Source organism: Xenopus laevis, chromosome 7L (assembly GCF_017654675.1).
Source record: "Xenopus laevis strain J_2021 chromosome 7L, Xenopus_laevis_v10.1, whole genome shotgun sequence".
Taxonomy (NCBI): Eukaryota; Metazoa; Chordata; class Amphibia; order Anura; family Pipidae; genus Xenopus; species Xenopus laevis.
The window spans coordinates 22,432,547-22,720,904 of NC_054383.1; the positions used below are offsets into that span (position 1 = coordinate 22,432,547).

Consider the following 288,358-nt stretch of genomic DNA (forward strand, 5'->3'; position numbering starts at 1 on the left):
CAACTTGCCTCAAGGGTTTCCTCACTGATTTCTTGGAAGGTGAGAGGGATATCTGGTGCATTTTAATCCATTGCATTGCCGTGACAGACTCTAACACGATTTATTTTGTGAATTTAATATTGTCCTACTATTAAGATTGATTTAAACTATAGGAGGCAAATTTACTAAAGGGTGAAGTGACTAACGCTGGCGACGATTTGCCAAAGTTACCGTTTTTAGGCACTTCACCGATTTACTAGCAATTTTTTGGGGGTAAACGGGTTCCCCCCTACATTTTCTTACATATGGAACATAAACTATACAGTGGGCTCATGTGTAGGGCAATATAACAACTCTTAGGGGCCGATTCACTAACTTCGAGTGAAGGATTCGAAGTAAAAAAACTTCGAATTTCGAAGTGTTTTTTGGGTTACTTCGACCATCGAATGGGCTACTACGACCTTCGGCTACGACTACGACTTTGAATCGAAGGAATCGAACTAAAAATCGTTCGACTATTCGACCATTCGATAGTCCTTCGACTATCGAATGGTCGAATAGTCGAACGATTTTTAGTTCGATTCCTTCGATTCAAAGTCGTAGTCGTAGCCGAAGGTCGTAGTAGCCCATTCGATGGTCGAAGTAACCCAAAAAACACTTCGAAATTCGAAGTTTTTTTACTTCGAATCCTTCACTCGAAGTTAGTGAAAAATCTTCGACCCCCCTAGTTCGCCATCTAAAAGCTACCAATTCCTTCGATCGTTGGATTTAAATCCTTCGAATCGTTCCTAATTCCTAGTCGAATATCGAGGGTTAATTAACCCATGATATTCGACCCTTTGTGAATCGGCCCCTTATTGTCTGGACTTGCTTAATGCAATGTATTTGCTGTCCATTGAACTTTAAATTTCCCGCCGTATGCAAATTAGCTTGATCGAAGACCTCTAACAAAGTTGCGCTAGGATTTGCTCGCATTGCCGAAGTAACACTAGTGAAAATTCGCCAGCGTTCGGCACCCTGGACAAAAATTCGCATTTTTATTAGCGCTGTCTGAGCAAATTTTCGCCTGGTGAAGTGTTGTGATGGCTGCGAATTTTCGCCGCTTAGTAAATCTACCCTTATGTATCCAGGCTTCACTGGGACACAAAAGCACTACATACATATTAATTTATATCATGGCAACAGGCTTGGTTTATGCTTTGTATGTTTACTGACAGTCTGGTAAATCAGTGACAATTTTCCTGAGCTCAGGAACCAAGACACTGATATTTTTTTTTTTACAGTCATTTATTTTTTATTTAGCATCTATACTAAACACCTGTCGCGGGGATGTCACTCAGCGAGTTGCTCTCCAGGCCAATCATTTCTAACAAGCTAAAATCAATGTACGGCAGCATTTCATTAGAGCTTTCACGGATGCCCAGAAGGATGGAAGATGCAACAGACCACAGTGGAAGAATGATGAGAGCGTAACAGGAGAGGGTGGGCTTATTTTTAGAAGTCAAATCATCCTTTCAAGCCAAAGCTCATTGTACGGCGGCTTTAGTACACAGAGAAATGATTACTGTATGCCTTGCTTGTAGGAAAGCCTTGATGAATGGCACTGCAGGGGGACAATGCACTCAACATGCCAGCCGAATAGAGGGAAATAGAGGGGGATTATCAAATGATATAGAAATAGAATCAGGATATTATAAAAAGTCAAGAATTGCATGAACTGTTCCGAAGGATTATGATAAACCTATGCTGCAACTTTAGCCCTACTATGCATAGTACGGAATTCTATCTGTATATTAAAGAAACAGTAACGCCAAAAAATGAAAGTGTTTTAAAGTAATGAAAATATCATGTAGTGTTGCCCTGCACTGGTAAAACTGATGTGTTTGCTTCAGAAACACTACTATACATAAACAAGCTGCTGTGTAGCAATGGCGGAAATTGAAAAAAAAAGTTAAATAGTGGATAACAGATAACATTATGTTCTACAGAGCTTATCTGCTGTGTGGGCACAAGTGTTAGTGGGCCCTTGTGGTTCTATGTAGAAGATTTAAGAGACTAGTACAACACCATGTATGTTGCAGGTGGGGAGATTACCCCTTTTATTTATAGTGACCACCTGTGCATCAACGTTTCAGGGGATTAACCCTCCCTTCGTCAGGAGGTTAATCCCCCCGAAACGTTGATGCACAGGTGGTCACTTTAAATAAAAAGGGTAATCTCCCCACCTGCAACATACATGGTGTTGTACTAGTCTCTTAAATCTTCTACATTGTACTGACGAGTGCCGACCGTCTAGAGAGATCTGCACCAGCAGGGCAGGAAGCATCGTGGAAAGGGTGAGAGGTGCGGTTCATCTACACACAGAACCCTTGTGGTTCTAACCATTTCATGATCATTCTCTATTTCCTTATGGTAATAAAAATGCTTACAAATGGAAGAATATAGTAAGTAGATATATAAGACTAGAAGAATAATGAGGTTGAGTGAGGAGAGGAGGAATAATAGTTTAAAAAGTGGTCCCACGGTCTAAGGTTTTCTGGTGGACCCCTGGCATCCCAGTCCGACATTGAGCTGAGGCCCCAGTCTGACACAAAAAGGATGTAGGGTAATGGGGATGATTAACAATTCTAAGTTCTTTTTTTAAACCTTGAATGAGTTGTTCCAGTAATGGAAAGAAGTTGGTAAATATAAGGGATCTGTTTTCTTTTATTGAGTTTGTAACTATCACCACTACTGCAATATACAGATCCTTCATAAATCAGTATCATATACATCCTTTATAGAATACATGGACATAGATTAAGGCAAATGTAACTACAGGTCTTGAAAAAGGTGTTATCCTCTCAGTATGTATAGATTGAGAATAAAGTGTGCTCTGTTCATCTGTTTTTCCACAAGCACTAATGGAACAATAGAATAAATTGGGTATTTGCTGCAGTTTCATACCTTCAGGGGGCCAGCACCCCCCAGCAAAGAATCTTCAGGGGGCCCTTTGTATACCTGTAGACCCTGACCCCATCCAACCCACACACCAAACCCTCCTGGCACCTGCAACAACCTGCCTGCCACAAATAAGAGCATGCAAAATGTTTCACATTTAAAGTGGCTGGGAAACTACTATAGAACCGACCCTGTGACTGTGTAGGCCGCAAAGGCCCAGGCCTAGGGCCTGATTCACGTTAAAATTAACTTTTAGTAAGTTATAGTTAATGACTAATTCTAAGAAACTATTTAATTGGCCATTTTTTCTTTTATTTATAGTTTCTGAATTATTTGCCTTGTTCTTTTGACTCTTTCCATTTTCAAATGGGGGTCACTGACCCCATCTAAACAAACAAATGCTCTGTAAGGCTACACATACAGTATATAGTTATTGCTACTTTTTATTACTCACCTTGCTATTCAGACCTCTCCTGTTCATATTCCAGTCTCTTTTTCATATCAGTGTATAGTTGCTAGGGGAATTTAGACCATAGCAACCGGATTGCTGAAACTGCAAAGAGAGCTGCTGACAAAACTTAAACAATATACTAATAACTTGAAAAATATATCAAAATAATAATATAAACTATATACAAGTAGATAACATATATACACAAATAATAAAAAAATGAAAACCAATTGCAAATTGTCTCAGAATATCACTTTCTGCATCATACTAAAAGATAATTTAAAGTTATTTTGAGATGGGGTTTAGTTGAGGCACAAATAAATAGGAGGGGTGTACGGATTACCTTCAGTATATAGGTGCATTCTTCTGAATAACGTGCGGGGGTAAAGTCTCTTTTAACAACAAATATTCATAGGGATAATCAGTCAAATTGACAACAATGACATACAGTAGCTGGAAATCTACATCTGACGGGGGAGAGGGGGTGGGGAGTCATAGAAATGTTTTGCAAAAATGTTATTTTTATTTCAAATGAAAATCATTTCGCATGAATTTCTTAAACTGTACAGCAGAGCGGATGTGGCTGAACTAGATGTGAAGAATTGGTAGAAGGTGACCCCTGTAGGTTACTTCATTATTTGCAGTTCAGCTTCTGAAAAAAAGGAGGATGTTCGGCAAATAACGCACAATCTTATGGATACGTTTCTCATACTGTTATAAAATGAATATCCCTGGCATTCGCTTGTCCACGATTTGACAGTTGTATTTGACATGTTGATTTAGTGCAGGCAGGCGTCAGTACAGTGTGCCTCCCAAACATGTTCATTATGAGAAGTGTCAGATTTTGTTGAATCATATTTTCTTGATGGGCTCATAAATAATTTTAGCCCATACGTGCTGCATTCAGTGTGAACACATTTTTAATTCTGATCACGGGTATCATTAAACTCTGAAGGAGTTTCAGTAGGGTAGTTGTCTTAAAGAGGCACCGAAATATGTTTTATCTTATTTGAAATTGTAGGAAAAATGGAACAATATTTATAATTCATTATAAGGCACTTTTTTTAAGGTGTGATGATTCATACGTTCTTATACCCCTGCCTTCTCATGCTAGCCACTGCCTATTATACAGTACATCTACTGTGTCAGCACAGGGTCCAGAATGGTATCGGTGCTGTGGGAATGTTTTTGAAACTATATGTGCCTTTCTTGGCCTTCCACTATCAATACTTGTGACATGACACAACAGATGTATTCCTTGTTCTGTCTAAAAATTCTACAACCCTACTTACAGAATGGTCTTTAACCTTGAGCTTCTTCTACAAAGTAGCAGTTGCTGGCAAATATCTTATCCACTCTCTCATCATATCACGTCTAGACTACTGTAACTCTCTTTTAATTGGCCTCCCCCTCCAGAGACTGTAACCTCTCCAGTCCATAATGAACACTGCCGCGAGGCTCATACACCTCAGCAACCGCTCCTCCTCTGCCTCGCCATTCTGCCGATCCCTACACTGGCTTCTGCTACCTTTCAGAATAAAATTCAAATTAATGACCTTGACATTAAAAGCACTTAATAACTCTGCCCCACCCTACATCTCTGAACTCATCTCTATATACTCACCAAAACGCTTGCTATGCTCCTCTACTGACCTGCTACTCAACTCTTCTCTCATTACCTCCTCACTCACTCGTATTCAGGGCTTTGCAAGCTGCACCCTCCTCTGGAACTCTCTCCCATGGTCTCTCTGACTCCAACCTTTCTGCTTTCAAAAGATCTCTGAAAATGCACTTATTTAGGGAAGCCTACCCTCACTCTACCCAATGCAATACCATATACAGTACTACATCTCTCACTCATTTAATTCTGATCTTGCCCACTCCCACACCTTGTGTCTTATTCCCTTCCCTTTAGATTGTAAGCTCTTTTGCACAGGGCCTTCCTCACCTTTTGTACCGTATTGGTTGTGATGTATGTAACTCCATAAGTTCTATGTATGTAATTAATGTGATTTAGCTGTATAAACACATTTACTTTACAGTGCTGTGAAATATGCTGACGCCATATAAATAAATGTTAATAATAATAATACCAGTTCTGTACTAGTGTCCTGTTCTATAACCTTTGTTCTTGATAACAAAAATATTATAACAACTTAAATATGACTGAAATGTAAAACCCTGATATCTACAGTTTATTCTAGTCATTGGGTGGCACCCGGGGTCAGGGAATTCCCTTTAGTGAAGGTTCTTGATGTAGGCATCGCTCAGTATCAATCAAGTGAGTAGTTGGCCCAAGTTGGCCTGATGAACAGGGAGAACTTATGATTATGATACCAAGATAACAATACATGTTTTTAGTTAATTTCCCTCTTGATGATTCAACCATTGTCCAGGCCTGCCCTAGCTAGTATCACTATACTAGATAAGAATATCTAGTATAACAAACACATTTTCTCCATAAATTTCACTCATATTCACCTTCAAGGAAGTGGTAGTTACTGTAGCTCTTTGACGAATTGAGAGAACGTATAATGATTATGAAAGCAAGGGCATGAGACTCAGGTAGTGTACATCTGTGACAAGTGTAAAGTATACCTTGTAAAAGGGATGGAACATTTAAACTATGAGGGTAGACTGTCATGGTTTGGGTTGTTTTATCTGGAGAAAAGGAGCTTTCAAGGGAACATGATTACTCTTTATAAGTACATTACAAGATAGATAGTGGGGAATATTTTTTCAAATAGAAAAGATTAATGCACCAGAGGTCACCCCTTTAGACTTGGGGGCCGATTCACTAAGGGTAATTAACCCTCGATATTCGACTAGGAATTAAAATCCTTCGATTTCGAATATCGAAGTCGAAGGATTTAGCGCAGATAGGATAATTCCTTCGATCGAATGATAAAATCCTTCAAATCGAACGATTCGAAGGATTTTAATCCAACGATCTAAGGAATATCCTTCGATCAAAAAAAGTTAGCCAAGCCTATGGGGACTTTCCCCATAGGCTAACATTGACTTCGGTAGCTTTTAGATGGCGAACTAGGGGGTCGAAGTTTTTTTTAAAGAGACAGTACTTCGACTATCGAATGGTCGAATAATCGACCGATTTTTACTTCGAATCCTTCAATTCGAAGTCGTAGTCGAAGGTCGAAGTAGCCCATTCGATGGTCGAAGTAGCCCAAAAAAAACTTCGAAATTCGAAGTTATTTACCTTCGAATCCTTCACTCGAAGTTAGTGAATCGGTCCCTTAATTTGCGTAGGTGGTTCTTCTTTGTTGTGATGGCAGATTATTATATTAATGTTTTTAAGAGAAGCTTAGATGATTTATTGGACAAGCATATTCAGCGCTGTAGTGATCTTAAAATCTTTAATTAGTTAGTATATGTAACAGTATATATAGTTAATATATGTGAGTGTAGAGCTAGGTCTATATAAGTATGTGTATATATGTTCACTGGGGTAATGAGGGGTTGAACTTGATGGACTTTGGTCTTTTTTAAACCCAAATTAACCGTGTAACTACTGTGTATGGTGAGCATTATTACAACATGCATTTTTTAATTTTATGTCAAACCTTAAAATCATAAAATTAAGTAATGAACAGGTCAAGAGTAGTGATTAGCTAATTAGCTAATCTGTCCTGTCTTGCTTGCCGAAAAATTCGCAAAACTCCAAAAAAATTTGCATTGAAGTCAATGGGTGTAAAAACAACCTTCTCAGCGACAATTTGGTCTTAGTTAATTTTTGTCTCTGCTACTTTTTTGTACAAATTCATTAGAGTCAATGGGAGTCAAAACCTTTTTTACACTCGACTATTTTTAGATGCGCGACTTTGTTGCAGCAATTTTTTCCGCTGCAAATTTTTGCTGCAGTTTAGCGAAAAAATTTGCAGGTGGCGAATCCATACCTGCCGAATAAATTTGCTCATCACTAGTCAAGCGCAATATTCTAAAAACACTGATTGTCTGAAGCATGGGATGATATATGATGCAGATGAATGGATGTTTGCAAGAGAGGGGCATTACGGACTCTAGAGGGGATTGTTTATCAAAGTCCGAATTTATCTCAATATTTTCTGCTACAAACTCTGATCAAATCCGCTCAGGTTTTTTACGCTTATTTATTATGACATTTTCTGGCTAATTTGCTTTGCAGGAAAAAATCTGATTTTCAAGATTTTTTCATCCAATTTTCAAGATTTTTCCAGATTTTTCATCAGGTTTTCACAATTTTTTCTGGATATATCACGGAAAATTTTTTTTTTCGATATTGCACGAAACCCAGCGCACATCAAAAAATCATTGGGACTTCTCCAATTGACTTATATGCAACCTCGACAGGTCTGAGATGCCGGATTTTCCCATTCGGACTTTTCCATCCTGGGATTTTAATAAATTCCAAAAAATTTTTTTTTTTCCCGTGATTTTTGCATTCGGAGTTTAGTAAATAACCCCCCTAGATATGTTGTAGGGATGCACCGAATCCAGGATTCAGTTCGGGATTCGGCCAGGATTTGGCCTTTTTCAACAGGATTCGGATTCGGCCGAATCCTTCTGCCTGGCCGAACCGAATCCTAATTTGCATATGCAAATGAGGGGTGGGGAGAGATATCGCATAACTTTTCATCACAAAATAAGGAAGTAAAACATTTTTCCCCTTCCCACCCCTAATTTGCATGTGCAAATTAGGGTTCGGATTCGGTTCAGTATTCGGCCAAATCTTTCACAAAGGATTCGGGGGTTCGGCCGAATCCAAAATAGTGGATTCGGTGCATCCCTAATATTTTGTCTTAACAAATAGACCAAGCTAAATTGGGAGTGCCTGCTAAGTAATGAGACCCCAAGTGCAGTCCAGTTCAGAGTAGTAGACCAAGGTAGATGTGATGTCCAGGTGCTCAGGACCATCAGCACAGGTAGAAGAAAAGTTAATGTCCTAATAGGAAAACGTGCGTTTTAAAAGAATGTCACTTTTATTTTGACTGTTCAATGTTTTCTTGTTCATGGCTCTTACAATACATTACTCAAGGGACACAAAAATCCAATATAATACTGTAGGCAATGGAGAATATTCTTGTTCATGGCAACACGTCAGACACTGTACATAATCACAAATAGTCTTCCGTATCCTTCAAAAATACAAATAATACACCCAATAAATAACATTTATGATCATAAAGGATAGCGGGAAAGATAATCTGGAATAGTTGTCTATGTGGTGTGGGTTTTGCACGTGAAAACAGTAAAATACACACAGCAATCTTTTCAGAACTGAATCCCGGGGTCTTTTTATTTGTTTGCCATTCCTGCTTTCATCTGCGGGTTCATTTTGGTGGTTTTGTCCACCGGACACTGCAGTTATTGTACCATTCATGTCTGCGTCATCTTCATCAACCAGTTTCTGGGGAAAGGGGGAAGGAGTAATGAAGATATCTGTCAATCTGTCCATGAATGCATTATTCTGTATAAACAGTTTGTTAAAGAGAAAGTTTATTACTACGTTTTAACGTAATTTTAATACCACGGTTATTGTAACCTGCCTAGATGTTGGCTCTTTCCACATGAAGCTGAAATGCTGGAGGACACAACAGATTTTTGTTATTCTTATGCTTTTATTGCAAGTTTTTCTTTTAAGGCCCTCTGTTATTCATCTTCTATTTTGATTTAATAACTTCTCCCAAGTTGCTATGCTAATTAATCTCCAGCAAACCAGAAACAGAACCAGCACATGGTCTCAATTCAACGAGGTGAATTATACCCCTGTGGTCTATCATATCAAAAAGTTTATCCACTTTTTAACGCAACAAACGACAGGAGAGAATACAGTGTTGAATTGCATCCATGTGCTGGTTCTGTTTCTGCTTAGCTACATTAAGGGTGGGATCCGTCGGAATGGGTTGCCTGGGGACGGCATCCCTGTTCCATCCCAAATAGTTCAATTTCAAGCCTGAAAGCTGCAGAACAGAAAAAGTAAATAATTCTGAAACTGCAAAAAAAAGTCTGACAATTCTGCTGGCTTAACCACATTTAAAGGGGCAGTATACCCCTCTCCGATATTGCTTTGGCGAATAGGGCTTTTGCTGAACATACTTTTTAACCTATTCTTACTCTATTTCTTGCTCTAAACAGTGTATATTTGAAAATGAAACTACAGCCACATTCTACTTCCTGATCCCAAAGAGCAAAGTCATTCAAACCAGCAGTCCACTGAGAAGCCTCTGTATAAATAAACCCCTCCCATCCCCCAGTTATAGTCTGTTATCTTTTTAGATAAAGAGTAGCTCATGATACAAAGGGTTTTCAGTGGGCTGCTGGTTTTTTGACTTTGCTCTTTGGGATCAGGAAGTAGAATGTGGCTATAGTTTTATTTTCAATTGTGCTCTGTTAAGATCAAGAAATAACAAAAAATATCTATATTTTCATAAAAAGAATAAGCCAAAAATATGTTAAGCACAAGCCCAATTCACTGGACCACTGTTAGAAAAAGAGGGTGCCTTTAATATCCATTTTAAGGAGAACTGCCCCGTAAAAAAGTGTTTACAATCAGATATTAACAACTTGCATTTAGGTCCATGGTATACCTGCTTTTCTGATTCCTACATTTCTCTGAGCAAGAACCACTTAAGCAAAATGTCTATGAAGATTCTCATTTTTCCAGGTCAAGATATACAGTATCTAGTAGAACAAAGTCAAAGGCAACTGGACTTAGTTGAAAGGAAGAAGCCACTCAGATAAGTGGTGAAATGGTTTCAAGAAAATCTCTAAGGGGGTTATTTATTAAAATCCGAATGTTAAAATCTCTAAAAATTTCAGGTTTTTTTCACTAAAAAACTTGAATTTTTAGAGGGGAAAAAAACTCAAATTTTTTGAGATTTATTATACCCTGATGCTGCAAAAAGCCAGAATATGAAAATCTGCCATCTCAGACCTGTCGAGGTCTCGTTTAAGTCAGTTATACACCTATCTCCATTTGAAGTTTTCGTGGTCTGTGCTGAGTTTAGCCCAAACATCCGACTTTTTCTTGGTTTTTAGGCAAAAACTTAAAAAATTTGAGCAATTCAGGAAAGAAGCCTGAAAAATGTGAGCAATTTGAGAAAAAGTCGAAAAAATTTGAGCATTTTGGTTTTGGCTTGATTTTATTGCGTTTTTATGTGATCCAATGAAATAGAGTTTTTATTAACAAATAAGCTAAAATCGGGGATGGGAGTTTGGTCGTGGTTTTTTTAATAAAATATGAGATAAATTTGGATTTTAGTAAATAGCAATTCAGGAAAGAAGCCTGAAAAATTTGAGCAATCTGCGAAAAAGTCAAAAAATTTGAACAATTCGGTTTTTATCGAGTTTTTATGTGATCCGATTAAATAGAGTTTTTATTAATAAATAAGCTAAAATCGGGTTTGGTCACGTTTTTTTTAATAAAATATGAGATAAATTCGGATTTTAGTAAATAGTTAATATTTGTATTAACTGCACAGAAAATTTTGGCTACTGCTGTCTTTAAACAATTAGCCCCCCCTTTTTATAATTCCATTATTATTTTCTTGCCAAATTTGTCGTTCAGATATATATATATTTGAAAAACGCAGTTTTTCTCTAAAACCACAAATACCATGTAATTATTTAAAAGATCCAAATATATAAACAAACAAACAAACAAAAAAAAGGCTTAACAACTCGAATAAAAATTAGAAACCTCAAAATCCATAATTATTTGAGGTTTTCAGGCAATTATAAAAAAATCGAATTGTCCAAATTGATTAAAAATGAACAAATGGACAAATAGGATAAGGGTAGCTCCCATTGACTTGTACAGCTTTTACACGGCAACGTTTTGTAGTAGAGTTTTTACACTTCCTAAATCTTGAATTTTTGGAGTTTTATAGAAAAAAATCCACAAATTTTTGAGAAAAAAATTGAATTCATGAAAAAAATAGAAATTCGAATGTTAGTAAATAGAAATTGCATAAAGTGCAATTTCAGACACAATTTGCCATTTTTTGCTTACAAAAGAATCAATAATAGGGAAGCAATAGGTCACATTTCAAATGGAAATCATTTATTCTGCGCCAACGGTATTACCATGAGAAGTGGAGCTCAACTGTTATACGAGCCCCTGTATGGAAGTTTAAATGCAATTGGTACCCCAGTACATTCGTTCTAAATTCTATGTTTTATTCTATATTGCCATTTCATCTCCAACTGATCTCTATATGAAATATTGTTATAGGTCCGTGTGAAATTTGGAAAATGATATCAGTAACATTAGAAAGGTAAATTTTAAACTCCGGAGCATTGTTCTAACAGATGTGGTAGTAAAACAGCTTTATGCCTAGATTGTATAGAAAATGGCAACGATCATTGTAAATTGTATTGCTGAAGAAATAAAACCTGAAAAAAGAGGAAAAATAAAAAAAAAACTAAAAAGCCCTCATAATTACATTTTCACAGAAGTGTGTTTACTTTGCAACGATCATAAAAGCGTTTGTAAACATTAAAAATCTCGTTACATGTCTCGTTTTGTTTGTGTGTGCTCTTCCATATCGAAACCTTTCCTGGTGTTGTGCAGCAGTCTCACGTCCTTCCAGAATTATCAAATGTTTGAACTTTAGCATGAATGAGACGATGCTGCATTTGTATGCAGAGATATGTGAAGGCTTTCTTCCAAGGTCTTTCTAAAGTTTTAGTTTCCCTTTCCAACTTTTTATATCCTATAATATGTCTATGCAATACATTACACTGTATATAATTCTGCACTTGTTATTTTTCCATTTTATTGCTAGTATGGAATCCGTTATCCGGAAATCCATTATTCAGAAAGCTCCGAATTACGGAAAGGCTGTCTCCCATAGACTTCATTTTATCCAAATAATCCAAATATTTTAAAAATGATTTCCTATTTCTCTGTAAAAATAAAAACAGTACCTTGTATTTAATCAAAACTAAGATATAATTAATCCTTATTGGAGGCAAAACCAGCCTATTGGGTTTATTTAATGTTTACATGATTTGCTAATAGACTTCAGGTATAAAGATCCAAATTACGCAAAGATCCGTTTTGTCCCGAGCATTCTGGATAACAAGTTCTATACCTGTATGACTCCTCTCTTTAGTAGATTGGGCAGTAATATTGTTCTGGTTGAGTAACAAGTTCTTAGTACTTATGTAATTCATAATTTTCGTTTTTAGGAATGTGCATACAGGTATAGGATCTATTATTCAGAAACCTGTTATCCAGAAAACTCCAAATTACAGGATGGCTCTCTTCCATTGAATTATATGCAACCTCGACAGGTCTGAGATGCCAGATTTTCAGATTCGGACTTTTCCATCCTCGGGGCTTAATAAATTCCCGAAAAATTCCAGATTTTTTTAAAAGTCCGGTTTTATATTAAAAAAAAAAAGAATTTTTCGGGATTTTTGCATTCGGAGTTTAGTAAATACCCCCCTTAGGGGGTTATTTATCAAAGTCTAAATTTATCTCAATAGTTTCTGAAAAAAACTCCGACCAAATCCGCATGGGTTTTTTTGGGCTTATTTATTAATACACTTTCCTTTGTTTGCGGGGAAAAAAAAAAAACTAAAAAAAAAAACGTGAAAAAATCAGATTTTCACTATTTTTTCACATTTTTCACTCGAAAATTCAGAATTTTGCCCAAGGGTTAATTAACCCTCGATATTCGACTGTCGAATGTAAATCCTTCGACTTTGAATATTGAAGTCGAAGGATTTACCGCAAATAGTTCGATCGAACGAAAAATCGCTCGATCAAACGATTAAATCCTTCGATTCGAAGGATTTTAATCCATCGATCAAATGACTTTTCCTCGATCAGAAAATTGTTAAAAAGCCTTCCCCATAGGCTAACATTGGCCTCGGTTGGTTTTAGGTGGCGAACTAGGGGGTCAAAGTATTTTTTAAAGAGACAGTACTTCGACTATCGAATGGTCGAATAGTCGAATGATTTTTAGTTCGAATAGTTCTATTCCTTCACTCAAGCTAAGTAAATGGGCCCCTTGGTGTCAGTATCACTTTAAATCAGTGGTTCACAAACTGTAGGGTCAGATCTTCTGGGGTGCCTGAAGCGGTAGAAGTGGGGGCTCAGTCTGAATGCCAGCCAGGGTGAGATTTGGAAAGAATGCTTATTTACTTGCTTAGATGGACCAGAAAGCCCAGGTGAAAAACATAGCTGTACTAGATATTGTTGGGACTATGACTGAATGACTGATGCAACAATATATGTAATGCCATTCTGAGTTAAGGGCAACTCTGGCTAAAGGTTGGACCTCCTAGGGGGAGCTGAAAAAGTCCAACAACCTCTGTTTTAAATGATGGATACAATTCTACATGGCTATGGAATAATCAAAATGTATAATTACCTTTACAGTTGAATTCTTCTGGTGAGGTTGATGAAGAGAACAAAAATGAGCAATAGCATATTCTAACAAAGCCCCGAATATAAAGCTGAAGCAGATTCCAAGGTAGACATCAATTGCCTTTATGAAGCAGTTTGCATTTGGCAGAGATGTTCTGGCTCCCATCATAAGTGTTGTCATGGTTAGGACTGTAGTTACACCTATATGGAACAGAGGGGAAGAGGATACAATATGCATATTATATTACACAGTATTTAATCTAAAAGCACAAATTGCTTTTGAGAGTATCTGACAACTGAGCATTCCCATGTCGAACGTAACAGATATTAAGGGCATTTTTTAAAAAGGTCTAATGTTAGAGTTTTTTATACCTAGAATGAACTCACAACTCGAACGGTTTCTTATTTAAGAAAAAACACGAGTGGAAAAAAACTCGATTCAACGAGTTGCATAACCCAAAAACTCAAATAAATTGAGTTTTTAGCAAAAATTAAACTGGAATCACTCAAATTGATTGAGTTTTCAGGCAAAACCCTTCCGAAAAAAACTTGAACATCATGAAGGCTATCAACATCTTCAAATGATTCAAGAGCCAGTGACTCCTACTCAACTTCTAATAGGTTTAGATGGTGTATTTCTGAATTTAAGCTATTTCCAGGGTTGGTATATAATAAATCTCAAAAAATTTGAGTTTTTTTTTTTAAACTCGAAAAATATGAGTTTTTTTTAAATGTAAGTTTTGACAAAAATAATAATCATGAAAACTCAAATTTTCATGGAAAACACAATTCAAACTTTAATAAACAAGTTCCTTAAAAATTAATATGGCTAAAAATTCCATAATTTATATAATGAGTTTATTGTACCAGCCTAAAGTTTCAGCTTGTCAATAGCAGCAATGATTTAGGACTTCAAACTTGTCACAGGGGGGTCACCATCTTGGAAAGTGTCTGTGACACTCACACATGCTCAGTGGGCTCTGAGCAGCTGTTGAGAAGCTAAGCTTAGGGGTCGTCGCTAATTATCCAGCAGAAAATGAGGTTTGTCTGTAATATAAGCTGATGCTACAGGGCTGATTATTAAATTCTGATGCTAATTGCACTGGTATCTGTGCTGCCATGTAGTAATTATCTGTATTAACTACGAATCAGCCTTATATTGTGACATTTCTATTCTATGTGTACTGTATATTGTGAGTGGGTCCCTAAGCTCAGTAAGTGACAGCAGCACAGATCATGTGCAGTGAATCAGCAGAAAAGAAGATGAGGAGCTAATGGGGCATCTTTGGAGACACAGATCTTTACTGCTAAAGGGCTGTGGTTGCCTTTGACTGGTACATAAGCCCAAAACATAATGTACAACATTTCTAGCTTCTTTAGTTAAGCTTTAGATCTCCTTTAATATGTATAATAGGGGTACATCCCTAGTGTATAATAGGGTATTTATTCCACCCTTTCAGTGGGATCAGTCAGGCTAAATGCCAGAGAGTTTGAGTATAATTTTAATGCTTTACCTAATTGTTGGGGAATAATTATGATTTAAGTATACAGTACTTAGCACACATTTAACTAAAGGAAAATGCGATAAACGCACCGAGGCAAACTCTAGATAACTCACTTGCTGCTACTTAGCTATCGTTACAGAGCGTTAAACCTACAAAAAAAATTGGCTTCATCTGTAGATTTCTATTGTTACTGGACTACAGCTCCCATCATATTTGAGCCCTTAACAATATGTTAGGATTGGAAGTTGTATTTCAGCATCAATTCAAGTACCCATGGCAAACTCACAAAGATTCAGGTAGAAAAGCTCTGATCTACCAACCATTGGTTCCCTGTATGGATAGTTGGGTAGGTATTATGCCAAGGGTAATAAAATGAACAAACCACGGTTGATTCACTCCATTTAGTGATGTCCCTTCATATACAGTATATACCTATATGCCTTTAGGTATAGCACAGTGAGGGTGGTTTGGCTCCATTAAATTGGCATGGTTTGGCACTTGAAGAAGTGGAACAGGTCTGCAGGTTCAGGCTGGGTTGAGGATAAACATATTCTTTTCAGTGCAGATCTACCAAAACAGACATTTGCAGGACTCTCCACCCAAGTGTTGCTAACGTACAGCTCCCATTAAATTCCAACATATTTTTAATTCTTAAAGCATGCTGGGAGCTGTAGTACAGCAGCACCAGTGCGTATTCTTAAATTCCTGATCCACACATTACTGGTGGTTATAATTACTGTAACCTGAAGACTGACACGCCTTGCTGGTTATCCAGCCCCACATTAGTGCATTGCTCATCAAATCTCTCTCCTAAATAACCAATAATTCCCAAAAATAAAAAGCAAAGTACAAATGGTTCTTACCTATGCATATCCTAGCTGGCACAGACGACTGACTTATCCAAAAGGACACCCAGGAGAGTACAACCAGCAGGATGGATGGCACGTATGTCTCAAGTATGAAATACAAAATGTTTCTTTTCAGGTCAAAATGGAACACCAGCTTTGGATAACGACCTGCGGATAAAATGTTTTATGGTTATTTAAACTGAGAAAAATATATATATTTAACTGAAGAGACCTGCCCCCTTACGTAATAAAAGGCACAAGGTGCAGTAACCCATAAGTTGTTTGATTTAAAAGCAGGTAACTAGTAAATGCTTCCTACTGATTGGAGGAAAAGACTTATAGCAAACTCCACCCTTTTTGGTGAAACGGATCAGATTCGTAAATCACTATTTATGATCACAAGAAAAGTGCGGATGCACCACTATTCATTAAAGGTTCTTTTACCAAACACACTCCTTGCACACTTCGTAAAAGTTGTGCTGAGTGCCATTGTGTCCATCCAGTCGTTTCTGATGAATCGTGTGCCTAATGAAAAAGCTTCCAGCCACCAACACCCTGGGCATGGTGATAGTTTCAGGGTTCCCACAATGGGCTGTGCCAATAGACATACAAGAGGGATATACCTAAGGAATTCGATGCTAATAATATAAATATTCTCAATGCTGAGAATTCTGAACACAACTTTCATCTGATTTTAGTGATTCGGAAAAAAAGCCAGAAAAATTTGAACAATTCAGGTTTTTGCTTGATTTCATCAAGTTTTCTCGTGATTCAATTAAATTGTGTTTTTTTATTTAAAAAAAAGCTAAAATTGGGCATGGGAGTTTGGTCGTGGTTTTTTTGCCTGCGTAATAAAAGATTTTCCAAGTCCAAGGATTTTAGGGTACTCTGCTTACACTTGACTCTGCACTGTAAGCCCAATGTATTAGATAATGATTAGATTAATAATTAATAATTAGATTATGAATAACCTAGTGCTGCTATGGATATATATAACTGAGAAATACTTATGCATCTGTAATTAAGTTTGAAATGTCTCTTTTGGAGAGTTAAGGGGCACAAAAGGGTCTGATTTTAGGGCAGGAAATTCATGCTGGACTGCAGTTTAAATTCATAATAGAATAGAAGTCCAGAAATCATAATAGAAGGCAAGAAATATTTATTTAGTTATGTTTAACCATGTTTCATATATCCCCTTAAATACTCTGAGTTTATAGAGTAGAACCTGATCTATAGCGCAGTATATGAAAATGGGCATTAGCTTTGCATGGCTACACTAAGATACATACAATTTGGCATGCACCGAATCCAGGATTTGGCCATGGTTCAGCCTTTTTCAGCAGGGTTCGAATTCGGCCAGATTAAAGTGCCTGGCAGAACCGAATCTGAATCCAAAAAATCACGTGACTTTTCATCACACAAACAAGGAAACCAAAAGTTTTTTAACTGTGACTACAGCACGTGGTTCTCTTTCACCCTCCTTTCCCTAATTTACATATGCAAATTAGGCCACACAAAGGATTCAGAGTTCACCCAAATCCTAAAATAGTGGATTTGGTGCAGGGTCGGACTGGACCGGGAAAAAAACGGTGGACGCTGGTCCTCATGGGCCCAGACCTCCTGTCCTAATCATCTGGCCCTACAAAAAAAACAATTTGCGTAGCTGCGGCTCCATTCACGCAGGGGCCCTGGGGTTTGTAACTCGGTGGGCGTTGAACATGGAGTCACAGTAGGGGGGCAGGGTGGTCCGGAGGGGACAGCCCTGGGCCCCCCAGTCTGACCCTGATTAGGTGCATCCCTACATACAATACATGGCCTCCAAATGATCACGCTGCGTATTTGTTCCTCGGTGATAGGAGGTCCTGCTTAAGGTCGGTAAAGTTTTGCTGTGTGTTCCGTCTATTTACTTCGTAACAACAACGTTTTGTGGATTTTCCATTTCACTTTGGGCTTTTGAATATCCTTGTGAGTCAGAATAAAGTTAAAAGGATTGTTTCCTTTGACTGAGCTTGATGCTGTCTGGCTTGCTGAGGGCAATACAGGAGAAGCAGATGCTGGTTATATAATGAGCACTCAGCTTCACTGTTAGGAGCACTAGGTCTTCTCTTACGTTACATCTCATTTATTTTATTTTACTTGAACTGACAGTGCCTGGCTTAAAGCACCAGTTCTTTTCTTTTTTTCTTTTTTTGGGTAACTCATTGCTGCTATATGTGAAAAATTTTTCGGATGGCCTTCAGCCCAAAAGTTCACAACAGACAAATAAATAATATGCTATAAGTGTCAACAGGTTGTCTTTCATTTTGGATAGTTCTCTATAATACACAAAAACCTTTGGTAACCTATATAATATGGGCACATTACATGGTCAGAAGTATCAAGACACTGTTTAAAACTGTATGTCCTCATTAGAAACATTCACTGGCGTGTGAAGCAAAGGTCACCACCAATGGACTCAATGGACTAGTAAAAATGCATGGCGTGCTAAAATGTATTTCTGATGGAAACATCTGTATTTTGGCAGGGGCCAGGAAAAACTTCCTGAATATATTATGCTGCCGGCAAAATGTGGTGGAGAAAGAATAATGGTCTGAGACTATTTTCCATGGTTTGGGTTGGGAACATTGGTTCTAATGAAAGGTAATCTTAAAGAGGTCGTTCACCTTTAAATTAAATTTTAGTATGATGTACAGAGTGATATTCTGAGACAATTTGCAATTGGGTTTCATTATTAGTGGCTTTTGAGTGCTTTTTATCCAGCAGCCCTTCAGTTTGCAGTTTCAGCTATCTGGTTGCTAGGGTCCATATAATCCTAGCAGTCATGCATTAATTTAAATGAGAGTTTGGAATATGAAAAGCAGAGGACCTGAATAGAAAGATTAGTAGTAAAAAGTAGCAGGAACAATACATTTGTTGCCATTCAAGCATTTGCTGTTTAAATGGGGTCAATGACCCCTATTTGTAAGTTGGAGAGAGTCAGAAGAAGACAGAAATTAAATAGAAAACTTTAAAAAAAATTAAGACCAATTGAAAAGTTGCTTAGAATTGGCCATTCTATAACATACTAAGGGGGTTATTTACTAACTCATTTTTTTCTGGTTGGGCTTTTTAGGGCAAAAACTCGGGGGGAAAAAATAGAATTTTTCAAGATTTATTTTACCCCGTTGCTGCAAAGAGCCGAATCCGAAAACCCAACATTTCAAACCTGTCGATGTCATGTATAAGTCAATGGTAGATGTCCCCATCCCAATTTGAAGATATTGTGGTCTACGTTGGGTTTAGCTTGGTAATCCAAAAAAGTTTTGGTTTCCCAGGGAGAACCCGAAAAAAAATCGAGCAATTCGGTAGTGAAGCCTGAAAAATTCGCTTGATTTCATCAATTTTTTTTCTGACCTGACTTTTTAGAGTTATTTTATTGATAAATAATGTAAAATCATGGATGGGAGTTTGGTTTAATAAAAAAATTTGATAAATTCTAATTTTATTAAATAACCCCCTAAAAGTTAACTTGAAGGTGAACCACCCCTTTAAGACTAACACCATTCTTGGTAATTCAGTCTTTCCTACTTTTCTCCAGTTTAGGGCAGGCATTTTCCTGTTGTAGCCCCATACACAAAGTGGTTCTAGAGAATGGGTTTGCTGAGATGATTGTGGACTGGACTGCACAGAGGCCTGATCTCAACCCAACTGAAGACCTGTTGAATGCTGAGCAAGGCCTTATCCAACATCACCAATGTGTTATGTAGTGTACCACGGGTGCTTATAGTAATGAACACAATAACCCTTTTAGGGAACACACCACTTTTACAGGGAATGTGAAACTTGTAGCTGAACACTTAGAAGAGAATAAACTGGGGGGCAGATCTTGCAGATAAAAACAGTAGCAGCTTTATTCACAGTCACTAGCACAGACTCTCAGTCTTGGAAGTTCACACAATCTACTATAGTAATATCATGAAATATAGTACAAGGATTCCAAGACCATAAGCCCTCTCCTGCTGCCTATCTTCCTGATACTCTTACTTCATATCAGGTGGCTCTACAGCTCCCTGGTTTCTGGCACTGGACAAAGATTGCATCTAGGGGGTAACTGTTTTGCAGCAACAGGATCCTCCAAATCCAAGCTACCTATAAATAGTTTCTTGAATGGCAAAGTATTGCTGGGGTGCTGACCTCTTCCTTTCTCCTTATCAGAACCTTAGCTGCTCACTAGCTGGCCTAGTCATATCTCTCAGCACTAATCTGGCCTACCACTAGCTAACATAACAATTGTCTAGCCTTGTTAACTCTGAGATAACAGACCTCAATGGCATGATCCATGCTTATCTTTTTATGTTAGCCAAAGAAGAGGTTTTCCACTGCTCTCCCCCTTATATAGAGACTACCTTGGAAAATCCCTTTCTGAGTGCCACAGAGGAAAACCTTCTCTAGAACCTCCTCAAAGCATTCCCTGCTCATCTAGTGAATGGAATAACCATAACTAATCTACAAAAAACATACTTATCACCTTAGATCCACCCCTTACAAATGTTCTTTTGGCTGAATAGAATCCCACCAACAATGTTCCAAAATCTAGTGGAAAGCTTTCCCAGAAGATTAAAGGCAGGTTTGAGAATGTGATTCTGGACAGTCAGATGGCAGGATGCTTTTGGCCATATAGTGCGTCACTATAAATGGTGCTTAGTGATTTCACTTATGAGCTGCAGCCTAGTGCCTTTATATAGTCATGGACCTACTTAGGAGCATCTAATATAATTTATATTTTACAATTGTTGGACATTATCCCTATATAAATGTATCTGTGAACTTTGGTTTTGACTGGCAAAGGTTAATTAGCCTCTTCACTGCTAGAAATAAAAGTAGACACACAAGTTACACAATGCTCAATGATATAAATGGCAGTATTAGCATGATTAATTGTGTGTTTGCCTACCTGTTTCATACACAGCTTCGGACACAGATGTGTAATGATCTTCCACCGTATATTGGGCCAGACGCAGAGTATTCAGCCCTCGAACAGAATCATTTCCTCTTGTCCAGTAAAACATAACGTCATTAATGTTGTAACCCCCTATGGAAAGGTGAAAAATGGATAAGCATTTATGAATTTACTTTTAAGGCCCTTACCAGGCTCCAGTGTCTGGGTCTGCTCCCTCTATGTTTTATACCGCTGATGTCATGGCTGAGCAACAGTGTTTAAATGGGTGGTTCAACTGTACTTTAACATATACAGTAGTATGCTATAGAATGGCCAATTCTAAGCGACATTTCAACTGATCTTCTTTCCAGCTTTCAAATGGGGGTCACTGACCCCTCTAAAAAACAAATGCCTTGTAAGGCTACAAATGTATTTTTATTGCTATGTATTATTACTTATCTTTCTATTTAGACAATATCCTATTGAAATCCCTGTCTTTTATTCATATTAATACATGGTTTCTAAAGTAATTTGGACCATAACAACCAGATTGCTGAAATTGCAAACTGGAGAGCTGCTGAATAAAAATAATTCAAAAACCACAAATAATATAAAAAAAATGAAAACCTATTGCAAACTGTCTCAGAATATCACTCTCTGCATCATACTAAAAGTTTATTTAAAGATGAAAAACCACTTTCACTTAAAGGACAAGGAAAGTCTAAAATAGAATAAGGCTAGAAATGCTTTATTTTGTATACTAAACATAAGCATGAACTTACTGCACCACAAAACCTAATCAAACAAATGATTTATGCTTTCAAAGTTGGCTACAGGGGGTCACCATCTTGTAACTTTGTTAAACATCTTTGCAAGACTAAGACTGTGCACATGCTCAGTGTGGTCTGGGCTGCTTAGGGATCGTCATAAACAAAGCTGCTTGAGTTCTGCATGGCTGGGAAGTAAGGCGGGGCTCCCCCTGCTGTTCATAAGTATGATTGTTTCCCTGCTCAGCAGTTAGGGACCATCTGACAATTCCTATCCACAGCAGTAAATGAAGGGAGAATTTCACTGCATACAGTCAGGTTTCTTATAAAAATGGTACACATTTTTTTATTAAAGTATATTGGAGATAGGTTTCTTTTTCATTAAAGAAAGTAAAAATGGGATTTTATTTTTTTGCCTTTCCTTGTCCTTTAAAGGAGAACTAAACCCCCATGGTGATAAGTCCCCACTCCGCTGGCCCCCCTCCATGCCTCCCCTCTGCACAGTCTTACCCATGAATTCTGTCCCCTCTAGAAATAGTGACCGCACATGCAGAGTGATTGCAGCGTAGCTCACGGGTGCCATCTTCTTCTCTAGTCTCTCCTTTAAAAGCATTGGGTTGTTTTGGAACCCACAGAGTTTTTTGAAGTAGCTATAAATATGGGGCTGTATTTGACACCCTCTATACCCTGTATTAAAGCTACCACAGTGATGGTTCTCAGTCGTAGATTTAACCATATATAAAAGGTGGGCAGCCATGCAGAAGCTTTTCACTCTATACAACTCAATAATAAATAATCCTTGCTTTTTTTTATGTTTACATTTTTTTATGAATTGTTCTGATAGGTCCGATCTGATATCCCAATAATAAATGCATAGGTATAAATGTACAGTATGTTTTGGAACAGTGACACGATAAAACCTTTTCTTACAGCTTTCCAGTTGCAAAGTACAGGTTTGTTTGTCCATCGGATATTTCGTTAGGTCCATGCTGCACGCAACTGTTGTGGTTATCCTGTAACAAATACATGGTCTTTAATTAGCACAAGAATAGTCATGTGGCACGTACAGAGCCATAATCATTTCCATACAGATGGATCAGGCAAGATTTGTGAATCTGGTGCAGAGGGAGCATGCAGTGCAACATCCATTTCAATAAGAAGATGCTTTGAAGAGTGAGATCCATCGATTCTGTTTGCTCCATCAATAGATACTATATATAAATTCTAGACAAAGATTACATTTACATCCTTGACCAATGCAAGCAAACTTTGAGTAATGAACAGAAAATACCCATAATGTCTTAAAGTAATGGATCTATAGCATAATTTAGCCTCTTTCTTTTTTTTTTGGTTGTTGTCCCATGCACCTAAATAGCAGCATTAAATTAATACACAGCTTGAATGGCCAACAAATAAACATTGTATATATGTTGTACCTTAACGCATAAAGAACTGTTCCATTTGGATAAATTCTAATGAGACGATTTTCAACGGTGATGTCATGCAGGAAGGACTTTTTCGAGTCTACTATGAATGTGTCCGGCACCCAAAGTAATTCCACCAGCCGACCGTCTAAACTGAGGCTCTTGTTTCCTTCAAAGCAAAGTCTTTCATCTGTCCAGCGCTGCCTTAGAAATATAGTCGCTGTGTAATCCTAGAAATCAGAGTGTAATAGAGAAAACCCCATTTTCTTTCTAAATCTAAATTTTTCTGATGAGAAAAGTAATGGGCCAATTTGTCCAGTTTCGCCCAGAAATTCGCTTATTTCCCGTGAAATTCGGTAAACGGCAAAAAAATTCAGTGAATTTTGCCACCCGCGTCAATTTAAAAGCCCACAACAATTTTGACACCCAAGACAATTTGACGTGCCAGTTTTGTCCAAATGTATTAAAGTAAATGGGCAATTTTGATGTGCGACAGTTTTTATGCGCGCATCTATTCTGACGCGTGTCCAAATTTTTTTTGCAGTTTTGCAAATTTATTTGCCGCAAATTCGCTGCAAATTCGCATCTGCCAAATTTATTCACCCGTCACTACTTACCATGTTTATTTCTGATATTGTGTCAATGCTGGCAATGTCCAAGCTCATTCCAACTGTAACAGGTCCGTCTAAAAAGATAAATTGCAATATTCATAGTCATCACCTAAATGATTTATCAACATATGTATATCTCTAATTATATAGACCTGGACAGCAGATAAAGATAAATCCAGGGGATCTCCACCAATGAGGCGAGTTGAGGCACCCGCCTCAGGCGGTAGCACCCCCCCTGGTTACCAGGGGCGATAAAAATGGCTCTCCTGGTTACTAAGAGCCGAATTTTTTCAACCTGGAAATTTGACTCTTCTAGTGGAGCACTAGCTAGGCAGGTAGCGACGTGGACTGCCCCAACCCCCTCAGGCCCTGAAAATGTGAGTGCCGTAGGGAGGGGTGGGGGGTGGCAAAAGAAAGGCCGCCTCAGGCGCCAAAATGCCCAGGATCACCCCTGGATAAGTCTTAGTAGTTATAGGGTTTCAAACCTGACCCTCTGTAACTGTTGGGGACTGTGACTCCTGGCAGGCAGGCCATCAAATGCCTAGAGTAATTCTTTGCAACTTTGAAATCCTGCTCTAAAGGTTGCCTTGTTAGTAGCTATACCAACCTCTGGGGTACTCTGCCTTTTACCATAATATACAGTGGAGTGAGATTTTTTAGGGGGAGGTAGGCTTCCCTGTTGACTCAGCAGTGTAACATAAGGGGAAACACCATATAACACCAGGGGGCAGATTCACTAAAGAGCGAAGTGCCCATTGCTGCAGAAATCTCATCCTAAGGGACATTGTTTCTACTTGATCCCAACTAAGATATAATTAATCCTTATTGGAGGCAAAACAATCCTGTTGGGTTTATTTAGGGGCATATTTATCAAGGGTCGGATTTCGAATTGAAAAAACGTCGAAATTCAAATTCAAAAAGATCAACCGAAATTAAGTCGACGTTTTTTTGGACGAATAGGTCCGTTTTCGATCGAATAGGTCTGTATTTAGTCGAATTCTAATTGTACGAATCAAAAGAAATAGCGCATTTGATCGAATTCGATTCAAAGGTTTTCCCAAAAAAAACTTTTTACTCCAAATAGGTTCTAGGAGGTCCCCATAAGGCTAAAACAGCAATTCGGCGAGTTTTAGCTGGTGAATGGTCCAAGTCAATTTTAAATTTTTTTCAAATTCAAATCGAATTTGGACTATTCCCTAGTCGAAGTACACAATACTTAAAGGAAAACTATACCCCCAAAATTAATACTTACGCAACAGATAGTTTATATCAAATTGAATGACATATAAAAGAATCTTACCAAACTGAAATATATATTTACATAAATATTGCCCTTTTACATCTCTTGCCTTGAGCCACCATTTCGTGACTCTATCTGTGCTGCCTCAGAGATCACCTGACCAGAAATACTACAACTCTAACTGTAACAGGAAGAAGTGAGGAAGCAAAAGGCAGAACTCTGTCTGTTAATTGGCTCATGTGACCTAACATGTGGTTTGTATGTGTACTCAGTGAATCTTACGATCTCAGGGGGCGGCCCTTATTTTTTAAAATGGCAATTTTCTATTTATGATTACCCAATGGCACATACTACTAAAAAAGTATATTATTATGATAATGGTTCATTTACATGAAGCAGGGTTTTACACATGAGCTGTTTTACTCAGTATCTTTTAATAGAGACCTACATTGTTTGGGGGGTATAGTTTTCCTTTAAGGTATGAGGATCTAAATCAGGGGTCCCCAACCTTTTTTTACCCGTGAGCCACATTCAAATGTAAAAAGAGATGGAGAGCAACACAAGCATAAAATAGTCCCTTGGGGTGCCAAATAAGGGCTGTGATTGGCCATTTGGTTGCCCCTATGTGGACTGGAAGCCTACAAGAGGCTCTGCTTGGTACTATACTTAATTTTTATGCAATTAAAACTTGCTTCCAAGCCTGGAATTCAAAAATAAGCATCTGCTCTGAGGACACAGAGAGCAACATTCAAGGGGTTGGAGAGCAATATGTTGCTCGCGAGCTACTGGTTGGGGATCACTGATCTAAATTATGACCTGTTATCATGAAAACCCAGGTCCCTAGCATTCTGGATAACAGGTCCCATACCTGTATAAAGCTAAATATAACACATGAATAAGTAAGGTTTATGTAACACGTTCATGGAAACAATATTGCTAAGCTATATCACAACTGCAGTTGAAAATAAACACATTATACAGGCCATTTAAGGCACAAGTTGGTCTCCCCTGTGTGTGCCCCTGTTGGCTTTATGCTGACAAACAATGGAGGTAAAGATCCGTACTTGTCGTTATTGTTACTTTTCAAAAAAAAAACCAAGTCTAATAAAATCCTATTGAATGCTGTACTGTGTAAAGTACATCTGTCGAGCCAGTGGTTGTTCCACTCCACAAGGAATATTACACGGTCAGCAATACACATCATTGTTCATCATTGTTCATCATTATGAAGGAGGAATGACATGAGAATGTGCCGTACTCCCTGATAATGGGACATGCCATTCCCTGGCTCATTTACTTCACTTGCCATAAGTATCCCCTGAGAAATCAGTTATACAATGCTTTTTAGTACACTACTGGCGTTGAGCTAGCAAGGGCACTAGTGTATGTGGCTGATATTATCCTCAGTCATGGTGTATTTGATGTAAAGAGTATGTCACTCCGATGGCGATCAATGTTATTTCTACATTGCTGTGATTTTTCCGTTTCATGATCTTTTATGAGCTTCCAGTGCCGCTCGAATATATAATATAAATAGAGCTGCAGTACATAGAGAGCTGCAATGTCCCCACTACATTATGTTTCTCTAATACAATTTCATTGTTTGATTCATTTTTTAACTGAGTGATGGAACTAAAAGCTACCGGGCCCTATAGAAAATCTGCTTAGGCCATTCCATTAAATTGAATAATTCTGTGTCCCAAACATATACAGGTATAGGATCTATTATCCAAAAAGCTCAGCATTATGAAAAGGTTCCCTTTTTCTCTGTTATAAAAAAAACAGTTTACTTGCTCCTAAGTTAATATAATTAGGTTTAATTAATGTTTAAATTAGGAACGCACTGAATCCACTATTTTGGATTCGGCCGAAACTCCTAATCCTTCACGAAAGATGCGGCCGAATACCAAACCGAATCTGAATCCTAATTTGCATATTCAAATTAGATGTGGGAAGGGGAAAAATGTTTTACTTCCTTGTTTTGTGACAAAAAGTCACGCAATTTCCCTCCCCACCCCTAATTTGTATATGCAAATTAGGATTTGGTTCAGCCACGCCGAAGGATTCGGTCGAATCCTGCTGAAAAAAGCCGAATCCCGAACCAAATCCTGGATTTGGTACATCCTTAGTTTAAATATTTTTACTAGACTTAAAGGGGAACTCCACACAAACATAACTTAAGCTTTTTGAAAAGTAAACATCATTTCAAGCAGACTTTTCATGATTTGTAATGGTTTGGAACATTTCCCTAAGACTAGCCCCCTGCTCTCCTGTGATCTCTCTGACTACTTTGCTGAGCTGACTGACTACTGTTACTTTGTATCAACAGCCAGCTGTCCTTACCCTGCATCCTCTTAACCCCACAATTCCCTGCACATGTGATTTCAATACGGAAAGGAACATCACAGTGCAATGCATTGTGGGTTATGTAGTTCCTGCATGCTGTCTGTAAGCTGTGGAGAAGTTGTCACAATTTGTCACAATCAGTGTTTAGTCCCTCCTTCCCTGCCAGGATTTCAAATGAAAGAGAAGAACCATTAACCAGCTGGATTTCAGCATAGAAAATGGCATTTATTTATACTTTTTGAAGAAACATCTAACCATCTGTGATGGTATATTCAGAGTTTCTGTCAAATTTTGATTTGGAAGCCAGAGTTCCCCTTTAAAGGTTGAATATCCAAATTAAGGAAAGATCCCTTATCTGGAAGACTCCAGGTCCCGAGCAGCCCTGTATGTTTGCACCCCTTAGTGCTCTAGCCATTTACTAGGACCAGGGTCATCTAATGTCCACACTCAACAGTAGTCCCTCCTCTTTAGTCTAACTATGTTGTAATGGATGGCTCACATGGCCCATGGGGAGCCTGCTGCAACATGGAGTAACACCTTACACAGATACAGAATATGGAAGCCCCTCTCCTAGAAAGTCACAATGGGATGTAATTAGTGATGGGCGAATTTGCGCCGTTTTGCTTCGCCGAAAAATTCGAAATTTCGCGCGAAATTCTCAAAATGGCGAAAAATCCGCGAAAACGCGCCGGCGCCTCGTTTTGACGCTGCCGCCGAGGGAATTTTCCGACGCTGGCGCCCGTTTTTGACGTCGGCGTCCGTTTTTTCGAAAAAAAAATTGTGCGTTTCGCGAATTTATTCGCTGGCGGCGAATCTCGCAAATTCGCTGTGAATTCGCGCCTGGCAAATAAATTCGCCCATCACTAGATGTAATCAAGTTCATACTGGGCTGCCAGAGTATCAGAGGATCTCCTGGTGGAATCCAGCCTTAGTCAGCCGACATCAAGCATGAAAAAATCCCTATGGCTGTGATTGGCAGCCCATATGCTGACTGGCAGCCTAGAGGAGGCTCTCTTTGGCAGTTCACCTGGTTTATATGCAATCAAAACTTGCCTCCAAGCCTGGAATTCCAAAATAAGCACCTGCTTTGAGGCCACTGGGAGCAACATCCAAGGGGTTGGTGAACAACATGTTGCTGGAAGCCACTGGTTGGGGATAAATGGACTAATTGTTGTGAGTGGGGCCTTGTCAGATGTCAGGTTCCCAGGTGGGTCCTAGTTGGCCCAGTCTAACATTGCATGGAATACATACATTGTATAGAACAACAATAAATATTTCATGTGGGAGAACAGTATTAGCGGCCCCCTATAATAAGACGGCGCCAATTGTGTACTTATGCTACCCCATTCAGTGAGCATTTTCATAGCACACATCAGCACCTGGACTTTCTTTTGCAGGAGAAAAGTAAATAAGATGCAGTAATTACCAGCAAGCTTTTCAGGGGAACAAAACAAAGGGCACAACAAATATCCAATCTTCTAAATAATCCATAAATAAACTGCATATGATAAGCCCATGCTGCCCAAGTTTCTGCACCTGCAGATGTTCTTGGAAAGCCTATAGCAGCAGTAAACTCTATTGGTCTTTGGTGTCCATTCCTAAGCTCTTTACTTGCCAACTGTGTCAAGAGTATTTATTGTTTGTTCCTTGCAGCAATTACACAGCTGTGCCTGCTAGCTGTCTTCTCGTTTATGACTTTATTTTTTTCCATTTTCTGAATAAACACTGTGAGAGCAAAGCCAAGAAATGATTAGGAATTGCCTTGGCCCAGTTTCTGTCCAAGGTTTGTTCATTGAAACCCACTCTTCCCATATTAACAAACACACTTTTCAGAGCCAGTGTTGGACTGGCCCACCAAGATACCAGGAAAAATCCCGGTCAATGGGCCCTTTTGCAGACCTAGCCATTTGGCCATGTATAACTATCCCATGGCCATTCCCAATTTTTATATGAGAACAATAGAGAAATAGACAACAAGAAAGATGGAAGTATGTAAAAGGAAGAGGCTATGAGGAGAATAAACAAGGTGGGTGAAGAAAGAAATACATTTAGTCTGGAGAGTTGGCTGGTTGGCCCCCAGCACCCTACTCCATCATTGCTCAGAGCCTTACAGTTAGTGATGAGTGAATCTGAAAAATATGCAAAACTGCAAAAATTTGCGGAACACATTGAAGCCAACAATCGACAATTTTTTTTACAACCTTTTTTTCTCACTCCAAATTAAATTTAATGGATTTATTCTTGAGCTGACTTTTTTGTCTTGGCGGCTTTTATGTCACAGCAACATTTTTATCCAAATGCATTAAAGTCAATGGGCATTCTTTTCTTCTTGTGGCGATTGTTTGTCTCAGCGAATTTGTAGTCGTGGCAACATTTTTCGCTGTGAAACTTCCCCACAGATTCACAGAAGGCAAAATGCAGAATTTCGCTGCAAATCCATGTCTGGCGAAAAAATTTGGTAATCGCTACTTCAGGTCTATAAACATATGCTCTAATTTAATCCCCCAACCTTTTATACCCATGAGAAGCATTCAATGTAAATAGAGTTGGGGAGCAACACAAACATGCAAAACATCCTGGTGTGATTGGCCATTTGTCCTGATGTGGTCTGACAGCTTTTAGGAGGTTTTGTTTGGCAGTACACCTGGCACCTGGTTTTTATACAACCAAAACTTGCCTGCAAACCATAAATTCAAAAATAAGCACCTGCTTTGAGGCAACTGGGAGCAACATCCAAGCGATTGGTGAGTAACATGTTACTTGCGATCCACTGGTTGGTGATCACCAGGGCAGCCATCAGGGGGGGACAGGGGGGAGAGTTGTAGGGGGCCCGAGGGTAAGGGGGGCCCGGCCATCCCACACTTACTTGATTAGTCGGGCCCAATTTTCTTATAATGTGGGGGGGGGCCTAGCCACCAATTTTGGCCACCAATTTTTTTTTCTCATGTGGGGTCCTAGACACCAATATTTTTTAATGGGGGGGTTCTTGCCACAAATGTTTTTTATGGGGGGCCCTGACCACCAATATCTTTTTCTTTTTTATAAAAATGTGGGAACCCTAGCCACCAATATTTTTTTGGGATTTTATAACTGTGTGGTGGGGGGCGGACCTGTGGGGCGGGGAGGGCAGACCTGTAGGTGGGGCTTGCAGTGGGCACAGCTCAGGGGGCCCAGGAAATGTTGTCGTATGGGGCCCTGTGATTTCTGATGGCGGTCCTGGTGATCACTGCTCTAACTGGTGAATCAGGAGCTTGCCTGAGCCAAATGAGCATTGTTTTGTTGGATCAGCTGCATGGCCTAAATACTGTATAGAGGCACACTCGATGACCAAAACTATTCGGATAGTCCATCAAATATCCCATGTCTTCAGTAGGAACACTGACTGTCCCTGGAAGCAACACCAGCTCAAGAATTATTCATCAGAAGCATTATTATTATTATTATTACTACCAGAATTGCTGCATATGTCCTTTCTATCAGGACTGGAGAATCCTTCTGTGTATGGACCATCTGATTTAGAAAGTGCAGTAGGAAAAACTTCTGGAGGGTTTACATCCCCTTTATTCAATCCCCTCTGCCTATTTATGAGACAAGACTGAATGCCCCCATTAGCTGTCAATTTCTGAAAGTTATTTGGACCATTGCTCGTCGCTGAAACTGTAACTTTTCTAAATGATTTTTCGCAGCATGCCGACAAGCGCAGATCATTTATTTTCATTGCTTCTGTAATGAGGGCTTAAAACCATTAGGGCTGTAGAACTGTGTTTACTTTCATAAGGGAAAAAATAAATAATGTGCACATATTGTACAAATATGTAGTTATTTATGAAGAAAGAGCCACTCCATAAACCACTTCATGCTGTAAAACATTCTAAACTGTGTATTTTCTCAATGATGCTATTTTATGAAACCCTTTCCCGCAAATAACCCTTAAGAGCGTTGATTAGAAAGCAGTGCTGTTCCTTTACTGATGGCACATTCCATCTGGCTATGTACACACGGCTGTGCCCAAGCTCACATAATCAGTAACATCAGTGCTGCCTTGAATGTGAATTTAGAGTTTGAATTTAAAGAAAAGGGACCAATGGCAATTATGTTCAACTTGCAATTAATATGGAAACTACAAAAGATATGTATTACTGTTGTGCTGATCTGGTAGAGAGAACGGACAATGAGTCCTGCCTAGGTCAGTGCTCCCAACCCGTGGCTCGTGAACATGTTGCTCAACCAACCCCTTGGATGTTGCTCTCAGTGACCTCAAAGCAGGTGCTTATTTTTGAATTCCAGGCATGGAGGCAAGTTTTAGTTGCATACAACCCAGGTTTGAACACAAATAAAGCCTACTGAAGACTGCCAGTCCATATAGGTGCCTACCAAATAGCCAATCACTTAGCACCCCAGGAACTATTTGCATGCTTGTGTTGCTCCTCAACTCTCTTTATATGTGAATATGGCTCATGGGTAAAAAAGATTGAAACCCTTGGCCTAGGGCATTGCTGGTTATAAATCCAGTGCTGCCAATAATCAAAGGCCACGAGGCTTGCAAAAAATTGTAGATGCAGACTGGTCAACCATTATGCATAACTTGGGGGCCGATTCACTAACTTCGAGTGAAGGATTCGACCATCGAATGGGCTACTACGACCTTCGACTACGACTTCGACTTCGAATCGAAGGATTCGAACTAAAAATCGTTCGACTATTCGACCATTCGATAGTCGAAGTACTGTCTCTTTAAGAAAAAACTTCGACCCCCTAGTTCGCCATCTAAAAGCTACCGAACTCAATGTTAGCCTATGGGGAAGGTCCCCATAGGCTTGCCTACGTTTTTTTGATCGAAGGATATTCCTTCGATTGTTGGATTTAAATCCTTCGAATCGTTCGATTCAAAGGATTTTATTGTTCGATCGAAGGAATAATCCTTCGATCGTTCGATCGCACTATTTGCGCTAAAATCCTTCGACTTCGATATTCGAAGTCGAAGGATTTTAATTCCCAGTCGAATATCGAGGGTTAATTAACCCTCGATATTCGACCCTTTGTGAATAGGCCCCTTAATGTTGCTTGAGTAAAACTGGACCAATTTAAAGAAAGGTTGGTTATCACTATTGACCACACGAGAAGTCACACCTAAACATGACTCTGAATCTCCCAAACTCCACCCATTTCCCAGCAAGTACCTCCCATACGCAGGACATATAAATAGAAGTAATATTAATTTGGCAATATTATTATTATTTACATCAGTGATTTCCAACTTGCAAACTACAATTTGTGGGTTAAAGAAGTACTTTACCTTGTAATGAATTTAGTACTATTTAGTTACTATGATGTAGACTGAGGTATTATAAGGCAACTGGTCTTCATGTTTTATTCTTTTATTATGGAATTTTAACAGCTGCCGATGGAGCACTGGCTAAACCAAATGATTCCACCAAATATGTCACTTTTGGTGGGAGTTTTGAGGATAATGTGGCTGAAATATCTTCATATGCCACTTTTCTTATGTCTACCAAGAACCATTATATAGGGCTCACTTATAATGGGGTGATGGACTCAAGGTGCAATAAACCCCCAGAAAGAAGCACCATGTGGATGTTGACTCTTTTTTTTTGGAATTTTTGTCAGACAGGAAGTTTTGAACCAGACGGCCCATGTAAAAATGTGGCGTAGAACTGCACTAGCGCCAAGTAGAAACATATATAGTATATTATGCCAACAACATGATTAGCTTGTAGGCCTGGCATTTGTTAAACAAACCCTTTTGTCTTGCTTATGAAGTGTCCTACACAATTATTTACACCCTTGTACACAACTATTACCCATCAAGTTTTATCTCTTCAAAGAACTGTGATGCATGATTGTATTTGCTGTGCAATGCTACTGTTGCTTTCACAAATAGCAACTATTATTTATTAATAGCTTGTTATCTAAAGCTTTACAGGACCCACAATTTATAAGAGGCTGCCGTGCTTTTCAGGAATATATTATTGAATTAGCAGCTTTACTCATCTGAACGCTAAAACAGAATTTTGGATGAAAAACAGTGGAAAAATGACAACCTACTGAAAATTAATTTTTTGCTCACTTATAAGTGTGGCGTTTCCGTGCTGTTTTTAATGCACATATTTATTAATAATTCATTAGGATATATATTGCGCTGACTGATGAATTCTGAGCACATAACCAGAGGGAAATGTAAATAAGCAGATATATAAAATAAATATCTGTCTGATGTTGTTGAGCGCAATCTCTGCACAGCTCTCTAGGGGGCGTTATCTGGAGAAGCTGTATAATACCTCCTGCTGATTATTCAAAACTGTTCATTTGTTTTAAGGTTAAAGGTGTTTTTATTTGGACACCCTTCCACAGACATACACATTTGCTAATTTGTATGCTTTGGAGGGTGTTTGCTGTGTTTTTTATAATGGCAAGTGTACAGATTCAGCAACAGTTATTCCAGGAGGGACGCAGGTTATGTTGAACTCCTCAAACAAATCTAACCTCCCCGTATATGATTCTGGGTGCATTTTTTAGCCAAGTCACTATTTTTCCCGAACCACACTTGGGGGGTTATTTATCAAGGTCCGAACTTATCTCAATATTGTCTGCTACAAACTCCTATCTAAGCCGCTCGGGTTTTTAACGCTTATTTATTATTACATTTTCCCGAAAATTTGCTTTGCGGTAAAAACTCAGATTTTCATGATTTTTTCGGAGGTTTCACCCGATTTTCACGATTTTTTACCAAAACCTCCGATTTTTGCTCGAAACCTCTGAACCTCTCAATTACAGCCAGACTCTCTATCTCTCTCTGTCCCCAGTATATCCTTTTTTCTCTGACTATGAAGACCTTAAAGAGTGCCAGCTGTAGTCATGATTCAAGAATTCTTTTGCATGTGTAATTAAGTTTGAAATACCTAGCAAGCACAAAAGAGTCGGTTTTAGGGAAGATATTTATTCCCTTTAAATGAGCAATGTAACAAATACACAGATTTTCTGCAAAAGTGCATTGGGCATTTCAGCAATAAAAAAAGACTTTATAAAATATACTGCGTGCTACTTACTGTCAAAAAAGGGACGTAGGTATTTGTTGTATCCTTTCATGAGCTTTTGAATTGTTGGAGGCAGAATTTCACCTTCCTTTTCTTCTGCATTAACAGCTGAACATGTCATAATACTGGTGGAAATTAGGAAACAAATTTTATTTTCTGCAATCTCAATGGAAAAATAATTAATGTGCCAATTCATGTATGCACATCTAAAGCGAAACACAGCCATGTGCTCGCTTTCTTAAAGGGAATGTAAACACAATGGATTGCATTTTTACAGATCATACTATAATCTTATATATAGGTCATTAACATCAGGGTTGTATTCTTCACATTACATCTGCTGCTTCTGATTTTGATTACAGTAAATACCAAGATGTCAAAACTGCACAGCAATCTCTGAATATAAGAGCAAAATGACTAATTGCTGGTTTGTATTCAGCATTTTCATTGGTTAAGTATCTTGCTTCTGTAACAGAGCTGGGTGTGCAGTGGGAATGTTTTCTAGAGGGTTTAATATTAGTTGCCATGATGTGTTTTATATATATTTCAAAGTGATACTGACACTAAAAAAACTACTCATCAAAATATTTATGTACATTTAGCAACCTACAGTATTTATAAAGCCTCAATTTTTTTCTAGCAGAGGTTTTGACAGAGAAAACTTGAATTTATTTATTTATTTTGAGTTTAACAAAGGTTTCAATTCTTGAACACTCAAAGTTGTTATACTGTAACATGTTCGTTTTACAGATTTATTATTCCCCAAAGCTGCTAAAAATCCAAATCCAAAAATACTCCAGCTAAACCAATCGAGGTCATGTAGAAGTCAATGGCAGAGGTTGACCTAACTCCCCATCCGTGAATTTAACTCATTTATCAAAAAATCAGCTCAAAAACGTTGGTGGGGGAAAATTTTCAAAATTGTGCTCAATTCGAATTGTTTGAATTCTTTGAGTTTGATTTTTTTCAAGTTGTCGTAGGAAAACTCTGACTTTCAGATTATCGTGGGAAAACCAGCGCAGATCACCATTAGTGATAGGTGAATCTGACCCATTTTCCTTCGCTGAAAATTTGCGAAACGACAAAAACTAGCTGAAATGCATTGAAGTCAAATGACAGATGACAAATTGTTCTTGACGCTTGACAATTTTTTTCACCCATTGGGGTCTATGGGCATCATTTTTGCGGCGAAACTTGGAGAACATTTTATAAATAGACCCTTAAGTGTAAAAAACACGAAAAACTCTAATACAAAACTACTCCAAGTAAAAGCAATTGAGGTCCCAGAGAAGTCAATAGGAGCTGCGCTGATCCAATTGGAACTTTATTTAGCCATTCAGACTTTTAGAGGTTTTCGAAGGGGGGGATTTTGTAATTATCCTAAAAAATTTTTAGAGGTTCAGCACATTTATCCATTCGTAAATTTTATATTCAGATCTTTTAATAATTTTCATGGCATTCCTGATTTTGGGGAAATAGAATTTAATCGTGGTTTCAGAAAGCTTTAATTCCATTAAAATTCGACCTTTAATAAATGGGCCCCCCATTTTCGCAATGTTTAACCTGCCAAATAATCATTTCAAAAGCCTTCTGCCAAAATTTCTGCCATTTTAACTATTAATCATTGTGTACATCTACAAATTGAAATTGCACTCCAACCAGATCAAAACGGGTCAATTTACATTATAATGCTGCTTTAGGCTGTGCAATACCATTTTATAATAGATTTGCAGATACCGGTGTCTTTAGATGAGAATGTATTACCTGCAGATGATTAATAGGTACGCAGTGTTCTCTCTGTATGGAAAATACATGGCTGGATCTGGGAATAGAAGCTGCAATGGCAAAATTTCCTGAAATGACAAATGAGACTGTTTAGTATCATGACACCAATGCGCTAATATCTAGTTTAGACAATAAAATATATGTTTTTAAAAGAATAATTTACCAATCTATAAAAGGACAAGGCCGTGAGGCCTAGCAGATTTGTACAGGCAATGGAATCTCAAAGAGACTTTTAACATCCTTGTACTTGACAACGAGGAATAGATTTTTTTTTAAAATTGCAAGTTTAAATAGGTCATGAGACACAAGTGACATTTTCATGGCCCTTGCGTATTATAATATATGACTATATACGAAAAGGGTCACTTTTATATCATTTTAAGGGGCAGATTTATCAAGGGACGAATTTCAAAGTAATGGGAGTTTTTTTGAACTCACATAACTTTGAAATTTGAATTAAAAAAGACCAACCGAAATGTATTAAAAAAATTCTATGTTTTTTTCTGTGGGTGAATAGGCCATACTCGTTCGAATAGTTTGAATCGAAGTAACATCGTATTTGATCGAATTCGAATCTAAGTTTGGACTGAGCTACTTATAAAGTGGATAGAAACATATGGAGGCTATTTAAGGTAGCATTAAACCATAAATATGAATATAGCTAGAAACACCATATTATACAGTATATATACTGAACTTATTGAACCAAACCTAAAGGTTCAGCAGCATCTCTATACTAATAATGATCCAGGCACAGTAGTTATCACAGCAGTTTCCCATCTTGGATTATGTTAGGAGTGTCAGTGGCACTGCACATGCTCAGTGGGCTTTGAGCAGTAGTTAAGATGCTAAGCTTAGGGGTCGTCACATATCATTAAGCAGAAAATGAGGTTTTCTTGATATATGAGCTGATGAGTCTGCTTCCTCTATAATTACTCCAGTGCATAGTGTACAATATTTCTGCTCTACTTTTTAAATTGAGCTTTAGTTCTCCTTTAATATGTTCATGGCAGGGTGCAGTATGAAAAAACCAGGCACATCGGCTATGTCTTTTGCAATTTACACCCGGCCCTGCTCACAAAGGGGTCTATTTATTCTATTTTTCCACTAAAAATAAAAAAAAACCTAGAATTTGTCGAGATTTACTATGCCCTAAAGTAGCAAAAAATCCAAATCATAAAATACACCAGCTAAAACCTGTTGAATTCATGTAAAAGTCAATGGCAGAGGTCCCTAAGTATTTGATGATGTTTTTTGCCTTCACAATTTTGGGGTGTTTTAGCTCAAATACTTGATAATTTGAGGTATGCTAAGTTTCTAAGCCTATCAACTTGAGGTATTTCAGCCTATAAAATTCGAGATATTCATAAAGCCTCAAATTTTTCTATTTTTTTTTTTTTTCTTTTTGATTTTTTTGAGTTTAATCATTAGTAAATTAACCAAATTCGTGGATGGGAGTTAGGTTGAGTTTGTTTCTTATAAGAGAAGAGAATAGTTTTAGTAAATAACCCTCAAAGACTTATCGCAGGCAGGGCGTGTTGAGCAACTCGCTTCAGGCAGCAGCGCCAGGGAGGCGGCAAGAAGCCGCTCCTGTGCCTTTAAGAGCCGAATTTCCGGTTTTTAAACTGGAAATTCGGCTTTACTAGTGCGAGAGAGCGCTATTGCGAAACGGAGCAGATCGCAGGTCTCTGATACAGAACAGAACCTGTATTTGCCCCATGAATACAATGCTACCAGCATTGGACAGGGTTTTTGACAAAATATTTGTAAAAGGGATAAACATTAGTATCTATTAACCTGCTGTTCCCCTACATGTACTGCATGCTCAGCAGTATTTATCCGATGCATTGTGACTTCACTTACATGAGATGTAGTAGATATAAACCTTACATAACAGTGTTGCATGAAGGCACTGTATACTTGTCAATTAACTCTTATTAAAGCTTAATTACAGATGCAAGAGGATTCCCCATGGGAACTCTGCTTACCAATTCTACAGCAGTCATCAACTATCAGAAGGGTGGAATAATGGTTTCTGGGTGTTTCCTGCTGGAAAAAAATGTATTCAGAGCAGACATAAACCTTCCACGGCAGTGGTGTTCTACCCATTCAATTTTGTTGGTCTACAGCTCACAACAGTTACATGCAAAGGATGTGGATACGTCAAGATAAAGTGTTCCAAGCAAGTAATTATAACAGTAAAAAAGGACATAAGGACATAGAGAGCCTGATGTGTTTCATGCATAATGGGGCACTTACTATGAGTAAGCACAGAGCACAAAACGCGTCAGGCTCTCTATGTCCCAATAAAAAAGTATTTTTTAATTTTTAGAATTACTTGTTTGGAACACTTTTTCTTGTTTTATCCACATCCTTTGCATGTAACTGTAGCTTGCCCTTCAACTGGGGCTACTTATATTGGACCCCAAGTTTTTTTACTAATAAATCACGATCTGTTTTTTTTAAAAAACCCTTTTTGGAAAATTTGAACACCTTTACAAGCTCACAACTCACAACAGTCTATAGTATATTAGTAATATGTTTATGGGTTCAGCAACCGTTGAGATACTGTAGGTTCTTACAGCAAAATAAACATTTTTTTTTGCTTTGGAGAGCTCAGGACCTAAAAGAATTAGGTTTAGGGAAATTCTATATCCCTTTTAATAACCACCGAGTAAAAGCACTAAGAAGGGAAAATGTGAGCCTACTGGAATAAAACACTGAATATAGTTCTTGCTCATATTAAGTTGAAAAAAAAATAACAATGCGCCTTCCTTTGGAATAATTATCGTATTTCCAAATAAGAGCATTCTGCCTCGGGCATTACTCCATGCCTGGTTGAGCTGGCATTTAACCAACATACAGTATCATTTGGATCTAAATAAGCAAAACTGTTCAAATGTACTTAATTTCACACTTGACTGGCTTTGGAGGCTGATTTGAAATAACTTTATGCTCTCAATAAGGAAGGAATCAGATTTTTATAACATAAATGGTTTATGAACTTAAAACAGTCAGTTAACCAGAACATAAACCTTCCATAACGACATTGCTCCACCCAGTTGCTGTTGAGCTCACAGCATTCCCCAACATATTATCCATGCATGATGGGAGATGTCGTCCAGCAAATATAGAGATGGATTTTTAAAGCAACACTGTACAATAAGACTTTCTCCAAGGCCTTCAGAGCCATAAGTCCAATTAAGGCTCCAATCAAAAACCTTCCAACTCTATTTACACTTTCCAATCCTGTTTTCACAATAAATAATTGAAAACTTTTTCCTAGTTCTGAACACATACATGTAGTGATGGGCGAATATAATTCACCAGGCACTAATTTTTTGGCGAATTTCAGCGTTAAATTGACAAAACTGCAGCGAAAGTTCACCAGCAAAAAATCCGCCGCCGCAAAAAATTTTTGGCACATAAAAATTGTTGTGCGTCAAAATTATTCGAATTTATACATGCGTATAAAAATTGTCGCAGGCGACTAAATTGACGTGAATCAAAATAATTTTGACTCCCGTTGACTGTGCGTTTCGCCAATCACTACATACGTGTCACCATATCTGCCATTTCATATTTTTATTTTCTCCATGGATTTGCCTTATAGATATACTTAGAGCTCAAAGTTCAGCTATTAGCTTATTGGCTCGTATTCCTCCAGGCTGAATCAGCAATTTATCTGGTAGGCCTGCTTAACCGATACCTTTCCAACAATTGCCAGACAGCAAACAGGCAGGTTTGAAAATCCCTTCAGACCAGAGAGCATCAGCACATTGATGTGGTTCTTGTCCAGGGGGTCTCTGGAAGTCCCAATGAATGACCCAATTATTAGCCCTAGAAAAACAAGTGAATCTGGCTGTGTATGGTCAACTTAAAACAACTTAACCCAAAAGTGCCTGAAAAACAATGACTGTGTTTAGTTTTAAAACTGTGTTGTTTACTTAACAACAGATCCCACTGTCCTGTGGTAAACAAACTCATACATTAACTTAATTTTCAGCTTATTTGTGCACACAATGAGTAAAATGTTTTTGCTCCACCTAGAAACAGCTGAAAGAATATTAGTACAGGTATGATTGAGACCCATTATCCCGAAGCCTGTTATCCAGAAAGTTCCAAATTACACAAAGGCCATCTCCATAGGCTCCATTTTATCCATATGATCCAATTTTTTTCAATTATTTCCTTTTTCTCTGTAATAATAAAACCTTGTACTTGATCCCAACTAAGATATAATTAATCCTTATTGGAAGCAAAACCAGCCTATTGGGTTTATTTAACGTTTACATGATTTTCTAGACGACTTAAGATATAAAGATCCAAATTACAGACCCAAGGTCCAGAGAATTTTGGACAGCAAGTCCCATACCTGTACACTGAACCCAGAAACAAGGGCAAGAACACTAATGGGTGCAAAATTATTCCCTTTAGTGTTCATTCAAAGTTGTATTAAGGATGTGACTGCACTCTGCACCTCAACCTACCCATTAAGCCTCTTCATACAAAGTTGGCAGCTTATCTGCCCATGTATGGGCATACTCCAACTTCCTCCCTGACAGATATCTGTCCAAAAATTTGGCAGATATCTATCATGCAGGCTTAAAAATCCCATTGGGACAAGGACCATCTCACAATGCCAGCATTGGCGTTTGTTATTGTTTTAGGGCAGAGACACAATGCGATTCGGGGAAATTAGTCACCCGGCGACAAATCTCCTCTTCTTCAGGGCAACTTATCTCCCCGAACTGCCTTCCCGCTGGTTAGAATAAAAATCGCCGACAGGATGGCATTCGGAGCTAGTGATGGGCGAATTTGCGCAGTTTCGTGGGAAAATTCACGAATTTCCCGTGAAATGCGCAAAACTTTTTACGCCGGCGCCCGTTTTTTGATGCCTGCAAATTTTTTCAGGCAAATTTTCGCGGGCGTTTCGCAAATTCGCACCTGGCGAATAAATTCGCCCATCACTATTCAGAGCGCTTGGTTTTCCAAAGTCGTCCGAAGTTGCCTATGAAGCTAGAGGAAACTAGGAAACTTCGGGCGACTTTGGAAAACCAAGCAATCCGAGTGTCATCCACCCGGCGATTTTCATTCTAGCCAGCAGGAAGGCAAGGAGGCAGTTCGGGGAGATTAGTCGACCCCCGAAGAAGAGGAGATTTGTTGCCGGGCAACTAATCTCCTCGGATTGCAGCGTGTGTCTCTGCCCTTATTGTTGGTCCAAGGGCCAGTCCATTATGACCAACACAATGGTGGCTATATCAGCAAAGATCCTCTCGTTTAGTGACCTAGTCAAATAAGTGGATAACCAAGTGTCTTTAAGGTGAGATCACACAAGGTGTTTTTTGCATTTTTAAAAATGTGTGGTTGAGCATAAATACGCCAATGAAAGCATACGTGCATGATAATATGCATTTTTCAGCCTGTACTATTCTTTTCCCGACATACATTTCTATTTTTTCTCTTTCCGCCCCAATATTCTGTTTGGAAGAATTTTTAGTGAACTTTTGTGAAAAAAAGCAATTTACCTGCAAAATGTAGCCGGACTGACCGGCAACACGCAACATACTTACATCACCAGAATACAACACCGCAACTATGTATATATGCGCACTCCATCTCACGAGAGTTTGCCAGCCATATTGAAATATTCAATATGGCTGGCAAACTCTCGTGAGATGGAGTGCGCATATATACACAGTGTATTTCAGCGTTGCGTATTTCCAAACCTACTGATTTCATATACTTCAATGCTGAAAAACTTAACTACATGGCAAGCGCCCCGTGCGTATTCCATTATTTTCAGTAAGGTTTCGTTTTGTGCGTATATACGATTGAATACGCAGTTTTAAATGTAAAAACGTCCTGTGTGACCTCACCCTTATTAGCAGGAATTCTCCTGTCAATGAGAGAACAGCTTCATACAGTGTTCATCAAAGACTTATCTCAGACACATGCATCTTCTTAAATTTGTAATGCTGAGCAACAGAAGATTGATGTTCAACATCTGTTTTTAGAGGTAATTTACTTATGCAAAATTAATGCAATGGAGAGTGCATAATAACACATGATCTTTTCACAATTAGTATTTTACTTGTTCTGTTTACCTCTACCTTAACTACTAACACTAGCTATCAAAGCAAACTCCATGATGGTACCCACCAGGCCACCAACGACCAATCACATGTGGCAAATACAACTGTATCAAAGAAAAAAAAAACCATAGCAATACAAATAAAAATAGAGGAAAAGTATGAAAAATTTGCAAAAACCTTTGTCATAAGTGGTATCTAGTATCCTAGGATCTATTATCTAGAATACTTGGGACCTGGGGTTTTCTGAATAAAGGATATATCCATAATTTGGATCACTATACCTTGTTTACTAAAAATAATGTAAACCCAACAGGATTGTTTTGCCACCAATATGGATTCATGCAGCTTAGTTACTATCAAGTACAAGCAACTCTTTTAATATTACAGAGAACATGGAAATATTTTTAACAAAATTAGAATTACATGCTTAAAATGGGCTCTAGGGAGACGGTCTTCCCATAATACAGCGTTAACTGGATAACATGTTTATGGATAAAGTATCCCATACCTATACCAATATCTTTGACACTACATACCATTATTTATTATAATATAATACAGTAGAACCCCAATTTTACGTTTTGCAGGGGACCAGAATAAAATGGTGTAAAATCCAGGGAAATGTAAAATCAGGGAAATGTATTATGAATAATATATAGGTGGGATCACAAGACAACAATGTAAAATGAGGAGAAACTTAAAATCAGGGGATGTAAAATTGAGGTTCCACTGTAAATATAATATATGACCCGAACTATACTGTATTAGAAATCAGTTTTAAAAGGAACACTCCCAAAACAGGGCGACAAAGCATACGTTTGCAGTAATATGTGAATCTGTCCCCCAAAACACACCGAACATTCAAATCAGTGTAAGGAAGTATTACTTTTTTAATGTCTGCCTTTTTTTGTACAGCACAGTGCACATATATGTGGCTAGAATGTATGTAGTAGCATTTTTATACACAAAAAAATTAATTATGGGAATTTCCTTTCCTGCCACGAATTAGACAAACTTTCTTTGTAGATTGATTCGGTGCTGATCAGTTTCAAACAACCAACTCTGTCTTGTTGAATGTATTTACTTGGCAGTGTATCAGAAGTGCTGAAACCTACCCTTTCCCTTGAGCATCCTTAAATGACCCATTCCCTTTTACTAAATAAACACATGTTATATATATTTGTGGTGTTTGAAATTGAAGTATCGCAAAGATTATTCTATCAAATACAACAGAAAAATGGTCACTTACCTACAAAGGACGGAGCTTGTACATACTGTACCTATGAAGGCTATGAACGTGTAATCCTTAATGTAAAATCTGCTCGGGGAGAGGAGTGATGGTTTGGAGAGTTTGCAGTCGCTTTCACTATGTTTCTGCTTTGTTAGATCAGTATTGCAGCCAGTGGCTGGGGTTTTACAGCTGCAGGAGATAAAGGAGGGGAGGCTGATGGCATGAGAGATGATATTGTAAGAGATGGGACTGCATATTGTAGGAGGGTGGGAAGTAATAAGATGGTGTGTACCAGAGGTGACTAAACTGACGCCCTTATATCCCGTATAGTGGGTTTATTGGATAGAGGAACTATACGGCCAAGGAATGGATATCGCTCTATACTTGCAGGAGCAAGTGTTAACTGAAAGTTTGTTGCCCTGCACTGTAATCATTCAAGCTCTCTTATGTTATGAGGAAGATCCAACTGATCATTTGCACAGAGCAAGAGATGCAATAGCGCTGAACCAGCGATGGGATGACATTCCCATTCCCACTAAAGTGTTATTTGCACTAAAACAAAGGCAAATGCACTGAACCTTGCAATGAAACTGCTGGCAGGACATACAGTTTGCATACTGTACCTCCCGACAGTTGAAATATGGAAAGAGGGACAAAAGCATCTACCCGGCATAACGCGGTGAAAATTGTTTTTGACCATTCTCATTTTAGCGTCACACCTCCCTAGATACCATGTCCATTTTACAAAATTGGGCAGGCTAAGGAAAGTTTGAACAGATTTCTGGGAGTTTTAGGGCCGTTTTTTTTATATGTTATTACAGTTTTGCTAATGAAGGTAAAATTTCCCTTTAAGCTGAAATCTCAGCACTCCCAAGAGACTTGTTTAGCTTAAATAGTTACATTTGTATCTATGTGCAGGTGTTGAGTATTCTGGGTTCTCTGCCAAAAGCCTTTTATTTAAATTAAGTTTTAGAAACGTTGTATTTTTTTATAGCATCAGTGCAGGCGATCAAAGAGAGACTGTGGGCTGAGCTGTCAAAATCGGGACTGTCCCGCAGAAAACAGGACAGTTGGGAGTTATCAGAAGAAACTCTAACAGCTGCTTTCTATATTTTTATTTCTTTCATAATCTTAATTAAAGCCTTTAAAATATTCCAGGTTTATGCCATATGCCCCAGACGAAATTCCAAATACAAACTATTCATAGAGGGGCAGATTTTTTAAAGTCTGAGTTGTGTTTTCCACTAAAAATTCGAGTTTTTGAGACTTTTTTGGTCAAAAATTAATTTTTCCGGTTAAACAATGTAAACAATTCAAATTTTTTTCCGCCGAGAAACTCGATTAACTTGAGTGCTTGGGTTGTTAACCCTGAACTCGCTGATTTGAGTTTTTTCCCTTAATTAGAAACCAGTTCATCCGAGTTAATTTGAGGTATAAAAAACTCTAAAATTCGACCTTTAATAATTAACTGCCTAAGAACAAGCGTTTGTTGCAGTTTCTGTGCATGATCCTAAATTGCTCAAGTATTACTGTAAATTTCTTGATTCAATAGATGCGCTAGACCTTCTGTAATTATATTAGTACATCAAACCCCATATTTAAGGCCTATTTACTAACAGAGATACTACAGAGTAGCAAACTGCATTCAAATTATTTACACAAAATGTTTTCTGAACTGTGTTTCAACCTTTCACCAATCCAGAAGCATTTGATCTTGATTAATTGTTATTTCAATAGCTAAAAATATTATCATGAAGTTATTTTGCCCCTTGTGTCCATCATTCCTTTATCCCTGAGGTTATCCTACTGTCCCTGATTATGGACCTGACTGGTCTGAAATAGGGATGCACCTAATCCACTATTTTGGATTCAGCCAAACCCAGGAATCCTTTGTGAAAGATTTGGCTGAATACCAAACCCAATCCAAACCTTAATTGGCATATGCAAATCAGAGAGGGGGTGGCTAAATACATTTTTAATTCTTTATTTCGTGATGAAAAATCACATGTTTTTATGGATTCGAATTTGGTTCGTCAGGCATAAATAAATATTCAGCCGAATCTGAATCCTGCCAAAAAAGGCCAAATACCAAACTGAATCCTGGACTCGTTGCATCCCTAGTCTGAAATGTAATAGGTGTTTTTTTACTTCTTTCAATAAAAGCTATGCATTATGGAAAAGCAATATGAGGCGTTATGTAGTACATTCTCCTCTCTTTCCCACTAATTTATCATTCCAAATGGCACAGAGCAGAAGAGGTATCCAGTAAAATCTGAAACTATATTGTGAATTTCTGCACCCACCGTTTTTGACCACCATTTTTGGATATGTTTGGATATGTTACATGAAAATTCTGATATTCTAAAAACTCGAGCAAACAGTGTAAATGTTTTTCCCTCATTTCCCCAGAACTGAAAACATTTTAATTATCTGTTTTATTTATCAAAGACTTACTTCTACTACTTCTATTCATTTATTCTTGGGAGAACAATTTACTAAATCTTAAAATTGAGGGGGAAAACACAATTGCATGGGGGAGGAATATTTATCAGAAATTGATTTTTTTTTGGGGGGTTATTTTTCTACCGGAAAATGAATGTGTGTATATATATTAAAAAACTTGAATCAAATTTCAAATTGATCACAAATTAGAAAATGGCTTGAATTTTGCTAATACAAATCCCACTGACTTCTACATGAACTTGCCAGTTTTTAGATGTGAATTTTTATATTTGAATTTCCAAGTTTTTTTGTAGTTATAAAATGTTGATAAATGACCCATAAAGTGTTCTTCAGCCTAAAGCAAATTAAAAATAATGCAATTCTGTGTTTTTATTCTTTTCTCCAGATTTATTAGTTGACCAGTGTAAAAATTTGTGAATTTTATTTTTCAAATGGGATATTGATTGATCACATTCCATATCTTCAGGAAAGTCTTGCAATTTTGTTTAGATATTTCTGCTCAAGAATTAATTCTAAGAAAGATGGATAAAAACAGTGGTACATTGATGACACCTTAAACGTTTTTCAACTGGTGATAGAATTAAAGGACCTTTTTGACCCAGACCTTTTATAAATCCTCCTGAGACTGATATTTTACATACCTTAATGTATAGGTTAAACATACTTCAAGAAACAAGAGAACATTGACGTCAATGAGAAGGAGGACCTCCAGTGGTAGAAACATGATCCATACTGCATTGTACAACCCATCATTAAAAAGGTGAAGCAAACATTTTCTGAATTTAGTGAACAATAAAACTTTATCATTAAGCACATACAGTATTCTGTAATTTCACTAGCTTTCAAATCCGAATATATAACAAAGGGTAAGCTTTCTATGATTAGTTCCCTGCTGAGATTAACTAATGAATCAGTATTATTGTCACTAATCTGTGCTCAAACATTAGAATAAATTATACACTCAGGTTCAACTGAGGTCTAAACTGCTACAAAGGGAAAAAACATGGATGGCAATTTCAAACAGTTAGACAGATTGCGTAGATTTATGGGCCTCTTTAGATTTTGCAAAATCTTTGTTCATTACTTGAGAAAATGTACTAATTAATAAAGTACAAGGATTATAAATCAACATCACTGTAACAGTTTACTTTTGAATTAAAAAACTAATGAATGTAGGCATATCGTTGAAGCACAGATCTCATACCTCACCTATATGTTATTTATACTAGAGGCCAGACACACTGAAGTCTATTTCTCAAATATAAAGGTGACCTAAGCTCTAATACTATTCAACATTTAGGGTGTTATTTATGAAAGAGTTTTTAATATCTCAAATGAACTCACAACTCAAATGGTTTCTTATATAAGAAAAGATTGATGAAAAAAATTTGAATCAGCCAGTTAAGGGTTAACAACCTGAAATCTCGAATTAATTGAGTTTGTGGCGAAAAAACTTAAATCACTCGAATCAATCTATTTTTTGGGCAAAACCCTGAAAAAAAACTTGATACCCTTTTGTGGGTGGTGGGCTGCTCCAGGTTGAGCTCTTCATTCTGCTCTCCGCCCACCACCTTAAGCTCCCCATAGACGCGGCAATTCTTCTTGCCGAACGACCGATTTTAGCGAAGTCCGGCCAATCCTTCGAAATTATCGTGCGGTTTGTGGGATTTGAACGCTCGTACATCTTGCGGTTTTTCGGTAGACATCTGTCAGGATATTGATCGGCCGGGTTAAAAAATCTTTGCCGGTCCCGGTGCAATCTATCTATGTTTGCAGGGCCAAGCAGGCAGCTCCCCTTTGTTTTCCTGGCAAATTGGTCTTTTTAGTTGATGGTCAATTCGTACGATCGTACGATCGTTTTGAGAAAATCGTGGTCTCACGATGAGGATCGGATCTTTTAAAAATCTCAACATCTATGGCCAGCTTAACACTGACGGCTTCCGACTTCCGGCTTCCACTTCTATAGCTGCGCACCTGCTCGACCCGCCTCTTTTGTGACATCATCGACGGGACGGGTCAGCACCAGTCTATAAAAGTGGAAGTCGGGCTTGGATGTGTAGGGAGGGCAGGTTAGGGTCGGGGGAGGGTCGGGTTTTGCCCAACCCGCACATCACTACGCCGAATTACAGTAATGCTGTCTCCCATAGACTCCATTTTATCCAAATAATCCAAATTTTTAATAATTGTTTCCTTTTTGTCTGTAATAATAAAACAGTAGCTTGTACATGATCCAAACTAAGATATAATTAATCCTCGTTGGAAACAAAACCAGCCTTTTGGGTTTATTTAGGGGCAAATTTACTTATGGTGAAGATGCAATTTATTTTTCATACTGGGAAAAAAACGTGTTTCAGATTCCAACTGCTCCCTATAAAATGTAGAACAAATGTACTAACGCTAATGCATGTGGCTGAAAATGTTTTGAGCGCTTGAAAGGAAATGCTTTGAAATGCTGCTTTATTGTTTGAGATTAATAAGATTTTAAGATGGGGAAATCTCTTTAGAGTGTACTTATCAGGTTCGCTAAATATCCATGGTTACATGTTAAGATACGTTCCAGCCTTTGAAAAATGTCTTTAATTATCTTGAATGTGATTATTTTACATTTTTCCAGCAGAGAAAAAAAACAAAATTCTCCATAATTGTTTTCATGTTTTTTTTATTTTTTTTCTCTGGTGATTCCTTTTCATTTTTATTAATCTCGTAGACTGTTGTTGTACAATGTGTAACTCTTACTTTGAAATTTAAACGATAAATGAGTACGGTGTTGAAACAATGATTTTTCTAAAGATCATATAACAACATGAATTGCATTTGTCAACCAGCAGGGCCTTAGGGCAACTGAACCTATATGACACAATTGTGCCGCTCTCCCACCAGCGTCCCTGTAGTAGAGTTGCCACCTCCAGATTTGAAAAATGAGAAAAGCACAATTATGTAACCAAAACAGATGTTCAGTCCTCCATCTTCCCACAAGAACAATGAAGATTTAAATGAATTTTTGTTTATTGATATGATAGTACAAGTATGAGATCCATTATGAGTAAACCAGTGCAACAAATTACTGGAAGGCAGCCATAGGCTCCATTTTAAAGGAGAAGGAAAGCTACCAAGGAAGTTTATGCCAATATTCTGTAGAATGATTTACCATACCTGAGTTAACAGTTCTCCACTGCCATGTAAAGCTTTCTTAAAGTCTATATAAATATAAATAGTTTTCTAATTACAGTTCAGACCAAAGTTCTTTAATGTGTTTACTGTTTGTTAAGGCATCTGACTTTGTTAAAAAGATACAGCCTGAGTTAATCTATCTGCCTTGTTCCTTCTCTTTAATTTCTTTACACATTTTGGTGCTGCAGGTAAGAAAGTGTAATAATTATATTCTCTCTCTTGCTATCCCTCCTAGTTGGTGCCAAGCTGCTCTTGCTACTTAACCTGCCTATCTTACTCGCCTATAGAGTGTAACGGGCCCGAAGGCACAGTAATAGTGTAGACCAAAGAGGAGACCAGACCAGGTTCGAGGTACAAGAGGGTTTATCCAAAGAATCGTCAAAATACAGGCAAATAGGTCAGACCAGGCAGAAGACAAGCAGAATCGAAGAACAGGCAGGAATCGGTACACAAGAATCAAATATAGATAATAACACCCAGGAACTCAGTAACAGGAACCTATAGTTGGGCAAGGACTGGAAGGGGAAGTAGGTTTAAATAGTCTCTGGGTTGGCGCCAAATTTTGACGCGCTTGCGTCAGACGCAGACGCCAGCGTCCTCACGCTGACGTCTCGACGCCGGCGCCCGATTCTGACGCCGGCGTCCGTTCCGTCGCCGACGACCAATCCTGGAGTGGGAAGAAGGTGAGGTCATAGACCTGTGCCCAGCAGGAGCCATGTGGAGAGGCAGGTGGTCTCCATCTTGGACGCCATCTTGGACGCCATGTTGAAGACCTGAGGTAGATTCCATTACAGTACCCCCCTCCTTAGGGGGGCCTCAGGACCAACGAGTCTAGGGGAGAGAGGAAATAGTTTATGGAATCTACGAACCAAGATGGGCGCATGGACATCTGAGCTCCTGACCCAGGAGCACTCCTCGGGACCGAACCCCTTCCACTCGATGAGATATTGAAGAGTGCCCCTGGAAAGACGAGAGTCCAAGATCCTCTTCACCTCGAATTCCTGGTGATCGTCAACCAGGACTGGAGCTGGGGAAGAAGAAGAAGAAGAAAAGGACACAGCAGGCTTAAGGAGAGAGACATGGAAGGCATTCGGGATCCGCATCTCTGGAGGGAGTTGAAGACGAACCGCCACCGGATTGATGATTTCAATGACAGGAAAGGGACCGATGAATCTGGGACCAAGCTTTGGGGTAGGAATCTTCAGGCGGATGTTACGGGTGGAAAGCCAAACTTTGTCACCAGGAGCATAGGGTGGAGCGGAAACCCTCTTCTTGTCGGCAAACCTCTTCTGGACCAGGGAGCTCTTCTGCAGATTAGAGGCAACAGCAGCCCAAATAGCCATCATGTGGGCAGCCTGATCGTTGGCGGCAGGAACATTGGTGAGGAGAAGATCCGGAGGGAACGCCAAAGGATTCTGACCGTAGACACAGAAGAAAGGGGACTGATGCGAGGAAGAATGCAAAGCATTGTTATGGGCGAACTCAGCCCAGGGAAGGAGATCCGACCAGTCGTCTTGGCACAGGGAAACATGGCAGCGAAGAAACTGTTCCAAAGCCTGGTTTACTCTCTCAGCAGCTCCATTAGACTGTGGGTGATAGGCAGAAGAAAATTGCAAAGAAATGTTGAGAGCTTTGCACAAGGATCTCCAGAATCTAGACACGAATTGTGAGCCACGGTCAGAGACGATCTCGGCAGGAAACCCATGGAGACGAAAAATATGTTGGATGAAAAGCTTGGAAAGTTCAGGAGCAGAGGGAAGTTTGCGGAGGGGAATGAAATGGGCCATTTTGCTGAACCTGTCAACGACAACCCAGATGACAGTGTGACCGGAGGAGACAGGCAGATCCACAATAAAATCCATGGCAAGATGAGTCCAAGGACGAGATGGAATGGGTAATGGAAGAAGGAGTCCTTTGGGAGGAGAATGTCCAGACTTGGAAATGGCACAGATGGTACAAGAAGAAACAAAGTCTTTAACATCCTTTTTCATGGATGGCCACCACACCAGGCGAGAAAGGAGTTCGGTAGTCTTCTCCACTCCGGGATGGCCGGCCTGTTTGGAACTGTGAGCCTGGGATAGGACAGACTGGCGACAATCAGGAGGGACAAAGGCAACCCCTAGAGGAATATTGTCAGGAGCAGAAGCTTGAGCGGAAAGGATTTGCGAAGCCAAGGAGGGAAATAGGGCAGCGACGATCTTGGAGGAAGGCACAATGGGTTCAGGATCTTCGGAGCAGGGAACTTCAGGAACAAAACTTCTTGACAAAGCATCAGCCTTTCTATTTCTAGAGCCAGGACGAAAGGTGATGACGAAGTTAAAACGGGAGAAGAACAGTGACCATCTGGCTTGTCGAGGATTCAAACGTTTGAGGGACTGGATAAATTCAAGGTTCTTATGGTCTGTAAAGATGGTCACGGGAATGGAGGATCCCTCCAGTAAATGTCTCCACTCCTCCAGGGCGAGTTTCACTGCCAATAACTCACGATTCCCCACATCGTAGTTCTGCTCGGAGGAGGAAAATTTCTTAGAAAAGAATGCACAGGGATGTAACTTCCCATCCAAGGATGATCTCTGTGACAAGACAGCTCCAACTCCCACATCTGAGGCGTCGACTTCGAGGAAGAAGGGAAGAAGAAGTTCGGGGTGTCTGAGAATAGGTGCAGAAGAAAAGGCAGTTTTCAAGGCTTCAAAGGCTTCCAAGGCTAGAGGAGGCCAGTGCTGTGGTTTACCCCCTTTGCGGATAAGGGCCAGGATAGGAGAGATCTTGGAAGAAAAACCTTTAATAAATTGTCTGTAATAGTTGGCAAAGCCAATAAATCTTTGGATAGCCTTGACACTTGTGGGGAGGGGCCAATCAAGAATTGCTGAACCTTGGCTGGATCCATCTTGAAACCCTGCTGGGAGATGATGTACCCAAGAAAAGGGATGGAAGACACTTCAAACGAACACTTTTCCAATTTAGCAAAGAGATTATTCTTTCTTAGGCGAAGAAGAACTTCCTTCACTTGGGAGCGATGCTCGTGGAGATTTTTGGAAAAGACAAGAATGTCATCCAGATAGACGACAACACTTTGCCCCAACAGGTCTCTGAATATATCATTTACGAACTCTTGGAAGACCGCGGGGGCATTACATAGTCCAAACGGCATGACTAGATATTCATAATGCCCGTCTCGGGTATTGAAGGCGGTCTTCCATTCGTCCCCTTCACGAACTCTAATGAGGTTATAGGCACCCCGAAGATCCAGCTTAGTGAAGATCTTGGCCCCTCTTAACTGATCGAAGAGTTCGGAGATTAGGGGGAGAGGGTAACGGTTTTTAATGGTGATTTTGTTTAACCCCCTATAGTCGATGCATGGTCGCAGACCTCCGTCCTTCTTTTCGACAAAGAAAAATCCAGCACCAGCAGGGGAGGAAGAAGGGCGGATGAAGCCTCTTTGGAGATTCTCCTGAATGTAGGTCTTCATGGCAGCCGTCTCAGAGGGGAAAGAGGATAGGTGCGACCCCGGGGAGGCATGGAACCAGGAAGAAGTTCAACCGGACAGTCATAGGGTCGATGAGGAGGAAGGGTCTCTGCAGAGCCCTTATTGAAGACATCAGCAAAATCTTGATAGACGGATGGAAGGGACAACTTGGAAGAAACAGAAGAAACCTTGATAAGGGGTACAGCAGGCAAACAGTTCCGTTGGCAATAGGGGCTCCAGCGGGAGACTTGATAGGAGGACCAGTCAATGACTGGATTATGGGTGCACAACCAGGGAAGTCCCAAAACGAGTGGAGTTGAAGGGCAATCGATGAGTAGGAAGGCCAATCTCTCCAGATGCATGGTGCCCACTCTAAGAGAAAGTTCAGCGGTGGTTTGAGAAATAATGGCCGAAGACAGAGGGCGGTCATCAATAGCCAACACCCGCAGAGGAGAGGCCAAGGGTTGTAGGGGAACCGCATGACGAGCAGCAAAAACTCTGTCCATGAAATTTCCGGCAGCACCAGAGTCCAGGAAAGCTTGCACTGGGATCTTCTGGGAACCGAATTGGATCTGTGCTGGAAGAAGGAAGCGTTGAGTAGAGGGTTGGGGAGAATGACAAACACCACCCAGATAGGTCTCCCCAAACCTACCTAGGTGCTGGCGTTTCCCGGCTTCACAGGACACTCATGGGCGAAGTGCGATTTGCCCCCACAATACAGGCATAGGCCGGCAGCCCTTCTCCGTAGCTTCTCCTGTTCGGAAAGACGAGCCTGTCCGATCTGCATGGGTTCCTCAGTAGATGGAGCAGAGGAAGCAGAAACCGCAGGAGTAGGAGAGGGAAAAGCAGAAGCCGGATTGAAGAGTAGGGGTCTCTGGAAGCGAGGAGCCAGGGTGGATTGGAACCGGGGATACTTCTTCGAACGCTCTCTGTCGAGCTCGAGTTGAAATTCCCTCTGCCGGGTGTCAACCTTTATAGCCAGCGCCACCAGATCCTCCCACCGAGAAGGCATTTCCCGTGAGACCAAGTCGTTTTTAATCCGCATGGCTAGGCCGTTGTAGAAGGCGGCATGGTACCCATCATTGTTCCAGGTGGTCTCTGCAACTAGGGTGCGGAACTCAATAGCGTACTCTGGAACAGAGCGAGTGCCTTGCTGGATCTGGAACAGACGAGCAGAGGATGCCATAGCTCGACCAGGGGCATCAAAGACGACCCGAAGTTCACGGATGAAGGCACTGGCGTTGTCAATCAAAGGGTCCCCCTTCTCCCACAGAGGTGATGCCCACTCCAAAGCCTTCCCCTGCAGGCGAGTAATCATGTACCCCACTTTAGCTCGTTCGGATACAAACTGACCTGGCAGCAGGGCGAACTGGATCTCGCACTGGTTGATGAAACCTCTGCATGCATCAGGATCGCCGCTGTAGAGGGGAGGCGCAGGAATGCGAGGTTCCGAAGGCTGAAGTGGGCTTGCAGAAATGGCCACAGGGACCGGGGCCACAGGTGACAATGCCGACAGTTTGTCCAGAATAGCTTCAAGAGCCTGACCGAAGTGTGACTGCTGGGCTTCGTATGACTGCATGCGGGAAGCCAGACCGCGGATAGCGCCACCGACATCAGGTGGAGCTGGAGTCTCCTCCGAAGGGTCCATGGCCCAACTATACTGTAATGGGCCCGAAGGCACAGTAATAGTGTAGACCAAAGAGGAGACCAGACCAGGTTCGAGGTACAAGAGGGTTTATCCAAAGAATCGTCAAAATACAGGCAAATAGGTCAGACCAGGCAAAAGACAAGCAGAATCGAAGAACAGGCAGGAATCGGTACACAAGAATCAAATATAGATAATAACACCCAGGAACTCAGTAACAGGAACCTATAGTTGGGCAAGGACTGGAAGGGGAAGTAGGTTTAAATAGTCTCTGGGTTGGCGCCAAATTTTGACGCGCTTGCGTCAGACGCAGACGCCAGCGTCCTCACGCTGACGTCTCGACGCCGGCGCCCGATTCTGACGCCGGCGTCCGTTCCGTCGCCGACGACCAATCCTGGAGTGGGAAGAAGGTGAGGTCATAGACCTGTGCCCAGCAGGAGCCATGTGGAGAGGCAGGTGGTCGCCATCTTGGACGCCATCTTGGACGCCATGTTGAAGACCTGAGGTAGATTCCATTACAGAGAGTACCATAAAAGTTAGTATCCTATCTCTAGCTGGCCTCTTTCACAGGGTCTCTGCTCACCGCCTTCACACTTTTGAGGTAGTGATAGGAGAGAATGGCTTTACTGGGCCTTGCTGTACCCATGCTCCCTGGAAACATCCAGTTGGGTCAGCAACCAGAAGACAAAGAGGAAGATCCACCCCTTCTCACTCACTATACCAAAGTGTGACAGGAAGTGGTCACAGCACCTCTTGGCCAATAACTGGGATATGCAAAATACAACTAGCTACATGGGCATCTGCCCAGCAACTAGGGAGATCAGGAAGTGTACACATTAACCATATGGGTCCCTACAGACACTTAAAGCCAAGTTCCATATCAAAGTATAGAAACATTTTTTTTTATTTAAACCAATTGGAGTTAGACTTCTTAGATCTTCTCATTGCTGCTGTGATACATTTCAAATTTTTTTCTTCTTTGGCTCATGTCCATTTTCTTTATCTTCTTCTTCTTCTTCAGGAAGTGGTCTTTTAAGACACTTCTCTTTAATTTCCCCTTTGGGACTTTTTGGCTCTGAATTCTTCTCTCTCTTTTTTAAGTGGTTTCTTAGATCTACAATAATAAAAGACTTGAAATGTCATCTCATTCCGAACTTCAAAATGTCATAGCACTACAATTTGTATATGATTTGTTGGTAACATATATAGCAGCTGTCACAACAGGCCGAATATGTTTAGATGCATTTTATACTGTAGATGGCAATACATAGTTTGTTAATCAATCAGAAGTACTTTGAAAACTTACCTTATGTATGACAGCTCTGTCTGGTTTAAATCTCTTATTGTCATCTGGCTGGTTGTCCAAAATATCGGATAGTGGCCTATTACAGCCTTTTCTTGTAATTTCTACTTTTGGAAATTATGAGAAATTGGATCTTCTGTGGGTACAATATATGTTTCCATGGCTTCCAAAATATCAGGCAGTGGCATTTCAAGGTTTCTCTCTCTACTTTCCTCTTTTGGAATCTTCTTTTGGGGAACTGGGCTTTCTTCAGGTACAGAAGTTTCTCCGGTGTCCAAAATATCTGACAGTGGTCTTTTAAGGCCTTTTTGTCCGCTTTCCTCTTTTGAAAAGATCGTCATAATATTCTTCATTTTGACATCTATTTTCTTCAGAATGTTCTATTACAGAAAGAATGTATTAGTTACATGTATACAAACTTAGTAGTTAAGATTAAAAAAAAGGGAAATGTATATAAAGTCCATCATTTATATATAATAACATTCATAACTGCCTGAATGTTGCTCAAACATTCCAAGTACCTGTACCTACAATATATGATTTATTTGAACTAATCACCTGATAAAATTTTTAATAAAACTATAAATCCACAGGATTGCTTTTAACATGGAAGTTATTGCAAAGCCACATTGCTTGCCAGTGCTTGGCTGTTCAGAATCAGCTGTAGATGAAAAGTCACGTTGCTTGCTAGTGATTGGCTGTTCAGAATCAGCTGTAGATGAAAAGCCATGTTGCTTGCTAGTGATTGGCTGTTCAGAATCAGCTGTAGACGTTTTTAAAGGAGAAGGAAAGCTATGGAGGCATTTTATTGCCAATGGATTAGCTGCAATAGTGCAAGCTAGAATGCTATATTTATTCTGTAGAATGTTTTACCTAGAGTAAAAAGCTCTAGAAACTCTCTGTTTGTTTAGGATAGGAGCTGCAGTATTAACATGGTGTGACATCACTTCCTGTCTGAGTCTCTCCCTGCTCTGGGCTCAGATTACAGTAGAGAAGGGAGGGGAGGGGGAACAGGAGCAAACTGAGAAATGCTCTTGCCATGGGCAATGAGGTTTAAGCTGAAGGCAGGAAGTCTGATACAGAAGCCCATGTGTACACAATAGAAGGAAAGAAATGCAGTGTTTCTTTTGACAGGAGACTCAGAGCAGCACTACTTTGGGGGTTTACTGGTATATTTAGATGGACCTTTCTGATAAGGCTTACTTAGTTTTAACCTTTCCTTCTCCTTTAAAGAAGACGATACTCTGCATGTCTGGTCATCCGGGGTTCTTTAAAACAAGAAAGAATGATAAAATCAATGGTTCAGTCCATATTTTGCCAAATTCACAACTTTCTTTATTTAACAAATGTTAATGTCACCCAATGAGAAGATGCAGATGAGGGTTGACACAAAAGTTACCTTTTTTAGAGAAAACACAGGGTAAAGAGCACATACCTGATATAGAACAGCAGGTAGGCCTCCTGCTTCAACACTATTTTGATGTCTACATAAGTCACAGAATTGTCGTTCATTTTGTACCAGTTTCCATTGGGGCCCTGCAACAGATCAAGGCAAATTATTTACACCGGACACAAAAAATACAGTTGTCAATTACAGAAAGGTTGGTTTTTAGCAATATTTACACATGGCATAAATATCGGTTAGTGGGAAGGAAAGGGAAATGGGAATGTAGTGACAATATTATGTGGCTATATTCTATTCTACCCAGTTATTTGGAGACTAATCTGATGAGATGGAGCTATACGCTAGGTTTTTCTAATACAGTGCAAATACAAATCAGATATCTTAGAATAATTCTAACAGGGATCATATGTAAAAATATTTTTATGCAAAATACATCCCTTATTTGTTGCCCAGACAAGATCACTAGTGATGGGCGAATTTATTCGCCAGGCGCGAATTCGCGGCGAATTTGCGCGATTCGCGTCCAGCGAATAAATTCGCGAAACGCCCGCGAAAATTCGCCGAAAAAATCCGGCGTCAAAAACGGGCGCTGGCGTCAAAAAACGGGCGCCGGCGTCGAAAAAACGGGCGCCGGCGTCAAAAACGAGACGCCGGCGCCGTTTCGCGAATTTTTCGCCGTTTCGCGAATTTCGCGCGAAATTCGCGAATTTTTCGGCGAAGCGAAACGGCGCAAATTCGCCCATCACTAAAGATCACTATGAATCTGGTTTCTTACCTTCACATAACAGAAATAATGTCCACTATTGCAGGTTGTTCCAGCGTGGACAAGAACGGCATACAAATTGTAAAGAATTGGTGTTCCATTTGGCTCTGAGGTGTAACACCGGAGATCAAGACATTCCGGATACGCTACACTCTGTGCATAATGAATTGGGAATAAAAGAGAATTATTCATATGTTGCTTAACTGTTGATGAAATCAGTCTACGTACCAGTTATTAAAATCTAGCTCATGCCCATATGAACTAAATCCAACCTATATAAGCAAAACATATCAAAGGGCTCAAATGTTCTCCTTCTAAACTATATTCAGTGAAGATAAAAATAAAACATACTGAAAATGACAAAGAATTTGAATTGAAACCCACAATTACTACAATGGAGAATTCGCTCACACAACCCCTTTCTATTACCCGCATGGATTTTGGGGGTAAAAACAGTCATATAATGAACCTAACAAATAGTACAGGTATGGGATCCATTATCTGGAAACCCATTATCCAGAAAGCTCTGAATTACAGGAAGGCCATCTCCCATAGACTCAATTGTATCCATATAATGCAAATTTTTAAAAATGATTTCCTTTTTCTCTGTAATAACAAAACAGTACCTTGTACTTGATCCCAACTAAGATATAATTAATCCTTATTGGAAGCAAAACCAGCCTATTGAGTTTATTTAATGTTTACATGATTTTCTAGTAGACTTAAGGAATGAAGAAAAAATTATCCAAATTACGGAAAAATCAGTTATCTGGAAAAACCAAGGTCCCGAGCATGGGCATCTTCTTGTTTTCCCTGTATGAAGTGACTAGCAATATCTAATAAGACATGAAAAAGAGTCAGATTTGGTGTTTTGTAATAGATATGTTTGTATTTGATAATATATATTTATTTATTAAAATATATTTTATAGTAATAACGTGTTTTAGATGGAGCCCTTTTTATAGCATTCTTTATGAATAAAATGTTTGTTGCCAAGGGGCCGATTTATTGTCCCCAGTTAAAACCTGTCAAAGTCATGTATAAGCGAAGGTTTTAGAGGGTTTCGGGTATTTTTGACGCTGTCCTTTGTGCCTTTGTGCACAAAAAAGTAGTCATCTTTGAGACTTTTCCCATTCGTGCTTTTTCTGTTCGGATTTTTTTAATAAATTTCATGGATTTCTTGGTTTTAGAGAAAGCGAGTTTAGTTGTGGTTTAAAAAACCGAAACTAAATTTCAGCCTTCAATAATTAGGGCTCCACGTGTATATGGTTGTTCCTATGGGGCAAATCGATAAAAATGTGAGCTTAGAGCTTAATAAATAAAAACTAACCTACATTCTAGTCATTCCTATGGGATTTTTAGCATTGTATTTATCAATGGGTGAAAGTTAGAACTCACCATTTGGTAAATATGGTTATAAAAATAGGAATTAATAGAAATTGGGCGAGTTTTTATTTTTTTAGCTCTAAACTCATATATTGATAAATCTGCTCCTAAACCTGTTGACACGGATGTATACTCACTGTGCAGTTTGCAGTAGATATCATCTGGCACAACAAACCCTTCTTTAGGTTTATCCATAACCTTAGTGATATGGTTCTGCATTAAACACATCATTCAGAGGAAGGCAAAAAAAAAATTAAATAAACATTTGCCTCAGAGGGGGGAAGAGATTCTCTCCTGACAGGAATGCTAATAATGTTAATGTATCTCCTGCTCCTGACAATGACCCAATAACTGCCCAGTCACTATCTGGTATTTTGCTAAGGCATTTATCTGCTGTTTGGGTCTTCTAATCACTACACATCACCTCATAAACATACATTATCTTTTACTATAGTATAAATATATGAGCGCCTTCTCTCAGAGTTGTAGCCTAACACACACACTGATAACAGCCTTGTTCTGTGTTTATGTGTCCCACCGTCACCGTGTAACACCAGGGGGCATATTTATCAAAGGTCGAAGGTCGAAGTTAAAAAAAACTTCGAACTTCGAATTCAAAAAGACCAACCGAATGGAGGTTGAAGTTTTTTTATAGGGGTCGAAGTGGGTCGAATTCGGCCTACTTAGATCGTACTTCAATCGTACTTCGATTAGAAGTTTTTTTAACTTTGACCTTCGAACCTCCAAACTCCCCCATTTACCTCCATACAGGTTCTAGGAGGTCCCGCATAGGCTAAAACAGCACTTCGGCAGCTTTAAGGTAGCGAATGGTCGAAGTCAAAGTTTTAAAGAGACAGTACTTCTAAAAAATTTGACCTTCGAATTTTCAAGTTTTTTCAAATTCGAATCGAAGCTGGACTATTCCCTAGTCGAAGTACACAAAAAATAGCTTGAAATTCAAAGTTTTTCAATTCGAAACTTCACCTCGACCTTTGATAAATCTGCCCCCAGATGTAGACTTGTGTGTATTTGAACTTTAGCACCAATTTCAGTCACCCGAGCAGTCTAATATAAACATTAGAGCTGTCATGTGACATGTGCAAGTGTAACGGCTCTGCTTCCCTTTCTCTGCAGGGTGATTGCGGCTTCTGTATAACTGCACTGTGTCAGGCTTCCGAAATGGCCAGATCAGAGAATTGTTTGGCAAAAGGTAAGGAGCCGTCTCACACTAGCGCAGAACCCCTCTCAGCTGCATGAAGCGCATTCTTGGCACATAACTTTGATCGCTATGGTGGCGTCTCTTTAGCAGTGTCGGACTGGGATGCCAGGGGCGCAGCAGAAAACCTTAGACCATGGGCCCAATTTCCAAACTATTATTTTTCCTCTCCTCACTCAACGTCTTTATTCTCCTAGTCTACTTTCTCTGCTGAGCCATTTGGAGATGTTAATAGCGTTTCTGACATTTACGTTTTTTCGGTGAAAAACTCAATTCGTACGAATTAGAAATGGATAAAACTTTTCCAAAGATCATTACAGCAGTTATACAGTTAAAATTCCGGGGGAAAATGATGGCCATTAAAAATGCAGGCTGCAAATTTTAATTTTAGATTTCAATTAAGCACATAAATGAATAATATTTCTAAATGTTTAACACAGAATTGTTAGTGTCGTAAATAAAACATGTCAGAAGGTAAAATGTTTTATAGAACCTTTAGTTTTGGGTCCTGTGTAGGTTGGAGCTGATAATACTTTGATACAGACTAGCACTGAATATTTTTACAGATTTCTTTCTTTGTATCCCTTACCAATAGGCGGATTTATTATTATTAGCAGGTATTTATAAAATGCCAACATACTGTATTACACATATTTTACTACAAATGGGTGTTTGCATTAAATATAGAGATAACTTTAAAACAATACAAGACATACTGTAAATGGGGGAATGTAATAAAAGATGCAAAAATGCAAAACAATTTGCACAAATAAGAATTAAAATTCGCATTTCGCAATGTAATACTCTTCCTAAAACTGTTATTACATTGCGAAATTTCATTGCGTATGCCCACTTTTAAGAAGTGCTTAAAGGTGTGGTAATCTTTTGGGGCAAACATAACAACTTTTTCAGTAAGAAGTTTTATTACATTTACTGCAAACTGGCAGAAACTAGAACTGGTCGCTAAATAGTTTCAGCTATATTAAATTCGCGCAAATGAAAATTTGTTCGCTAAGAGGCATAACTTTTCGAATTGCAAATAATTTTTCCGTTATCGACTTTTATTACATTGCCCCAAAAGAGGGGTACATGAGGCATTCTCTGAGGAAGTGCAGTGACACAAAACGCGTCAGACCTCGGACGCAGTCTTTTTAATGTTGTATTAAGATGTACCAATAAAGTAAACCTTTTTACTTACAATCTGGAATTAAGCAATTCTTCTGGTATAACCTATGAGTGCACCGCTACAAACGTTCGGTGAGGCATTCTCTCCACCTGTGTATTTTAGCCAGTGGAGAATCACCCAAAAGCGCTCATGCCACCTTTGTTTCTGGCAGACCTACTGCTCTGTCTTTGCAAAGGGAAGAAACTCTGAGTGATTTTAAAAAACCCAGAACTGTGCCTTAATTATAATTGTACAGGTATGGGACCTGTTATCCAGAATGCTCAGGACCTGGGGTTTTCCAGATAACATGTTTTTGCGTAATTTGGATTCTCATTAGAAAATCATGTGAATATGAAATAAACCGGCTGGTTTTGCTTCCAATAAGGATGTATCATTATATTAGTACAAACTACCATTTCATTATTACAGAGAAAAAGGAAATCATTTTCAAAGATTTCGATTTTTTGATAAAATGGAGTCTATGGCCTTTCTGTCATTCGGAGCTGGATAACAGGTTCCCGGATAACAGCTTCCCATACCTGTAGGAATCATAATGGAGGGCAAGACATCTCATGAACAGCAGCCTTCCATAAGTGGAAGGATGTTTTTACCCCTTGCCATGAAGCAGACCCTGCGGCTGCAGGGGGCCCAAGAGGTAAAGGGGACTCATGAGGCCCTAATTCCTATGCAATTAGAATAAAACAGGTTTACTTCTAGACATTTGGGTGCCGGAAACTTATTTGCTGTGGGGCCCAGTAATATCTAGTTAAGCCACTGCTTAGACTTCAACACTACTTATATGTAGCGTTGAACAAAGAATTATTTAGGCACTCTGGCTCATACAGAGGGTCACATAATTCATGCGTTTGAGATTCATTTCTACTGCGTATTTTTTTAACGCTACAAAAACATAGAGCATCATGCAATACAAAGTCAACTGAGCAGTCCTTAAGCATCTATTCAAGCGTTTGCCGTCCACTGCATTTTTCTAAAAGAACCACGCACAGCGTCCTAATGTTTGACCTATATTCTAATAAATATCGGGGCTGGGAAATATTGTGTAATGCATAAAAACACATCAAACATTGTGGCCTTATTTGTGTTGAGACGGACTTTTATGTGGATTTGCTATGATATATCTCTAAGGCTCTCCAAGCTATTTTTGTTGAAAAATGATGCCTTATTCAGAATCCCAGTCGTTTTATATATATATATATATATATATATATATATATATATATATATATATATATACAGTATATATATATATATATATATATATGAAAATATATGAATAATCTTATATAACATTTTCTGTATTGAAATATGAACATGTCCTCTGTGCTTTTAAACATTGAAGAGAACATCAGTCCTTCCCTGCCCATTTTTTTTCAATCATTTCTACCTTAAGTCCTTTCCAATATAAAGTGAATAAAGAAAAATGAAAAAAGTGTTAAAAGGTATCTTACAAATGTTTAATTACACGGCTCATTATATCACATTATGGATCTACGCTTAACTGGGTAAGTAGATGGATTTTTTTTTATTTTTTATTCCAAGTACTATTTTGACAAATGTGAAATTGCTGCAGTTACTGCCTAGGTGCTGCTCAAATTAGTACTGCAGAAGTGCACAGTTAAACATCATGCCCTTTTCCAATATTAACAATGCACCCTGTACAGGAAGACTTTATAAATTATTAGTGACAAGGAACCAAATGAATTTTACATACACACAGTAATATGGTGGATGACATTTGTCATACTTGGCAATTGAAGAGGAGGATATAAAAACAGATAGATCTGTAATATGGTGCATTGTCTAACTTTCTAGAAAGGGACCTCCTGTTAAAATTATAATTATTCAGCTATATGACCTGTAATCCAGAATGCTCCAGATAAGGGATCTTTCTGTAATTTAGACCTCCATACCCTTACAGGTCTACTTAAAAATAATTTAAATATTAAATAAACCTAATAGGATTGTTTTGTGTCCAGTAAGGATGAATTGCATCTTAGTTGGAATTAAGTACACGGTACTGTTTTATTATCACAGAGAAAAAGGTAATCATTTTTAAAAATGTGAATTATTTGATTAACATGGTATCTATGCAAGACAGCCTTGCAGAGCTTTCTGAATAACAGATTTCCAGATAATGGATCTCATACCTGTATGAATATGAAATCTCTCATCCAAAAATCCAATATCCAGAAAGCTGCAAATTATGAAAAAGAACCCCCCATTAGAGTCCATTTTAAGTATATAATTCACATGGTTTAATATTATTTACTTTTTTACTCCCATAATAAGGCAGGACCTTGTGCTAAATTGCATCCATATTGGTGGGTTTATTTAATGTTTTAAATATTAGTAGACTTAAGGTATGGTGATTCAAATTATAGGTCCCAAACATTCTGAATAATAGATCCCAGACCTTGACTTGAGTAGAAGGTTCCATTATCCTGGACCCAAATATACGCAGACAACCACATGGACCACTTTGATTAATAAACACTGTAAAATGCAATGTATTGTGCAATACATAACACAGATTATCCTAAACCAAACAAAACTAAAAAAAATAACTGCCAAATAGCTTTGTGAACACAGGCATAACCATTAGCCGCTGAAGGCTGTATCTGCCATCTTAGACCTGCCAAGGTTGTGTATAAGTCAATGGCAGAGGTCCCTATCCTATTTGGAAGTGCCTGTGGTAAGTGTTGGAATAACAGTAGCCCAACATCTGATCATTTCAGGCTTTTCGGGCAAAAATTCTCCCTCCTCCTCGTTTCTGCTCTCATGGCAGGAAGAGAAGGGCAATGATAAGACCTGAGGAGGGTGAACCATACAGCAGCACCAGCAACCATTCAGGCCCCCTGTTCCCCAGTCTCCCCCGATTAAGAGGTAGTTACACCAAGGACAGTGTTGCCTTACACCCCAACACTCTTCATCCAGCACATGTTTTCCATTTGGCAGTTTGTGCAAGGAGCAATAAAACCCCAATTTTACACTATTTTGATCCAATCTCATGATAAAATCATGCTGTACTGTATCTTATTATGGAGGAAGACTATGCATGCCAAGAGAAACAAACTATCCAAGAATACACAGGGTGTAAGGGTGTAGGGATTTTATCTTACATTCTATTTATGAATAAATAGGGGGTTATTTATTAAGGTCTGAATGCCAAAAACTCAAAAAAATATTGTGTTTTTTTATCATAAAATCCAAAATTTTAGAGGAAAAAAAAAAACCTCAAATATTTCAGGATTTATTATACACTGAGGATGGAAAAAGTCAGAATCTGAAAATCCAGCATCTCAGATCTGCCGAGGTTGTAAATAAGTCATTGGGAGAAGTCCCGAAGAAATCCTGATCTGCACTGGGTTTTGTGCGAAAAAACTAAGATTTGGTTGTTTTTGGTCAAAAAATTTGAAAAATTCCTACGATCCGATTTTTTTCACGTTTGTTTCCCGCACAGAAAAAGTTTCAGAAAAATGTATTAATAAATAAGGGGGGAAAACCCATGCGGATTTGGACGAGGGAGTTTTCAGATTAATAACCCCCATAGAATTATTTTTCACTTATAAGTTCTAGCGTTACAGTACACATAATCTTCCAATTTTACAGAGAGCAGTTGACCTTAAGGAACACTAAAATCAACTGGAATTGAAATAAAACTTATAAAAGATCTTATGTTAAAAACAAATGACAGATGGTGGACTTGATATTAAGGAAGATGGCAGATCACAATACTGTAAAGTAAATATTGTAAGTATACGGAAACACCCACAGGCTGATATTCTTTCTGCACTAATCCTGCAAGCTATGGCATGCAATAAATAACGAGGATGCAAACACAACCTGAAAGCCATATAAATATAGAGGCTTTAGCAATAAAACCAATTGTTTGTGATATATATACAATGTGACCTCACTATGTTTATTTCCCAGGAAGGCACAACAGTCTTGGTATCAACGGTGGAGATAGTTGGGTAAAATAAACCCTTAATGCATGAACTGTGTACCTGTCTGAAGTAGCTGAGCTGCGGCTCTGAGCCAAAGCACAAAATCAGATCTTTATCCATTAGTGTGAGTTGTGCTATTGAGGTTGATGTTACATTTTAGAATTATACATATTCCATCTTGGATACAGGTACTGTAGTTAGATGTCTTCCATGAGACTTAATAGTAGGAACAGTATTATCCACTGAAATGATTTTCAACACTATATCAGGGGTTTTGTATTATTTTGTACTATAGCAACCAATTAGACATTTGTTTTCATTATCACTGCTGATATGTTTCAATAGTAGTGTGCAGGGTGGAGGGAGCAGATCAAGTTTAGACTCACTGCATTGAGTTCCCTTGAAGTTGAGGTCCCAGTGGGACCCTGATGCCCCAGTCCATCCCTGGCTTCTTCAGTCTATGTTCCGATGAGCACACTGCAGTCAAGTGCATTTTGCACCCTGTTTTGCACTTTGCACTGTACCCCGCACTTTATAAATGAGGATAAAAACTGGACATCAAACACTTGATTTCAAGTTGGCCGTGGATTAAATGCCAGATTGTAATTGCATTGCTAATCTTGTACACAGGAATGTAACCAAAAGCAAAAACTAGCATGGTGAACTTTAAATTACTACAAATGTTTCCTTTCATCTGGAATCTGCTGAGGGTCCTCCACCCCCGGCAATTAAAGCACTGTTAGTGATCTCACAAGTACACCATACTACTCACAATAACCTGCTGTACATGGTGCTTTAACTTTCCATTGTCCTCTAGAATAATCATTGTCAGTATGGCAGACTGGCCGAGTTATAGTCTAAAAGGTCAACCCATCCCTATAGTAGCACCTACCCTGGAGAGGTTATTATGACAATTCATGGCAATTTGTCAATGTGACTTTTCTGCAAAAATGTCAACAAAGTTCAGAGACAGAAGTAGGGAGGATCGGCACATACCTAGGGTGCAGTTGCTTACAGCCTATATGCTTTATAATTCAATTAACCTGATTTTTTAAGCAGTGCTTAAAACATTTCCGATTAATATTAAAAGTTCACTTTATTGTGTGTCCAAGTAAACCACAGCCGAGCAATGCCCAAAGGTCTCTGTTACAGATGGTTTTAGATGAAGAAAACCATAACACATAACCATTTTATGTGCCGCCTGCACAATTTCATTAACTGCAGCTCAGATTGTGCCTTAGCCGGCTGACTTTTCCTCAAATAGATTTGCACAAATTTTTAATGAAAACAAATTAATATTTTAAAGTGTAAAGTTAAAAGGTTTTTTATCTTCCCCAGCTATGAGGTGTGGTTATAGCATAACATTAAAATATGCAAAACTTCAAAAAGCTCTTAAATGGCATACTTGTGTGAAATGTGTAACAGAGGACATGCACAACACTTCAACATCAGCCCAGGCTTTTGTGAAGGACGAGTATTGTTACTGTAGCATTCTTTTTATCTCAGTGTGACAGTTTAGGGTATCTGTGTAACAGCATTATACATTTTTAAACCAAAATTCTGAATATTATTTTCTAATTTTCATACAGCAGAAGCTAATGCTTGCTCTACCTGCCAACACAACATAGGGATCGGGCACACTCATTCTGAGAGGCCCATTTATTAAAGGTCGAATTTTAGCGGTATTAGAGTTTTTGAAACCACAATTAATCTCTGTTTCTCTAAAACCATGATGCCATGAAAATTATTTAAATATCCAAAAATAAAAAAAGACAAATGGAAAAACTGCTGAACAACCACCAAAAAAATACATATACAGGTATGAGACCTGTTATTCAGAATGCCCAGGACCTGGGATTTTCCAGATCATGGATTTTTCAGTAATTTGGATCTTCATACCTTAAGTCTACTGGAAAATCATGTAAACATTAAATAAACCAAATAGGCTGGCTTGGCTTCCAATAAAGATTTATTATATCTTAGATTGGATCAAGTACAAAGTATTGTTTTATTATTACAAAGAAAAAGATAATCAATTTTTAAAAAAATTTAGTATTTGTATAAAATGGAGTCTAAGGAAGACAGCCTTTCCGTAATTCAGAGTTTTCTAAATAACAGGTTTCCAGATAACAGATCCCTTACCTGTATCTCTAAGACCTCTAAAAATTCAAGTTTTTCTCAACAATTACAAGAAAAACCAGTTCGAAAACCTCTAAAAGTCTGAATGGCTCCAAAAAAGTCCAATAGGATCAGAGCAGCTCCCATTGACTTCTCTGGGACCTAGACTGCTTTTGCTTGGAGAAGTTTTGTATGAGTTTTTTTTGGTTTTAATGTTTTTAAAGAAATAACAAAAACACACATTTTTTGAGAAAAAGTATGTTTTGTGAAAAAATTGAAATTTGAATGTTTGTAAATAGGCCCTTTAGAATGTGAGGTTCATAATGCACAAAACTAACGGGACTGGAGAGACTGGACAAGATGGTTCTTCACAGTGAGGCCATAGAAGTTGTGGAATGCCCTGCTGGGTGATGTGATGGCAGGTTTTATTAATGCCTTCAAGAGCTAAACTGCACCGGAGATTTTGTAGGATTGTGTTGAATCGACAAAAACTATCGTACAAGTTACCGTATATACTCGTGTATAAGCCGACCCGCGTATAAGCCGAGGTACCTAATTTTAACTAGAAAAATTGGGTAAACTTATTGACTCGCGTATAAGCCTAGGCTGAGAAATGATGGACTGGGAGACTTGGCACTCTATTAATAAATACCCCCAGAGCTCACAAAAAGGGTGAGGGGAGAGGGGAAGGGTGGGAGAGAGGGAGGAGGAGGAGGATGAAAGGAAAGCAATGGCAGGACAAAGAACTGAGAGGAAATAGAAGAGGGAGAGAAGAGCAGGAGAACATAATAAAATAAAAGCAATACGGAAAAATAGAACAAAGAAAGTTCTAGTCACTTGTATAATATTGGCTCCATTTTATTGCTGTACTAATTAATAATAATAATAATAAAGGGACTGAAGAAAATAACTTTGAACATGGGACACAACAACTCCACACAAGTCAGGGATATTAATATAAGTGGATTTATATAGAATAACTGTCTTTTTCTTAAGGTGTAACTCCATCTCCCGGTATCTCTACCACATAATGCGGCTGTAAGTGCATTGTGGGAGTTGTAGTGTAGTTTCAAAATCACTTAAGACAAATTTTATACCATTCAGTGACTTTAAAAAACCACCATTGGACTGCCAGGAACTCGTTTTTATTGTGCGGTAAAAACTTTGTGGGGGTTTGTTCATGTATAGTTATGTATAGTTATATTAAATAGCAACTACACACCTTGCTCTTTTTTTCAAACGGCAGCAGTAAGCAACTCTCTCGCTAGCTCCAAACAAAAGCACCAAGTGAAAATCTGAAGCAAATCACAGAAACCAGGTCGCCATAGCAACCGAACGCTCCAATGACGCACAGGCCCCAGACTCCTCACCCAGCGGGCTGGGAGCGCAAACTTCCTGCTGTGCGAATTTGTGGGCGTGCATCGCAGCGTGTACTTCCTACCGTAGATCACTTTATAGAACAGCAGTGTTCGTCATGGATGGTCACGGACGTCAGCTGCCTGCACCACTACATGTAGCGCACTTGTAGCCTCCCTCCACCGCCGCCGACGGGATACGGGACAATTCCGGGACAGCCAGACAAAAACAGGTCTGCCTGTTTTGCAGCCTTCTGCGTATGACCCGCGTATAAGCCGAGGTAGAGTTTTTCAGCACATTTTGGGTGCTGAAAAACTCGGCTTATACGCGAGTATATACGGTAGATGTAGTCGCATGGGTCAAACTATAATGGGACTGCTTTAAAAATTTGATGTGTAAACTACAGGGAAAATTTTCCATCTGACACAACACGACTGTTGGAGGCGAACGCAGTATGCCATGTCTTTATTTGACAACTTTTTTTCCCATTGAAATACATTGAATGTCGGATGTAGATGCATGAACAAACTACACCATTCAACTTTATCTTATTCAACTCTACATTCTAGCTATAGGGGGATCAGATTTCATAGCATCCTACAAATCTCGTGCTATTGCGTTGGTGTTGGATTGCAAGATCAGATATGACCAAAATCTCTCGTTTTACCCTTAAGGTGGCCATTGGTCTGTCGGCAGCTGTTATCGGCCCGTGTAGAGCCATCTTTAAAGTGGCTTGGATGATTTCTTGGAAACGGGATAAAATCCATGGTCTGTATTTTATATTTTCACAGCCTTTATTGTTTGAGACATAACCGTCAGTGCAGAAAGGGACAAACAGATGCTCCTTTCAAAAGCAGTTACATATCTGCTGTAAAAGGTCAATATGAAAAGCAGATGTTAAGAGAACAGAAATTTTCAATGCTTAAATAAAAAAAAACATACAGACAAGTGTACAGGAGATATAGTTATGGGGTTAAAGTATGTTATAATAAGCAAAATGGCATTTGGGACGATTGAGACAGCGATGCCATCTGCATAATTTCTAGCTCTGTGGACAGTCAGCAAAACACTCAAAATTGCCCTGACACTGTACCCACAGCAATCTAAAATACACTGGCAGGGTCCTAACAATTAGTGGTTATTTATTAAAGTCCAATTGCAAAAAACTAAAAAAAAACAGGTTTTTTTTACTATAAAATTCTAATTTTTAGTGAAAAAAACCTCACATTTTTCAAAATTTATTATACCCCGAGGATACCACGATATCACGAAAAATTCAGACTTTTCATGCGTCATATTTGAAAAAATTCAGATTTTTTGTGCAATCTCACAATTGTTATTTGTGCGACAATCCAAAAAAGTTGAGGGGTTTTAGCTTGAGTATTTGCGGATTCAAGCTATTTTCAGCTTAAAGGAAAACTATACCCCCCAAACAATGTAGGTCTCTATTAAAAGATACTGAGTAAAACAGCTCATGTGTAAAACCCTGCTTCATGTAAATGAACCATTATCATAATAATATACTTTTCTAGTAGTATGTGCCATTGGGTAATCATAAATAGAAAATTGCCATTTTACCCAATGGCACATACTACTAGAAAAGTATATTATTATGATAATAGTTCATTTACATGAAGCAGGGTTTTACACATGAGCTGTTTGGGTATATGGGTAAATCATGGATTCTAGTTTGGTCAGACTTTTTTTTATTTAAAACATGAGAAAAATTAGGATTTTGATACTTACCCCCCTAATTATGCGGTTACAGAGAACCTGAGGGTTAGCTATATTCTTTCTCAGGCAAAGCAATCCTATTGGGGTTAATAAGGGGGTTAATTAAAATAAAAGGTGAATTTTAGAGCTTTATGAGTTTTTTTTATACCTCAAATGAACTTACAACTTGAATTTTTTCTGATTTAAGAAAAAACTCGAATGGAAAAGAACTCGAATCATTGAATTTGAGTCAAACAACCCGAAAACTTGAATTGATCAAGTTTTCCACAGAAAAAAACTCAAATCCCTCAAATTGATCGAGCTTTCGAGTGAAACCCACCGAAAAAAACTCGAACATCATGAAGGCTTTTAACATCTTGACATGGTTCAAGGGACCTCTGCCATATACTTCTACATGACTTGGTTTTAGCTTAAGTATTTGCGGATTCAGGCTATTTTCAGCTTCGGGGTATAATAAATCTTGAAAAAATTTAGTTTTCTTATAACTGGAAAAGATTTCAGTTTTTTCTTTTTAACTCAGAAAAATTCAACTTTTTTATTTTTTAACCTGAAAATTTGAGTTTTGACTAAATAAAACCAACAAACCTTTCGGGATAAATACAACTCGACCTTTAATAAATCTGCCCCTAAATGTTTAAAGGATTTTCTAGCAGACTTATGGGATGGAGTTTCAAATTACAGAGAGACCCCTTATCCAGAAAACCCCAGGTCCCGAACATTCTGGATAAAAGGTCCCATACCTGTATTTACTTGAAAAATCAAGAATAAGAGACAAATTGCATTAAGGTACTCAGCTCTGTTTTATCACTTTTATTTTCTGATGATTTTGCCACCTCTTAGCTTGAAATAATTGGCTCTGGGGCTGACAGATGTTGCACAATATGGCACACAGTTTATACCAAAAATAACAGTGCGAGCCTGAACTGTCAGGAATGTTAAACAGTGAAATGAAATGTGGGTTTGCTCTCACGGAGACTTTAATAGAACAGTTTCTAGCAATGCATGAAGGATTTGTACACATCACTGTCACAAACAAAGAAACTTTTGGTTGCAACTTGTTGCAAGTTTTCATTTTCAAAATGATTTGCTTCAGATAACAAAAGTTATTGTTTTTAACTGGCTTTATTAAATATAAACAGATTTGTACTTTAAAGACTGTAAAAAAAATCCAAAAATCCTTCCAAATACTTTTTTCCAGTCCACTTGTTGTCAGGTAGTAACCAGAAATAACACCATCTTATATTTATTATTTTTTTAATGTAAGTTTAAAATTGATTTTTCCATCCTCTAGTTTTTGCTCTGTTCAGCTCCCTAAATAAGGCTGTCAAGTGTCAACTCTATGTTGCAATTTCCTACATTGCTTGATATATTTATATATTTCTCCTTCAGCCTCAGATAAATGGGGATGTTGTGTTGGGTGCAAGTAGTCAGGTCAGATTTCAGGCCCCAGTCATTACAACCCTGTCTCCTTTACTACCTCGTCCTTCTGATTATGTCACTTCAGGTTTGCATTAATATCACTTCCTGTTTTGCAGTGACATCACTTACGGGTTCATGGTGGCTAGCAGGTAGTGGTTTGGGTTGTAGATAAGGCAGTTGCGTGTTTGATTAAATAGCAGGTCCAAATGGGTAATAGTCCAGGTTGGATAAGGGGTTTCAGACTGTTGATTAAATAGATGTGACTCAGTCCCAACACAAATTCAACTAAGGGCCCCAGACCGAGTCGGCAGCTTATTGGCCCGTGTGTGGGGCCCTCCGACGGGCTTCCCCAGTCGATATCTGGCTGAAAGTCGGGGAGATGTCGATCGGGAAGGGTAAAAAATCCCGTTGGATGGCAGCTGCATCTGTTTGTTGATGCAGTCCCTCGATCCGACCACCCGTATGGCCTCCATTCTGATCCGATTGTTGGGCCCTAGGGCTATGGTTGCCACCTTTCAATAAAATTTGCACCGGCCGGTGCTGGGGGCGGTAAAATCAGGCAGGATGTGACGTCAAAGGGGGTGGGGAGTGACTGCAAAGGGGGCGGAGTCGTGGCGTGCAATTGGACGTGGCATCAAAGGGGGCAGGGCAAGACATCAAATTGGCGTCAAAGGGGGCGGCGTGCAATTGGCCAGGTGCAGAAAAAAAGGTAGATTTTGTGCAGATTGGGGCAGGCCAAGGGCTTTAGTTAGGGATATTACAAATTTACCGGCAGCTACATTGCAGTAAATTTGTAATACCAGCCCCGGCCTTGGCGGTTGTTTTACCGCCATTCATTTCTATGGAATGCCTAAACCAGAGAGTGCACTTGCAATGGGGGCAGTTGAAGTAATGTGTAGCCTGCCAAGCTGGAACTTGCCTGCCAACAAAAAGCCCAAAATCGCCTCAGATGCCATTTTCCAAAGGCTTCATTGTGCACAACTGACTGGAGGGGCCTTGTTTCGAGTCTTCGACGTGTGATAAGTGGTTGAAAACAGACATGATGCGATAAATCTTCTAGTACACAGAAATTATTTTTACACGTAAGTCAAAGTAATATTCTTTTTATTTTGGTCCGTTTAGAAGCAGCAGCCAGGCAATAACCACCCGGCCGTCTCTTACTATTTCACTATTAACTACATCAGCCGTATTACTATCCCTTTAAATGAGACGCGAGTGGGACTGGGAACACCCGCTCATTCATAAACTACAATTCCCAGCATGCCCCTAACACCGTTTCATAACCTTCTAGGACGATAAGGATCACCGGGGGCCGGGGCCCATCAATTATATGCACTTTAGAAGATGAAAGAGTTAAAACTAGGGAGGTGTCAGTGCTGCCGAATCTCTCAGTGAAGCGCTGAAGAGAAACAGTAGAATTCGAGAACGCGTTTCATTCTCTTGTTTTTTTTTGTCCCGCGCGGCACCCGTCTGTGCGTCTCGTTGCTAGGCAACCGTGTTCGTGGTTTACTGCTGGGACGAGTTGAATGGGGTGTGAGTACGACTTTTTGCTTCGTGTATTTTAATTTCATTTCGTATTCTCTTCTTTGTTTTAAAACAGTTACAGTGCTGACACATTGGAAATGATTTATTTTGTGCTGCAACAGACTCCATCTGCCAATTTGTTCTGATATTCTCACTCATTATAGTAATATTGATGATAATAATAATAAACCTTTCCTGAAATGTCTTCAGAGCTGGTTTTAGTGTAGGAGCCAGGTATAGAGAGCATTTCCCTGGGTCCCCAGCACCACAGGGTCCCCTTGAAAGAAAATGTGTATTTGTGTAACATTTGTTAGTTATTTGTCTTATAATACACAAAAGCCATGAATATCTTGTAAATTATATACTGTACTTATAAACGGTAAGTTCTGATGTCATCAGTTATAAACAGTGAGTTCTGATGTCATCGGTTATAAACGGTGCATTCTGATGTCATCAGTTATAAACTGTGAGTTCTGATGTCATTTCTGTCACATGACTCACTAAAACATGTGTATTATAATAAATAAAGTACCCCCAGTTGCAAAATATGAGGATATTAGAAGTCACCTCGGAGTTCCATAACCTGTATAAAAACGGTCATGAAACTCCTCGGTAACTTTTTACCTTATATTTTACAAGAGGGGGTACTTTATTCACTATATATTCAGCAAAGGTATTCAACCTCAAGCTGCAACTATCAGCACTCCATGTGGGTTTCTGGGAGTTCTAGTTTCACAACAACTGAACTCAGAGCTGAATCAAATATCTGAGCTTTCTAACTTTCTTTAAATATTTGGGACTGCCCAACTACCTATTAGCAGAGCCTGCAAAGGACCCATATCACCCCAGCACCCACCCTGCTGCCTGCTATCATTCTGTCAAATCCATTGGCTCATGGGCATGGGTGGGAGAGTTCCCGGAAGGGGATGGGGAGGGTGCACAGGAAACTAAAAACAAAATCAGCCCAAAACTAGCCAAGAGGCACTTCAAAAGTAGCCCAAAAATAGCACAATGCATGGAGTAAAAAAAATAATTGAATATATGTCAAAATATGGCCTTTTTTAAAATGTTTACGGTTTCCCATATTTTCCCATGAAGCAAAATGGCACATTTTCGCCCACTAGGGGTGTAACTACAGAAGGGGGCCCAGGAGGTATATGGAGCCCATAATAAATAAATATATGTAAAACAGGTTAACCTCTAGACATTTTAGTGGCCAGCAGATTGTTGCCCCCCAAATTGTCTGAAATTCAGGGAAAGTCGATGGAAAATGCGAGAATGCTCAAAGGGGTGGTTCACCTTTAAAGTAACTTTTATTCTGTTATAGAATGACAAATTCTAAGCAACTTTTCAATTGGTTTTCATTATTTATTTTTTATAGTTATTTGTCTTTTTCTTCTGATTCTTTGCAGCTTTCAAATGGGTGTCGCTGACTCCCTTCTAAAAAAACACATGCTCTGTAAGGCTACAAATGTATTGTTATTACTATTTTTTATTACTGATTCTTCTATTCTCTCCTATACATATTCCAGTCTCTTATTCAAATTAATGCATGGCTGCTAGGGTAATTTTGGCCCTCATTACCAGATTGCTTAAATGCAAATTGAAGAGCTACTGAATAAAAAGCTAAATAACTCAAAAACCTTTAATAATAAAAAATTAAAACCAATTGCAAATTATCTCAGAATATCACTCTCTACATCATACTAAAAGATATCTCAAAGGTGTACAACCCCTTTAAGAGGGACTGGATACTGAGGTACAGAGCCCAAATCTGGTAAATTCCAACTTCTACACAACGTAGTCCCATAGCATGCTGGGTATTGTAGCCTTACATTAAACTTGGCAGTTGGCAAATTGTTGAACAAAAACTACGTTACCCAACATGCACTGGAAAAGCAGGCTTGGCACATTTTGGGAAGAAAAAACCTTTGGCTGGTTTCCAAAAGAACAAACTAGGCCCAAAAAGTAGCCCAAATACGTACCTTGGCTAGTTTGTACTTTCAAAACCTGCCTGGGCTTTAAATTAGTAGCCCAATTTGGCTGGAAAACTGCCAACCTGACAACCCTGCCAAGAAAGCAATGTTGTGCCACAGCCTGGAATCCTTAAAGGGGTGGTTCACCTTTAAATTAACTTTTAGTATGTTATAGAATGGCCAGTCCTAAGCAACTTTTCATTTGGTCTTCATTGTTTATTTTTTATAGTTCTTAAATGATTTGCCTTTTGACTTCCAAGAGGGGGTCACTGACCCCATCTAAAATCAAATGCTCTGTAAGGCTATACATGTATTGCTACTTTTTATTACTCTTTCTATTCAGGCCTCTCCTATTCATATTCCAATCTCTTATTTAAATCAGTGCACGGTTGCTAGGGGGATTTGGACCCTAGCAACCAGATTGCTGAAATTGCAAACTGGAGAGCTGCTGAATTAAAAGCTAAATAACTCAATAACCAAAAATAATAAAAAATGAAAACCAATTGCAAATTATCTCAAAATATCACTCTCTACATCATACTAAAAATTAACTCAAAGACGAACAACCCTTTCAAGCTCTAACTACAGCCTTGCTGTGCTGAAATCCCTGTGGTCTATATTTGATGTATTTACAAGAATCCTGGAAATCTGCAAGAAAAGCAACAAATACTGTGAAAAGTTTCTTAAGGGAGAAGGAAAAGTTAAATCACTTAATGGAACGAATCCTTAATGGAAGTAAAACCAGCCTATTGGGTTTATTTAATGTTCACATGATTTTCTAGTAGATGTAACGTACGATTATCCAAATTACGGAAAGATCCGTTATCCTAAGCATTCTGGATAACAGGTTCCATTGGTTGGTATACTGCTTAGACACCTTGGTGTAAAAGCCAAATCAGTGTTGCAAGAATGTTGTACCTCTGGGCCCAATGAAAACTCTACATTGTATCAGGAAAGAATTACCAATTTGCAGACAAATCCAATAGAAACTGTTTCCTTTTCAATTTTTTCAGTACATTAAAGCTTCAAGTACAAAAGCCATTATGGATTTCATTATAAGAGAGCACCTCTCTGCAGCAGAGAATCAGCAAGGTACTGTCATTAACTGTCTGTACTGTTTATGTGCTGTTGAATTAAATTAGGTAGGCTTGCAGTTGCATAGTCTGATCTAAACGTACATCAGTACATTGCTTAGAGCAAAATCGTGATTACATTAAAACAAAACAAAAGAAAGCATTCCTAAAACAGAAATGAATGAGTTGGTTGTCTTGGTTCTCAACTCAATGACATTTTATGAAGCCCTCTTACAGGAGCATTTGAAACTGGTTTAATCAATATACACGTTTGTTAAAGACGCATCACTTCCAGTTGAAGTGCACAACAATACCACAGGTTGCAGCCTGGCCAGTATTTTGCCAGCCTGGCCTGTCAAATTGATGTTTCTTGTTATTAATTGGGAAGAAAGCTTAAAAGAAAATGTAGCATCCCTAGCTCCTTTACTGACAACATTAAAGGGATTCTGTCATGGTTTTTTGGTTTTACTTTTTATTTCTAAATTACATTGTTTACATTGCAAACAATTCACTCGATTTTTTAAAATGTTATTCTTTAACCAACAAATGTATTTTTTTAGTTGTAATATTGGTGTGGAGGCAGCCATCTCAGTGCATTGTGCCTGATCCTAAACTTTGAGAAGGAGCCAATAGAAGACGGCTATTGTTTCTCCCTTCCCATTGAATTATACCTCAACATGGGTCGTGGCAGACATGAGAATAGCACCCAAGCAGTAAAAAAACAAGGGTTTTCCTGCTTTAGGGCAAGGACACACACGGGCAGATTCAGGGAGATTAGTCGCCCCGGTGACTAATCGCCTCTTCTTCGGGGCGACAATCTCCCTGAACTGCCTTCCCCTACCTTCTCGCCAGCTATAATGAAAAATCATTAAGTGAGGCAACTTCGGAAAATGAAGCGCCGCAAGTGCCATCCCGTTGGTGATTTTTCATTATAGCCAGCTGGAAGGTAGGGGAAGGCAGATTGGGGAGATTCACAAAAAGGATTCCTGATTCCCCAGCCTCTCCAGTCAAATAGCGTGGTGTCCGGAAAAGAGGTCGGCACCTCTCCAATATACATAGAGACGAAAAATTCACCAGACACTCAACAGCAAGTGAAGCGGGGTGGACCCCTGCGTGTTTATTCAAGTCTTGTGATGTAACGTTTCGGTGGCGGGCCTGACGAAACGGCTGACGAAGGGGCCCGCTCCCGAAACGTTACATCACAAGACTTGAATAAACACGCAGGGGTCCGCCCCCCTTCACGTGCTGTTGAGTGTCTGGTGAATTTTTCGTCTCTATGTAGATTGGGGAGATTGTCACCCTGAAGAAGGGGCGATTAGTTGCCGGGAGGACTGATCTCCCCAAATCTGCCCATGTGCCGTTACCTTAAGGGTAGGGGCACATGGGGAGATTAGTCGCTAGTGATTTTTAAAAGCAAGTTCTGGTGGCAAGTCGTTCATTTTGTCTTTGCATGCAGCTACATGCAAATCACCAGCTATTATGCACACATTGATTTGAGATTGCCTGTAGCTCCAAAACGCACAGAGACCCTTTTTGAAGTGATTTGTCAGAAATAGCACGTATATAGAGAAGTACTGAAATCTCCTACAAGCACACACACACACAGAGATTAGTAACCGCAATAGTATGTAAATTCTTGCTCTTGCGAAATGATGTGGAGGGACAACACGCCAAGGGAATGAACGCGAAGCACTATGGGATATAAATCGCTTTGAATCAAAAGTTGCATGAAATCTTTCCTGCACAAAAACGATCACCTTATCGCGGTGACTTCCTTTTTAAAAATCGTGGGCGACTAATCTCCCCGTGTGCCCCAACCCTTAGCAATGCAAACAAATCTTTCAGCAGAGGTGTCAGGTAGATGCAATGTGATTAACTGCCCATTGTTCTGTTGATAGGCTGCTGATGGGCTGCTGGGGAGGGAGGTAATATCACTCCAACTTACAGTACAGCAGTAAAGAGTGACTGAAGTTTATCAGAGCATAAGTCAAATGACATAAGGGCTCCTGGGAAACTGACAATATGTCTAGCCCATGTCAAATTTCAAAATTAAATATAGAAAAAATCAGTTTGCCCCTTTAAAAAAAGGATTTCAGTGCAGAATTCTGCTGGGGCAGCACTATTAACTGGTGCGTTTTGAAAAAAAACATGTTTTCTCACGACAGTATCCCTTTAAACATCCTACTGTATAAACAGCAGCAGTAATTGAGCTGTACAGGTGTGAAGGCTCAGCAATAGGAACATCAATGGCATTTTCTTTTACAATGCCCTGTTTAAAGTGCTAGAGGGCCGTATATTTACAAAGCCGAAGAAATTAAATCTGTTAGAAGAAAGGATAGACATAGAAAAACCTGGGTCTCAGGGTGGCCACTAAATTACACTGCTTGTATGTGTAATAATCAGAATAAGTGGTGGGGAGTGGGAGTGGGCTTGTGGCAGTGTCAGACTGAAAGGAGGTGAACAGGTACTGGGTGGTGGTTGTGATTTAAAACATGCAGAGGATAAAATAGTCTTCAGTGCATTAAACTATTGCAGCCAATAAGCCATTTACTTTCATTAGCCTTATACTGTATATATATATATATATATATATATATATATATATATATATATATATATATATATATACTTTAGACTGATATAGTGCTTTTGTTTGCATGGCATTTATCTTTAACATGAAATGTTAGCAAATAACAGGTGTTTTATTTCACTGTTAGTTTGCTATGCACCTTTTAGCTTAATTGATATTTACTTTATCAGGTTTCTAGGTTACATCCAGTATGTATAAGCCATAGTAGGGGAGGGGCATAGCTCTCCAGATGTTAAACTTCTGCACCTGTCAGACATGCTGAAAGTTGCAGTTCAACAGCTGGGGGGGCTGCAGTTTTTCCCACTGTTGGAGTAAACAATGATGCCGCTTACTGATCCTTTCTCTCTATTTTTGTCATTTTTAAGATGCCGAAGCTTTACTCAAAGCTTACAGATTAATTAAATCTGCCAGTGCAGGCAAGGCAACAGATGTACCAGAAAACTTCAGCCCTGATTTATATGTTCTGTGTGCGGAACAAGCCCTCCAAGTATGTCTGTTTTTCACAAATTCACTTTACAACAGTTTACCTTGTCAGTGTTTCTTAGGTGTTTCATAGGCTTCTTTTTGTTTCTTAGGTATAAGTTTGTAAGAGCTGGACATCACAATTCAAGTGCTTTAATACCCACATAATTATAATTTTTTTTACAAAATGCGTCTTTATTGTGACATAGATACAAGCCATTCAATGCGATAGAAACTTCATGCACCCTATCTGAATAGATTGTTAATAATTCCTTGTCCAATTTGTTCTTGGTCATGTTTTACCCTTGCTACAGGACAGGCCATATTTATCTGAAAATAAGCAAACTGGATATTATTAAATATCTGCCTGTGCCTATGCATAGAATCCTAATTGTCACTGGAGCCCAAGTAAATATTCTACACAAGACTGACCCTTAGAATAACAGGTTGAGGTTCATTAAACCTTTTATATAGCTTAAAGGGATTCTGTCATGATTTTTATGATGTAGTTTTTATTTCTAAATGATACTGTTTACACTGCAAATAATTTATTCTACAGTATAAAATTTCATTCCTGAACCAGCAAGTGTATCTTTTTTTAGTTGTAATATTAGTGTGTAGGCAGCCATCTCAGGTCAATTTGCCTGGTCATGTGCTTTCAGAAAGAGCCAGCACTTTAGGATGGAACTGCTTTCTCCTACTCAATGTAACTGAAGGTGACGCAGCAGGACCTGGATTTGAGTGCTGTTCTTAGATCTACCAGGCAGCCGTTATCTTGTGTTAGGGAGCTGCTACCTGGTTACCTTCCCATTGTTCTGTTGTTAGGCTGATGGGGGGAGGGGGTTGATATCACACCAACTTGCAGTACAGCAGTAAAGAGTGTCTGAAATTTATTAGTGCACAAGTCACATGACTGGGGGCAGCTGCGAAACTGACAATATGTCTAGCCCCATGTCAGATTTCAAAATTAAATATAAAAAAATCTTTTTGCTCTTTTGAGAAATGGATTTCAGTGCAGAATTCAAATGGAGCAGCACTATTAACTGATGCATTTTGAAAATGTTTCCCATCATAGTATTCCTTTAAGTAACTGCTGTCTTTTTTTTTTTTATAGCTTGGAAATCTAGCCGAAAGTAAAGACTGTCTGCAACTTTATTTCAAGAGTAATCCACCTCAAAACCAGTTTTTTGGAAGATCTTACTTGTGTAAAGCCCAGTTACACACCCCTCAGTCTGCAAAGGATGTGGTATGGACCTGTATTACAGCAGTCTATTAAAGATGCCTGTGTGTTTGCTCTCCATCTAAAACTGTTTCAGTAGCGTTTGTTGTAGTAAGTAGTGATTTGCAGGCCGGCCCGATACCGGCGGGTGCGGGCCGACCTCGCACCCCCATTTCCGGGTCACGGGCGGGTGCGGGTTGAGCTCTTCTGACTGCTCTCCCTGACCTTCCAAATGACAGCTTCCGACTTCCAGGTTGAACTTTTATAGACTCTCGCTCCACCCCTTTTGTGACATCATTGGGGGTGGGGCGTGCAGGTCTATAAAAGGAACCCGGAAGTCGGGCTCGGGCGGTTGCGGGTTGGGAAAAGCCTGACCCGCACATCACTAGTAGTTAGTATAAACACTTACAAACAATTGTTAAATTATGGATAATAAAACGAAGCATATTCTATTTTTAAACCTTTGCAAGATTTGTCATTAGGCAGTTCTTTGTTAATAGGGACATTGTTTCATATGTTCCGCTTGCCTGTATATGCAGTGGTGCTTAACAAACAGTTTTGCTCTCTCTCAGCAGACCTAGTGGTTCAACAATATAGTGGGCTTTGTGAGGTTAATAAACCAGTTTCATTTAATAAGTGCCGAACAGTTCTTGTTGGAACCTAAATAGGCTGGATGTGGAAGCTAGAAAGTTGTAGTTATACCACCGAATTTCTATGCAGCTGAAATTAAGATTGCTTCAGGAGAAATGTAATTGTCAGTTGGAGCATGCATATTATATAGAATTACATCACTGTAAATTAAAGCTTTCTTTCAAGTTTCTTGCCATGCATTTTATTGAAGGTGCCAACAGGGAAAAACATTGATCACATTTCCATTTTTATTATAACAAATCTGAGTTATAAACTTAGGTTATTACCACTGGGTTGAAGAGAACTCCGGTGTGCTTTAGAGTAAGGTATAACCAGCATTTGTAGCACTTTGGGAACTCACAGGCAAGCAAATAAAGCACAAATGAATAACTTATCTTTAAAGGAGAAAGAACTGTCTTTTTACTTAGGGGTGCCAAAAGTTAGACAACCCCAAGTGATCAAATGTACTTACCTGAAACCTGGGCCGTTGCTCCTATCAGCAGAAAACTGCACCAGTTCGGGATTCTTCCATCGAGCACCACAGAGTGATCATTAGACGGCTTCTTCTATCTTCACCGTCCCAGGGTTTCAGGTAAGAACATGCGATCACTTGGGCCTAACTTTTGGCACCCCAAGTAAAAAGTCCTTTCCTTCCCCTTTAATACGTCAGATATAGTGATATTGTTCCTGTTGTTAATATAGCACAACAAAGAATGGGAACATACAGCAGGTACTAATTGCACCAGTGCAGTAGCCAATAGCAACCACTCAGAAATTAGCTCTGAACAGTCTACTACAAATTAGAAAAACTGCTATAGGCAACTATGCTGCTTTTCAGAACTTTACATTCCACTTGATTCATACTTTATAGAAGGATATAAACCGTAGGCCCAAATTTGGACCTGTTTACTCTTTTACTATATTCTTAGTAACAATGAAGCTTTAGTGGCTTTTGTTAGTCCTTTTCTCTTTGTACCTTTGTGACCATTGAATCATTTTTATTTTTGTTATCTTTTCAAGGCAACCGTTTTTCCCAGGTTTGCACACATTAAATTGGTGATCAGAATTTATAATTCTCTTGTTCTGTTGCACATTCAAAAATGTTCATTTTCTTCTAGGATCAACTGGAAAAATCTGTGGTTTATTACCTAAAAGCTATTGATTTCGGGAAACAGCAAAAAAGGTTTGTGCCCTTGGCAAGAATTAACCTGCTGGTGAATAAACCTGCTGGAGCCCTGTCTCAGATGTTCCCAAATTGTGGAGCTACCCCTGGTGGTTCCCAAAGTTGTGGCATAAAGGCTAGTTTGAATGACATATGAAGGGAACCATTTTTTGCTGTTGCTTCTGGTGGGGCTCAGACCCAATAATTTGAGAAATCTCAAACTGTGCAGCTTGACAGTGCTGGGCTGTTTAGTCTAGACAATGTTTTGTGGCAGTGGCTCAGCTGAAACAAAATAAGAAGTACTATCATCTGGCCTAAGTTTATAGGATTAATTTCCATATGGCCTTAAACGGAAAGGGTACAGCTATTTAAAGGAAAACTATACCCCAAACAATGTAGGTCTTTATAAAAATATATTGCATAAAACAGTTCATATGTAAAACCCTGCTTCATGTAAATTAACCATTTTCATAATAATATACTTTTCTAGTAGTATGTGCCACTGGGTAATCATTAGGGATGCACCGAATCCAGGATTCGGTTTGGGATTCGGCCTTTTTACAGCAGGTTTCGGATTCGGCCGAATCCTTCTGCCCGGCCAAAGCGAATCCGAATCCTAATTTACATATGCACATTAGTTGAAGTAAAGGGAAATCACGTGCCTTTTTGTCACAAAACAAGGGAGTAAAAAATTTTTCCTCTTCCCACTCCTAATTTGCATGTGCAAATTAAGATTTGGATTTCGTTCTGTATTTGGCTGAATCTTTCGCGAAGGATTTGGGGGTTCGGCCGAATCCAAAGTAGTGTATACGGTGCATCCCTATTAATCATAAATAGAAAATTTTTAAAAAATGAGGGCCGCCCCCTGGGATTGTACGAATCACTGTGCACACAAGCAAACCAAACAAACTATACTTGTTAGGTCACATGAGCAAATTAACAGACAGAGTTGTGTCTTTTGCTTCAACACTTCTTCCTGTTACAGTTAGAGTTGTAGTATTTCTGGTCAGGTGATCTCTGAGGCAGCACACAGACCATCACAAAATGGTAGTTCAAGGCAAGAGATGTAAAAGGGCAATATTTACTTAAATATATAGATCAGTTTGGTAAGATTCTTTAATATGCCACTTAATTTGATATAAACTATCTGTTGCTTAAGTGTTCATTTTGGGGGTATAGTTTTCCTTTAAGTATTCATTTTGGGGGTATAGTTTTGCTTTAAAATTATAGCAATGATGTTAGAAAAGGGTGATTATATTATTATGTCCTGCTAAGTACTAGTTTCACTTTTGTAACCTTTTTTATCATTTAAAAATTGTTCCTCTAAAATATCATAGATAATTTATCCTATTGTTTCCTCTGGCCCTATTCCTGCATAAACACTGCTATTCAGCAATTTAAGCCAATGTAAGCTCAAAGGAGTGGTTTACCCTTAAATTTACTTTTAGTATGTTATAGAATGGCCGATTCTATGTAAATTTTCAATTGGTCTTCATTAATATAATTTTAAAGTTTTTTTTATAGTTTTTTAATTTATTTGCCCTTTTCTTCTGATTCTTTCCAGCTTTCTAATGACCCCATCTAAAAAAACAAATGCTCTGTAAATCTACTGCCATTGCTACTTTTATTACTCATTTTTATATTCAAGACCTCTCCTATTCATATTCCAGTCTCTTATTCAAATCAGTGCATGGTTGCTAGGGTAATTGACACCCTAGCAACTGGATTGCTGAAATAGCAAACTGGAGAGCTGCTAAATAAAAAGTTAAATAACTCAATAACTACAAATTATAAAAAAAATAAAACCAATTGCAAATTGCCTCAGAATATCAATCTGTACATCATAATAAAAGTTAATTTAATGGAGAACAACCCCTTTAATAATATAGGATTAAATATATAATTTTTTTTCTTTTTAGATACTATTTTCTGGTCTTCAATGCATCTGTTATCTACTGGCAAATGGTTCAACCTTTTTTAAAGCCTGGGAGTCGCCATCTTCTTATTTCTAGTCTCTCCAGTGTTGTGAAGGCTTTGACTGAAATTGATGAAACAGATCATGCCTGGCGAGCACAACTTATGATGTAAGGTTAACAACATGGTTATTATTATGCATGAATAATTTTAGCTTTGAAATCCTCCACTGGATTACAGCTTCATTATGATGATTTTAGTTTTGAATGCTGAATCACAGCAATTAATTAATACAGAAGAACTTAAAATATCTACAAGAAAATAACATAGCATTCAGACTCTACCAAGAAGGTTCAATATGTATAAATAGAAAATAAGTTGGGTGAATCGGTATCACTATTCTATTAAGTATATCGTAGTAAAAAGCAACTCAAGGGAAATACAAACATGTAAATGCTATTACAAATAAGTTCATAAGGGAAAACTATATACAGGTGTGGGATCTGTTATGCGGAAACCCATTATCTAGAAAGCTCTGAATTACGGAAAGGCTGTCTCCCATAGATAATAATCCAAATTTTATCTGTAATAATAAAACAGTGCCTTGTACTTGATCCACACCAAGATATAATTAATCCTTATTGGAAGCAAAACCAGCCTATTGGGTTTATTTAGGGGCAGATTTGAAAACTTGAATTAAAAAAAATTCAACCTCCTAGAACCTATTTGGAGTCAAATGGTGAAATCAAAGGTTTTATTTGGGAAAAACGTCAAATCGTACGATTCGAATGCGCCATTACTTTGATTCGTACGATTGGAATTCCATCTAAACCGGACCTATTCGGCCAAAAAATATACTTCGATTTAATTTCGGTTGGTCTTTTTGAATTAGAATTTTGAAGTTTTTCAGATTCGAAATTCGACCCTTGATAAATTTGCCCCTTAATGTATAAATGATTTTGTAGTAGACTTAAGGTATGAAGATCCAAATTATGGAAAGCATTCTGGATAACAGGTCCCATACCTGTACTTGAAAACAGTAAATCCCCTTGTTAGCACATGTATCGGATATCAATAGACTTTTTTTGTCAACAGCTTCAATGTTGAAGCAGGTGGCTTTTCACAAGGTTAATTAAACTTCCCACCATAGCATGAGAGGTGACATGCTATAGGATCTACCTTCTTGTCAATGATGGTGATGCTGATAAACAGCTTAGAATGGAAATTACATGGGGAGAGTAGTATTGTAGTAGTAACTTCTGCTGGTGAGCATTATGCACATCTAACTTCATTTATGCTCATAGCATTCTGGGAACAGCACTTTATGACAGAGCTGCAGATTAGTTGTAGCTCCATTAGTTGATGCATATACAGTATCAATAATAACATTACATATAATACATAAAATTGAGTTTCTATTTCTTTTGTTGTTTTTTTTTTTTTTCAGGGAACTCCTAGAGTGTTTGTTGGATGCACAAAAAATGAAAGAGGCTGCCGACTTTGCTTCAGGGGCAGCAGAGTATATTAAAAAAAATGTTCCAGGCAAATATCCAAATCTCTTTGCTAAAATGGTGAGTACAGAAATTTTTGCCAAAAAATAAATAAATAAAGCCTCTATCTCATTCTACTTAACTCTGCTCTTGTTTGTATTTATATAGATGGAGGCAGAGTTAGCATATAAAGACAGAAAAGAGAATTTATAATTCTGCTAATTTTGGGGATTCGGAGCAAAAAACACTGAAAACTCTGAATTTTTTTTCGTTTTTTTGTGGAAAACGCAGAACAATTCTGAATTTTCGGGGAAAGCTCCAAAGTTTTCTGAGTTTTGCCCGACCCTATTTTTTTGGGGTTTTTTCTTATAAATAAGGTCCATTCTGGAATTCGGAGTTGCTCGGAGTTGGATATTAGAAATACTGAGATAAATTCGGACCTTGATAAATAACCCCCTTATTATGCCCCAAAGCTGCTAAAAGTCTAAAACAACTCAAATTCATGTAGAATTCAATGGCAGAGGTCCCTTTAACCATTTGAAGATGGTTTTTGCCTTCACGATTTTTGGGTGTTTTATGCTGGTTTTTGCTTGAAAACTCAATGCATTTACATAGTAACATAGTAAGTTAGGTTGCAAAAAAGACACACGTCCATCAAATTCAACCTTTTAACTCTTTTTTTAACCTGCCTAACTGCTAGTTTGAGGTATTCAAGATTTTTTAGCCTATGAACTCGAGGTATTCAAGTTTTTTCCCGATTGCATTCAAGTTTTTTACATTCAGATTTTTTCATAAACATTGAAGTTTGTTTAAATTGCGAGTTTATTCGAGGTAGAGAAAAATTTGTTATTTACTAAACTCTGAATGCAAAAATCACGAAAAAATTTGTGATTTTTTTAAAAAATAAAATCGGACTTTTTTCGGAATTTATTAAACCCCAAGGATGGAAAAGTCTGAATCTGAAAATCTGGTTGTATATATAAGTCGGTCAAGGTTGTATATATATAAATCAATGGGATAAGTCACAATGATTTTTTGATGTGCACTTGGTTTCATGCAATACCCTGAAGTTTTCAGAGTTTTCGGGTGAAAATCCCAAAAAAAAAACCCGTGAAAATCAGATAGAAAAATCTTAAAAAATCGTCAAAATCTGTTTTTTTTTCCGCAAAGCAAATTTTCGGGAAAATGTAATAATAAATAAGCATAAAAAACCCAAGCGTTTTGTAGCAGAAAATAATAAGAGATACATTCGGACTTTGATAAATAACCCCTAAATGTTTTTGTGAAAAGAAACTCAAATATTTGGAGATTTATAAAGCCCTGAAACTGCTAACAGTCAGAATCCAAAAATATTCCAGCTAATGGCAGAGGTCCCTTTAACCATTTGATGATGGTTTTTGCCTTCATGATTTTTGGGTGTTTTACGCTGGTTCTTTGATCTACAACTTGATCAATTCAAGGTATTGGTTTTTCATTCAATTGAGTTTTTTACATTCAGATTTTTTCATAAATAAGCAAACATTTAAATTTATTTAAATTGTGAGTTTATTCGAGGTAGAAAAAACTCACAAACCTCACTAACTTGACCTTCAATAAATAACCCCCTTAATTTGCATTTGTTTTTGTTATCCTTATTTTACAATCCATTATTTTCCATTTAAGGTACAACACAAATTAATTGATTCTGCTAAAGCAGCAAAGGAAACAAAGAGCTGTGTGACTTTGTCAGTCATCCTTAAAATTCAGAAGTTGAAGTCATTGTAAGTAGAATCATTCTTATGATGTATTTTCTGTAGAGTACATCATTTATGACAACTTGCTTATCATGTATAGTATTTACCTATAATTTGTAATTTGTAAGAACAAAACGTATTATCAGTTCACAATACACCCTCTAAATCTTTACATGGGTGTGAGCTGTCATAATACTTGTTTTGGAATGCTCAACATTGTTGATGGGGCTTGTATCAAAAAATATATATATTTTTTCTCTTTGTGATTTCACAATATATAGTAGCGCTTTCTTACATGACAAAAAAAAGGGATTAACTGAGTCGAAGATATTTTTACAGGAATATTACTTGCAGCACCATATTTACAGCCAGTCACGCAAGACCAGTTTTATTCCATAAAAGCATGAAAAAGCAGCATTGCCAAAGATGCTCAGATGAGAAATTAAAGGGGAACTATCGCGAAATTAAAAATTGGTAAAAACAATCATTACATGAAGTTATTCAAATGTCTAAATATAATGTATTAAAAAATGTTTACAGTTTTTAAAATATTGCAGTCTTTCTAGTGAATCCATGCCAGCTGCTTCTCTCCTACCTGCCTCTGGCTAGCTCTGGCGTCGGAGTCGAGTTTTTCTGCATAACAACTCTGTTCTCTATCTCATTGGCAGTCAGAGCTGTCAATCAGAAACTGTATAAAGCTAGGAAAGAAAGGTAGACTGTAACACGGTCCTTCTCTCCCGTGAGATTCATCCCCCTCCATCCCCCTGCAGTCAGCCAACATCGTAGTTTTTACAAGTTTTACTCAGTAACATGAAGACTTTTGCTCTCCGTCTGAAACTCCCCCTCCCTCCCAGAAACGAGGCAGTAGGAAATAAAGGTGGACTTGCTAAACGTGTGTAAATCCCAGCCGCACATTAGTCTGTATGCCAGCACTGAGACGCACAAATGTTACATAAGCACAAAATGAAACCGGAGCAGCAGCACATTCACTACTCGCGTCTCAGTGCTGGCATACAGACTAATGTGCGGCTGGGATTTACACACGTTTAGCAAGTCCACCTTTATTTCCTACTGCCTCGTTTCTGGGAGGGAGGGGGAGTTTCAGACGGAGAGAAAAAGTCTTCATGTTACTGAGTAAAACTTGTAAAAACTACGATGTTGGCTGACTGCAGGGGGGGGGTGGAGGGGGATGAGGATGAGTCAGGGGAGAGAAGGCTGCTGCAGGGGGGCTGGCTGAAGGTGGGTGAGGTTGGCTACAGGTGGGTGAGACTGGTTGCAGGGTGAGACTGGTTGCAGGGGGCGGCTGCAGGAGGTGGCTGGCTGCAGGGGGGCTGGCTACAGAGGGGGACTGACTACAGTAGGGGTGATGGCTACAGAAGGGGGGGACTGCTCCCAGCTTGTTCCCCTGCCGCTAGGAAATAAGCAAAGTGGGGTATTGAGAGGCCCCTGGGACGCAATCGCTCAGGGGCTCCAAGGTAGCAGCAGGCACGTGATTTCTACGTGTCCTGCTGCTGCCTGTGCTACCTATACCTGCAGCACCACCCAGTCCCTGGATCTTCACTGAAGACTACTACTACTCTTCGTGGGACCCCCTCCTGCAACCCCAATAGATTGTCATGTGTTTTCCAGGTTAGTGTTACACATACACACACACACAAACACACACTTATTACACACACATACATTTTTGGGGATCGGGGGGGTTACATACTCACACACTTGTACCCGCACACACACGAACATAACACGTAATTTTGAGAATTGTACACACGCATACGCACACTATTTTGTTGTTTTTTTTTCTTATTGTATAATTTTTTTTTGCCTGAAAAAAATGTTTTATTGCCCTTGTGAATAGCGTACAGTACTGCACAATACCTTTTGTATGTTATTTTGCTGATTATTTCGCAATTTTAGTGAGTTTGTGCATATTTAGCAATTTTTTAGCATGTTAAGCTGTTTTATTGCATTTTCAGCTCTGCATAGGTGTTGTTCGCTTGTTTCTTTCCGTAAAACATATTTGCCCATGCTAAAATAGTCAAAGTGATTATGACTGCTGATTACACTAGGCGGGAAAAAAAAAGCATTGATTTTTGTGGTTTTATTGGATTTTATTGATTTCGTGATTTTATCGCATTTACCACTGTTCTTTGTTACTTAATTTTGCTCATGTAAATTTTGTCTGCTATATATCCATTTGGGGGTCTCTGTGCGCCACATGGTTTGGTAAATCTATGCATATTGGGCATCAATGTGTTCCATAGACCCCATGCGTTCATATTTTGGATGCTTTAGGACTGAACTACATGGTGCAACTTCTTCAGATCCGACACGCTGAGAGGAAGCGCATACGACAAGATGGATGCACCGAATATAATGTACAGTAAGTAATAGAAATATCGCACCTACAAACTGCATGCATTCAATTACTGTCGAATGAAGACGCAACGTGCGGCATTTGCATCCAACAGTCATGTCAGATGCATGCAGTTTGTAGGTGCAATATTTTTATTACTTACATTATATTCGGCGCACCGGTCTTGTTGCATGCGCTTCCTCTTAGAGTGTCGGATCTGAAGAAGTTGCACCATGTAGTTGAGCCCCTATGCTGATATGTTACGAAATGTGGGGTAAATAATGGGGTAAAATGCAAGCTTTGTGATGATTTAAAGAAATTTAATAAAGGGCATTATGTTTAGCATAATTTTGCAGTTTGGTAGTTTGTAGTGGCAATAAATATTTACCCGTTTTAGATTAGTTGGAATATTTACTTTCAGAAAAAATATGGTTTTCTAGGGTAATGCACGTGCCGGGTGCTTATAGTGTAACAGTCAGTGTCATGTGAAAATTTATATGTACTATTTGAATTTGGGGGTCTCTGTATGCCACATGGTTTGGTAAATCTATGCATTAAGGCATCAAACTATTCAGTAGACCCTATGGGGCAAATTCACTAAGATTCGTAGTTGCGCCAGGCGTAACTTCGCCACACTTCGCCAGGCGTAGTTTCGCCAGCGCTTCGCAAATTCACTAAAATCCGAAGTTGCGCTCAGGGGTAGCATAAGGTTGCGAAGTTGCGCTAGCGTTGATTCGCTAAGTAAAGCGAAGTTACACTAGCGAAGTCTAATTTGCATACGGCGCGAAATTCAAATTTCAATGGAGGAATACGTATCAGCACTACAAATGGCTAGAAAACCTTCAAATCATCAAATAAAATTTTTATTTTGCCCTACACATGTGCCCACTGTCTAGGTAAGTTGCCATGAGTCAGGAAATGTAGGGGGGAAGGAGGGGAGCCCCAAAATTTTTTCGATCTTTTTCAGCCTATCACCTTTTTTTTTTTACTTTTTCTGAAACAATCCCTATCTACTCTATTGCGCTTCGCCAGGTCTGAGGTGGCGAAGGAAGTCTAGCGTAAAAGGTGGCGTTCAGTACACTGCGCGCGTTAGTGAATTTGCGTAGTTACGTCGCTAGCGAAACTTCGCCAGGCGTAAGGGTGCGAAGTAACACTAGCGAAACTACGCCAGCGTTCGTTAGTGAATTTGCGCAGTAACGAAAATGACAAACGCTAGCGAAGTAACGCTAGCGTTCGGCGCTTCGGCGCTTAGTGAATTTTATGTGTTCATATTTAGGATGCTTTATGCTGGTAAGTTACAAATGTGGGGTGTATATAATGAGGTAAAATGCAAACTTTGTGATGATTTTCAGAAATTATATAAAAAAACTAAGTTTAGGGTAGTGTTGCTGCTTTGCCATACAAAGATATATTTACCCATTTTAGATTTGGCAGAATGTGTGTTTTCTAAAAATATGATGTTTTCTTTTGATGACTTACTTATTTGCCACTTTTGGCCAAACATTAATCAGGCAGTGTATTCAAATTTGTTACCACTACGCTAATTCACTAAAATTTGAAGTTGCATCCTGGGCGCCAAACGCTGGCGACTTTTCGCTATCGATACTTTTTCAGTGCGACCATTTCATAGCGAATATTTGTTAGCGTTCGGTTGTGCCTAGTGAAGATTCACTAGTAATCTTAAGTTTAGGTCAGTTTCAATATGGGAGGCGCTTAAAAGTTGCATACATGTCTTTTTTTAGAGATGTTGGTATAAATGCTTGAAGTTGCAACTTTTTATTATGGCATGGGTGAGTGTGAGAGAGATAGGAGTGGCTGGGGTGAGTGTAAGTGAGATATTAGTGGCTGGGGTGAGTGTGCGAGAGATAGGAGTGGCTGGGGTGAGTGTGAGAGAGATAGGAGTGGCTGGGGTGAGTGTGAGTGAGATATTAGTGGCTGGGGTGAGTGTGCGAGAGATAGGAGTGGCTGGGGTGAGTGTGAGTGAGATATTAGTGGCTGGGGTGAGTGTGCGAGAGATAGGAGTGGCAGGGTGAGTGTGAGAGATAGGAGTGGCAGGGGTGAGTGTGAGAGTAGAAGGTAAGCATGACAGGGGTGAGTGTGAGAGATAGGAGTAACCATCCCGGCTCCAGCAGGAGGAGTACATTCAGAAAGCTTTAGTGACAGTAAGAGGCACGGGCCTCATGCAAAGGGGAGATCCCTAGGAGCCCATAGGCTGGCATAGTAAGGCGGGAAAACCAAGCTTCCAGAAACTGAGCGCAGAGCCTTAGGCAGCATTGAAGGAACACAGGCAGTACTAATGGGTTGTCTCCTCTTCCCACAAGTAGCACTCTAGACTCTTGCTAGGGTTGCACATCTCCAGGGCAGTGAGTCCATTCAGGAAGGCCCTCCTAGTCCAGCAGCACCTGTTCCCTGATTGCTTCTTGGGCCAATTTGTACAGAGCGTATCTGCTACTAAACCTGAACCTTATAGCCCTAATTCAACCTGAATGGCTGCTCCATGGCTCTGTTTCTGAAGCAAACACCCCAGGGCAACAGTACATTTATTAACATGTCATATTTTGATATTACTGTTCCTCTAAAACACATTGACAACACAAAAAAAAATGGGAACACACAAAGACACAGATTTATACACAAAAAATTACTGGGAGACTAAAACATACACAAACGCACTGTCACACAAATACATTTATAGACAGGGTGATTTCAAACAAAGGTGCTAATTTGTACCAGTTCAATTACCCATATTTTGCACCTTTTAGTAAGTAGCCTGTTCAAAGTGAATTGCTGGCTGGTTGTTATTGACCTACAGAGACATATGAAACATGTGAGGTGCAATGTGCAAAAAGTAGGTGCATAATACCCTTTTTTTTTTTTATATCTGTACAATATTTACCAAGCTCTGTCCTTCCTTTGATCTGGGAGAATGCAAAAATCTCATTCTGCCAATAATATCAGCATTTTCACACTATAAAAGTATAACAGCCTTGCTATTCTCAGAATGAGATTCCAGAGAATGCAGTTGGTGTGTGGATGCTTTGAATTCAGCATGAAGAGGGTGGGACTTCGCTAGTTGCTACGTGACATCACAGTGGGGGTATAGCCACTCCCATTCAGCAATTGCTTGAACTGGCTCTCAGAGAAAGCATTCTAACTCACTGTAATATTATTGAATGCCTTTCAAAAAGTAAGCATTTCTGTTAAATGAATATATTTAAGAATATTATTATTTTCATCCTATCCATCCGCTGGGAAAATTAGATTTTCACGATAGTTCCCCTTTAAGATTTGAAATGAAATATCTTTTGAATGATGCTTCTTCCAGAATTAGCCCTTATTTTAATGAGCTAGACGAGTTGATGCAACCCCCTTTAGTAGGTGATTCTGTTTTGATGATATAGTATTTATGGGGTATGAGTCAGTTGCAGAAAATAATATGGTAGCTATTATTAGAGCCAGCTTGAATGTGGCATCTTGCTTTGAACAGTGCAACACAACACACCTTTTTCGTTTTTAATGAATAGTGTCCCACAACAGCATATTGCTCTGTATAAAATGCAGTATCATAACAAAAAAAACCTGCTTTATATGTCTGCATAGTAACTGTCAAAGAAGTTAAAAAAAAGTACACCATCAATTTTACCTGTTCATTTCTATTTGGTACACGTATAATACAATATTTCATAGTGCAGCCCCAAAGGCATAGCAAGGATCTACAAGATGCTCACAGAGGAGGATACTGGTACTAAACCAAAGCATTTTGATGGGAGCAAGACCTCCACACGAAATACTGTCTACAAATGGCAAATACTGTCTACAAATTCTCAAAATGCACACAACACATTAATAATGCAAGGAAATTGTTCCATAGATGGTATAAGACACCAACCACCCTCAACCAATACTATCCAAATGTTCCCAAAACATGTTGCAAGGGAGAAGGCAACCTGTTACACATATGGTGGTATTGCCCCAAAATCAAAGAACTATGGCTAGCCACAGAACAAATTCTGGAACAAGCAACAAGCCCTAGGCAACCCACGCCCCCCCCCCCACGTGCGCATGCGCAGAAGGAGGAAGCGTGAATGCGCATGCACAAAAGAGCAGCAAGCCCGCACCATTGTGCATTCGTAAAACATCGCAAGAGACGTTAAATCAAGAGTGCACACTTGCATGAACTGTTGCTGCAACTTTTGCGATGACATCACACATTGTGTGCAAACGCGCGGCATGGTCACGTGCTGACGTCATTGCGCACACTACCAGGATAATGTTTTCGTACTGGTCAGTTCCCTCTACTGACAGTTATATAGATGTTAGGGGCCCTGGCTTGCCGCCCTAGGCCCAGGCCTTGGGGGCCTTTCCCTAAATCTGGGCCTGCCTAAGAACAAATGGCACTTGGATCCAATCAACAAACTCAATAACAATGCAACTGTGGAAGCAGTGGAAAAAAGAATATCACTTACCTGGAAGGAAATGAGACGCATTCTTCCAGACCCATAGGAAGAAGATGAATATCACAGACCCCAAAGCTGTATAGAAAGAAGAAAGGAACTTTAAATACCTGAATTCAACTCTATAATGGCCTCTACAATCTCCTAACTCTCACCAACCAACACAAAGGTCCCAACCTTTCCCTCCCCCCACCCCTCTCCTCCCCTCTCACTTTTCCTCTCCACTGTATACTTCTATTCTATCATTCTGTTTTAGGACATTAGATCAGTAATACGTTTATCTTAATAATTTTAAAAATATAATTTCATACTAGAACTCAACTGATGTCCACTCTGATGTTGTTTATGAAAATGTTAACGAAAAATTTCATTTGCTTTTAAAATCAAATAGGCAAACAGAGAGTACAACAACAAAGGACATTTTTACAAACCTTCATGAAATTTATAATCTTCTAACATCGTCTGAAGAAAATATATCCATTTCTGAGAAGTAAGTATTACAATGTTTCTTTTTTCTGGCTGTGCATGTTTTACAGATAACTTGTAGATTTGTTTTAAAAAATTGTATGTTCACAGTAATTACTATACTCATATTATGCAAAATTTTAGAAGTAAAAGACATGACCCTAGAGTCCTGCGCTGGTCCATTTTTTGGAACCCTTACCCGACCCGTACCAGCAACCTGCAATCTGCAACCCAGACCCACAACCCACATTCTTACCCGCTGAGAGATGACCCGCAAGTACCTTATCCGCGACACGGACCTGCAACTCGCTGACCATCAAGAATCAGGAAGTGCTGTCATTGTAAACTGGAAGTGACATCATTGGAAGTAGGCGTGATCGGGAAAAAAGGAGTAAAACAGGAAGTGCAGTCATTGTAAACCAGAAGTGACATCATAGGAAGTAGGCATGATCAGAAAAAAGGAGTAAAAATTGCTACTGAGAAGACCCACGGCCCAACCCGCAGAACCGCCGACCCGCGTCTATACCCGCACCCGGAACTTCTACCCGCAACCTGCAGGGTACCGCAGGTTTTTGCGGGTAACCCGTGGGTACCCGATCTGCTGCAGGACTCTACATGACCCCTAAAATGCAGAAAATAGGCAGATCCCCTTTTGAGCTGTGGCCACCAATTCGCCCATAGCATAAAAAGACATAGGACTGCCATTGACAGTCTCCATCTGAGCTGTCTTTGTTTTCAAGTATAAATAGCTAGAAGGATGAGTGCACTGGGAAATCTGGACTCTTTCTGCCAGTCAAGTGTGAGGAAACCAGTGTAAAAATTATTTATATTTTTTTTGTGTCATTGAAAATGGTTAATATTAGATATTTAAAATAAAGCAATGGGCACAATACATTTCAGCTTATTTACTGCATTGAATGTATTGTCTACTCAGTCCTTTTAGTTCTATGAAATTGAATTAAGATGTATTTCAATAAATAGAGAAAGAGAGTTACTGCAGGAAACCCCATATTTTCTACAGAGCTGAAGAGGAGTAAAGGTATTTTGTTAAGGAACAATAACGAAAGGCAGAAGGGGATGCAGGTATTGGCACCGGCCTAGCCACACGCCAGCAATGAATCCAACAATGAAAGTAGCCGATACCTTTTATGCATCAAACGGGGTGATCCCAAACTTTATTCCATGGTGCTCTCCACACTGTTTACAAGATCAAACGTTTCGGTACCGCATGGCCCTTCATCAGTGAAGTTCATTGTTGGATTATGTTAAGGAGCTACATTCTTGAGCATGTGTGCTTTAAAGTGGATGAACAAACAGGTTTCATAGTGCCACTTGAAAAGGCAGCTATGCTTCAAATACATACATACAAGGGCTCATTTACAAATGGTGAGGGGAATGTGTTAGAGCACTAGAGTCAGCAATATTCTAGCCCAGGGGCTCCTGCGTGCGCTCTTCTAGGGAAGAACTCATGCTGCCGTGCTCCTCTTCCTAGTCTTTGGGTCCGAACTTCCAGGTTGTGACGTCACTTCCGGAAGTGATGTCACATATCAACCGATCGTTACAGGGATGCGGCTTCAGATTCTTCAGTTGCTACTTGCGCTTCTTTGAACAGGCATGGAAAGGAGTCCAGACTGTGCAGCACATTGGGATCCTGGGGCTACTGAGAGTGCTGCTAACTCTGTTCAAACTATGCACAATGTAATGAAGCCCCACCTCCCCAAACAGGGCTGAGGAGGGAGGACCAAGTCACGAGGGGGGAGATTACAACAGCAAGTGTGGACAGCACAGAGGTGTGACTGCAGCCTCTTTGGATCAGTGAGTAGGAGCGTGTGTTCTGCTGAAGATGTCCTAAAATGCATTTCTCACCCTAGGCTTATACTCAAGTCAGTAAGCTTTCCCAGTTTTTGGAGGTAAAATTATGTACCTCAGCTTATACTCGGGTCAACTTATACTTGAGTATATACGGTATTTATCAAAGGTTGAATGTTAGAGTTTTTTATATCTCAAATGAACTCACAACTCAAATAGTTTCTGGAATGAAAAAAACTTGATTCTGCAAGTTAGAATTGATCGAATTTTTGGTGAAAAAAAACCTCTAATCACTCGAATTAATTGAGTTTTCTGGCAAAACCTTCAGAAAAAAACTCAAACATCATGCAGACTATTAACATTTTTAAATGGTTCAAGGGATCTCTGCCATTGACTCCTACATGATCTTGACAGGTTTTAGATGGTGTATTTACCAAGCTATTTCTAGGGTCAGGGTATGTCTTGCTACAAGTTCCCTTGGCAGACTTATCACAAACTAAATGTCTAACTGAGCACTTCCCCCAGTAGACTTATCAAATATAGGGGTGGAAATAAAACACACACACATTGATCATCATTAGAGAAGAATAATATATTGTAAGAAAAGTAATACAATACCGATTGAAGACAACGCAACGTCTAGCCGAGCTTCCCTTCCACTTCGGAGAGGAACATCAGCTGGGGGACCCCGGGCCCAAATCAAATACAGCGACTCCCAGAGCACATCAATCGGCCAATGGTCCTTACAAGACCAATTATTCTACACAACACGTCTGCTTGTAGATGAAGTCCCGAAGCCCCCCCAGCTGAGCTCCTTTTTATATTGGTACAATAACAACGTAATAGATCATTACACATAGACATATAAAATAATAATAATGGCTACATGCCCAGGACATGGCCATGAGAATGACCATGAAAATGGAAATAACCATGTGAATGAAAATAATTGCTGTATATAATTGCTGTGTATTTTGATTATAACTATGTGAATAAGATATGAGCTTCCTCCTTAATAAACATACCTATATGTTTATGAGTCTATTACCTTAACTCCTACTATTCCCTGTTCTCCTGCTAATATCAGTACATCCGTTTTACAACTAAGGAGCCATATTGAATGCACTTGATCACACTCACATTCATACATGGCCTGCCATGTCACATTTGTATCACAGGGTATAATAAATCTTGAAAAATTCAAGGTTTTTTTTTTAAAAAAACTTTAAAATTCCGCCTAAATGTGCATTTCATAATATTTCCATCATTGATAATGATTCATAGAGCATTTTGCTATAAGATATTTTTGATTGTATTTTGTTAATGTATTTTGTATTCTCTGCATTGCACTGTAGTTTTTATGCCATAGATCTATGTGACATTCTTTTTTCTTGTGTGTTTTTACAGAACCTCTCTTTTAATTGAATTGGCCCATCTGACACTGGAGTTAAAAAGCGCTCAACTTGCTGCCTCTTGCATAAAGAATTTAAAGAAATCAAGCATTGCCGTATGACTCCATACTATGTTTTTTATTACATTTTGCTTTAAATATTATATCATTGTTGAATCTGGACAAAAGAATCATTATAGGGCTCATTTTTGAATGCAATTGCATGTGGAAAGTACAAAAGGGCATGCAAAATTGTGTGAATTCAAAAACAATATTACAAAGATCAAACAAACCGTTGTTACTCCGCTTATTCACTAAAGTGCAAATTTTACCTCCTTCGCCAACTTAGACCTGGCAAACTAGTAAAATGAAGCTACATCTTCCTCAATCTTATGTTAGTGGCATCTTATCCTGTATGCCGGAAAGTCATAAAAGTTGTAAAAAATGCTGGCATCTTTTAATTCTTTAAATCGGGATTGCCTTCAAAAGTTCTAACTATTAAAGATTTTTGTGTTAAACAATTTGAGGGGCATGCTACATTTGTTTCAGGGTGGACTCATGTCTAGGACATTAGAGGATCTCTTTAGTCTTTATTTTGCTTCCTTGGACATTTATAATAAGAGGCCACTTCAAGCATCTCTAATAAAGAAGTTCATACGACCTATACTTTATGTACCCACCCTATTTAAAATGACCTTAGCGTAAGAGTACTAATATAGTTTTGCTCAGCATTGAATTGAACGCTAGCGAAAGATCACTAAGAAATGCTTGCACTGACGAATTAACACTATCGTTTGTAGGCTGAGACCCAACTTCACATTTTAGTGAATTAGCGCGGTTGTAACGAGTGTGGCGGAGTGTTCGCTGGCAAAAGTTCTAGATTTCGTGAATTTGCCCCATTGTGTCTATGCATGCTCCCTATTCTATTTCTTGCCTTAAGGTTTCTTCCACTTCTCCTGAAAATGAAACAAAGTGCAAAGTACATGGCACGCATTTGTAAAAACAAGCACTGCATGCAAAGTACAAAAAAGTGGCCGCAACCAAGCATTTTGTTTTGCACTGTGTTTGGGTGTTTGCAAATAGCTGCAGGCCTCTGTGCTCCATTTTGAAGCGCAAAGACAAGCAGTTCCCTTCACTAGTACAGAATTGGCTGTGTTAGCCAGCAATGTATTAGGAAAGGGGCAGAAGTGTCCCCCTCCTGCTGCCCAACAGCCTTGTACATTGCATGTCCTGACGCTACATTTGTCACTTGTGCGCTTGTGGGCCCCTTAGTGCTCTTGCACATGCACCCCCCGGGTCATGAATGACTCCAATATATATACATTAAAGCAGAGTATCCCTTTACAGGAGAATTTAACCCATAGTTTAAAAAACCCCTATCCTGGGTAGACATCCCTCCCTCCTCCCCCCAGCCTACCTGCCCCACCCCCAGGCAAATGCCCCTAATTTTTTATTCACCCCTCCGTGCAGATTTTGGCCTCTGAGTTCACAGCAGCCATCCTCTTTCTTCTGTCTTTTTCGGAAGTTCCGGCACATGCGCAGATGCAGTAAATTTACGTCCTGAACCACTGCGCATGCGCTGAAAGTCACGAAAGTTTTTTTTGACTTTTGGCACATAAGCAGTTGTTCGGGACCGGAAATTTACTCCAACTGCGCATGCGCCGAAAATGCAGTCAATACACTAAGATTACCGGAGAAGAAGATGGCTCCTGTGAATTCCGAGGCCAGAATCTGCACGGAGGGGTGAGTAAAAAATTAGGGGCATTTGCCCAGGGGGCTGGTAGGCTGGGGGGAGGAGGGAGGATGGTCTACCCAGGGTAGGGGGAGAGGGTTTTTTAAACTACGGGTTGAATTCTCCTTTAAGTGCAGAAACAAGATATGACTTCAAATGAACAAAATAAGACATTCATTCAGAAATCAGTGAACCCCAGCAATTTTTTTTTTCATTTTGCTTCTTAAGTAAGATTGCTTTGTGATAGTGATGTGCGGGTTGAGTTTTTCGAATCAGCCCAACCCGTGTGTCTCGTGGGTATTGGACCAGCCTAAACATCACTATTCTGTGATAATCAAACGTCAGCGTCCTTCCCTTCTCCCTATCCAGCACTCATTGTACTTACACAAATTAATGTTAAAATGCAGCTCTTAATATTCACCATTCATCTGCTCTTCCTAATCCCATGGGACTCAAAAAGGAAAAAGAAGGTTATCATGTAGGTTGTTTTATTGATATGATGATGAACTGAGAGTCGATTTTAGGTTTCCATCAAGTACAATGTACTGTTTTATTATTACCAAGAAAAAGGAAATAAGTTTAAAAAAATATGAATTATTTTAAAAGTGAGTTTATGAGACACGGCTTTCCGTAATCGTCTCATGTAAACCTTCTAAGGGATCTCATACCTATATATATTTATATTTATATATATATATATATATATATATATATATATATATATATATATATATATATATATATGTAGAAAGAAGATCAGCACTCTCTGTAGTTTAGGTGAAAATTGTGTTGATTTATTAATCAAAAATCACATCTTATCCAGATAAGATGTGATTTTTGATTAATAAATCAACACAATTTTCACCTAAACTACAGAGAGTGCTGATCTTCTTTCTACATATGCATTATACTTGGACCGTGCACCTCTGGCTTCGATTTTTGGTTTGAGTGCAGGCACTGTGGGACTCTCTCTCTCTCTCTCTCTATATATATATATATATATATATATATATATATATATATATATATATATATATATATATATATATATATATATATTTAAATACACGTACAGCAATAGACTTACTCGATCAAGAGGATAGTATTTAAATAGCCTATTTTGCATATATGCCATTTTATATATTTCCCAATATTTTTTTGTGAGTCACAACAGCTTTATTTTTCTACATTTCCATTTTATATGCTGGTTATTAATGGTCCTTCTTTGGGTTACTATTTCTACACAGCAGCATGCCTTGTGTAAAAGATGCTAAAATCACATCTTCTATGAGTGCACTATATCATCTCTATCCAATATAGCTGACAATTATGTAAATACCGTCATTATACATGACATATAATGAATACAAATTGCATCATATTACAGATTGTTTTCTCCTGATATTAAAAGGCATTTGATTATAGAGAGTTGACTACATTAACCCAAGCAAATTTGTGGCTCATTATGTTCATGCATTTCTTTGTTTGTTGCTGAGTGGTGCACGTATTATTCAAATATTCAGCTTTTCTCCTTCTGTCTTCCAGGAACCAGGGACACAAATTGTCCTTGAATGTCTTCAGTGTGAACTTGAAGCTCTAAATCTTGGCACTAAGATTGCTTTATACAAAAAAGGTGTTGTTGAGGTATTGAAAAACCTTCATTATGATCAATGTTTTTTGCCTACCATCCAAACAATGTTTGTACTGACTCTTTCAGTATCTTCAGGCTGGTCCAGTGTTGCATTGCCTTTTTCTTAAAGGAAAACTATACCCCCAAAATGAACACTTAAGCAACAGATAGTTCATATCAAATTAAGTGGCATATTAAAGAATCTTACCAAACTGGAATATATATTTAAGTAAATATTGCCCTTTTACATCTCTTGCCTTGAACCACCATTTTGTGATGGTCTCTGTGCTGCCTCAGAGATCACCTGACCAGAAATACTACAACTCTAACTGTAACAGGAAGAAGTGTGGAAGCAAAAGACAGAACTCTGTCTGTTAATTGGCTCATGTGACCTAACATGTATGGTTTGTTGGTATGGTTGTGAGTACAGTGAATCCTACGATCCCAGGGGGCGGCCCTTATTTTTTAAAATGGCAATTTTCTATTTATGATTACCCAATGGCACATACTACTAGAAAAGTGTATTATTATGAAAATGGCTTATTTACATGAAGCAGGATTTTACATATGCGCTGTTTTATGCAACATCTTTTTATAGAGACCTACATTGTTTGGGGGTATAGTTTTCCTTTAAATATTTCTTTAGATTCTACCAAATCACAAAATTTAGAAATGTCAAATCGGTTATATTAAAAATAAATTGCAAAGATGGAATGCTTGGTATGCCAAACTACCTTCACATACAAGCATTGTATAATCCCACTGTGATAATTCCACTTTTACAGATGTTCCATTGTGACTTCAGTGGATGGTAGCATTGCATCACGCAACAGCGCTATTGTATGGTACAGATTAGCAGCAGTGTGTATTGTACAAACTAAACAATAGGATTTACATGGGGGTAGGAAAGATATAATATTTTTTGATTGAAAATCATCAGTTTATATTTGCCTATTTTAGAAAGTACACCTAATTTTCATTAAAAAAACAGTAATAAATCTTTATCTTGTAATAAATGAATCTAAATGTTAAGTTTAAGATTAAGAGTAGTATCAAGCATTGTTTGGAAATAGGTATATATATTTGGACATGGTATATTAAGCTGTGAATTTTCTCTTTCTCTTTTTGTTTTTAAAAAAAACAAAAAATTTAAAAAAAATAAAAAAAATAAAAAAAAAACAGTAATACCAAAAAATTACAATATAGTGTAGTGTTGCCCTGCTCTGGTATAATTGGTAAGTTTGCTTTAGATACACAACTTTAGTTTAAATAGACAAGCTGCTCAAGCACATGATACACAGTAGATAGATAAGTTCTGAAGAATTCCATTGTATACTACAGAATTTATTTGTTATCTGTTGAGTAGCCTGTGCCTTTTTTCCTTTTCCATCTTGTACAGTAACATAACTAGAGGGGGGCGGGCCGTGGCGCAGGACACGCAGCGGGGCCGCCCCACCCCCTCCGTACACCCGGAGCTGCCGGGGGGCCCTGAGGGGGTGCGGGCCTTGGCCCAATCGCACCCCCTGCTCCCCCGGTAGTTACGCCACTGAGCTTGTATGACTGCCCCCATGACTACACAGCAGCTTGTTTATATAAACTATAGTAGTGTTTCTGAAGCAAACACACAGCTTTTACCAGTGCAACACTATTTTAAGACACTTTATTTTTTTGGTGTTACTGTTCCTTTAATGTGCATCAGTTATGCAAGAAGCAGTAATACATTAGGGGCAGATTTATTAAGTTTTGAATGGTAAATTCTAATTTTCACATTTTTTTGTGTCAAAACTCACAAATTAGAATTTAAAAGCTCCAACTCGAATGTAAATTTGAATGTGAGATTTATCACATCTTGCCCATTGAAACAGTTCTAATTCGAATATCCACCACCTAAAACCTGCCAAATTTATTTACAAGTCAATGGCTGAGGTCCTTTGACCCATTTGAAGATGTTAATTGAGTTTTTTTTCGGAGGATATTTCGAGTCAAGATTTGTTTGTATTCGATTCAAATACATCAAATTTTTTCATAAATAATAATAAAAAATCATAAATAACCTCCCATTCCAGTAATGAGGACATTCGAATTTATTAGAGCAAAAAAAAATTCACATCAACTTGAAATTTGACATTTGATAAATCTGCCCCTAGGTGAATCATTGATTCAGTTGCAAATATATACTGGGAGTTTAACATATGAAACAATAGTACAAGTAAATACCTCAAAAAGCCATTTCATAGTACCAGGTATATCCTATGACGTTTCCTCAATATATCCCTCTAGTCATAGTCAAATATTTTCCTCGCTCTCCCTATATCAAAATCCAAACACACACAGACATTGATGGGAAATTTTGGACCGCAAAGTACAGAGAGGTTTTCCATTTCCATATTTCCAATAGATGATTTAATAATGGTTTAATGTCCACCCCCCAGAAACAGTTCAGAAATTATATAACAATAACCGTAAATGAGTTGCAGATGCTCTAAATATGGATAGTGATCCAACTTCAAATACATTTTCAAACATTTATGTTTCTTTTATTTTGTCTACCTTCTGTACAAGTTCTACGGCAGACAGGAGAGCTATGAAACAAGGGCTTTTTCTTTTAGCAGCTTTAGCAGAGTGGTGCCATATGTTTCAAATAAGCATAATGAATATTGTATAAGATAAAATTATTGAGCAATGAGGATGGGGAAGCACTGTACAAATTAGTTGATGCTCTGCTAAGTTTACAAGCTCTTAAACTCAGTATATAATGGTGGATGAAGATTAGATTCATATTCTTTTTTTCCTTGCACACATTTAATATTTTTCCAGACTCAGCTAAAACTTATAAGAAGGCTTGAGACCTCCTTACTGGATGCCAATCGTTTAGCAGATCCCAGCACAATTCAGACTGTTTGCTCCACTCTGTGGAACCTCTGCTTGCCGTTACTGCAGCACAATTTGCGCAAGCATGTACGGAAACCCTTAGTATCTATTGCGGAATCACTTGAAGAAATTGATAGGCAAGTACATACTTTTTATTCTATAACAAACACCCCTTCAAGGCAACACTTCTCAGTAAAATAAGGGGAAATATGTGTCAGAAGCCATTTATTCAAAGGTATTGTTTTTCAAGCATGACATCATCAAAAATTATCGAAACATTATAGGGGGTTATTTATCAAGGTCCGAATTTTCGAACCTCGAATAATTGGTAGTTTTCGGAGTAAAAAAAAAATGATGCATTTTTCGAGATTTATTAAAGTCCGATGGTCTAAAAACTCCAAATCCGAAACACTGGCATCTAAAAGCTCTCGTGGTCCTGTATAAGTCAATGGGGAAGGTCCCAGTGTCTGTGCTGATGTCCGTACCGATATCCGGTGATTTTGGGGTTTCGGTGCAAAAAACTCTGAATAAATCTTAGTTTTTGCTGAAAACTCCGAACAATTCAGAGTTTTCGGGGAAAGCTCTGAAGTTTTTTTCGGGCTTTTTTCTTTATAAATAAGGTCCATTCAGGAATTCGGATCTGACTTTTCCCTTTAACTACTGCCTTTTTATTAATTTTTAGGATTGCATAGTGGCTTGATTCATGCAAGTCACCAAAAAAAATCAAGGCTGTTTTTTTCTCAGTCATGTTATACATGATTGTGGTCTTTCCAGTGAAATGTAAGAAAAAAAAAATCTTGTTGCCTAAAACCTGCTGAGAAGCAAGTTTTAGAAATCACGCAATCAAACAAAATAGAAGCAAACAATTTAGATTGCAATCCTGAAAATAATAATCTTGTGTCTATATATACTCTCTTGCTATTATTGAACATAGATCATGTGAGGAGTGTGCTGGTGAATACCCATGTGCCACCCTTATGTGGAGCATGTTTGCTCAGAATTGAAGTGGTTGCAATTAAAAAGACATTTTAGGAAACAGTGGTGCATTGTGGGCAAAATACATTTATGACAGACTGGGGATAGAAGTGTGAAGCACTAACGAACCTGCAGAACATAGGCAGGATTGTATTAGCGGGAGCAGCTGCATGTCTTTGCTTTCAAAATGAAAAAAATCAGATTTTGATGATTTTTTCATCCAAATTTGATGATTTTTTCGGAATTTTCACCCGAAAACTCTGAAAACTTCTGGGTATTGCACGAAACCCAGCGCACATCAAAAAAACATTGGGGCGTCTCCCATTGACTTATATGCAACCTCGACAGGTCTGAGATGCCGGATTTTCCGATTCTGACAGTTCCATCCTCAGGGTTTAATAAATTCTGAAAAATTTGTTATTTTTTAAAAGTCTGATTTTATAAAAAAAAATCACGATTTTTTTGTGATTTTTGCATTCGGAGTTTAGTAAATAACCATTTAGTAAATTATCACCATTTTTTGTACTTCATATTAAAGTGCTGCATTAAATTTGTATAGTTTGCTAACTGTTCTACGCTGTCAAATTCACCTGGAAGTTGCTCAAATAGAAGAAGATGAAGATCACATTGAAAGTGCCATAAAGCATATTCAAAAGGCTTTGATTTTTGATGATGGTGCCCAGTATCAAAAGTATCTGAATTCTTATCTTCATCGGCTTCAGCTGAGAGCTATGCTGTATAGCACGCCTGAGGGTTTGGAAGATCGAGCAGCTATGATAATTGAGCAGGTAACATTACCTTCCCATTGGGTCATTGCTGAGATTATTTATCAATGTCCGAATTTATCTCAATATTTTCTGCTACAAAATCCGCTCAGATTTTTTACACTTGTTTATTATTACATAATTATAATTTGCTTTGCGGGGGAAAAAAACTGATTTTCATGATTTTTTCTGATTTTTCATCTGTTTTTCACAATTTTTTACCTGAAAACTCAGATTCAGGGTATTGCACGAAACCCAGCGCTCATCAAAAAATCATTGGAACTTCTCCCATTGACTTATCTGCAACCCCGACAGGTCTGAGATGCCGGATTTTCAAATTCGGACTTTTCATCCTCGGGGTTTAATAAATTTGTTATTCGTGATTTTTTAAAAGTCAGATTTTATTTAAAAAAATCACAAATTTTTGGTGATTTTTGCATTCAGAGTTTAGTAAATGTGGGTCTTTGTAACAGGGATAATAGGGGCACATAGTATGAAATCAGCAGTTTTATAAGTAGGTTTCAAGTATGAAGTATGTAATAACTAACTTTCCCAACAAACACTCCATATAGTTAATAATGTTTTATCCTCTTTTTTTGAATATTCACTAAATAATTGTATTTGAAAAATAGTGATATATAAAGCTACAATTTGAATTTCAAGAGATTTTAATTGCCTTTGTCAATCCTTCTTCGAAGGCAAAACAAGCCAGCCCAGTGGATTCTGTCAGGAAGAAACGGTCTTTGCTAGTGAATGCTGGCCTGTGTTTAGCTCCAGATGTTTTGCAGATGGTCCTTGATAGTGAAAATGAAGCAAAAGGTAATTTTTTTTCTTCTGATCATTTCGTTTATGGTAAGTGCAATAATCTGACATTTATTGGCCTATTTATTGAATCTCAAATTTTTATGGTTGAATTTTTAAAGGTAAAAAAAAAGCCAGAATTTTTAGAGATTTATTATACTCCAAAGCTGCTAAAAATCCAAATCTGAAAATACTCCAGCTAAAATTTGTCGAGGTCATGTAGAAGTCAATGGGGCAAATTTACTAAAGGGCGAAGTCATTAACGCAAGCGGAAATTCACCAGCGTGACATCATTTCGGTACTTCGCCAAAAGAAAAAATACTTTATTGCAGGTGAAGAAAAACTGACGTTTCGGTGTATCAGACGAAACGTCAGTTTTTCTTCACCTGCAATAAAGTATTTTTTGTCCACTAAAAGTCCTGCGAGTGCGGCTACCTTCTTAGATGATTCATACGATTTGTGGAATTGCACCCAGGCAGAAAAGACAACTTTTTTTGTGAGTGCCGTATATATATATATATATATATATATATATATATATATATATATATATATATATATATATATATATATATATATATATATAAATAAATAAATAAATGTAAAAGGGCTGCGGCACACACCTACTGGAGCAGAGACCCAGGTGCTAGCCAGAAATTTTTTTTTGTATATGTATGTAGAAAGCTGACGCACACTGGGATTTCTCAAAAATAAATCATATTTTATTGGATCGACGTTTCGGTCCTCACATGGACCTTTATCTTGATAAAGGTCCATGTGAGGACCGAAACGTCGATCCAATAAAATATGATTTATTTTTGAGAAATCCCAGTGTGCGTCAGCTTTCTACATATATATATATATATATATATATATATATATATATATATATATATATATATATATATATATATATATATATATATATATATATATATATATATATATATATATATATATATATATATATATATATATATATAAAGTCCCACAGTGCCTGCACTCAATCCGATGAATGAAGCCAGAGGTGCACGATCCAAAATAGAATAATATATGAACAGAAGATCAGCACTCTCTGTAATTTGGTGAAACTGTGTTGGTTTATTTCACAAAATATCACATTGTGAAATAAACCAACACAGTTTCACCAAATTACAGAGAGTGCTGATCTTATGTTTATATATATATATATATATATATATATATATATATATATATATATATATCTATATATATATATAGCTGGCTTAAAGGGGTGGTTCACCTTTGAAGTAACTTTTATTATGTTATAGGACGATTCTAAGCAACTTAATATTATTATTATTATTGCTACTTTTTATTACTGATCCTTCTATTCAGACTCTCTCCTATTCATATTCCAGTCTCTTATTCAAATCAATGCATGGTTGCTAGGGTAATTTGGTCCTTAGCAAACAGATTGCCGGCATTGCAAACTGGAGAGCTGCTGAATAAAAAGCGAAATAACTCAAAAACCTACAATAATAAATAATGACAACAAATTACAAATTATCTCGGTATATCTACATCATACTAAAAGTTATCTCAAAGGTGAACAACCCATTTAAGCTAGTTGTATAGAGTAACATGATAAATACACATGAAACCTCCAGTTTGAGTGGAGACAAGTGCAATAAACAACTTTCCCAGTTATAAGAAGAACAGGACCGTACATGTCTTTTTTTTTTAATTGATTTTAGTCTCTCTTTTCCCAGGAAGTGGTATATTGTTTTAATGGTAAATTAATTAAAAGGTTTGGTCTATGCTGATAATGTGGTCCCTCAATATACCTTGCTTTATTTAAAAATGATGCATATGTACATGTACCGGTATGGGACCTGTCATCCAAAATATTCAGGACCTGAGGTTTTCTGTAATCTCCATACTTTATATCTACTAAAAAAACATTAAACATTAAATAAACTCAATGGGATTGTTTTGCGTCCACTAATGATTAATTGCATTATTTTTATATATATATTATATATTCATTTAAATAATTTTAAAAAATGTTAATTATCTCATTACAATGGAGTCTATGGGACAGGGATCCCCAACCTTTTGAACCTGTGTGCAACATTCAGAAGTAAAAGGAGTTGGGGAGCAAAATTAGCATTAAAAATGTTCTTGGGATGCCAAATAAGTGCTGTGATTGCCCATATGGTAGCCCCTATGTGGACTGTCAACCTAGATTGACGCTCTGTTTTGCAGTACACCTGGTTTTTATACAACCAAAACTTGCCTCCAAGCCTGGAATTCAAAAATAAGCTCCTGCTCTGAGGCCACTGGGAGCAACATCCAAGGGGTTGAGGAGCAACATGTTGCTCACGAGCTACTGGTTGGGGATCACTGCTATAGCAGATGGTCTTCTTGTTATTCAGATCTTTCTGGATAACATGTTTCCATATAACGGATCATATACCTGTTTTTGGAACATTACCATCTGCTTGTAAAACAATAATTTTGGTGTCTTAGAAATATATGCTTGAATAACATATGGTGATAAAGTTGTTAATGGTAGCCACTCTATTCTATAGTTGTCTGTCCATTCCATTACTGTTAGTCTGTGCAATGCTGGAAAATGAAACAAAAATTCTGATTTATTTTTGTATTTTTTTTCAATCTGAGTTAGCTGGAGGGTCGGTCCACGGCTCATTAACTAACATTTGAAGGAGAGACATCCACAAAAGTAAATTCCATGCGAAATTTCTCACATAATTTTATTCAGCCCGTTTTGCCTTAGGATTTTGCTGCTTACTGTATATTGTATGAGTTCAGCAAGTTCACATCCCAGAGATGATACCTGTGCCTGGAGCCTGAATGATGTTATTTTCTTTGAGTTGAAATGCTTCTTTTCTGTCTAGAAATCTGTTTCCAGGTGTGTGTAACGTCCCCCGATCAAGCACCTTTCATCTATCTTCTGTGAATAGATTTTCAAATATTTTTATTTGAGTAACAAAGTTAAACAAAGACATAAAGGATATCATGTAAAAACTAACATTAATAGAATTATTTGGTCTATAAAGGGGTGGTTCACCTTAAAGTTAACTTTTAGTATGTTACTTAATTTTCTTCATTTTTGACTTATTTGCCTTCATCTTCTAACTCTTTCCAGCTTTTAAATGGGGGTCATTGACCCCATCTGTAAGGCTACAAATGCATTGTTATTGACACTTTTTTTATCTTTTTATTCAGGCCCTCTCCTATTCGTATTCCAGTCTCTTATTCAAATCAATGCATGGTTGCCAGGGGAATTTGGACCCCAGCAACTGGATTGCTGAAATTGCAAACTGGAGAGCTGCTGAATATAAAGCTAAATAACTCAAAAACCATGGTCTCAGAAGATCACTTTCTGCACCATACTAAAAGTTAATTTAAAGGTGAACAACCCCTTTAATCGAAATGGCCATTTTTACAGCAGAATTATTAAAGGAATAGTTCAGTGTGAAAATAAAAACTGGGTAAATAGATAGGCTGTGAAAAATAAAAAAAAATTCTAATATAGTTAGTTAGCCAAAAATGTAAATCCTCACATAACACACTGCATTTTTCTTTCGGTGGCTTCTAGCCTTCAGTTGTCTTCATAGCATATACTGTATACAAATGAATGTTATACTTGGTCATGAACAGGTAGATGGACATGGAAAGCTCCCCAAACCACCCCTACTTAAAGGGGTTGTTCACCTTTAAATTAACTTTCATTATGATGTAGAGAGTGATATTCTGAGCCAATTTGCAATAGGTTTTTATTTTTATTTGTGGTTTTAGCTTTTTATTTAGCAGTTTTATTCAGTTTGCAGTTTCAGCAATCTAGTTGCTAGGGTCCAAATTCTACTAGCAACCATGCATTGGTTTGAATAAGAGGCTGGAATATGAATAGGAGAGGCCTAATTGCAAAGACGAGAAATAAGAACAATAACAATACATTTGTAGCCTAAAGCTGGCCATAGATGCAAAGAAACCTCAATTCGTGTGATTTTCGGTCCGTGTGTGGAGAGTCCCGACATTTTTCGTCCCACGGAGATCGGTCAGGTTTAAAGATTTCTGTTGGCTGACGATTATATCTCTGCATGTATTGTCGATCGGACAATTTTCTGTCACCAGCTTTTGTCGGACATAACTTTCGTACGATTGCTGTCAGGGGATGATCTGTTCTTTTACTACTTTATTTGATCTGAATAGTTAGTGGCAGGTCTGGGGATGGGGAAGTCCGATCGTTCGAGGATTCGAATGAGGATTTGTTTTTTTAGATGGGGTCAGTGACCCCCATTATTATAGCAAATAATGCAAAAAAATATAAAAAAAAATTAAGGCTAATTGAAAAGTTGCTTAGAATTAACCATTCTATAGCATAATAAAAGTTAACTGAAAGGTGAACCTCCCATTGAACAACATTTATGTTGTCTTGATAAGGATCCTGTCTTTTCCTCTTCTCCACATTCTCTTTTACAACAAACCCTGCACAACCTCACTTTGCTTCATGCCTCATTGATCACATATGCCACTGGTTTTATGAGCTGTCTATTGGCATGGGCCTAAAAATGAATGCCAACTTGCACCTAACATTATTAGATTGTGAGTTTTTATAGGAAAGATGTTCTTGTTCTTTGTGTCACACACACTCCTCTTCTTCTCAGCTCATTTACTGACCCCTCAGACTTGCCAGATGACCTGAAGTATGGTTGTATCAGCACTGCTGCCCAATTGAATCCATTTATTACAAAAGATGCTGAATCACTGAACCATACAGTTTATATTTCACCGAGCTCCATCTCAGTAGTTATTTCTGAAAAGAAGATTAAAAGAAGCTTTTAGGTTACATTATAAAGAGAAAAACATGAAAGATTTGTGCAGGAGAACAGGCAAAATATCCTAAAAAAACTTTATGGGATCCGTTATCCAGAAACCCATTATCCAGAAAGCTCCAAATTAAGGAAAGGGCATTTCCCATAGACTCCATTTAATATAAATAATCCAAATTTTTAAAAACATTTCCTTTTTCTCTGTAATATTAAAAGAGTAGCATGCACTTGATCCCAACTAAGATATAATTAATCCTTATTGGAAGGAAAACCAGCCTATCGGGTTTATTTAATGTTTATATGATTTTCTAGTAGAGTTAAGGTATGAAGATCCAAATTATGGAAAGATCCATTATCCGGAAAACCTCAGGTCCTGAGCATTCTTGATAACAGGTCCCCTTTGTGTATATTTTCAATTTAATTAAAGGGCATGTAAAGTCTAAAACAGAATAAGGCTAGAAATGCTGTATTTTGTATACTAAATATAAACATGAACTTACTGCACCATAAGCCTAATCAAACAAATAATTTATGCTTTCAAAGTTGGCTACAGAGGGTCACCATCTTGTAACTTTGCTAAACATCTTTGCAAGACTAAGACTGTGCACATGCTCAGTGTGGTCTGGGCTGCTTAGGGATCGTCATAAACAAAGCTGCTTGAGTTCTGCATGGCTGGGAAGTAAGGCGGGGGCTCCCCCTGCTGTACATAAGTATGATTGTTTCCCTGCTCAGCAGTTAGGGACCATCTGACAATTCCTATCCACAGCAGTAAATGAAGGGAGAATTTCACTGCATACAGTCAGGTTTCTTATAAAAACTGTACACATTTTTTAATTAAAGTATATTGGAGATAGGTTTCTTTTTCATTAAAGAAAGTAAAAATGGGATTTTATTTTTTTGCTTTTACATGCCCTTTAAAGAACAAAAGTTTAATGCCATTGAAAATGGCATAAATTAAGGGTTAGCTTTTAAGGGACTAACAACTTATCACTGCGCTAATTATGGCCCTGGGTTGTACACAGTTTGCAGTTTGTAAACACATGTATCAAGCTAATTATAACAGAGGTGAATTTCCGGGTATTAGTCTCCGCAGGTAAAGGCAACAAAGGACAAATCTCTTACTTGTGCACAAAGGCTCAGCACCATGCAAAATGCGTGCAGAAGACTGAAGGTCACTTAAAGCGAATTGAAGATAAAAATGCTACTGAAAGGTGGGTGCACTGGGGAGTAAGGATAAGCAGATTTGTTTGAAGAGTTTTGCAACGGAAATGACACCCATAGACTCCAATGGGAGAAAAAAATGTTGCTCGTCAAAAAAATATTTTCGCCCATAGACTTAAATGCATTTTGTATAATTATTTATTAAATAAAATCATATTTACTATTGCAACAATTTATACAATGTGCCTGTTTACAGGTTCAGATAAAATACATATTTTAATTAAAGTATTTTAAAGACCCCTTTTTATGCAAGTTAGTAGAAAGGGAAGAAGACTCAAAAAATCCCCAGATTTTGGCACTGTAAAATATTTTATTATTTTACTTTATCATTAGCTTATTATCTGCTGTGAAATGTGTATTAGCATTTAAAACCTAATGCCCCTTATAATTTCCTTAGCCAGTCCTGAACTTGCTATTATATAAATAGTAGTGCCTTGGATCTGGCTTCTTTTTGATAGGCACATATAAATTTAATGTACAGCTTTCAGGGGAGGGCCATAAAAAGATTTAAATACTGGAATACTGATTCGATCCACAGAGCAGCCTTTCTTTATAATGATTAAGGCATTTACTGCTAGTTATTTTCTGTTATATACTCAATGATTTTCATACACTTACATTTTCTTTGGGCTACCTAGGATCAGACTATGGGCAGATTTAGCCAAAGTTGCCCGGAAGCAAGAGGTCTGGGATGTATGCAGGGCAGCATGCAGGTTCTGCCTACTGTACGACGATGGCCGCTGGAGTATCCAAAAAAAAGACACTCGTAAGTAAAACAAATGAGAAAAATTTTACCAACTGAGCCATTCAGCTGATCATTCCAAAGCTGGAAAACTATAGGGTTCATTTACAAGTAGAGTTGCAGATGCACACATTTTTGCTACCACTGCCTGCTTTTTGTAAGCACAAGGCATCTATTTATTCAGGGGACCCTGGAGCTACCGCCACCTTGAAGGTGGCTGTAGATCCAGGGTCCAACGGAATCCTGAATTAATAGGTGTAATGTACTTGCATTTAATCAACCATACACAAATGTCATTTTGAAGCCAACAGACAACACCCTGACACTGAAAATGTTCTGTGCAATTGTGTATGATTTGCATTGAAGCACATGTGCAATAGACCACATTTTAACACATCTGCCGCTACTGCATCACAAATTTGTGGCATCAATTGCATTGGAATGACGTTGGGAAAGTGCTGCATTGTGGGTAAAAAAAACATGGCTACTTGCACCTGAAAACTGAACTTTGCACATTGCACTTGCACTTTCTGCCCTTATGTGTGGCTTTTCATCAGAGAAAAATATAATTTTAGGGTTTTTTTCACTAGAAGTAACTTCTAGTATGATGTAGAGAGTTGTATTCTTAGACAATTTGCAATTGAGTTTAATGTTTTATTATTTGTAGTTTTTGAGTTATTTAGCAGCTCTCCAGTTTGCAATTTCAGGTTGGCTGTAGGGCTCAAATTACCCTAGTAACCATGCAGTGATTGCAGTGATGCAGAAGAGACTTGAATATAAATAGGAGAGGGTCTGGATAGAAGGATGAGTAAGAAAAAGTAGCAATAACAATACATTTGTAGTCTTACATAACATTTGTTTTTTTAGATTTGAAAGCTGGAACAAGTCAGAGGAAGAAGCCAAACAATTAAAAAACTATATTAAAAAATTAAGACCAATTGAAAAATTGCTTAGAATTGTCAATTCGCCTTCAAGTTAACTTGAAGGTGAACCACCCCTTTAATTACTGCTTAGTAATAAAAGCATGACCCTTGGAATACATGTACTGTAAATACCTAAAGCTGAACCAAGATGGTCCTGTGAAATGAAACTAAACTTTGTCTTTTTTGTTAGTGCGGAAAACTGCATCTGCAACCAATAGCATGGAGGAAGGAAAAGGTTTGGGGTCAGAAGTGGAACCATCCAAAACAAAGACTGAATTCACCAATGAAAGAGTCTTATTAAGAACTTTGGCAGAAATAAGGTTTATTAATGCTGAGGTTAGTACTGCTGCTGTATCATGGAAGCTGATGGTTTTCTGTCCAAATGTAATTAAAGAGTCTAAATTATTTTAGTTGCCTGCATATACGTATGTGTATAGATAGATAGATAGATAGATAGATGTAGATAAAGGTAGAGACCATAAGAATTTGTACAATTTTTGTTAAGGTGTTTTATGTTCCACATAAGCAGGCAACATGTGCAGTTCGAGGTGCCAAATATTTTTTGGATTTCCTTTGTTTGTGAGCACACATTTCATTAAAAATCACACTAGCACAGAGATTAAAAGGCTGAAGGAAAGTTTGGCACCTGTCAGCTTTTAGAAAAAATCAATATGAAGTGCAGAGGAAAGACACAGAGTCCCTGTAAGTTAGTGTTGCAGATCTGCGAGCGGAGGGACTTGCTTTGCAGGGAATTGCTGCCAACCCAAGCCAGCGGACAGAAGGAAAATCAAGTTAAAATAATTCTAGTAGAAAAGTGAAATAAAGGCAGTTTATTGGCAAAAATATTGCCTTTACCATAACAATTACAATAAAAAACAGTCTCTTTTGCCATTTGAAATATTTTTGCAGTTAATAATTGATATTTTAAAAGATTGACAGGGGGATTATTAGAAATTAGTTATTTAAATTAATAACTTGGATAGCCAGATAATCCAGGTTCCTCATTTCTTCACTGATAAGTGATAACATTTGACACAGTAAAGCAGAATTATGGTATATATATATATATATATATATATATATATATATATATATATATATATATATATATATATATATATATATATATATATATATATATATATATATATATATATATAGGAACAGAAGGTAGCCAGCACATCACGTAACAAAGTAGACGGTGCCTGGGTGCTAACAGCAGGATATGTGATAGGTAGTCCGAAGATAGGCGAGCACACACAGGTCTTAAGAATCAAAAAATTGTGCTTTTATTGTGAAAAAAATTCCTAACGTTTCGGCTAGCAATCTAGCCTTTCTCAAAGTACAGGGAAAGTGAAGCAACCAAACATTTAAACACTCAAATGGCGGGAAGGGTAGGGGGGAGTGACGTCATGATACGTCAGCGTGGGAAAAAGGATCATATAACAACAAAAAAATTAGTGTACATATTGAAAACCGAAAAACTAAAGGAATTAAGAAACACATCCAACAAACTAAGGCAGGGGGTGTGACAAAGAAATATTAATATCAATATTGTGCAAATACAGAGAACGATCTGACAGATAAAAGCATATGTACAATCTGAGCAGTAAGAGTTAATATATTTTAACTTGCTACGATGCAGTAACGAAATAGAAATAAAGTATAGTATCCGATTGCATTGTTACAATTTAATTACTTATGTTCTTTGATGTCTGTAACATAGATTTATAACTTAATAGCGCAGTGTCTGTAACGGGAGAAGGTCCCGGTTTTAAACTATGTAGAGATAAGGCTCAAAGAATGCTGGGAGCTTAATTACCTGTCGGTAATGTTGGGCGCTACAGGGCTGAAACTCTCCGGTCATCGGTGCAGGAGCTGCATTACTAATGTGTGCGAAGCGCACATCGGTGCTACAGGGCTGAAACTCTCCGGTCATCGGTGCAGGAGCTGCATTACTAATGTGTGCGAAGCGCACATCGGTGCGTCTGCTACGCACATCGGTACGTCTGCTGGGCTGTCAGGATGGAGCGGGTGCGTGCCTATGCGTTGTTGATGGACTCGGTGCGCATAGTAACCAATTTGCATATTGTGAAAACAGGCCGGGAGGGATAGTGCGTGTCATAGAACGGTCTGTGAAAAAGGATCAGAGTAGGAAACTGCAGGTGTAAAGAAAGAGTTAAAGCAGGAGGGGAAAGAAATAAGTGTAAGCAAAAGTTGAGGGTACAAGTTAAAGAATGAATAAAAATGGAAATAAAAAGGAGTAAAATGGTGTTGGGACAACAATATTATGAACCCAGGTGCAATTGCCCTCCGTGGGTCTGAGTCAGAAGTTCGGAGAGTGGCATGGCAAGTCCAGCTGTAGTGTGGCAGATGACTGATTATCCGTTATATTTCAGATTAATATGGCAAGTGTCATTCAGTTAATAAGCGACTGTTACGGGGTACACTAGGGTTGAGGGTACGGTAAGCCACCAGTCAATGCTGGGGCGATGCTACACGTGCCCACCCAGAGTGTGTGTAGCCCGGGAGAAATGTAACTTGTAATTATGGTAGTACTCAGGCTCTTTGGTGGGGTACACTGGGTAGTGGGTACGGTAAGCCACCAGATATAAGCAGGGGCAAGTGTACACGTGCCCTCCCAAAAGTAAGTGTACACACCTGTGTAGTCGGAGGCTGGGAAGACACCTCGTATCAAGGGGCCCACGAATGTTGAACCCCATGGTTATGGGGTAACAACACCATGTGAAAGGAGCACCAGGAGAAAACGCTAAAAGAAAAGATGACAGAATCAGAGAGACAAAGCAAAGATAAAAAGTAGAGACCGTTATTTAACACTGGCAAGAGTGTGGCCCTATTTAGCCCTATTTGGAGCTCTGATGTAGCTGCTCAAAAGGAAATTAAACAGGAATAAGAGTACGTGAGGATACTATCAATTAATAGAATGGAGCGTATGAGATAAGTTCATTAAGACCTCTAGGGTTGATGGTGTCAAGTCTATGTATCCACTTAAGTTCCAGCTGAAGTAGTAAGCGTTCACGATCACCACCCCGACTGGGTACAGGGACAAAGTCAATGATCATGCTCCGTAGTGATGCCAAGGTGTGTCTGGAGTCCACAAAATGCTGGGAAACTGGAGTCTCGCCTGAACCCTTATGTAGTGCTGCTCGGATGGCCGATCGATGGTTCGCCATTCTATCCCGGAATGTAGTTATGGTGTTAGGGTGTTATAAGTGTGCCGATTGCACCACCTGCAGACAGCTATTGACTGGTTCTTCCTTCACACACCCACATTCTGGCAAGAAAATTTCGATACAACACAGGGTGACCTGCACTTCAAAATTTATTATATACATCATCAAATGCCCCTGTGGCCTCCTCTATGTGGGTAAAACCATAACTACATTCCGGGATAGAATGGCGAACCATCGATCGGCCATCCGAGCAGCACTACATAAGGGTTCAGGCGAGACTCCAGTTTCCCAGCATTTTGTGGACTCCAGACACACCTTGGCATCACTACGGAGCATGATCATTGACTTTGTCCCTGTACCCAGTCGGGGTGGTGATCGTGAACGCTTACTACTTCAGCTGGAACTTAAGTGGATACATAGACTTGACACCATCAACCCTAGGGGTCTTAATGAACTTATCTCATACGCTCCATTCTATTAATTGATAGTATCCTCACGTACTCTTATTCCTGTTTAATTTCCTTTTGAGCAGCTACATCAGAGCTCCAAATAGGGCTAAATAGGGCCACACTCTTGCCAGTGTTAAATAACGGTCTCTACTTTTTATCTTTGCTTTGTCTCTCTGATTCTGTCATCTTTTCTTTTAGCGTTTTCTCCTGGTGCTCCTTTCACATGGTGTTGTTACCCCATAACCATGGGGTTCAACATTCGTGGGCCCCTTGATACGAGGTGTCTTCCCAGCCTCCGACTACACAGGTGTGTACACTTACTTTTGGGAGGGCACGTGTACACTTGCCCCTGCTTATATCTGGTGGCTTACCGTACCCACTACCCAGTGTACCCCACCAAAGAGCCTGAGTACTACCATAATTACAAGTTACATTTCTCCCGGGCTACACACACTCTGGGTGGGCACGTGTAGCATCGCCCCAGCATTGACTGGTGGCTTACCGTACCCTCAACCCTAGTGTACCCCGTAACAGTCGCTTATTAACTGAATGACACTTGCCATATTAATCTGAAATATAACGGATAATCAGTCATCTGCCACACTACAGCTGGACTTGCCATGCCACTCTCCGAACTTCTGACTCAGACCCACGGAGGGCAATTGCACCTGGGTTCATAATATTGTTGTCCCAACACCATTTTACTCCTCTTTATTTCCATTTTTATTCATTCTTTAACTTGTACCCTCAACTTTTGCTTACACTTATTTCTTTCCCCTCCTGCTTTAACTCTTTCTTTACACCTGCAGTTTCCTACTCTGATCCTTTTTCACAGACCGTTCTATGACACGCACTATCCCTCCCGGCCTGTTTTCACAATATGCAAATTGGTTACTATGCGCACCGAGTCCATCAACAACGCATAGGCACGCACCCGCTCCATCCTGACAGCCCAGCAGACGTACCGATGTGCGTAGCAGACGCACCGATGTGCGCTTCGCACACATTAGTAATGCAGCTCCTGCACCGATGACCGGAGAGTTTCAGCCCTGTAGCACCGATGTGCGCTTCGCACACATTAGTAATGCAGCTCCTGCACCGATGACCGGAGAGTTTCAGCCCTGTAGCGCCCAACATTACCGACAGGTAATTAAGCTCCCAGCATTCTTTGAGCCTTATCTCTACATAGTTTAAAACCGGGACCTTCTCCCGTTACAGACACTGCGCTATTAAGTTATAAATCTATGTTACAGACATCAAAGAACATAAGTAATTAAATTGTAACAATGCAATCGGATACTATACTTTATTTCTATTTCGTTACTGCATCGTAGCAAGTTAAAATATATTAACTCTTACTGCTCAGATTGTACATATGCTTTTATCTGTCAGATCGTTCTCTGTATTTGCACAATATTGATATTGTTAATATTTCTTTGTCACACCCCCTGCCTTAGTTTGTTGGATGTGTTTCTTAATTCCTTTAGTTTTTCGGTTTTCAATATGTACACTAATTTTTTTGTTGTTATATGATCCTTTTTCCCACGCTGACGTATCATGACGTCACTCCCCCCTACCCTTCCCGCCATTTGAGTGTTTAAATGTTTGGTTGCTTCACTTTCCCTGTACTTTGAGAAAGGCTAGATTGCTAGCCGAAACGTTAGGAATTTTTTTCACAATAAAAGCACAATTTTTTGATTCTTAAGACCTGTGTGTGCTCGCCTATCTTCGGACTAACTATATATATATATATATATATATATATATATATATATATATATATATATATATATGTACCATATACGAAACATTTGTGGGTTTTTTTTTATATAAAATCAGATTTTTCGGAATATATTAAAACCCCGAGGATGGAAAAGTCCGAATCAGAAAATCCGGCATCTCAGACCTGTTTAGGTTGCAAATAAGTCAATGATTTTTTGATGTGCACTGGGTTTCGTGCAATACCCTGAAGTTTTCTGAGTTTTCAGGCAAAAATCTGAGTTTTTGGGTGAAAAATCCAAAAAAATCTGATTTTTTCCCGCAAAGCAAATTTTCTGGAAAATGTAATGTATAAATGTAATAAAAAAAAACCTGAGCGGATTTGATCAGAGTTTGAAGCAGAAAATAATGAAATACATTTGGACTTTTATAAACCCCCTAAGCACTGATTAAATCACTAAGCACCTAATATAAGGAATGTTTCTTTCTTTCTTTGTCAGGCAGCCATCCATTTACTGAAATCTGAAAACTGTAAGTTAAATGAAAATCCTATTCCCCCAGAAGACACAAGAATGCATCCAGTGGGATATACTGCAATAAATCCTGAAGATAATCCAGAATGGATTGTTTATAGGTACAATTAACATGTTTATAAATCATAAACATTGGGAACATTTGAATTAATATTTTAGTAAATACTGGCCCGTAAGTGGTATAGATGGAAGATGATCACTTTTCCTGACTGTATCAGTAACATTCCTTTTTCACTGTGGTTCTCATTAATCTAACCAGCTATGTACAAGCGATAGACAGGGGCAACTGTAGTTCTTCTTCTCCTTCCTTCCTTATTGCAGTACAGGTTAAGACTTTATGGTCATGGGTCTATTTGATTTATATGCACAGTCACACAGAATCAGATGCTTTGTTAACATTAAGCAATTAAATCAATGTGACTTTGAATGTCTAAAGTTGCAACTTTGGTCCATTCAGAGCAGTTTGATGTATAAGTGGATCTCCATTCATTTGTATGGAGATACATAGAATGTAAATGTAAATCCGATTGTCCTGGAAACCTGTTATCCAGAATGCTCCAATTAACAATCTACAGGTGCTACCATCTTATTCCATTGATTCATTAACGGCTCGGTTACTATAGCTCATTGTTATAGTTACAGCTATATTTAGCAATTATTGTTCAAGCTCTCACCAAGCCGGCTCTGTGGTTCGGGTGTCTCTACCCCGCACCCGTCGCTTAACCAGATACACTTTATAAGGATCAGAAGCACTCACCGCTCGTTGTCTGAGGCCTGGGTGCTGCGCAGTGCCGGGCCACGCTGGGCAGGCGCCCTAGGCAGGCCCGGCAGTCGTGGCGCGCGTGTCTAGATCGCTTCTGCGCATGCGCAAATTTGCGCTCACGTATGCATGCACAAATTTGCACATGCGCAGAAGCTCACAAAGCGCGAAAAATACATAGTCTGGCAGAGAAGGGAACCGGACTTGGGGTAGGCGACAGAGGAGGTACGTGCCTGGCACCCTCCCAGCTTTGCGCCCTAGGCACGTGCCTACTCTGCCTACCCCTAGTTCCGGCCCTGGTGCTGCGCCCCGAACCCGTAGTTTAAGGGGAAATATTTCACTCGACTCCACCATAGGCGCGCACTCCAACAACTTCTCAGATGCAGCGTAAGATCAAAAATGTAAGTCTTTATTTCACATTATTAACACCCAACGCGTTTCATGTGTTTCCACACGTAGTCATGTGTGGAGACACATGAAACGCGTTGGGTGTTATTAATGTGAAATAAAGACTTACCTTTTTGATCTTATGCTGCGTCTGAGAAGTTGTTGGAGTGTGCGCCTATGGTGGAGTCGAGTGTTATCCAGAATGCTCTGAATTATGGAAAGGCCATCTCCCATAGACTACATTTTACCCAAATAATCCAAATTTTTAAAAATGATTTAATTTTTCTCTGTAATAAAAAAAAACAGTAGCTTGTACTGGATCCCAACTAAGATCTAATAAATCCTTATTGGAAGCAAAACCAGCCTATATAATGTTTACATGATTTTCTAGTAGACTTAAAGAATGAAGATCCAAATTATGGAAAGATCAGTTATCTGGAAAAACCCAGGTCCCGAACATTCTAGATAACAGGTCCCATACCTGTATCATCATTTAATTGTGTCTGTTATTTTGTAATACGGTGGTTATTAATTTTATTTTCAATTCCTGCAGTGAATGGATTTCTGAGTTGTCCAGATATGCAACAGAAAATTTCCTACAAGCTGCTGAATTGGGGGTAGAGTTGCATGAAGCCTGGATAACTCACAATGCAGCAGTGTACATCCTAAACCATAACAAGCATCTAATATCTACTGAAAGGCTATCAGAACTTACTGATTCACTTCAAAAACTGCTAACTGCTCTTAAGAAAACAGGGCACAATGGGTGAGTTGTTAGAATTTGCCTTTGCTTTTTACTTTTTTCTGTTTCAGTCAACATGTAAAATCACATTGTTTTGTATTTTTTATAATTCTATTCATGTTGTGCAGTTGTACACTGTGAATTTGTGCTCAGAAAAAGTGTAGCACAGCTCCATCTTCATTCTCCATATCTACTGTATCTGTACCTAGAAATTGTATTGTGGAGCAAATCACAGTTAATTCTCATTTCTCTATTCAAAAACACATTCCACTCTCAGTCTTACATAGAGTAAGTTTTCTCCTAGGATTTCATAGGAGCCTTTCTGATCCACGTAAACCTATTTGAATTCTCAAAACTTTTTAGCTTTGCATGCTCCTTGAAAGCAGAGATATAGATATACATAACCTTCATTGTTTTACGTAAAAATACATGTGGTTTAAATCCGTAGAACACTATGGAGGTTATTTATCAAAGGTTGAAGGTTAGAGTTATGTGAGCTTTTTTTAGCCCCTGAATGAACTCGAATGAACTCGAATGAACTCACAACTCTAATGGTTTCTTATTTAAGAAAAAAGACGAATGTAAAAAAACTTGATTCAGTGAAGTCAGGGTTAACAACCCAAAAACTTGAATTGATCGAGTTTTCAGCAGAAAACTGAATCTGAATATTTTCGGATTCAAGCTATTTCCAGGGTCGGGGCATCTAAATCTCAAAAAATGTAATTTTTTTTTTTGTTTTAAAAATACAATTGAAAATTCTTTCTGGAAAACACAATTCGAACCTTACTAAATCTGCCCCTAAGTGATTGTTGTTTACAGGGTTATCAACTACTATTATACTGCAAGGAACAATATTTATTTGTAGGGGTTAGATTCCATTTATTATCACTGAATGTTCATTAAACATACATGTTATAGTGAACAATAGTTATATGTGTTATGAGATACCATAGCAATGACAAGTACATTGGAAATCCCATCTACATCTCCAATATACAGTGCCCTTGAGCAGTTTATGTCATGAGCAATGGCAACATGCTTGGCTGACTTTGCTATGCAATAATGCTGGAGCTAAAATTGTGTGCCTTCTATATCTGTAACGGGTCAGTGTCATGCCAATTTTAAAGGACATGTAAAGCCTACATTTTCCTACCATGGTATATAAGTAGGGCATATCTTCCCCACCCAAGCCACATCATTTGTACTGCATATACCCCCTCCATTTGCCAGCACCATCACATTTTCCTAAAACAAATAGCAGCTTTCACCTGACGGCCATTTTACCTCTGACACATCATCAGTAACATTGACATCTGCAAACAGGACATGTGTGCTGTAAAGTTCATACAATGCAGAATGCAGATTTACACAGGCACAACATACTTTGATAAAAAGTTCTGCTGGGGATGAGCACTATGATGGTTAAGCTGAGCTCAGGAGAGGTGGTTAGGAGAAAAAAATAGGATCAGACAGCTAGAGCTGAGTTTCTATGGGAACCAGCAATGCTATCTCTTCGTTGGCTTTTAGACTGGAGGATGTGTTTAGTAATCTAAGCTGAGAAGAGCTAAGCATGCTCATGAGTCAACAGCCAAAGCAAATTCCTGAGGGAGGGAGCTGAGGGGGTTAGAGGAGGAAAATGAGTTCTAAGTGATTAAGGGGAATGCTGTAGCCTTACCATTTTAGCAGTTATCTAAAAATTTCAAAGGGCTTGTTCACTGATTAATTTTTTGTGGAGGGGGTTTACATGTCATTTAAAGCAGAATCATGTATCAATTTATTATACAAAAACAAGTCTAAAAACTGGAACATTTATCGTATACAGGAATACTGTGCTGCTTGCGATGTTGTCCAATGCCTTAGCCAAAGGCTTAATTCTTCGTTGGATTCCTGGTTCAGCAGCTATCAAAAAGGATGCAAGTCTACATTCAGCAAAGGTCAAGAAGGCTCCAGGGAAAGGATCTGAAAAATCCAATGTAGCACATGTTCTGTCCATAGATCCAACTGGTTTTTCAGACATAAAACTTGCCTTGGAGGTAATAACTCATTTTATAATGTAACAGGTATATAAATAACAGCACAAGATAATATTTGATGTCTAAAATGGCCATTTTTTCAACAGTGATTTGCGCAGTACTGTATATCATGTATATATACCTTCTGTAGCAGTGTTGCCCACCTGTTGCAGGACTACAACTGCCAGCAGGTTAAAACATGTTGAGAAATATAGGGGCAGATTTAACAATATATGAGTTTAGAGCTCAATAAATAAAAACATGGTCACTTTCTGTTCTCTCTAGGGATGCACCGAATCCAGGATTCGGTTCAGGATTCAGCCAGGATTCGGCCTTTTTCAGCAGGATTCGAATTCAGCCGAATCCTTTTGCCCGGCTGAACCAAATCCAATCCTAATTTGCGTATGCAAATAAGGGGCGGGGAGGGAAATTGCATGAATTTTTGTCACAAAACAAGGAAGTAAAAAAAGTTTTCCTCTTCCCACACGTAATTTGCATATGGAAATTAGGATGCGGATTCGGTTTGGTATCCAGTCGAATCTTTCACAAAAGGATTCGGGGGTTCGGCCAAATCCAAATTAGTGGATTCGGTGCATCCCTAGTTCTTTCCTATGGGATTTTTAGAACCTTATTTATCAAATGTGAGTTCTAAATGTCACCCATTGATAAATACAATTCTAAAAATCCCTTAGGAATTAATAGAACATGGGTGAGTTATTATTTATTAACTCTAAACTCACATCTTGATATACCTGCCACATAGTGTAGTTCTTTAGGTCTAACAGGTGATGCAGTAGTATCCTGTATTACAATGTTGGGGTGTAAGAGTAATGCCTATTATTTTCCAAAGCAAAAGGGCTCTAACAACCTCCATAATTTTTTTTACGTTGTGTATAAAAGAGAAAATGTGCACCAAACTATTCCCAAAGTTTAAATTTTGAATCCTTATTGGTCCCTATTCCTGGAGCTCCGTATCAACAAGCTCCAGGTATGTGCTGTGTTTCCAAAATTCCTAACCAAAAGCTATCACAACAATGGCAGGTTCAAAGAGCTTTGGGTAATCATAAATTATTAAAGTTTCGCTAGGCAGAAATGAACATTAGCGAATATTCTCTATGAAATACTCGCGCTGACGAATTTACGCCAGCGTTCAGCTGCAGAGACGCAACTTCTCATTTTAGTTAATTAGCGTAGCGGTAGCGAATTTTCGCCTGATGAAGTGGAGCGAAGCGTGGCAGAGCCTTTGCAGGCGAAAAATTGCCCTTTAGTGAATTATGTGTTCATTAAAGTCGTAATTGACTTTGAAATTCTGTTTTATTATGATGTTGATAGCAGCAGTCTAAGACAATTTGCAATTCGGCTTCATTTTTTATTTTGTGTGTGTGTTAAAGGGTTTAATTTTTGTTCTGCTATTCCCTAACTTCAAATGTCAACTGCTGTCTGTTGATTCAAATTGCCTGAGCAATAGAAGAGGGCCTATAAGGGTGGGGGCAGACGAGGAGATTAGTCGCCCATCGACAAATCTTCTCTACTGTGTGCGACTAATCTCCCCAAATGCCATCCTGCCAGCAAGAATGCGAATTGCCGGCGGGATGGCATTGGCATATGAATAGCTTCGGATTTCTGAAGTTGCCTCACAATGAAACTTTCAGCGACTTGGGAAGCCATTTGTATGCCATCCCGTCGGCAATTCGTATACTTGCCAACAGGAAGGCATTTCAGGGAGTTTAGTCGCCCACAGTAGAGAAGATTTGTCACTGGCCGACTACTCTCCCGTCTGCCACCACCCTAATAAAATTAAACCCTCACAATCAGTCTGTATTTTGATCACACTGCAACCCGGACAACAAGGCAGCATTTTTGCTTGTTGGCTGAAAATAGGCAGAATAGGAACACTAATAGGTATATTAAAAAAATATAAAATACACAATGCAGAGCAACTGAAAAGTTGCTTAGTCAGTCCATCTATAACATACTAGTTAATACAAAGCGGAACATCCCCTTTGATTATCTCAGGCACTTTGTGATGTATTTTAATGGCAAACTCACAGATTTCTTGGCATAAATAGTTAACAAACTGCACTTTAGTTATTGTTTGCTTTGACTTTAGGTTTGTGAATATGTATTGGATTTAACAAATGGGAAGATGCCAGAGGAGATGATACCCATTTCTGTACAGCAACAAATCTTGGCTACTTGGGTAAAGTCAAAACAGTTGCTCCAACAGCAAATTGGACCAAAACTGGGAACTGAAGAAGAGGTACATTGCCATTTTTCATTTTAACTCAATCTGCATTCAATAAAAAACTTAGAGGGGATTGAAATATGAATTTATCTCATAATTTAAATAAAAAAACTCGACGAAACTCCCATCCCCAATTATGCCATATTTATTAAGAAAATAACTGGAAACTCAGGGAAAACCCTATAAAATTGAACAAAAACCCGAATCGTATGATTTTTTTCTTGCTTTTTTGCCCGAAAAAACAGAAAGTATTGGATTATCGGCCTAAACCCAGCGCAAACCATAATAACTTCCAATTGGGATAGGTGCCTCTCCCATTGACTTAAACATGACCTCGACAGGTGTGAGATGACGTATTTTTTGGATTATGATTTTTGCAGCATTGGGGTATAATAAATCTCAAAAAAGTTTTTCCATAAAAATTTAAGTTTTTCCCCCAAAAAGCCCAACCAGATAAATTTGTGGTTTAGTAAATAACCCCCTAAATCTGCAAAGCACACAATGGGGGTTATTTATTAAAATCTGAATATATATATATATATATATATATATATAAACCAAAATGCAATAAGGTCCGCACTCTCGGGACTTCTTAAAAGGAAAAAATTATTTATTGTAGAAGTTACAGACTGACGTTTCGGTTTTGCCCCAGGCCTTTCTCAAAGTGAGAAAAATATATATACAGTATTCATACCATATCAACCTTTATTTTGCACTTTAGTTCCTATATATAAATCCAGCCCACATTATTCATTATACATTTCCCAGTACAGTATTTAAAAGCCATAGAATTGTAAGATATCTGTTTGCATAGAAGATGGAATTCCTCTCATATTTTTACACTGATTATTGTTATTATGGTTTTTTTTTTTCAGGAGAATAACGAAGGACAAAATTCAATGACAAGAGTCCTGGTTGCTATAGAAATGCATTCTTGCAACGGGTTAGGACTAATGGACTTCACTGTTCCCAGCCTGTCCCAGGTATGTGCCTGTTACTGCTACTAATGCAGTAATGCAAAGGTTGTCTTTTCAAAGTACCTACAGATAATGAATGAGTATATGTCTAAGGATTGTCATTGGTGCGAGAAAAGAGGCATTAGGGTATTAAGAAATAATTGTGCCTAGAGATTGGCAATGACTTCTTTTGGCAGACATAAAGAAGACGTCCTTGTGCCAAAAGTAAGCTGAAAACATTAAAGGGTTTTGAAGGGGAGGGGATATTGCAATAGAAAACATTGTTTTGTTGTCACATACAAAAATATTTAAATATGACTTGCCGTGGATCTGTGGTTTGACTTGCCATTGATCCGTTGTTTGATTTTCCCTGAATACAGAGCCAAATTACTAAGACTAAAAGGGGCTCTTACATCTTGTCCCCCACATTAACAGAAATAAAAAGAGAGAAATAATAAAACTTTTGACCACGCCCATGTTGTGGCCACACCATGTTATAACAGGCTCATTTTACAAAAACACACCCTTTTCCATGTTTGTAATGGCAGCATCAGAAGCACAAAGTGCACCAGAAGCGGCCCCCACCATTTATTGACATATTGTGACCCAAATCATTCCATGACACACTGTGGCACCTACAATTCTGGAGTGTTGAATCACTGCAGAAATGGCCAGTGAGCACTCAATTAACCCCAGACTTGCCAGTAAGATCACTAGAAAAATAGGCAATGAGTTTTCCATTAACCCCAGCTTTGCCAGAAAGATCACTGCAAAAATGGCCAATGAGAACTCCATTAACCCCAGACGTGCCAGAAAGATCACTGCAACAATGGCCACTGAGAACTCCGTTAACCTCAGACGTGCCAGAAAGATCACTGCAAAAATGGCCAATGAGAACTCCGTTAACCTCAGACGTGCCAGAAAGATCACTGCAAAAATGACCAATGAGAACTCCATTAACCTCAGACGTGCCAGAAAGATCACTGCAAAAATTACCAATGAGAACGCCATTAACCTCAGATGTGCCAGAAAGATCACTACAATCAGCATTCATGCTCCTATCAAATTCCTTCTTGGCAATCTCAGTATAAGACTCTGCTTGTAAAAGAATTTAATGATTTTCATCTTTTTTTTTCTTTTGACGCTTATGTTTCTTACATCGTGATTTGACAATGGCTGATGGCCCGCACTTTGGTAAAACATAATTTTTGTTGATCTGTACTACCCTCCAGTGGTCAATATTAATATTACTTACTGAAACAACTGTATTTAAAGGGAAAATTCAAGGGAAAAGATAATATTTATATCCTCCTTTTTGACATGAGCTCACTCAGTTGGGCTTATGCAATCTGGAGTTGCAGGAATAAATATTAAAGTCTTTTTTACACAGATACCTGATCCCACAGATTGAAAGAAAAGTCACAATGGTCTGTCTGTATTGCAGGGACCAAATCCTCACAGAGTGATCCAAACGCTTCCTTACATTGCACCATCGTGAAGTGATGGATTCTAGAACTTAAAGTGCCTGTGCTTGACATGGTGATAAGTGCACAGATTCTATGGAAAGCAAAGAGACTTCAGTTCCCAGAATCCATCACTTCCCAATGGGACAAGGTGAAGGAGGGGTATGCTTCTCTAAAAAAACACATTTATATTTATTTATGGAAGTTTATATAGGGTTTATGCACTTTCCTGCAAAAGCCCAACTGAATGAGCTCATAATGTATAAGCGAAAAGCTAAGATGATTTAATAGCAGGTTAGTAGTCCAGCTGTTACGATGCTTAGGTTTCATTTTCACTGTGTCAACATGAACATTTTCGATTTGATTGAACATTATTGATTATCTTCTGCGGCCCGAGGAGCAAGTCTAAGCTGAAATATCCGTTGACTTGATTTCCAAGCACATTACAGTACAGAAATGGGAACTATTATCCAGAATGCTCAGGACCTGGGCTTTTCCTGATAAAGGATCTTTCCGTAATATGGATCTCCATACCTTAGGTCTGCTAAAAATCATTTAAATATTTAGAGGGTTATTAATTAAAACTCAACTCAACTTTTTTTGGGCTTTTTGGGAAAAACCTGAATTTTTAGTAATTTATTATACCCCGATGCTGCCAAAAGCCAGAATACAAAAATCTGCCATCTCAGACCTGTCGAGGTCATGAATAGGTCAATGGAAGAGGCACCTATCCCAAATTTAAGTTATCTTGGTCTTTGGTGGGTTTTAACCCAAAATCCGACATTTTCAGGAAGAAACTCTGAAAAAATGTAGGTTTTCAGGAGAAAATCGTACATTTTGGGTTTTCGCTAGATTTTTTTTAGTTTTTTACCAATCTGATTAAATTGAGTTAATTTATTAATAAATAAGGCAAAATTGGGCATGGGGCTTTGGTCAAGCTTTTTTGTATTGGGACCATGAGATAAGTTTGGATTTTAGTAAATAACCCCCTAAATAAATCAATTACAGTTGTTTTTCCCTCCAATAAAGATGAATTATATCTTAGTTGGGCAAGATACTATTTTGTTATTACAGCATTTTGATAAATTGTAATTATTTAGTTAAAATGGAGTCTATAGGAGATGGCCTTCCCATAATTCGGAGCTTTCTGGATAATGGGTTTCCAGATTACAGATACTATACCTGTATAGATTAGAGTTTGAACTTCCAAGCTAAAACACTGTAGTGTGCTTTGATTCAGCAACATCAAAACTTGATTCTTAAGGGCTAGTCCACACGAGGAGATTCGGGGAGATTTTGTTGCCTGGTGACTAATCGCCTCGTCTTTTGAGTGACTATCTCCCTGAACTGCCTCAGCGTTTTTCCCCATAGGTTACAATGAAAAGTTGCGTGTGCTAATGTACACGCGGCGATGCGTTTTCAATAGTCGCCCAAAGTTGCCTTCGTTTTCAATAGTGGCCCAAAGTTGCCTCAGTGAGATGAGGCGATTAGTCGGCAGGCGACAAAATCTCCCCGAATCTCCTCGTGTGGCCTTACCCTAAAGGGGACACAATACTTTCTTGTTATTTTCACCCAAAAAATGTTGTTAGATGTCAGATAAGATGACCGATATAGATCTCATAGGCAAGATGTGATTACATTTGGGGTACCTACTTTGGAGAGGAAGCAAATTGCAAATGGTAGGCATTAAAATTTCAAAGAACTTGTTGTGTTCCCCTACACAGGTGTTTGATATGACTTGCCAGTGTCACTGGTCAGATCCATTTGTTGAACTGCAGGTGCTGACAAGATTAGCCCACTTTGCATACAATGCCCACGGCCTGGATCTGGCACTGAGATGTACTCAGAGGGCCCTAGAACTGGAAAAGAAATTACAAAAACGGGGCATGTAAGTACATTTTTTCTTTTTTGGTGTTAGCTATATTCAGAATGCTATGGGGTAACTGTATTTGGGAATTATCATTGTCAATTATTGTTCACACTTTCTTTACTGAAGGAACAAAACACAAAGGCATTTCAGTTACATTCATTTTGTCCTGCTTTATCTCTTCTTGTCGTGCCTGATCACTGGAATTCACATTAGAGGGCTTATTTTCTATTCTATTGGATTTTTATTCCAATGTACCCTTGGGTGCAGAGGAACCTTTTACTTAAAGGGGTTGTTCAACTTCCAAACACATTTTTAGTTGAGTTGTTTGCTGATTGCTTGCAATAAACAAAGACTTTTTCCAATTACTTTCCATCTTTATTTTTTACCGTTTTTCCCAAAATTAAAAAGTCAAAAGTTTGACGTTTAAAGTTTGTGTATTTAGTGTTTGGTCGGTTGATCAGCGATCCAGGAGCAGATTCTGAACTGTTACAATTTGCTGCATTTAGTTGATACATTTCTCAGCAGTAACTGTGGAATATCAGTAACTATTGTATCAATTCTAACAGCTGCCTGTAATGAAACTCAGGGATTCTGCTCAGCAGGGACAAAGATAAGAAATATATCAATTTAGGGCTCTTACAGACGAGCGTTTTTACCTACGTTCAGCCGCAGGGGAGCGCAGGGATAGACGCATTACATTTTTTCCAATGGGGCTGTACTCATACAGGCGCGTGTAGGCGCCGAACGCAGGTTGAGACGCAACATGCTGCATTTTTCCTGCGTTCGGCGCCTACACGCGCCTGTGTGAGTACAGCCCCATTGGAAAAAATGTAATGCGTCTATCCCTGCGCTCCCCTGCGGCTGAACGCAGAAAAACGGAATGCAGGGGAGCGCAGATAAAAACGCTAGTTTGTAAAGAGCCCTAAATGTATCAATTTAGAACAGTTACAGAGTCGGCGACTTCCCCCCCGAGCTGGGACTTACGTGCAAATTTTCACTTCAGAAGGTCCCACCAGACTTTGCACAACTACGTTAGACGTTATTTTGTGACGAATACGCGTATTCATCAATGCACAATTATGTCTCGGCAAAAGAACGTCGGCGAGGATGTGGGTTGGATAGGGAGGGAAGTGGGTGGGGTGGAGACAGGATGTGGGTGGGGCAAAGGGAAGTGGGTGGGGTGGAGGCAGGATGTGGGTGGGGCAGGGAGGGAAGTGGGCAGAAGGATGGGGATCGGAGTGCCCCAGGCCCCTCTGAAGATTTTTTTGCAGGGGGCCCGGCACACTCTAGTCTCACAGGATCTATGTCAGGGCAGCTTAGAGGCCAGAAAGTTGCTGGTGCCTATTTTTTACACTTTCAACCTTGCCAAAGTATTAGTAAATAAGCCCTTGGGATACAGATATCGGGGGATCAGTTATCGGGTGGAGCAAGCTACGTGGCAGCACTATCTAGGTTACTGAGGGTACTAAGGGGCAAAGATATATCAGCTCAGCATTTTCCTAAGGGGAAAAATACCCCCTGCAGTGACTAGGCATTACTGTAGCTGCTGCACCACCATACAATTCATTTTCTGAAACCTTTGAGCCCAGCATTTTGCCTATGGACTTAATAATGTAATGCCAATAGAATCACAGGGATGAAAGAATATGTTAATATAGATTGCTATCACCAAACCTTCCCTACCATGAGCACTTGTTGTACAGGAGGATCAGTTTGCTTTGCCATCCACATGTGTTGCTGTTCAAGGGATTTATTACCAGCAGCCTGATAATATAAAAATTAAATACTGATCGGACAATTGACATTATTCCTTTAAATTATCACGTAAACAGATCTGTCCAAACATTATTGCTTACATAGGAAGAAGAGTAACTATATCAGCATAAGACAAAATCACTTGCATAAAGAGAAATAGCAGAAAGAATTATACTGACACCTGCTGGCTACAAACTTGTATTGTATACATTTTTTGCAACTCTTAATTACTGATCCTAATATAGGATGCCCTCTTCATATTAGAGACCTGAAGGCAGACTCACACCCTTCAACCCGGCATCTGACCCCAGATATGACTTCACTTGTAACACAGATGTGAAGTCACTTGTTAACATGACCTGGCCTGAACCCCACCCCCTGCAATGCTCCCATGTAGACCACCTGCATGGCTGTCATATTAGAGCTTTTCCTCTTCAAACCCAGAGAATTCAATGTAACCCCGTTCTAGTTGAATTTTATCTAGTCTTTTACCTTATCGGTAACTTGCTTTATAGCCCAGGCAAGCCAATCAAACCCCGTTGGTCTGTGTAAAATACAATGAGATCCTAGATAAATAGTGCATTTGTTTCTCTCACCTGTTTCTGACCCTATGGCACACAAAGCATTTCTGTAGGTATGGGATCCGCTATCCAGAAACCCATTATCCAGAAAGCTCAGAATCACAGGAAGGTAATTTCCCATAGACTCCATTTGAATCAAATAATTCTATTTTGTATAAATGATTTCCTTTTTCTCTGTAATAATAAAACAGTACCTTGTACTAAATCCAAACTAAGATATAATTAATCCTTATTGGAAGCAAAATCAACCTATTGGATTTATTTAATGTTTACATGGTTTTCTAGTAGACTTAAGATATGGAGATCCAAATTATAGAAGTATTGCTAATCCAGTATAACCCAGGTCCTGAGAATTCTGGATAACGGATCCCATACCTGTATAAGGGTTATATAATTTTTTATTTTTTACAACAGGAAGAGGAGCAATATCCTTGGATCTGGTCTGGTGCTTTTCTTTAAGGGGCAGATTTATCAAGGGTCGAATTGAAAATTCGAATTTTTTTATTTTTTTTTTACAAACTTGAAATTCGACCCTTGATAAATCTGCCCCTAAGTGTAATGGAATGCAGGGCCTCTTTTAGCACCTGCCATTGACAGTGGAAAACCAGTCCATATAACAGTAATCAGAATACCTGGTGTGCTACAGAACTTACATGACAAGCTAAGCATGAAGAAGGAATAACAGAGCTGATGGTACTACAAGCATGTGTGTTTGTATTTACAGGCGTTTTTCTATTCTGGAACATGAAATGTTGAGCATGGCTGCATGTGTTCAGGGGCAAAGTATAATGGACAATCTGGCTGGCAAAAAACATTTGCGTATTTCTGCAATCAAAGCCTTTCAGTTAAGTGCCAGGTAGGTTTTACTGTAAACATTGAAATAGATTTTTACTTTTATTAAATCACAATTACTGATGCTGCTGCTGAGGTAGGCAACCATGACTCCTCCTCTCACTAACCTGGGTTTGCCTTTCCCATTCTCCAACTGGAGTGAGTGAAGTTATGTTTTTTGTACTATAAAACAACCACATTTTCTGTTAAAGGGTATCTCCAACCAAAAACTGATTGTTGCACAATGAAATAAAAGCACATTCTAAGCAACTTCCCAATATACATTTATTAATAATTTCCAATGGTTTTACATTTAATTATAGATATAATTGTTATTGTAAGCTGTCTGTCTCTTTCTGTTCTGTGGGTTAGATTTTGTTCTCCTCCAGTACTTCAGCCAGAGCCCGTCTGCACATACACTTCCGGGTTCCTTTTATGACCTGCCCTGCTGATGACGTCACAAAATGGGCGGGGCGAGCAGGCATCCGGCTATAAAGCCGGAAGTCGAAAGCCGGCATTTGAAGGTGGCGGGTGGGGAGAGCAGGAGAAGAGCAGCCACCCGCGAAGAGCAGTGTGAGGTCAACCCGAACCCGCCCAATCCCGCGGGTCCATGGGTATCGGGTCGGCCCGCACATCACTACTTGCAACACTGTTTCAGGAGTCAGAGCCAGCAGTTCAGAGAACATAAACAGCCAGACAGATGCTGTCGAGCTATAAATAGGACTTGTGTCGAAATTGCATTCTTCATATTGTTTTAATAAAAAAAAATCCATATTGTCCAATTTTTCTGCCATTATATAGCACCTCTTGTTATAGACAAGGTAATTTGCTCAGAGCGCCTTAAAACAGAACTCCCTTCCCTAAGTTGCAGCCTTTGAGCAGCTCATTATCATCAGGCTTCTCTGTGGACTGGTAATTTGTTTTATAAACTTCTCTTGTGCTTGTCAGGATCAGGAAGCGCTGAAGTGAAGCTAGTTTTATTTTCTGTAGTGCCAGAAATAACAAAGAAATACATATTTCCTAATTGAAACAATTGGCAAAAAGTCAGCACAAGCCCTATTCATTAAGCTCATGTTGCAATGTGAGTATGTACTGTTCCTCAAATGATCATGGCATGGAGTTTTGTGATCATTGCACTGGGAGGAATGCTGCCCTACCCTTACTACAGCTGCATCCCCTTCATGTGTGCTCTCAAGTGAGATTGTCCAGGAATACTATTTTTGAACTAACACTTTTATTTATACAAAACTGTGACAAATTCAGTCCATTCACAGCCCGTGATCCCCTTGTATTTACACCACCAGATTAATATTTAACTTCAGGTGCTGATATTGTATTGGAGCTCAATCATCTCTAACACTGGAAATGCATTCAGACTTATCCACTGTCTGGTATGAATGTGGATTTTTTGTGAATTATATAACCATATCCCTTTTTTAAATTAGATTTGCAGGTGAAGCTGGCAACTTTCCTCTTGCCTTGCAAGCGGCTCGACATTTCTGGAATGCTTGCTATCCTCTTACGAAATCATCAAAAGAAAGGGAACCTCTAAAGGAAGCCACCACGTGTGTCATTAAGGCTCTTACAGATGCAGAGTCAAAAAAGAAGCAGGTACATCTTATTTGTAAATGACATTCTAATAACAGAGATTGGTGAATACACACAAACTGCACTTTTACCTACATGGGAAGTAGGGTTACCACATCACCCCTTTAAAACAGAACACATATAGAATCCACAGCCTGCATGGCTAATTAGCAATTCATTTAGTTGCATGATACATGTCTGCACATAGTTCAGTCTGCAGCATGCATCTAAATTAATTGCTAATAAGCCATGCATGCTGTGGATTCCATATATGTTCGATTTTAGGGTAGGACTCGACGGTGCGGCTCGAGCCAACACGTCGCCATGCGACAAAACGAAAGCGACCTATCGGATGTCCTGAAGATACAGTTAGTGAAGGAGAAATCGCAGGTAAGAACTACATTTAGCCCTGCGGTTTCATCCGACAGTTGAATAAATGTAGTTCTTACCTGCGATTTCTCCTTCACTTCCTGTATCTTCAGGATATCCGACACATCGCATGGCGACGAGCTGGCTCGAGCTGCACTGTCGAGTCCTACCCTAAAAGGAGCAACCCTAATGTGAAGAGGAACTGCCAGCCAAAAATATATGCTCACATCTTCCATATTCCCATGTTCTTATTTTCTCCTTATCACTTGTGAGATATATTAAAAGGTTTATGAGTGCATTTTCTCCAAACTTGTTTAAATTTTGTGACTATCATGGCCATACTGTCACTGAATTTAGAATTCAGCTTGATGGTCTGATAAAATCACCCTGCACGTCAGTTGCTAGTGTTAGGAAAGAATTCAGTCGTTTGGAGCAAGGTAAACATTCATATGCTGAGCATACCTTTGGATAAACCCTTAAATATCTATGAGAAGAAATTAATAAACAAGCTTATTCATTAAACTCATGGACTTACCCTTTGACAGCTACATTTACTTAAAGGAACAGTAACACAAAAAATAAGTGTCTAAAAGGAAAAGGAAAGTCTAAAATAGAATAAGTCTAAAAATGCTGTATTTTGTATTCTAAACATAAGCATGAACTTACTGCATCACAAAGCCTAATCAAACAAAGGATTTATGCTTTCAAAGTTGGCCACAGGGCTGTCATCTTGTAACTTTGTTAAACATCTTTGCCTGACCCTGACCCTGCACATGCTCAGTGTGGTCTGGGCTGCTTAGGGATCATCATAAACAAAGCTGCTTGAGTTCTGCATGGCTGGGAAGTAAGGTGGGGGCTCCCCCTGCTGTTCATAAGTATGATTGTTTCCCTGCTCAGCATTTAGGGACCATCTGACAATTCCTATCCACAGCAGTAAATGAAGGGAGAATTTCACTGCATACAGTCAGGTTTCTTATAAAAACGGTACACATTTTTTAATTAAAGTATATTGGAGATAGGTTTCTTTTTCATTAAAGAAAGTAAAAATGGGATTTTATTTTTTTGCCTTTTAATTAGAATATCATGTGCAGTAGCTATGCATTGGTAAAAGGTATGTGTTTGCTTTAGAAAGGCTATTATAGTTTATACTGTACTGTGTAGCCATGGGGGCAGACATTCAAGCTAAAAAAGGAGAAAAGGCACAGGATTCTTAGCAGATAACAGATAAACTTGTTAATAGAATACAATGGAATTCGACAAGGTGAGTCTGTTATCTGCTATGTAACCTATTCTGTGAATCGCTGCCCCCATGGCTACACAGCAGCTTTTTTATATAAACTACAGTAGAGTGCATTATATTTTAATAAACTTTAAAATACTTGAATTCTTTGGTGTTACTGTTCCTTTAAGCACTGTTGCTAGGAACTTCTCACATAGGGCCACACTGGCTCCCATTCTGAATTAATGCATTTGCTGTTTTCAAAGTCAAAGCTATTCAGTTCTGTGTGATGGTGATGCAAGGCACCTTAAAGTTAGGTCAATAAACAAAAATAAAAAGATGTCATGTATATTCAGCTTCTCAACCCAGAATGCCATTTAACCTACCTCTGCCCCAAAGCCACTGCATAAAAGAACTGTATTCTAAATGGCTTATCTATTGTTTGGCATATATATGCTGAACTGAGTTGCTCGTCTCCTCAGCTACAAAGGCGATCATTACCGTTAGATATGCAAGCAGTTTAGCATTAGAGCTTTGGAAACAACAAGACGATTTTGACAAGTTCAGATCAAAAATGCATTACATGTACACAAAGCTCTTTTATGCACTTGGTAATTAAAGTGTGACATTGTCGTACATTATACATGCATTCTTGGTAGAGTACATTAGATCTAAAGCCCTAGGGCACTAGAAATAAAAGGTATTGTAGATGCAAAGTGGCCTTCTACTGAGGGACTGGATTTGATGGTGTGGGCAGCTGTCATTGTTGTGTTATATATCTCTCTCTCTTCTCCTCCCAAAGCAATCAGAAAATAATCCACATTTCTATATGTGGCCCACAATGGATGCTACAGATCATGCAGTAGATGAGTTGGAATCCCAGGGAGGTATGGCTTTTCTTTCCACCTCTAATGATCATCAAAATATGCAGCGGTTCAGTTAATATAAAATGCTGTGTTATGCGATTTCAAATTGAATTGGAATCATGCTATTCCAGTTGACTTTGGGATATGGCAGTGCTCTGTATATACAGTATGTGGATTCAATAAAAAAGTAACTTGCCCTGGTGATTGTAAAATACAGACATTAAAGGAGAAGTAAAGGGTTAATCACTGGAGATACAGTTAGGCTCCCTCTAGTGATTACATAATCTCTTACCTCTAAGTGCAGGCCATGGCTCCATCTTTTGGCCAGTCCGAGGGAGCAAAATAAGCACTTATACATGAAAAGAGGAATGTTTACTCTACTGCTCATGCTCACAGCATAGAGCCACAGCAAAGATCCCAGCAAGAGGAAAGACTATGGAGCAGATTTACTAAAGGGCGAAGTGGGCGTTGCCAGCGAAAATTCTCCAGAAATCCAACCCGCAGGGACATTGCCACTTACTAACAGGTGTAGAGGAATTTTTGCTAAGGCAAGCGATCACTACTCCGCAAATTCACTGATGAGATGAAGCTACATCCTCCTCAAACTTATGTCAGTGACATCATATCCTGTATGCCGGAAACCCATAAAACAAAGATAAAATGCTGGCGTTTTCGAAATATTTTAAAGTGGGATTATGTTTAAAAGTTGTAACTCTTAAATATATAGATTTTATTTTTTTTTAACCATTTGAGGGTCATGCCACATTTGTTTTCGGATGGGCTCATGTCTAGGATAATAGAGATCACTTTTGTCTTTATTATGCTTTCTTGGACATTTGTAATAATAAATGGGCACTTCAAGCATTTGCACCTCTAATAAAGACATATTTATGACCTATATGTACCTGCTGTGTTTAAATTGACCTGAGCGTGTGTTAACAAAGTTTCGCTAGGCAGAAATGAACGTTAGTGAAAGTTCGCTATGAATTGCTTGAATTGGCGAAACTTTGCCAGCGTTCGTATGTCGTGACGTAACTTTGCATTTTGATGAATTAGCATATGCGCTGCAAATTAACATCTTAAGGAGTGACATAAAGTGTGGCGGAGCTTTTGGAGGCAAAAATTTGCCATTTAGTGAATTTCCCCCTATGGTGGTGCTGCACTCACTAGTAAAGTACCCCGAACCAACAAATTGACACCCCCTAATAATAAATTCTTTCATTCTCCTTTAAGTACCACACTCCTGACTAGTACAAAGAATTATTATATGTTCTGCAATTCAGTCTCCAATAAAAGCATGCCTTATTGATTTGCTATAATATGTTATTGGTTGCAGATTCATCCAGGCATGATGAAAGTCCAGATGAGGAGCAAAAACTAAGAGCTTCTCTGTACGAGTTGCTGTTCAACATGTATGCAGATAAAAATGAATGGGAAGCAGGTCTGAAGGTGTTGGATGAAGCTATCCAAGTTCTACCACGTACTAAACATAGACTGTAAGTGCATTAGTGTAGGACTCAGTAAAGCAGTTATTGTTACTCTACAATATCATTATACCAAACACTTTATATTTCTATATATTATATATTGAATAGAAATATCATTAATAAAAAGTAGCAATGACAATAAATGCAAAGCCATTTGAGATCTGGGAGGAATCAGAAGAAGAACGCATTTAATTCAAAAACTGTAAAAAAAATAAAAAAAAACTATTGAAGACCAATTAAAAAGTTACTTAAAATTGGCCATTTTATAAAATAAAAGTTAAGTTAGAGATGAACCACCTCTTTAAAAAAAGATTAACCCAGATAAATCCTGAGTGCAGATTTTCTTCAGCACATGGGCATCATTAGTATGGGGACTGCACCCAGATCCGTTGATTTTGATTTACTTTAGTGCTATCATTTGTTCACACACACACATATATATATATATATATATATATATATATATATATATATATATATATATATATATATATATATATAGTCCAAAGAAAGCACTCACGGCATTGACCATCAAGTGTGTTTCAAAGTGTATTTATTTGTGCATGGTGCATATATATATATATATATATATATATATATATATATATATATATATATATATACTGTACAATCAAAATTAGCCGGCACTCACGTTGCAAAAAAATCAAAGTGCCTGGGTGCAGTCATAAAATATAGAATAATCGAACAACAATGTCCGCACTCTCAGGTCTTAAAACGTGAAAAGGTTATTTATTCAAAAGAATTGATGTTTCGGCTAGCTTTCTAGCCTTTATTGATAAAGGCTAGAGTGCTAGCGAAAATATCAGTTCTTTTCAATAAATAACCTTTTCACCTTTTAAGACCTGAGAGTGCGGACATTGTTGTTCGTATAGAGAGAGAGAGAGAGAGAGAGAGAGAGAGAGAGAGAGAGAGAGCGAGCCCAACCATACAGAGGTACAGTACAGTAAGCTGCTCATGTGAGAATGTGTATTAAAAAGTGGTATAGGATCTATTTCTAATGATGATCTTTGTGAGTTTCATTGATGTTCATTAATGCACAGTCTGTATACCACCGTGATTTTCTTTTAAACTACTTATAAAACTGTGTGTTCTTTCTAGAGTGATTTTCAAGCATCGTTTACTGGTTAAAGCAAGACTTGGTCACAATTTTTTTATGGACATTCAGAAATTCAAGGATGAGAATGAGGATTATTTGGCTTACATTTGGCACCATGTATCTTTAATGTCTACAAACACCAGCGAACAATTAACCTGTTATCTGAATGCAATTGATGTGTTGCAGGTTTGCATATCATTTTTCAGTGTGTGTGTGCTTCATGTATTATCGAGAGACCCTTTATCCAGAATAGTCCAAAATGCTGTAGTAATGCTGGAGCAGGCACTCAATGAAGGCAAACTTTCCCCAGGCAAATGATTCAAAGTGAAGAAAGTTTATTGTGTCCACAGCCTTACGCATTTCATGTCATAAACATTTAATCATAGGATAGGAGAAAAACCCTTACCATGCAACTACATTCAACTGGTAGGATGCATTCTGTCCATCCGAGACCATCCTACAAAATCTCCTGTATAGTTTAGCTCTTTGACAGATCCCTTTGCATATTTCCAGAAGCAGCCTCTAGAATTGAATTTGGCACCCTCACTAAATTACCCTTTCCTTGTCTTTAAGGGTTACTATATACTCTTTGGTGTGTATGTATATGTATATATACTTAAAATAACAGTATTAATTTAAACAAACCAATCACTGCTCATTACCCGAGACCTCAGTTAATTAGGTGATCTTATAAACAATTATCTGTTCTGGGAAGCTGTTTGTCATTTCAGTCTTGTATAAAATGCAAGCCATAGATTTCTTTGTTAGTAAGCAAAGCCTTATATATTCCCTTTGCAAAAAGTCAGCAGTCTAGAAACAAGGTGGCCTGTTCTGCTTTATAGCGAGGCCTTTAACAAATGATAATGGCTTTCCATAGTCATGGTTTTGCAACAGGAACAACCCACAAAGTTTAATTATAAACTGTACAGAAATGTACCATTAAGTGATGCCAGAATAAGTATTACTTTAACTAAACAAAATGCTTCAGTAGCCTTTTAAAGAGCAGACATAGCCCTTCAACATATTTAAGATATTATGTGACATTATCATATATTCTGACTGCCCTCTGTAAAAATATGCATTTGATTTGGTATTAATGCATGGTCAATATTCTCTGATTCCTCTCCCATTTACAGAAAACAGAAACACAGTGGCAGAAAGTCGAGTACTTATTTGAACTGGCAGAGTGGCTGTATTGCAAACAGTTTCCTGTAAGCCATGCCCTTAACATACTGGACTGGGCTGTAGATATTTTACTGCAGATGAGGTTTAACACTAGCACAGAGGAAGGTAGGTTATCGGTGACTTGTTTGTTTTGGGCGTAGCATTCAGATTTGTGAATCTGTCTTATTTTAATGTTCAGATAAGAATCATAAAGGAAAGACAAGGCCCAGTCGAAAGTCAGCCAGGACTAAAGACCAGAAACGTTCAGAAAGTGTAAAGGTCGATGAAACAAAAACTGAAGATGGCGAGGTTGTGGAAACTACATGTAAATCAATTGAAGACTTAAGAAATGTGAGACAGCTTGAGGCTTTGACACGGGCACATACAATAATGGCAGTAATTAGTGGCCACAGCTCTCCTCTTCATAAACAACACTGTTTGATGGCCTGTACTTATATAATGAGAATTTGGCAGGTAAGCTATCGATCAAATATGCCACCAGCATCTTTTTTTGTGAATTTAGTCTTTATGTCTTTTGTCTTTATGTCTCCTGCCCATTGTTTAACTTAATACTGTGGGAAGAATGAACCCCTGGTAATACTTGGACATCCAGTTTAAAGCCCTTTGGCTTTTGATTCTAACTCTCATTAGTCCTTGACAATGTCTTAAAGGAGAACTAAAGTTCAACTAAAGTAGTAGCTAGAAATGTTGTAAATTACATTTTGTGCTTCTGTACCAGCCCAAGGCAACCATAGCCCTTTAGCAGGGAAGATCTGTGTCTCCAAAGATGCCCCAGTAGCTCCCCATCTTCTTTTCTGCTGATTCACTGCACATGCTCTGTGCTGCTGTCACTTACTGAGCTTAGGGACCCACTTACAATATACAGTAGATATATAGAATAGAAATGTCACAATATAAGGCTGAATAGTAATTAATACAGATAATTACTACATGGCAGCACAGAAACCAGTGCAATTACCATCAGAATTTAATAATCAGCCCTGTAGCATCAGCTTATATTACAGACCAACCCCATTTTCTGCTGGATAATTAGTGACGAGCCCTAAGCTTAGCTTCTCAACAGCTGCTCAGAGCCCACTGAGCATGTGAGTGTCACAGACACTTTCCAAGATGGTGACCCCCTGTGACAAGTTTGAAGTCCTGGATCATTGCTGCTATTGACAACCTGAAACTTTAGGCTGCTGCAATAAGTTCAGTAAATAAAATATATTGGATTGAGTGCCTGCACTCAATCCAAAGGATGAAGCCAGAGGTGCTTGATCCAAATTAGGATAATATATGAACAGAAGATCAGAACTCTCTGTAGTTTGGTGAAACTGTGTTGATTTATTTTTCAGAATATCACATCTTATCCGACGTTTCGGTCCCACATGGGGACCTTTCTCAAGGCTTGAGAATGTGTGCATATATATATTGCAATTTTATTCATTATTTGAAATACTAAACTCTCAGTTATCTGTTTGTACTGTAGGTGTCACTGCCAGCAGCTGCATCTTTTGTGAAAGCACTGCCAAAACGGACCACCCCATCTCAAAAACAGCAGTCAGCTTCTTCTCGAAAGGAAAAGATCAAAAAGGAAGCACCAGAGGTAATGTGATATTTATATACTGTATGTAGCCTGTGCCCTATGTTGCATAATAGGTACTGTACAGGATAGTGTGAATTGCAGTGTATATACTGTATGATAAAAATGGCTAACCAATTATTTTACGCACATAAAGAGGTAGTTCACCTTAAAGTTAAAGGAAAACTTTACCCCCAAATTAAAAATAGAATTCAACCTGTAATGAAAAATACCCTCCCCCTACCCTGGGTAGACCCCCCTCCCTCCTCCCCCCCCAGACTACCTGCCCCCCCTGGCAAATGGCACAAATTTTTACTCACCCCTCCATGCAGATTCTAGCCACAGGAGTTTAAAAAATTTTCTTGTACCAGTAACATAAAATTCTTTTTTAAATAAATTCATTTCTACATAAAGAAAAAAAAACACCAAGACACATTTAACTTTAAATTTGCAAAGTCTTTATTAAGAACTAACTTTCCGATTCTCCGCTTGCGTTCCTCTTCAGAAACGGCGTCAGGGCAACGATCCATTGTGCTGCGCTCGATTTCTTCTCCCTGGCTATCTCCTATAGAAGGCATGGAGGAGAAATCGAGAGCCGCACGATGGATCTTTGACAAGTCGCCGTTTCTGAAGAAGCGCGCAAGCAGAGAATCGGTAATTTATTTCTTAATGAAGACTTTGCGAATTTAAAGTTAAATGTGTCTTGGTGGTTTTTTTTCTTTATGTAGAAATGAATTTATTTAAAAAAGAATTTTATGTTACTGGTCTTTTAAAGGGGTTGTTCACCTTTTAATTAATTTTTTAATGTATGTATGATGTAGAGATTGATATTCTAAGACAAATTGCAATTTGTTTTAATTTTTTATTATTTGTGTTTTTTAAGTTATTTAGCTTTCTGTTCAGCAGCTCTCCAGTTTGCAATTACAGCAATATGGTTGCTAGGATCCAGATTACCCTAGCAACCATGAATTGATTTGAATAAGAGACTTGAATATGAATAGGAGAGGACCTGAATAAAAAGAGAAGTAATAAAAAGAAGCAATAACAATTAATCTGTAGCCTTACAGAGCATTTGTTTTAAGATGGGGTCCGTGATCCCCATCTGAAAGCTGGAAAGAGTTTTAGGAAGAATGCAAATAATTTAAAAACTAAAAATAAATAAATAATGACAACCAATTTAAGAGTTGCTTAGAATTCTATGACGTACTAAAATTTTAATTAACAATTCTCACTAAATCTAAATTTTCCGAAAAAGTCGCTCGCGTCAATTTTGACGCTAGCTTTAAAGTCAATGGGCGTCCGAATAGTGTTGACACGTAGCGATTTTGAGGCGAGTGTCTTTTTTTACGCGATCGACCAAATTTTTGAATCTTCACCGGTGAATTTTCGTGGGAGATTCGCGAATTTATTCGTCGGCATTGAAATGTGGAAATTCACCGCTAATTTGTGACAGGCAAATTTATTCGTCCATCACTACTAATGAAGATTTGGGGTCTCAAATAAGGACAGGTAGGATGCATGTGGCAGTAGGGGGTTACTAGAATAGTAATGAGGACAGTGGTGTGAGACATAATGAGTAAGTAATGTAAATAGTGTTATGTGGAGTTAATGGCACAATGGAGGGAGAGGATCAGGTTGCAAGATTAATAGTGTAGTTGACAAAACTTGGGGATGATAAAGACAAAAACATCAGAGGATGATGGGGCAGTAGTGGAGACATTGGCAGAAGTCAGGTATTTGTTAATAGGAGATGATAGTGATTGTCACTGATACACAGGCCATACCCATAGGATCCTTTTATCTTTATTTTGTTTCTTTCACTTGGCTGCCCAAGATTGAAATAGTTTTGTCTGAAAAATCAAGTTACATCTTCCTTTAATTAAACGTGAATGTTATTTTCCACTATTTGGTCTATTTTACATTCCTAATTCAATTGTAGTTTAAACATAATGCATAAAATATTCCTAACGTGGCATGGACTAATTGCTAGTGCACCCACTAAATGCCCTGGAACAGTAAGATCCTGATGCATAACAATACAGAGAGCTGACTGGAGTATAGGGGGTTGATGATGAGTAATTAAAGGATAAGTAAACTGTTAAAATAAGTGAATGCAGAATTGATGATAGTGTTGTTCTATGCACTTTTGTCATTTACATTCATTATTTATTTTCTTTTTATTCTCAGATATTAAGGGATACATGTGCTGTTTATATGAATGAATTTTGTTCCACCAGTTTCTGACCAGTCTGACCACCAAGTAGTTGCTCTGATGTTCTTCTGCTTAGGAAAACAATTAGAAACCTTTCTCAAATCTTTCCTAAGCAGAAGAACTTTAGAACAGCCTCTTTCTTTCTACTGACAACTTCCTTGACTACTTTGTGGTCAGACTGGTCAGAAACTGACCAGCAGATGGCGCTGTTGGAACAAAATTCATTCATATTAACAGCACATGTATCCCTTAATATCTTGGAATAAAAAGAAAATAAATAATGAATGTAAATGACAAAAACCCTTAGAATAGCACATTCACTTATTTTAAAGGTTTAATTATGCTTTAATTTTAACATATATGTTGGAAACAGATCATCAGATTCATCCCCAATCATCTGGGGTAGGGTGTGGGCCCTAAAAATATTTAGCTTTTGGTCCTGCTAACTTCTGCTAAATTGCATCTTTTTATTTGCCTTCGTTTAGACTGCAGTGATAAAAGAAAAGCCAAAGAAGAAAGGCTCGGTTGATGCTTTACCTTCAAACACAGAGGAATGGGCTGGCTATGACTGTGCTGAAGAAATCAGAGATGCATTTAAGCAGGACACATCTTACCATGTTATTAACCGGAGCACCATAGGAAAACCAGTATGTACTGTATATTATTGCCATGAGCTTCCTTTTTCTTGGTACCTCCCTTCTTTTCTTAGGGGTGTTCTTGTAAATAGTAAAAAAATGTTTACAAGCTTCCCTAGTCATGGGTACACACTAGTGATGTGCGGATTGACAAAAAGTTGACCCACAACCGACCCGAACCTGCCCACTCCCAAACCCAATTAGACCTGGTGAGGCTTCTCTGTTTATAAACCCACGCTTGACCTGTCCATCTCTAATGTCATGAAAAAGGGCAGTTGGGGCAGACGTGGCCTATAAATAGAGGCTGCTGGAGGCAGTAGGTGGGCAGAGTAAGATAGTGGGCGGGGATGGTGGAAGGAAGAGCTGGAAATAGTGTTCGAATGTCAGCCTAAACTTGCCGGACCCGCAGATTTTGGCTCGCACATCACTAGTACACACGGGTAGACCATCCAGTCCAATATGGCTACACACTTTGGGGTTAATAACAAAACTCAGAATGCAAAAATCACGAAAAAAACAATTTTTTTTTAAAAATGGGACTTTTAAAACAATCACGAATTTTTGGAATTTATTAAACCCAGAGGATGGAAATGTCTGACTCTGAAAATCGGGCCTCTCAAACCTGTCGAGGTTGCATATAAGTCAATGGGAGAGGTCCCAATGATTTTTTGATGTGCGCTGGGTTTCGTGCAATACCCCAAAGTTTTCATAGCTGGAATGGGATGGAAAAATCCGGAAAAAGACGTAAAAATCACTTTTTTACCCCAAAGCAAATTTTCGGGAAAATGTAATAATAAATAAGCGTAAAAAAACCCGAGCGGATTTTATCAGAGTTTGTAGCATAAAATATCTAGATAATATCAGACTTTGATAAATAACCCCCTTTGTGTGCCAAACTTGATAGTACAGCCCATTTTCTAATCTTTCAGCATTTGCCCAAAAGATCAGATCAGGTGGAGGAACCATGTATTCATCTTTAATTTGTATTGCTTTTGCATTAATCGTTTTCCTACTTCTCGAATGCAAATATAAATGTTATCTGGTTTGTGGGGGGGGGGCATATTTTATTGTTTAGCTTTTTTTTTTCACACCCTCCCATATTCATATTCTACTCTGTCAAACGGTTGCCTGGTTGCTAGGGTAAATGAGGCCTAGCAATGACATAAAAGTTGAAATTCCAAACTGGAAGGCCTCAGGACAAAAAACATAAATAGTTCAAAATCCACTGGACTACAAATATGTTACCATATAAAGCACTGCGTATCTTGACAGCGCTATATAAATAAATGATGATGATGACGATGATGATACATGCAAATGAATTGTGCTTCTTTTCAGACATACACCCTTTACTACTTGGACTTATTAATAAAGGAACTGCAGAGCATTTCATTCACACACCTGACTTTACCTGTGCTTCAGTTTGCTGAAGTGATTGCTCATGATGTCGTTGAAAGTAGCTGTCTGTCAATTCTCTATCACTTGAGGTAAGTAATGTATCTTCATAAACAAAGCTGAAAGGACTATGACTTCCACTCCCTGGAAGTGATAATAATGGGTGTGCAATAGATAAAGTTGCAGATTTCTGACCACTGAGCTTTAAAGCCTTATTAACAACACTAGATTTCCATCTTACAATGGGTGGGGCAGTTGTGTGGCCTTATCCACATATAGTACTTTGGCTTCCTCCATCTCACAGTGATTAATATATGAACACTTGTCTCATTCCTGTACCCAACACCATGTAACAGGTTACTTCCTAGCTGTACCAAACTTGCAAGGAAAGTCCTAGCAATCAGATGCAGAAATACATGGGGTCAATCTCAACATGGTTGGAGTTTGGGGTGGAGTGGGGCATGGCAACTAGTGTAATGGAGTGAAGAATTATTATTATTATTTAGGTTATCACTTCACTGTATACTCCTGAATGCCCCATTCTGTTGCTCTGTTATTGTTAGCCCATTTTTTTTTAAAGATTAAAGCAGATTTACAGATTCGGGTTTCCTGCTCTTGAAAAACAATTCTCATCATGTTTTTAAAAGCCCATGGGCATTGTGAATCCCTGCAATGACAATTTTTTGACCTTAGTCGTGGTATTCGTATTGCTGATAATTTATCATGTAATCAAGGTTGTCTGGATTTTTTCAGAATCTCTCAAATATGTACAGATTTGAGATTATTCCAAGCAGCTACATACCATGAAAAGGCCGTTGGGAATACATTTATTACTGAACAAGAACAGATTAGGTAAGTTTCCAACATCTACTGCTCCAGAAGAGCATAAAGCCAGAGTTCTATGTTCATAAATCAAGTTCTTCAACTACCCGTATACAGTGGCGGAACTGCCGGGGGAGCAGGGGGTGCGAGCGGGCCAGGGCCCGCACCCCCTCAGGGCCCCCCGGCAGCCCACGCGCCACTGAAACTGTGGGCCGTACGGAGGGGGGCGTTTCCCGGCTGTGCGTCACGCACCAGGGCCCGCCCCCTCTAGTTACGCTACTGCCCATATAGCTGTATAGCCCTCACGTGGTTTGTGGGGTATTATCATACTAAAATGGCAAAGAAAAACCTCCAAACTATAACTACAAATCACAAAGCATGGAATTGTCATGTCATTGTATGCTGTAGCTTAAAAGCCTTAGGGGGAGATTTACTAAAGGGCAAAGTGACTAACGCTGGCGACGATTCACTACTGCTTTCAGGCACTTAGCTGATTTACTAACGGGCGCAGGCGTAACTTCGCTAGTGAAAGAGACAGACACTAGCGATCATTCTCACTCTATAGCCAGGCGAATAATTGAACGCTTTGTCGAAGTAACGATAGCAAAAATTTGCAAGCGTTCGACACCCTGGACGCAATTTTGCATTTTAGTAAATTAGTGTTGTCTGAGTGAATTTACTCCTTATAAAGAACCAGCGTTCCTAGCCAAAACCAGGAAAAATATGCCCGAAACATTATTCTTCCTCCACCATACTTTACAGTCACAATAATGCATTTAAACAGATTGTGCTCTCTAGTGATGGGCGAATATACCCCCTTTCGCCACGAAATTTGGGTGAAAAACTATCGAAATGAAAATTTTGACGCCGACGACAAGTCAATGGACATCCATTAATAGTTTCGGGGTATATTTGCGAATTTATTCACCGGATGTAAAACTCTGAAATTCGCTGCAAATTTGCGCCTGGCTAATAAATTCGCCCATCATTAGTGCTCTCCTGAGTCACCAAATCAAGGCTTAGCCATCAATGAGTCACAATTCATCATTCCAGGCAGTGTTTCCACTGTTACAGTTTTCTGGAAGAAGACATTTGCTCCTCCAGTCAATGTTTGCAGTTTACATTGCCAATACATGAGGTGTCTAGATGTTTCTGGCAATGTAGTTTGCCAAAATACTTTTACCTGTAGTAAACTGCTTATATTTGTAAGTCGCCTGTTACCATTTCAGCTGCAGGCAAGAACTATTGCAACATAAGGAGAAAAAGAAGAATGAACATCAAATGGAAGAGAACAATGTTGGGAAGGAAAAGGTATTTTTTGTGTTGTGTATGTCAGTCTTTCTCTGACGGATATACTGTATATGGAATACAGAGCATATAATATTTATTTTTCTATACTGATGTGTATTTATAGAAGCTTGCAAAGTTGTTCAGACCCATCTCTAATTCTAATTAGAACAAATCCTACACTGGAATTTTGTTCTGTGTGATATTTTTACTTGAAAGCACTATAACGAAAAAAAAAAAAAATCAATATTCTGTGTGGATTAGTATTTAACTGCTGTTTCTGATGAAGCTAAAAATGTATGCAGGTGAAACACAATTTCCCTGATAAGGACAGAGTTACCTTATAACTGACCTCCACCAGTATATGATAAACATATTTACCACATTTTTGTATTAAAAAAAGCTTCAGCTAAGGAACTATTATTCGCTTGAGAATCTGAAGGATACAGTAAATATAAAAATGACAATTCTAAAGAAGTAATACAAATATATATAGGCTAAGAAAAGGACACACAATATTAAGTTGTTTGGGCACAGTTAGGGGCAGATGTATTAAGGGTCGAATATCGAGGGTTAATTAACCCTCGATATTCGACTGGTGAATTAAAATCCTTCGACTTAAAATATCGAAGTCGAAGGATTTTGGGCAATTTGTTCGATCGAACGATCAAAAGAATAATCATTCGATCGAACGATTAAATCCTTCAAATCGAACGATTCGAAGGATTTTAATCCATCGATCGAAGGATTATCCTTCAATCAGAAAAAACTTGGAAAGCCTATGAGGACCTTCCTCATAGGCTAACATTGACTTTGGTAGCTTTTAGGTGGCGAACTAGGGGGTCGAAGTTTTTTCTTAAAGAGACAGTACTTCGACTATCGAATGGTCGAATAGTCGAACGATTTTTAGTTCGAATCGTTCGATTCGAAATCGAAGGTCGTAGTCGAAGGTCGAAGGTCGAAGTAGCCAATTCGATGGTCGAAGTAGCCAAAAAAACCGAAACCATTTCCTCTATTCCTTCACTCGAATTTAGTGAATGGGCCCCTTAGTATGGATGTATATTTCTTTTTTATACAGTGCTATTTGTGCATGCATTGTACACAGTAGAGTAATCCATTAATAGAACAAACATATCAATTCAATTCTAAAATACAAATATATAAAAAATACAGTTACATTGAAGATTCAGTGCTAAGTGTTAAAGGGGTGGTTCACTTTCAAGTAAACATTTAGTAGGTTGTAGAATGGCTAATTCTAAGCAACTTATCAGTTGGTCTTTAGTTGAACTGAAGAAGCTGCTCGGATGAGTAGTGAAACGTCTTCAATGATTACTCAGCAAGTCCAGTTGTTTTAAATTTACCTATACTAGATATATCATGACCTGGATGAATGAAAATGTTCATAGTCATAGTCTTCATTATTTTTTTTTTTCTTTATAGTTTTTTAATTATTTGCCTTTTTCTTCTGACTCTTTCCAGGTTTCAGGTGGAGGTCACTGAACCTATCTAAAAAAAATGCTCTGTAAGGCTGTATTGTTATTGCTACTTTTTATTACTCATCTTTCTATTCAGGTCACTCCTATTCATATCCCAGTTTCTTTTTCAAATCAATGCATGGTTGCTAGGGTAATTTGGACCCTAGCAACCAGATTGCTTAAATTACAAACTGGAGAGCTGCTGCAAAATGACTAAAAGCCCACAATTAATAAAAAATGAAAACCAATTGCAAATTGTCTCGGAATATCACTCTCTAAATCATAAAAACGTTTATCTAAAGTTGAACAACCCTTTTAAAGAGACAATCGTAAGGCGTTCCCTGTCCAGTGGTTCAGTTATAAGTGTAAGCCTTGTCAAACCATCCAGATAATGTCTAGAAAAGTCAGTACCTTAAAGCTCCCTGCAAACTAGAAGGGAACTTGTTAGAGATGCTACAAAGAGGCCAACAGTCACTCTGAAGATGCTAAAGAGTTCTGTAGCATAGACTGGCTTAGATCAGAGACCGGAGTATAGGTTCAACAGTCAACCAACTGGGACAAAAGCTCTGCAAAAATCTGGCCTATATATGGGAAGGTGGAAGAAAATAGCCTATTACTTTAAAACAACCGTGTTAAAGCACATATGGTTTGTCCCATCTGAAATGGGGAAAAAGGGGTTGTGCCCAGATGAGAACAAGACAAAGCTTTTAAAGTTTGAGACCAAGACCAAATGAGACCAAGACAACTCATTTTAAGTTTATAGCAGTATATGAGGCACAAAACTAACACTGCCCACACCTAAATATCACTTACAAACAGTCTAGTGTGGTGGTGGTAACATAATACTGTGATTCTTGTGTAATGCCACTGCCATGTTTTAAGCCCTGTAAAGTGCAGTACTTTGTTGATTTCACACCCAGGTCTGTTGATTTCTGTTTGAGGGCTTGCTCATTTGTTTTGCTTATATGTATTGAGTATACAGTATATGTTTTATTATGTTTTTTAGATATTAAGACTGCATGAAGATGGAAAAGGAATAAGTGGAATGTCCCTTCCGTATTTGTGGATGGAAAAAGCAGACGTGCTCATTCAGCTTGGCTATTTTCAACCAGCACGACTTCTACTTTCAGAAGCTTACAAATCTTTTCAGGTGTGCTAAAATCCTGAGGACTTATTCTATAGTTAAGGAAAGCTAACTGGCTGTAGGTGGAGACGCTATTATTACATGAAACGTGAATTTTTCTGCAAGGATTTAAAGTAGAACTGTTCTACAGAAGAAAAAGCAATGAGCCACTAAATATAGGTAGCCTAATCCAACTCTGTATACAGTGGCAGGTGTATCATATGAGTTGAACTTTATTCTAAAGTGCAGCAAGGCAGGAGGAGCCAAAAACAGTGTCCATTATAAGGAATGTAGTTTGGTATTAAAAATAACTGCTTTCATAAGAAAAAGGTGTCCCTGAAAAAGATGGGTTTATTAATAAAAGATTGAAATCTGAGTCTTGGTGACAGAAGTGTGTCTTGAAGATGGCTACAGCACATTGTACAGCACAATGAGGTGTTTTGGATGTTTCATATAATAGCTCATGGCAGGTTAAACATATGATCACACTGAACAGTTAAGTCTTATGAGATTAAAGATCAGTAAAAAAAAATCTCTTTAAGCCACAAGTCCCCTATTGTACAAGTGGCATGTAACAAGTAGGGATCCGGCCGAACCCCCGAATCTTTCACAAAAGATTTGGCAGAATACCGAACCAAATTCTAATTTGCATATGCAAATTAGGGATGAGAAGAGAAAACCCTTTTTTACTTCCTTGTTTTGTGACAAAAAGTCACCCGATTTCCCTCCCTGCCCCTAATTTGCATATGCAAATTAGTATTTGGATTTGGTTGGGCCAGGCAGAAGGATTCCGCCGAATCTAATCCTGCTGAAAAAGGCCAAATCCAGGCCGAATCCAAACCAAATCCTGGATTCGGTGCATCCCTAGTAACAAGACAGCCTGACAGTCCACTACACATTCACATTTTTTATGCTTGGACTGGACGTATCTGTTATGTGCTGTGTAACCTGAGCCTTTTCTCCATCTTGAATGGCTGCCCCCAAGGCTACACAGCAGCTTGTTTATATAAACTAGTAGTCTTTCTGAAGCAAACACATTAGTTTTACCAGTGCAGGGCAACAACACATTATATTTTAATTACTTAGATACATATTCAGTTTATGGTGGTACTGCTCCTTTAAAAACAGAGGGGTTGGAGTCGGAGTCGAAGGATTTATGTACCAACTCCACATCCTTGATGTACTACTCCTCTAGAAGACTCTAAGCTATGTGCATAGTTTTCTTAGATAACAATCTTGAACAACTTCCCTTATGCCTTTTCAGGTGGTTTAATTTTCATTTCATTTGACACAAGTCACTTCTATATTTGTTGGTTGATGCAAGAAGATTGCTTAAAGTAGGAGCAGGAGATAATCTGAAAAATATCTGATATGTGATTAGATGACATCTTTTACTATTGGGTCTCCAGATGTTTCTGGATTACATTTCACAGAACTTTATCATAAAATGAAATCAGAGGTGAAAGGATGCTAAGAAATATAGTCCAGTTTATCTGGGGATTCAGGATTGTAAAACACTATTTCATTCTGATTCTTAAAACACCAACACAGCCATGCCCATATTAGAAACATATCTACTTAAGCAGATAGCAAACCATGAAACCAATAAATAAATGTCTTTGAAAACTGGAATATATACTGTATACATTTGGGAAATGTGAGAATGGTTTACATCATGAAAGACCAAGTATATATGGTCCATAGGGATCATTTGATTTGAAACTACTCATAAGCCACGGTGAAATGAACAGAGCCCCCATTATTATGCCTTTTGCTGCTAAGTTAAATTGGTTTGACAAACTTGACAAAGAAATGTATATGCACTAGACATAGAAGTCAAAAGCAGGTAAAAAAAATGTGTTCTCTTTTTCTGTTACAGGAGACTGGGGATAGACAAGATCAGTCAAAATGTCTGTACCTTTTATCCGTGTTAGCTAATAGTGAGAGAAACCACGGGCAAGCACAGGCACTGCTTAAGGAGATACAACAAATAGAAAGAACAACAGAGTTGTGGTATAGGACCACTATTTCCATGACGGAGGCAGTTTTAGGTGAAAACAAAGATGGCAAAGAAAAGCAGGTATGCTGCAGAATATATTTGTGAACATGGATATGAAATGTACATACAGGGTCGGACTGGGCTGCCGACCCAGACCTCCTCCAATATGCCGCCCCCCCCAAAAAAAAACCCCAAAAAAACAGTTTGCTCCACACGCCGGCTTCTTGCATGCATGCGGAAGGCCCTGGAGGCAGGCTCTTTTTGCACGCTTCTTCCTTCCTGCATGATTTGCACACTCCTTCCTGCCACAATCACCGTAAAATGTAGTGCGCGTGGACGCCTGCGCAAAAACGTAAGCGCTTGGCCGAGGGGCGGCACGTCAGGGGGGGCATTGCAGGGGCCAGGGGTCTGGAGGGGGGCCCTGGACAGCAGCCCCAGTGAGCCCCGAACCCCCCAGTCTAACCCTGTGTACATACAGTACAGTAAGGGGATTATTTATCAAAGGTCGAATTTTAGAGCTTTTTTTAGACCTCGAATGGACTCACAACTAGTGATGGGCAAATAAATTCTCCAGGCGAATTTATGTGTTTCGCTGGCACGGAATAAATCAGCAAAACTGCAGTGAAAATCCGCCGTGTCAAAAAATTAGATCACGCGTCAGAATAGTTGCGCGCATAAAAATTGTTGCGTGTCAAAATTATTTGGACGCCTATTGACTTTAATGAATTTGGACAAAATACGCAGACGTATAAAAATTGTCGCGGGCGTCAAAATTGACGCGCGTCAACATAATTTGACGCCCATTGACTTCAATGCATTTCGGAAATTTTTCAGGGCAAATTCGCCGATCACTACTCAACTCGAATGGTTTCTAATTTAAGGAAAAACTTGAATGTAAAAAACTTGAATCAGTGTAGCTGGGTTGAAAAACTGGAATACTCTGATTGAGTTTTCCTCAGGAAAAAACTTTTGAAAAAAAAGTTTTAATAGAAACCCACAGAAAAAAACTTAAACATCATGAAAGCTATTAACATCTTCAAATGGTTCAAGGGACTCTGCTATTGACTTCTACAGGTTTTAGATGGTGAATTTTGGGATTAGAGCTATTTCCATCTTCGGGTATAATAAATAGGGATGTCGCGGACTGTTCTGCGGCGAACTTGTTCGCGCGAACATCGGCTGTTCGCATCCGCCGCAAGTTCGCGAACGTCGCGCGACGTTCGCCAATAGGCGTTCGCGTCAAAATCGTTCGACCATTCGACCATTCGGTCGCTAAAATCGAACGATTAAAATCCTTCGATCGTTCGAATCGAACGATTTTCGGATGTTCGAAGTTCGCGAACTGTTCGCATTTTTTGCCGGTGTTCGCGAACGGCGTTCGCGAACACATTATCGGCGGTTCGCTACATCCCTAATAATAAATCTCTTAACATTTTTTCGCCTTGTTTCGGCGCGGAAATGCACGCTGTATGGCAGCGTGCGTCAAAAAAAAAAGATGCTGGATTTGAAAAATCTAAGGTTTTTTTGACGCCAGCGCCCGTTTTTGACGCCAGTATATTTTTTCGGGTGAATTTATTCTCTGGCGGCGAATCGAGCAAATTCGCCGCGAATTCGCACCTGGCAAATAAATTCGCCCATCACTAATAATCTAAATAAAAACTGGAATCAGTGATGTTTCTATTCATAGTTCAACTGTGCATGTTTTTACAAAACGTACCGTATATACTCGCGTATAAGCCGAGTTTTTCAGCACCCAAAATGTGCTGAAAAACTCGACCTCGGCTTATACGCGGGTCATACGCACATACTGTAGCCAATCCCTCACCGGATACTGTAGCCAATCCCTCACCGGATACGAGGCTCCTTCTGCGGCCCCAACACACCTCCCTCTCCCATAGCGCATCAGGACTCTGTGACTGACTGTCACGATCGCCGCCCGGAGCAGGTCCAGGAGCTCCGGGCGGCGCGTCCTTCCCTGCCGGCGTCCTTCCAAAATGGCGGCGCCCATGGCCGCCACGTGGGTAGAGGCGCCGGCGCCGCTACCCACGTGGCGGCCATGGGCGCCGCCATTTTGGGAGCGACGCCGGCAGGGAAGGACGCGCCGCCCGGAGCTCCTGGACCTGCTCCGGGCGGCGATCGTGACAGTCAGTCACAGAGTCCTGACCATATTCAGGCATGGAGTTAGCAGGACCAGGGCCCTTTTGTATAAAGTGTTGTGTTATTTCCCAGCACCCACTGCTAGCCCTGTATTCTATATGGATTATCTTCTCCCTACAGGAACCAGCATGGCAGCACCAACTGCTAAACAGGGGCTTATTTATAATAATGGGATTATTGGACCCCCTTTCCCCATCCAGGCCATATTCTCCTAGAAGAGTTTGTGACCAAAATAAGCAGAGGAATTTCAAAGCTCTTGCTGCGGACTGTAAACATTTACATGTGTCCTGCACACTGTTGGGACCGCAGAAGGAGCCTCGTATGTAGTTGCTGCATCTCTCCATCTCTCTGCCCCTGGTTGAGTTATAAGTTATTTTACTGTGACTGGTGTGCTTACAATTTTTTTTTTTTAAACTGTGGGCAGGCCTACCTTTCATTGTTATTCAGTGGGTGCAGGTACAGATTGATTTTCAATCAGCCCCTAGGCTTATACACGAGTCAATAAATTTTTCCAGTTTTCTTAGGTAAATTAGGTACCTCGGCTTATACACGGGTCGGCTTATACACGAGTATATACGGTAATACTTTTTTTTTTCAGGCTTGCAAAATTTTGGAAACTGCTATGACTGCTTTAAACACCATGTTACAAAAACAGAGTAACAGAGAAGCACAAAATGGATTGTTCATGGCATCATTGCATGTCAGGTAGGTTTGTAACGGCTCCTTTTAGTGAGGACGGTAACAGAAGTTTAGACATAAACACCTTTTGCCATGTGCTTAATTACCTAAGCACTAATTAAGTAGGGATGCACTGAATCCAGGATTCGGTCCAGGATTGCTTAAAGGAACAGTAACACCAATAAATAGAAGTGTCTAAAAGAAATTCAAATATAATGTACTGCAGCCCTGTGTTTGCTTCAGAAACACTACTATAGTTTATATAACCAAGCGGCCGAGTAGCCATGGGGGCAGCCTTTCAAGCTGAAAAAAAGAAGTGGCACAGGTCACCTAGTAGATAACAGATAAAATACCATTGTATTCTACAGGGCTTTCCTGTTATCTGCTATATATCCTTTGCCTTTTTGCCTTTTTTATATAAACTTTAGTACCAGGGCAGGACAGCTGTACATTATATTTTAATTTATTTTAGACATTTTTATTTTTTTATGTTACTGTTTATTTACCCTTTAGATACCCTCTGTTTGAACTGTGTTCCTGCTTGTTCTTGAGTGTTAGCTTCCTCCTAAGTCCAGAATACTGCATTATTTTATGTGTCTCTAAAGGGAAACTAAGTACAAGAAGAAAACTGCTCCTCCCTATATGCAATTATATCATATGTGTTGCCATGCATGGTGCATGGACAGATTGCTGTGATGGGTATTTGTTAATGTTTATTAGTACTAAAAGGCCCATAGGTCTATATGCTGTTATATAAAACTACAATAAAAGTTGTAACTATTTTAAGCTGACCTCTGCTTAATGCCTGTAGCTTTTCTGCCTATTGCCACAGGCACTTTTAGCTCTCAAGACAGGTTTCCAAATCTCAACTATTAGGGGCAGAATTATCAAGGGTCTAATTTCGAATATGTGGGAGTTTTTTAAAACTCCCATAAACTCCTATGAAATTTATTAATAAAATCAATTAATCATTTAAACTCGGGTGAATAGGATCGACCTGAAAACTCTAATCGAAATTGAATTGAATTCGATTTGAGTTTTAAAAACTCAGAATTGATTTCTGGACCTCTCCCATTGACTTAAAAAGAAATTTGGCAGGTTTTCGGTGGTCAAATTTGAATTCTTAAAGGGCCAGAGTATGCATTTGAGGTTTGATAATCCTATGTTTAATACTTTATGCTTCTTTTTTTTTGTTTTGAAGGAAACTTTCAATTGACCAACAAGTAGCCCAAGCCTTGATGAATTCTAGCTCTGCATCACCGTCTCATGTAACTGTAAAGATGCTTGAAATATGTGATGAAATGAGACAAATAGAAAATGATCTTCTTCGCTATGGGCATAAGGAGAAAAGAGCTGAAGTAATGACAGAACGTTCTAACGCCCTCAGGTAATTTTCTTTATTATTACACAGTTCCATACCATTCTACAAAGAAAACATGGTTACATATACTCAGCTGTCATGGAAAACACAGCAATTTAGAAAAGAATGTATACTACTGGGCATTGGCATTTACTGTATAGATTTATTTAAACATGTTCACCTTTGGTCACCCCACAAGGACCAATAGTTAAAATAAATCTATTAATTAACATTAAAGATCTCTAAGTGCATTATGTTTTAAAATTGATTCTATCCCTGTTATAGCACTTGGGGGCAGGTTAAGATTTAAACCAATAGACCACTTGCTTGCTAGCTGTTTGAAGAAAATTATTATTAAGGGGGTAATTTAATTATAATAGTATATCCATTTTTTTCCCACAAATCTCCAAAAATTCATAATTTTCTCATTATTTTAAAAAGCTCTAAATTTAATATTTTATTAAGGGGGTTATTTATCAAAGGTCGAATTTTAGAGTAATGTGAATTTTTTAAAACTCTAATAAATCCGTATGGTATGTTATTTATGATAAAATTTGAATGTCTAAAATTTGATCAAATAGTCCCGACCCAAAAACTCGAATCGAATTCAAGCCAAATTCGACTTAAAGTTTTCCTCCAAAAGAAAAAACTTGACTTTTGCTCGTCAAATTTTTTTGACATTTTGTTTTCTCCCATTGGAGTCTATGGGGTGGAATTTTCGAAGCAAAAATTTGGCTCATCACTACTATTAACATCTTCAAATAGTTCAAGGGACCTCTGCCATTGACTTCTACATGAACTCGGCAGGTTTAAGGAGAACAGTCAAATTAGAACTGTTTCCTTGGTCGAGGGGTGATAAATGTCACATTCAAATTCAAATTTGAGTTGGTGGTGAGTTTTGACCCAAAAAAATTCTAAAATTTGAATTAACCATTCGAACCTTAGTAAATCTGCCCCCAAGTGTGTAAACCACAAAAACCACTAAGACAAAACTTTGCCAGGTAAAAGTTGTTGAGGTCCTATAGAAGTCAGTGGGAGCTGTGCTAACCTTTTTAGACCACTCTAAGGGGCCGATTCACAAAGGGTCGAATATCGAGGGTTAATTAACCCTCAATATTCGACTGGGAATTAAAATCCTTCGACTTCGAATATCGAAGTCGAAGGATTTTAGCGTAAATAGTGCGATCGAAGGATTATTCCTTCAATCGAACGATAAAATCCTTCGAATCGAACGATTCGAAGGATTTTAATCCAACGATCGAAGGAATATCCTTCGATCAAAAAAACTTAGGAAACATTGAGTTTGGTAGCTTTTAGATGGCGAACTAGGGGTCGAAGTTTTTTCTTAAAGAGACAGTACTTCGACTATCGAATAGTCGAATAGTTGAACGATTTTTAGTTCGAATCCTTCGATTCAAAGTCGTAGTAGCCCATTCGATGGTCGAAGTAGCCCAAAAAACACTTCGAAATTCGAAGTTTTTTTACTTAGAATCCTTCACTCGAAGTTAGTGAATCGGCCCCTAAATCTATTCAGACTTTTAGGGGGTTATTTTCTAAACCTCAAATTAATCTGGTTGGACTTTTTGGGGCAAAAACTAAAATTTTTATACCCTTATGCTGCAATAAGACAGAATACGAAAATCCGCAATCTCCGTTCGAGGTTATGTATAAGTAAATGGGAGAGGCACCTATTTCAATTTGAAGTTATCGTGGTTTGTGCTGGGTTTAGCCTGAAAATCCGACTTTATCAGGGTTTTTTTGTCAATCGAGTGATTCAGGAAAAAAGACAGAAAAATTCGAGCGATTTTGGTTTTCGCTCTTTTTTTTTTATTATTTTTTCCACAATCCAATTAATTTGTGTTATTTTATTAATAAATAAGGTCAAATCTGGAATGGGAGCTTTGTGTGTTTTTATAAAATATGAGATTCATTAAGATTTTAGTAAAGAATCCCCTTAGTGGTTTTCATATTTTATTTTCGCTATGAATTGTCTTAAAAACCCAAATTTTAGAGGTTTCTGAGGTATTCAGATTTTTTAATGCAGTCATGACATTCGTAGTTTTAGGGGGTTATTTATCAAGCTCCGAATATCCAAACCTCGAATAATTTGTAGTTTTCGGAGGAAAAAAAACGATGAGTTTTTCGAGATTTATTAAAGTCTAAACTCAGAATTTTGAAACCCCGGCATCTAAAAGTTCTCAAGGTCCTGTATAAGTCAATGGGGAAGGTCCCAGTGTCTGTGCTGATGTCCGTACCAATATTCGATGAGTTTGTGGTTTCTGCGCAAAAAACTCTACGAACAATTCAGAGTTTTCGGGGAAAGCTCAGAAGTTTGCCCGGCCCTATTTTTTCGGGCTTTTTTTCTTCATAAATAAGGTCCATTTGTGCAATTGGAGTTGCTTAGAAATACTGAGATAAATTCGGACCTTGATAAATAACCCCCTAAGAGTTTGTGAATTTGGTTGTGGTTTAACAAACCACTAACACCACGAAAATGAGACTGTTGATAAATAGGCCCCCACGTGTTTGGGGAATATTTTGACCTATTCTGGCAATTAGAAATATCTATAAAGTATCAAACGTGCAACACTATTTATGTCATTTTGCTTTTTCCCCCAAAGAATTCTTGCCAGCTCTGTGAAGGATGAAGAAGATAAGCACCGTTACTTCTTAGATGCATACTTTACTGCAGAGTCAGCCATTAATCTGCAAGAAGAAATACTATTCAATATTCAGAGCTTGTTTCCACAAGAGGTGAACTACAACGTTTTATTCTTTAGTGCAGGGAGGGGAGTGTATTTCCCGGTACACAAGCTCTCATATGTTAATGGAGAATGATTCTTTTCCATGCGGTATCTTTATGGGTTTAAATCTATTATTTAAGGAGTAAGTGAGATGGAATAATAACTGGTCATGTGACTCTGATGCATCACATCATCAAGATTAATCATCAGCCTCAACTGACGTCATAGGGTTATCACAAATACACCTTCATTAATACTAGAAGACAAAACCACTGCACATCACTTCTCACTTATTTAGAAGGCACTGACAGTGTTAAAGCCAAGCATGAAAATGAAGTCAATGACACTGATATGCTCTGGCTCATTATGTTAGATAATTGGCTCCTATCGTGCAATGTTATCATCACACATTTAATTTAGTGGCTGCATTGCACGGAAAGTTCAGTAAAAACCACAAAGCAGCACTTAATAGTATAAAGTCCTGTTTCTGCAGAGGAACACAAAGGGCAACAGCTAATGCAGCTCTACGGAAAGTTCAGTGTAAGTTCAGTTCAGACACAGACATAGTACATAAGTTCTACTATCTTTCACACGTTTATTGTAAATATGTATTACATGCATTTAAATGAGCCAGGTGACAGCACTAAACGCCAGCTACAATTGAGGACATCACTAATAACTATTTATATAGGTAATAATGTTGACTCATATTGTGATATGGTGTAATGCTTTTATACAAGTCATGGAACTCTAATAGCCTAACATCTGGCGACAGGGGGGCACATTATTTATTATACTACACAAGTTTCAGTAAGGGGCAGATTTATCAAGGGTCGAATTTCGAAGTAATGGGAGTTTTTTTGAACTCCCATAACTTCGGAATTCGAATAAAAAAGACCAAACGAAATGTATTCATAAAATCTAAGTTTCTTTCTGCGGGTGAATAGGCTGTAAGTAAGATCGTATTCGATCGAATTCGATTCAAAGTATTTTAAAAAAAAAACCTTACTTTTTTCAAAGTCTACCAATTGACTCCAAGTAGGTTCTAGGAGGTCCCCAATTCGGCAGGTTTTAGATGGCGAATGGTCGAAGTCGAAGTTTTAAAAAGACAGTACATGATCAATTTCGATATTCGACTTTTCTAATTTTTTTCAAATTTGAATAGAATTTGGAATATTCGCTAGTTGAAGTACACACAAATAGCTCGAAATTAGAATTTTACTTCGAATTTTCAATTCAATTTGATAAATCTGCCCCTAAGTGTAGTATATATGGTCCCCCCATATTGTAAAAGTTTCAGTGAGTCATGTGACAGGAATTACATTATATTCTTATAAAGGGTGCTTAGTGGTGTGATTTTTGGCACATGACTCAATGAAACTTGGGCATTATAATAAATGATGTACTGGTCTGCCCCATGCACTTGACATCACTTCCACTCCCAGTTTGCTAAAAATGGGCCCTGTACCCCTCACCACCCCAGCTCCACCACCAGATTCAAGCAGTGAATCTCCAGCAGCAACTGGGGGGGGGGGATTTTTTAAACTGTTATTTTGAAAAAAAATTTAATTATATAGGCACCCAAGGGCCCCCCACCAAATGCTGCCGTCTTAGGCACAAGCCCTCAGTCACCTATATACAAATATGGCCTTAATAAAGTACCCCCTTTTGTAAAACATGGGGATAATAGAAGTCAGCTCAGAGTTCCATGACTTGTATAAAAGCACTCGGCCTTCGCCTTTGTGCCTTATATGGTCATGGAACGTCTCGGTGACTTATAATATCCTTATATTTTACAATATGAGGTGCATTATTCAATATATAAATACACAAGAGCCATGAATATTTTGAAAATTATAGCCTTATAAATGGTTCTTGGTGAGCTCATCAGATATAATCAGTCCTTAGTTATGTAATTTCTGTCACATGACTCACTCAGACTTGTGAATTTTAAAAAAAAAAGTAATTTACACTGGAATTCCAGGGTTTCTTTGTATCAAGTAAATAATCTTCTACAAATTCAAAATTAAAAGGTGAAGCATTCGATTGTTCGATATTTTAACATCAACCGATTTGTATTCCAGACAGGGGCTATCAGTTTGCCAGCTGCAAGAAAGCTAGCAAATATGAAGCTGCACTTTGCAGAGCTCTCTTTGGAAATAATACAGCTTGTTAGTACAGAGCAGAGGAAGAAATTACAAGACGAAAAACGAAAGGGAAGGCTTTGTGTAGCCGTGGAAGAATTTGTAAGAGCTACTCCTGATTATAACTCCATCGAGCAGGTAAATATTGCAGCTAAACTGTGTTGCTCATCCTAATCTATGACAGTTGTTTGAACTTTATTTTTTTATATAGTGTCTTTATTTGTACCAAAAAAACATGCATACAGAATGGAATGAGACATGCCTATACAGTGACAATTAGGCTTGTATGAGAAATTTGGCATTGGCCTGCACACTTTCAACATTTTGATGATTTATTGAATATTGAATGATTTATTAAATATTCCAGAAGAAAAATTTTTAAAGGAACAGTTCAGTGTAAAAATAAAAACTAGGTTAATAGCTGGCCCAAACTCGCCCAGCCCATGGTCCCTTGGGTTTCAGCCTGGCCCGCACATCAATACCATACATGGTGGCAATTGTGGTTCCTAGGAGCCTTCAGCAGTTAGATTTAATAACTGTTGTCCCATAATACCCTGTATTCAGTGCGCTCCATCTTAAAGGGAAACTAAAGTCTAAAATAGAATAATGCTAGAAATGCTGTATTTTGTATTCTAAACATAAACATGAACTTACTGCACCACAAGCCTTATTAAACAAATGATTTATGTTTTCAAAGTTGGCCACAGGGGGTCACCATCTTGTAACTTTGTTATACATCTTTGCAAGACCAAGACTGTGCACATGCTCAGTGTGGTCTGAGCTGCTGCTTAGGGATCATCATAAATGATCAAAACAGCACAAGTCAAATAATATCTGCCAGAAGCCGATACAGCAAGACTGATCAATAATCAGAATTTTCTGACTGCACTGGGTCCTGTGTTGTCATGTAATCGAATGTGGATTTTATAGTTTTGGTATTGTTTAATACAAACTTTCTCCAACTCTGCAGCACCAATGGCTGCAGCAAAATAATTCTTAAAATAGAATCCCAGTTTAAATTTGGCTCCATGATCTTTGTCCCTGCAGCTGGAGTTGGAAACAGAGGATGTAAAGGCAAAAATAAAATCCCCAAAAAGAAACCTATCCCCAATAATACATTTGTACAGTGTTTATAAGAAACTCCTCAATCATTTACTTGCTCTGACTGCTGCAGATATGAATCTCTACACGGTCACCGGCTGCTCTACAGGCAAACAAACAAAGCTGCTCGAGTTTTGTAAAGTAAGGTGGGGGGGCTCCCTCTGCTGTTTGAAAGTAGGATCCTTTCCCTGCAGAGCAGTTAGGGACTGTCTGAAGTTTCCTAAACACAGCAGTTAGAGCAAGTAAATGAAGGGGGAATTTCACTGCATACAGTCTGGTTTCTTATAAAAACGATAGACATTTTTTAATTAAAGTATATTAGAGATAGTTTTCTTTTTCATTAAAGAAAGTAAAAATGGGATTTAATTTTTTTGGTTTTACATTCCCTTTAATGACAATTCAGTTTTAACATCATCAATGCACTGAGGGTTTTTATGCTTTGCTTTTATTATGGTGCACCTGCACACAAAAAATGTGTGAATAATATTCCTGTGCTGTATATGACTAACAAGGGGGAAGAATGTAATGACAATGATATTAAATGAACTGAAAAGCTGGAACATGCTGTGTTAAAACTACAGTGCCAAGTGCTGACGACATAGATTGCAGAGATGGTTGGGGGAAAACACAATAGTTGAATGCAAGCAAAACTCTGATCTGACTAAGACCATATAATGAAATAATTAAAGATTATAAAGACTTGCTGAGCAGAATAGAGAATTGTCACCAAATTATAGTACAGCATTTTACATTAAATATACATTGAATTTCAGCTTTAACGGCCGTACAATCCTACTTAAAAGGAGATAGAATATTTATCCTTGAGTACCCTTTGACATTATTTTGCACTTTATTTTTGCATCTCCAGTGACTGAATAGTAAAGGGATAATCATCTTAAAAGAACTTTTAGCAATGTGTAGACAGTATTATTCAAAGACAAGTTGCAGTTGGACTCAGTGTGAGTCAGAATAGAAGGTGAAAAAATGGGGCTTTGCAACTGTTGTTTGGTTGCTGGGGTCAGTGACCCCACAATCAGAAAACCTTCATCTGTTGCAGATTAGAAAGACACAGAAGAAAAAGACAAATAATTAAGAAAAACAATGGAAGTGAAGACCAGTTTAAAAGATTTTCAGAACATTTTCTAAATATAGCAGAACAAGTATGGGACCTGTTATCCAAAATGCTTGGAAGCTGGGGTTTCCAGATAAGGGATCTTTCCATAATTTGGATCACCATACTAAAAACCTCATTTCAAAATTAAATAAACCAAACAGGATTGTTTTGTCGCTAAGGATGAACTATATTTTAGTTTGGATCAAGTACAATGTACTGTTTTATTATTACAGAGAAAAGGGAAATAATTTTTAAAAACATAAATTGATTAAAGTCTACTCTATAGTAGATGGCCTTTCCATAATTCAAAACTTTCTGGATAATGGGTTTTGGATGGGTTTCGGATCCCATACCTATAGGTGAACATGTCCTTTAAATTTCCACAGTTAAAAATTAAAATATGTGCTGCTTATATAATACTAAACCATGCCAAGTTCTCTGCTTTATTATGTGTGTTTGTTTTTGTTTTTTTTACCAGGAATGGAAATCATTAGGACTTACTGTGGCATCTACAACCCTGTCTCAGTTGGCAAACGTGTTATCCTTGGCTTCGGACTGCGCTGAACTTAAAGCAAAGTGTTTATATCTCACTGGAAAATGCCTTTATTTACTATCTGTAAAAGTCGACCCACTTGGTCCAGACATGTTTTGGAATGAAAACACTTTGGTATGTTAATAGCACCTGTGTGGTTGGTATTATTCAGGGGTATTTGTTGCTTTTTAAAAGAACCAGAGCACTGGCCTCCAGCAAGAGTTATGCTTTAATAATGAGGCCAGACCATATCACCTTCATTACCCAGGTGTTTTTGTAAATATGTATATGTATTATCCTATTCATATGCACATAACTGTCCCTGGTTATGAGGATTCATTAATAAAAGAGATAGTTTCATTAAAATATACATTTACATATATATATATTCTTTCAAAGGACCCGCACTCCAAGATCAGTGAAGCATTATTCTTTATTCATACTTGTGGATCCACTTCACTGATTGTGGAATGCAGGGTCCTTTTGAAAGAATTTATATGCTGTATTTGGCCCAGCACCTGATGTAACCAAAGACTGGCTCATAGTGCAAACTCTTGTGTGTATGTATATATATATAGATAGATATATATAATACACAAAAGCTATGAATATCTTGTAAATTATATCCTTATAAACGGTGAGTACTGATGTCGTCAGTTATAAATGGCGAGTTCTGATGTCATTTCTGTCACATGACTCACTGAAACTTGTGTATTATAATAAATAAAGTACCCCCTGTTGCAAAATATGAGGATATTAGAAGTTACCTTGAAGTACCATGACCTGTATAAAAACACTCGATGTTTGGCCTCGTGTTTTTATATGGTCATGAAACTCCTCGGTAACTTATAATATCCTTATATTTTACAAGAGGAGGTTCTTTATTCACTATATATAATACACACATAACATAATGAGTAATGACTTAAGTCTCCCTATGGTAAAATAGAGAACATAACTATGTGATGCACTGGGAGCAAGGCCAGTGTTAATGCTGGTAGCTTCCAAATGGGGTGGGTTCATTGGGTTTATAGTCCCAGCAACATCCCTGATATCATGAGGTTACTACGCTGTAAAGATGTAATAGATTTCTGTTTGTAATTAACAGCATTCGGCCATTGTTATTCCTATTATCAGCACTTTTCTGCCATACATTAATGGCCAGATTTATCAAAGACAAAAAAGGGGGGTTGTAGGTGCACCCCTAAGCCTGAGTTAAAATGTGTTTAAGTACAATGGAAGTGCTACTGACTTGGCCAATTATCAATGCACATTCCCTGGTCCCCTGTCTAAGTAATTCAATATATATGCAAGTGCATGTGTTTACAAAAACAGGGTGTTTTAGTTAAAAAGTTATGATCATAAAGTTGATAAGCCACCATACAACGTCAAGGTAAATCCCACACGGTGGTCCCTAGTAGGTCATAGTAGGTCTTGTACCTCTCTACATAGTAGCATTACTTAGAGTAAAGGTGGCCATACACGGGCCGATAAAAGCTGCCGACAGACCGTGTCGGCAGCTTATTGGCCCGTGTATGGGGCCCCCCGACGGGCTTCACTGATCGAGATCTGGCGGAAAGTCGGCCAGATCTCGATCGGATGGGACGAAAAATCTTCTCGGATCGCGACCGCATCTATTCGTTGATGCGGTCCCGCGATCCGACCGCCCGTTTCCCATACGTTAGGATCCGATCATTGGGCCCTAGGGCCCACGATCGGATCAGCCCGATATTGCCCACCTCAAGGGGAGAGATCCGCTCGTTTAACAACATCGCCAAACGAGCATATCTCTCAATGTATGGCCACCTTAAGTGTCTCCTGAACCTTGGTTTCAATCTGAGTGATAGATCCTCCATTGTACGTTAAACACATTTTAACTTAGGCTTAGGGGTGCACCCACAACCCCCCTTTTTTGTATTTCAGATTTATCAAAGGTCAAATTTCGAATTGATGTGAATTTTTTTTACTCTAATAAATTCGAATGTAGTCGGCTCAACTTGAAAGAGACATTATTTATGCAAAAATGGGAATGTCTAAAGTTCGTTCAAATGGGAACGATCCGAAAAGATTTTCGTATTCGAATCGCATGAGAACGAAACTCAAATTTAATTTTCCTCAGAAAAAACTCGAATGTCAGGAAGGCAATCTAATGGATCAATGGGCCTCTGCCATTGACTTGTAAATAAATTCTGCAGGTTTTAGATGGCGAATATTCAAATTAAAATGGTTTCCTTGGTCAAGGTCTAATTTACATTCGAATTGGGGGAATTTTGACACCAGAATTTGAAAATTCTAATTTACTTATTCGACCCTTAACAAATCTGCCCCTAATTGTACAGTGTTTGTAACTTATATTTGTGTTCCTTACATCTGCTGCCTGCTGGTAAAGTGTTCAATTGGATTTCTCAGTTCAGATAATATATGACTGCAAGCAAATCCTTTAATTGCATAAGAATATTTTAGTGTTGTATTCATTTATTGTGATCCTTTGTACAACTTGTTCCTTTGCAGGCTGAAAGTAAAGTATATTCAGCAGTGCAAGACTACAGTGATTTTGAGCAACCTACAGAGGATCAATGGGTTAAAAAGGCTGCTGAGCTAAAGGTACACTTTTGCATGCCGTGCTTATTGTTAAGTACTGTAGTAAATAAGCCCATGTTTAAATTTATATCACTTCCACAAACTGGCCTGTGCAATATTTTAGCTATATGGCTTCTACTTTAGTCACTTCAATACCACTGGTCTGGAATGTAGAAAAACAAAACTCATAATATGCCTTGTGTGCAAGGGAATCCTAATTTAACTTGTACAGGTATAGAATCCGCTATCCGGAAACCAGAATTTCAGAAAGGCTGTCTCCCATAGACTCAATTTTAATTGAATAATTACAATTTTTAAAAATGATTTCCTTTTTTCTCTGTAATAATAAAACAGTAGCTTGCACTTGATCCCAACTAAGATATAATGAATCCTTATTGGAGGCAAAACTATCCTATTGGGTTTAATCAGTGTTTACATTTTTAATTAGTCAGGAAGTATGGAAAGATTCTTTATCTGGAAAACACTTGGGGGCCCATTTACTTAGTTCGAGTGAAGGAATAGAATAAAAAAACTTCGAATTTCAAAATGTTTTTTTTGGCTACTTAGACCATCGAATGGGCTACTTCGACCTTCGACTACAACTTCGACTTTGAATCAAACGATTCGAATTAAAAATTGTTTGACTATTCGACCATTCGATAGTCGAAGTACTGTCTCTTTAAAAAAAACTTCGACCCCCTAGTTCGCCACCTAAAACCTAACGAGGTACAATGTTAGCTTATGGGGAAGGTCCCCATAGGCTTTCTAAGTATTTTTTGGTTGAAGAAAAATCGTTCGATCGATGGATTAAAATCCTTTGAATCGAAGGATTCAAAGGATTTAATCGAAGGATTCGAAGTCGAAGGATTTCCATTCGGCAGTCGAATATCGAGGGTTAATTAATCCTCGATATTCGACCATAAGTAAATTTGCCCCTTGGTCTCGAGCATTCTTGATAACAGGTCCCATACCTGTACTGTACTTACCATTTATAAATTTACTCTATTTGCTGTTTATTTTTATAAGATAGAAAAGTAGATGTACTGCTTATTTTCTGTGTTTCTATTACTTATTAAAATTTGATCTAAATATAATGCTTAATTTTAACCAGGGGAAGATTTGAGAAAGCTTTGTGTTAAGATACAATAGACCTCTTCTCTGCCTTAACCCAATGACCGCAGCAAACCTATAATTTCTCAAGGAATGTATTTTAAGGGGAAAATTTAAATTTAAAATAAGCTTCATCATACTGAAATAAGACATTTTCTTATAACCAATTAAAGATTCTGCACCGTTTTTTTTTTCTGTTTGTTTTTTAAATAATCAAGTTTCTCTTTAGTATCTTCCTCTCAGAACCAGTCTCTCTTCATTCTGTCTTCATGCAGGAGTCAGTTGTCAGATGTTGAATGACAGTTAAAATGTAAGACATATTTTTGGTGGGGCTCCCTTTCCTAGCAGATGCACATATAACCGATTCCAGCACAAAGAACATTTTTACAAAATAACTGACTTTGGCACAAATTCTGCATGTAGAGAGACAGGATTTATGGTGAGCTGTAATACATCTTCTAGGCAAAAGGAACACCTCCCAAAGGCTATATTGGACCTAACTATAAATCAAAATCAGACTGCTGATATGGAGAGAGAAGCAAGAGAGACACAATGCTGAGAGGGAAATAGTGAAGAGTAATTTGATTATTTCAGAAACTGGCCAAAATTTTTAATATTTTATTTAGGAGTCAGTTTATTAAAATGTGAGGTTAGATTTTGCCACAAAAAACTCACCCACTTTCTACTCATTCCTATGGGATTTTTAGAATCATATTTATGAATGGGTGACAGGGTTTATTAATTATTTATTTTTATCACCATTTGATAAATACACGTCTAAAAATCCCATAGAAATTAACAGAAAGTGGATGAATTTTTCTGCAGTAAACTCTTAACTCACATATTGATAAATCTGCCCCTTACTGTCAGGAAAAAGTTTTAACAAAATGGCAAACTTCATCAGAGCAAAACAAACTGAAAAGGGAGCTTGGATTGGATTTTCATTATAATTATCATGATATGGAATTGTATGCAGTATTTTAAATAGCATTTTTCAACAGGCTTTGTCGAACCGGCATTCAGTTTGCATAAAACTCTGTTTAATTGTTGACATGAATGTTGTTCGTTAATTTACAATGTTTTTTTTTTCTTTCTTTTAGCAAAAAAGGGCTGCTGCCCAGATGTTCCTTGCTCAGGCTAGTGAAATATTGCTGCAATCTCTCAATGTTTCAATTTATAACAATCTCCTGAGTACACTGTCTGCAGCAAGTATTCAACTTTGCTCATGCCTTGGGGTCTTTGATCCAGTTTCAGCTGGGCAGTTTTTAGCTCTCCACCAGGTATTATACATATATATATATTTGTCTGGATCATTTGTAACATCTGTTACATATATAAGAAACATCTGGATACATATATAAGAAAACATATCAATGTGTATCAATAATTCAACCATAGTTTTATGAATATTTTGGACAACAAATGCATATTCCCACCAATCCCCCAACTTCGACGCCTACGCCAATTTTGACACCAGCGAATTGTCGCGGGCTTTATAATTCACGTTTCTCAAATTTTTTTTGCCCGTTTCGCGAATTTCTCGGGACAAATTCGCCCATCGCTATTTATAAGAATATATTTTGAAATTATATGTAGGTCTTTATATATAGATACAGGTATGTGACCTGTTATCAGGAAACCCATTATCCAGAAACCTCAGAATTACATGAAGGCCATCTCCCATAGAGTCCATTTTAAGAAAATGATTTCCTTTTTTTTTCTATAATAATAAAACATTACCTTGTACTTGATCCCAACTAAGATATAATTAATCCTTACTGCAGGAAAACAATCCTATTGGGTTTCATTAATAGTTTTAAGGGGTTTTTAAGTAGACTTAAGGGATAGATTTATCAAAGAGTGAAGCAGAGTTAAATACAGCCTCTCTCCATTCACTTTTACAGGATTTTTAAACACGTATTTATCAAAGGGTGATAGTGAAAGTTAACTATTTGATAACTACGCCTTCAAAAATCCCATAGAAATGTTAGGGGGTTATTTATTAAAGGTCGAGTATTTCCCAAAAAATTTGAGTTTTCATGGGTAGTTTCAGTAAAAACTATATTTTGGGATAAAAAAAATCTCTGATTTTTCAAGATATATTGTGCCCTGAAGCTGTAAAAAGCTTGAATCCGAAAATACTCCAGCTAAAACCTGTTGAGGTTGTGTAGAAGTCAATGGCAGAGGTCTCTTGAACCATTTGAAAATGTTTTTAGCCTTCATGATTTTCAGGTTTTTTTCGGTGGTTTGTGCTGGAAAACTTGATCAATTCAAGCTATTCTAGTTTTTTTTCCGCCGATAACTCAATCAATTCAAGTATTTGAGTTTACCCCCCTGATTGCATTGATTCCAGTTTTTTACATTCAGGTTTTTTCATAAATAAGCAAACATTCGAGTTGTATTTGAGGTAGAAATAAAATCACAAACCTCACAAACTTGACCTTTGATAAATAATCCCCTTAAAGAATGACGATCCAAATTATGGAAAAATCCATCTGGAAAACCTCAGGTCCCGAGCATTCAGGATAACAGGTCTATAATGCACTACTAACTGTGGATTTAAATATGAATTAACATTATGCTCTTGAAACTGTTATTCATAAACAACATCATTTGCTTAGGTAATGTGAAGCATAAAAATAGTTTGAATTGAGAAAAATATTGCACAGTAGGATTCCACCCTCTCCCCTGAATACATGTTAAGCTGGCTATAGACGCAAAGATAAAGTGTCATAAAAATTCATTTCATACAATTTATCGACCTTGTGTAGATTGTACAGACATTTTTCGTGCCATGGTGATCGGCTGTTTAATCAATCAGACAGGTTAGAACATTTCTGTCGGCTAACTTTCATATGATTGCTGCTTGTCAATAAATGACCAGAACATCCTCTGATTTGTTCTTTTACTACTGTATTTAATCTGAATGGCTAGTTGCAGGTTGGAAGATTGAGCCATAAGATCATTCATACAATATAAGGCTAGAATCTGCACGTCTATGGCCAGCTTTAGAGAATGTGTATTTTGTGTTGATATGCCTTTGCACATATCTTTTTCTGTTTCTTTTTAATTTCACAGAGCTCTGCCTCTTCTATAATTATGAAAAACATGTTGTCTTCTGCGACTCACAATACCAGTAACTCCCAGTTTGCAGCATTACTGAACCTACAGCAATTCCTTCAAAAGCAAGGCAACACCATAAGTGCTTTGCAAGGAAGTATTGAGAACCGACTTTCCGATGTTTCTCCGGTTAGTATTCCCTCTTAAACTTTACACAACCTGCCCTGTCAAAATATCTATTTTTTTACCTTAAAACAAATACAGTCATATGAAAAAGTTTGGGAACCCCTCATAATTCTTTGGAGTTTTGTTTATCATTGGCTGAGCTTTCAAAGTAGCAACTTCCTTTTAATATATAACATGCCTTATGGAAACAGTAGTATTTCAGCAGTGACATAAATTTTATTGGATTAACAGAAAATATGCAATATTCATCATAACAAAATTAGACAGGTGCATAAATTTGGGAACCCCAACAGAGATATTACATCAATACTTAGTTGAGCCTCCTTTTGCAAATGTAACAGCCTCTAGACGCCTCCTTTAGCCTTTGATGAGTGTCTGGATTCTGGATGGTGGTATTTTTGACCATTCGTTTATACAAAATCTCTCCAGTTCAGTTAAATTTGATGGCTGCTGAGCATGGACCACCTGCTTTAAATCATGATATTCTAAGATATTCAAGTCAGGGGACTGTGGCGGCTATTCCAGAATATTGTACTTCTCCCTCTGCATAAATGCCTTTGTAGATTTCGAAGTGTGTTTAGGGTCATTGTCTTGTAGGAATATCCAACCCCTGCGTAACTTCAACTTTGCGACTGATGCTTGAATATTATCCTGAAGAATTTGTTGGTATTGGGTTAAATTCATCCAACCCTCGATTTTAACAAGGGCCCCAGTCCCTGAACTAGCCCCACAGCCCCACAGCATGATGGAACCTCCACCAAATTTGACAGTAGGTAGCAGGTGTTTTTCTTGGAATGCCATGTTCTTCTTCCTCCATGCAAAGTTTTTATTATGACCAAATAACTTTTGTCTCATCAGTCCAAAGCACTTTGTTCCAAAATGACTGTGGTTTATCTTAATGAGCTTTTGCATACAACAAATGACTCTGTTTGTAGCGTGAGTGCAGAAAGGGCTTCTTTCTCATCACCCTGACATACAGATGTTCGTTGTGCAAATTGCGCTGAATTGTAGAACGATGTACAGATAGACCGTCTGCAGCAAGAAGTTCTTGCCAGTCTTTGGAGGTGATCTTTGGGTTAACCATTCTCACAACATATGCTGCCCCTGTATTTTTCGTATCTTGTCAGACCTTGGTTTTACAGCAACTGTGCCTGTGGCCTTCCATTTCCTGATTACGTTCCTTACAGTTGAAACTGACAGTTTAAACCTCTGAGATAGCTTTTTGTAGCCTTCCCCTAAACCATGATGCTGAACAACCTTTGTTTTCAGATCTTTTGAGAGTTGCTTTGAGGATCCCATGCTCCTCTGCAGAGTCCAACAGAAGCACAACTTGCAATTGCCCTCCTTAAATACTTTACCTTTCTCATGATTGGACACACCTACCTATGAAGTTCAAGGCTTAACAAGCTAATCCAACCAATTTGGTGTTGCCAGTAATCAGTATTGAGCAGTTACATGCATTCAAATTAGCAAAATGACAAGGGTACCCAAATTTTTGCACAGCCAGTTTTTCACATTTGATTTTATTTAATTAACTGAATGCTGCTTCACTAAAAATCATTGTTCAGAAAACACCCCAGTACTCAGATGTTCCTGGGAAACGAAAGACATACCACTGTTATCTTTTTTGTTGAAAGAATGACTGTATACATATAATGACTGTACATTTAAGAACATTTGAGATGAGGACCTTTTTGGTTTGCATCTCTTTTTATTTTCCCATCAGAGGTGAAATATCAATCTGTCAAAAATCTGGTGTAATAAAAATGAAATGAAATGTTTCAGTGATGTGTCTGCAAAATGTCATTTCATCTTTAGGAGAAATGCAATGATATGTGTTTTCTCTGTAAGAATGTCCAAAATTTCAGGCAAAATAAAGTGTTTTGCTTCTACAATACAGAAGTAGGCCATAGACAGTGATGGTTTACACCTGCTCTGGGGTGATGAAGACATTTTGTTGACAGGTCCACTTAATGTCTTTTTTACATAGACATTTCACCACTTCATAAATAGTTGAAAAATACGCATACATAATAAAGCATGTCACCATTTTGTGGAGGCAACCAAAAAGACAAGATAAGAAACACGGCTTTCAGACATGCTCTACCATTTGATTAATTGACAATGTGTGTTAATGGAAAATGTTGTTTTCTCTTTTATTTCACAGTGTGATTAATATTCCCCTTTATTCAATAATTCACAGCATTTGTTTCCTAAAACAGTCCACTTATGTACTTATGTTCTTAAGATGTTGATAATGGAACATTCTTGTATAAATATGTCATAAAACAGGACGGAATGTGCCGCTGGTTGTAAAACTCAGTGGAGATCCCTGGTTGGGAATATTTGCAGTGATTCAAGTCCTTTCATTATCTGTCAGTGTTTGCCGCCATAAGAAAGGTTTGCACAGAGAAATGCATGCACTTTAATGAGAATTGTTAGCTACTAGGAAGGGAGCAGTAAGATAATTGCAGCGTGCAAGCAAGCTATAGCTGATGGATATGCATCCATCAATATATTATATACAGGTATGGGATCCGTTATCCGGAATTATGGGAAGGCCGTCTCCTATAGACTCCATTTTATCCAAATATTCCAAATTCTTAATTGTAATTCCTTTTCCTCTCTAATAATAAAACAGTACCTTGTACTTGATCCTAACTAAGATATCATTAATCCTTACTGGAAACAAGACCAGCCTATTGGGTTTATTTAATGTTTAAATGGTATTAAAATCTGAATTACAGAAAGATCTGTTATCCGGAAAACCCCAGGTCCCGAGGATTCTGGATAACAGGTCCCATACCTTTATATTCAATATACAGTTTATACTGACCGGCAACAAGACATATTCATTTGCGTATTAAAGCCGAGTCCTTGACTCTATTGCATCTGTTAAAATCAATATGATTTTGTTAAAATTCATATATGTTTAGCCACATTCCATTAACATTCCTGGAAGGTTAGGGATATCTGAATTATGAAACAGCAAAACATGTTTACTAATGAGCTTCTTTGAAATTTAGATTACAGAACGTGTGTAGGATTCATCTGTAAAAACATAAAACATGCTTTTTATATGATTTTTTTTCCATTTTAATGGAAATTAATTATTAAACAGATTTATAGAAGATATATGTGTAAGTGCAAGGTTCTTTTCTACACTGGAACAATTAATCTCACCAACAAAGAGAGCTTTATTTTTAGATTTTTTAGATTGCACTGTGTTAATGTTCTTGAATTACAGTACCTATTTGTTGGGGTGTTAGAGCTCCCGTAAGACAAAATGGTGTTTAGTTGTTCAAAACAGTGAATCATATGACTGTTCCACATTTGATAAATGTCCTGACTGTCAGGAAAAAAATTTAGGATTTTTTAGGAATTTTCCTCAAAAATTGTTGAAATGAATGAAAATAAATTTACACTGCTGAGAATCATTCAGGGTTCACCATTTCTCCAGCTTTGGTAAATCTACCTCATAGTATCAAAAATACTTTTCTAAATCTGATATATCCACAATGTTACTGCGTATTTTTGTAATTTCTTTGTTATATTCATACTTGCACATTTTGGGTTTTTTTCTTCAGGTTTGGGAAAATCTTCATATTAACAAGCAGTTCTTTAACATATTTAATGAGCTGCCTTCAGATTTCACTGTCGTTGTGCTTCAACAATCGGAGGACAGGTATGTATTTTTGGGAGCACTAGCGGTAAATATGTTTTATGTTACTAAACTACTAAAGACCAGTGATATTGCTGATTTTCAGATATATCAAAAGTGTTCAAATGTGTTAATTCCCATGGCAGCACGCATTGAGCTCTAACATCTTATAGAACAAAATGGTGTTCGACTGCTCAAAGCAGTCTAACAAATTGCATTATTCATCTTCTTTGATAAATGTGTCAATCCATTAAAACACTCTCCTGTTAGAACAAATGAAAACTGCTGGTCATTCCCCACATTGAATGTTAGTAATCTGCCTTTATTTAAACTCTTACTTTCATGACATGCTAGAATTATTCACTAGAATGTGCCACTCTTTTATAGAACTTTATCCAAGGCTTTAAGACCCTAATCCTCGCAAAATTGGAATATTGCAACCTCTTATTTATTAGTCTTCCAGTATTAGTCTTCCAGTATTATTCTTATGTCTCATTGGCCCTGCAGACAGCCAGTTACAAAATGACACTTTTCTATCTGTCTATCTTGTAAAACATAAAGATATTATAGGTTACTGAGTAGCTCCATGGCCATATAAAAGCACGAGGCAGAAGGCCGAGTGTTTTTATACAAGTCATGGAACTCCGAGATGGCTTCTAATATCCTCATATTTCACAACAGGGGGTACTTTATTTATTATAAGTTTCAGTGAGTCATGTGACATCACTAAGCTCCGATTATAACAGATGACATCACCAAGTACCGTTTATAAAGTTATAATTTGCAGGATATTCATGGAGGCACTCACGGACATTATCACTGGTGAATTTGTGTGTTCCCCCACATCAACGCGTTTCGGTTCCTCTTGAACCGTTGTGAGTATAGAGCAGTGATCCCCAACCAGTAGTTCATGAGCAACATGTTGCTCCCCAACCCCTTGGATGTTGCTCTCAGTGGCATCAGAGCAGATGCTTATTTTTGAATTCCAGGCTTAGAGGCAAGTTTTGGTTGCATAAAAACCAGGGGTCCTACAAAACAGAGGCTCCTGTAGGCTGCCAGTCCACATATTTCTATCAAAGATTAATCACAACCCTTATTTAGCACCACCCAGGAACAATTTTCATGCTTGTGTTGCTCCCCAACTCTTTTGACATCTGACTCACTGGTGAAAAAGGTAGGGGACCCCTGGTATAGAGTGTGTATATATATATATAGATAGATAGATAGATACACACTCTATACCATCCATCTATGGGGCAGATTCACTAAAGGGCGAAGTTGCAAATGCTGGCAACAATTCGCCATCGATATGGGACACCGCCAATTTACTAACGGGTGCAGGCGCCAATTCACTAGTGAAAGAGATTGACGCTAACACTCATTCCCACTCCATCGCCAGGTGACAATTCGATCTGGCAAATGTACGTTACTCCGCAAATTCTATAAAATGCAGATTTTACTGAACGTTACCTCTTTCGCCAGACTTGCCTTTGTCAACTCAGAACAGGCGAGGTGCACTGGAGTACATAGATCTTCCTCAATCTTCTGTCACTTAAATCATATTCTGGAGTGGAAAAATCATCAAAGTTCAAAAAACGCTGGCGTCTTTTCCTTTTCCGAGTGATAGCCTGCAAAAGCCCTATAAAAAATGTTTTTGGGTAACCAGTTTCCCCCCATACATTTTCTAACATATGGAACATAAACTATACAGTGGGCTCATGTGTAGGGAATTATAACAACTCTAATGTCTTTATTAAGGTTCCCTGGACTTGTGTAATTAACAGTGGAAATGTAACGTATTTGCTGCAACAAATAACAAAAAGACGTCCATTAAACTTTAAATTTCCCGTCGTATACAAATTTGCCTGAGTGCAAGACCTCTAGTGAATTTGCGCAAGGCAGAAATGAATGCTAGCACATCTTTGCTTTCAATTGCTCGCATTGCTGAAGTAAAACTAGCGAAAAAGTCACCAGCGTTCCTCGCACCCGACGAAACTCCACATTTCTGTGAATTAGAGTTGTCTGAGCGAATTGTCGCGATGGCTGCAAAGTGTTCGCTATAAAATCTCACCGGTTAGTGAATCTGCACCTATGTGTTCCTATTTTTTCCACATCCATGAAATTCCCACTATCTCTACTGCAGTCTTATTTTCCTCTTTCTTCTTTAAAGCATTAGGAGAATCAATACTCTCCATCACACTTGTGCAATTGCCTTATTACCATGTGTCCTCTTCCATCTTCTTCCCCTCATGTTCTGTGACCTCCCCAGTGGTCTCGTAGAAAGAGGTCAGAATTTATCCTATTCAGCTGTGTTTCTCTGAACCCCTGCATATGAATTATCCTGTTTGTCTCTTTTTAAATATCTTCTGTGACAAACTCAAAGAGATACAGTATTTACAGACAGTTAAAGGCAATATAATCCCTAAGCATACATTATTTTCACAGCTGTTAACCTATCCTGCAAATTATTTACATATTGTCTGAACTTATGTTTTAAACATACTGATCTGTTTAGCCTGAGCTCATTCGCATTATGCATGAATGTATTAATCACATCACAAGATGAGGAAAAACACACATTCAGTTCTCTCTGTAGTATCTAAGGGACAGATCTACATACTTTTTGCAGCAATTGATTATCACACACAAAGCAACATTACTTCTTCGTTCTTTTCTTATATCTTAAACCACCTTAAAGAGGTGGTTTACCTTCAAATTATTTTTTATTGGATATTAGAGAGTTATTAACTAAAATCAGAATTTATCTAATTTCTTAAATTGAAAAAAAACACAATCAAAATCTAATACCTGATTTTACCTTATTTATCATTAAAAAAGCTGGATTTTAATCAGTTCAGTTAAAAACGCGATAACATCGAGTGAAAATCCGAATAGTATGATTTTTTCCTGAAATTACACCATTTTTTCTGGCTTTTTCCTGAAAGGAGTGAATTTTTCCAATTTTCAAATGGTCAGATTTTCGGGATAATTCCAGCTCAGACCACAGAAACTTAGAAATACTGTAGGATAGGGACCTATGCCATTGACTTATACGTAAACCTCTGAAGGTATGAGATGGCAGATTTTCGGATTCTGACTTTTTACTGCATAAAGCTTTAATAAACATCGAAAAAATTGGAGGTTTAAAAAATACCCCAAAAATTTTTAATTCAACCCCAAATAGTCAGACCGAAATTTAGTAAATAACCACCTTAATGCTATATCAAGCAACTTTGTAATGCATATGCATTAAGAAGTCTCTTCTATGCTATATGTTTTCTAAAGCACTAGTGATCACCTATATCAGGGCCACATCTACCCCAGACATCTCAATCCCTGTTACCCCTTATGGGTGATTATCAGGTAAAAAGCTAAGAAGAAAACTAGAATGCAACTAGATAGTGGATACTAAGGGGGTTATTTACTAAAATCCGAATTTATCTCATATTTTATTTAAAAAAAAAAAAAACCACTACCAAACTCCAATGCTCAATTTGACCTTATTTATTCATAAAATAACCCACATGAATCGGATTGCGGAAAAACTCAAAAAAAAAAAAAAAAAAAACGAGAGAAAGCCCAATTCACTTTTTCTGGCTTTTTTCCCGAATCGCTCAATTTCTTTTAGAGTTTTAGCCTGAAAACCCAGAAAAAGTCAGATTTTTAAGCTAAACCCAGCGCAGACCACGGTAACTGTGATAACGTTGGTAAACTGAGATAGGTGCCTCTCCCATTGACTCATACACGACCTTTACAGGTCTTAGAGTTTTTACCCTGAGGTTAAGTAAATAAGCCCCTAAGTGATTGGAGTATTTAAAACAGTGGAATGGTCAACGATATCAAAAATTTGACTTTGGAAATCTGGAGATCACTGCTATATAAGGTTACTAGTACAAGGCATTTCAGGACTTTTGAAGGACTGGAAGGATCCAAATGAGACCTTTTTAAGAAAAGGCCTGTTTGATTGAAGGTGGGAAAGTTTCAGAAACTAGGAAGGAATTATTTAAGAGCTGGAGCTGGGATACAGTATTTTAATAATAAATCATGGGATATAGGGAACATGTTGTAAGTGGTAAAACAAGAGAAGCTGAGAGACATCAGACTCACACAAGATAAAAAGAATGAAAGAATGTTGTCTGTAGGGATAGTGATCTGTGGATGGAATCTTCTTTGTTTTTGAATAAGTTGGCAAAGCCCCAAGGAGAATGTAGAAAGCGGTGTGATTCTGTTGGTAAGGGATGCAGAATACTGAATATGGAAAACAAGCATTGTGGAAAGGATAGAATTGAGGCATGACAGGAATAAATTGTAGTAGAGAAAGTCATCTTTTGCTCAGGATTTCTTTTACACGTACAATGCAGATCATGTACAGCAGTGTGAGAATCGTGTTTGAGAGTTTAACAAGGAATAGGAATTATGTCTTTGATAGATCATATTCATAGCATGGAAGTCAATTGTATAGATTGGATTCATAGGTACAGGTATAGGACCTGTTATCCCCCTATTCTTGGACCTGGAGGTTTCCGGATAAGTGGTCTTTTCGAAATTCTCCATACCTTAAGTATGCAAAAAAATCATTTAAACGTTGATTAAACTCTACAGGATTGTTTTGCATCTAATAAAAATGTCTTAGTTGGAATCAAATAAAAGGTACTTTTTTATTAGAAAAAAAGGAAATCATTTTTTAAAAAAACTGAATAATTTTATTAAAATGGAGTCTATAGCCTTCCTGTAATTCGGAGCTTTCTGAATTATTTTGGACAACGGCTCCCATACCTGTATAGGGAAAGCTTAAAGCAGGAGAGACGGGGGGTTTATTTATTAAAATCAGAATGTTAAAGTTCACTAAAAATCAGAAAAAAAACTTGAGATTTATTATACCCTGATGCTGCAAAAACCATCTCAGACCCGTCAAGGTTTATATAAGGGATGCACAGAATCCACTATTTTGGATGCGGCTGAATCCTTCGTGAAAGTTTCGGCTGAATACCGAATCAAATCCAAATCCTAATTTGCATATGCATATATATGGATGGGAAGGGGAAAACATTTTTTACTTTTTTGTTATGTCAAAAAGTCACTCGATTTCCCTCCTGGATCGGGTGCATCCCTAGTATAAGTCAATGGGAGAGGCACCAATCTCAATTTGAAGTTTTCATGTTCTCTGCTGGGTTTAGCCGAAAATCAGACTTTTTCAGGGTTTTTTGGGCAAAAACTTGAAAAAATTTAAAAAGATTTGGGAAAAAAGCCTGAAAACGACTTGGGAAAAAGCCAGAAAAATTTGAGTGATTCAAGTTTTCACTCGATTTTATCAAGTTTTTGAGCGATCCGATTAAATTAAGCTTTTCTATTAATAAATAAGCTAAAATCGGGCATGGGAGTTTGGTCGTGATTTATGGAACATACAGAAAAGGACAACGTTTCAGGTCACCTGGGTCCTTCAGGCAACATTTTGGAATATGGAATGGCTGTGAGGTCCGTCCCATTGTGACCTGCACCTCTCTTGCTGCCAAACACAAACCGAGCTCTATACAAGGGTGAAGCCTTTGAGATGGAGCCTAGAGACCCGTGGGCAAAATGCAATATGTTGTTTGTTTCTTCTTGCTTGTTTCCTTAGTAAGAGAGAAGCGTGCTTTTTACTTCATATACGTGTATATAGTGTGGTAGAAAATCTATGTCTGGGGATACAATTGTAATATATATTTTGCAGCATTTTGATCTTCTTATTTTTTATTTGATCTATGTTTTGAGCAGAGCATTTTTATATGGTGCTGTTCTTGAAAAGCCTAAAGCAAACACTGGACCAAAAGGAAAAGTAAACCAACCACCACAGCAAAAAGGCAAGTTTTCATTTTATGCCGTCGCTGCTACAAACAAAAAAAAAAGACATTTCCTAAAATGCTATTTTTTTTTTGCCAGTCTGGCCTTTTTTTTAAAATTAATTAGCAGGTTTTCTAACATAAATCAGCATTGTTCATGGGTATGTTTTGAACAATTTGTACAGTACAAGCAAAAGTTGTTCGATGCGCAGTCGACCCTCAGATGTTCTTGAATTTGATGGAGAAAATGGAACTGTTTAAGCAAGATACGATGCAGAGTCTCCTTAGAAAAGAAAACCAACAAAGCTTGAACAGGCAACAGAACTTGTTTGAACAAATTAAAGGCGTCAACAAGAACCCAGAAATGGTAATTTCCTTTTAGTATGGATTGATTTCTCCTTCTGGTTAATCTTCTGTTGACATTGCATTTCTATCTGTTATGTCCCTTTCTTGTAAAAACTTTTATGTTCTAGAAAGATTTTTTTTTTAACTTTTCCAGCATTTTCAAAAATAATATTGTGTTTAAAAAGTAGTTGTGTTGTAAACTTTGTGTAGTTTGGAGTAGAATCACTTGTTTAATGTTTCCTCTTTTTCTGGTTTTATTTTTCAAAGGAAACTGATTTAGTGGACTAGTCATACAACTGTTGCAGTGCAGCATGGCTCTTTATTAAAACATTGTAAGGGGTCATTTAGGGACGCAAGTACAGTGAGCAAAGTGCAATTTCCAGTGCAGTGTCTGTTTTTCTTTTCTCCGCGTGTAAACTTAAGACATGAGGCATGGAAGACTTTCTCTTAAACAGTTGTAGTTTATTGCTGTGACTACTTCATAACAGGTAGGCAGCAACACAACCTTTTTTCCTCACCTCTCCCTAACAAAGACTGCTGTCTCTTCCTTGATCACTGCCAGAATGGCCACCATATTTCCCGTTCCTGTATGCTTTATTGACTTTTTAGTACCAACAACTTTCAAAGTTAAATTTAGGAAGCACTGCCACCTAGTGGCCAAATGAATTATACATTAACTATTTAACAATTCACATTTTGCCTCCTTACATGCGTGCAGTGTTAGAACATCATTCACGTGGTTATACTTTTGGCACATGTCTCCTGCTGCTATTGACACAAGTCCCTGTGGGTAACCCTGTAAATACTGCCATCTTCATTAATAAATAAGTAATTATGCTCCTCAATGCATCCTCTCACTTCTCCCGCCATAATAGAGCACTTTTTCAGAAGCTAATAGGCAGGGCCGTATTTATATATAGGCACCTGAGGGTGGAAGCTTTGGGGGAATGGGGCAGCCCCTGGGTGTCTATATATTTTAACATTTTTTTCAATCTAAAATTTAAAAAATCTGGGGTACAAGGCCCGTTTTAAGTGATGTTTCGCTGGAAGTGATATCACACACACCATGTATGACATAATTCTCCATATTGGTGTAGACTCTACAGTTTGATGCTTAGGCTCCGGACCTAAATACATCCCTGCTAAAAGGACTATGTGCTTCTGAAAATACAGGGCACAGTTCTATCGGCTTTGGTATATCGGAGAGAGAACAAGTTGGGGGTGAGAGCAGAGCACGATGACTTTAAAAAAAATGCCTGGTGAAGCAACTGGCCAAAACACATGTATACACTGTATATCTGATGAAACCAAAGTAGCATTTTATTATACAGCTTTAAATATATTTTGTCTGTCAGTTCTTATACAATGATTTAATCCTATATAGATAAAAGTGTGTAGCACAGAGGATGACTGTGAAAAGACAACATCTTCAGCTTTCTATGACATTATTAATGCACTGGAAGATTACCTGAACCCTGTCCTACACAGCCTGGATTTAACTTGCATTCGGTATGACTTCTGATCTTTTCAGATAAAAATGGATTGTGATCTCCTTAAATGCCCTAGTTGTATCCAAATGTATTATATATAGTAAATAAAATTTGCAGTAAAGCGAATAACTAAACTTAAAGTGGTTGTTGACCTTTGAGATTTTTAGTATGATGCAGAAAGTGATATTCTGAGACAATTTGCAATTTGTTTTCATTTTTCATTGAAGGTTTTTGAGTTATTTAGCTTTTTATTCAGCATCTTAACCAATCTGGTAACTAGGGTCCAAATTACCCTAGCAACCATGCATTGATTTGAATAAGAGACTGGAATATCAATAGGAGAGGACCTAAATAGTAGGATCAGTAATAAAAAGTAACAATAACAATACATTTGTAGCCTTACAGAGCATTTGTTTTTTAGAAGGGAGCCTGCGACGCCCATTTGAAAGCTGCAAAGAGTCAGAAGAAAAAGGCAAATAACTAAAAAACTATAAAAAATAAATAATGAAAACCAATTGAAAAGTTGCTTAGAATTGGCCTATATAATAACATCATAAAAGTTACCTTAAAGGTGAACCACACCTTTAACTAAACTTAAAAGTGGAATTATAATTAAAATCACTGCTCATTTATGTGGATTATGGGTAATAATTATAATGGTTTATCTTGAGTTATTTATTAAGGTTGAGTTGTGTTTTACTGGAAAACTCGTGGAAACTCAAATATGGTCAAAACTCACATTTTCGAGTTAAAAGAAAATCTCAAGATCATGGAGGAGTCAATGGCAGAGGTTCTTTGAACCATTTGAAGATGTTAAAAGAGTGCATGATGTTCGAGTTTATTTTGGAGGGGTGTGCCCGAGCAATTCAAGATTTTTTAAAACAAAAACTTGATTAATTTGAGTTTTTGGGTTTAGCAACTCAAATTTGCATAATCTATTAGATTAAGATATCATTCCAGTTGTGAGTTCAATCAAGTTCATTCGAGGTATAAAAAACTGTAACACTTGACCTTTAATAAATAACCCCTTAAATTTATGAAGAAAGTGTTAGTATGAGCCGTGTATGGCCTCTCCTTTGTAATGTTTTCTTAATGATAACCATCCCAGAGTCACATCTGCATTCTGTGTAGTTACTCTAAAACAACAGTTTTACCTAAAATATCCTTAATACTTATTTTTTTATATTCTAGATCTAAGTAATTGAAGCAAAACTGAAATCCGTTTATTGGTTTTTTAATTTTTTCCTTTATATTTCATGATATGTGAGATTAGATTGTTATTGTAACCCTATTTGTATTGTATTATTCAGCCTGCTATTCATGTGTCATTAAAGCATGCAAGTAAATGCCTGGTTTCTTTGGCCAGTAAGACATACAATTAAATGGCATTTTAAATTCAAAATCATAAAAAACAGCAAAATATCTTAAAATACCATATTTACCTTATTCACCTTGCCCTCGTGGCAAAACAACCACGTTTTTAACATAGATTAATATTACAGATGTTTTGCTCTTAATAAATGTGATTTGTCCTACCTGTGTAGATTGTGTATCTAGTATATTTTATTTCATATTTTTTAGGCAGCCATCTCCAGTGCTTTCACCTGCTGGCTCTGTAAGGCCAAAGTCAAGAGATAAAGAGGAGAAGCCAACAACAGTGTCAAGTATGTGCATACGGATGTTCACAACCAATTAGATGTTTGCTTCTAAACAGGTGGCCAGTAAATGCTACCTGCTGATTGGTTGCTGTAGGTGACTAGACCTATAGAACACCTTGCACCTTTTATTACATAATCTTTTTCATCATGTGCCTTTCTTCTTTGTAGAGTCGTTATAGCAACATTTATTTTATACAAACATAAAAGTACCCTTAAAAATCCCTTCAAAGTTTCTATCTTTTGTAGGGATGCATCGATTCCACTCTTTTGGATACGGCCGAACCCCCGAATCCTTCGCAAAAGATTCGTCTGAATACTGAACCGAAACCAAATCCTAATTTGCATATTTTTTTCTTCCTTGGTTTGTGACAAAAAGTCACACGATTTCCCTCCTCGCCCTTAATAAGCATATGCAAATTAGGATTCGGATTCAGTTCGGCCAGACAGAAGGATTCGAATCTTGCTGAAAAAGGCCAAATGCTGGCTGAATCCTGGGTTCGGTGCAACCCTGATCTTTTGTTGTTGTAAAAATTGGAGCTGCAGATATGTATGCAGAACACAAGGGTTCATTGGCGACTGCAGCATGCACAATGAAATTTCTGAGAATAATTAGTAAGAACCACATTAGTTACAAATCCACTATTTTGGATTTCGGCCGAACCCCCAAATCCTTCGCTAAATATTCGGCCAAATACTGAACCGAATCCTAATTTGCATATGCAAATTAGGGGTGGGAAGAGGAAAACATTTTTACTTCCTTGTTTTGTGACCAAAAGTCATGCGATTTCCCTCTTCACCCCTAATTTGCATATGCAAATTCGGATTCGGTTTGGCTGGGCAAAAGGATTCCTGCTGAAAAAGGCAGAATCCTGGCCAAATCCCGAACCGAATCCTGGATTCGGTGCATCCCTAGTAATTAGAAATGTAACATTTTTCCCACAATCGTAGCATAATTACAGCTGTAATGATGCAGCAAATGAAATTGCACTAAATAGTGTTGAGATATCATCATTTTTAGAGTCAGGCCATTGAGGGAACCCTAGAGCTTTAACCCATTTAAATTAAAGGAACACTATACCCTCAAAATGAATACTTCAACAGATAGATAGTTTATATCATATTAAGTGGCATATAAAAGAATCTTACCAAACTGGTCTATATATTTAATTAAAGGGTCATTTTACATCTCTTGCCTTCAACTACCATTTTGTGATGGTCTGTGTGCTGCCTCAGAGATCACCTGACCAGAAATACTACAACTCTAACTGTAACAGGAAGAAGTGTGGGAGTTAAACACAGAACCTTGTCTGTTAATAGGCTCATGTAACCTAGCATGTATGGTTTGTTTGTGTGCACTGTGAATCCTACGATCCCAAGGGAGGCCCTTATTTTTTAAAATGACGTTTTTTTTATTCAGGATTACCCAATGGCACATACTACTTAAAAAGTATATTATTATGAAAATGGTTTATTTACAAGAAGCAGGGTTTTACGCATGAGCTGTTTTATGCAATATCTTATAGAAATCTGCATTGTTCGGTGAGTATGGTTTTCCTTTAAAGGGCATGTAAAGGCAAAGCAGGGAAACAATCATACTTATGACCAGCATGGGGAGCCCCCGCCTTACTTCCCAGCCATGCAGAATTCAAGCAGCTTTGTTAATGATGATCCCTAAGCAGCCCAGACCACACTGAGCATGTGCACAGTCTTAGTCTTGCAAAGATGTTTAACAAAGTTACAAGTTGGTGACCCCCTGTAGCCAATTTTGAAAGCATAAATTATTTGTTTGATTAGGCTTGTAGTGCAGTAAGTTCATGTTTATATTTAGTATACAAAATACAGCATTTCTAGCCTTATTCTATTTTATACTTTACATGCCCTTTAAAGGAATTATAATTATTTTTTTTCCTTTTACCCAAAGGGTTTTTATATTAAAAAAAAATGATTGTGTTAATATGTGAAAGAAACCCGATTGCAACGAAAACCACATGGTTCTATTCATTTTTATAAATTAGACTTTAAAAAATGGTAAAATAGAGGGGGTTTTTATCGCTGCAATTTTCCCAGTTAATACTGTGGACTTTATCATATGCTGGTGAAAATATGAATCAAACTATGTGCGTGTGTATAGTAAATAAAGTGTGAAATTGTACGTGTATATGTGTAACGTTATTTTTTTTTATAGGTGCTTCAGTAGATGCTGGAGAATGTATTGTACTACTGGCAGACAAATTCTTAATGGAGTTTCCATTAGAAGCACTCGGAGTATTCAAGGACGATGGAATAAGTTCCATTTCAAGAGACTTTTCACTTCAGTTACTGTTCAATAGGCTTCACAGGGAACAAACTGGTACTACTTGCCTCAGCTCTCTTGTACTCAATACTATTTTTATTATTATTCCCAAAGAATATCGTACATGCACCAAATTCACAAAAAAAAAACCAGAACAGAAATCTAACAAGGACCCATTCAAGCCCATTAAGCGAGAAGGGATGTGTAAATTATTGGGGGTGACAAATGTTAAGCACCCCCCATTGATTGTAATTACTTACCTTTTAGAACCGGCCAGTGCTCCTTTTAGCTGCAAACTGCACTGACCGGGGATTCTTTTTAGTGAGCACCGTGGAGTGATCCTGTTCCTGCTTCTTCCTTCATTGTGCGGGTGCACATGTACAGTAGAGTGGAAGGACAAACTTTAACAAAACAGATTGCTTTTTCACACTACTGTGCATGTGTCCTCCCCAGGCATTGAAGAGAGAAGAAGAAGCAGAAGAAGAAATAACTTTGTGGTGCTTGCCAAAAACAACCTTGGGCAGTGGCGTAACTAGATATTACTGGGCCCCACAATTGTTTTTCAGGCCCCCAAAATGTTTAGAGGTTAACTTGTTTTACCAATATTTATTGAAACTGTATATGACTTAGGGCGTCATGGGGCCCCTATACTTCCTGGGCCCCCCTGCAGCTGCAGGGTCTGCTTCCTCTATAGTTACGCCCCTGACCTTGGGCCAGTACAGTATTCTCCTAAGTGGAGCCCCAGCCGGGGGTATCAGGTACGTGATTACAATCACTGGGGGTACCTAAGATTTGCCCCCCCCAGTGATTTCTATTTTTCCTTCTCCCTTAACAAAACATTCTCAAAAAGCCTGACTCGTTTTATGCAAAGTGCACTATGTCATATGCCTATGAAGATTTTCATTCATCCAGGTCATTATATACAGCACCTCATAGAAATAAATCTAAAGCAACTGAGTTGTATTGCTGAAGAAACAGGGTATATATATATATAGGTGCCTCAACATATTTCAAAATATTCCTTCTAAAGGGCACTTTCTGACTACTGGGGTGGAATCACTTTGTCCCTATGGCTTACTTACTGTATTCTGGCAATTTTTTGTTGCCAAATAATAACAAATAAAATCTGTGGTGTGTCATTAGATTTAACACATTTTAGGACTTGATCAGACTAGATAATAATTATATCATGATATGAACAGATATGATATGCTTAGTTTCACAACACACCCTATAACCTGTTTTAGGGGATTTTGTATTTTATATATATATATATATATATATATATATATATATATATATATATATATATATATATATATATATATATATATATATATATATATATATATGCTGCCATCAGACCAAGCATGTCAAGCACAGAGAGTAACACAATATATAACACACACACGTGTGTGTGTGTGTGTGTTATATATTGTGTTAGTTGTGTTTTATATGGTTTTAATTAAAACTCAAGTAAGGAGAAGTATCTTTTTAATCCTAGTTGATTCTGTCTTAGAATATTAGAATATTTGTTGTCCTCACTCTGATTTACCCCCTTCAGTTTTTATGCTTGACATGCTTGGTCTGATGGCATCCCTTCATCAAATCTCTAATGCTGATAACCAAAATCAATGCAAAAGTGTCTTTATCCCCCTGCTGAAAAACGAATTTAAAATAGCACAGAGGTGCACAATGTCATGAGAAAAACTCTCTTTGACATGGGAAAGCTTTAAAGCTTCATTGTAGACTTCTCTCCAGTGAACACCACTCTGATCAGATTGAGAAGGATCTAGCCAGAAGACCTCTGCAGCTTTTCATTTTTTTGTATCCATCCCAGATGCAAATCCCCCTTACAGTGACTTTAAGGTCATGAGAATTGGGGATATTTAAACTAAGACTTAAATAGCACCTCCAACACTCCTCAGTCAACAGTCCTCTCCTGACAGATCAATTGTGCACTCCTGGGACTGAGAAGTAGAAAATTACCGGCACAACAGGCTATTTCTAGCAGGGAAACCCTTGCTTGTTTATTTGCATCCGCAAATAAACGAGCAAAAAAGTTTCCCTGCTAGAAATATCCTGTTGTGCTGGTGATTTTCTACTTCTCTGTTTGTCGTGGAGGCTGCCAGTACCTCCTTCATCGAGCACCAGGTTTCACAAGATTCGGACGGCCAGGGTGTGAGAGGTGACCCCCCTTTCCTTCGCACTCCTGGGACTGCCCATTTAAATATATTGTCCCCACACACACAGCAATGGTTAGACGCTAACCTCCAAATACACAGTAATACGATGCCAGACTGTATCAACATGAAGCAAAATGTGATTTAATACAAAAATACCCACTGTAAATATGATTTGTATTCTTATTCATTCTGACTAAAATAATTGTCCATATGTTCTCCTACACAGAATAGTGTTATACAGGTTTGGGACCTATAATACAGAATGCTTGGGACCTGGATGTTTTTTTAAGATAATAAACTGTGCCATTTGACTGATATCTTAAATCCCTTTAATGCTGTTTTGTTTCCTTTCCTCCAATGACTGACAGCAGAAGGTGAAACGAAACGCGATGCAAAGAGTTCAAAGGGAACAAGGCAAAAAACGGAACAAAAAAAGAATATTAAAACTGTGAGTAGGCCAAGAAATGATTCCCCATAGGCCGTTTTAATGAGCTGTCGTTACCTTTCTAATTTTACCCTCGTATTGATTATCATGTTGACTTAGCTTGCAATGGTAGAAAATTTGTTTTCATTCATTTTCTCTATACACACAGTTGGTTATTTATCAAAATCCGATTTTTTTCAGAGCAAACTAGAAACCACAATTTGACCTTATTTATCATTGAAAAATCTGGGTTTTTGAGAAAAAAGTTTGAATTTATTTAGTGAAATCACTGCCAAAACTCAGCACAGACCATGATATCTTAAAATTGTACCTTTACCATTGACTTATACAGGACCCCGATAGCTTGTAGATGGAGTATTTTCGGATTCCGACTTTTAGCAGCTTCGGGGTATATTAAATCAACAAAAATCCAAGGTTTTTTTTCCACTAAAAATTCTGATTTTATAGTAAAAAAATTGAATTTTGTTACTTTTTGGCATTCGGACTCTAATAAATAACCCCCACCGTGTAAGAGAAGTGTTAGAAGCAGCATTGACTTCACTCCTCAGTTGTAAATGAGTAAAGATCATTTTTTAAATCAATGTTACTGAATCGCCAAATCTATATATTCCACATTATAGATAGTGATAATAAAAGTCATGTACTCATCACTGAAATGATGCAAAGTTTAATGCACATCGACACTATTCATGTATGTAATTTACTTGCTCCTTAAAGGGGGGGTTGTTCACCTATAAATTAACGTTTAGTATGATATAGAGAGTGATATTCTGAGACAATTTGCAATTGTTTTTTGTTTTTTATTATTTGTGGTTTTTGACATATTTAGCTTTTTATCCAGCAGCTCTCCAGTTTGAATTTCCAGCAAACTGGTTGCTAGGGTCCAAATTACCCTAGCAACCATGCATTGATTTGAATATGAGACTGGAATATGAATAGGAGAGGCCTGGATAGAAAGATGAGTAATAAAAAGTAGCAATAACAATAAATATGTAGCCTTACAGAGCCTTTGGTTTTAGGTGGGGTCAGTGACCTCCATTTGAAAGCTGGAAAGAGTCTTAAGAAGAAGGCAAATCATTTGAAAACTATAAAAAAAAAAGAAAAAATGAAGGCCAATTTAAAAGTTGCTTAGAAATAGCCATTCTATAACATATTAAAAGTTAACTTAAAGGGCATGTAAAGGCAAAAAAATTAAATCCCATTTTTACTTTCTTTAATGAAAAAGAACCCTATCTCCAATATACTTTAATTAAAAAATGTGTACCGTTTTTATAAGAAACCTGACTGTATGCAGTGAAATTCTCCCTTCATTTACTGCTGTGGATAGGAATTGTCAGACGGTCCCTAACTGCTGAGCAGGGAAACAATCATACTTATGAACAGCAGGGGGAGATCCCCCTTCCTTCCCAGACATGCAGAACTCAAGCAGCTTTGTTTATGACGATCCCTAAGCAGCCCAGACCACACTGAGCATGTGCACAGTCTTAGTCTTGCAAAGATGTTTAACAAAGTTACAAGATGGTGACCCCCTGTAGCCAACTTTGAAAGCATTAATTATTTGTTTGATTAGGCTCGTGGTACAGTAAGTTCATGTTTTTATTAAGTATATAAAATACAGCATTTCTAGCTTTTTTCTATTTTAGACTTTACATGCCCTTTAAAGGTGAACCACCCCTTTAACAACTAGGGAAAGCCAATGAGCCCATTTAGTATGTTCTCATAAATCACTTGCCTGGATACAAGGGAACCCTAAAATTACCAGCAACTTTGACCTGGTTCTCTAAGCGACACCATCCCCACTATGGGAAAAGTGTTTCACAACATGCAATGTATGCTACTTAGTAGGCCTCTATAATGACACTTGAATTTGGGAGGGGGCAGTATTGTCTATAACAAACATGGCAATTGTGTCTAAATTTGGCAATTGCAAATAGTGCTGCATATTTAAATTAGCCCTATTGTTCAAAGTTGGGCCAAGATTAAAGAACAAGTCTTGCTACATATAGTGGCTATCTGTGCAGAAAGTATTGGGTTTAGGTAGTGCATGTTTCAATGCTAGAATGCTGCCACATTATGCTGTCTTGTTCCAAAAATGAAGCTTAGTAAATATATACCCAATTAAGACATGCACAAGTACAAGGGCTTAAATTAATTGGTAACGAGAAGATTTGGAGCTGTATGGCAACAGAACACTACATATTAGGGTTTTCACCTTTTGGCCAGTCTAACTCCGGGCAGGGGGCGTGGCCGTGACATAACGGGACAGCTCTGTGATGCACCAGGGCGGAGTTGTTGCATCAGGGGGCGGGGCTATGGCAGCCAATTGCTGATCACAGCATCAGTCATAGGGAATCCTGCCTGGTTTTCCTAATTTAAATACCAGGCAGGCAGTTTTATCCGGGTCAAAACCAGACAGATGGGAACCCTACTACATACACATTTCTGGACCCATTTCCTATGGGGTCTGGATCCTGTGTATGCTTCATTATTTACAGTAAATATATGTAGTATCTAAAATATAATATCTGCCTGTAAACTGTACAGAAAATGCTATTTATGATTTCTTCTTTTTTGCAGGCACCCATCAATCGCATTTTGCCAGCAGGATGCATACCTGTGGACACTCATAATTTTAAATGTATCCTTAAATATTTATACATACATTTATATATATATATATATATATATATTTATATTTACACACATGAATACAGCTATGTTTGTCTAGTACAGGGGTACCCAACTTTATTACCCGTGAGCCACATTCAAATTTAAAAGTTGGGGAGCAACACAAGCATGCAAAAGGTTTCTGGGGGTGCAAATTATGGGCTGCACTGGCTATTGGTAGTCCATATGTGTAAATAATAGGGGTGCATGGAATCCAGGATTCGGCTCGGGATTTTGCCAGGATTCGGTCTTTTTCAGCAGGATTCAGATTCGGCCGAATCCTTCTGCACGGCCGAACCAAATCAAAATTTGCATATGCAAATTAGGAGTGGCGAGGGAAATTGCGTGACTATTTGTCACAAAACAAGGAAGTAAAAAAATGTTTTTCCCTTCCCACCCCTTTGGTTCTGTATTCGGCCGAATCTTTCACAAAAGATTGGGGGTTCGGCCGGATCCAAAATGGAGGATCCGGTGCATCCCTAATATATATATGGACTGTCAGCCTACAGGAGGCTCTGTTTGACAGTACACCTAGTTTTAACTTGCCCCCCAACCAGTAATTCAAAAATAAGCATCTGCTTTGAGGCCACTGGGAGCAACATCCAAGGTGTTGGTGATCAACATGTTTCTCGGGAGCCACCGGCTGTTGATCACTGGTCTACTATATATATCATCATGTAATTCTGACACGATTTCAATCATGAAGCTTCTTAACCGTATATGTCAGATATTGCGGACCCTTACAATGAAGCACAAGAAGCAGGTAACTCATCAAGTCAATCTTATCGCAGGATTACAGTTGCAAATAGGATATAACATCTTCAGTTTATCAGGGTGGGGGTTATGTAATTGGAGATTAGTATTGCCTGTGACATAATGTTAATGGCATCTTTCAGGAACATGGTTCTCTGCTACTTAATAATAATAATAATAATAATAATAGTAATAATAAAGCTAGTGTTTAGCTAGGCATTGTTATTGTTATAATAACTTATCAGAAGTACATTTATTTTAACAATTCACATGAAATAAATGATCTGTTAAACATAGCATGTGCTTGTGTTTGAGGGAATCAGGCAGAATGAAAGGCTTAATCTTTGAGGTCTCAGACATACAATTTTTTTGTTTTATTTCCTTTCTTTCAGAGGCTTTTAGCCCAGGCTCTAAGATGAATGAGATTCTTGCAAAATATGGCCAACAATTTACTCCTCACTGGGAAGGAATAATAGGCAGCTCACATATCCCAAGGTGTGTTCTCGTCTCTGAATTCTGCAATTAAATTTTTATGTCAATAAAATCAGGTCAATATTGGTTATTGTTATCATTCCGCTGTTATTAGTCAAAATTCAATATCTTCTTTTGCATTAGGATGTCATATTTTAGAAGATTAAAACTTTAGAGATCTTCTCTAAAAGGAGACGGAAAGGCAAATTTCCCGGGGCAGACACATGCAAAGTACAACGAAAAGCCTAACTTGAACTAAAAAGTCCAATAGGGTATGGGGGAATCTGCGCTCAGCCCAACAATGGTTATGCAGCGAATGCCTCAATCCTCTTGTATGGATGTACCGTACATCCAAAGGTATCAATCTTAGTAGAAAGTAAAAGGAGAGCACTCAAATTGCAGATTTAACTGCTTATGCTTATTTATTTCAGTCTGTGAGTAGGGATGTAGCGAACTGTTCGCCGGCGAACTTGTTCGCGCGAACTTCGACCGTTCGCGTCCGTCAAATGTTCGCGAACGTCGCGCGACGTTCGCATTTTGAGTTCGCGTTCGTTTCGAATACAAATCGTTCGACCATTCGACCATTCGAATTCCTTCGACCGCTAAAAATCGAACGATTTCCATTCGTTCGAACGATTGTAAGCATTCGATCGAATGAAAAGCATTCGATCGAATGCTTCGACCGTTCGAATCGAACGATTTTAGCGGGTGTTCGAAGTTCGCAAACTGTTCGCGAACGGCGTTCGCGAACACCAAATCGGCAGTTCGCTACATCCCTATCTGTGAGACACATGTGTCTCACAGACTGAAATAAATAAGCATAAGCAGTTAAATCTGCAATTTGAGTGCTCTCCTTTTACTTTCTACTAAGATTGAACTAAAAAGTCGCCTATTTCGTTCAACTTTGCATGCGTTTACCCCGGGAAATTGAAGAAAGAAGAAGACGGAAGTGGATCGCTCCGTGGAGCTCACTGGTATAACCCCCGGGCCAGTGCAGTTTTCTGCTGATAGGAGCACCGTCCTGGGGTTTCAGGTAAGTAACTACAATCACTTGGGGGTGCCTAACATTTGGTACCTCCAAGTGCTGCAAGCCTTTCCTTCTCCTTTAAAGGAGAACTAAACCCCCTTGCAAATAAAAACCCCTACCCTCCATAGTCCCCCCTCCCTGCTCCCCCCGCACAGGTGTTAACAGCAGTAAATGCCCCTAAGCCGGTAATTGCCCCTCGATGCAGAGTCAGCGCAGCGGAGCTCACGGGCGCCATCTTCCGGCTCTTTGGTAATCTTCGGTTCTTCTTCTGGCTCTTTCTGGCTCTTCTGTAAATCAAGAGCATGAACTGTGAATCAACATGAAAATGGGGTGCTAATGGGGGGCATCTGTTGAAGCACAAATCATCACTTCTAAAAGGCTGTGGTGGCCTTGGGCTGGTGCAAAAGCCCAAAATATAATGGGTATATTTAGCTTTAGAACTCCTTTAAGATGATATAAATGTTAGAATTATAGATACTGAGTTTTTACAAAAATCCTAAAGTAAAGATTCTTTTTATTGCAGTCATGCTGAATGGGAAAAATTAACAACCAGCTGCAGTGCATTTCTTTTTTATGGGATGGAACGGTTCCTGGCTCATATTCTACTTGATAAATTTATGGCTTTACATTTGAAAGGTAAGTCCTACTATGGTGGGGAAAACATCAGACACAGATGCCTTATACCAGTGGTCCCCAACCAGTAGCTTGTGAGCAACATGTTGCTCTCCAACCCCTTGGATGTTGCTCCCAGTGGCCTCAAGCAGGAGCTTGTTTTTTAATTCCAGGCTTGGAGGCAAGTTTTGGTTTTTTAAAAAAACCTCAATGTACGCTGACAATCCACATAGGGGCTACCAAATGGGCAATAACAGTACTTATTTGGCACCCCAAGAACATTTTTCATGCTTGTGTTGCTCCCCAAATCCTTTTTCTTCTGAATGTTGCTCCTGGGTTCAAAAGGTTGGTGATCCCTGCCTTATACAATTATGCGTTGTACTAGCAAAGCAAACGTACACTGGTGGTGATTATGTAACTAAAGTTTGCTTTACATAGATTAATCAGAATGTTTTGTTTTTACAACTGTGTGAATGATTTAATCGGTGGAAAAAAACCTTTTATTATATTTAAAGGAGAGCTAAGCCCTAAAATGCTGGTACAGCTACTGCTACTAGTAGCAGCTACTTGTTGTGGATACAAAATGCCCTGCCGTAGACAAAACTGAGAATTGTCTCTGCTAAAACATATGTAGGGGCAGATGTATTAAGGTACGAGTTGTTTTTTCCACGAAAGTTTTTTTTGGGTTAAAAAAAACTAAAATTTTCCTAGATTTATTATACCCCGAGCCTGGAAATAGCTTGGAAACAGAAAATACACAATCCTGTAAAAAGGTCATGTAGGAGTCAGTGGCATCGGTCCCCTGAACCATTTGAAGATAATAGCCTGCATGATAAAGTTTTTTCGGTGGGTTTCGATTGAAAACTTGAATAATTTGAGCGTTTCAAGGTTTTTTTCCAGTGGAAAACTCAATTAATTCGTGTTTTGGGACTCGAACTCTCCGAATTGTATTTTTCTTATTTAAGGTTTTTCTTAACTATTCAAGTTGCAAGTTCATTTGAGGTATAAAAAAACTCTAAAGGTGGCCATACACGGGCAGATTAAAGCTGCCAATATTGGTCCTTTAGACTGATTCTGGAGTTTATCTGCCAGTGTATGGGGGCTTCCAACAGCTATCCCCAATCGATAGCAAGCCAGAAGTTGGCCAGATATCTATCAGGGAGGTTTGATTTTTCTGGCGATCGAGGACCGATTCGGCTAGTTGATGCTGTTCTACAATCTGTTGGCACCCATTCTCTTCATTGTAATCCGATCGTATGGCCCCAGGGCAGAATGTTCGGATTAACGCAATATCGATACCTGCCGTCGGCGATGATCCGCTTGCCTAAGGAGTGGAATTTATCGTGTATGGCCACCTTAACACTCGACCTTTTATAAATAACCCTTGTAGTGTTTTAGCAAAGCCAATTATCACTATTGTCTATTTTGTAGCCATGACAAGTAGCTGCTACTAGTAACTCTGTGTGTCTTCACCCTTCAGGGTCAGAGCACACGCTGCAATTCGGAGAGATTATTCGCCACTCCTGAGGCAACTTCGGGCGACTTCAGAAAACAAATCGCCCCGAGTGCCATCCCGCCGGCAATTTACATTCTAGCTGGTGGGAGGCAGTTCGGGGCGATTAGTTGCCGCAAAGAAGAGGAGATTTGTCGCTGGGCAACTAATCATCCCAAATCTGAGCGTGTGCCCTGACTCTTAAGGCATCAGTATTTGGTTGATCTTATCATGGAGTATGTGGACAGAATTTACATATTCTCCCTCTGGCTCTCCAATTGTATGTACAATTCAGTGTACTCAATGGCCTGTGCAACATCTTGGAATATGATGTGAAATCACAGTGTAATAACAATGTGGAAATTTACAACTACCTTGCTGTCCATCAAGCATCTCTGTTATTGTTTGCAGAGTGTCAGCTGATGATTCTTCTAGATTTGGTCCGGACAAGTCACAGTTTTGCAAGACAATCCAAGGTTGATGTACAGAAACGGTAAGATGTCTAGATCATTAGAGAGCCAAGGAAATATCAAGGCTTTTTAGATGGGTGCTGTCACAAGGGGTACTTCCTACCAATATCCATATTAAATGAAATATTAAATGGAATAGCAAATCATTACATAAACTTTTTTTCCCAATGCATTTTAACACTCCAAAATCATTACAGAAAATAATTTTTATTGAATGACACGTAGGGCGTTATTTATCAAATTACGGATTTATCTCAATATTTATTGTTACAAACTCCGATCAAATCCGCTCGAGTTTTTTAAGTTTATTTATTATTACATTTTCAACACATTAGTAATTCTCAATGCATTTTAAGACTTAAAAAGAATGTTTTTGTTAAATTCAAAACATATTTTAAACACAGTTTTCTTTGACCACGGTCAAAATAAGTTGAGAACTATGTGTCATTTAAACATCTGTCAATAAAAATATTTTGCATGTAATGATTTTGGAATGCTGTGTTCCTATCCTATTTTCAAATGTTTAGCACCAGGCTACTTGCCAGTAAGTTCACTGCAGAAATGGTCAGTGAGAATTTTATTAAATCCAGACTTGCCTGTAAGATCACTGCAAAAGTGGCCAATGAACACTCCATTAACCCCGAACTTGCCAGTAAGATCACTGCATAAATGGGTAGATTGAAAGCATCACCTCACCCAAGTAGAATTCCATAAATGCTGTTTGTCTCTCTCTCTGCCTTGTTCATTGACTGCCTGGCTGAACACAGTGAAAAACACGTCCATGTTTACTTTATTACAGCCAATCCGTGAGCTGCAAGAAGGTCCCTACAGACCCCAGCTTACTTACACCACTGCTCAGGGTCAGAATGGGGGCCCACCAGGACTTCTGTCTAGGGCCCCCCTCTGAACTTCCCTGGTGTACCGCCGAATGTGTGTGCACACTGCCCCGCCGGCGCCACTGAGCGTGTGCTCACTTAGTTTTTCGTGCGGTCGCGGCAGGCAGCCTGAAGATCACGGATCTGGGTCAGCAGGGCCCACCGGTTATTTCCAGTTGCCCCGCTGGCCCAGTCTGACCCTGCCACTGCTTCAGTTAACCGACAGCCCAAAAGTTAACAATATAACACTCAGAAACCCCATTAGTTGAAACTGCTGTGAGCTTACATTGCTTGCCACTTTGTATATTACTGTTTAAATTCTTGCCATTGTATTTTCATTTAGACCCTTTACCTTCCAACATACTATATGTACCTACATTATATACCAGATGATCCCCCCCCCACACACACATCTCTTGTAAAATGCAAATACGTTTAATAAATGAACAATTATTTTTTGTTTACACCATGTTGTATACAATGTTGAAACAAAACTGTATAATGAACTTATTGGGTATGTCTGAATCTAAATGACTGGCAAGTGTTAACCGATCTGAATATAAATTTAGACCCAAACATCAAGTATGGATAAACCGACTTTGTTTTGCTTGATATAATGTTTCTCTGCAATTTTTGAATTCCCAGTGCAACCTCCCTGACTTTGGAAAGGCCTGTAGAAACAGCGCTTCTTCTAAGTGCTACAGGAATACGCTCCTTAATGCTGAACCAGTGGCATACAACTCTGGAAAAGAATGCTAAAAGACTCGACTGTTTAGCTGAAAGTAAGTCAATGCAGAAGTCAATATAGGATCATTTCTATTGGCTGCACTATCATCACGTTTTCCTATAGAGGACTAGTAACACTTTCCACATTTAGCAGGAAAGCGTCACCGTGCCTTTAATAAAATCCTGTGCCAATCTAATTCACCGTATATCCATATACAATTTCTTCGGCACACCACTTACTTTATTCAGGTGCATTCAACTCCTCAGGCTACTTCCAAACCAGTCATCATATTCAATTTCCCAAAGGGAGGAAGCACAACAATACCTTCGGCAATGCCTTTAAATCATTAACTCAGCAGAATGTGGCACAAGTTTTCGGGAATCAACCCCTTCCTAAGGTGCACCTGTTCTTTGCACCCATTTTGCACCTCTACAATTAGTAAATGAGTAATCTAGTACCGCACACTCTAAAATTCTGCCTCATGTTATCAGATTCTCCTTATCCTTCCAAACTTACAAAAGTTCCCTAAAGAATATTCATTGCATCTTAACTAATCAGACATCAACTTATCATATAATCACCAATTGTTTTCATCTTCCTTATGGACTCTAAAGCTGGCCATACACAGGCCGATAAAAGCTGCCTGCAGACCAAGTCGGCAGCTTATTGGCCTGTGTATGGGGCCCTCCGACGGGCTTTCCCAATGGATATCTGGCCAAAAGTCAGCCAGATGTCAATCTGGCAGGGTTAAAAATCCCATCGGATCATGGCCACATCTGTGCGTCGATTCGGTCCCACAATCCAGCCGCCTGTTAACCTTCGTTACTATCCTATCATTGGGCCCTAGGGCCCACGATTGGATCAGCCTGATATCGCCCACCTCAAGGTGGTTATATCGGGGAGAGATCTGCTCATTTGGCGACATTGCCAAACAAGCGGATCTCTCAGTGTATGGCCACCTTAACCCTGGAGATTGTAAACTCTTGCAAGTAGGGAACTCTGATACTGTTTTTTACTCTGAACCCCTTATTTCAGAGTAAAAACATTGTTGTGAGACCCCTGTTTGTTATAAATTAATGCAAAGCACTGTGTAACCTGCTGGTGTTATAGAAGTAAATGATGATTTCAACCTATAGATTTGTTAGCCAATGGGAAGACGACCGGACAGTCAGTACATAGCCAAAGAAGGCTTGGATTGGAAGGAATTCCTCTGAATGGTAAGATTTATTATTATTTTTTTTATATATTTGTCATCCATTTAACTTTGTTAATTAGAAAAGGGGTGAAATCATGTATTGAAGCAACAAGAATAAATAATTATACAATGCATATATACTAACCCACGGCATGTAATCAGCACTAACATTACATTGTACAGCTCAAAAAATGCTGATTTACAAATCCCTTAATAAATCCTATATTCAGTGCACAGAAACGATGTAAGTACATCCAGATGCCAATTGATTCAGCACACGCAACCCAGAGGCAATGTAGCATACCCTTCAGTGCACTTTAGCTGTGTGAAGAAATAGTGTGTGAACAGGACTATGATGCTTGAGTTATGCCACTGACCCACACGTACCTGAACAACTTCCTGCAACTGGATCAACTGGCAGTTAGGCAGGTTAAAAAAAGTATTTTTTCAACCTAACTTACTATGTAACTCCCGTACCTTGGATGTTCCTCTTGGCAAAATGGAATCCAGTCACATGGATTTCTTTGCAGCAATAACTTGTTTATAAAAAAGTATAATGGGCCAATAAATAATATGAGCTGTCCCTCTCTCAAGGCAAAGTGTACAAAGACTGACAAATCTCTCCCAGAGATGAAGCAAGCAATAGGTATTAATTGTCACTCTCTAGAGGCAATTCCAGGACAATGTGCATAGGGATCCTCAGCCTGGGGTCTTGTACCTTGGCACTCTACCTGGTCCTCAACTCACACACTGATGTCCCTGCACTCGTGGTTAACACACCACAGAGTCCTAACCCCACTCTTCATTGGAGCAGAAGCTGCTCACTATCTTCCCTGAGTTTTCCTCTTGCTCCTGGAGCAACTATAACAAAACTTACTAGCACTACATAACTCTATCTAACTTTTACCAAAACTGCAGCCCGGGACCTGTAAGTAATACCTCCCAGAGAGGTGAGGTCCTAAGAAGAACCCTAGCACATGGGGCTATACCCCTTTACATAGATCTGGCTGTTTGGCAAAGTCTTTCACCAAGATGGCCACTTTGAGGTAGGAAATATTGAGCTGATCCAATCATTTGTCCCTCGGGCCAATGATCGGATCATAATAGGTTCAATGCCAACAGTTAGATAGAGGACAGCATCAATTATCAGATGTAGATCTCGATCTGACGGGAAATAAAACCTCCCCAATCATCATCTGGCTGATATTCAGATAGAAATAAGTCAGGGGGCCCATCAAATCGGTCTAAGGGGCCCAAATAGGCAGCTTAAATCTGCCTGTGTATGGCCACCGTAATACATCCATTTGCTGAGTTGCACTTTGTCTAGACAATGTATTAGAGCTTACTCTTTCAAAATAACTAGCTCCGGCAGAAATCCTATCTCTCTACATGCAGGATTTGTGCCAATAAAAGATATATTAGACCTAACTGTCAATCAAACTCCATTTCTTCATGAAGCTAGAATGAAGAGAGACGCTGAGAGGAAAATAATAAAGAGTAACTTGATTATTTCAGAAATGGCACCGAATTTTGGGTAACCTTTAAGCTAACTTTTAGTATGTTATAGAATGGGCAAAAGCAACTTTTCAGTTGATCTTCATTATTTGTTTTTTTTATAGTTTTTGAATTATTTATTTGGTTTCTTCTTCTGAATCTTCCCAGCTTTCAAATAGGGGTCGCTGAGAATGTATTCTTATTGTTACTTTTTATTACACATCTTTCTATTCAGGCCTTTCCTATTCACGTCAGAAATGTGCTAAATCCTTTTTGGATTTTATTGAGACCTCCACACAAAAAACTCAATAAAACACAAAAAGGATTTAGCACATTTGCTGTTGTGAGTGCCATCTGATATTGACCTCTGAAACTTTTAGCAGCAGAGTTTTCAGATTGAGAGCCAAATTACATTTTACACAGAATTTTGGACTTTTAGAGGCACATTTATAAAGGTTTGATTGGGGGGTTAATTAATAAAAAAATCGAATATCTAAAACTCACTCAAATTTACCGACTCAAAAACACGAATCAAATTCGACTAAACTCGATTCTAAAAATGTTCGATGTTATGAAGGCTAGTAACATGTCCAAATTGGTCCCTGGACCTCTCCCATTGACTTATACATGAACTCGTAGGTTTTAGGCAACGAATAGTCGAAATCCTAATTTTTAAAGTGCCAGAGTTTCATAAATCTCGAAATTCGAATTTGAATTAAAATTCGAATCGAGTTTGGATAATTCACAATTCGAAATTGAGAGTCTTGACCATAAAAAAAAAAGAAAATTTGAATCTTCAATTCGACCCTTAATAAATCTGCCCTAGGGAGTCACAAGGTTACCTCTGCCATTCATATTCCAGTCTCTCATTCAAAGCAATGCATGGTTGCTAGGGTTATTTACGGAAATTGCAAACTGGTGACCTGCTGAATAAAAAGCTAAATAACTTAAATAAACACAAATTCAGAATATCTCTCTCTCTACATCATACTAAATGAACATTTAAAGGAGAACTAAAGCCTAAGAATGAATATTGCTAAATATGCCATATTTGACATACAGAACTTATTGCACCAGCCTAAAGTTTCAGCTTGTCAATAGCAGCAATGATCCAGGACTTCAAACTCGTCACAGGGGGGTCACCATCTTGGAAAGTGTCTGTGACACTCACATGCTCAGTGGGCTCTGAGCAGCTGTTGAGAAGCTAAACTTAGGGGTCGTCACTAATTATCAAGCAGAAAATGAAGTCTGCCTGTAATATACAGGGCTGATTATTAACTGTGCTGCCATATAGTAATTATCTGTATTAATTACTAATCAGCCTTATATGGTGACATTTCTATTCTATGTGTACTGTATATTGTGAGTGGGTCCCTAAGCTCAGTAAGTGACAGCAGCACAGAGCATGTGCAGTGAATCAGCAGAAAAGAAGATGGGGAGCTACTGGGGCATCTTTGGAGACACAGATCTTTACTGCTAAAGGGTCGTGATTGCCTTGGGCTGGTACAGAAGCCCAAAATATATCGTACAGCATTTCTAGCTACTTCTTTAGTTAGGCTTTAGTTCTCCTTTAAATGAACTACATCATACTAAAAGTTGATTTAAATGTGAACAATCCCTTTAAATGTTAATTTTCCTGATAGTTCCCCTTAAAGAATGTGTTTTAGTTCTGTATAAATTTGCCGTTCCCTTAAATGTCTGAACAATGCAATATGCCTAGGGCCTTTATTGGGTAGCAACTGGCATATAAATACCATAGAGTGAATACTTATAGTATTATAATGTACAAGTGGCCCTGTAACCCCCTGCGTTCTGTCTCTAGTCATTTATCAATTGGTTTTGGTGTTTTATCAGAGATTATGTAATTGGGGTTGGTACATTTTCTGTTACTTAGCATGCATGCTAGAGGTGAGGGCCACTGGACTAACACACCTTCAGAAAGATAACGGATTATGGATCTATATGTGCATACCCATATCTTCCGCATACAAATGTGTCTGAGATACTTGCCAATCTGAAATACACAATAGCTGCTATAAATATAAAACTACAAAGGAAGCGCTTTCATAAAATGCACATTGTTTATTGATCCTCTAACATACGACTGTATTGTTTAATATAATACAAAAAAAATCTAATTATTTCAAAGAAAGACAATTACACAGATATAATCAATAGAAAACAACAAACATCCACTTAAGAATTAAAATAATTAACCGGATCAATTTTTAGAAAGAGGTACATTATATTAATTCAGCCTTCCCACTTTATTCTGCCTTTGGTTTAAGGGAATTTGGTATCGAATATAAATGGGACCGCTAAAGATTTAGAACCTGTTTGCTGTTGCTACGTGCTTCACTCAATAGTCCATCAGCCTCCCCATAGTTGGTGCAGTGCTAGAAATCACAGAAAACTGTGATTCTGCCTCTTATCGGAAAGTTTTTTTTTTTAACTTTAGTCTGAGATAGCTATAGATATATAAAGGTATAGCATCCATAGGATCAAAAATCCTTTATCCAGAAATCTCCGAATTACGGGATGGCCATGTTCTATAGACTCCATATTTATGCAAATAATTCACATTTTTAAAAATGTAATAATAAAACAGTAGCTTGCACTTAGATATAACTAAGATATAATGTATCCTTATTGGAATCAAAATCAGCCAATTGTGTTTATTTAATGTTTATATGATTTTTTAGTAGACCTAAATAGTATGTAAAGGCAAAAAAAAAATAATCCCATTTATACTTTCTTTAATGAAAAAGAAACCTATCCCTGATATACTTTAATTTAAAAAAAAAGTCTCTGCACTATAATGGGGACAGGTCTGTGACGTGGAGGGGGCTGGTCCATGATGCGGCAGGGGCAGGTCATGATGTCAATGGGTGGAGCTATGATATGTTGATTGCCCAATAGCCACATCAATCATAGGAAATCCTGCCCGGTTTTCCTAATTTTAATAACGGGCAGCTAATTTTGACCCAGAAAGTCCTTCAAAAAACAGGCCTGCCTGGGTCAAAACCGGACAGGTGGCAACCCTAGAAATGATTAAAGATTTAACAAATTAGTTAGATGACTAAACATCCAGACAAATCCTTATGACATAGAGTTAAAGAGTAGAGTAGGACTACAGCAATAAAGATTCTTTACTAGGAGACACATGCAAATCTGAAAATACTGTGAAAATTCTTTTAGGCTTAGGCCAGTCCATTTTTTTCCTAAAAGGAGAAAGTGGGTGCCTTTTCTTGCCCTTAAAAGGGTACACCCTCTTATGTTTGTTCATTTTGTTTTTGGTACTTTCCAGATGAAAGAGACAAAATTATGCCTGAGGACAAAGAAGAGATTCTCACGAGAGAACATGTTCCAGTGCCTCCTACTCGGGATCCATCTGTTTTCAGTTATGTCCTGTATGGTCTACCCAATATGGTTGTTATGTGACTCCTGTTCCTCGTAATTGATAATACAATCAGTACATTTATTTGAGTGCACAATTAATTGGGTAATTTTAAACAAATTGACAATGTTAGTTAACCACAAACTCACTTCCCCTGGCACTTTCCACAAACTGTCCATGGATGCAGGTTCATAGAAAAACAGCAGCAATTCCTTAGGTTGGGAATCCATGGTAGTTCCTACTCAGGTCTAAGCTGATATCAAATCCGAGACTAAATTCCTGAAGTTTCCCCTGAGCCTTATTACAGTTTTACAATTTTGTGAAAATTAGTGAAAAAATGTTTGTCAAGTAATGTGCCTACTTGTGTTTCAATCCCATCTACTAAACATGTTGCCTTAATTGAATTATATAAAATATCTGCTTTGGTTAATCGTGACATTGTAGGGAAATATGAACACTTGCACGTCATCATCATTATTATTTTATTATCATTCTGTTATAAAAACTTCAATTAAATTCAAAACGTAAATTAACCAATTTATCTTTAAAGCTGCCAGAACCTCCTTGGGAGTTTTTCAGCAAGAATCAATAGCTTGAATATTCCGGTTTTGTTATTGTTTCTGCTTGTTTGACAATAAACAATTTGCAAGTAGCCCTACAGATAATTGCCTGACTCATCACCTTGATTCTGGAGAACTTTTTATCTTCATACAGGTAAACTATTAAGCAGGACAGTGCTCACAGCCATATGAATGCTTAGATCACATACATTTTTGACCCAGTGTAATATTGAGGTCTTTGACAGGTGGAAAAGTCTGGGTTTGGCACATGCCAGGTGAACACTACCTTCCTTAATGTCAATGATAACATTTGGTGGAGGAGGGATATTGTTCCTAAAGGGCATGTAAAGGCAACAAATAAAATACTTATACTAAAATACTTTTGAACAGCAGAGGGAGCCCCTGCCTTACTTCCCAGCCATGCAGAACTCAAGCAGCTTTGTTTGTTTCCCTGTAGAGCAGTCGGCAACTGTGTAGAGGTTTGTATTTGATTTATTTTTGCCTTTATATCCCCTTTACTGTTTCCAACTCCAGCTGCAGGGACAAAGATCATGGAGCCAGATATAAACAGATAAACTGGGATTCTATTTGGAGGATTATTTTGCTGCAGCCACTGGTTCTGCAGAGTTGGAGAAAGTTTGTATTAAACAATACAAAAACTATAAAATCCACATAAGATTACATGACAACACAGGACCAAGTACAGTCTGTATATTCTGATTATTAATCAGTCTTGCTGTATCGGCTTCTGGCAGATATTATTTGACTTGTGCTGTTTTGATAATTTATGATGATCCCTAAGCAGCCCAGATCACACTGAGCATGTGCACAGTCTTGGTCATGCAAAGATGTTTAACAAAGTTACAAGATGATGACCCCCTGTGGCCAACTTTGAAAGCATAAATCATTTGTTTGATTAGGCTTGTGGTACAGTAAGTTCACGTTTATGTTTAGTATACGAAATACAGCATGTCTAGCCTTTTTCTATTTTATACTTTACTTCCCCTTTAAGGTGTTTTTTCATGGTTTGGGCTAGGGCCCTTGATTCAATTGAAAGGAAACCTTAAAGGAACAGTAACATAAAATTTTTTTAAAAAAATCGTTAGTATAGATCGGTAAAAAAAAACACCAATACAAATTCAAATTTAAAATAGGAAAGTCTTTATTAAGAAATAACTTACTGAAACTCCACTTCCGGTCCTCTTCAGAAAAGGCGACATGGCGACCATCCATTCTGCGGTGCTAACTTTATATATTACTTTGGAAAGCAAAAAAAAGGGCATAAATGGAATAACTGAAGACGTTTCAAGTTTTGGAATTAAGCTAAAGAATTGATCTGCCTAAAGTTTCCCATACACTGGCTGATTTGATGGTATGCAACAATGGGGCTACATGCTGAACAAATGGATTTCATATGAATCACTGATTACACGGATGGCCATATTCTACTGTTCATTCCAACAGCTTGAAATAAAGGGGAGCTGCCACTCATGGTGCATAAGCAGATGCAATTTTGGACAGATCACTTGCAATTAGATGATGGGAAGGTTGGTTGAGACAAACCCAAGAGCTGATATACATGTCTAGCCACTAGGACAGTATGGACAAATTCAGCCAAAGTGCCTGATAACATCTACGTATGTCTGGCAGCGTATGAAGAAAGGCTTGAGAAATAATTAGTAACATAAAACCCTTACGATTTATCTGCAGACAAGTTATCAGTTATTCTCAGTCATCCATCTGAAATTGGATTCCAGTAAAATATTAGCAAGCAAAAGTTGTACTGTAATCTTAGTGCTTGATTATATAGTGACAGTAGGAATTATTTTTCTATCTATAATTATGTTTGGAATGGCTACTTTGGAGACCTACATGTGTGGGAAAAAGACTCCATTTCAGAAAAAGGTTATGTCCCCTTTAATTACCCAAGAAAATCCCCTGTATTATTACTGCTAGAAATACCAAGTGTGCAAAACTTCTTGGAGAAATATTATATATATATATATATATATATATATATATATATATATATATATATATATATATATATATATATATATATATATATATATATATATATATAGTGGTGTGAAAAACTATTTGCCACCTTCCTGATTTCTTATTCTTTTGCATGTTTGTCACACAAAATGTTTCTGATCATCAAACACATTTAACTATTAGTCAAAGATAACACAAGTAAACACAAAATGCAGTTTTTAAAGGGTTTTTATTATTTAGGGAGAAAAGAAATCCAAACCTGTGTGAAAAAGTAATTGCCCCCTGAACCTAATAACTGGTTGGGCCACCCTTAGCAGCAATAACTGCAATCAAGCGTTTGCGATAACTTGCAACGAGTCTTTTACAGCGCTCTGGAGGAATTTTGGCCCACTCATCTTTGCAGAATTGTTGTAATTCAGCTTTATTTGAGGGTTTTCTAGCATGAACCGCCTTTTTAAGGTCATACCACAACATTTCAATAGGATTCAGGTTAGGACTTTGACTAGGCCACTCCAAAGTCTTCATTTTGTTTTTCTTCAGCCATTCAGAGATGGATTTGCTGGTGTGTTTTGGGTCATTGTCCTGCTGCAGCACCCAAGATCGCTTCAGCTTGAGTTGACGAACAGATGGCCGGACATTCTCCTTCAGGATTTTTTGGTAGACAGTAGAATTCATGGTTCCATCTATCACAGCAAGTCTTCCAGGTCCTGAAGCAGCAAAACAACCCCAGACCATCACACTACCACCCCCATATTTTACTGTTGGTATGATGTTCTTTTTCTGAAATGCTGTGTTACTTTTACGCCAGATGTAACGGGACGCGCACCTTCCAAAAAGTTCAACTTTTGTCTTGTCGGTCCACAAGGTATTTTCCCAAAAGTCTTGGCAATCATTGAGATGTTTTTTTAGCAAAATTGAGACGAGCCTTAATGTTCTTTTTGCTTAAAAGTGGTTTGCGCCTTGGAAATCTGCCATGCAGGCCGTTTTTGCCCAGTCTCTTTCTTATGGTGGAGTCGTGAACACTGACCTTAATTGAGGAAAGTGAGGCCTGCAGTTCTTTAGATGTTGTCCTGGGGTCTTTTGTGGCCTCTCGGATGAGTTGTCTCTGCGCTCTTGGGGTAATTTTGGCCGGCCGGCCACTCCTGGGAAGGTTCACCACTGTTCCATGTTTTTGCCATTTGTGGATAATGGCTCTCACTGTGGTTCGCTGGAGTCCCAAAGCTTTAGAAATGGCTTTATAACCTTTGAAATTGAACTCAGGTGTGATAAACCACAGTTAAGTTATTTTTTAACAAGGGGGGCAATCACTTTTTCACACAGGCCCATGTAGATTTGGAGTTTTTTTTCTCCCTTAATAACGTAAACCTTCATTTAAAAAACTGCATTTTGTGTTCAATTATGTTATCTTTGACTAATAGTTAACGGTTTTTGATGAGCAGAAACGTTTAAGTGTGACAAACATGCAAAAGAATAAGAAATCAGGAAGGGGGCAAATAGTTTTTCACACCACTGTATATATATATATATATATATATAAACAAACAACAAAAATGAGCTGTTCGCACACCGGTGAATAGCAATATACCAGGTGCTGCTACAATGTCGAATATTTAACAGTCCAAGGGTAGTTAGCAGCGCACACTGGAGTTTTTTAAAAAATTAATTTATTTATTTAAATTTTAAAAAAGAGCATAATACATGCATCGACGTTTCGGTCCTGGTCTTGGACCGTTATCAAGATACAACATGTGATTAAAACAAAAACTTTATACTCTTCTATGAGCCTAAACAGGAAATGAGGTCAATGAAAAACTCACCTACACATAGAACCAGCAGGTTGTCACAGTAGCAATAATCATTTAAATGTAACAACTCTTAAACATATTTCTTGTATCAAATACATGGTTATAATCTAGGATACCCTGTAACCATTCAAAACATTGTGTAACAACCTCGGTATTTAGCAATATGTTGAAACAAGTATAGTACATTTAATTAAACCTTTATCTCTGTTCCAAAAAGCACGACAAAGAGAACTGCTCATTTAGACCATAGGGGGCCAGTGTGTTAAGTTTCTTAATCCAAAAACATTCCCTCTGAAGCAGCATTTTAGACCTGTCACCCCCTCTCCTAAGTGGAGGAATGTGGTCTATACCAATATATTTAAACGTTGGAAGATGATGGCCTTTCTCTAGGTAATGTTTGGCAACGGGCTTCGAGGTGAAATTGTCCCTAAATGCTGTGCTTATAGCCGAACGGTGGGCATCCATCCTAAGACGTAATGTCAAATCTGTCTTTCCAACATACGAAAGACCGCATGGACAAGTTATTAAATAAATCACATGTGTAGTGGTACATGTGATATGTGATCGAATGGCGAATCTTTTTCCATTGTGGGGATGGCTAAAACTCTGACTAGGGCACATGTATCTGCATGAAGTGCAGGAGGGACATCTAAAACATCCCATTTTTCGGTTCCCCAGCCAACCAGTCTGTGGTTTTTGGTAACATTCTACCGGATCTGTCTTAACCAGAAGATTCCGGAGGCTGACTCCCCTCTTATAGGCTATAATGGGCGGATTGGGCAATACTGTTTTCAAATTACTATCGGCTTTTAGAATGTTCCAATTCTTGTGGACGACCTTTTTGATTTGTCCTGAAATTCCTCCAAATTGTGTAGCAAACACTAAATTATTTGGAGTGCGTTCTATCCGGTCACCTCCTAATACCCTGTTTTTAGCAATATGTAGAGCACGTGTTAGTACCCTTTTCGGATACCCCCTTGCCAAAAATCTGTCCTCCATCTCCTTGAGCTGTATAGCCCTAGTGTTCTCTGAGGAGTTATTTCGCAACACTCGGCAAAACTGAGAAATGGGGAGAGAAGATTTCATAGACTTCGAATGCTGACTCTTAAATTGCAATAATGTATTGCGGTCAGTGGTTTTTCGGTATAATGAATAGTCAAATCTGGTGCCATTACGAACAATTTCAACATCAAGAAATTGCACACTTTTGCTACTCACTGTGGCAGTGAACTTCACTGGACCATCAAGGCTATTAAGGTGGGATACCATAGCCAAAAAAGACTCCTCGCTGCCCCTCCAAATAATTAGTATGTCGTCTATAAAGCGTTTGAAAAATAATAGACTCGTTCCAAACTTTGGCATAATATTGTGGAGTTCGAATTGATGCATGAATAGATTTGCATATGCAGGTGCCATGGCCGCTCCCATCGCTGTGCCAGACACCTGCATATAATAATTTTGCTCAAATCTAAAGTAATTCATAGTCAAACACATATGTAATAACTCCAACACAAACTCGACATTTGGACCAGAATATCCATCAGTTTGCAGCATCGAATGCCGTACAGCATCCACCCCTAGGTCATGGGGAATGCAGGTGTATAGATTCACTACATCCATACTGGCCAGTGTAATTACCTCATCCGCCCCCACTGTAAAATCCTTAATTAGACTGAGCAGATGTGGTGTATCTCTCAAGTAACTTGGGGTGGCTTGCACAATAGGTTGTAGAATTGTATCAACAAAAAGACCAATTGGATGGAAAAGGCTTTCTCTACTGGACACTATGGGTCGTCCAGGGGGAGTTACAGGGTTCTTATGCACCTTTGGTAGGGAATATAGCACAGGGCATTTAGGAAAATCTATAGACAAAAAGGACTTCAACTCTTCAGTGATGAAACCATTAGCAAATGACATATTAATGTATAAATCAACTTGTTTCTTAAAAGATGCGACAGGGTCGCCCTTAAGTATTTTATATACCTTATTATCAGAGAGTTGTCGTATGATCTCATTACGATAATCTATGTAATTCAACAAAACAATGCCCCCACCCTTATCAGCGGGCCTAATCACAATTTGTTTGTCCTCTGACAAGGTTTTGATTGCCATACTTTCAGATTTAGTTAAATGTAGCCGGTAATGTATCTGGTAATACTACTGCTAGCGATGTTAATGCAATCAGGCAGGAACCCCCCTTTTTTAGAAGATGGCCCGGTCAATTCAGGGAGACCCCCTATAGGAAGACCGAGCACAAGAAATGCCGCACGAGGAGGGGGCAAAAGAGGAAAGGGCCCAAAGATTTAGAGATTCCAATCTTCAATCTTTCACAGCATTCTTTGTCGGATGGTGAATCCAGTTTGCTTAAGAAGGGGTTAACGTTTGTCCCCACGACGGACTTGAGACAATTTGATTGGGACGTTGATTTCTATAAGTTTTGTAGAGTATTATGCTTGAAAGATATGTATTGTAATAGTTCACCTACTACGATTCCTGCTAATAATTTGAAATTAAAAAGTCTTTTCAACCCTGCCATGACAAATTCTGCGATCAAGCTGTTTAAACAACAAGTAGACAGTGAAGTGGGATCTTTAATTAGCTCTCAAAAAAGTAAGAAAAATTTAACTAAATCTGAAAGTATGGCAATCAAAACCTTGTCAGAGGACAAACAAATTGTGATTAGGCCCGCTGATAAGGGTGGGGGCATTGTTTTGTTGAATTACATAGATTATCGTAATGAGATCATACGACAACTCTCTGATAATAAGGTATATAAAATACTTAAGGGCGACCCTGTCGCATCTTTTAAGAAACAAGTTGATTTATACATTAATATGTCATTTGCTAATGGTTTCATCACTGAAGAGTTGAAGTCCTTTTTGTCTATAGATTTTCCTAAATGCCCTGTGCTATATTCCCTACCAAAGGTGCATAAGAACCCTGTAACTCCCCCTGGACGACCCATAGTGTCCAGTAGAGAAAGCCTTTTCCATCCAATTGGTCTTTTTGTTGATACAATTCTACAACCTATTGTGCAAGCCACCCCAAGTTACTTGAGAGATACACCACATCTGCTCAGTCTAATTAAGGATTTTACAGTGGGGGCGGATGAGGTAATTACACTGGCCAGTATGGATGTAGTGAATCTATACACCTGCATTCCCCATGACCTAGGGGTGGATGCTGTACGGCATTCGATGCTGCAAACTGATGGATATTCTGGTCCAAATGTCGAGTTTGTGTTGGAGTTATTACATATGTGTTTGACTATGAATTACTTTAGATTTGAGCAAAATTATTATATGCAGGTGTCTGGCACAGCGATGGGAGCGGCCATGGCACCTGCATATGCAAATCTATTCATGCATCAATTCGAACTCCACAATATTATGCCAAAGTTTGGAACGAGTCTATTATTTTTCAAACGCTTTATAGACGACATACTAATTATTTGGAGGGGCAGCGAGGAGTCTTTTTTGGCTATGGTATCCCACCTTAATAGCCTTGATGGTCCAGTGAAGTTCACTGCCACAGTGAGTAGCAAAAGTGTGCAATTTCTTGATGTTGAAATTGTTCGTAATGGCACCAGATTTGACTATTCATTATACCGAAAAACCACTGACCGCAATACATTATTGCAATTTAAGAGTCAGCATTCGAAGTCTATGAAATCTTCTCTCCCCATTTCTCAGTTTTGCCGAGTGTTGCGAAATAACTCCTCAGAGAACACTAGGGCTATACAGCTCAAGGAGATGGAGGACAGATTTTTGGCAAGGGGGTATCCGAAAAGGGTACTAACACGTGCTCTACATATTGCTAAAAACAGGGTATTAGGAGGTGACCGGATAGAACGCACTCCAAATAATTTAGTGTTTGCTACACAATTTGGAGGAATTTCAGGACAAATCAAAAAGGTCGTCCACAAGAATTGGAACATTCTAAAAGCCGATAGTAATTTGAAAACAGTATTGCCCAATCCGCCCATTATAGCCTATAAGAGGGGAGTCAGCCTCCGGAATCTTCTGGTTAAGACAGATCCGGTAGAATGTTACCAAAAACCACAGACTGGTTGGCTGGGGAACCGAAAAATGGGATGTTTTAGATGTCCCTCCTGCACTTCATGCAGATACATGTGCCCTAGTCAGAGTTTTAGCCATCCCCACAATGGAAAAAGATTCGCCATTCGATCACATATCACATGTACCACTACACATGTGATTTATTTAATAACTTGTCCATGCGGTCTTTCGTATGTTGGAAAGACAGATTTGACATTACGTCTTAGGATGGATGCCCACCGTTCGGCTATAAGCACAGCATTTAGGGACAATTTCACCTCGAAGCCCGTTGCCAAACATTACCTAGAGAAAGGCCATCATCTTCCAACGTTTAAATATATTGGTATAGACCACATTCCTCCACTTAGGAGAGGGGGTGACAGGTCTAAAATGCTGCTTCAGAGGGAATGTTTTTGGATTAAGAAACTTAACACACTGGCCCCCTATGGTCTAAATGAGCAGTTCTCTTTGTCGTGCTTTTTGGAACAGAGATAAAGGTTTAATTAAATGTACTATACTTGTTTCAACATATTGCTAAATACCGAGGTTGTTACACAATGTTTTGAATGGTTACAGGGTATCCTAGATTATAACCATGTATTTGATACAAGAAATATGTTTAAGAGTTGTTACATTTAAATGATTATTGCTACTGTGACAACCTGCTGGTTCTATGTGTAGGTGAGTTTTTCATTGACCTCATTTCCTGTTTAGGCTCATAGAAGAGTATAAAGTTTTTGTTTTAATCACATGTTGTATCTTGATAACGGTCCAAGACCAGGACCGAAACGTCGATGCATGTATTATGCTCTTTTTTAAAATTTAAATAAATAAATTAATTTTTTAAAAAACTCCAGTGTGCGCTGCTAACTACCCTTGGACTGTTATATATATATATATATATACAAAATGAAAGCAATAAATACCCTTGGTGGCAAGAAAGGTTAATTGGCTGACATCATCATCATCATCATCACTGTGCGTCAAGTACTAAAGTTTTCCTTATTTGGTTAGAATGGGGGTTTTTAATACAAATGTGTCTCAAATTTTTAATATGATATCAAAATATGTTTTATATGTGTTATTTAAAAACTTTAGTACTTGACGCACAGTGATGATGATGATGTCAGCCAATTAACCTTTCTTGCCACCAAGGGTATTTATTGCTTTCATTTTGTATCTATCTGTACTTTGAGAAAGGCCTCGGAGAGGCCGAAACATTAGTCCGTTAGCTAATAAACCATTTTTGATTTTTTAAGACCTGAGAGTGCGGACCTCTTTGTTGGATAGAAATTCTAAAAATTTTGGACACTGCACCCAGGCACGTTTGCACCTGGTTACGAGAGTGCTGACTCCTCCACAGATCTATATATATATATATATATATATATATATATATATATATATATATATATATATATATATATATGATTTTTAATTAAAATCCCAGTGTGCACTCATGCTTTCTGGATTAGTTATACTTTTTGTTATATGAGTGGCACCTGGGTGCTTTGCTGATTCCAGTGGAGTGCGGACTACCAAGGATTTTTATATATATATATATATATATATATATATAATATTTGTCCAAGAAGTGTTGCAGATTTGGTATTTCTAGCAGTAATAATACAGGGGATTTTCTTGGGCCATAAAGCACAATCGTTCAGTTTCAGTTCATATAACCTGATCACATGTTTTTACATTTAGACTATGACAACAGATACAGGAATATGCACATAATCCCACGGAGCTGCCAGGAAGGATTTGATACCAGGGATGCGGTGATCTGATAAATATTTTTGTAGAATACAATGCCATATGCCTAAGGCTTCTGTTTCATAGAAGGACTTTCCTGTATTTGTTTGTTGTTGTGATGCACCAAATGTCCAAAAAGTGGCTTTGTCTGAACCAGAAACATGGCTGATTATTAGCTGTGAGACTACGGGTCCATTCACTGAAAAATCTGTTGTCATTACTGTCATTTTATATATTGAACTTTCATCTATTCTTGTGTTTTTTAACCTTTTTATAGCTGGCCAAAATTTAGTCAGAACTAGATAGCACTAAAAACAATTACAGGCATGGGACCTTTTATCAAGAAAGCTCTGAATTACAGAAAGGTTGTCTCCCATAGACTCCATTCTATCCAAATAATCCAATTTTTTTTAAAAACGATTCCCTTTTTCTCTGTAATAATAAAACAGTACCTTGTACTTGATCCAAACTTAGATATAATTAATCCTTATTGGAAGCAAAACCAGCCTGTTGGGTTTATTTAATGTTTACATGATTTTCTAGTAGACTGAAAATATGAAGATTCAAATTACCCTAAAAAAACAAACCCCAGGTCCCGAGCATTCTGGGTACAGGTCCCATACCTGTATTATACAGTATATACCGTTTAATGGTCTCCACTCATACCTCTTTCCTTCTAATTTTCCCTAATATTGTTTTGGTTTCTGCCCCTCTTCTCTGCGTCCACATTACTTTTTTTCCTTTCCTTTATTCAGGTTTGGTATCCATTATTAGGAAACCTGTTATCCAGAAAGCTCAGAATAACAGGAAGGTCATCTACCATAAACCCATTTTATCCAAATATTTCGGTTTTTTAAGTATCTCTTTTTTTCTTTGAAATTTTAAATCAGTACCTTGTACTGGACCCAAACTAAGATATAATGAATCCCTATTGGAAGCAAAACCAACCTATTGGGTTTATTTAATGTTTACATAATTTTCTAGTAGACTTACAGCGTGAAGATCCAAATTATGGCAAGATCCGTTATCTAGAAAACCCCAGGTTTGAGCATTATGAAGAACTGGTCCCATACCTGTATATTACTTCTTCTCCTTTCTCTTCTGTTTTCCCTATTCATCTCCTTCAGTTCATTTTTTCTTCCCATTTTCATGATCTGGTTTTACCAGGGTTAATACACTGGGGGTTTCAGGGAACTGGAATGGCAACATTTACATGACTATACTTTACTGTATCCCTATCCATGTAGAAAGTCTCTACAGCCAGACAAAAAGATATATCAATTGGTTGGTGGAACAGCATTTGGGCTCAGATTTTGAGGGTTTTAAATTAATTTCAGCCAAGAAGCACTTAGCAACAAGTATACAGTCAGGGCTGATTTAAGAATGTTCTGGGAACTTTTGTTTGTCTGATCCTGGCTTTTTAGTGCAAATGATCATATTTTTCTCATTGTTCCTTCACCCAGGATTTTTTTTGCTATTTCGTAAAATCCATAAAATCCACTAGTACAAAAGTTCACCAAGTTAAAAGTTCATGAAGAAGTTAGTGGAAGTTGCCATTCTTTTCTTGCAAAGATCTGTCTTTCGGTTTTAACGTTTTTGGTAGATCTGAACATTTGTTCATTCACAAACTTTCAAGGTTTTCAGATTTTTTTGGAATAGTTTGTGTATTTTACAGATCTTTTCATAACTTTCATGGCATTCGTGGTTTTAGAGAAGTACAGATCCATTGTGGTTTGAAAAAACTCTATTGCCACTAAAATCCAACCTTTATAGGGGTTATTTACTAAACTCCGAATGCAAAAAATGAATTTTTTTTTTAATAAAATTAGATTTTAAAAAAAATCACAGATTTTGTTAAACTCTGAGGATGGAAAAGTCAGAATCCGAAAATCTGACATCTGTTGAGGTTGCATGTAAGTCAATGGGAGAAGTCCCAATGATTTTTTGATGTGCGCTGGGTTTTTGGCAATACTCCAAAGTTTTCAGAGTTTTTGGCAAAATTCTGAGTTTTCAGGTGAAAAATCCGAAAAAATGAAAATCTGATTTGTCATGATTTTTTCCCGCAAAAATTTTTTTCAGGAAAGTGTATTAATAAATAAGCCCATAAAACCCATGCGGAGTTTTTTTCAGAAAATATTGAGATAAATTTGGACTTTGATAAATGACCCCCCTAATAAATGGGTCTCCAAATATATGGATTTGTGGATGGATAATGAAGTCAAACATACAATGATAAATGCATCATAGCTGTAAAAATGTGTGTGTTTTTGATTTATATTGTACTTACCTTTAAACGCATTTCCCAATTTCTACGCTAAATTACGTTTAAAGATTTTATTGCATTTCAGACGCTGTTACATGGTTAAATCCAGACCTCTGACTTATTCATGATCAGGCCCTGTGTGTGTGTAACAAACACATGATGGAGATGAAAGCTTTACTGAAGTATTAAGGGCAAACTGTCAGTTCACTGGACCACTTCGTTCTCAAGCTGCTTTTAGTTCAAGGTATTTTGCCCGTTGCTATTATTTTGTTTTGACAGTGTAGATTAATTGAAAGTTTGAGATGATAAGCCCGGGAACCAGTTCCGTTGCTGTTAATTAGCAAATCAGATATCAATACTCACTTTCATGTACTTAGTGGGACGGCGTGACATATGTAATTAATGAAGATCATACATGCTGGAATAAAGCCAAGACAAAAGATTGGAAATTCTCATAATAGAAATGTACTGGGCAGTGTCACATGATGCCGTTCTCAGATATAGGTCATATAAAGGAAAAACATTATCTAGTAAACTAGAACTGCTCAATAAAAATGTTCTTTAGTTCTACATGGCTGGCACCCCAATGCAAGTGACTCTTTTCTCTATACCTTTTAAAGGAGAACTAAAGCTAAAGAAGTAGCTAGAAATGTTGTACATTATGTTTTGAGCTTCTGTACCAGCCCAAGGCAACCACAGCCCTTTAGCAGTAAAGATCTGTGTCTCCAAAGATGCCCCAGTAGCTCCCCATCTTCTTTTCTGCTGATTCACTGCACATGCTCTGTGCTGCTGTCACTTACTGAGCTTAGGGACCCACTCACAATATACAGTACACATAGAATAGAAATGTCACAATATAAGGCTGATTAGTAATTAATACAGATCATTACTACATGACAGCACAGAAACCAGTGCAATTAGCATCAGAATTTAATAACCAGCCCTGTACCTTATATTACAGACAAACCTAATTTTCTGCTTGATAATTAGTGATGACCCCTAAGCTTAGCTTCTCAGCAGCTACTCAGAGCCCACTGAGCATGTGAGTGTCACAGACACTTTCCAAGATGGTGACCCCCTGTGACAAGTTTGAAGTCCTGGATCATTGCTGCTATTGACAAGCTGAAACTTTAGGCTGGTGCAATAAGTTTAGTATCTAAAATATGGCATTTTTAGCCATATTCATTTTTAGGGTTTAGTTGTCCTTTAATGAGTGCAAGTACTATTTGTGTTTTGCCTCGTTTGTGATATCCTGCTCCTTATAAAGCAAGATGTTTGGTTACTGTGATAGTTTTCACTTTCCTTTTTCCCATGGCTCAGGTATAAGACTTGATTGGACAATGTCTACTAAAGGAATTTACAGTTACCCTAGAGAATCTAATAACCAAAAAAGTAACACAAATATATATATATACATCAAAGGCTCCTTATGAACTCAATATCCCACCAGATCTTAGGTGGTTTAGTTCTCTTTAAAGGCAACTGTAAGAAAGAAAAACAATTGTAACCAACTGAATTAGGAGAAACTTTTTATACCCTCAAATTAAATCATGCCTATCCTTTTTTACATAGAATAGTGTTTTTTCATGGAGAAAGAAAAGAAATTGAATTAAATAGAATGTAGGGTCCCTTTAATGAACGATCATTCTGTCATTTAAGAGGGCCATTGATATTATCCAACAGTGTGGTCAAGGAACATGGCTAGCCAAAAGTGATATCCAGTACAGGTATAGGATCCATTATCTGGAAACCTGTTATCCAGGAAGCTCCTAATTAGAGAAATGCCACCCCCATTTTAACCAAAATAATACAAATTTTAAAAAAATGATTTCCTTTTTTCTGTAATAATAAAACAGTAACTTGTACTTGATCCAAACTAAGATATAATTAATCCTTATTGGAAGCAAAACCAGCCTATTGGGTTTATTTAATATTTAAGCATATTTTAGCATGGATATCCATCCCGAGCATTCTAGATTATAGATCCCATACCTGTATCACCATATTGTGTTACCAATATCTTCTCACTACTTTGAGATGCTTTGCATGTTTTCTTGAAGGGGCTCTAAAATTCATAACTGTTTCCGATTTTAAGGGCTAGTCCACACGGGGAGATAGCGACGCGTTTGCGGTCGCGGCGACAAAGCGCGGCGACAGTCGCCGCGACCGGCGCAGGCGACAGTTTTGTATGGGCGCCTATGTAAAAACGCCTGTGCTAACCACACGAGGCGATGCGCTTTTCAACAGTCGCCTGAAAATGCCTCGCCAGGCTTTTTCAGGCGACTGTTGAAAAGCGCATCGCCTCGTGTGGTTAGCACAGGCGTTTTTACATAGGCGCCCATACAAAACTGTCGCCTGCGCCGGTCGCGGCGACTGTCGCGGCGCTTTGTCGCCGCGACCGCAAACGCGTCGCTATCTCCCCGTGTGGAATAGCCCTAAAATCCAATGTTTTATTCATTCGTCCAGATGGGGCATTCCCTTGCCTTGTTTCGCTGCAGGCTTTTATGGATTAAACTGTATTTGAAAACATTAAGAATTTGAATTTTTTTCCATAGAAACGTTATATAATTTTTTGGGATCCAAACAGGTATTTTTCTAGGGAATTGAGATTTCCCAAAAACAAGCAAGTGAAAAGGTTTATTTGTTCAGCTTTATTGGCTAAGCAGATAAATCTTAGACATTTTCAATCGCTTATAGGTCACCTTATATTTGCTGTATAATTTCCGTTGGTCGTGTTTCCAATAGGAAATTAATTGGATTAACTTTGGGTATGACTAATCCTAATTGACACATAAGATTAACTGCAGAGGTGAAGGAAGATCTACTGATATGGCAAAAATTCCTGGATAATTTCAATGGGAAAATGCTTCTGAATGGCAGCTGGATTAAGGGAATCTGGCCTCCTAGCTGGATCGAGTTATACCACAAATCTTGTATTATGGCAGTTATTCCCATTATTAACAGCGTTAGATATGAAGAGACAGAAATCGGCAGACAAACAATTTCTCCTGAATTGCGACTATTTAGGAGTTGTTCAAATAATCAATCGTCTTTCAGCCAAGTCAAAACCGTTGTTTTTAGAGCATGCAAGTTTAACTAATAGATAAAAGCAACATATTTTCCTGGATATTCCAACCCCATTGCCGATGCTTTATCCCACTTGTAGTTTCAGCGCTTCACAGAAATAGCAGATCAAGCAGGAGCACACAGTCGAGAATTCCCAAATTATCTTTGGACTATAGAATGCAGCGATTGAGCTGCTTATTAGAGATCTCTATGGATTCAAAAACATGTCCATCGTATTTCAGACGCTTGATGGAGAAGTGAGGTTGTATCAAGTTTAAAGACACAACTAGGAGGTTTGCTCTTTGAAGATGTCTAGTTAAAGAAAGATACAGATAGGGGCAGATTTATCAAGGGTCGAATTTTGAGGTGATGGGAGTTTTTCTAAACTCCCATCAACTTGAAATTGGAATAAAAAAAGACCAATCAAAATTTATTTAAAAAAATCTACATTTTTAACTTCGAGTGAATAGGCTGTATTTTAAAGCATTCATTCGAATTGAAGGATTTGCCCCCCAAAAACTTTGATTTTGCAAAGTCCACCAATTGACTCCAAATTGGGAGGCCCACCATAGGCTGAAACAGCAATTCGGCAGGTTTTAGATGGTGAATGGTCGAAGTCGAAGAGACAGTACATGATAAATTTCAATATTCGGATAGTCGAATTTTTTTCAAATTGAAATTGAATTTTGGACTATTCGATAGTCGAAGTACACTAAAAATAGCTTGAAATAGATTTTTTTAAATTCGAATTTTCACTTTGACCCATGCTAAATCTGCCCCTAAGTATTTTGTTGCATAAATCCAAAACTGACATCCAAGGTGGAGGCAGATTCTTATGGCTAGATTCCTTCAGAATCAGATTGACAATTATCCAATAAAAACATTCTGACAAAATTGTTGCTGAATTTGCATCCTTCTATAAATCTCTCTATGAGCAGAAGGGGAATTTGAACCCTCAGTCCGTCCACTCGTTTCTTGCTAGCATCCCTATTCCTAAGCTATCTCAATTGCAGCAGAGTAGTTTAGCCAAACCGATAGAGTCGGAAGAAATTGCAGAGGCTATCAAAGATCTTAAGCTGGCCAAAGCCCCGGGAACTGACGGTTTCTCCGCCAAATATTATAGGACCTACTCTACCACACTAGTCCCCATTCTGTCCGCTTTATATAATGACATGCTGACTGGGGAGGGAAAGTTTGACGCGGAATCTCAACTCGCATATATATCGGTCATACCTAAACCTAATAGAGACATCACATTGTGTAAAAATTTTCGTCCTATATCGCTGCTGAATATAGACCTCAAACTCATCGCCAAAATATATGCCACTCGCCTAAATATCTTTATACATGCCTTAGTACAGAGAGATCAGGCGGGATTCATTCCTGGTAGACAGGTAACCGATAATATTCGTAGAGTTATTGATATGGTACACCATAGCAAACAACAGAATATCCCTTCAATGTTACTGTCGTTGGACCTGGAAAAGGCCTTCGACACGGTCTCTTGGCAGTATCTCACTTTGGTGTTAAAAGCATACGATTTCCCCTTAGAATTCCTGCATGTACTTAAGGCATTGTATCACACACCTAGAGCCTGCGTCCGACATCTGGGATTCCTTTCGGAAAAATTTGTAATACAAAGGGGTACCCGTCAGGGGTGCCCGCTTTCACCCCTACTGTTCGCCCTGGTTATAGAGCCTCTTGCGATTCATGTCCGTTTACATAAAGATATCTTTGGTCTGCAAATTGGAGACATAATCCATAAGTGTGTGTTATATGCAGACGACATAATGCTGTTACTTACTAAACCAATGACCTCGCTCCCGCACTTATATAAAATTCTTGCTGATTTCGGTTCTATTTCGGGTTTGAAAGTTAACTCACAGAAGTCGGAAGCGTTGAACATTAATCTCCCTGCTCCTGTTCAAAAATTACTAGAACTGAATTTCGAGTTCCAATGGCAGCCCAAGACAATCAAATATTTAGGCATACTGTTAACTTCGGATTACAATACTATTTCTGCTGCTAATTACCCTAAGGTATTTAAGAAAATATTCTCTACGCTTAGGACATGGGAATCCATGAAACTGTCTTGGCTTGGTAAAGTTCATGCCTTAAAGATGTCTATCCTTCCACAGTTGCTGTATCTTTTCCGTACGTTACCAGTAAGCCCTCCTATGACAACCCTAACTAAACTCCAATCCTCTTGTCAGAAATTTATCTGGGGGGGTAAAAGAGCCAGGATGAAAGCAAGTGTGACTTATAGGAGTAGACGTAGGGGAGGACTTGGGGCCCCAAATTTCCGACTGTATTATATCGCAGCACAATTGGCCCAGATGTCGGAATGGCATGTCACTTCTCACTCTCCTCTTTGGATAGATATAGAACAGTCGCAGGTTGGCAATCTGTTACTTAGCAATCTCATCTGGACCAAAGGGAACGCAAACCTCACACTACCCCCCACTGTGACCCACTCTCTGTCGCTATGGAGGAGTATCCGGTCTCAATACCCGTTATCCTCATATTACCTCCCAGCCCTGTCTATGTTACGAAATTCGGAGTTTCTTCCTGGTCAGGCAGGGTCGACTTTTCAGTGGTGGCATATGAACAATTTGTCTATGATAGCCCAACTGACTCCGAATTATAAGTTTATAGATGTTCCCACTTTGACAGCCAAATATCATATGCCTCCCTCCGAGATATTCCAGTATGCCCAGATGAGACATTATTTCCTTTCCATAATAGGAAATGAATCTCGCTCTTTACCTCCCCCCACTATGTTTGAACAATTGTGCCTCCATTCACTCCCACATAAGGGTGCCATTTCCAGAATCTATGATCAGTTAGCTCATCAACAGCCATTAAAGGACTTACTATACATTAGGCAATGGGAACGGGAGCTTCATGTCACTTTGGAGGAGGATGATTGGTTAGATAGGTTCCTAGATATAACTAAATGTTCCCCCAGTATCTTGATTCAAGAAACTTCTCAAAAGGTTATGTCACGTTGGTACCTGGTCCCTGAGAAAATTTCCGCATGGTATCCTGCTACATCTCCCACCTGTTTTCGGGGATGTGGACAGGTAGGATCTTACCTACATGTCTGGTGGTCCTGTCCCAAAGCAATTAGATATTGGACACGTATTTATACCATGATCACTAGCATCACAGGGCTCACTTTAACTAAGCTTCCTGCAGTGGCGCTGCTTCACGGCAGAATTACAGGATGTAATAAATATGTGAAAAAATTGATATGCCGTAGTTTTTTCGGCCGCCAAACAAATTATAGCTAAAGCATGGAAAACACCTACTCTTGATATACCTTTGGTTAAGTCCAGATTAGATGGTTACATGGTGATGGAGAAGTTTACCATGCTGGCTAGTGACGAGATGGATACTTTTAATGGGATCTGGGACCCGTGGCTCCGATATAGGGGACTTACTATTTGACTCCAGTCCTGTCGCCCTTTATTAGAAAAAACAGCCCTTGACCTACATACCACTTTACCTATATCAAGCCTATACAATGTATACCACCACGGCTGTTACTACTTTGAGATGGTTCGCTGTAAGAGTTGAGACTATTTTTTTGGGGTTTTTTTTTTCTTTTGTTTTTTTTCTCCCTTGCCTTTCTCTTTTTTTCTCTCTATCTTTACTGTCCCTTGTTTTCTTTCTTCTTTCCATGGCATGGGAAGTTTCTTAGGGCAATTGTTCCATTATGGCTATGTTGATTTGATATGCTGACTCTGTACTGATGTAATGTGTATCCCTGTTTATACAGCATTTTGTTGGATATTGTCATATTGCCAACTGTCATTTTTTTTTTTTCTCTTTCCATTGCCTTTTTTTTGCTTTCTGTATTTCCTTGAAAATTGAATAAAGATTATTTTCAAAAAAAAACAAAAACATTCTGACAATTTGTTTAAATTCCAGGTCCTCTGTTTACGCACCAAGATTCTTGCTTTTTCTCAAAAGCAACTTCAAATATGATGGCTGGATCTAGGAGGTGCAACATGGTCTGATATGTTGACAATGTTGGTTGAGAAGTCAGTAAAAAGGGTATTCCTAACATTTTACTAACCCATTTGACAGGTAACGATTTAGGCAAAATAAAAATCATTGACCTCCTCCATTGAATGTGAAGGGATTTAGCTCATTTGCATTTCCTGATGCCAGATACAATATTGCTACAGTCTGAGGTTATTCCTTGTTGAATTTTTAAAGCAGATATTTAAACCTTTAGAAAAATGTAGAAAAATCTCAATTTTGCAATTTCCACGTTTTCAAGAGTTTTAAATATTCTGACCAGGATTTAGAACATGGCGGATAAAGCAGTGATGGCATTCATTTGCCGGATACTGGAAACAACATATTTTATGTTGGGTTGCAAATTGCTATGGAGAAGGCACTATTAGGGTAGAGAGCGCCCAAGAACAACAATAATTTAGATTAAAAATGTTCGTGGCAAGAAGGATAAGATGTTTACTTTATTCGCTTGGATTTAAGGCAGAGCCGCTTTACTGAACATCGGCAGCTGGAAATGAATGTCTAGTCTAGGCTGTTAAATTGATTATGTTTAATTATAATTAACGTTTCATGTTATTTGTAAGCTGCTGTCATTTCACATCCAGTCCTGATGTCATTTATTGGTATTCTATTGTCATGTAATTGTTTATAACAACAATGTTATGTGCAAACGCTCCATACCTTCCCCCATGGGGAAATACACAAGTACTAGTCACTTTGTTCCACTAAAGCTACTAAATAGCAGGACTACAAAGTAATGGTAAAAGTTAAAAGACTTATATATAATTCGCGAAACGGGGAAAAATTAGCGAAACGGCAAAAATTTGACAGACACATTTTCCACCGGCTGCAGTTTCACAAATTTATTCACAGGCGGCGAAACGTGGAAATTTCCTGCGAATCCATGCCTGGCAAATTTATTCACCCATCACTATAGGGGAGAAAAAAAGCTGCATGAAATGTGTGTTGGCTGAGGGATCCAAATCAGTCATCTATATATCTCACTGCATCCGTTCTTATAGTGTCACTGCTTAGTGAAAGAAATGTATGTCAAACGCTTATTAATTCCCATTCCCTGTTACTTTCACACTGTCGCTGGACAACCAGCCCTAAGGTCAGAAAAGGTCCAAAATAATATATATATAGTTCTATAACCTTTTCCTCCCTTGCTGAAGATTGTAGTGACAATTTAGCTCTTTGGGACTTGACAGGTCAAATAAACGGACTGAATCCATTACTGACTCTTTTGTGAGCCAGCGCATGTGATGTTCATGTATAAAGAATAAGAGTCACTCATATAAGTTCCAGAACAGTGTTATTCTGTGTAGCACTTATCTGATGTACCACATGTTCTTGCACCATGATGTTTGGCAGTGATAAATCTGTGAGGCCTATGGCTTGTCAAATCACCATAAACAGCAAAATCCATTCACTGGCTGGGTTAAAACAAATCACCAGTCCACTGGGAAGCCCTCTGTATAAACAAAACCCTCCTTTACCCCAAGGTTTTGAGATAAGGAGCAGCTCTTTATTCGCAGGCCTTCTAAGCCTTCATTCTATTATAACTGAATTTCTCAAGAAACGTATGTATTTATATTTATTGGCACATAAATAATACAATTAAAACAGCACTTAGGATAGGCAAAAATAAAATTATAAACATTTTGTCACACGAGGCATACATTTTTTACAATCTCTATACGGTATTGCAGTACAATTCAGCAGGATAATGTGGGAATGATGTAAAACCGAGCAATGCTTGACATCATTGTAAATCTGTGATCCTCTTACGTTGGAATTCTGATTGGTGAGAGGGGACAGTGAGTTTATGACGTTTGCAAGGTTCTCTCTTATTATGTTCCAGCAGCCTGCCATTTCCAGGAGATGCATTTGTTCTTCCGGACAACGATATTCTCTCGGCAGCACAAATTAAAATTGAGGGTGTTGTTATATTGTTAAATCTATGGACAAAACAAGTACTGCCACTGACAAAACACATATACAGTATGGTCCATCTGCAACGTGTTCCATCTCCTCATTTTAATTAGATATCTACATAACCGCATGGTTTTTTCTTTTGAGAAAATTTGTCTCCAAAAATATGGCACTTCACGCCCTTCTTCTGTGACCAAGTCTTGCTCCTGGCTCTTCCTGAATGAGTTTACATTGGGCAGACTTTATTTTCTGACACCGGTATCTGTGCAAAGGAATTACAGCTGCTCTGTTCTTCTCGATTGGTTACAGCTGAACTGGTTATGTGTGTGGCGATGGCCAGCATTTCCCCTCCATTATTATCTCGAGTTGCCACGCCCCTTTCTGAAGTTGGGTTTATGTTGGACTCTTTGGCGTCTGGGTCATTTAAGTGGAACATCTGGTATAGACACCTCCTAAACTGCAAATGAGACAAAAAATAATTGAAATGTAACATTTTAAGTAATAAGGTCAATCATCCTCCAGGGTTCGCTGGAGCAAGAGACAACACTGCGGCCCAATCCAACCCAATCAACAATAGTAACTAGAAGCTACTGTGCCCTTGAAATATAACTGATGATCCTCTGCCTTCCCATGAGCCTCTGCTTGTAAATTCGTCGCAATCCATAGGTGAGCAGAGTAAATTAAGTTGATGACTGTTGGCATTCACATGTCTGAAGCTAGAGGATTATATATCCTACACTGTGGTACTTCCCACCAGGTAGCGGAATAGGCATATATGTATTTTTAATCTTGTTTTTTTCCACCTAGGTCCCTAAAAGAGTTCCAACACAGTGGTTGGGGGTGCTGGCCAATTAAGAGATTTGAGGCTAATGACAAAAGTTGGCCATATAATATAAGATCTGTGCGTTTGGCAAGGTCACGATATGCCAACCCTAATTTGGGAAATTTTTGGCGAAATGATCAGATCATAATTGGTCATTATTCATATTGAAGACTGAATCAACAAATAGATGTGGACCTTAATAACCTGCACAATCTATAGTTGGCTGATTTTCGTCGGGTAGGCCCATTGGAGGGCCCCATACACAGGCAGATAAGCTGCCAAACCGGTCTGAAGGGCCCGAATCAGGGTTGTTCACCTTCAAACAACTAGTTGGTTTCAGACAGATCACCAGAAATAAAGACTTTTTGCAATTACTTTCTATTTTCTATGTGTCACTGTTTTTCCAATATTTAAGTGTAAACTGTAATTTTTCAGTTCTGGGAGGAGGGGTCGCCGACCCTATAAACTGTTCTAAATTGATACATTTAGGGGCACATTTACTTAGGGTCGAAGTAAAATCCTTCAACTTCGAATATCGAAGTCGAAGGATTTAGCGCTATTCGTTCGTTCGAACGATCGAAGGAATAATCGCTCGATCCAACGATTAAATCCTTTGAATAGACCGATTCGAAGGGTTTTAATCCATTGATCGAACAATTTTCCTTCTATCAGAAATTGGCTAGAAAGCCTATGGGGACCTTCCCCATAGGCTAACATTGTAACATCGTTAGGTTTTAGGTGGCGAAGTAGGTGGTCGAAGTTTTTTTTTAAAGAGACTGTACTTCGATTATCGAATGATCGAATAGTTGAACAATTTTTAGTTCGAATCATCCGAGTTGAAGTCGTAGTCGAAGTAGCCAATTCGATGGTCGAAGTAGCCAAAAAAATTCGAAATTCTAATCCTTCACTCGAGCTAAGTAAATGTGCCCCTATGTTGATACATTGCCTATCGAATCCCTGGGTTTCATTAGAAGCCGCTGTTAATATTGATACAATAGTTGCTAATACTCCAGAGATGCTGCTGAGAAATGTACCAACTAAATGTTGCAAAATTGTAACAGTTCAGAGTCTGCCCCTGAATTACTGAGCTGCCAGACTCACCAGAGACACGAACATTCAACTTTAAACTTAGATTTTGGAAAAACTGTAAAAAATAAATAATGGAAAGTAATTGAAAAAAGTTTCTGGGGAACAGTCTGAAAACAACTGAACTGAATAAAGTGTTTGGAAGGTGAACAACTTTAAATTTACCCATCTGTATTTGTTTTCTTATAAGGCCAGCTTAAACGTCACATCTAGTAAATTATTTCGGAAGCAGCTGATACATCAAGGTTTTTAGTTATCTGTAACCTCATGAATGAAGAGGAGTCGGGGGGGTTCTGAAAAATCTTCAGCTATAAAAGTGCAAAAAAACCTCTTTTCTAGATGATCGGAAACCAATGCCTTTGTTCTGCCTTTGCAGCATACATTAAGGCAGAGTAATTAGAGCAGGCAGAGTAATCCTTACAACACTCTTCCCAATTCCCAGTTTGTCCTGTGTTTCCCTCACCCTCACCTGTTCTTCTTCATTTTCTTAGAGAAGTGGATTGTGGGAAGGCACCATCATTCCATGACCAAATTGATAGGATTGGCCCTTGGGTTTATAGCCCGTGCCTTCCAAATTTTAGGATACAATACAGAATTATGTCACCTGCTTCTTTAACACTTTGCACAAATCAGTTAGGCTACATACCTTACTCAAATATTATTTTCTACCTTTATCTTTCAACTGTTCAACTAACAGGTTAGGCGTTAGTAACAGGAAGAGTGGTTTTTGCTCATGCAATTTTAATTTTTACATTCTCTCCAGTTTTGCATAAGTCAGCAAATAAATAGCAATGAACAAATCATTCAGCAACCGGAATTTAGTTGGCAAAAAGGATCCTAGCGATTTCAGAGAGCCTTACGTTCTACCTCTCATCCTCTTATATAACGTGTGGTCATCACTAGTGGTGGGCAAATTTATTCAGCAGGTGTGAATTCGCAGTGAATTTCCTCGTTTTGCGTCCGGTCAATACATTTTCGAAATTGCCGCGAAAATTCACCGGCGAATATTTTGATGCCGGCAACATTTCTGATGCCGGCGTTGGAATTGATGCTGAAGAAAATGAACAGGCGACCCATTGACCTTAATGCACGTCAGAATTGTCGCCGGCATCAAAATAATTTTGATGGCGGCGTCAAAATTCGCAGTTTCCAATTTTTTTGCCAAATCCCTGGTTATTGCCCCAATTCTGTATGCGTAGCTGAAAAGTCATTCCATACATTATACAAGTGGATGAGACTATGGTTCAACATGATGACAAATGCACCATTAAAGTCTGATACATTTTTATATAAATACACTTAATGGGGAAAGATTGGCCTTTGGCCTCATGCCTTTATATGATCATGGATTTCCTTGGTAACCCTTATATTTTACAATAGGGGTGGTATTTTTCACTATATTAAGGATATTAAGGGGCAGATTTAATAAGGGTCGAAGAAAATTCCATTTTTTATGGTCAAAACTGTCAAATTCGAGTAGGGGATTATCCAAACTTGATTCGAGTTTTTAAAAAAAATTCTAATTTGATTTTCAAGATTTATCATATTCTGGCCCTTTGAGAATTTAAATTTGACTATTCGCCACCTAAAAACTGCCGAATTGGTATATAAATCAATTTGGAGATGTTTGCAGAAGTTTGATCGATTCGAGTTTTCAGGTCATTTCAATTCGTTTTACAATTCGATTTTGTTAAAAAATTTCCCTGTCGAATTTCGAAATCAGTAGAATTTAAGGGAGTTTAAAAAACTCACATGAATTCAAAATTCGACCCTTGATAAATATGCCTCCACTACTTTTTTTGCATTAAGCCACTTTAAACAAAACAGGGATTGTTTGTCCATATATTGCAATATATTTAAGTTGGCCAACTACGTCAAAGTCATCCCTGGTCTGGCCAGTCCAACACTCAACTTTCATCTTATTCTTTAAGAATTCTACTGCTTCATTATACAGACTAGTGATGGGTGAATAAATTTGCCAAGCGCAAATTCACGGCAAATTTCTATGTTTCACAAAACTGCAGTGAAAATTCGCCGGCGAAAAACCTGCCAAGTCAAAACAATTTGGCCACGTGTCAGAATAGTCATGCGAAAAAAAATGGTTGCACGTCAAAATTATTCGGGCACCTATTCACTTTAATACATTTGGACAAAATAGGCACATGTATAAAAATTGTTGCGGGGGGCGTATTGACTGTTTTTCACCGTTTCCCGAATTTTGCAGGAAATTCGCAAATTTTTCAGAGAATCAAAACGGGACAAATTCGCCCATCACTAATACAGACTCATCCAGGGGATCATCACTGGGCCCCATACAACCCCAGACCCCGCCCACTCCACATCACAGTTAAAAGACCGCACAGACATCAGCACTAAAGAGTAACCCCCCCCACACACACAAGTTATAAAAAGCTGATGATCAGGGCCCCCTTATAAGTTTAAAAAAAATTGGGGCAACATAGGAATTGAACTTGTGGTTTCAGGGCTTCAACTTCACCTCCTTTCATGACTTTGGGTCTTTTCGCCGCTTCAGGACTTCAATTTTGGCTGTTTTCGTGACTTTGGGTCTTTTCGCCGCTTCGGGACTTCGACTGTTCGGCACTTCCGAATTTTCGGCTGTTCGGAATCAAAAATGGCCGCAAATCTTTGGCGCTCGGAAGGGGGGCCCGACTCTTTCAAAAGTGCAGCACTGCCGGGTCCCCCTTGATGCCCGGGCCCTGTCCCCCCCTGATGGCCGGCCCTGGACTCATCTGCTGCTTGCATTATAAGTGCAGATTTGTGGAATATACACTCCTGACTGTTCCATCGACACAGAAAGTAAAAGGGATATATTAATATTGCTGGCATATTTTCTTCATTACACAACTGCACTGGATGTAACTCAGCTGCCCTGAATTCCCAGCATATGTAATCGCACCTGTGGGATCATATATCATACCTGTTTGTTCATGTAGACATAAATAATGGGATTGTACATGGATGCCGTTTTTGCAAAGAAAGCAGGAATTGCAGATAAACGTGGATCCAGATCAATGTTGGGATGTGCGGTGGCGAGGATAGAAAAGGCTGCGTAAGGAGTCCAGCAGATAAGAAATGCCAGGATCATGATGACAACCATTCGAGTGACCTCCCTTTCTGGTTTTCTAGTAGAGCCCAATCGTCCTTGTGTATCTGACACCTGCGGAGAAACAACCTGGGGGTTATATTATACAAAGTCCTATTTATAAGGTTACTCAAGCCTTCAAAATATTTAGTGGAACCTATGTTCTTATTCCAGGCACTTCTCTATTCTCCTTAAAGTCTATTGACATTGAAGACACAAGTCTTCGAAGATGTCCTCAATATTTTGTAACATTAATAGGCTGCCTGTTAAAGCATTCTATCCCCCAGTAGCACAGTGAGAATAGCCAGTCAACATCACTTTAAAGAATGTCAAAAGGACTTCAGGTTGGATCTTCTCTCTTCAGCTGATCTCTTAGGTCTCAAAGATCTCAACGGTCAGATTGTAGCAGTTTTAGAAACCCCGACTAAACTCACAAACTCTAAAACTACGAATGACATGACATTTATTGAAAAATCTGAATAAAACAAGTATGAACGGAAAATTATGTTGAAAGATGAGCTAAAACATATGAATAACTCAAAAACCTCTAAAAGTTTGAATTCATTTAAAGTGATACCGTCACGTTCTTATGAAAATCATAGCAAAGTGTCCATATCAAGGAGTAACTGCACGCAGAATAGTTTCCACTAAAAGCTTGCCTCAAGCTGACCCTCTGATACTACTAACGGATCTTCCATGTTGCTTCAGTGACGCTGGGCTGGGGGCGGAGCGATCCTTCCATAGGCTGCAGTCCTGCTTTCATTTGTAATTAGTCTATGGAAGAATCGCGCCAGCCCAGCGTCACTGAAACAACACAGAAGATCATGTAGCAGTGTCGGGGGTTCACGTAAGGAAAATTCGTTGGGCTGGTGGCGGCTTTGGGGGGGGGTTTAGAGCACCTCCTTGATATGGACACGTTCCTATCGCTTTAAAGCAGTCCAATAGGATCAACGCAGCTCAAATTGACTTCTGTAGGACATCGACAACTTTTACCTGGTGAAGTTTTGTATTAGAGGTTTTCGTGGTTTTAACACTTAATAAATCTCAAATGTTTTGAGTTTTTTTTAATTAAACATGAGAAAACCACAAATTTTTAGAGATACATGGAATAAAATCAAAAATCGATTGTAAGTAAATGGGCCCCTAAGAAGCCCATTTATTTAAGGTTGAATTTTAGTGGTATTAGAACTCTTTGAAACCATGATTAAACTGTTTCTCTAAAACCCACAAATGCCAAGAAGTATGAAAAAAAAAACCTCTAAATAATGTGCTAAAAAACAAGGCTATCTCTAAAACCAATATGAAATTCAAGTTTTCAGACAGTTGAGAAAAAAATCTGAAAACCTCTAAAAGTCTTAATGGTTAAAAAAGGTCCAATGGGATTAGTGCAGCTCCCATTGACTTAGTACCTTGATTGCCTAGTTTTTTTTTGTGGTTTTTATACTGATAAATCTCCAATTTTTAGAGCTTCTGAAATTTTTTAAAAACTTAAATTGTTAAAAAAAAAATACCATTTGTAAAAGAAAAAAAAGGAAATCCGAATGTCTCCCATTATTTTTTTTTGGAGAAAATGTATTGGGAAAACATGTCATGTAGATCTAAATAAAGAAAGATCGCACCACTGATTAAGTTTATGTCCATGGCAACTTGTGTTGGGAATGCATACGAACCTTCCTTAGCTTCCGCATCAGTTTTCCGTAGGACACAAAAATGACCAGTAAAGGTAAAATGAAGCAGGTTGTAAGGAATGTGATGATGTAGGTTTGATCCCTCATCTCGCCCGAGTACCTGTGCCACCAAAAACAAGAAGCATTAAACAAGCACATCTCTCAGAAATGAAATAAAATGGCTCTAATAAATGGGGATATATGGAGGTCACGACTACCGCTTTTTTTTGTTTGCTTGTTACTACAATCCCCAAATTAGAGTCCTGCGCGGAACCAATTTGTTAAACCCGACTTACCTGCTTGGACCCACTACCCTACCCGCAAATACCTTATCTGCAACCTGATCCGTGACCCGCTGACCATCAAGAAACAGGAAGTGCTATCAGGAAGGGACATCATTAGAAGTAGGCGTGATCAGAAAAAAGGGAGTAAAACAGGAAGTGCTCATTGTAATATGGAAGTGACATCATTAGAAGTAGGCGTGAACAGAAAAAACTATAGAGAAGACCCTCGACCCAACCTGCACCCCGCAAACCCAGAGAACCACCGACCCGTGTCTATACCCGCTCCCAAAACTTCTACCTGCAACCCACAGGGTACCGCAAGTTTTTGCGGGTCCCCTACCCGCTGCAGGACTCTTCCCCCAACATTTAAAGCAACTCTAGCTGCAAAGTACAATATAATTATAGTGTGCCTTTTGTTGTTATTATTCCATGTGCTAGTGGGTCCCAGATTAACCTGGAAATGTAAGTTCTATCATATCCACACTCAGGTCTCTGACTGCCAACCTTGTAGAACGAACAATCAACATCTGTCGACTGGTTATAGGTTCCAGAAATTCTTACACATTCCAGCAGAATAGTGATTATTCCAGGGAATATCTATGGTGGCATATGGCAGATTTATGTAGGGAGGGGGTTTCGGGATATATAGCCTATAGAATCCTAGCACTAGCTCTATTTGACTGATTTACCCCCTCTGTCCTGCTTCCATTGTCTAATTTGGTCTAAGAGTATCATAGCAATTCAAGAAGGCTGTGATAATGAAGGTGGTGACCCAAAAATCTTTGAATAAAGGGAGCTAATTCAGGACTCAAACTGCCAGCAGAGTTGCCAGCACACTCATGGGAAAAAGGAGAAACAAAGCAAAGGGTAAATAAATATACATTCACATAGATTTCTATTTTACATATACAAAGGCAAAAAAGAGAATGACCTTAAATTACCCTTTAAAGGAGAATACAGTATATTTATTTATATTCTCCTTCTCTTTTTGGGTGGTATATCAAAGCAAGCCAGGCTGTGCATGAGAAGAAGGAAAGCTATAATATTTTTTTTATATAATATGTTTTTGTAGTTTTTTACATTGTTGTTTTGTGGTCCCACCTATATATTATGCATAATACATTTCTCTGATTTTACATTTTCCTGGATTTTACTCCATTTCTTTCTGGTCCCCTGAAAAAATGTAAAATGGGGTTTCTACTGTATAAAGTGGTGAGCTTATAATTAAAGTGGACCTGTCTAGCAGACATAAAAAGCTGTATAATAAACGTTCTTTTCAAATTAAACATGAAATCCAAATAATTTTTTTTATTAAAGCATTCGTAGCTGTTGTAATCTCATTCTAAATTCTCAGCTGTCAATTAAATATTATCTGCCCCTCCTAGACATAGAGGCGGGGCAAGCAATTACTTTCACTTTCCATTCAGCACTTCCTAGATGTCACTGCTCTCCCCACATTCCCCAGTTCTCTTCACCATTTAATTGTGTAGCCAGTGCATGGGGATGGACATCAGGTCCCCCATTCTGGTGCACTAACAAGATTCTAAGATGATACAAAACTTGCCTTAATAACAGTGTCCACAAAATGGCTCCTGCCTGCTTGCTGTAATTATAATTTCCAAACTGATTGAAACAAAATTCAAATAATTTATATAGTGTAATTAAAGTTCATTTTGCTTAACTAACATGATAAAATAGGATTTGGAATATTTTTTTGGGTGATGGATCCCCTTTAAGCCCACGTCTAGGCATAATATGATTCCTTCGTATCATTGAGATGGGTCATCCCATTATAAAACTTTATGTTGTAGAATGCCTAATTCTAAGCAACTTTTCAGTTGGTCTTCAAGGAGAAGGAAAGGTTAAAACTAAGTAAGCCTTATCAGAAAGGTCCATCTAAATACACCAGTAAACCCCCAAAGTAATGTTGCTCTGAGTTCCCTGTCAAAAGAAACACTGCATTTCTTTCCTTCTATTGTGTACTCATGGGCTTCTGTATCAGACTTCCTGCCTTCAGCTTAAACCTCATTGCCCTGGGCAAGAGCATGCTCAGTTTGCTCCTCTTCCCCCGCCCCTCCCTTCTCTACTGTAATCTGAGCCCAGAGCAGGGAGAGACTCAGGCAGGAAGTGATGTCACACCACATTAATACTGCAGCTCCTATTCTAAACAAACAGAGAGTTTCTAGAGTTTTTTACTCAGGTATGGTAAAACATTCTACAGAATAAATACAGTATAGCATTCTATCTTGCACTATTGCAGCTAATCTATTGGCAATAAAATGCCTCCGTAGCTTTCCTTCTCCTTTCAGTTGAACTGAAGAAGCTGCTCGGATGAGTTGTGAAATGTCTTCATTGATTACTCAGCAAGTCCAGTTGTTTTTAGATTTACCTATACTAGATATATCACCTAGGGGCAGATTCACTAAGGGTCGAATTTCGAAGTTAAAAATACTTCGAAATTCGACCCTTGAATTGAAATCCTTCGACTTCGAATATCGAAGTCGAAGGATTTAGCGCTAATCCTGCGATCGATCGATCGAAGGATTTTTCGTTCGATCGAACGATTAAATCCTTCGAATCGAACGATTCGAACGATTTTAATCCAACGATCGAAGGAAAATCCTTCAATCAAAAAAAGGTTAGCAAGCCTATGGGGACCTTCCCCATAGGCTAACATTGACTTCGGTAGGTTTTATCTGCCGAAGTAGGGGGTCGAAGTTTTTTTTAAAGGGAAAGTACTTCGACTATCGAATGGTCGAATAGTCGAACGATTTTTACTTCGAATCGTTCGATTTCGTTCGAATTCGAACGAATTTAACCAATTCCATGGTCGAAGTACCCAAAAAATACTTCGAAATTCGAATTTTTTTCATTCGAATCCTTCACTCAAAGTTAGTGAATCTGCCCCTTAGAGTGTCAGCGAAAAGCAGCATGGAATAATCAGCCAGTGAATACTCTCAGCAGCAAAATGTTTCTTTAATTTCTCCCTATTTACAAGATTCTATGGAAAAATCATATCAAACATTTCACCTCTGAAAGTACCAGCATCTCAAACGGCATCTCAAATAGTTCAAGTTTAAAAGAAAAAGCCGTTTTTTGACGATAAGGGAGAATTATTGATGAAGGTTACATTTTTAAAACGCCGAAAGGAGCAGTTTGCCAAAACAAATAGTTCCCCGTAAAAGAGGCACAACAATGAAACATTAATACACTTGGATAAAAACTATACAAGTAATACTGGAGAGGAGATGTGGTGGGAAATCCAATATATTAACCTTCTATTGCAAGAAAACAGATTCATATATATATATATATATATATATATATATATATATATATATATATATATATATATATATATATATATATATACCGTATATACATGACTCCTGTTCTTTCAGGTACTTACCCACGAGTCACGGCAATATGTTTGATACAAAGTGTGGCTCTATGCATCCCAACAAAATACTCCCTTTTTGCTCTTATGTAAAAAAAAATTGAAGCCAGAGTGTGCTCCATTTACCCAGTGCAAAAAGTACTAAACAAACACTAAAGTGCAACACTGTGCATAAGGGTGCAAGATTTAAGGCCCCCATACACGGGTCGATAAAGATAAAATCTGTCGACAGACTGAGTCGGCAGCTTATTGGGCAATGTGTGGGGCAATCCGACGGGCCGAAAGTTGGCCAGATCTCAATCTGGGCAGGTTAAAAAATCCCGTCGGATTGCAGCCGCATCTATGCATGTATGTGGTCCACTTCACTGTGAGCATATCGAGGAGAGATCCTCTCGTTTGGTGACATCTCTACGTCTATGGCCTCCTTTAGCCTTTAATAAAGTGAAGTCCAAAATCTGGGTCACCTTTATTCCTGCCCAAAAGGACTCTGGGACGCAAGGATCTTCTACATTGCTGGACCTCTTCAGAGGTCCACTAGTTTATCCCAATCCTTTGTAAACCTTCTGGCTGGAGAATGAAGGACAAAGGACCCTAATAGCCTTGGCGTAGGGTGGTCCTTTGTCCTTCATTCTCCAGCCAAAAGGCTTACGAGGGATTGGGATAAACTAGTGGACCTCTGAAGAGGTCCAGCAATGTAATTCTCTGGACGAGTCAAGGTTTCATGGGGGAAGGAGCCTGCATGTTAAAGTGATGGATTCTGGGACTTACTTCTTCTGTTTCCATGGTGGGCAGTGCACTGATACTAAGAAAAGCAGAAGGACTTTAAGTCCTAGAACTTCAGCATAAAACAATCCCTTGGTGTCATCAAGTCCAGCAACATGTAAAGTATAACTTTTATTGGCTAATATAGTAGATTATAAAATGCTAACTTTTTGGACTACTGTAGTCCCTGTTTAGACAGGGAACAACAACAAACAAGGTGCAGGTATGGAACCTGTTATCCAGAATGCTCTGGACTCAATATGGGATCTTTCCATAATTTGGATCTCCATACCTGAAGTCTACTAAAAAGCATATAAGCTTTGCCTCCTAAAAGGATTAATTGTATCTTAGTTTGGATCAAGTACAAGCTACTGTTTTATCATTACAGAGAAAAAGGAAATATGTTTTTAACTTATTCGATTAAAATAAAGTCTATGGAAAATGGCCATCCTGTAATTTCAAAGCTTTCTGGATAACAGGTTTCCGGATAACTGATCCCATAACTGTATAAGAATTTCTGATACCAAGAGCAGTTACCAAGTCTATCCAGGACCCTAGGGTTAGATTTATCAAAATCTATGGAACCTTCTAATGTTTTCTCACTTAGAGGTATATTTATCAAAGAGTGAAGTTAATCGTGAAGTTCCGCCACTAGAGTGAAATTCCGCCACTCTCCATTCATTTCTATGGGGTTTTTATAGGTGTATTTATCAAAGGGTGAATTTTCACTTTCACCCATTGATAAATACGCCTTTCAAAGTCCCATAGAAATGAATGGAGAGCTGCGGAATTTCACTCTTTGAAAAATTTACCCCTTGTCCTCTAAAGGGGTTATTTATCAAAGGTCGAGTTTGTGAAGTTTTTTTATACCTCGATTAAACTCACGACTCAAATGTTTTCTAATTTCTGACAAAAAATTGTATGGAAAAAAAACCGAATCAATGAATTTGGGGTGAAAACCCCAAACACTCAAATTTATCGAGTTTTCAGTGAAAAAAAACCCCGAATCGCTCAAATTAATCGAGTTTTCGATTAATCGGAAAAAAACCCCAAACATCATGAAGGCTACAAACTTCTTCAAATGCCTCAAGAGACCAATTACTTCTACATGACTTTGACAGGTATTAACACGAGTATTTTCGGAGTCAAGCAATTTCCAGTTTTGCAGTATAATAAATCTCGGGGGGAAAATAGTTTTATTTAAAAAAAAAAAAAGATTTGTTTTTTTGTTTTTTTAACTCAAAAAATTTTAGTTTTCACTGTACCCACTACCCTCGAAAACTTGAATATTTTGGGAAAAAGACAACGCAACCTTTAAAAAAATAACCCCCTATATGTGTACAAGTGTTTTGTGCTCTTTCCTGATAAGAAAATACCCCTGTTTCACCCAAACTTCATCCGTATCATGATAAATGACATTTTCTTTCATTATCCCAAAAAAAAATGGGTTGGCAATAAAACATTGCCTTTTAAAGCAACTGATTATAAATTTCAACAACCATTAAGCAGTTAAAAGGAAGTAACGGAATAGCCGGTCACTTTTTCCCTCTAACAACAGAAGTCACCAAAACAAAATGAAATTAGAATAAGTGCTTCAGATTGCATGTTTATCCTTCTGTCTTGTGCAGGCAAATTGCTGTTTGGTCCCCAGGAACATTGCTAAGTATTCTGACAGAGCTGTCAGGTTTAAGTAAAAAAGATGAAAAAGGTTTTATTTGCGTATTATTTACATGTTATTGTCCCTATTCAGAGGCAAATTGTTATTTCTGACACAATGCACGTACGTCCTTTATAAACAATGCTGATAGAATTTAGGAATGGAATATGTTGACCGTTATGCTTATAAAACAGACAGTAATGCTCCGGTTTGTACGCAGAATTTCTTAAATATCCAGCCCCATTGAACTTATCATCCAGGCCACAAGAAAAGTACACAAGCTTCAAACCCTATGGTGTTCTTCTATGAGTGATGTCGCTTCTTTTTAAAGGAATAGTTGACCTTAAAGTTAACTTTTAGGGGCAGATTTACTAAGCTCGAATGAAGGATTCGAATGTAAAAAACTTTGAATTTCGAAGTGTTTTTTGGGCTACTTCGACCATCGAATGGGCGACTTCGACCTTCGACTACGACTATCGAAGGATTCGAACTAAAAATCGTTCGACTATTCGACTATTCGATAGTCAAAGTACTGTCTCTTTAAAAAAAAATTCGACCCCCTACTTCGGCAGCTAAAAGCTACCGAAGTCAATGTTAGCCTATGGGGAAGGTCCCCATAGGCTTGCCTAAGTTTTTTTGATTGAAGGATATTCCTTCGATCGTTGGATTAAAATCCTTCGAATCGTTCGATTCGAAGGATTTAATCGTTCGATCGAAGGAATAATCCTTCGATCGTTCGATCGCATGATTTCCGCTAAATCGTTCGACTTCGATATTCGAAGTCGAACGATTTTAGTTCCTAGTCGAATATCGAGGGTTAATTAACCCTCGATATTCGACCCTTCATACATCTGCCCCTTAGTGTGTTATCGAATGGCTAATTCTAAGCAACTTGAAATGGCTTCATTTTTTCTTTCTTATAGTTTTTGAATTATTTGCCTTCTTCTGACTCTTTATAGCTTTCAAATGACCCCATCTAAAAAACAAATTCTCTGTAAGGCTATAAATTTAGGGGCCCATTTACTGAGCTCGAGTGAAGGAATAGAGGAAAAATACTTTGAATTTCGAATGTTTTTTTTTTTGGCTACTTCGACCATTGAATGGGCTACTTCGACCTTCGACTACGACTTCAAATCGAACGATTCGAACTAAAAATCGTTCGACTATTCGACCATTTGATAGTCTAAGTACTGTCTCTTTAAGAAAAAACTTCGACCCCCTAGTTCGCCACCTAAAAGCTACCGAGGTCAATGTTAGCCTATGGGGAAGGTCCCCATAGGCTTCCGAAGCATTTTTTGGTCGAACAAAAATCGTTCCATCGATGGATTAAAATCCTTCAAACCGAACGATTTTTCGTTTAATCGTTCGATCGAACGAATAGCGCTAAATCCTTCGACTTCGATTTTGAACCTTCCCCATAGGCTAACATTGACCTCGGTAGCTTTTAGGTGGCGAACTACGGGGTCAAAGTTTTTTCTTAAAGAGACAGTACTTCAACTATCAAATGGTCGAATAGTCGAACGATTTTTAGTTCGAATCATTCGATTCAAAGTCGTAGTCAATGGACGAAGCAGCCAAAAAAAAACATTTGAAATTCGAAGTTTTTTTCCTCTATTCCTTCACTCGAGCTAAGTAAATGGGCCCCTTAGTGTTTTTTTTAATAAAAATCCAAAAATATCTCATTATTTTCTGAAAGTTACTCCGACCAAATCCACATGGGTTTTTCCCCTTATTTATCAATACATTTTCCTGAAAAACTCATGAAAAAATTCTGTGACTTTTTGGATTTGTTGCCAAAAAAAGCGACTTTTTAGTTTCTGACGCATGAAAACCACAAAATCTTTGGATTAACTCCCTTATTGTTATTGCTACTTTTTATTACTCATCTTTCTTTTCAGGCCTCTCCCTATTCCTATTCCTATTCCAGTTTATTATTCAAATCAATGCATGGTAGCTAGGATCATCTGGACCCTAGCAACAAAGTTGCTGAAATTGCAAACTGGAGAGCTGCTGAATAAAAAGCCAAATTAGTCAAAAACCACAAATAATAAAAAAATAAAACAAATTGCAAATTGTATCAGAATCTCACTCTCTACATCATAAAAAAGTTAATTTCAAGGTGAACAACCCCTTTAAGGTTGGACTTGAAATTGAAAATGAATCGAAAACCCATGGGGCATACGAGACGAGACAAGTTGGTGATTCTGAGAAGTTATTGTTGAAGGTCACGGTGTCAGTGACCCCCTCTATGCACTTCCTGTATTCATATAACCCTAAGGCTGATGACTCAGTTGAGCCAAATGGGTGGTATAATTGGTCTAAAATGCATATATCTTAGAAACAGAACATTAATGTAAATCACAAAAGTGCTCAGAGACACACCCAGAGTACATCTACAGCAATCAGTATTTTGGGTTTAGATCTCCTTTAAGACCTGCACTTTGTGTACCTGCTTAAATGGACATCAAAACATGCTTTACCCTAATTTGCAAAGAATCAACATTGTTTTGCACAATAGGTGAATGATTGCGGGTTATTACACCCTTAATACAGGATCTGTTATCCAGAATGCTCTGGACCTGGGGCTTTCCGGATAAGGGGTCTTTCCGTAATTTGGATCTTCATGTCTTTAGTCTACTAAAAATCCTGTAAACATTAAAGAAACCCAATAGGCTGGTTTAGGGATTAATTAAATCTTAGTTTGGATCAACTATTCAGTACTGTTTTATTATTACAGGGGAGAAAGAAGAAAATTTTGGATTATTTGATTATAATGGAGTCTATAGAAGACTTTTTGTAATTCTGAGCTTTCTGGATAACGGATCCCATACCTGTACTAAATCCTTTTTAAAGAATCAGTTCAGTGTAAAAATAAAAACTGAGTAAATAGATAGGCTGTGCAAAATAAAAAATGTTTCTAATATATTAATTAGACAAAAATGTAATGTATAAAGGCTGGAGTGACTGGATGTCTAACATAATAGCCAGAACACTACTTCCTGCTTTGCAGCTCTCTAACTCTGAGTTAGTCAGTGACTATAAGGGGGGCCACATGGTACATTTCTGTTCAGTGAGTTTGCAATTGATCCTCAGCATTCAGCTCAGATTCAAAAGCAACAGATATGACCCATGTGCCCCCCCCTCAAGTCACTGATTGGTTACTGCCTTGTAGCCAATCAGTGGAAACCAAGAGAGCTGAAAAGCAGGAAGTAGTGTTCTGGTTATTATGTTACACATCCAGTCACTCCAATAAGTAACCTTATTAGAAACATTTTTTATTTTGCACAGCCTATCTATTTACCCAGTTTTTATTTGTATACTGAACTGTTCCTTTAATGTAGTTTTAGTGGCAATGGATGTTATAGTGACTTCCCAGGGGCAGGTGTTCAGTTAAGTCTCTACTACTTTGAAAAGCTTTTTTATAAGGGCTTCCTGAACGCCTGCATATAAAGTTGGATGTGATGACTTGAAGAGCATTAAGAAAGGACGTCTATTGACGTGCAATGTAATCTCTGACGGTGCAATTTAGAGATTTTCCACTCGTACCATCTCACCATTTGCCCTAACAATCACAGAGTGTCCCCAAAGACACTTGCATTCTAATGTATGTGTATATAAAGTAAATAATCAAACTTAGTGATGGGCCAATGGGCATCAAAACATTTTTTGCCGTTGTCAACAATTCTGACGCCATCGAAATTTCAGACAATTGCGACGCCTTTAAAGGAGAATTCAACCTAGGCGCAAAAATGGTCAGGTGGAGCAGAGAGAGCCGGCAGAGGATAATGGAGCTCCAACTGACAGGTGGAAGTTAGTCAGTGGGGAACAGAAACAGAGAATGGACAGGTGGGATGGAGGGAGCAAGGGGAAAGAGACAGACAGATTGAGCAAGGGGAAAGAGATGGACAGGAGGGAGCAGAGGGGAAAGAGATGAACAGGGGGGAGCAAGGGGAAAGAGACGGATAAGAGGGAGTAAGGGGAAAGAGATGGACAGGAGGGAGCAGAGAGGAAAGAAATGGACAGGGGGAGCAAGGGAAAAGAGATGGATAGGAGGGAGTAAGGGGAAAGAGACGGATAAGAGGGAGCAAGGGGAAAGAGACGGACCGGAGGGAGTGACGGGAAAGAAACAGACAGGAGGGAGCAAGGGGAAAGAGACAGACAGGAGGGAGCAAGGGGAAAGAGACAGACAAGAGGGAGCAAGGGGAAAGAGACGGATAAGAGGGAGCAAGGGGAAAGAGACAGACAGGAGGGAGCAAGGGGAAAGAGACGGACAGGAGGGATCAAAGGGAAAGAAACAGACAGGAGGGAGCAAGGGGAAAGAGACAGACAAGAGGGAGCAAGGGGAAAGAGATGGATAGGAGGGAGCAAAGGGAAAGAAACAGACAGGAGGGATCACAGGAGAAAGAGACTGACAGGAAGGATTACAGGGGAAAGAGATGGACAGGAGGGAGCAGAGGGGGAAAGAGACGGATGGGAGGGAGCAGAGGGGAACAGATGGGAGGGAAAATGATAACAGAGGGGAGGGCACGGGAGAGAGTTTGCTGAAGACAAACACATAGAACTGTAGACTACACAGAAAAATGTTCCCCTATTAAAATGCAATCGCTTATGCCCCTGAAGAAGCCAGTGGGTGACTTGCTCCCACTCAGTCCCTACGTAGATAGGTAGAAATCACTGGGGGCTGAATGGAAGGGAGGTTGAGGGTGGTGGATGAGGATTTTGTTGGTCTAATTGAATCTATAATCGACTGCCACATTTTCTAAAGGTCACTGTTGTGTAATTATCAGTCCACCAGGAGAGAGAACTTGGAGGGTGGGCGAAATACTCCTATGTTGCCTGTCTAAGCCTTTGTTTAGATACTACCACTGAACATGCGGCTAGGAGAGTTATAGTCCAACACCCTCTTGTAATCAGTGTTACTATCTAGCTACTTTTGAACAACTTAATTGTGGCTAAAAGACTAATCACACCACCTGTCCACTCTATGTGTTTTTAACTATGTGTTTTTTATGGACATTGCCCAACACTACTCACAAAGGCTGTTTGTGGTGAATTGTATGTTATAGGGCAGTGTATCTTTTAAGTAATTAAAATTAAAGGTTATATTTTAACATATTTCATGTGTTCATGAGCTGAACTGGTTATCTGGAGGTCAATCTGAAGCTGATGCATTGGCAACATTACATGTAGCCACAGAGGGCCTTAATTGTTATATGGTTGTCCTATTAAAGTCACTGCAAGTCACTTCAGCGTTATGTGACCTGTATCAAAGCACATGGCCTTAATCTGTAGAAATGACATTAATGTGGACATTATCCACTATATAATCCTGCAATGTAATCAGATCTGTGCAACATGTGTCTACTCTAAACAGAAATGTGGTGGTTAAATAACAGAGTTGTATCATTGAGAAAGCAAGACTCCGTGTCTGATGAATATCAAAATGCATGCATACAGTATATTACATTTAATTGCATTAGTAGATCGCCCTGTAAAACAACATGCAACGACTGCCAGTGTCTGTGGGATCAACATGACATTATTATAAATAGATATAGACTCAGGGGGATACGCCTTGCTTGTTGGTAATATATCGCTCATTTAATGGGAAAAATACACACGTCAGCAATAAAATGAATGGAAGAAATGAAGCAATTGTTGCAGTATATCAAGGATTGTTGCTTATTGTCTCTCTTTGTAAAAATATCACTTCTAAATGAAATGGTGGGATAAAGCAGGTTTCTTCATTTTAAGGCTAACGTCACAAGGGACCCTTTGTACCTTTTGTTCCAGGAGCCAGTGAGTGCAAAGACTATAAATGGCCAGACGGACTCCTCTTTCAATAGCAATTACGTTTCCCAGTAACTTTAAAACCATTGACATCTCGTAATGAATGGATATTGGAAAGTTGTTTAGAATGACATTTCCTTTCATTAGGCTTCTGGGTGGAGTTGGGTGGAATGAATTAAATATAGGTTTAGCCTATTTATCCAACAGCAATTATTTGTTTTATGCATTTAGGTTTCTTGATGAGAAATTGACAAGAACAATAGTTATAGATTCTTCCTCCATCTTTATCGTTAGCCCCAAAGGAATGGAGGGTCGCCCTAAAACTCCTTACTACTTAGGTCAACTATATCCATTATTTCTCTAACCCATGTACACATCTATGGATTACACATTCAAACTGTTATAGATTTTAGATTAATTTTTGCTTTTCTGTCTGCTTCCTCTTAAAACAAAATTAAATAAGCAAACGTTAAACATGTTACACATATAAGGAGGAAGGTTGCGATCTTATGGATTGCACATTCAATCTGTTATAGATTTCAGAATCATTTTTGCTTTTCTGACTGCTTACTCTTAATACTTCAGAGATGCTGCAGCTGAAGAAGAGCTAAGGTTACGGATCGGCTGTTTGAAAGTATCAAAGGGAACTGATGAAACAGGAGCTCCCGTGTGCCGTCAATGGATCCATTTGTTTATCCATGAATATATCCGTGGAGTTGGATAAATAGTAAGCTCCCGATATCAATGGGTTGCTACCTACTGATTAAAAAGGTTACAGTAAATGTTCAACAAGAGAGGAACAGCTGGTGGTTGTTTGGGTTGATTCAAAAATTCAGAAAAACTCTGTTATAGTAAAAGTTGGGCGACCTTAAAGCCCAAGTCTTTGCATTTTATGGTCATTCCTGGCCAACTACACAACCATCTGTCTGAATGTTGTCCCCGCAGCAACCAGTTTGGCCAATTGCACCAAAGACGATTGGCCAAAGGAAAAACAGAGCAACACATGGATGACCAGAGTTTACTGAGACACTGGTTAGTATGGAATTCACATTCCAACACTTGCCTTTAACAACCCAGCCAATCAGCAAGTGAATCCACAAGATTAGCACATTCTGATCATTCACGTTTGTGTAAAAATGCTGGTCATTTTATTTTTGGGATGCCAATTAATGGCATCATGTCTGCCAGACTCTACTGTCCTACCATATTCCATGCTCAAGGCATAACCATGGCATATATGTTCTGCTATATTAATGAATGCGCTTATAGAGCCACTATTTCTTAAGGTTATATGGGCTTATCTAATGCACTATTAAGAACTGTATGTATTTATTTTTGGCAGAAAAGACACATGCCTCTGTTGCAAAAGTGAGGGGGCACTGGGCATGTACCTCCTCCATCTGCCTACCCCTTTTCTAGGCCCCGTCCCCTCACTTGCTTGTCTTGGCCCAGCTCTGAGTATTACTATGAGCTGACTAAGGTTTGATCTATGGAAGGTGTGTTTCCTCTCTGCAAGCCTCAAGTAGGGAAATCATGGCTGTGTCCTGCCTTATACCATACCTGAGCTATACTCCAAACAACAAAAGCTGCAGATCTTCCATGAGAGATCTTCCATCAGGTCTTCTAGCTATCTAATTAAAAGCATATTCTGATCACCATGCTCGGAGATCTTACTGTATCTGAAACCCACTGTAGTCTTGACTTCAGGAGTTATAGCCCAGTGCTCTTTTTTTATCTTTTTCTCAGGGGATCCAGATTAAGCCAGGGAGTCAAATTTGTAGTTCAATGCTGGGTTTAGAATTAGTTCCATATGTCATTTTAATTGCTATTGACTGTTGTTGAAACCTTAATGTATTAAAGGGGATTACATAGGCCAACTGTAAAGATTACCTTCCTTACCCAGGTTCCTTTATATAGCCATGCAGAGGAAAAAAACGCCACTATCAAATTATAGGAGGTGCCGTTTGATGAAAATGGAATATTTTGAGCAATATCAAAATATTTAAAACATGGGATAACTTTTCTTTCTATAAGAGAGATATTATCTTGTAATTATCCCATAGGAACTCGGTAAATTAGTCATAATCTTAATAATATATAATATTATTAACAAGTACAGTGATGTTGCAGTAGGGAGGCTACTTAGGGGGAACAGGGAGGGCTCACACCCTCAATCCCAAGGCACGTGCTTACTTACTTGTGGCTTCAGTGGTGGTTGGGGTGGTGGAGTTGGAAACATGCAGCACGTAGTCTAGTTTCTCCAATGAATAAGTAATAAGCAGAACCTTTTCTAATTTAAGTCTATTGATGCTGAATAATGGCTTAATTGCCCCAAAAAGGTTCAGAGGCTCCAGAATGGCCTCCAAAATAATTCTATTTGACATGGACATCGCTCACTTCCCTATTGTTGTTTATTTGTAATCAGAACCAGCAGCTGGTTTGAGTTGAGAGCTTATGCCCACAAATTGCTGACTATTATCTACTGCCTATGGGTTATTTTGAACAACAACATCCTCAGTACCTATGTTATAATGTGCAAATCATTCCATTCGTCATTATAAATGCAGTATACCCTGCCGCTGAATACCTGGGCATTTTTATAAATAATTAATAATATCATAACTCTAGCAATAGCAATCATGTCTATAGAGTGGTCTCCCTTCCCTTTAAAGCATGGAGCAAATGTATGATACATGACTGATACCATAGAGCTCAGCATATGGATTCTCCATTACCATAAAGGTCCTGTGCTTTAGAAATACTTTCACAAGAAGCCTCCTAAGATCTAATGTAGTTGGCCGATGTTCCTTGCCACCTGCACTATGTTGATTGGACTGATATAGATAAATTACAGCCTGTCTGTGTATTTGGAATATAAAGTAGAAGGAGAGACCCTATATAATGTGGGGTAGGGAGATAGTATAAGAACCAGGAGTATCATTTTCTCTGCTGTAGAAGTCCATTAAAGTGTAGGGTTTGATGGCAGATAAAATAATCTTTTCATCTGTCTGTTCTGTGCCACATTTAGAACTTGATCCTTTCCAGCCTCTTACTGCTGACAGTGCCTTACATCCTATCAGGGCTTATTTATTGTCCCTCATGTACGAGCTGTTTCATGAAGAAGCACTTCAGTGTTTCCCCCTGGGTCTTCTGACGTCCAAACCCAGTGGCTGACCTCTTGTTCCAAGGTCCTGCTCACTCAGGGACATGCCTCCTTCTCTGTGTATTCACCATTCTTTGTTGAATTATTTATTGCCATTGAACAATCCCTTTGCATGTGCTGCCAGCATAGCATGTCTCTTTTGTTGTTGCTGGAAATATCTACTGGCCTAAGGATATGACATTTCTGTTACCATGTGGTCCAATGATTTAAATTCGCAGGGTATGTATCACTTATAGGATCCTGATAATGAAGAAGTCTGGAAATACTTATTTGGTTGTCGGGTGGTTACAGTTCAGCATATTGGCACAATGCCAGCCAACAAATGCTGAGGTTTAAGCTTGGGCTAAAGTAAGATAAGGCGGCATATTTATCATAGAGTGAAAATAGTTTGGCACAGTTCGCCAGAAGGGATGTCCATAACTCTTTGTTCACTTGTATAGAACTTTTCTGTCTTTTCTATCAAATACAGAATTATTCCCCTAAAACATCCTATGCAGTGGAATAGAAAGAGGCCAACATCCCATACGGAGAATTGCACCAAACCCTATTTTCACCCTTTTATAAATATGCCCCACTGTGTTTACCAGTCTTGGGCAACTGGACCCCCTCCAGATGTTGTTGACTTGAACTTTCAATCAGGGTCGGACTTAGCCAGCGGGAAAAAAACCCAGTGGGCCCCCCAACCCAGACCCACACTCTGCCGATGGCTCTAGGCACTGATCACTGACGTGTAGGGGGATCAAGCTGGGGAGCAAAGCTGGTGTAAAGGGTATGCAGGGTTAATTCCTTTGGGGCAGGGGGCCATGTGGGGGGCCCCTGAGACGAAACCCCCGGTTGGCCCTAGACCCCCAGTCTGACTCTGCTTTCAATACCCCCTTCAACAATCTGTGGGGGCTGCTGGAAGTTATAGTCTACCACAACCTAGTCCCAGGTTCCCTGCTGCCCACACTCCCAGCACAGAGGTGGAAAGGGGTCACAAAAAGAAAAGGGATCGCAGGATACAAGCAGGGGAGGGGGTCATGGGTCCTTAGTGGGCTTTTCTGCCTTTGGATGTCCTTACAGGATCCCCAAAATGTACAGAGAGTCTCCAATTACACTTTATGGAATACATTATATAATATATAACAGTGACATTTCCCTGCTTCCGAATGTACCTTCAGAATAAGCTGTGGAATACTCCCAGCCTCTATGGCTATGATAGCCTCTAATGATGCCTCTAATCACATTTTTGCCCAAGCTAAGCACTTACCAGTTGGGTTCACAGGTGGTGCCAATCTTACTCGTAGTGTAGCTGCTCCAGCCCATGGTCGGTGGGATTGTCCACACAAAAGAGAAGACCCACACAAAGATAATGGCAAAAGCTGAGTGTTTGCCCTGAAGGCGCAGATTGCCCAGAGGTCTACAGATTACTACGTATCTCTCAAAAGCCAGGACTGACAGAGACCACAGAGCCACAATCCCTTGGAAGGTAAAGAGAAACAAAATACACATCACGTTAATACACTGAATAGACAACTGTCTGAGAACTGTCCATGGTGTACACTACTGGTTCTACTCAGCTTGGTGCAACTGTAGCTAATATTGCACAATGAAAGGCATTCTATGATCACTCTGGAGCAGGGGTCCCCAAACTTTTTTAACCTGTGAGTCACATTCAAATGTTAAAAGAGTTGGGGAGCAACACAAGCATGAAGAAAGTACCAAATATGGGCTCTGATTGGCCATTTGATAGCTCCTATGTGGACTGGCAGCCTACAGGAGACTCTGTTTGGCAATACACCTGGAATTAATGCAGCCAAAACTCAAAAAAAGGAATTCAGAAATAAGCACCTGCTTTGAGGGCACTGGGAGCAACATCCAAGGGGTTGGTGAGTAATACGGTATGTTCCTCACTGGTTGGGGATCACTGCTCTAGAGGGTTAATAAGCGCAATAGTGTACTGGTTTGCTAACATCAAGTTTTAGTCATTTTAATGCCTGAATAGGGAAGTCTCCTTCCTTTAAATCCCAAAGCAGCAGTTCTGTCATCCTTTATGGATGAGACTCTAGGGGTTTTATTTACTAAACTTCAAATTTATCTCTAGTGAATCTGACCCGTTTCTCTTCAGCGAAAATCCACGAAACAGCGAAAATTTGGCAAAATGCATTGAAGTCTATGGGCGACAACATTTTTTTGATGAGCGACAATTTTTTTCTCTCAGAGTCTTTGGGCGTCATTTTTGCGGGAACACTTAGCTAAAAATTTCGCTCATTGTTATTTATCTGATTAAGTAATTATTTAACCTTACTTATTTGACCTTATTTATGAAAAACACTCGATTTAATCAGATCGGGAAAAAACCTGTTAAAATAGAGTGAAAACCTGAATTGTATGATTTTTTCCAACTTTTTTCCAAAATCGCTAAATTTTTGGGGGGTTTTTGCCCGAAAACCCCCAAATTGTTTATAGTTTTGGGCTAAACCCGACGCAAACCATGATAACTTCAAATTGAGATATGTGCCCCTCCCATTGATTTATACAGGACCTCTACAGGTCTGAGATGTTGGATTTATGGATTCTGACTTTTTGCAGCATTGGGTATAATAAATACAAATATAACAAATTCAAGGTTTTTTTTTTCCGTGAAAAATTCCAGTTTTTCCCCAAAAAGCTAATAGATAAAGTTGAGGTTTAGTAAATAACCCCCTAGGTATCTCAAAGAGAACAGTCAGACCACAGTGGTCCAAGTTCCCTTCTGAAACCCACTGCTGCGGGACTTCAAGTCTTTATTCCTTCAGCGTATTTACTGGCAGTATGGGCTGCAGCAAGTCGCAGCTGAGATAAGACAGCTCAGCAAGGCTAAGGGAACAACCTCACTGTAGTTGTAAAGTATGCCAGTCTATGAAAACATTTATATTTAGCAGTCTAGCGCTTATTACAAGTGCATACCAGTGAACTGGAGGGAGTCAATAGTGCAGCAATAATTAAATACATCATTTTTATCTAAAAGGGCATTTAGATAAACGCGTAAATACGCAATTAACTCAGTAGAAGAACTGATATTGCATGATGAAAGAAAATGCTGTTCTAAGCCCCTTTCCAATATACATTCATTAAAGGTTTTCAACAGCTTTAAAGCAGTGTCTGTCTGTCTGTCTGTCTGCCTCTCGATATTCTCTGGGTCTGACTCTTGAAACAATGTAACCAGATGGAGGACTTGATTCTTCTATAATTTGCTTCCTTATATGTATTATGTCTATTACAGGTATGGCATCTGTTATCTGGAAACCCGTTGTCCAGAAAGCTCTGAATTACAGAAAGGCTGTCTCCCGTAGACTCCATATTATCCAAATAATCCAAATTTTACAAGCCTTTTTCTCTGTAATAATAAAACAGTAACTTGTACTTGACCCTAATTAAGATATAACTAATCCTTATTGGAGACAAAACCAGCCTATTGGGTTTATTTAAAGTTTATATGATATTCTAGAAGACTCAAAGTATGAAGATGCAAATTATGGAAAGATCTGTTATCCGGAAAACCCCAGGTCCCGAGCATTTTGGATAACAGGTCCCATACCTGTACATGTATTCTGCCTTATATATTTTGTTTGTCTAAGTTTAAAACCAATTAAAATATTAGGAAAAGAAAACAAAGCAACCGGAGTCAGTTCTCCTCCAGGTCTGTCCATCAAGCTGGCTTGCACCATTGTTTCAGGACTTAGAACCAGCCAGTGCAGAGACAATAAACAGCCAATCAAGTTAAAACCACTGTATTTAAATGATAAATTGCTTAGATTAACATTTTCTTGCACTACATCAAAAATAGATTTTGGGTGGAGGATCCCTTTAAGGTACAGTATGTGAACTAACATGCATTGTATATAAACGTGCCTTTCATTCAGCCTTCCTTCTGCATCTGAAACCCCCTCCCTCCCGGAAATATTGCAATGTCAGGGATAACACACATACTCTCTCCGACCATAGACATTCACTGTGCCGTCACTTACAGAGCAGCATGGATCACAGTCGTTATGTTTAAAATACCATAATTAGCAAAGTCATTAAAAAGTCCTTTATTCTGAGCTAAAGTTCTAGATATCAGCCCAGGTGAAACAGGTGGATTTGTTGCCCCTTGTCTTATCCCCCTTTGCTTTAGTGTCAGTGCCCTACTGGTAGGTCCTAAAGTTCTGTGGTTGGACTACATCTCCCAGCATGCTTTAACCCCTCCACTATAGATGCTGGGAGTTGTAGTCTAGCCACATCCAGGGAATCGAAGTTATATCATTCAGGGAAAAAAAAGTTCTTTCCATACAATAACAGAAAAGCACAGCGTAATTGTTTCCTGCGTTGAAATGTAGCCTTTTTATGGTTCATTATTCAAGTTTGCTGTTAGGAAGTGACAGTTCCCAGTATAATTAGTGACTAAACACTTGTTTTAGCTAATGATACAATGCAATGCTTTCTTTCTTATAAACTGAATCCCAACTGTAACTAGGACCGGACGTTTTCACTGGAATCACTTAAAAAAAACAAATTATGGTAATTAATATCTTTGCATGTTGATAAGCTGCTATCATGGAAGACGTCAATGAAAAGCTGATAAAAACTTCCCAACGTACATCTTTATATATTTATATAAATCATTGCCGGAGACACCACAGCATACTGAGCAGATTCAGCCAATAGGAGTTTTCTCTAAATGACAGATCAGTAACATGCAAACGAGCCTTACCAAAAAAAGTAACTGCGAATCCTTCGAGGACGCAAGCCCAGGATCCCAAATAAAAATAGCCCCTGCTATTGGTGGCAATGCTAATGGTGCCGCCGATGATGGACACCAGGAAGTCCGCCATGGACAGGTTGACGATGATATAATTCAGAGGTTGCCTCAGCTGCTTGAATTTGACCGTAACAAGGATGACAATAAAGTTTTCAGAAATCGACAGTGACGTTACCACAAACATGAGGGCGGCCAATAGCTGGAAGTTCCAAGGTTCGATGGTCTTCAGGGGTTCGTTAAAGGGATTCCACTCTGTGGAACCTTCGGTGGTGGCCAGAAGAGACTCGTTGGTTGGCATGATGACTGTGGGCAATCCCAATATTGAGTAAATTGGACTCAAAGCTTGGTAGATACTGAGTTCATCGGATGTTCTTCCAATGCAAATAAGTTGTCTTCAGATGCGTCTCTCATGTTGCTTCAAATTGGCAAGAAATAAAAGTAAGCCAAGGCAGGTGTCCCTCTAAATGCAAAGTGGAGGAAGATGTTCCTAGTAAAGTGTAAGCTGATGTACAGTATCTCCTAGTACATGTGCCATTGATCCATGCATGTGTGTGTCAGTCCAATAGCTTTGCTAACACCGGAGACATTCCCCTAGTGTTTCCCCCCACCCACCCTTCTCTTTAACTGACAGCAGCCGTGTAGGAAACATCAGCAGGCATTTCTCTTTTGTACAAGAGTAGGCTGGGGACCCTCCCTAACAGAACAGAGGGGGAAATAAAGAGAGTTAAGCAAATCCAGCCTTCTTAACAGATAGGGAGGGGATTAGGAGAGAGACTGGATGACTTTCCTTGCTGCCTCTGGATATAAAACTAGGTAGAAAAATGACAAATAATTACAAAGGTGGCCTGACCTGATGAAGGAAGTATCTGGATCCTGAGAACACAGCAGCAACGGGAGTCATTGGAATACAAGAGAATAAGTAAAGGCTTCAGTCACAATGACTTTTAATATGCACAGTTCATTCATATGTTATCTGGAAACCTGTCATCCAGAAAGCTCTGAAATACACCAAAGCCATTTCTCTTAGGGGGTTATTTATCAACGGTTGAGTTTTTTGTACCTCAAAGAAACTCAAAACTTGAATGTTTGCTTGTTTATGATAAAATCTGAAAGTAAAAGATTTAATTGAATGTAATCGGGGGGAAAAAAACTCGAATACCTTGAATTTATCGAGTTTATACACTAAAAAAGCTCTGATACCTTGAATTTATTTAGTTTATACGCTAAAAAACCTCTGATACCTTGAATTTATCGAGTTTATAGGCTAAAAGAACTCGGATACCTCAAATTCATCAAATTTATAGGCTAAAAAACCTCTGATACCTTGAATTTATTGAGTTTTCTAAGCGCCAACCAGCGTAAAACACCTGGAAAATAATGAAGGCAAAAAATATCTTCAGATGGTTAAAGAGACTTCTGCCATGAACTTCTTTGTGAATTTGCCAGGTTTTAGCTGGAGTATTTTCGGATTTGGATACCGCAAATGTATCAAGTTCCTAGGCTAAAAACCTCTGATACCTTGAATTTATCGAGTTATCGAGCTAAAACCAGCATAAAAAAAACGAAAATAATGAAGGCAATAAACATCTTCAGATGGTTAAAGGGACTTCTGCCATGGACTTCTTGGTGAATTCGACAGGTTTTAGCTGGAGTATTTTTGGATTTGGATACATCGAATTTATCGAGTTTATAGGCAAAAAATATATCACGTTTTTGGGCACAAACCAACATAAAATACCCCGTAAATCATGATGCTTAACCTCTGCTTTGGACTTCTAGGTGAATTCGACAGGTTTTAGCTGGAGTATTTTCGGATTTGGGCTTTTAGCAGCTTTGAGACATAATAAATCTAGCAAGATCTTTTTTTTCCATGAAGAATTCGAGATTTTTAGTAAAACTACCCTCGAAGAACTCAACTTGACCTTTAATAAATGACCCCCATAGTGTCCTGTTTCAATTTCAACACACAACTGATTTCCTTTGTCTCTGTAATAATAAACCAGTACAGGATCTGTTATCCGGAAACCTGTTATCCAGAAAACTCGTTTCCCGTAGACGCCATTTCACTCAAATAATTCAGATTTTTAAAACTGATTTTCTATTTCTCTGTAATAAAAACCAAACAGTACCTTGCACTTGATCCCAACTAAGATTAATTGTTATTAGAGGCAAAACAATCCTGTTGGGTTTATTTAATGTTTGAATTCATTTTTACGTAGAGAATGTATGGAGATTAAGTAGAGATCCTTTATCTGGAAAACCCCAGGTCCCGAGCATTCTGAATGATAGGTCCCATACCTTGCCCCACATCCCTGGTGTTCCGCATACAGGTATGGGATCCATTATCCAGTAAACAGAAAGCTCTGAATTAAGGAAAGCCCATCTACCATAGACTCCATTTTATCCAAATATTCACATTTTTAGAAAATTATATTCTTTTTTTCTGTAATAATAAAACAGTCGCTTGTACTTGATCCCAACTAAGATATAATTAATCCTTATGGGAAGCAGAACCAGAATATTGGATTTATTTAATGTTTATATGATTTTCTAGCAGGCTTAAGGTATGAAGATCCAAATTTCAGAAAGATCCGTTATCCGGAAAACCTCAGGTCCTGAACATTGTGGATAACAGGTCCCATATGTATAATAGAGGCTGTATTCATACAATGACATGCACGTGCAGAGTTGCTTGCTAAGGCTGTAGTTATTGCCTATTAATAAGACAGGGGGGAAGAATCGTAGAAACATTAATGTGCAGGATCATTATTCCCCATTCAAGAGAACCATTAGGCTTTTCTAAATGTTCCGAGCACAGGATGTGAAATTACAATTCTGCCAGTTATTAGTAAGTAAAATAAAAGCCCATTTTGGAGTCACTCTGTTGCTAAAGAAACTTCTAAAGCACTTTTAAAATAAAGTTTTACATTGTGGAAACTGTCATAGGGCAAAAGTAAAAAAGTTAAAATGGTCGTGTATAATTACTATTATTTGATTTAATGGCTGCAGTTTGGAAGGGTAGGAAGAGATGACAGCTGGAATGCTGGGTGTTCTGGATGTACTCAAAGCCATTTGGGTAAGAAGAAGTGGCATCAATACCTGTAATAATAATATAATAATACACAGAATGATATCCCGATGCATCTGTGCTCCTGACAGGATATACTTTCATTCATCTACAACAGCTTTAGGCCACCTAAATATGAGGGCTCGGAGCAAGTAGATCTCTAGTTAGACCAGCAGGGACCTGTTGGACAAGCTCAGCAAGAATGCATTGATGTGGTCCTCAACCCTGCCACATAGACCTCTAGTTGTGATATGTGGGTTGACTTTTTGTCTATAAAAAAGTCAACCTGCACCTGACCCTAACCCACTCCTTCACCACCCGCACCTGACCCTAACCCACTCATTCACCACCCACACATGACCCTAACCCACTCCATCACCACCCACACATGACCCTAACCCACTCATTCACCACCCACACCTGACCCTAACCCACTCCTTCACCACCCACACCTGACCCTAACCCACTCCTTCACCACATGACCCTAACCCACTCCTTCACCACCCACACCTGACCCTAACCCACTCCTTCACCACCCGCACAGGACCCTAACCCACTCCTTCACCACCCGCACAGGACCCTAACCCAGCATATCTTGGAATCAATAGACCCGTGTCCTCCTCCGATCTCATGGAAGGGGTGGGGCATGCAGAAGCAAGTCTATAAAAAGCACATTCTGGAGGCGCAAGTGGGGCATTGTAAGGTTGTGGGCAGGGTGGGCACATAGTAAAGTTCAGCCAGAATCCATCCACAAAGATTGTCTGGAAGTAAGCCCAAACCCACCCAACCTGTGGGTAAAAAGGTTTCCGGGCCGGCCCCCACATCACAAATATCTAGGTAGATACCATCTGGGCAGGCGTTCCCAAGGGCCCAATATGCAGTTCGGAGGTCCCCTTTCAGTAGTTTAATAAGGTCAGGCACCAATTTTAGGGATCATTTCATTTAACAACTGAATTGTTGTACATGAGGGTTACTTTCCCCAAAATGTTCATCCTGACTAAGGCAATATAAATGGGGTGAGTTCCCCTAGTACAAGGGTCATGTCGTCTCATTACTGGGATTTAGACAAACAGTATGTCAAGAGACCAAGCACCACTAGAATTCTTATCCAAGGAAAAGGATGTTGCGACTGTCAACACTTCTGTATCCAGCCCCTTAACATCTCCACTTCACAATCACTCCACAGTTGCCCATGGCTGGAATTTGACAAATTGATTTGTTGGAAATGTGGTGCCCGGATACAAAGCTCATTTACAAACCCAGAGCAGTAACCCATAGCAACCACTCAGTAATTAGCTCCATTCAGTCAGCTGCAGGTTGATTGGCTGCCATGGACTACTGCCCAGTTGCAACTTTATTTACTGTTAGTTAGTAAGCTGTGTGATCCAGGCTACTGCTAATAACATGGCTAAATAGCTAATTCCCCTAACTAGGATTAGAATAAGTGCAATTTTAGACTCAAATCAGCATGTTTTTTTCCCTCATTGCTGAGTTTTTTCCCTCATTGCTGAGTTTATTCCCACAATCCCATAGTCATTGTGTCATTGATGCAATACATCACATTTTCATAGGTTGGGTGAAATATGTGTTTAACATTTTAGAATAAAGAAGATTATAACAAGTGATGGGCGAATCTGTGCCGGGTTTTTACCAAAAAAATTTTCAAAAAAAATTGTGAAAAGTCAATGGGCGTCAAAATAATTTTGCCACACATCAATTTTGACGCTAGCGGCAATTTTTATACACCCGACTATTTGGTCCAAATGCATTAAAGTTGATGGGCGTACATATATTTTTGACGAGCGGCAATTATTTTGCGCGCGGCTATTTTGTCAAATTTATTTGCAGTGGTGGATCTTTCGCCGGCTAATTGTGGCCGCAGTTTTGCGAATTATTTTACTAGCGGCGAAACACGGAAATTCGCCGCAAATTGGAGTCTGGCAAATGTATTCGCTCATCACTAATTAAAAAAAAAACTTATGCTGCAAGTCAGTCAAAGCAAGCTTTTAAATACTCGATAGGATATATTATATACAGGTATAGGACCTGTTATCCAGAATGCTGGATAACGGATCTTATTATTTAATTATTTAAACATTAATTAAACCCAATAATATTGTTTTACCTCCAAGAAGGATTAATTATATCTTAGTTGGGATCAAGTACAAGTTGTGATGTTATTATTACAGACAAAAAGGAAATATGTTTATATTTTTGACTTATTTGATTAAAATGGAGTCTATGTTACACTTGCTTCCTTCAGAGAGCTAAATCCATATTGCAGCTCCTAATCGTATGTATGAAGGCAAATGTGCAAATTCTCTGTAATAATAAAACAGTATCTTGTACTTGATCCAAAACTGAGATATAATTAATCCTTATTGGAAGCAGAACCAGCCTATTGGGTTTATTTAATGTTTATATGATTTTCTAGTAGAATTAAGGTATGAAGATCCAAATTACAGAAAGATCCATTATCCGGACAACCCCAAGTCCAGAGCATTCTGGATAACAGGTCCCATACCTTTACCACCACTACCAGCAAGCCTTGGCTATCAGCCGGAGCATTGGTAAGGGATGTAGTTGAACACAATCTAGATGACTGTCTGGTACCTTATTTTACCCCTCATGGTGTGTGTTCTGAAACAGAATCCAATAGAGGAAACCAATTTAAAAACAGCATTAAGAACAACAATGAAAGCGTTGCCCATGACGTGTGTCCTGCACACAAAAGCCACTTTGCTTAACGGCTCTAAATCGCATTCCTTTCACAACAGACTGACTCGCAGGATCCCCACTCTCCCACCTCTCCCTCCCGCTCTGTAGCAAATCTCCCAATTACTCGGACTTTATTGCAGATCTCTCAGCTCTTTCTGGATTAGCAGTGAACTCGCCAGTCACCAGGAAATCTCCCACCTTCTTTCCCAGCCAATGCCAGTTTTCCCCATCGCACTCAGCTTCCAGATCCATAGATGAGCATGCGGTATAATTAGGAGGCATAATGTAAGTGGAAAGTTCATATAACAGGTGTGAAATGGTTTCTTTGCAGTCTTGTATAATGTTTATTTCCTAGGCTTGCTGCATTTCATATTAAGGAAGGTCTACAACCCTATTCAGAAGGTCAAACTGGTAATAGAAACCTGCATAATTTAAGATGACCAGAGCTCATCATTAGGTCAAGAATCTTCGTCACCGGCTCCTAAGCAGCCCTGCAGACTTATACTAGCAGCCAACTTGGCCATTCAAGGTTAAAGGTTCTTTCTCTTCTTTTTAATGCAAACTGAATAAACAATCCTTGTGTGTTTTAAAAAATTAGGGATTTAATCGGGAGGAATTGGCAGTGTCTACTAATTGATAAACTTGGCCATTCACAGCCAGCTCAGCAGTCAATGATCTCCTATAGGGGCTCCAAATGATGTCCTCCCAGGTCAATAGATGTTCATCCAGATTCTGAAGGACTGCATTGAATGTTGGACCTGGTGCAGTCCATGGCGGCCTACAGCTACTGGTTTTGTATGGGAACCCACTGTTATCCAATCACAGGCCTGAGGGCATCACTTTGATGGTCAACATCAACGAAGCATTCTTGTGTATGGCCAGCTTTAGTAAGGTCAAGATGTAGTGATGGTTCTCTCCTAGTGGTCTACAGAATATATATACAATCTCTAGGACAGGGGAACCATCACAAAGAAAATATTCACCCCTTTTAATGTAGGCCATTTAGATTGTGTCTTAATGAGCAGTACAATATATTGATTTTCCAGGCTCAAGGATTCATGTGGTCAAGTAAGTTTCCCTAGTTTCCTCAGTCTTATGTCTAACTAGCTTAGCTATGCCACCAACTCCATTTGTGATACAGACATATTCCATGGCTGGAGACAGTATATAAATATCAAGAACCAAAAAGCATCTGGATAAGTTGGAATTTCTGTGAATTAAAATAGTTACGGGGGCAGGTTCAAGGTAAGTTATATTTCGATAATATCTGCTTGGTGTCTACCTGGTCTACAGGCCCTTGATAGTGGAGCTCTTTTGTCTGAACTTGGAGTTTAGTTAATAACAGTTTCCAGGGATACAGTTTCCATATGAGATTCTTACTAAACGGGGTTTAATGTACATGATATTCTTCATGTGTATAATGAGTATAGCAATGCAACTCTGTACACACCTCTTTTTAATGACTGTTGGTTTTAATATGACAGTCAACGCTATATACCAATTTTTGCCCATAGGATCATTGAAATTCTACTGTGCAGCTGGTTTTAAATACATTGAACTCTCAAGCATATGCTAAAACCTATGAATGTTCACACTGAATGTCGCTCTAGGGGACACTGGGAGGAACATGTTAGGTTCCTTAGAGGTGACCAACGGAATCAATTTCTCAGATCCTCTTGGATGTCTCTTAGTCACATAGGCAGAAAATGTTACAATTATAGGTGATTCATAGGGTCTACTACACTAGCATACCTCCCAACTGTCCCTTTTTCGGAGGGACAGTCCCTCTTTTGACAGCTTGACAGCTCAACCCGCAGTCCCTCATTTGTACTGGAAAGTCCCTCTTTTCTCTGCACTGAACATCCAGAAAAAGAAACAAAGTTTCTCACTTAATTGGCTTTTAGCAGAGAGCCCAGAACAGCTAACAGGTGCAAATAAGATACTTTGTAACAATTTTGAGACACAAAAACACAGTTTAGATAAGGATAAATATTTTCAAACTTTCATAACCTGCCAAATTTTGTAAAACAAACATGGTAATTAGGGGGTGTGGCCACATAAAGGGGTGTGGTCAAAAAAATTGCTGCTCTACGTGCGGAAAAAAAATTTTGTCCCTCTTTTTACTTCCAAAATGTTGGGAGGTATGCACTAGTCAGAGACTTCTTATCATGAACGGTATGAACTTACCTGTCTACACCCTCTGCTCCACACCCCGTAGAGTTGTCCTTACTTGCAAGGAATAATTTCATATTATATGAGCCAGGGACAGGTATTTAAAAAAAACATACAAACAAATGACCAATTGGCAGTTATCTTAAAGGGGTTGTTCACCTTCAAATGAAGTTTTAGTATGATGTAGAGAGTGATATTCTGAGATAATTTGCAATTGGTTTTCATTTTATATTATTTGTAGTTTTTGAGTTATTTTGCTTTTTTATCCTGCAGATCTCCATTTTGCATTTTCAGCAATCTGGTTGCAGGGTGCAAATTATCCTAGCAACCATGGAATATGAATAGGAGAGGGCTTGAATAGAAAGGCAAGCAATAAAAAGCAGCAATAGAATTAAATTTGTAACCCTTTACAGAGCATTTGTTTTTTTTTAGATGGGCCCCCATTTGAAAGCTGGAAAGAGTCAGAAGAAGAAAAAGACAAATAATTAAAAAACAATAAAAAAAAATAAGTAAAGGCAACCAATTGAAAAGTTGCTTAGAATGGGCCATACTTTAACATAGTATAAGTTAACAGAAAGGTGAACCACCCCGTATAGGTAGAAGTTCTGTTCTTTCTTTGTATATTTCTTTTCTTCGAATTCAATTTTATTCGTTATACAAGCCTGTTGTTCGCCACAGAATTTACAATGTTGACTTGTATAGCAATAAAATATTATTATTACAATACTAGGAAAGCAGGAACGAACCTAAACAAATAAATAACAACTACATTTTCTCTGCTCGACATTTTAAGAGTCAAATTGTTGGAAGACGACTTAACCAAATAATGTAAATGGATTGATATCAATATCAGGGCCTCTGCAGTATAATCTTAGTTTTCATTGTCACAACATTTGAGAATAAACTGCCACTTTTCTTTTGTATATTTCCTATTGGCAATGGATGGCTGGATCTCCCAAGAGATTCATTTTGAAGTGTCATCTCCCCAGAGGCAATGTCAAAACAAATATTTCCTTTGCCTTATTAGCTAAAGGCTTAACTGTGTGTTTAAAACCTGGTCTCACTAAGTTTCCCTCTCAGGAGAGTCGTTGAGTTTGCGCCTGTACAAGCAATTTTGTGTGATCATTCATTAGCACTTTAGCCCATGGCCTTGGTGTAATAAGCAGCTTGGGAAGCAGGAGGTGAAGTGAACATGTTGTGTTACTACAGGTGAAGCAGACAGGCAAGTATATAATTCCACACGCTGGCCAGAAGAGGGTCACTCAGTTCCTCTAGATATGAAACCTGAAAATGAAACCTTATTCTTGGACATCTGTTGTAAAAAGGATCTGAAGCTGTAATAAAGCATCCGCATCATTATGGTCCTGAGAAGTCCTATTTATGAAATCATGGTCTGGCTCATGGGAGTGGTGGCCAGCGTTTCATTCCAAGTTCTGCCAATGTTGAAATAGTATTCAGGCCCCGGAATGGAAAATCTTCCATAAAGATATTATAACATTTACAAATTTGTAGGTGAAAGTATATTAACGTGAATTAAGGCCTTTTGCCTCCATATAAGTATTCAAAGACTGTCGGAGGAAGTTGCACATTGTACTTCTAATTTTGATAGCACGGGATCTAGTAGTACTAAGTCCTCTGCAACAGATGAACCAATAATCAAAAGGAAAAATACAAAATGATGTCGCCCTTGGAGAAGCTAATAATTAAAATGATGAGCACTGGTATTGAAACAAACCCTTTTGTGTGCTTAGATGTGGCTTGGAATCAGGGTGCCCTTCTAGCTACTGATATACAATATATGATATTTGTAGCAGCCATACTTGACAGGGGCAGCGTTAATCTGATGGGCCCCTCCAAACAACACCAAGCTTCTCCCCCTTTCCTTAAACAACAAAGCAACCGCATCTGATATCTTGGTTGAAAAGGCCGTAACTTATTTATTAAATCACATAAATAACGACCAACATAAAGCAAAACTGCTGCGTTTAGGGCAATGTACTATCACATTTATAAAATATTTACCTATGAACTTTCTTAACATCTGATAGCTGCTGAAGGCTGCAAAGAACTGTACGCAAGAGGGAGGGGCCTGCCTGCCACCCTTCCTAGGAATGGTTTTCCTCCGTAACTCACACTCCTTCCATCACTTTGGCCCCAGGCCTAACCCCTGTTATGCTCTACACTTGTTACCACCATCACCGCCCCACCCCCCGGGAGTCCCTTCCGCTGCAACATTATGCTAACACTTCCCCTTTACCCAGCTACCCCCTCTTTCTAGGGAGGGTTCAATGTAAAAGAGAATGTTCCCTTCACATCCTTCATCTTTTAACTCCTTGTGTCTCCACCCATCCCAATAGTAACCCTGGAACTACAACCCCCTTAATCCCTAACCTCCGGTTCCATCATTCCTAGTCCTGTCATGGCCCTGTCGTTCCCAGTTACTGGCTCACTCTCCTGGGCATTCTTGCCTCCAGCACAAGTCTTCTGCATTGGGTAGTGGGTATATGGGTTATGGCTCTAAACAGCTGTGTCACGGTTGGCACCCTGAATTCAGAACCGATGCTAAACACCCTGTTCTCGGCTCTTGCTTCTGCCGTTAACAGCCGCCTTTCACCTCGGGAGGAGCCCTCGGCTAATTGGATGCCGCCAGGTCTTATTAAGAGAGGTGCAAAGTGAGGGGTTCTGAACAAGCAAAGGGGCACAACGGTAATGCAAAGTCTTTTGGGCAGAAGGTCGTGGTACAAGGCGTAGACAGAAAGCGAAGTCAGATCAGGCCGGGTCGGGGCAGGCAGAGTACAAGCGGAGTCAAACAGGCAAGGGTCAAACCAGGAGATCAATCAGAAGGGTTACGGAATAGAAGAGTCAGTTACCAGGCAGGGTCAGGATTTCAGAAGTCAGAATCGTCAGAAGCAGGTAGGGGGTCAAACCAGGTAATCAAAATCACAGAATAGCAAAAGCTCAAAAGCACCAGGAAACTCAGGAACAAGATCCTATAACGGGCAAGGACTCACACACAGAAATGCCCTTAAATAGTGTTTGAATTTCACGCCAATGCGCACTGGCGTCATCGCGCCTTTAAATCCCACAGAGGCGCGCCGCGTAGGGGGACACGGAGGAGCAGCGTAGGGGCTGTCCCTGCCGCACCACTAGACCACCAGGGAGGTGAGTTGTTACAAGCAGTTGACCTTATAGTCACCACAAAGTCTAATAGTTTTGTCCTGTATTTGACCCTTGACCATTCTTTCCTGTTCTTTCTCCACAGGTTCCCTATGGGCATTGGACAAGGGCAAGAATTAACTTTGAATTCAAGTCACATTTAACCCGTTTATAGTGACAAAGAGAGACTCTTTGGTGTTAACAGTGTGTATGAAAGTAAACTGGAGATTTTTTGATAATAGATTTTAGTCCAGTTCAGCTTTATGTCCTTCAACCATTGTGGTCCCAAGAGTGCAGAGTAAACCTAATAACAATGCAAAGCTTGCCAATAAGACCATAAGAGCAGAAATTCCTACCTGCTAGATGGTTGTTACAAGAACTAGAGCAAGATTTGCACCTGTTACTGTATTGCCCAAAGTTCTTTTTGTATTTATTTATGCTGAATATGCATATTATTTTAAATCATAGCCCAAAGCTGCTTTAATAAGTGAAATAAGTAGGACAAACCTTTGCTAAAAACAGACTAGATTCCCTTTTTTTGAATCTATGAAAGGCCATTGTTTGTAGAGTTGCTCTAGCACCCGGCACTAAATAACTGGGCACCCGGCACTATATAACTGGGCACCCGGCACTATATAACTGAGCACCCGGCACTATATAACTGGGCACCCGGCACTATATAACTGGGCACCCGGCACTATATAACTGGGCACCCGGCACTATATAACTGAGCACCAGGCACTATATAACTGGGCACCCGGCACTATGTAACTGGGCACCCGGCACTATATAACTGGGCACCCGGCACTATGTAACTGGGCACCCAGCACTAGGCACCCGGCACTATATAAACTGGGCACCCGGCACTATATAACTGAGCACCCGGCACTATATAACTGGGCACCCGGCACTATGTAAACTGGGCACCCGGCACTATGTAACTGGACACCCGGCACTATATAACTGGGCACCCGCACTATGTAACTGGCCACCCGGCACTATGTTAACTGGGCACCCGGCACTATATAACTGGGCACCCGGCCACTATATAACTGAGCACCCGGCACTATGTAACTGGGCACCCGGCACTATATAACTGGGCACCCGGCACTATATAACTGGGCACCCGGCACTATATAACTGGGCACCCGGCACTATATAACTGGGGCACCCGGCACTATGTAACTGGCACGCACATAATAAACTGGGCACCCGGCACTATGTAACTGGGCACCCGGCACTATGTAACTGGACACGCCGGACCACTATGTAACTGGGCACCCCGGCACTATGTAACTGGCACCCGGCACTATGTAACTGGGCACCCGGCACTATATAACTGGGCACCCGGCACTATGTAACTGGGCACCCGGCACTATGTAACTGGACACCCGGCACTATAACTGGGCACCGGCACTAGGGGCACTATATGGGCACCCGGCACTATATAACTGGGCACCCGGCACTATATAACTGGGCACCCGCACTATGTAACTGTGGCACCCGGCACTATGTAACTGGGCACCCGGCACTATGTAACTGGGCACCCGGCACTATGTAATGGGCACCCGGCACTATATAACTGGGGCAACTATGTAACTGGGCCCCGGCACTATGTAACTGGGCACCCTGGGCACCCGGCACTATGTAACCCGCACTATGTAACTGGACACCCGGCACTATGCTATGTAACTGGCACCCGCACTATATAACTGGGCACTATGTAACTGGGCACCCGGCACTATGTAACTGGGCACCCGGCACTATATAACTGGGCACCCGGGGCACCCGGCACTATAAACACCCGGCACTATATAACTGGGCACCTGGGCACCCGGCACTATATAACTGGGCACCCGGCACTATGTAACTGGGCACCCGCACTATATAACTGGGCACCCGGCACTATGTAACTGGGCACCCGGCACTATGTATCTGGGGCACCCAGCACTATATAACTGGCACCCGGCACTATGTAACTGGGCACCGGCACTATGTAACTGGGCACCAGCACTATATAACTGGGCACCCGGCACTATGTAACTGGGGCACCCGGCACTATGTAACTGGACACCCGGCACTATGTAACTGGGCACCCGGCACTATGTAACTGGGCACGACCGGCACTATGTAACTGGGCACCCGGCACTATGTAACTGGGCACCCGGCACTATATAACTGGACACCCGGCACTATGTAACTGGGCACCGGCACTATATAACTGGGCACCCGGCACTATGTAACTGGGCACCCGGCACTATGTAACTGGGCACCCGGGCACTATGTAACTGGCACCCGGCACTATGTAACTGGGCACCCGGCACTATATAACTGGGCCACCCGGCACTATATAACTGGGCACCCGGCACTATGTAACTGGGCACCCGGCATATGTAACTGGGCCACCCGGCACTATGTAACTGGGCACCCGGCACTATGTAACTGGGCACCCGGCACTATGTAACTGGGCACCCGGCACTATGTAACTGGGCACCGGGCACTATGTAAACTGGGCACCCGGCACTATATAACTGGGCACCCGGCACTATGTAACTGGGCACCCGGCACTATGTAACTGGGCACCCGGCACTATATAACTGGGCACCCGGCACTATATAACTGGGCACCCGGCACTATATAACTGGGCACCCGGCACTATGTAACTGGGCACCCGGCACTATGTAACTGGGCACCCGGCACTATGTAACTGGGCACCCGGCACTATGTAACTGGGCATGTGTCTTGGAGGGAAACACTCAGCACATCCCATCAGAATAAAGAAGATGTGCCTTACACTCTGTTTACAAAGGAGGCTGAGCAAGTCCTGGGCTTGTAGAGTTCTGAATCGACTTTTTGGTGCCTGAGGCTCTCAGACATCATCACCCTGAAATCAAACACATGCTTTCCAGAGTTCAGTTCAGTTACTTTACCAGTGAACCATTCCTTCCATACCTTTGGGAATAGCATACAGTTCAGTGTGGCAGTTCAACTAGGGAGGTTGTGTAGCTAAAGAACATTTATTGTCTGAAACAAATTAAAGGATAACTAGCCAGTTCATGGAAAACCTTGTCACTGTGTTCTCACCTTGCACTTCATTAGCCCCTATGTGACATGTGCCCTGAGCGGGTGGTAACAAAGACATCAAAGGAAGGAATATTTTGCCGGCCCTTTATAATGACTTGGATTATCGCTGTCAAGACAGAGAGGAAAATCCCAAGTGAGAACCCCAAGCCTAAAGTTATACACACCTCCCAGTGTCAACAACAGGAATATTGATGTATATTCAGGTACCACGGGACACATGGTGAGATTAGGGTTATGGTATTGAAACAAACAGCCCCGGTTTAGCAACATGCCAGGGAAGTAGATAGAATAAAAAAGAACAAGAAAACATATGATCACTGATTATTGAAGTTGGGCGATTGGGTTTTACTCAGTTGGTCCAATGGAATGAAAGTTTGAGGCCACTGTATAGGTGCTGCACTTTTTGTGATCCATTTATTGGAGCAATGAGACACTGTGATGTACAAGGAGGATTCACAAAACTGGAGACATGTAACTTTGCTGACTGTACTGTATGTCCACTTCAAGAACAGTGTTTGCTTTGCTGGGTATCTCTATATACAGTTCATGTTAAAGAGGTGATTCACCTTTAAGATAACTTTTAGTATGTCATAGAATGGCCAATTCTAAGCAATTTTCAATTGGTCGTATATTATTTATTTTTTATAGTTTTTGAATTATTTGCCCTCTTCGTCTAAAGTGTTCCAGCTTTCAGAAGGGGGGGTCACTGACCCCATCTAAAAACAAATGCACTGTAAGGCTACAAATGTATTGTTATTGCTACTTTTTATTACTCATCTTTCTATTCAGACCCTCTCCTATTCATATTCCAGTCTCTTATTCAAATCAGTGCATGGTTGCTAGGGTAATTTGGCGACCCTAGCAACCAGTTTCCTGACATTGCAACACGGAGAGCTGCTGAATAAACAAAGCTAAATAACTCAAAAACCAAAATTAAAAAATGAAAAACAATTACAAAGTGTCTCTTTACTGTCTACATCATACAGGTATAGGACCTGTTATCCAGAATGCTCGGGACCTGGGGTTTTCCAGATAACAGATCTTTCCATAATTTGGATCTTCATGCTAGATAATCATGTATATATTAAATAATCCCAATAGGGTATTTGTGCTTCCAATAAGGATTAATTATATCTTAGTTGGGATCAAGTACAAGGTACTGTTTTATTATTACAGAGGAAAAGGCAATCATTTTTAAAAATGGGATACACATGACACAAAAAAAGGTAGACCCTCTTGCCCCATGAGCATACATTCATTGATATAGTTTTTCTTATGGTTTTTTTTATCATTAACAAAAATTGACAACCCCAGGTAATTTCCAGAATAGAAAATGGTCCTTGGCTGTGTTGTCTCTTCTCTCACTCTTACCATGTATATGTAGGGACCCTGAGATTTAGTTATGGTTTACTCAGGCACTCTCCCCTGTATTTGGCCACCTAAAGTGGTCCTGGTGGTTCTTTAATTCACCCAGGCTGCTATGTCCCTTTGCCTGGGTCCATCATAGTTGAAGGTTTGCCCACTAGGTGGTAGTATTTAAAAGTATAAAGGGGTATAGCCCCATGTACTCAAGGTCTTTCCTGGGTCCTCACCTCTCTGAGAGGTTGTTACAGGCCCAGGGTTACAGTGACAAGATTTAGAAAAGTTATTCAGTGGTAGTAAGTTTTTTTATAGTTGCTCTAGGAGCAGAAGGCAGGCTCAGGGAAGATAGTGAGCAGCTTTCACTCCAACGAGGAGAAATAGTGGGGTTAGAACTCTGTGGTGTGTGAAACACTAGTGCAGGGACATCAGTGGGCGAGTTGAGGGCCAGGTAGGAAGCCAAGATACAAGACCCCAGGCTGAGGATCCCTATGAGCAGCACTAAATCTCACTTTAATCTCAATTGCCCAGGAGTGTCGTAATAGACTATTAGGTTACCCCTGAGAGGGATCGGGATTTCTGCATCTGACTTTTCCTATAAAGTGGCCTCAAAATTTCATTCCATTGACGGTGAATATTTCACCTCCCTTGTTGCTGTATAAACCGGTTATTTTGCTGCAAGAAACCGTCTCTGTGACTGGATGGAACAAAACAAGGTACGGGGAGTTGCTCAGGTACAATTGGGTCAGGAGCACAATACAAGCAGACCTAGTCCTGGTCACACACTATAATTCACACAGTTAAAGTGCATTCAAGGGTGGGCTATGTGTAGATTCTGCTGCAGAGAGAAGATGGCATGACAGACAGAGCTGTTCTATTCAGCTCAGGGTATGAAAGGACAAATCTATGGAAAGGTAGAAAAAATCTGTTGAGATATTGATGCAACCCGCTGGGGGGAACCTTGGAACTTAAAATACTGCCTTCTGTCTGTTTAACTAGACATAAAAGGCTCTTATGGGTAAGGGCACACGCTAAGATTCAGGTGACTAATCTGAATTGCTGGCGGGGTGGCATTCAGAGTGCTTTGTTTTCCGAAGACGCCCGAAGTTGCCTCGTGAGGCAACTTCGGGCGACTTCGGAAAGCAAATCGCTCCAAGTGCCATCCCGCCAGCTCGTATCTAAATCGTCGGGGGGATGGCATTTGGAGAGCTTTGTTTTCCAAAGTCGCCCGAAATTGCCTCACGAGGAAACTTCGGGCATCTTTGGCAAATGAAGCGCTCCGAGTGCCATCCCGCCGGTGATTTAGATTAGGAGACAAGGCTTTTCGGGGAGATTAGTCGCCCAAAGAAGAGGCAATTTGTCGCCGGGCGTCTAAATCTCCCTGAATCTTAGTGTGTGCCCTTACCCTAACTGTTTAACTGCTTCATAAAACAGGTATTTCATTATTTCCACTTCTAATCAGCGATCTGCTGTTTATTCCTACTGAACATATCCACTTTGCATGAAATTAAATGGTATAAAACTGCCACGTAGTTTTCTTTTTCTTGCTTTTCTTTTCTCACCCGCTCTACAAGTTAATCCTATTAAAGGCTTAAGATCACGCAGCAAGTTAAACAAATTTCCTATAGAGGGGTGACAATCACTGTGTGCTTAGCTGCAGCAGGCTTATAATGAGAAACATTTTTCCGATACATCTTGTGTGCCGTCCTTTTTGTTCCCTAAAGGCCATGGGTTTTCTAAGTATGGGATAGGTTTGAAGCAGGGCTAGTTTAAATAAGTTTTAAATTAACTTTTAGTATACTGTAGAGATTGATATTCTAAGACAATTTGCAATTGGTTTTCATTTTTTATTATTTGTGGTTTTTGCGTTATTTAGCTTTGCAGTTGGCAATTTCAGCAATCTGGTTGCTAGGGTTCAAGTTACCATAGCAACCATGCACTGATTTGAATAAGAAACTGGAATACGAATAGGAGAGGGACTGAATAGAAAGATGAGTAATAAAAAGTAGCAACAACAAGAGCATTTGTTTCTAGATGGGGTCATTGACTCACATTTATAAGCTGAAAAGTGTCAAAAAAGCAAATAATTCAGAAATTAAAAAAATAAAAAATGATGCTTAGAATTAGCCATTCTATAACAAACTCAAATAACTTAAAGGTAAACCACCCCGATGTCCATATTGTAGAGTATTCAAGAGCGCGCGATCCTGCCAATGAATTGCCATCACTAGTCAACATTTCCAACAGATCACTAGACTAAGCACCCTATATAAATATGCATTTTACAGGTTATTCGTGGCTTTTGTGTACTTTAAAAATATTTTGAAGAAATTTAGCGCACTTGCCATTGGGCATGCCTTTGCTGGATATTAGAAGAGAATGATCACTAGTCAGGCATTCTCATTTCTTTACATGAAAAGAACATCCTTGGGTTTTGTTTACAGAAACAAATTCTCAAAAGAAGAAGGATCAAAATTCCGCTGATAGAGAGACGGAGCTTGTAATTGGCTTCAGGATAGGGGGGGGAGAAGCCTTAGAAGCAGGACTTGAAGGACCCGGGATAAAACGATTACATATGTACATATATATACTGATGGAAATGCTGGAAATCTATGAGCAAACATATGTTAGGAGTTAATTGAATGACCTTGCAACGAGGCAGTTGCAGATTTGATAAAGGCATTGCAAATGGATAATGAATATGTGCCTCCAAGTTTCGAGACATGTGCTCATTAACAAATATGCCATAATTATAACCCAGTTGGGGGGGGCTATTTTAGCACCAGTTTCCAGGGTACAGAAGTAAAAAAAAAGATCCTAAAATGAGTTTTATTGTAGCTGTAACCCTCCAGCTGTTGCTGACCTGCAGCCCCTAACATCCCGCTCACAGCCGAAGGGTTTGGAGCAGCTTGACGGTTGCAGGTTGGACAATTCCTGATTTCTGAATGTACGTAACATGCCCTTGGTGCAGATGTTCGCCCTTGTGATGTTAGGGGCCCAGGCCAAATGTTCTCTCTGCCCTAAACTAAAATTAGTCCCACCGGCGGCAAAGTCTTGCCTTTCTGCATCTGTACTCAGGGCTGGAGTTAGAGACAGGGACCTATAATTCCCATAATCATTGTGTCTCCCCAAACGTCTCACAATACCAAATATCCCCTTATGTATTTATTCTCCATATCCCTTTTTCCAATCTCTTCTATCTTTCTAATACTTATCTAGTACCTGGTGAGTTTCAGGGGCTGCTCCCGCCTGATTCAGCAGCCCTCCGTGCTTCTAACTTGTAGCGTCGGAGCGGGTCGAGGAGGGGCCTCATCAGGGAGCGCTATTGCGCTCGCTTCACTAGAAGAGCTGAATTTCCATTTTAAAAAATTGAAATTCAGCTCTTAAAGTTACCCGTGTAACTGGCTGCTCTGTTACAATGTCATTTCTCCTACCGCACACCTGTAGTTCACCAATCCTGCAACTGGTGGTGCATTTCTTCCGTTGACCTGGCCGGGTCCCTTAGCAACGAATGTGTATAGAAAACGGATCCGCACACACACTGGTTAATGCAGTCGGGGAGTATCCCCTTTTATTCAGCCACCAAACATTCACTGGCTGCTCTGTGCCGCCTGTGGCAAGATTCTCACCTTACCTCGTGGCCTGAGCGGCCCTGTCTACAGGCCCAGATTTGTGGAAAGGCCACCTAGGCCTGGGCCTAGGGCGGCAGGATTTTAGGGGGGCAGCATGCTGCCCAACCACACCCTTATTGGTTCAAAAACACTGGGGATGCGCTGGAGATACAATCATTTTTTAAATTTCCCATGCGCCAATCCCCATTGCACAAATAAAGGGGGGGGGGTGACGAATGGCAGTGGGCCTAGGGGCACCCAGTATGTAAATCCGGCCCTGCCTGTCTAGCACTCCTCATTATTCCTTACACTATGTGAATGTCCTTCATTTATATATTACATTTAATGCAAAATTGTGCTTAGTACAAGGGGATATATATTGCTGACATATTATTGTCATTTTCCTTTATTTATATACTGCTCTATATTCAAATTCTTTAGCACTTTACCCACATCCTGGGTTCCTGCCCCAGTAGAGCTTACAATCTAAGGTACCAAATAACCAGCCTGTATGTTTTTGGAGTGTGGGAGGAAACCAGAATACCTGGAAGAAACTCACGCAGACACTGGGAGAACATACAAACTCCCTGCAGATAGTGCCCTGGCTGGAATCGAACTTAGGACCCCAGCACTGCACCCTCATGCTCACTAGCAAAAACCGTGGGACAGGATAAAGTCAAATTTAGTGGGGTTTCCACTAATGATGTGCAGGACAGTCCATAACCCATGGAACCATGAGGTCAGGTTGGTTTAATCCAACAAACACACATCCTTGGTGGGTCATGGGCGGGTACAAGCAGAACTGTGCCCTTGATCCACCCAATGAGTGTTGCCATAAATTATATACCCAAATCGCCATTGCCCGCCCACTTTAGTGACATCACAGATGGGTGGGTGGCATGGGTGTATAAGTAGCGATGGCTCAGTGGGATGGGTGGGTTTCGGGTTGGGAACGGGTGAGTCGTTTCCCAACCCCCTGTTGACTACTTCTATGGAGATAATGATACTAGAGAAGGGCTGTCAGTTGTCATAAACTACTGAATAGAAACTTAAGATGGCCATACACCTAATGATCTGCCTGATTGAGGAGGTTGCCATATAAGAAGATCTTTTCCACCTTGAGGTGGGTGATATCGGGTTGATCCAATCATTTGTTCCTCTGGCCAACATTCGGACCAAAACTGCCGCTATTGCAGGCCGACGGTGAGAGGACCGCACCAACGCACCAATGTTTTTTGTTAACTTGTCCTTTTCCCATAATAGCTCTGAACAACCAAGCAAGTGTTTTATCAGTTCAATATATAACAACAGGGAGAAAGTATGTTGAACACAAGTCTTATTCACTGAACTCAAGCTGAAAACGAGTGTAAAATGCATCTTTAAATTATGCATGTGCTTCTCCATAGCTAATGTGGCGGAGCTGAGGATGCATACATACGCCTGGCTGCGGTTCAGTCTCTGTACGACCTTGAGCGAGACGATATCCTGCGAGCATCTACATGAAGTCTACAGGGTGATTAAAATACATAAGGTTGATGATTTGCTGTACGAATCCCTGAGACTAATTGTTGCTGTGAGTCAATAGCTGATGTGGATCTGATGTGCTCTGCATTTCTCAGCCGCAAATGTGTGTTTTTCATGCCACGGAACATACGGTTGTATATATTCAGCCTCTTGAGAGCTAAAGTTAAATATACATTTAAAGTTGCTCAAAGTGTGCTTAGGTATTTCAGAGGCATCCGCGGTTTTATACTGCTAATATGGGACTTTTGAGCAAGTCCCATGCAGAGTTCGTAGGGTTAACTGAATGTGCAAGCAGCATATCCAGAGAGGTGTCACTCTACATATTGCTCTTTATGTCCCCTTTCATTTCCAACGCTGAGCTGTGCTGACAGCTGGAGGGGAGCAACTCACTTACCTTGGGAAAAGGGCAAATATGCATATGAGAAGTCAGCAAGGAGTTCTGCATTACATATATATATATATATACTGTATATGGGAACACGGCTGCAGATCATGAGGCCCTGATGTGACTTCTGATATCTTCATACAGTATTTTAACTTATATTGCAGTTCATTATGCTTTATAAAACACAGGTTTTAAAGGAGAACTAAACCCTAAAAGTGAATATGGCTAAAAATTTCATGTTTTAAACACTGAACTTATTGCACCAGCCTAAAGTTTCAGCTTGTCAATAGCAGCAATGATCCAGGACTTCAAACTTGTCACAGGGGGTCACCATCTTGGAAAGTGTCTGTGACACTCACATGCTCAGTGGGCTCTGAGCAGCTGTTGAGAAGCTAAGCTTAGGGGTCGTCACTAATTATCCAGCAGAAAATGATGTTGGTCTGTAATATAAGATGATGCTACAGGGCTGGTTATTAAATTCTGATGCTAATTGCACTGGTTTCTGTGCTGCCATGTAGTAAGTATCTGTATTAATTAGTAATCAGCTTTATATTGTGACATTTGGGGGCACATTTACTTAGCTCGAGTGAAGGATTAGAATAAAAAATACTTCAACGTATTTTTTTGGCTACTTCGACGATCGAATTGTCTTCGACTACGACTTTGAATCGAACAATTCAAACTAAAAATCGTTCGGCTATTCGACTATTCGATAGTCGAAGTACTGTCTCTTTAAAAAAAACTTCGACCCCCTACTTCGCCACCTAAAACCTAACGAGGTACAATGTTAGCCTATGGGGAAGGTCCTCATAGGCTTTCTAACCAATTTCTGATTGAAGGAAAATCGTTCGATCGATGGATTAAAATCCTTCAAATCATTCGAATGAATTGAGATAAATCCTTCGACTTCAATATTCGAAGTTGAAGGATTTAACTTCGAGGGTCGAATATCGAAAAATTAACGGTCGAATTGAAAAATTAAATTTTTCAATTAAAATTTCCAGCTAATTTTAGTGTACGTCGACTAGAGAATAGTCCAAATTCGATTCGAATTTGAAAAAAAGTCCAAAATTCGAATATCGAATCGTACTGTCTCTTTAAAAATTCGACTATTTGCTATCAAAAAACCTGCCAAATTGCTGTTTTAGCCTATGGGGGACCTCATAGCACCTATATGGAGTCATTTGGTGGACTCTGAAAAATCAAAGATTTTTTTTGAAAATACGAATACAGCTATTCACACAAAGTAAAAATAAATAAATTCAATAAATTTCGGTTGGTCTTTTTTTATTCGAATTTTGAGTTGATGGCAGTTTGAAAAAACTCCCATCACCTCGAAATTCCACCCTTGATAAATCTGCCCTTTAGTGCAGCCAACATGGTGGTGTGTATCAAGTAGATATGGCTCCAGCTACAACCCAGAAAAGGATAGACTCTTTTATATAACCTCAAGCACCTTGGAAATTAAAATAATTAGAGATAGGACACTATCATGGTTCTATTTAACAGACATTCAATACAAAGAGAAGAGACACTTACTGTAGCAACCACATTAATAAATAGATTGGGGGACAGAACATTGATTGACTCAAAGTAGTGAATTCATTAGTAAATACATTGGAATCCAATAATGTGATTGGAGTGAATGTCTTCATTGGTGGATCTGTGTCAAGTTAATCAAGAAAAATACTCCATGTAGCAAACTGATAATTGCAAGGTAAATATGCTTATACATTTAAAAGGTGATGTTCAGCTTTTATACCAACATTTAGTATGTCATAAATGGGCTTGTTAGAAGCAACTTTACAATTGGTCTTCATTGTTTATTTCTCAAGGTTTTTGAATGATTAGAATTCTCAAATCCAGCCAATGCTATTGTTATTTTAACTGCATATTGTTCTTTTTTTCGGTCCCTCTCCTATTGATCTCTTCTGGCTGCTTCCTGGTTTGTTAGTACAGGTATAGGATCCATTATCCAGAAACCCATTATCCAGAAAGCTCCAAATGTCTATTTTATCCAAATAATCCACATTTTTAAAAAACGATTTTCTTTTTCTCTATCATAATAAAACAGTACCTTGAACTTGATCTCGACAAATTCTGCATTGAAAGCAAAACCAGCCTATTGGGTTTATTTAATGTTTATTTGAATGATTTTCTAGTAGACTTACCGTATATACTCGAGTATAAGCCGTCCAGAGTATAATCCGAGGTAACTAATTTTACCTCCAAAAACTGGGAAAGCTTATTGACTCGAGTATAAGCCGAGGGTGAGGTGCCATTGGAGGTGCCGGCGTCTCGTTTTTGGATGCCGGCGACCATTCTTGGACGCCGGCGAATATTCTTGGAGACTATTCTTGGACGCCGGCGACTATTCTTAGGCGCCGGCGACCGTTTTTGCGCTTGCCCCGAGTATAAGCCGAGGTAGAGTTTTTCAGCATATTTTGGGGGCTGAAAAACTCGGCTTATACTCGAGTATATACGGTAAGGTATGAAAATCCAACTTACAGAAAGATCCATTATCCAGGTCCAGAGTATTCTGGATAACAGGTCCCATACCTGTATAATGAAACCTTAGCAACGATATAGCAGTGGAAAGTCTGAAAGTTACATAAAATGAAGATATTTAACTGAATAGAAAAATATAAATAGAGACTAATTGAAGAATGTCTTCAAATAATTATGTCTCCAAAATTTGAAGGCCTACGATGAATATGGCTAGAAATGCTATATTTTATGTACTGAGCTTACTGTACCAGCAGAGTGGTTTAGCAGCTCCTATAACGATATTAAAGATGTCTACAGGAGCTGCCAATGTTGGAGCCCCCTAGGCCATTTTGTTACATATCAGTGAAACCATGGCTAGAGCTTGTGCTGTGAATCAGCAGAAGATAGGAAGTTCCTGTGGCCATTTAGAGATGCGCAGATCTTCACGGTTAAAGGGCTGTTGTTGCCCAGGGCTAGTAAAGACAATCCAGCATGTTTTCATAAAATAATTGCCACCGCAAGTCGCACCCGCCACAATTGCTTCCATAGTATCAAATTAAAATCAAATTCAGGAAAATTAAATTCAGGAATATTAGAATTAAAGCAGATGGAAGGACCCCTAAAGATTCATGGGGTAGTAACTTTTGTAGATCCCGGGCAAAAGAGCAAGAGTGTGCCTCTTAATACGCATGCACAGAGCACCTTTTACTTAATGAAATACTACTTAAAGGGATACTGTCATGGGAAAACGTGTTTTTTTCAAAACACATCAGTTAATAGTGCTACTCCAGCAGAATTCTGCACTGAAATCCATTTCTCAAAAGAGCAAACAGATTTTTTTATATTCAATTTTGAAATCTGACATGGGGCTAGACATATTGTCAGTTTCCCAGCTGCACCAGTCATGTGACTTGTGCCTGCCTGGAAGTACTTTCTGGCAGGCTGTTATTTCTCCTACTTAATGTAACTGAATCAGTCTCAGTGGGACTTGGCTTTTACTATTGAGTGTTGTTCTTAGATCTACCAGGGAGCTGTTATCTTGTGTTAGGGACCTGCTATCTGGTTACCTCCCCATTACATAGTTACATAGTTAAATCGGGTTGAAAAAAGACAAAGTACATCAAGTACAACCCCTCCAAATGAAAACCCAGCATCCATACACACACTCCTCCCTACTTTCATTGTTCTGTTGTTAGGCTGCTGGGGGGGGGAGGGGTGATATCACTGCAACTTGTAGTACAGCAGTAAAGAGTGACTGAAGTTTATCAGAGCACAAGTCACATGACTGGAGGCAGCTGGGAAACTGACAATATGTCTAGCCCCTTGTCAGATTTCAAAATTAGATATATAAAAATCAGTTTCCTCTTTTGAAAAATGGATTTCAGTGCAGAATTCTGCTGGAGCAGTGCTATTAACTGATGCGTTTTGGAAAAAAAACCATGTTTTCCCATGACAGTTTCCCTTTAAGATTGATTTGATGATGAACCTATGGATACTTTATTAATAGTTTTGTGTCTTGTTTTTGCACAGTCTACTAAATCTCTTTTTTAATAGGAAGGATCTTCCACTGCAGCCGGTTCCCTTATTTATCATTACTGAGGTAAGTAACCACCTTGCTGAAGAATTTAGATTAGATTAGACTGCTAGCTGCCAAACATAGCTTCCTTCTGTCAATAGACACCCTAGTATCACTCCTTATTTAAGTATTTAATACTGAGCCAAAAACACTCTAAAGGCCCCCATACACAGGCCGATAAAAGCTGCAGACAGACCAAGTCGGCAGCTTAGTGGCCCGTGTGTGGGGCCCTCCAATGGGCTTCCCCGATCTATGTCGATTGGACAGGGTAAAAAAATCAAGTCGGGTCGTGGCCACAATTGTACGTTTGATGTGTTGACCGCTCGTATAGCTTCCATTCTGATCCGATTGTTGGGCCCCAGGGCCTATGATTAGATCAGCCCAATATCGCCCACCTCAAAGTTACCGTAGTAACCCTTCAAGGCTGCTGTAACTGAAGGGTTCCCCTCTGTCAACGTACAGAAATGAATGCAAATTCCTCCCTAAATAATTAGCCCTGAATTGTGCTGTTATTTTTGTGTCCCTTTTCATATAAATGGAACGCTAGAATTTCACTGGATATCTTAGCTTCTCCAAACAAATGGAATGACAGAGCAAGGTGTCCTCACTGAATAGTATATGACTGGTCCTGATCTTTGTTGCTATTGTGTAGGTTTGGTTTGAAGGAAAATGTGTTTTCAAAGAGAAGATAATTTTTATTTAACAGTCCAGAGACATTTCAGTCACATTTCATCCGCTTAATTGTTCAGTAATAAAAAGTCTCATTAACGTTTGTTGTGGAACAATATTGTGCTGGCAATTTGCTCTACATCAGTCCGTTGGTTTAAAGGGATCTGTATCCGTGAATTTTATCTCTGTGCTTTAATCAGGTAAGAAAAAATATTTTCTGTCACAATATAAGGTCATTTCCTTCCAACACTTGACAGGAATGGTAAAAAATTGCCAATTTTGTATAATTAAATACATCAAAGCCTGAAAAACGGAATCATGTTTGGTAGTCCACTTACAAGAAATAAAATGTAAACTTTCAATGTTTTACAGCCACTTCTATCATGGCTCTCTTATCTTTACTTGAAATTTAACAGGGCAATAAATAGTGTTAAACATATGTGGGGTCATTTATGAACACACCCTGTTCTAAAATGGACACAATGAAGAAATCACATAGATGTCATTTACTAAGTTACTTGTATGTTCCTGCACTTTCATGTATTTGCCAATGGGTCCAACGTGCCTCTACTGATAAATAGTGCACAACTTCGCCTATGGATCCTGGGGAACCCTGAGCTTAGCACCACCCTCAATTGGGCACACCAGACTTGCACTCATTAAAGCAAATGCAAACCCTGTTTTAAACCCACTGCTCTGAAAATGCTAGACGCCACTTGCGCCCTATTTGCATCAAAACACAAGCCAACTGGGTTTGGACACTTTGGGCTCAATTACAGTTGGACATAGAGCCGCATTAAACCTGTAATTTTTTGGGAAAACATCCAATTTGTGGAATGGTGATTTGCATCCAAAATCACCTTTGTCTATCTTATGCTTATAAGAGAAATTGTTGCCTGTGTAGCTATGGTGGAGATTCCTTTGGTGTTTTACAAAAGAAGACCATAAGGATATTGCACTTCCAGTGCACAAGGATCCCCAACAATGCTGCCAACGCACTTGGATGAGATCAGTTTACAAACTCTCAACCTAACTGAGTAAGGTATGAGGGCAGCATCAGCCATACCCTTTTCCTAACCAGTAGTTGTGTTACCTTCAGATGCACTTACTTAAGAAGGACTTTTATGTTATCAGCCCAAAATATTGGAGTAAAGGTATAAAATTCCACATCCTTCACTGTGCAAAACCTCCTCCATCATTCTCAAAGTATGTATCAGGGTTTAATTCTTCCATTTCTGTTCCATTCCATTTCTTAAAAACAGGCAGGAATTTGTTCTATAGAGAAATTTTCTCAAGCCTACTGGCCATCACCATATTCATATTGTTTATTAAATACAGGTCATAATTGGTCGAGTAAAGTGGCAGCTTTCATTTGTGCCAGTACTTGTTGCATGTTTTTCATAGTCCTTTGGTCTGTGACACACAAGAGTTTCTCATTCTCTATCTTCTCCTTTATCTTCTCTTCTTATAAGTGACAGTGCCCCCTGGTCATATATTTATTTATGGTCTCCAAGAATTGTAATTGTACAGGGTGAGGGGAGGCACCCAGTCATAAATGCTTCATTGGATCTTGTTTACCCCTACACTCCACAGTAGGGTAGGAAAAAAATGTCTGGTACTTGATTTGGGTCAGTTCTAACCCCCACACCTTACACCTAGTCTGGGAATGTGACAGTAAACAGTAGAGATTTGCCCTATCTCACAGCACTTGGGGTGGAAAGAATAAGTACCACTTTTCATCAGTGTGACCACAAGACAAATTCATCTCAAAGAGGACATGGTCAAACACAATCTAAGTCCCACCATCCATACCTGTGTCATATACCACTTGAGTCAAACAAAAACTAAAATGTGCCCCATCCATAACAATATAAACCAAACCTATCTATGACCCCATCCTCCTTGAACTAAATACTTTGGGGATGAAAACAAAAAAATAAATAAAATGTTTGGATCAATTCCTGCCTAGGAACTTCTACCTCCTTAGCTGCTGCTTGGGGCTTTGAGTGATGTGCACGCTCCATATATATTTGTAAAATAAGTGCCCCTGGAGACCTCCTTGTGCTGGAGGAGGGTGTGAGGTCCTGTGGACACCTCCTTGTGTTGGAGGGAGGTGTAGTGCTGTCAGGAGGTGAGCCAGGCCAGAAGCTGGTGAATATGTGTTCCTGGAGGAGAAGTCAGTAGGGCTTAGAGAGAGAAGCCTTGTACGTTACAGAGTGTGGAAGCTGCTCTGAATTGCGAGAACCCAGAAAAGGGGAAAGGTTTGAATGTGTGATGCCGAAACGCTAATGAACTGTATTCCTGGGTGTTTATGTTGGGAAAGGCTTGGTGAAATAACCCTTTCCTGAAAACTAGGTGTCCCTGTCTTTTTTTGCTACTGATCCTCTGCTAAACCTGCCCACCATTGCTAACTTCCCCCACAAACACAGGTAGCCAGCTTGTCACTATATATATAAATACATATAATACATAGAAGAACCAACACTTCCAGTTTTGTGATTAAATGTGTCTTTTTTATTTTACTTCATGCTGCATCCAACGTTTCGGTCCCTTTTGGGATCTTGATCAATCTTTATTCAACTATTACTATAGTACAATATATTACAATATATTAGGGACATTAAGTTATTTTGTGCATTAAGCTACTAAAATGCCGCCCACTTTCAACAAAACAGGGATTGTTTGTCCATATATTGCAATACATGTATGGGATCCATTATCTGGAATCCTGTTATCCAGAATTATGGAAAGGCCGTCTCCCATAGACATCATTTTATCCAAATTTTTAAAACGTATTTCCTTTTTCTCTGTGATAATAAAACAGTAACTTGTACTTGATCCCAACTAAGATATTATTGATCCTTATTGGAAGCAAAACCAGCCTATTGGGTTAATTTAATTTTTACATGATTTTATAGTACACTTACGGTATGAAGTTAGAAATTACAGAAATACCTGATATCTGGAAAACCCCAGGTCCCGAGCATTCTGGATAACTGGTCCCATACCTGTATATTCAAGTTGGTCAACTATCGCAAATATATCTTATTTATGAAAAAGGTTCAGCCTTAAACACATGCAGGAGGATGTGCAAGGTGATGTTAAAAAATTTACATTTTGTCTGCTAGCAACAAATCTGCTGATCTGTGGCCAATTTGAACTGATATAAATCATTATTTGCATTCTAATGGATAGACTGTATAACATAGAATCATAAATCACTGTAACGTGCATAATACGATTACCAGGGATAATAATAGCTGTCTTCCTGCAACCAGTGTAACCCTTCTGCCCATATCTGCTAGGAAATGTCGGGCAGAGCAGGACAGGGATGAAAACCACTCTGATGTTGTTGAACCAGTCCTGCTTAACATAGTGGTGTTTGTAGTTCAGTAATATCAGTAGAGCCTTCATTTGATTGTGCCTGGTGCAATGGGTGTGTTCCTTTTCCACTTGGGAAACTTTTAGCCATCTACAGGGATTTTACTGTAGAAATTAGAAGTACCCTATTAAGTCCATGACCTGTATAAAAACACTTGACTTTTATATTAATGGTGGCTTCTAATAGCCTTAAGGCTCCCATATAAGCTGCCAACAGATTGTCAGCAGCTTATTGGCCAATGTATGGAGCCCTCCGACGGGCTTCCCTTATCGATATCTGGCCAAAAGTCGGGCAGGGTTAAAAATCAAGTCGGATCGAGGATCGCATTGGTTTGTTGATGCTGCCTTGATCCGACTGCCCATATGCTCAAAGTTGTGATCCGATCATTGGGCCCTAGGGCCCATGATCAGGTAAGCCCGATATCACCCACCTCAAGGTGGGCATATCGGGGAGAGATCCACTCGTTTGACGAGGTTGCCAAATGAGGATCTCTACATGTATGGCCAGCTTTGTTGCCTATATAACGGCCAGCATTTCAATTTGGCAATTGGATGAATCCTCTGTGGCATAGGTTATTAATCATTTTTCCTAAAAGCCTCCCATTTTTATTAAAATTAGTACCCTGGCTTAAATCTTTTGGAATATTACTGCCAAAATGATGTTATTACACTAGTTATATGTGCAGACATTCCTTTTATATCCATATTACATGGCTGAAACAGAAATAAAACGAATTACTGAATTTAGTCAATTTGTCTGAGAAATAGATTGTATGGTCAGAAGAGGGCTTGTTACTATTAGAGTGCCTTCATATAAATATTTGGTGTAGTGAAGTGTGGGTCGACAAAAATTTAACCCACACCCAACCCTAACTCAACCCTAACTTGCTTTCTCCCAAACCCGGTCAGCACCTCCATTTATAGACCCACCCATCTCTGAAATTACGAAAGTGAACGTCGCAGGAGCAGGATTTTTTCATAAATAATCAAACATTTGAGTTTGAAAAAACCTCACAAACCTTGCAAACTAAATAATAATAATAATAATCCCCTTAGTGCTCTTGCACTAGAACTGGCGCGTGTTCTCGGTAAATGACCCTTACTATTCCGATACATTAGGGTGGATGCACAGAAGGACCTATTTCTCTATTGTTATATTTTGGGTAGCCGAGGATGAGTAGAGTATAACAGTGCTTTATTAGCAGACTCATGCAGCCATTACACAACAGTAACTTTCACTTTCAGAGCAACTCTAACACCACAAGCTCTATAGAAAGTATGCACAGTATAAGTCTGAGCACAGTGACATCTACAGGTCATTTGTATAAACACCACATCTATAATAACTAAATAGGTGTATTGTTATTGTACTTGATCCCAATTAAGATATAATTAATCTGTATTGGAGACAAAACTATCTCATTGGGGTTAATTAAAGTTTAAATTCTTTATTAGTAGACATAAGGTAGGGAAATCCAAATTATGGAAAGATCCCTTATCTGGCAAACCCCCAGGTTCTAGCATTCTGTATAACAGGTCCCATACTTGTACTAATTTCCATTGAAAGGGGATTTATTTATTATTAACATAAATATGAAAACATTTTTTTGATTCCTTTTACATCACTAAACTGCAATAAATGATTTTTAAGCCAATGAGAAGCAACGTAGATTCCTAAGCCCAGGCAGCAGCTTCTTATTAACCCCTCTCGCTGACGACGACAGAGTGAGACATTCTAATGCGCCTCATGCATTCCAGGGATTTCACTTAATTCCCTCGTTCTGAACCCTTTCCAAGCAAACTTCCAATTCATTCTTAAATCCTTTACCTTTTTCACAATTCCACCAGATGTCAAAGTAATCCAGAACACAGCCACGTCCTCTTTAGAAATGCAATCAGTAAATCTAAAATGTAGCCGGCAGCTCCGGGGGTCCCTAGATATGATGAGTGGTGCTGACAGTCTGTATTTGCACTGATCTGTTGTAACCATGTTCTGCCCTCAATTTTTCACAATATGTGTTATAGAATTCTGCTGAAAAAAAAATGTTTTTTTCTCCATAGAGGGATGATTATCCAGTTATTGGATCCAGTTGGATGGTGCCACAATGATTTATATTTGCACGTAGGTATTTGGTAAAGCAGTAAGTCCTACACAGACACAAGATAACTGGACATTCTTTAATTATGAAAGCCTCCAATTATAAAAAATAACGTGGAATTTTGTAGCCCTCCTTTTAAGCCATTTGAACTGGCAGCCAAGTAGAAGTTAGAGTTCCAGAGTGGTGTAGAGTCTATGTTTATGGGTCTATATTATCCCATGGGGATATCAGTGCTTGATTTCTCTTGGGTGCATACTTGTGTACTCATGAGGACCCATGGGACAATTCCAAAATCTTGGGACACAAAAGGTAATAAGAATTATCAGAAACTGGGCACATTCTCGTAAAAACTGGTCATGGTATGGGTGGATGAGGAGCACCTCCAAAAATCTCCCAAACAGCAGGTATAAGGTGCTTTATTTTAATACAGTAGCTCGGGAGTCTTTAAAGGAACAGTAACGCTAAAAAATTTTTTATTAAAGAATCCATTCTACCTTCACTAATAATAGATCTACCCTGCATAAAGTGTATTCATAGCAATGCTTTATTAAAAAAATACTGTTAGAAAACACTGCTTCCTGTCTACTGGAGAACGACGATATGGCGACTCACTCTGCAGCTCTGCACTCCGCATCTTCTCCCTAACCTGACTTCTGCCAAAACCGGAAGTTATGAATACGGAGCCCACAGGCTTGAGGCCAGTTACATAGGTGAGATCCTGGCAGCCTAAAGCCCCTGTCCGACCCATTATCTCCCTGGTCAGCAGCTCATCTGCCCTCCCTGGGGGCATGAAGGGATGCCCCCAGGGAGGGCAGATGAGCTGCTGCCCAGGGAGATAATGGGTCGGACAGGGCAGAAAGAGCCCAAGCACGATTCCACCAGCTGGCAGGACCCACCAAGCACACTCTGTTTGTGATAGTAGGGCACTGAAACTTAAATAGTAATAAAACTTTGAACTACTAAAATTAATGGCAGAACAAAAACAATTTGTAATTTTTAGTTCAGCTTAAGCTGAATAAGATGGAAGCTCTTTAACAAAATTGTGAATAGAGCAACCAATCTATAAATACGCCCTCCAGATGCCCACCCACTCTCCAGACACCCTCTCATCCTCCAGATGGCGCCACCACCTTCCAGGCACATGCATGTTTTCATGTCTATTAATGGCCTCCTAGAAGGTAGAAAATGTCTTTAATAATGACCCTGCTGTGTGAGAATACCTCAATTATCCACCAATAGGCCAGATTAAGTTTGATAAGAAAAAGATTCATCATGTGAAAACTCATGGACAAGATTCAATTTGAGATGCAATTCAGTTCAGAAAAAGTTATCTCACTGTTTATCATGTGAAAACTCCAAAGTCTATGAGAAAAAAACTGGAACTCAATTAGGAGAGAAGTTTTTTCTCTGAGATAATTTTTTCTGAATTGAATATTGGCCCAATATTGGGAAAGTGGATTTAACATTCCGCCTATCTACATAACTTCACCTAGAAAGCTGCTATACTCCTGTAAGTAAATACCCCAGTTTACAGATAATAGTAGGTAAGAAGTTTTAACAGGCAATATTGGTGTCCACCAGAACAACCAATAAAACTGAAGTACATATGTGAACGTCTTACTGCTGGCTTATCCATTTGCCCATTAGAGTGCCATAGTTCATGACATTCAAGCCATGAAGTCTACTAAAATGTAGGCATCTAATGACTTATGATAGCCAGTGTTCCCCATCTTCATAGATGCAGTTTGTATGCTCATCTCAATCCACTTGGTGACCTACATCATGTTGCAGATGGGGTAGGGTTACTTACCTGGAAGCAGTAGGTTCTCCTACTTGGCTTTAACAAATCCCTACTGGTATCTGGTGTAGTATACTGATTTAATGCACATACTTATATAAACCAACTCTGCAGGTTGTCTGCTTCATAATATATTTCACTTCATCCCATATTTAAGGAATCTTTTGTAAAAAAAAAAAAAAAATGCATTGCTCTTTCATTACACTAATCCTCCTGATATTATAGATAATATATCCTATGATATATAGCTCCCCTGTATCAAAAGAAGGTTGACAAGTGTTGTCTTCTGTAATTTAACTTGATCTTGAGTGATTTAGGTGAGTTGTAGACCTAATTAACATCTTCAGATGGACCTATCATTCATTGTATAACCACCTGCAAGAACACTGATTATTCCAAGCAATTCACCATCAACATTATATATGTGGTGACCAATTCCATGGATCTGGATAGATTTGAATCAGACAAAAAGAGAGAAAAAATATTCTACCCCCTAAGGTACATGATAATCAGTCACAGCTTGACATTCAGATAAAGGAGGAAGAAACATCAGGTACTAACACTGAGCTAGTCACAAAAATACTGTACATTCGCATAAACAACCCACAGTTTTTATATTTTCTATCACTGCAGGTGGAAAGATAAAAATGATAGATGTAGAAAGATGATAAGTAGACAATTGTTCCAAAAAATCAATTAGATTGTACTGGGAAAGAAATGGAAAGAAACCACAGAACCCCAGACTTGAAGGAACAA

At 38.8% G+C, this 288,358-nt stretch overlaps 3 protein-coding genes across 6 annotated transcripts; 1 reads left to right on the forward strand and 2 right to left on the reverse strand.

The window, feature by feature from the left end:
- Nucleotides 1–8,310: 8,310 nt before the first annotated feature.
- Nucleotides 8,311–43,771, reverse strand: XB5799637.L (provisional ortholog of gamma-aminobutyric acid type A receptor subunit pi L homeolog). 2 transcript variants are annotated; one of them, XM_041568659.1, is made up of 11 exons: nucleotides 43,589–43,771; nucleotides 38,233–38,290; nucleotides 36,224–36,312; nucleotides 34,472–34,584; nucleotides 23,825–23,892; nucleotides 23,220–23,437; nucleotides 22,714–22,796; nucleotides 21,032–21,169; nucleotides 16,114–16,266; nucleotides 13,750–13,946; nucleotides 8,311–8,774 (listed from the first exon to the last, which is right to left on the reverse strand). In XM_041568659.1, exons 2-11 carry the CDS (start codon nucleotides 38,248–38,250, stop codon nucleotides 8,505–8,507), a joined length of 1,347 nt encoding a protein of 448 aa, XP_041424593.1. In that variant the 5' UTR covers nucleotides 38,251–38,290; nucleotides 43,589–43,771; the 3' UTR covers nucleotides 8,311–8,504. The 2 variants fall into 2 exon arrangements, with proteins under 2 accessions (XP_041424593.1, XP_018082164.1); XM_018226675.2 differs by lacking the exon at nucleotides 38,233–38,290 and having other exon boundaries at nucleotides 8,312–8,774.
- A 29,031-nt stretch (nucleotides 43,772–72,802) lies between these two features.
- Nucleotides 72,803–207,218, forward strand: cfap46.L (cilia and flagella associated protein 46 L homeolog). 3 transcript variants are annotated; one of them, XM_018225209.2, is made up of 61 exons: nucleotides 72,803–73,230; nucleotides 73,638–73,681; nucleotides 76,662–76,740; nucleotides 79,677–79,798; nucleotides 80,888–81,019; nucleotides 82,741–82,805; nucleotides 84,704–84,868; nucleotides 86,146–86,269; nucleotides 87,851–87,948; nucleotides 95,123–95,221; nucleotides 98,413–98,512; nucleotides 101,673–101,771; nucleotides 104,575–104,765; nucleotides 106,163–106,391; nucleotides 107,066–107,186; nucleotides 113,073–113,199; nucleotides 113,848–113,975; nucleotides 115,065–115,210; nucleotides 120,737–120,870; nucleotides 122,470–122,682; nucleotides 124,481–124,691; nucleotides 126,781–126,930; nucleotides 127,791–127,898; nucleotides 131,059–131,222; nucleotides 134,265–134,396; nucleotides 135,817–135,982; nucleotides 138,349–138,433; nucleotides 139,749–139,908; nucleotides 141,019–141,202; nucleotides 142,153–142,306; nucleotides 142,380–142,654; nucleotides 143,673–143,789; nucleotides 146,463–146,624; nucleotides 147,951–148,099; nucleotides 148,761–148,859; nucleotides 150,059–150,140; nucleotides 152,598–152,741; nucleotides 154,594–154,794; nucleotides 157,469–157,575; nucleotides 158,750–158,935; nucleotides 161,530–161,662; nucleotides 163,737–163,934; nucleotides 166,490–166,678; nucleotides 169,055–169,147; nucleotides 171,334–171,513; nucleotides 173,312–173,482; nucleotides 177,067–177,164; nucleotides 182,895–182,980; nucleotides 183,145–183,326; nucleotides 184,689–184,813; nucleotides 186,376–186,458; nucleotides 188,638–188,802; nucleotides 191,300–191,379; nucleotides 193,954–194,014; nucleotides 194,771–194,806; nucleotides 195,189–195,291; nucleotides 196,818–196,930; nucleotides 198,810–198,891; nucleotides 200,389–200,525; nucleotides 201,607–201,687; nucleotides 206,467–207,218. In XM_018225209.2, the coding sequence occupies exons 3-61, from the start codon at nucleotides 76,692–76,694 to the stop codon at nucleotides 206,598–206,600; spliced, it is 7,908 nt and encodes a 2,635-aa protein (XP_018080698.1). In that variant the 5' UTR covers nucleotides 72,803–73,230; nucleotides 73,638–73,681; nucleotides 76,662–76,691; the 3' UTR covers nucleotides 206,601–207,218. The 3 variants fall into 3 exon arrangements, with proteins under 3 accessions (XP_018080698.1, XP_018080699.1, XP_041424594.1); XM_018225210.2 differs by lacking the exon at nucleotides 73,638–73,681; XM_041568660.1 differs by lacking the exon at nucleotides 73,638–73,681 and having other exon boundaries at nucleotides 191,303–191,379.
- Nucleotides 207,219–228,248: 21,030 nt separating this feature from the next.
- Nucleotides 228,249–254,814, reverse strand: LOC100335021 (VA opsin). Its single transcript, NM_001171892.1, is given in 5 exon segments — nucleotides 228,249–228,479; nucleotides 232,870–233,109; nucleotides 234,705–234,822; nucleotides 251,004–251,214; nucleotides 254,469–254,814. Coding segments are annotated over 5 exon segments (1,146 nt in total).
- Between the last annotated feature and the right edge of the window lie 33,544 nt (nucleotides 254,815–288,358).

Excerpts from the sequence above, each read along its gene's own strand:
- cfap46.L (XM_018225209.2), top strand. The coding sequence starts at position 76,692 with ATGGATTTCATTATAAGAGAGCACCTCTCTGCAGCAGAGAATCAGCAA. Across the intron at positions 154,795-157,468 it reads AAGATGGCAAAGAAAAGCAG|GCTTGCAAAATTTTGGAAAC; the intron begins GTATGCTGCAGA and ends TTTTTTTTTCAG. Across the intron at positions 184,814-186,375 it reads CTGGATTTAACTTGCATTCG|GCAGCCATCTCCAGTGCTTT; the intron begins GTATGACTTCTG and ends CATATTTTTTAG.
- XB5799637.L (XM_041568659.1), bottom strand. Across the intron at positions 23,438-23,824 it reads CAATATCAGAAATAAACATG|GATTACACAGCGACTATATT; the intron begins GTAAGTAGTGAC and ends TCTGATTTCTAG. Across the intron at positions 21,170-22,713 it reads TACTTTGCAACTGGAAAGCT|GGGGTTACAACATTAATGAC; the intron begins GTAAGAAAAGGT and ends ACCTTTCCATAG.